Source organism: Thunnus albacares, chromosome 2 (genome assembly GCF_914725855.1).
Source record: "Thunnus albacares chromosome 2, fThuAlb1.1, whole genome shotgun sequence".
In the NCBI taxonomy this organism is placed as follows: domain Eukaryota; kingdom Metazoa; phylum Chordata; class Actinopteri; order Scombriformes; family Scombridae; genus Thunnus; species Thunnus albacares.
In genome coordinates this window covers 2,597,600-2,819,133 of record NC_058107.1, presented here as the reverse complement: position 1 = coordinate 2,819,133, position 221,534 = coordinate 2,597,600, and the positions used below count along the sequence as shown (strand labels likewise).

The 221,534-nt window shown below is 40.0% G+C and overlaps 6 protein-coding genes across 12 annotated transcripts; all 6 read right to left on the bottom strand.

The window, feature by feature from the left end:
* Positions 1 to 5,973: 5,973 nt before the first annotated feature.
* Positions 5,974 to 153,752, bottom strand: cacna1ba (calcium channel, voltage-dependent, N type, alpha 1B subunit, a). 7 transcript variants are annotated; one of them, XR_006405207.1, is made up of 50 exons: positions 152,794 to 153,752; positions 150,517 to 150,622; positions 148,725 to 148,864; positions 102,448 to 102,539; positions 101,829 to 101,981; positions 100,380 to 100,567; positions 87,836 to 87,939; positions 79,109 to 79,224; positions 78,767 to 78,853; positions 74,935 to 75,018; positions 73,377 to 73,592; positions 71,898 to 72,010; positions 71,075 to 71,187; positions 70,828 to 70,959; positions 68,691 to 68,763; positions 68,485 to 68,602; positions 68,252 to 68,319; positions 67,041 to 67,147; positions 64,283 to 64,348; positions 60,790 to 61,566; positions 57,145 to 57,332; positions 55,776 to 55,896; positions 55,348 to 55,477; positions 55,072 to 55,131; positions 54,686 to 54,792; positions 42,445 to 42,541; positions 40,995 to 41,155; positions 40,718 to 40,855; positions 38,969 to 39,170; positions 38,460 to 38,624; positions 38,136 to 38,246; positions 37,972 to 38,055; positions 37,344 to 37,349; positions 35,962 to 36,078; positions 35,709 to 35,774; positions 35,492 to 35,583; positions 33,847 to 33,997; positions 32,446 to 32,573; positions 31,137 to 31,233; positions 28,764 to 28,869; positions 26,275 to 26,382; positions 25,224 to 25,339; positions 24,438 to 24,619; positions 22,660 to 22,795; positions 21,969 to 22,088; positions 18,316 to 18,354; positions 16,480 to 16,726; positions 13,819 to 14,036; positions 7,230 to 11,981; positions 5,974 to 7,102 (listed from the first exon to the last, which is right to left on the bottom strand). XR_006405207.1 is itself a non-coding variant. In XM_044362938.1 (49 exons), exons 1-49 carry the CDS (start codon positions 153,051 to 153,053, stop codon positions 11,427 to 11,429), a joined length of 7,161 nt encoding a protein of 2,386 aa, XP_044218873.1. In that variant the 5' UTR covers positions 153,054 to 153,752; the 3' UTR covers positions 5,974 to 11,426. The 7 variants fall into 7 exon arrangements, 6 of the variants coding, with proteins under 6 accessions (XP_044218873.1, XP_044218887.1, XP_044218895.1 ...); XM_044362938.1 differs by having other exon boundaries at positions 5,974 to 11,981; XM_044362952.1 differs by having other exon boundaries at positions 5,974 to 11,981; positions 21,969 to 22,085.
* A 1,205-nt stretch (positions 153,753 to 154,957) lies between these two features.
* ehmt1a (euchromatic histone-lysine N-methyltransferase 1a) lies at positions 154,958 to 171,126 on the bottom strand. Its single transcript, XM_044362927.1, has 23 exons — positions 170,925 to 171,126; positions 170,152 to 170,588; positions 169,115 to 169,256; positions 168,749 to 168,831; positions 168,157 to 168,370; positions 167,849 to 167,994; positions 167,376 to 167,519; positions 166,892 to 167,199; positions 166,723 to 166,803; positions 166,545 to 166,633; positions 166,330 to 166,436; positions 165,748 to 165,870; positions 164,428 to 164,529; positions 164,181 to 164,285; positions 163,571 to 163,725; positions 161,908 to 162,075; positions 160,586 to 160,730; positions 160,245 to 160,322; positions 159,685 to 159,800; positions 157,998 to 158,084; positions 157,808 to 157,886; positions 155,690 to 155,865; positions 154,958 to 155,573 (listed from the first exon to the last, which is right to left on the bottom strand). The coding sequence occupies exons 2-23, from the start codon at positions 170,548 to 170,550 to the stop codon at positions 155,477 to 155,479; spliced, it is 3,144 nt and encodes a 1,047-aa protein (XP_044218862.1). The 5' UTR covers positions 170,551 to 170,588; positions 170,925 to 171,126; the 3' UTR covers positions 154,958 to 155,476.
* A 2,505-nt stretch (positions 171,127 to 173,631) lies between these two features.
* Positions 173,632 to 187,488, bottom strand: arrdc1a (arrestin domain containing 1a). Its single transcript, XM_044362915.1, has 8 exons — positions 186,575 to 187,488; positions 180,242 to 180,352; positions 179,759 to 179,809; positions 176,967 to 177,121; positions 176,546 to 176,728; positions 176,235 to 176,411; positions 175,455 to 175,989; positions 173,632 to 174,593 (listed from the first exon to the last, which is right to left on the bottom strand). Exons 1-8 carry the CDS (start codon positions 186,690 to 186,692, stop codon positions 174,556 to 174,558), a joined length of 1,368 nt encoding a protein of 455 aa, XP_044218850.1. The 5' UTR covers positions 186,693 to 187,488; the 3' UTR covers positions 173,632 to 174,555.
* A 3,355-nt stretch (positions 187,489 to 190,843) lies between these two features.
* LOC122989880 (P2Y purinoceptor 2) lies at positions 190,844 to 198,223 on the bottom strand. The gene is made up of 2 exons (XM_044362903.1): positions 198,110 to 198,223; positions 190,844 to 192,551 (listed from the first exon to the last, which is right to left on the bottom strand). Exon 2 carries the CDS (start codon positions 192,518 to 192,520, stop codon positions 191,522 to 191,524), a length of 999 nt encoding a protein of 332 aa, XP_044218838.1. The 5' UTR covers positions 192,521 to 192,551; positions 198,110 to 198,223; the 3' UTR covers positions 190,844 to 191,521.
* Positions 198,224 to 198,341: 118 nt separating this feature from the next.
* Positions 198,342 to 209,478, bottom strand: nelfb (negative elongation factor complex member B). Its single transcript, XM_044362888.1, has 13 exons — positions 209,208 to 209,478; positions 205,525 to 205,685; positions 205,328 to 205,427; positions 202,477 to 202,707; positions 202,174 to 202,359; positions 201,879 to 201,991; positions 201,689 to 201,791; positions 201,421 to 201,516; positions 201,165 to 201,307; positions 200,131 to 200,237; positions 199,545 to 199,686; positions 199,255 to 199,363; positions 198,342 to 198,821 (listed from the first exon to the last, which is right to left on the bottom strand). Exons 1-13 carry the CDS (start codon positions 209,307 to 209,309, stop codon positions 198,663 to 198,665), a joined length of 1,752 nt encoding a protein of 583 aa, XP_044218823.1. The 5' UTR covers positions 209,310 to 209,478; the 3' UTR covers positions 198,342 to 198,662.
* Positions 209,479 to 211,096: 1,618 nt separating this feature from the next.
* LOC122989871 (ectonucleoside triphosphate diphosphohydrolase 2-like) lies at positions 211,097 to 220,428 on the bottom strand. Its single transcript, XM_044362894.1, has 9 exons — positions 220,295 to 220,428; positions 219,142 to 219,259; positions 217,868 to 218,018; positions 217,568 to 217,727; positions 213,234 to 213,461; positions 212,540 to 212,812; positions 211,825 to 211,944; positions 211,600 to 211,734; positions 211,097 to 211,485 (listed from the first exon to the last, which is right to left on the bottom strand). Exons 1-9 carry the CDS (start codon positions 220,409 to 220,411, stop codon positions 211,279 to 211,281), a joined length of 1,509 nt encoding a protein of 502 aa, XP_044218829.1. The 5' UTR covers positions 220,412 to 220,428; the 3' UTR covers positions 211,097 to 211,278.
* Between the last annotated feature and the right edge of the window lie 1,106 nt (positions 220,429 to 221,534).

Below are 221,534 nucleotides of genomic sequence, written 5' to 3'. Positions count from 1 at the left end.
AATATACAAATGTCAATTAGATGGTAATATGCATGAGAAATTAAGAAAAAGAAACAAAATTGGTTATAATAATCATCCGCTTATAGTGATCAATTTGACAAATTTTTCTGGTTTGCACCTTGCAGCTAAATGTAGCAGGCAGCTATTGTTTATTTGATTTTGTTATTTGAAGTATGAATTTAACTTATTATTTGAATTTTTGCTCTTAGCAGTTTATCCTTGCAATCATTTTTATTTTTGTATTAAGTGTTCATTTTACTCTTTGTCTCAGGGCCGCTTTGCTTTGACTAAGTGAACTAAAAGAAAATAAATCTTACTCAGGTTGACATTGAGTAGCAAATTTTTACATTTGATTCATTGTGATATTTTTCATTGAGACCTATAAATGTGTCTACCACAGTCAATTGGAAAGAATAACTCAAAACATCAATCTAGAATCAAATCTAAGAATGTATTGAATTGAGAATTGATTTTGAATCGCAAATGCGTTGTGAATCGAATTGTGACCCCAAGAATTGGCATCGAATCTAATCATGAGATTTCCTGAATCGTGCACCCCTAATAAACAGGACTTCAACCAGCTTAACAAGACAAGTATAGAGAAAAGTTCTTTGTCCGATGCGATTAGGAGGTCATTTGTAACTTTCACCAGTGCTGTCTCTGTGCTATGACACACTCTAAATCCTGACTGAAATTCCTCAAATTGATCATATCTAGTTAAGAAGTGCTAACTAAGGGTAAGACTTCCTTCAGCAGCCTAGTTGGGATAGAGTCTAAGAGACAGGTTGACAGTTTAGATGAAGAAATTGTTGAAGTTGGTTCAGGAAGGTCGATTAGAGAAAAACAGTCCATGTAACACTTATCAGTTCAATTTTCCATATAAAAGATGAAAAATAGAAAATAGTAAAATTGAATTCAATTTTCTAAATTTGTATTTCTCGCTTGTCAGATCAATGTATAATTAAGATTTTGGAATCGTTTGTTTAAGTTTCTATTTGTGGAACTATCACTGTAAAGTTGATTAGCTGAGAAGTCCTATCCCTGTGAGTCAGGAGGAATTGATGCTATACATGTCTAAATAATTCTGTGTAGATGCTCCAGCAGCCTGGTAATGAATGATCTGAGCTGTTGAATTAAAATCCCTCTTTTCCCTCACATGTCCTGTATTGATGCTGTGGTCATTCTGCTCTCTGGCTGTGCAGCTGATCCATGCAGATCCTCTCATCTCAGCAAAGGCAAAACTTACAATAAAACTATACAACACTAGACCACAGAAGTCTCAATTTTTCTTTCCCTGATCATGATTGATCTTTTGCTTCTACAATCTGACTTTGTTTTTTAATTTCAATCTGTGCAGCAGCTGCATCTACAAGCGTTTATGAAGTATGGACACACTGCATAACAAGGCTAATGTTAGCTACATGGGAAAGTGGCCAATATTCAGCCAATTCACCTGGTTTGTCATTGTGCATGCTCTAGAAGTAGAATTTGTGGCTAAATATTGTGTAAACTGTGTAGTCACACGACCAGTATTCACCAGGTTTGATCAGCCTGCCATCTGTTTAACTTGTGACCATCAGTGTGGATACTACAAGATTCAGCATTTCATCTCAAGCAAGCCAGTTAAAATTTAGTGGCATCTAGCGGTGACGTTGCAGATTGCAATCAACTGGAAATCCCTCCCTGTCCCTTTCAAAGTGTGTAGGAGAACCTACGCCCTCCCTAGAGCCAGTGTTTGGTTTGTCTGTCCTGGGCTACTGTAGAAACATGGCGGTGCAACATGGTGGGCTCCATGGGAGAGGACCTGCTCCCTATGTAGATATAAAGGGCTCATTATAAGGTAACAAAAACACAACAATTTTTATTTTCATGGGGTTATATACTAGTTAAAACATACTTATGAATGTTATATTCCATTTCTGCCAAGTCCGTTCCACTAGATACCACTAAATTCTACACACTGGTCCTTAAAGGCATTACATTCAGCACTTTGGACTTCAAGGAATGAAAACATACACTTTGTTTGTAGTAGTTCAATAATTAAATTCTGTACAATACAGGATAAATACAGTTCAATTTTCCCTTCAGTCCGTCTTGTCTTGGCTTCATTACAAGCTTTTTATTTGTTACACTGATTTGTCCAAACACACAACCAGCTGGCAGACATAGACAGAGTTGCTCCCTGCCTTCAAGGCTCAGCTATGAAGGCTGAGTGACATTAATTACTGGCTGTCTGGTCGTCAGCACTCAGTGTGGACTTGGATGGATCCCCTGACCCACCCTCAGTGAGCTGGACGGCACTTTGATGTGACATGAGAGGAGAACACAGAGCCCACAGATCAGCTTTCTGCCCAGTGTACTGTTCAAACATTACATAAGATACAACAGCGCTGATAATACCACACTGTCTGCATGTCACACATCAAAAGAAGGAATTCCCTCAGGAGAGATACCTCAACTCATTCTTTAATAGGCTTCAGAAGGATACTGCACTCATGTCCACCTGTATACAGCAGGGCCATGGTGCCAAGTACACCAGGATCAGACCAATTAGCACCAAAAAAGTTCCTACAGGAGTACAATAGGCAGGAACGCCTCCCTTTCCTTACACTACATTTATCTTTACAATATTTCCTATGTTTGACTTGTAATTTAGGACAAAGGGCTGCTGAATACGGGCCTTTTATCATAGAACATGTTACAAATCAAAGAAACAAGGCAGAAAAAACAGATCAGTCCCACCAACACAACTCAGACTGGTCACGTGATGTTTAAGTTGCTGGAATTTTTCAACAACTCTATGTATCATTTTCTAGAATACACAAGCAATAGAAAGTGAGCATCCATTATCATGCAATTTGTTAAACATGACGGAGGAGGGTTTTTTTTTCCTGAAAGGAGAGACCTCCCACCTCTCAGGAGAAAGAGACATACAAAGCTGTTTCAGAGGAGTTTCCACCATGACACTGATAATACAATTCTGGGAGAAAACCTTAATATTTGTCTTTTGGGGACATGCCAATAGTCTAGATACTAGTTCAATCACCACAACTGCCTGCGTATAGCATCTTCAATTAAAAGACATCAGAGGCCCATTCACATTGAAGAATAATACATCAGTGTTGTGGTTGTCCGCTAGAAACTCTCATAAATGGACTTTTATTCAGTTTTAAGCCACATTTTTACAATAAACTTTTTAGATCTTGGTCATTTTTAGCAGCAGCTTGGCTCACACAGAGCCCCTCCCTGACATCCTCCCAAACAGCATCAGAAATTTTTTTATGTGAAACTGCTTTATTCAGTGATTTTACCCGTTTTAATCCCCATGTATGTTTGTTTTGGAGAGGAGGAGACCTCTGAATGATGAAAACTGATGAAGACAACAACTCCCATGATCCCACGCTACTTCACAACATCATCAGACTCTCTTTTGTTATTGTTTTGAGAGACCACTAGCGGCAGAAATAACATATTGTGTGTTTAAAAGCCCAAGAGAGCTACAAAATAGTGTAGTTCAGCATTAAGGGAATACTTTCCCCAGTATATGGAGGTGCATTTTAGGACCAGGGTGGTGACAGGGGGGCATGGAAAACTCCTTCAGCCCAAAGTGAGAGTCACAGTGTGCAGTATATGCAAGCAGTCAACTGAATGAGCACAAATAAAAAGTTTACAGAGTGATGATTGTGCATCAGGTGGGTGGTCTACCTGTAAGTTTTGTTTCCAGGACAGGAAGTACACACTAACTGCAGGCAGAGCATATAAACAGCAGAACAGATGATGTTTTAGTGCTGCAACAGCGGCTCTCAGTGGAAGTCTCTGGTACTACAATTCATTATCATAATTCAGGGACCCATCTGCAAATGTAGCTTCATGATAAAAGATTTCAGGGGATTTGTGAGGAACAATCAATTAAACTAAGAGCTCAGGCACACAATGAAAATTATTTAGTTGAGATCATACATTCATTTATAAAACACCTGTAGGATAATCTTGGCTAACTTGGCATCTCATTTACACACGTAATATTCATGTCATAAACCTTAAAGGAGTGAAGTAGAAATATTACAGAGTGGTACTTTGTACTGAGACCTTCACAAGTTTTATGGCGCAATTCTCGGTTGTCCAATTGCATCATTTCTCTCATATTTGAATGGTTATGTGAAAGTTTTATAGGTAGAATATATTTAATCTTACCTGTCTGCTGAAAACTCCATGTGTTTCCATGCAAAGACATTACGTCCACAGCATCAAGTGCCACAAAATAAACCAACAGTAACTGAACTTTCCGCACTGAAAACATCGTTTTTGTTCTGTCACGTTATTGTTTTAATAAATAAAAAAAGTCTGACCGAACATTAAAACAGCCTCATGTTAAAACGTGTTTGTATATTTCATCGTTAGTTATCAGTAACTCCGCTGTTACATTTCCATCAGTTTTATTCAGCAGCGTCAAGCTAGCAAGACTTAACAGTTGTACTTCCGGTCTAGACTGTCAAATCATTGCCGTACTGTGAAACTAATATTGAATGTAATGCTTTTGTCAACAGTAAAAAAAACCCCAACAAAAACAACAAGCTAGACAGTAATAATATTATATACACACATTAATATTTGTACATGTTAATATGGGACAGTGCTTTACAAGCATGCTGTAAATGCTTTTATTTTGTTTGACCTCTTTTCTGTTCTTCCTCTCACTTGACGTTTGACCCTTTTAAAAAACAATCATATTCACCTGACGCGCTCTTGCCCCGCCCACTGGAAGACTAGATGCTAATTAGCTTTTAGCAAATTCACTATCAGAAAATAATGGAAACTGTTAATTTTGTTCATTTGACTGAATGCAGTATTGGATAAAACTAGAGAGCTTTATCCATTTATGTCTAGCCATCCTTATTAACAACACTACGGATAACTTATAGTTTCTCAGTTCCTTACTTCAGTTATTTCTGACACTGACTTGCCATAGCACGTTCTAACAGTTTATGGCTCCTCTAAACAGGAAACTAAAAGAAGAATCAATAATCATAAATATTTTTGATGTATTGGTGTTTGTTAGCTATCAGGGGAGCATGATCAGCTCTTAAAAGTCCACCTATTTCTTCCAGATTAGAGGTGAGATTTTTATTTATTTTAAAGAAGAGTGTTGAATGTCTTAATAATATTATAATATAATTCTATTCAAATAAACATAAATATTTGTTTGTTTGTTTTTTTTTAAATAAAAATATATCAGGTCTCCACAGTTGCAGATTCATGATGTTAGAAACTGATTTTTTCTTTACAATATTGCAACTCTGCAACTTCTTCCTTTTGTGTCCTAAGAAGGAGCAAAAAAAAGAAAAAAAAAAACAAAACATAAATGGTGGCTAAATTTCATCAGAGGACAGGTTCACAAGTTTTCCTAAAACAGTCAGGTTTTCCTTGTTGTTTCCTCATGTTCATACTGGCTATTAAAAGATCCCCTTCAATGTGCTCTCAATGTAAGTGATGGGGGACAAAATGTTGTGCAAAAATGTATCTGAAGAAAAAATTGAAAGAGGCTATAATCATATTAAGACTGTACACACAGTGGCTTTAAAATCCCAATAAGCCAGCATTGAATGCATGACAGCAGAGCCCTTTAACTGGAACTTTGACTGTTAATGTTATCAGTTGCACTTATTAGTGTTTGACAGGTCAAATGAGAACGGTCTATTAATTTAGAGCATTACTGAACTCATCAGACTTTAATTAGTGCAGTAATGTATGTCATCTGTCACTTAAAGCTGCACTGATCAATATTTTTATTTTTACAATGGATCAAATGACATGGTGTCATGTGAAAGGTCGCAGTAGTTTGACAAAATAATCTCTGAAGCTTTCACACATCTTTGACTCATTCAGTTATCAAGCAGATTAAATACAGACAGTGTACAACAGCTGCATGTAAACACTGAAATCATTCAGATATAATCACACATGTAGACACAGTTTCATTTCATTCTTTTTTATTTCAAGGAACTTTGCTTCATACAAAATGTTAAATGTAGAAACAACTGCAGAATTCAAAGTCTGGCCAAGAAACAGAAATCAGGCAAACAAACATTTCACTGAATCCCAAGACCCAAATAAAGGAATGTTCCAGCTCTGCTGCACGGGGTGGAACTATCAACAATGTTCAATACTGTTTTTAATATAAATTTGTCTTGTCAACAAACCCCACAGTTTATATCAAATATTAAAAATCAACAACAAAATAACACATGGTATCTAAAAGTACTAAGTTTTCTACATGCACATACATCTTTAGAACATGCAAACATTTTTATTTTTTCAAGAATAAGCCACATCTACACTGCCAATGGTACGCAGAAATAAAGAGGTTGGCTCGCCTCTAATGTTTGGTGGCCAGTTGGTCCAGACTTGGAAACGAGTACCTTTCATTCAGAGGCCGCATAGTTAAAGAAGGTACAGCTATTTCAAATCATTTTTTTGCCATGGTATGACAAAACCTTCAACATAACGAATGCATCTGCAGAAGAATGTGTTCCTGTCTTTGACAAAAGGAAATGAGTCGGACACAGTTCAAGTTATGATTTATGAAAACCCTTCTATTGTGACCTCACAGGACACAAGTAGAAAACACCTCCTGCCATTGAGTGCCATGGGATTTCCATTTGACATTGTCACAGTGGGTAAATGTTGTGCATGCAAATATATGTATAAAGTTGCTGTAATCCTAAATATTCTATCTGTTTCTTGTTTACACGTTGTGCCTTTATGCATTTGAAGTCTTTTTTGTTTGCATTTTTCTTTTCATAGCATTTTCTAGAAAACATTTGGTCACAATCATGCTGAAGCCTGAATCTGAAGAAAAAGAAAAAAGCATGTAAAGCTACAGAACGGATGGAGAGATGGGTTTGTCTTGTTGCATAGCCCTACTCTCATCTTGTCTCTTGCCTTGTGTCTGGCTCCTGTAGTGTGTGTCGCTGTGGTTAAACAAGGCCCCTGTCTGTCCCCTGCTACAAGCTGAGGGGTCAGACTCTCACAACAAATCCTCCAGAAAGACAATCTCACCTTCTGTTAAAGGTTCAAACCTTTTCCCATGTGTTGTAGTTTACTGTGATAGAAAAACACAGCAAGAGATCGACATTTCACAAAAAGACAATCTGATGTTGATGCCAGTCATTTGTATCAAGCAAGTTGCATATAACAAGTATTGATTGAGTGTAAATCAGCCTACATACTGTGTCCAGTGCTGTCCGGTTCAGAGCGGAGTACAGTTTAGCATCAGGCATTGACAGATAGTCCTCCAGAGCTCTGATAGAAGATGTTTGTGAAGATGTGTTTCTAGAAACGTGACAGCTGGAGAATTCCCTCCTTCAGATTGGAAGCAGAGATGAGTGAGGCAGCCGGGCAGGTGTTGTCGGCCAGTAGGGCCACTTAAAGGAAAAAAATCCACCTTCCAGTGCGGTCAAATCCACTTCTGACCATTGTTAGATATCAACCTGTGATATTCTGTGCATACGGGAGTAGTTTGAGTGATGAAGAGGTGTCATTTTTATTTGGAGTGTAAGCACATTCTCTCATGCCTCACACAGCCAGATGTTGTTTTGCCACCTTGGGACAGACTTTCAAAATTGCAGTCTCATTATATAACTCTGTAACTCTGTTTACAGCAGGACTGCATTCCCTCCATCTGCCTCGTCAGCTACTTCTACTTCACTTCTTTCCTGCTTTTCCCCCACGAAGAAGCTTTTACTTCATGCTTTCAATCAAGTAGGTATGTGGACGTATTACAGTTGCTGTGTCCCAATTCCTTCCTACATGCTGAAAGTCTACAGCGTGTACTAGAACTAGACAAATAAATCAGTGTCTGCGTTACACAGTTTGTCAACCAGAGAGCACGAGAGCACTGTTAAATGTCCCACTCACTATATATCTTCATCACTATTTTCATGTTGATGAAAAGAAAATGAACTGACATGTAATTTAATCCTTAAATATTTATATTGGTGTTGTCTTCAAACAATCCAGCATTGCCTGGGCTAGAGAGAGAGAGAGAGAGAGAGAGAGAGAGAGAGAGAGAGAGAGAGAGAGAGAGAGAGAGAGAGAGAGAGAGAGAGAGAGAGCCTCCCCCTGATGATTTTGACAAAGAATTGTAAATTCAAAATAAATATTTAGCTCTCCGCTAGTGCTTGGTTCTTATTAATAAATGTATTCTTTGATTTTGAAACAGAAGCCTTCTGCTGATGTTATTTAGCCACACTACATATTCCAAACCCTGCTGAGAATGAGTGTGTAGTCAGAACTGGGACACAGCTAGTAACACTATCACACTGCAGTCTGTTTTCTGCTAGTGGAGAAGTGAGCCAGTTATAATCATTTTCCTCCCTGTGTGAACACCACAGTGTAATATGGCAGCTCAGTAAACCTTCCTCACTCTAACACCAGAGCCTGATGTTTAATATGCATGAGTTAGATTGCTGAAACATTTCCTGCTGTCAATCTCCAGTGTACAGTAGCTGCTGGAAATATCTTGGCGTGACATTACAACATCAATTTTTTGCCAGTTATCCATGAGTATGGAAAAAAAAAACAATAAACTGGACCCAGAAATGCAAAATACATCCACAACAGCTGATGCTTACCAGTGTTAGTTTTACTCTACACACACACACACACACACACACACACACACACACACACACACACACACACACAGGGCCTGACTTGACTCAAATACCCATAAAGAGTCTATCTGGATCTATCTTTGCTACTCTGGGCCCTAAATCAGAAAGTGCACACTGTTAATCCCCCCCCACCCATCAGACTCCAGCTGACCAACACACACTCACAGTCCTAACAATGAAATCGAAGGCAATACAGGAGCTCACGAGGCTCACGCTGACATCCTTTACCAAAAATACAAAAAAAAAGAAAGTCAACCAGGTCATCATAGCATGTATCCGACCAGGTATATCATCTAAACATGCACAATGTGTTACTGGCATTAATGTACTGTACTGATATATTTATGCAGTTTTCATAGTTGTTAAATGCTCGCATAGCCTCTGCTCCCCCATCCTTACATGATTTTATGGTTTATCAAAAACAAAAAGACTTTCATAAGGCCGTTTTTTCCATTCCTGTCTTTTAAGCGTACTGTAGGTATTGTTTCTCTGCTTGCAGATAAGGCTTTCTGTACAACATATTTTCCTGCAGAGCTACATACAGAATGAACCAAACATCTACTCAAGTGTGGATGCATTAGAAAACAGTTGACATTGCATCTTTTTCTACAGTATATCTAAAAGGATAGGCACTTTGTCTTAAAACATCGCAAAGAAGTCTGTAAGAAACATTAGACCTGAAACGATGGCAAACCGTAAGCAGTTCACGTAAAACACACTTTTTTTTATGTCATACAAAAAAATGCACACAATGAAAAGAGAACATCTACAAGGATATCTTTTAAGAAAACAAATCAGTCAGTCTGGTACGTTTCACTACCATGAGCTGCTTCTCTCGTTAAATTTGCAAGAAACGGTTAACAGACGAAACCACGATCGCTGTCTGTGTGACAGCGCTTCATCTAATCGACTGACACAAAGGGAATGTCATAAAGGATTAGGCATCATCATGGAATGATAGAGTCCTAAACTAAAGAACAACACAGCTGTTTGTACAGTGTCATATTTTTTTTTGAGGTTTTCCAACATTTATAACGTCAACAAACTAGCGTTTCACTGGACGACTGACCTGCTTTTTGTCGTGTTTCCATGACTTGCAGTGTTGAAACTGCCATACTGACTCCCAAACGCTTCAAACCTTCAACTACTTTCAGATTCAATAACTAACTTTACTTACTTACAAATGAAATTGCCTGTCATGTGCTGTTGGCTGTAGTAAGTATGTGGAAGGTGATGAAGAATGCACGACTCATCTGGAGTTTGGTGCGGTCTGAAGCCATGTCGACGTGTTTGCGTGCACTTCCTCCATTACTGCAGATGTCGTGCTGCTGGGCTAAATATCAGCCTTCAGATTCAGATACCAGCTTTGTTACAGAAGAACAGTTTGAGCTGTGATGAGCTAACTAGTGTTAGCAACATACTCAATGTAGCCTGGAGGTCTTCACAAAATAATTTCACCTGGTTTGCTAATCAGAGCAGATCATGATATATATTTATACAAATAGAAATAATTAGAGACTAACAGCAAAGCTGCACTAATCATTATTTTTACTTTTTAAAGTGAAAGGGGTTGCTCGTAGTGACGAACCCACACAGAATTATCACCAACTCTGCACTTCAGCTCAGTTGTTGTTAGCATCTAACATTTTAGCATCTTTCACAACTTTAATGTGTTCTGTGTCATCGCTCTCATCAGCATCAAAGTTTCCAGCAGCAGCAGGAAACTTTTTTTTTTTTTTTAAAGAAATAGCTCTAATAAACTCAGTGTACCTGTAAAGAGACATAGTTTTCTCATGAGTAGGTGGAAACCAAAACAGAGCTAAAAGGAGAGTATGTATTGAACTTCCATTTGTTGAGTGGCTAGAAACAAGACGAATGCTAATCTTGCTCTGCGCCTGCTGGATGTGTAAATAGGCATCTGTTTGCTTGCACGTTTGCCATAACAGCTACAACTACAATGTGATATTATGTCAGTATTGTGTTAACAGTTTGTTGCACTGCCCCCAAGTGGCCAAACATCTATTGATGCAGCTTTAAGTATTAGCTAAATGCTATGAGCCAAAAAGTTAGCTGCACACACTCCGCCACTCTTCGCAAGAACCTTTTGCAGAGCAAAGCAGTATGTGCAGCACAGGACTTTTTTTTTTTTTTTTTTTGCTATAATGTGATTACAGTTTTACTGGGTCAGAAACCCTGAAGTGATGTAGCACAAAACACCAGCACTTCTGTTGAATGGTTTCATGGAATATGGACTGGAGGAATGAGACATCGCAGGTTAGGTAGATATCATGAAATGACTCATTTGAGTTTATATCATCCAAAGATTTCTTTGGATCTTCCTTTGTCTTCCATCAACAGGTGGTATTATCATATTAATGTACAGCCTGTGTTTATAATATATTGGTGTTTGAGGGTCAATATGGTGGTATCAACAAAACACTGAAGTCAAAGCAAATAAAGGATGGCTACTGTAAGACATCTGATATTGGCAAAAAGTCTACTCTCCTGCTTCATAATGCCACGTGCCCTTTGATAAAGATGACACTTTTTTGTTCACGTTCAAATATTATCCACCTCAAGCTTTATCCTTGTTTAGATATTCTCCCTAACCTTAGCTCTCCCAGTTAGGATTAAAATACAGCATTATACAGTACACACACAGTGACAATGTAAACTGAAGCCTTCAAAGAAGATGATAAAACTCATCACAATTCCTCAAAAATGCATTAAAAAGGTCGATTTAAAGCCATGCTAGCACCATTCGTCCTCCTCTGCCTCCTGGTAATACCTGGGTGCCCTGACGCCAGAGCCTGGGCTGGTGCTGCCCCCGAAGCTGAAGTGGTACCCGTTGGGCACCCCAAGGTTCTGCTGTGGAGCGGGAAGCAGGGCTCCCATCATGCGAGGCAGTGCGGTCCGAGATGAGCGTCCGGTACGGGGGCTGGGCGACAGTGACGCAGCATCTTGGAAGACGTCCAGCTGGTCCCGGAGGCTGCTATACGGGCTGCCCAGGGCCTCGCCGTGGCCCCGGCCAAGGAAGGGCTCCGAGCTGATACGAGTGACAGGGCAGGGGAAGTGGCGGGAGCCGCTGTGTCGGAGAGCATTGTGCTCCGACAGGCCGCGACTCAGCCGGCCGGGACTCAGAGAGGCCTGGCTGGACACAAAGTGCACGGGGGAGGAATTGGCAGTCTTGTAGGCCACCCCGGGCCGCGGGGTGAGGGGGGTCTGGGGGAGCTGCCGACGTCCGCGGCTTGGCGTGCTAGAACTGGAGCTCAGTGCCACTGGGCTGCCTTTAACCCAACCACTGCCCTGGATGAAAATTGGACAAGCAATTTGAAACAATAGAACGATGAGGAAAATGTGTAAGAGAGGAAAGGAAAAGGAAAGGATACAGGGACAGGGCCGCCGGAGGAGAGGAAAGGAAACACGGCAAAATGTGATATGTGATGACACGAAAGATGACAGAGCACAAATGAGGGACAGAGACACAGACAGGAAAGACAGAATGAAAGAACAAGCGCTAATGGAAAGGTAACGACAGACAGACAAAATGGATGGGAAATATTGAAGAGAGAAAGTGGGAAAAGAAGTGAAAGGCCATGAGTGGCTGCACTAAAGGCAGACAGGAGAGAAAGTAGTAGTAAGAGCATGCAAAGAGAGTCTGCATTTCATTCCTCCTTCTTAAACTGCTTCTCCTACATTCAGCACACTTATCTATACCATGCCATACATACAGCAAACTGAGCTCATATTAAAAACACATCTTGTCCAGTCAATGTGGTTCACCTTTGATATAATGTAGTTTCATTTAGAACATATCTATTGTGGCTATTGATCCATTTGTACACAGGAAATGGCGCTCAATGGCGCAAATAAGCTCACTGTTCAGCAGCTACAGCATACTGTGTGTCATTGTGTGATATTCTAAAGTCAAACTAAACATGGATAGAGAAATAGCAAAACTTTCTGTAAGAATACAATATTTAAACTGGATTAGCGTCTATAGTCATGCTAGCAGCTCTGTGTGACTCTGTACTGCTTTGAGCTAAAGGCTATAAAATGTCAGCTTGCTAACATGCTGCCAGTGACAGTGCTAACATGATGTTTAGCAGGTGTGATGTATACCATGTTCACCATCTTATTTTAGCATATTAGCACGCTAACATTTGCTAATTAGCACTTTAACAGAAAGTACAGCCGAGGCTGTTAGGAACACCATTGTTTTGCAGGTATTTGGTCGTATTTGACCTGATATGATGATCATCAAAGTTATTACAATTTATACTGAGGGGGGCATGAATGTCTGGACAAAACTAATATTATTAACACTACTACTACTACTACAAAGTGGTAGACCAACCCACCGACTTTACCGCCCTTAGAGCCACACTGCTAGCATGGCTAAAAACATTGCAGTTAATGTTATAGCAAAAAAGAATATAAAGTATATTAAGTTCACTGTATAGTCACTAAAACCACCAGATATGTCCCTACAGGAATATTATAGGGCTTGTTGAACTGTTTCACTACTTGTTGACAGCATTTCTCATCTGCTTAATGATTGCATTTTATGCAGTCCTGCTGAATGATATAACATATGTATCTCTGAACGCTTCCCTTCATATGCACACAAACTGGAATTGGTTTAATCAGCCACTTAAACAAAATACATTTTTTGAAGATGACTCAGCAAATGTTTGTCCTCAGATTTGTGTCAGCAGCTGGAGGTAAATATTAGTTTGTCAGGAGTTTGTTAAACTGTGATGAAGTTAATGAGATCAGTAGCTGAGATGGCTGGTAGAGAAACAACACACACAGCCCATTATTTTTAATTAGCTCCACAATTTCTTGTCTTGTCATTGTTTTGTTACTGCCTGCTTTGGACATACTGGTGTTTACCACTGCCAAACTAGATTCCACACAAGTCTACCTGAATGTCTTTGTCATTATTATTAATATCATTATGAGCAGTAACGTTGGACAGTTTCAGTGTCTACAGTAAACGTGCTTTCCGAGTGTTTCCACCCTGATATGAATGACATTCTGAGGTCAAACAAATCAGTCAAAATCAGCTATCCGATCTACATCACCTTCACCTGGTCTAAAGCCTTGTCTGACCCTACTCTACACGCCTGTGCCCTCCCACCTGCTTGTTGCTGGTTTCCTGCGCCTCGCTGGGGGAGGCGGCACAGCTGGCGGTGGCAGATTTGGTGTGGCAGTGTTCCCGGCTGCAGTAGCGGTCGCAGGAGTAGTAGCGCTGCTTGTCTACTGATGAGTGGTGGTGTTTCCTCTCGTGGGAGCGTCCGCGGTCGTGGGCTCGCTCTCTGGAGGTAACTGGGTCTGGCACTGCCTCTCCTGGTGCACCTGTGATGGAGGAAGATATCACAGGGTGACAGCAGTGACGTTGAGCTGCTCTTAGCTGCAGTTCTGTGAGGAACTGTGGGCTCTATGTCAATATCTGACAGTAAGGCATCTGCTTTAAAGGACAAACCCACCTCAAAACACTGCAGCACTGTCGGAAGAGAGCTACTACTGTTGTGCTTTTCTGGGACAATAGTGTTGTTAAGTGGTATAAAAAACAAGCGTCATACTAAGATCATTTTAGTGTCTTGACTTGTATCTTTTGGTATCTTGACTTGACAAGCCTGACTGCCAGTCCTCATGTCAAGGCATTTCTTTTTGTTGGTAAGAAATGGGAAACTTTTGGTGAGATACACAGGAAACATCTACCAGATTCTTACAGGTCTTGGAAGGGTATACCTAAAGTCTTTCAGAGTGAGATGATTTGATAACATGTACCCGCTGATTCTTGCTGAGGATTATATATGATATGATGTAATTGAAGAACAATTGGCCATGAGTATAGAAAGCACAGTGGGAGACAACAAAGAGCTGGAGAAGAGGCTGAGGGTGATCCTGTCACTGCTAAACGTGTTCAGCTCATTTCAAGTCCTCTACAAACACTCCTGGTTATTGATGGGAAGGTTCTTACATCTGGCCTGCAGGCCCTCTACTGCTGTTGGAAATGTCCAGGCCTCTGATGGTGTATCGTCTAATATATACTGTATCTTTCACTGTGGAATATTGTGGTCTTGTGAACACTGCAGCAAGGAGTTACATATTGTCTCTAATGACAACCACTTGAGGTGAGTTTAAGTGTATTATCATGACATTATATCTGACTCAGATCAGCAGTAAATAAGCTGTAAATAAGTAATGTAACAATAGGAAATATTATTAATGAAGACACCTTTTATAAAGAGTCTATAAGTTGTAATTAATGGCTTTATTAATGTTAGTAAGTCATCTATAAGAGACTAAAATCCATTTATTAACTTATTTACTGTACAACTGCAGACTTGATGGATTACTGTAAGAAGCATTTAATCATCTCTTCAAATTAGATGATTTACTACATTTTGCTTTGTTTGTTTTTTACCTTTTATAAGTGACATGTTACCCTTTATTAATGACTCACTACCATTAACAGTAGAACTGAAGACATTATGACTTATTACAATGTGACAAACTCAACCCTTTATTGGCTTTTTTGAATGACAGATTACTTATAACCTGGCAACCCAAAACTTGTTCTTATGAATGACTTATAACTGATCTATAAAGCATTAGTAAGGAATTTACTAACCATTCATAAATCCATTAATTGCAAATTCAAAATCCTTTATAAAGGACGGCCCATTAGAAATGTCTCCAGACATGTTTAAATGCAACTGTGTGCTCTCACAGAGGCCTGACTATGCATTTATTAACACTCATGTTAATGTATCAGTGTTTAAATATTAAACACTTTCTATCAGGATCTTCAGCTGAAAAATACTGCTCTTATTATTAACATATAAAAATCATACTGTTAGACTTTCTTCATGCTGTCAGCTCCACCAGCAGCTGAACTACAGAGCTGTGCAGCAGCATTCAGACACCAAAGAGGATTTTTATCATCTCTGCTGACATTTTTCTCTCTCCACCGTCTCGCCCTGCAGAGAGGCGGATCATAAATTAGTGGGTCGTTGGCTGTTCATGTCTGTCAGTCTCTTTTATCTGAGTAATAAAGAGCACGTGTGTGAACTGTACAGAGCTGATCTCTATCACAGCTGAGACCCTGCAGGGTGGCCTCTTACATAAGGTGCTGTCCAGCTTCCACACATGAGGAGGTGAGGATGAACGCGAAGTTGTATTGTTCCATGGTGCGGGTAAAGGTGTTTACACTTGTTATAGACTTGACATTAAAATCAAGAAATATTTGGATGACCTTCATGCAGAGGTCAGACTGGATAAATCATCACAGTTGTTTTGTTTATAGCTTCTTTTTTCTATCTCCAGCCTTGGTATATCGTACCTTACTTTCATAACTTATGCTGTAATTTAGTAAGTAACCAGTAATTATTATTTATGTCATTTCTAATGTTCACTATAAATTAATTTTGGTTGGGGAAAAAACAAGCTTTCAGAAGTCAGGAGCCTATGCAAAAATTAAATGACAATGATTTTTTGGGATTTGTTTCACAGATATTATGATCATCTATTGTATTTCAATCACCCAGAATGTTCTACTGATGGTGAAAATAGCAGTAAACTCATCTTTGAATTATATATTCAAATATATAATTTATATTTTTGGAATTTGGGTAGGTTATCCATCGGTTTTTAACCCATAAAAACCTCTGCCTGGACTTCTAGGGTCCCGAGGCAGCTGCCCACATTGTCCTGTTGGTAGTAAAGCCTTGGTGGTCTCTACACTGTGTGTGTGTGTGTGTGTATGTGTGTGTGTGTGTACATGCTGACTAACCAGCAGAGCTGGGAGGTTGTCCACCCAGAGGTGTATCCAGAGACCTCTGCCTCTTCTCTCTGTCTCTGTCTTTATCTCTGTCTCTGTCTTTGTCTCTGCGGTGGTGGCAGCGGTGGTGGTGGTGGTGGTGATGGGGTCTGTCCTGGCTGGGTTTCTCCAGGGTGTAGTCCCTCAGGTTGACCTCCTGGGGACGCTGTGGGGCCACAGTGGAGGCAGAGCGCTTCATGGGGCTGGCATCAGGGACAGACTGAGAGAGGAGGGAGTTAGGTACAGAAGCTCTGAGAATCATGTCTGACTCAAGTCTCTCATCCAGGAAGAAGGTTTTCATATGACTCCTACAGCTGACTCTTACAACGGTACATACAGTACACCTCCTTGTTGAACTGAGGCACTGTGATGTTTTCAGTCATGCAGATGCAGATGATAAAAGTAGAGTTTTATTTAGTCTACTGTACGATTAAAGGCACTGACAAAAGGAAAGGCATTAGAGCAGAGATGAAATTATTAGACTACCTTGCATCACCTAACTGAACAATTTGTTTCTACTGACTATTGTGCCACATGAGACAAAGGGAATGAGAAAGCTTTTGTCAGCTTTACATTGGCATTAGAGCAGTGGGAACACCTGGCCGGCCTGCACCTACAATGCAGCTGTTACTTAATAACAACAGTTTCATTGTCTGTTGAAGGATAAAGGACCAGATGTACCATCCAAAACAACAGGAGATAATTCATTCAAAACGAGCTACAGAAGAGTTCCTGCATTTACAAACATCTGAACTCATTGATGTTTATCCTACTTCTGGAAATTAAGTAGAGAAATTGTCACTAACCTGACAAGGTACAGATTTTGGTAAATGTAATTCATAATTTAAGAGTATTATTTTTAATGTAATTGTATAGAAGTAGACCATGAGATGCTGGCGACATGGCACCAGGGATCGGAATGTCAATCCATCCAACACTTTGGTGGAGACTGAAACATCTCAGCAGCTATTGGATGGTTGCCATGACATTTTGTACAGATATTCATGGTCCCCAGAGGATGGATCCTGCTGTTATTGGAGAATCCCTGATTTCTCTAGCACCACCATGAGGCTGACATTTCTGGATCACACTAAAGTTCTCTATCTTGACCCACTATTGGATGGATTGCTATGATATTTATCACAGATGTTCCTCAGAGGAAACACTCTAATGACTTTGGTGATCCTCTGACTTTTCCTCTAGTGCCACCATGAGATTGACACTTCTTTTTTTTTTTATTGAAATATGTTGACAACTATCAGTTTGACATTTCTAGGACATATATAGAAGACATATCACATATGTTGATAGTGATATTTTTTAGATAAAATATTTCAAATTTTAACCTTTTTTAGGCAAAAAAACTAAATGATTTAAAGAGAGTTAGAGTAATCTCTACTAGAATTACATAAATGGCAGTGTACTCAATACAACATTCAGACCGTCATTAAGGGAGAGACGAATAATTGAATAATAATAAAATATGACATTTTCTGCATTTTTTTAAAAATACAGAAAAATTTGGACTTGTGATCTCAGTATTTCGAACATCATGGCTACAGCCCTGCCTGGACACTAATATTCTGTCTTTATACATAAAGAATCAACTACGGTATGTGTATAATGACAGAAGATAAAAGAAGCACAATCATGAATAACACTGAACCTAATTGTATGGTGATACTGACCCATGTGAGTCCACCGTGACATTCTCCCATCACAGATCCTACAGTACTGGGACTGTAGGTTGATAACCATCACAATGTCAAACACAAACAAGTATGATGTAGAGTGACAGCGGGTACATACAGCTAGATGAATCCCTGGAGAGTGGCGTGAGTGGCTCCGCTGTCATGCAGAAGGATAAGGACCAGATAAACAGAAAGAAAACAGCAGAGAAAAAGACGAGGAATATTAAGCAAGATCAGCAATATCTGCAGTTTGTAGTGATAGAGGTGTTCAAATCTTTTACTTAAAGCCACTTTGTGTAGAACTTTTCAGTGATGATAACATTTTTCTAATTATTCTGATGCTGTTTTTGCTTGTAGAAAAAGGAGTGAAAATTGGTGCAGTGTGTGTGTTTTGCTTTCAGCACAGAGAGGGTAGTGGTGAGTATTTCTGTCTGCCACAGTGCCAAAGGCAGAAATGTTCATTCCCTACACATAGTGGCTTTAAATATAACTAATACTTTTATTATTTAAAAACACTCTTTCCAGTTAATGTCTTACATCTAAAAGTACACAAATCCCAGTGAGTGTGTGCTAAAAGTACACAAGTATTAGCAGCAAAATGTACATGAGCATCAAAAGTAAATGCATTCGTTGTAAATAATGGTCCAATTCAGAATGTTTACTTATCAATAAGTAACATTATTTACTTATTGATAAGTAAACATGTAAGAAGCATTTTCTGACACTAGGTTTCTGTCCGAGTGTGGTGCAAATTTTAACTGAATTTCCGCAAAATCATCAAAAGAAAATTCTAATGAATAGACGTTTCCATCCACTGTCATTTTGTGAATATTGTGGGATGGTCATCGAGATATACAGCTGGTGACATTAATTTTCCAGTCGGGCGCCAAAGACCAGAAGAACAGTGCAAACAAGATGGTGTAATTAGAAGAATGCCAGTCAAACTTCAAACATGAAAAACTATGTAGAAAACATAATGGAAATATGACATTTAGTCACATAATGTAAGTCTTGATGTTAAGTGCATGAAGTCTGTTTCCATTGGCTTTTACTGATACACCAACCTTCCCTCCTCAGCCAAGTGTAAATTTGCAGGCTTTGCCATTCAAGTTTTTTTATGTGTAAATTGAAAATAAGAATAAAGACAGGTGGATGGAAACACAATTTCAGTTTCTCTTACATATGAAAGAGGTAACTGCAGGTGTCAGCTAAATGTAACGGTAAAAAAAAATAAGTTACCCTCTGACAAGTAGTGTAAAGTATAAGTAAAGGTGTAGACCCTTAAACACATCACTCAAGTACCTCAAAATCCAGACCAGAAAAGAAATTGAATTTGTTACTTCTGCATATCATATTACCAGGTGATAATCTTCAGGTGAATCCTGTACTGTGATCTTACTTACACATTTCATCAGCTGGCAATAAGACAAAATGATGCACTGCAAGATGCACTCACTCCCTCTGCTTCTTTCAGCACATCCTGGACTCTTACAAGCATCTCTGACAACATATCAGCCTTGATTCCTTCTGTTCTTGCCTGCCAGTCTTGTTTTCAGGAGCAAATTAAAACGGGGTCCTGCACATACTGTATTAAAAGGTGATGAAACCACAAAATCAGTACTGAATGTCCCATATCAGCTGGGTTAAAGAAACTGAGTGTGGGCTGTGCTTTCTTTGGGACTTCACTGTGAGTAGAATTGACTTGGATTTCCCATGTCACCACAGCCCCAAGAAGGATCTTGAGGAGAGCTGGTATTAACAGATGTCAGCTCCTGATCCGAGCTCAAATTAAGCAAAAGAAAAGCAATCTACCAAGAGTGAGAGATGGACTGCTGGCACTCAGGCTGGAGCCCCAAGTTCAGACTGCATGGTACAGTTCCCATCATACTCCAGCAAGAGCAGGCAATTTCCAAAAGGCCAGCATTAATTGAATTGGCTAAAGGATTTCCTGCTCTCTGTTCCAAAAGGTGAGAAAAATAAGACAGCAAGTCAACAAGGCAACATCCCGCCCCCGTTCCTTACATCCTCTCATTAATCCCCCACTCCAAATTCTCTCTCTTCTACAGTAACCCAATTACTGTCTTCCTCTCCCAGTGAATCTTGGGCCCAAAGCCATTTGGAGCCACTATCATCTTTTCGGTTGGCAGCAGGAGAAAAACGATACCGGACAAATAGCTGGCGGCCCGCCAGGATCTAATCAGATTACTGTAGACTTCTCCTCTGCAGTGAGCGTAGGATCAACAACAGCTCTTCCAATTGGGCTGTGAAAGGAATGCACTTTAAATGCATGAATCGATCAACATCAACATCACTCAGGAAATGAGGAGCTTATTATATTTCTTGGGATCTAGTGAAGGATTCATTGGAGTTTTTCAGCCTTAACTGGATGAATAGTGAGTCCCAGCTCCTCCCTGCTTTCTCAATATAAATGTTCTATGTGACAGTTCACTGCGCTGTTATGAAGAGCCACTGACTCTTAGTAATGTAGGCACGGCAAACTCAATCTTTTTCCCTCACTCATCAAAAATATTGAGCTATAGCTCACGTTAAAGAGAATGACTTCCAATCACGTCGGTGTGTTTGTGCTTGCAAGTTGAAATCAGAGGGCGGTAGTCACTGTGGTTCAAAACTATGATAACAAACATTCATTGGTGGCCATCCAATGAAAACCAGACACGAAACTGAAAAAGTCATCTTTGAAACCAAAGTTTTACAATCAATAATATGCATATTAGCAAAAGGACAAATAAGCAATTTACTGCTTTAATGCAAAGTCTTATTCAGCGACCTGCATGTGTCTGTGGATCATATGTGCTCCTAATTAGCAAAACAGCATCTTCTGCTGCTACAAAAGTTGCACTATTAAAAGACCATGGGGAGTTTCAGACCTCTAGTTGCGCTATGATGCAGGTTTTTTATGAGTGTGTCCTCCCTTCGTTATGTGCACACGTACGGGGATGCACATGCATACATGCATGCATGCAGGTGACCCGATACACACTTCTGCCGATGGTTTCACACTATTCCGCTCATCAGTGCACCAATAAAGGCAGTGAAGAAGAAGACTGAAAGCTATTAAACATGACTGTAAACAATGCAAGATATAAAATTAAATTGGATTTGCAAATGTTTTATGAGGGAGGAAATGCATTCGACACTCTTTTAGACCTCAAGGATATTCACTGAAATGCATCGTGTGTAACACTGAATGTTTGTCTACAAGAGAACTCCGCAGGACACTTTTAAGCAGCATCTCTGCTAGTGATGTTGACAACATTACTGGTTACATTACAGATGTATAGACTAAATTCATCTACACTCCCACTGAAAATTATACAAAATAGCTGTTAATATGTAAAAAAGCATGCAGGCCAGCACACCTACATTTCTGAAAAGGTTAGCAAATGTAACATTATTACATGAACATTAGCTTCAGCTGGCTATATTTAGTGTTTATTGACCGTCAGGAGGAATGAGTGCAGGATTAATGTAGGCAGTTAAATCTTACTGTAGGTATTTGCAATAGGAATATTACTGTGTTAATGTTATTAGGTGCTTGTCTCAAGCTAAACCCAGACAGTTCTGCTCTGCAGTGGAGAGAACAAGTATCTGTAATACAGATGGAGACAACTGTAGCCTCTGAACAATTAGAAAGTATAAATGACAAAAATTAGACCAACACAACCTAGACTAAAATGACTAAAATGTGACTACAAATAGAACTACATCAAAATCAGGCTCCAAATGTGTTGAGGAATAGAAGAGGGCTACCTGCAGCTCAGCATTGAGTCGAGGCATAGAGGCAGCCCTGCCCTGGTTCTCCAGACCTGAGCCAGGAACTGCAATTGTACTGCTGGCACTGGTCTCCATCTTCTTCATCTCTACCGACTCCTGGACGCACACACAAGCCCATTAGCATCATTATAGGAATATACTTTGGCACACGGGTGTATGGCAGTGTGGAGAAGGGAAAAGGAAGTAACAGCTAAATCTTACTTTTCTTCTGTATTTCTCCCTCAGCAACATTATTCTTCAGCAGATGTTCGACAACTTAAACCTCAAACTTAAAAGCTGCATTAAGCAAGTTTTGACCACTGGAGCCAAAACAAACTTCCAGAAAAACTGGTCAATGATAGTTAATGTTCAGTCCCTGCACCTGTACAGTAGATGCCATCAATTCACAAATAAAAAATGGCATTCAAATAAGAGCCAGCACAAACAAATAAAGGCCAAGCGAAAAATATTGAGGAAAGATGGAATTACGCTACATGTGTGCATGTATTCAGCTGTTTATTCATCATTAGCCATCATTCCCTGAACTATTCAGCTGGCTGACACATGAGCAAAGTGTTTATTCTTGCTTTAAACTCTTCTTTTACTTAGTAGATGTTAATAACATGCTCTATTCAATGACCTTTTATTCTTACACAGTACATGTTGGGCATGTGTTTATCTACAGTACCTGAATGACGGCAGTGTCCGGTGTGTCCTCTGATGGGCCCCTGGACAGGTTTTGCATCGCCTTAGCTCGGGACCCTTCTATGGGTTTCTCCATCACCCAGGAAGATGATCCCTTAATGTTGTGCTCATGACCTGGCCTGTGTGTTATTGCAGCCACCACACAGCATAACAATACAATGTAAATCTTATAGATCAGAAGTTACCATTTTCACTCTGAAGACACCCAGCAGGACCCTCATTTGATAACTTGATAACATCTAATCATTTTCATTCCTGATCATTTAGTGAACTGTCTGTGAGTACAGTTGAGTGGTTTGAATGAAACCTTGATTTACTGACATACACATTCTTTCATAAAGTAGTAAATTAACAGTGAAAAAAACATTTTAACTTGTCTTTTGACACCATTGTGTTATATTGTTACACTATCCAACAGCTAACATGACTATCTTTGTAGTTGATGATAATTTTTTATTTGGGGGGGGGGGAGGGGATCTGAATAATTAACGAGAACAATTCAGTCATCCAGGTCACAGATTACTGTGTCTAGAAGTGCTAAACCAAAGGTGGCTACGCCTGCCATCTGAAAAGTTTCTTCAGTTCTGACTGTGGAAGAGTTGCAGGTATTTACTGGAATAAGGTAGCTTAAAGTACAACCAAAAACAAGTTGGGTCAGGATGTGCCATTCAACTGTTCCCTATATAACAGACACACATTCACACACATATACACATACACATGGAGGATTGCATTGGTGGATTTTTAACAGAGAGCAGTGTACGGTGTGGTGTGCTTGGAATTCAGACAGTACAGTGCATTATCTAGTAGATTCACCGTGTCAGAAATCCCTCCATATACTGTATGTGAACGTCATCCTCAAAGAGGTGAATATCTGGGACGCCACGCCAGTCAGTCACAACTGAAGGAGCTTTCTGGATGAGAGGCGAGATTCCTTCAAGAGTCGACAGCAAGTCCGGAAACCTCAGACGTAACCTTTTACAACACGCTGTTTTCATCTGAACAAGAAATACTAACTGTATCGCTAGTGAGCAAAATAACTATAGAAAACAAACAATCATCAACCGCTATGTAGTGAACCTGTTAGTATATAAAATGTGCTGTGCACCATTTAAGAGAGTCTTTCTATGAGTCTAATGTTGATTAACACAGGCTAGGTCTACTTTGATACTGTCAAGGCAGACTTCTTCTCTTACGAGGTGTTCTGGTGGTCCCACTGTAGACGCCTCTGACATTTATAGTGAATTTATAGTTTAACTTCTTGACTGTTGTTGCTCATCTGCAACACTGCATGGATGAGTCATGAATTATCAGACTCCTACAGAAATCACAAGTCATTGGGTTAGTGCTAAAGAATGACAATCACATATTTGGTCTTGATGTAGTAAATGTAATATTCATTTTCTTTCTGCTCTCAGTAAACCTGATCTGCATCCTTGATGTTGTAAACCTGAACTGCATCCTTGGTAAACCTGGTGATAACAGATGCAGTGAACCTTGTCTTTATGTTCAGTCTTAATGCAGTGACAGTGATTTTATGTTTTGGTACGTTTGTAGTATTCATTCAGTTTTTTATGTGATAAACCTCATCTTAGCTTTTTGTCTTTGAGTAGTAAACCCAGTCTTTTTAACCTTGATGCATTAAACCTAGCCTTGGTTTAAATTGTTGATGTTATAAATCCACACTTGGTTTATTTAGACCCAACTGTAGTTTTTAGTCTTGATGTTTTGAAGTTTTAGTTCCTGGAGCGTTGAACTTACAGAGTGCCTCCATTGTTTAGGGAGTTGGAGCTAGGTCTGGTCTGTGGCTGGGGCTTGGCCTGGGATTCGGGCTGGGGCTGAAGCACGCTGAGAGGCTCCACACTGTTTGGCATCATAGGCGGGTCATTCTCCTGCATGTGAGTCAGAGGCAGCAATGGCTTAAACAGAGCCCGAACCTTGCACTGTGGAGGAGAGACGGATGGCATCATGCTGAAGACATTCATAGGCAGCAGGCAGAATATTGTTGGACCTGGGTCTGACAGCGGTGGCTCAGTGCCACCCAGATGTGGAGACTTGGTCCAGAATATTCTTTTTCTTGCGGTCATGCTTGTATGCAGTTCATCGGTGTGTATGTGTGAGTGTTTTTTGAAACAAACATGCGTCTGTAGATGTGCAAGCTTGCAAATGACCACCAGCCTGCAGCCAAATATATGTTTGGCTGATGCTGGTAAGTCTGCCTACAACACAAGCTACTTTAGCAGGTACCAATCACTGGATGCTTTTAAAAGTTTGAATTGTTCAACTGTGAAAGCAGTTGATAGATTTTGTACTTCACCAGTGAACAGCCAGTGGATACAAAAGCATCTTCTCTACATGTGTGTATGCATGCAGGCATACAGTAAAGTATCTATCAGTGTGTGCAGGCAAAATGTATGTGAGCGCATGCATACAGGTTTGCACTACTGCATCCAATGTGTGTGTACATCAGTGCATGTCTATGATTGAGTGTGTGTGTGTGTGCAGTGTGTGTGCAGTGTGCAGGCATGTGTGGTGTGGATGTTGTACCTGTGAGCCTGACGCACTCTCTTGCTGCTGCTGCTGCAGCCTCCTGGCTCGGGTCTGCTTGTAGTAATCGAAGATCATCAGGGCCGCATAAACCTTCCCTACTGTCAGTTCATTGGCTGAGGAGATGAGGAGAGAAGACATGATGAGGAGAGGAGGGAAGAGGAGAGAAGAGGAGAGGAGACGGAGGAGTGGAGACAATGAGGACAGGAGAGGATGGGAGGAGAGGAGAGGAGACAGTGGAGAGGAGAGAAGGGAGGGCAGGGGAGTGGAAGAGAGGAGATTCTGCTGACTCATTCCTCCCTCTTGGACTCGTCTCTATTTGCCTATTTGTCTCTCAAATGGTTTAGTTTAGAGAAAAGAAACTTTTACAGTAAATGACTTGATTAATTCACAGTAAGTAATTAAAATAGATTTTTAAGGTAAACAAAACAAGCATCACAACAGATGTCTGGGAATATATTTCATGTAGTGAGACAGTAAAGACCAAAAGGTGGCAGCAAAAGCAAAGCTCACAACTCATCAACCACACAGTAAGTCTTGTCTTTTGCACCCGTGGATGGACACGTGCAACTGGTACTCTCACATTAACACACATGTACTCACCGAGGCCTGTATCAAAACTGCTAAAAGTGACATTTCTGACTTGAGTGGAAGATAGTAAGCGAGTAAAAATCCTTCACTTTTACTCAAACTCACAGACTTGAGTTCAAATCTATTCATCAAATTTCTTCTGACTTAGAAATACTCTGAGATGTTTAAACACACACTGTCTGAGATATATTTTGGGGTGACTGTACAAAATATCACTGGCCATGTTAATTACTAGTAGAGATATTAAGGATGTCACAGAAATGAGAGGAACTGTTGTATATTTGGTGGCAACATTGAACTGCTGTGGCTGTCACAAAGTAAAACAACAGACATTTGATTTGAGTCACTAAAATTCATATGCACAAGTTACTTTTCTGATTGAGGTTATCAGTCAATGTGATGTGGCTAAACTTCCCTTAAGGAGACTGCGTATAGTGATACAGCTTGTTGAAATGCTTACGTTTATGTGGCGTCACTAGCAGGTCCATGGTCTTTTGAGAGAGGTTTGGCCACACTGTGGACAACTCCTTCTTTAACTCAGCGTCAGATAATCGCTGGGCCACCATACCTGTAAATCCAAAGAAACAAAGAGAAAGACTTTAACCCTCCTCTGCCCGTCACGGCCCTGTATACCACACTATTTAAACAAAAAAAGAAGAAAAAAAGAGACAAACTTCTAATTGGTTAATTTTACATTTACAGCACAGAGCAGGAAAAGCAGGAAATGAATTGATCCTGAGATGAGGCACAAAGAGAAATCCTCATTAGGAGTGCAGAGGCGGTGAAGCCGGGAGAGAGAGTGCAGCAGACACACCCAGCGCAGCACAAAGCCTGCTAATGAGTCCAAATGGGAGACATATTTGCTCATTTCCAGCTCTGAGAGCAAAAACACATCTGTCACTCCGGTGGGGACCAGCTGACTGCTAAAGGTTGCGTTTTGATAATGAGGAGTTGAGTTTTGGAGTTTTATTTGCTTGTTTCGTTTGCTTTTTGTTGTGTTACACTGCTGTTCCCAACAACCTGTTTAAACCGGACATCTCTGACACATTACCGTTACCTTCATTTTGCTCTTGATGTTTTAAGTTTTATGAGACTTTAATTTAATTATAAACCCATTAAAAACATAGGTTGTTCATGCTAAGTCAACCTCAATTTATATCAGGAAATTACAATGAATATATTATTAGCTACAGTGGTGCCCCACTATATATTCAGCCCGTGCATCATATTTATTTAGTTTATAGTTTAGTTTTATTAGAAGGATGATATTAAACCACATACAAAAATGTCAATGATGACATAACAAAGTACATGACTTCTTTTTGAATGTCTTGTAACCTTCTCCAGCTTAATGAGACTGAGATCTTTATATTTTTCTAGATTTACAACTTGGCTTCATGCCAACCAGTACCAAGCTGTCTGTCAGTCATTTTTGATATAAATCTGAACTTTGATTACCAAGCACAGTCCTGTTTTGAGAAACATCTCAACGATCCAGTCCTTTCTGTCTGCCATTGACCTGAAGGAAGTTACTCACGCCTTCATTTCATCCTCTCTCAATTATTCTAACTGTCTATATTTAGCACACAATAAAAAAGGCAATAAACTGTCTTCCATTGGTGCAAATGCAGCTGCAAGGCTTTTAACTGGAACTATGACAAGAGAACACATTACCCCAATTTCAGCATCTCTTCACTAGCATTGCTTCAAAATTCCATTAATCACTTATAAGGTGTCAAATGGACTGGTTACAAGCTGCATTTCTGACCTACTAAGCCCTTATGTTCAAGGGTGCACAGCTTCGGTCAGCAGAAAAAGCTCTTCTCATGGTTCCTACTGTATGTCTACATGTCTGAGAGTAACTGTGGCCCCAAAACTGAAAATGTCAAACTACCATTCACAATTTGGACCAACATCAGCTAAAGACATACCTTTAAACTGTCTTTTAAGTGACTTATATGATTTTATATCTCCTGGAGATTATTCTGTTTTTTAATTCATTGAATTCATTATTCTATTATTGTCTCTCATCCTCTGTATTTAAGCACTTTTACACTATGTTAAGTAATAATATCTATCCATCCTTATCCTTTAGAGGGTCGCAGGGGCTGAAGCCAATCCCAGCAGGTACACCCTGAACAGGTCATCAGTCAATAGAGACAGACAACCATTCACACTCACATTCATGCTGAACTTTGGTTCACACCCAACACAACACTGACTAACTTGTTCAGAAAGATCTATAATTTATATTTTAGTATTCTTTCTGAAACATTCATCATGAACAAATGAATAGTCAAAATAAGTGACTTGGCACTTGGTAACAGAAAATGATTTTTAAAAATCAATTAAACCAAAAACCTAGTTCAGTGGTTCACTTTCTCAGGGTCTTTAATGCCATCTAAACCCACTAAGCCTTGCATAAACAGCACCTCACCGTTTGCTATCATTTACCTTTTGAAAGCAGTCATCCACAAAGACTCTGAGGACTCTGAGCAGAGGAATGACAGGCAGACTAAAATTTTACAATAAGTTTCTTACTCAAGAAACAGTAAAGTTGTGCGTTGAGAGTCTGAACAATGAAAGTGTAAAGTTGAGAGAATCCCACATCAGCAGCTCGTGAGAAGCTCTCCTCCATTGGGAGCTACCCAGATCCAGACTTCAGCCTCCTCATTCATCATTCCAAATACAATTCCAACGTCCATATTCTGCAAGAAGCCACCCAGGGAGCAAGCAAGTATTTCTACAAAATCTCCATTAACTTGCTATAAACTGGTGCTTTCATAATTGGTAACTTTAATTCAGAAATCAGACTCACTGCCTCCGAGGTGACAGTGATCTCATCTGTCTATCAGTTCTCATACCAACTATACAGTAGATAAGACTGCATCATAGTATATTTTACTGGATTTGATTATGTTCTCATCTGATGTGTAGTGTTTCTCTGACCTGAGGCCAGTTTGATCTCCAGGGCGGTGCGAATCAAGGCCATCAGGGTGGAGGTGAAGTGGACGGTGTTGTCATCAGCGATGGGCATGTTCATTTTGACGAGGCGCTGAGGAGAGGAGATGTGGGGTGAAAGTTAGATCACTGAGTGACAGCAAACATCCTGATCAGAACATAGAAGTCCACCCAGAGAAATCAATCTGTGTGCTGCTGTGCATCCAGTACCCTTCATTGATTCATTCTGCTTCAAGTAGCTTACAGGTGCTTTGCTAAATTTGGTTAAACATGTGGGTGTTTGGCCATGTTCATAAATGTTACTGAGACTCAGTTCAACACACAAAAAGCTTTCTTGACAAATACGTACAGAAGAGACAAACTAGACATTCACATTCACTGCTATTGGCTACAGTATGCACTACGCTGCAAGTCAAAGTGCACTGGTGCAAGACTGACATTGACCGAAAAAAAGGTGAGAGAAGGCATGTAAACGCATAACCATGAAGGTGCCTCGACAGTCGCAGGAGCTCGACTCTGTGGTTGCCATCCTAGCAATCATCAACTTGGGGTTGAGAAGGTTGAGTAAGCTCTACATGTACGCTGGCAGCAATAGTAGCAATAAAGAGTGTCCATTCCACAAAGTGTGGGCAGCCTTAGCAGGAAGACTTGCTTCATAAAGAACTAATGGCACCATTGGATGCTTTCATGATGCTGTGGGATTGTTGCTGTAAGAGTTGAGCTCCCCTGAACACAAAAAGCATTCACCTACATGTGCTATCAGTGGCAGTGCAGAAAGTAAGAAAGACCAGAGTCAGAATGAGACGGGGATGGAGAGCTGAGGGCCAAACACACACACACACACACAAAACCAACAGGCTGCACAAACAATTAGAAAGGCTGCAAGACTGACAACTAGAATTTACAGAAGGCAAAGTAGCTGTTTGACACAGAATGGGTCTCATGCAAGAACCACTCATATGAACAGTTCTGTCATCCAAGTCAGGTGCAGATTGTCTGCTTTTGTCTACAAGAGGAAAACACTCATCATACCTTAAAAATTCATACATAAATGAATTTGCAGATTCAATATGAATCCAAATTATTATCATTTTTTTTAAATCTAAAATGAATATTCTATTGGTCAGTGTGATGTGGGTCACGGCTTTCTGGGGTTTGAATGAAAAAATGTCTTGGCTTGAGGATTTTGGCGTGACAACTTCTATAATTCAGTAGTTGCCTCATGGTCTTTATGCAGGTCACAGTCCAGCTGAACATCTTTTCCACTGACAGCATTAATGCAATGTATTCCCTTATCGTCCATCTTTGGGACTATGATGATATTCCCTTGACCTCCTCCCATCTATGGATCTTTTTGCTTTAGCATGACTACTGATTGTCAGCAGCTGAACTTAAGGCTCAGAGGTGTGACATTAATGTTTTTGTGAATTAAAATTGTCCACAGAGTGGGATGGGTAGCATTATATAGCAATTTGAGGATGGAGAATTTGATGTAGTAGTGATGGCGCTCGTGAACAGGTGGCATTCATCGAGTTGAAATGAGCGATTCACAATAGGCTTGTGATGTTCAGAGAGTTTGCTAAATCTGACTAGTAACAAGCAAACCCCACAGAAAAAAATGATGAGGTTTAGAATAAGAATATAACAATGTTCTTGCATGTGGCCCATTGCGCGCCAAAAAATATTCACACAATGTTGGAGATATTAGATTTGACTTCCAAGCTAAAATACAGAATGTGGTTTATTCACATGGGTTTTTATCTCCCATGTATCTTAATACTGTGCAGCACTAACATACTAACACACACACACACACACACACACAAATATTTCCACTAGTGGATAGACTGAGATGAGATGAAATGAGATTAGATGAGATGAGATGAGATGAGAGAAAGAATGAGTGGGAATGAGCAGCAAAGACAGAATTACAAAGTGAAAAGCACACATAGGAAGTATTTCTCCCACAGAAAAGCAGAAGCTACACACACACAGACACACACACACACACACACACACACACACACTGCTCCACAAAATAAACCCCCACTAGGGCGTACCATTCAAAGGAAATAGTGACATATCTTTGTTGTAATTAACATAACTTTAAGTCTTCTTAGTTAAGCTCTATGTAGTTATTATTAGTGATGGGTTTTACCCCCACACAAGAAGCTATGCTCAAAGAAACAGGAAAGACGAGGAGTATGAGGTGGGGGCTTACACCAAAAATATCAGAGCGCTAGCAAAACAAAGTGAAGAAAGGAGGGAACACTGCAGAGCACAGACATTGGCTTGAGTTCACGCCAATGGGAGAAACGTTGTCGAGCACAGGGAAGAAGGCTTAGAAAGAGGAGGGTCTACCTTGTAGGCGACTCTCGGCGGGCATTTCTTTCCCAAACCTAAGGGTGGGGACATGTGGAGCAGCATCTGATACATATCGAGGTACTTGATACGGCCACTTCACAGGGTAGGAAAATAAAAACAAAACGCAAACAGAGAAGGATGGGGAGTTAGAGAAGGAGGAGAGGAACAAAGGGAAGAAATCAACAAAATGAGAGAATAATGTAAAGGAAAGGTACAAAAAAAACAGAAATCTGTTGTTAATAGATTTCCTAGAGTGAGATGTGAGGTGGATGCCATCCTCGGCCGCTGTGTCGGGGCACGGGGATGCATCTCTGTGGAGCTCAGGGTCCCTGAGAGGAAACATGGGATGGTAAAGAGTGAGTTTGGTGGTAGAGGGGAGGAGGGGAGAGAAGAAGGGAGGATGGCTTGACCCAACACACAGGATGCTGATGGGAGGGAAGAGAAATGACAGCATTGTAATGGGGATGTCTGCCTCAGCATGCTCACAGACATCCCCCTGGTACTTCAATCAGGGTGCACGGAGACAAAGGTTTCAATGCCAGCCCGAGCTTCTGTTTGGGGCTTTCACTCATAGCCTTGCTTTCCTCTGGCAGACGTCTTCGTGAAAAGATCAGAATCACGTGCCTCGTGGGGCTTTTGATCTGATTCGGATTGTCTTTTAAGATCTGAATGTAGTGATCAGTGATGACTTTTTAGGGTTAAATCTGGGAGAAATGGGATGTGTTGAGTGTCTGCCGTCTAAACATTATAGACAGGAGAAAGTAGGCCTGGCAGGCGGCATGTTGGGACAATGCCGTGCCTTTGAAAGCTTTGTTTCCACTCCGGCATCATCAACCAAAGCCAGTCAGTTTGGAGGGGCGGGTGCTAGTGTAAAGGCGATTTTATTGGTGCACAGCCATTCAGTTAAAAGTCTCTTGGCATAGAGGTACACAAAGCACCCTAGTGACGGAAATGTCTGGTGGTTGCAAACCTTGTATGCTACCCTATTAGGGCAGTTCTTTCCTAAGCCAAGGGGGGGTGAGATAATACGTAACAAATTGTACATATCCTTATAGGTAATCCGTCCGCTGCGGAAAAGAACAAGCACATAAATAAACACAACGTTCAGGACAGCTTGAATATAACAGTGATCATCAGTGGCTGACTGCATACAACAAGGTATTGGAACAAGGCCTCTGTGTGAGGCTTTGTTCAGTCACCTTAGTCTCAAACGGGGAAGAGAGGAGTAAGGTTAGGGTGTTAAGGTATTCCCTCCACTTTACTTTGTATGCTATTCTCTGGGGCCCAGAGGGAGGTTTGAACATACCACGCAGCGGGGTCGTACTCAGCCCAGACCCGGATGAACTCATCAAGGTGATGAGGCCCCAGGATGGAGGAGTCTCTGGTAAGGTACTCAAAGTTATCCATTATGACTGCTACAAACAGGTTCAGCATCTGCAACAGAGAGTAAGATCAGTTTACAGCTGTCTTTTGACCTGCTCATCTCAGCATTTAAAGGAACAGTTTTGACATTTTAAATGAAATACACATTCATTTTTTTGCAGAGAGCTGGCCTGGTTCTAGTGAAAGGTAACAAAATCCATCTATCAGCACCTCTACAGCTCACTAATTAAAACAGGGTGTGGGTGTCTCCATGCGCACCTGCTATTTTGGTTCAATGTCTGGTAAGCACATTCAGCTGCACTCCGCACAAAGAGGTTGGTTGAAGTGGAAGATATTTTTTTGCCTTTTAAACAAGGCAAGAGGTAACCGAATTTATGGCCGAACTGACAGTAGCCTGAGATATGCTGGTGACAGAGCTCAGGGGATGCTGAGATGACCCTGTGGCACAGAAGGCCAGGGCAGCAACAGGGAGGGAACATTGACCTGGCCAGTCCTTTTCCAGATCCAGACCCAAATATCCTGCACAAAGTTACTATGGACCACCTGGGAAGGTGCAGCAACCTACGACATTCTTCCTCTGTCAGGTGGAGGAATGATGTCCTGCACTGTTACACCTTCTCTCTGCACTGGCGCTGGATTCGTCTCGCAATAAAGTATTCGATAACTGCTAAACCACAGAATTTTAAGATATTACAAAATATTCTTTGGAAATGAGTATGTGGGTTTGTGCGATAAAATCCTACATAAATACCAAGTCAGACGTATAGGATCTCTACATAATCTGCAGTCTGCTTCTATGTTGAGGAACATTGAGGATATCATTAAAAGAAAAAAATAATATGGGAATTCTGAACCAGCAGCTCCTCCCACTTTGCAACTTAATTGTGACTGACTAGCGCTAGCATGTTCCCAGATGGCTAGAATGTTAGCAGTTAGCTCACCAGCTGATAGTAGTTCACCAGAAAGTAGTCACTATATCACCAAGCTTCCAGCACTAATCATTTCAAACCTTGCTGTACCACCTGGTCTCACCTGGTGACTTTGCAATAATGATGAAGAAGTTTAGACTGAAGTGCTTCTGAAGGTGTCAGCTAACTTCTCTCTGCAGATAAGCTGACTTGAAATACAATATGGAGATTGTGTATTGTCAGCCACTCACTGTGGGACAGAGTCCACCTTTCTTGGTCGTGAGGCGGGTACAAATATATACATATTTCTCCTTTCAGATTTATTAAAATGTCTGGTTTTCAAAAAGTTCACTTGACAAGAACTAAAGAATGCTAACTATTTCAGTAGCTACATGTAGCTGTGTTTCAGTACTGACCAGGAAGGAGCAGAGGAAGATAAAGGAGACAAAGTAGAAGTAGGCAAAATCACTGCCACACTCCTTCCCATGGGTCCCTGATCGCTCGTCACAGGGTCGATGACTCAGACATGATAACATGATCTCGTGCCATGCCTCACCTGTCGCACTCCTGATGCACATAAAAAGACAGAGACAAACATTTTACTGGTTCCTTTAACAACATTTAAAATACACGGTTGAATTCTGTGCTGTTTTTGATACATCATTGAATTACATGTGATTAATGTTACTGTGATGCCTGTCAGATATTGTGCAATAGTGTGCTTGGAGTTGGTGCGGTAAACCATGTTTTATGTTGCGTCACCGATACTTCATGGTTTACCAGTAAAACTATAATCAAAATCAGTCTAAAACCAAGTAATGGTGTTGGGTGGGAAATCTGCAGTGAGAGAAGAGTTCATGAGACTGCCACTGTGATTTTAACTTTTTAACTTCTATAGTCGGAATATCATGAACTGCTTCAGCATGTACAGACGTAGGCACCCAGAGGGTACGGAGATAACTTAAACAATTACAGAAACACACATTCCACTTCTTATTTCAGTATGGGGATAGAAATGAAAAATGTGCCATGCTTGATGACATCATGAGAAGGGGTCAGGTGTTGATGTCTTTATAAGAACCAGCACATTGTGTTTGTTGAGGAAACTGCTTTTGGTCTGTGTGAGCCTCATGGCTGATATCCAAGTATTTACAGAAATTCAGATGCAATGAATAATTCATTTCATAAAGACAAGACACAACTTGACCACAGTTAAATGTGCAATGGATCTCAGATTGTGCCAGCCATGGGTGGTAAATTTAAATTCACCATACATTTTAAAATACAACTTGTAAAGTCTATGGAACGGAACAGCTCCTTGCAGAGTTGGAGGATGTTTTACTGTTTACTGGAGCTTGTTTCTGCTCCCCGTTACAATGAAGCAGCATTACTACTGTCTGGCAGAGCAGAAGGAGCATTGTGTGTTCCTTATACTCACTAACTCATAACCAGTTCAGATGATCTTGTAAACACGAGGAAGGATCAAAATGAATTACAGGAGCATGGAGAGTGCTGCCACCAGGGTTCAATACCCAAAACAAAAGAGTGGAGGTAGAGCATTTGGCCTGACAGGAACAACTTCTGCATTTCAGATTGAATTATTGTACTTTTAAAAATTATCATTACTTTACAGATTAAAATTTCACATACAAAACATATGACTATCTTATAAAATATGATGTATTTCTTCCAGTTAAACTACCCAACAGTACATAAAATAGTTTAAGGTAGCTTGAACTTGACCAGCTATAACATTATGTACAGCCAGAGTGTTTCCCTCCAGGTTTGTAATTATTTGAAAGGGTAATAATTTTAGTTTTAGAGAGAAATTAAATTGTCTTCTGAGCTCTACAACTCTACCTGACTGATGACTCTCAGTGCTTACTTATATCTTGAAGTTCAACTTCATTTCTAAATATTGTTTTGGTATTATGTTGTTAATTACCTACCAGACTGTTTGCCCTTTCAAAAATCCAAGTGATGACAGATTTTTCAGTATTTTTTGTAGAGAACCCTCTGCATTCTCAATAAGGTGTGTACAGTATATAATAAAGCGTATACCTGAACAGCAGCATGAGAGCCTGGAGGAAAGTGCGGAAGTTGTTGTGGTGATTGATAGCTGTATCCTCATTCAGATCAATGTTGCCAAACACCTACAACAAAGACACAAGTTGATTTTTACTGTCTTTGTCAATGTTTCACGTTCAGGCCAGGTCCTTGTAACACTGTACGATTATCATGTCCTCTGTCACCACCACAGTCAGTCCGTATCACCCACCTGCATCCCAATGATGGCATAAATGAAGAACAGCATAGCAATCAGCAGGCAAACATAAGGCAGGGCCTGAAGGGAACAATAGGAAACCAAAACACACTTAATTATTAATATCCACTCACAATGATTCCTGCCAGGATGTTTGAGTTTGTGTGTGCAGGGAGTTACTGTACGTGGATGTGGGTACAGGTATACGTGCAATATGTGTGTGCACATGTCAGTTAGCGCATGAGCACGAGTTAATGTGCGTGAGCACCTTGAAGGACTGGACGAAGGTCCACAGCAGGATGCGGATGGTGTAACCCTGCCTCAGCAGCTTGATGAGCCGAGCGGCTCTGAAAAGCCTCAGGAAGCTCAGGTTGAGCAGCCTGTCCTGTTAGACATCAGAAACGACATCAAGCACTTACCAAACAACTACCCTGATAAACACACCTTTATCAGCACTCACACATTCAGCTGGTTACAAACACACACAGGTGACATATTGACCCCTTTAAGGGACAGGTTCAGGAACACTCCCTGTAATCATTCTTCCTGTTCATACGGACTGTTAACACATTCCTCGCTGCTGCACTTCCACTGTAAGAGATGAGGGACAAAATCCACAGTTCTTGTTCTCTCCAAAAATGTATTTAAAAGTTTATCTGAAGCTAATATCAGGCTTTAGTAGTCTGGGTGGGTATCGAGTGGGTGACCATGTTTTTAATACGACGTTCCTCCCTTGTGTTTTCACAGACAGTGTTTCCATGCTGAACTGAGGTGGAGAGACAGTAACACAAAGAGAAATGTTGAACTAAAAAGACCATAACTTTGGAAAATACTCACTTGAGTTGACTAACTCAGACTGCTGAACTCTCATATTAACTTCAAATAAACTTTTAAATACATTTTTGCACAGAACACGGACTATGGATGCTGGTACCCATCACTTAAGGAAAGGATCTCTTGATGTCCAGTGTGAATATAAGGAATGATTACAGCCAGCAAAACCTGTTCCAACGTTCATATGGGCACCTGACTGTTGTTAATTGACTAACATGTCACCAGATGAGCTGATAACAGCTGATGAGGGGGTAAGTGTGAATATATACATAGTATATGGTTCAACAAATCTATGTACGACTACTAGAAAGTATCCCTCTGCCACAGCTCGGCAAAGAACATTCCGGACTGTAACTTTAGAATATATTGACTCGATTTACATAATACTGAAGCCTCATGTTAGCTTCAGCTGAACTTTGGAACGAATATAAAAACTTCTACTGTCTTCTACTGATCTACTAGAGTGAGGGACACTCCCCATGACACATTCAGGGCAGACATGAGCCATCATGGAAGTGACCCTATAAAACTGCCATTGTGACTTTTACGTTAGATGAACCTGGTGATTATTCAGACATGAGACCAACATGTTAATTTGCGATCACATTTATGTAATGAGGCGCATGTCAGGATAACTTTGACCAATCGTTTTTTAAATCCGTCTCTTACAAGTCCCCCAACTTTACCGAAGTGTAATTCTAAATCCTTGCAGTACTCTTATAACTCACATTTAAGAGACCAGAATGCTTAATATATTAAATATCACACCAAAGTATGTGAACTAAGAGCAGAGAACGGCAACAGAAGGTCACTCACCGTAGTCTAGTGATGATTTGGACCAGGGCATGGCAACACCGGGGACGACAATCAACAAGATGAAAATGTAGAAACAAAGACAGAGAGATATAAAGAATAAGAGGGAGACAGAAAGAGAGAGAGGATAGGAGGAAGAAGGAGAGGCGAGAGAACAGTCATACTGTACAACATAAAGTGATACAGCTTAACAAATGTACAACAAATACACACATGTAAATCAGTCAAAGGCTACTTCACAATACACACGTGAACAGGTAAGAGCGCTGAAAGTCTGGAATGAATAAAGAAACTGTCAAACAACACAAGCTGTGAAGCACATATTAAAGATTACTTCAAAGAGGCCGTGCATCCAGAGCTCCTCTATCACCTCTCTATGATAAATCCATCCTATCAACACAACACTCGCTCAGCCTCCTCCCCTCCCTCCTCGTCTAAAGCTATCAGGCCTCTCTGGACTGCTGCCATGTGATTGTCTTTGCTGATGTGCCTAGTTAGCTTGTTTGCACAAAGCTTGCAACACGGGCGGTCCCTGCCACGGCTCATTACCATGAGAGCAGTGTTGTATGGATACAGTGCATTCAGCCTTGTTGGAGTGAGTGATGGAGCGGGTGAGGAAGGGTGCTCTTACATTGATTTCAGTGACCAGGATGTCAGTGATGCTACCCAACACCGTCACAAAGTCAAATACGTTCCAGGCGTCCTTTAGGTAGTTCTGAGAAACAACAGCTCAAAGTCATTAGTTGATATTAATTATTCAGGATATTCTACTGTTGTTTTATGAGTTTTACCCACCAGTGGACCAAAAGCAATGATCTTGAGGATACACTCCAGAGAGAAGAGAGTGGTGAAGACGATGTTGAGGTTCTTCAACATGGCTTCATAGAATTCTGGAGCTCCATGGAACTGAAAGACAAGAAAGACGTTTTTTTTCACTTTTCTCCTGCACAGGAACAAAAGCCTTGAGGGTGTTTTCCTTCCTGAATGTGGGATAGAAACTGTTAAATGATCTGTCTGAGCTTATGAATCCAGGACTTTGTATAACAGCTGAAACTAGATTTGAGACTATAAATATCTAACATGTTTATCTGCAAGTCAAACCTACAGCACAGTTCTTACCTTCATCATCAGTACCACGGTGTTGAGGGCGATCATGATCATGATGGAGTACTCGAATGGAGCTGAGACAACAAACTTCCACATCCTGTACTGGAAGGACTGGGTGTTCTCCGGCATGTAGCGTGTCAGAGGTTTGGCATTGATGGCAAAGTCAATACAAGCCCTCTGTAACACAGAAACCAAAGTGAACCACTGCTTCACTGTCTGGATCATTTGTTACTAACTAATCTTAGTCTATTCATAAAAACTGCATTTAGTGCCTTGTTCAAATTATAGCTACATTTAAACATCTTAGCTAATTATCAAAGCACCACATGACCAATGAGCACAATATTTTATTGGATGGCCGATAAGGTCTACCGAGATTTGGAAAAAGTGTTTCAAAGAAAATGATCTCCTCAGTCTCTGTTGTCTCTTGCTGCAAAAAGTTCTTCAGCCTTTCCAAATCCATTCATGACTTTTGAACGTTGTGAAGATAGTGATGACAGATAGTCATTTCTATGCTTTACCTCATTCTTTTCCAAGCTGCATTCAGACAAGGCCTTGTCTCCCTGCTCCTGGAAGGTGATGATGATCAGAGCGACGAAGATGTTGACAAAGAAAAAAGGGAAAACCACAAAGTAGACCACATAGAAGATGGACATCTCTATCCGGTAACCTGGACTGGGACCCTGGTCTTCAAAGGTGGCATCAACAGAGTGCTTCAAGACTCTGCAGGGAGAGCGAAGTACAGTCACAGTTTTTCATCAATAAAACTATCAAAAAAAAGTTCAAATTAAAGTCTGTATGTAATTAAAAAAAAAGAAACTATATAAATGAACTCATAAAAACATGACACAGCAAATGTTTCTTTTCCTAAAAGCTGAAATTGACAATTAAAGCTCTTTTGTGAATGTGCAATAGGCATGAGATTAACATTGAGCGTTAGAGATATGAAGACTTTCCATTTTCATTTGCAACCACACAGTATTCCACAAAAGCCTTCGGGTTACATAATTCATTAGCAAGACAAGTACAAAAACACCAGCAAGTCCTCAAAAACAGGGTCACAGTGGACGAGTGGCTACAAAGTCCAGTAAGTGTGTACCATTAATGAAATACTGTGGCCCAAAAAAATACATTTAAAAAGCAACATAAATGGAAAATGAACAAAATGATTCCCTCGCTCCACTCTTTGATGCTACAGTATGCAGTACCTATACTTGTAGGACCTCAGTGGCAACAATGACTTGACTGGAACAACATGGAATGTATATGATGTTAGCACCGAGTGAAATCAAAGCCTCGACTTCATGGCCTCTAGATTTATCACAATTAAAAGCTGATAACATTGTAAGTCACTATAGGGAGAGAATATACTGTATACACAGCCTGACATGATGGTGAGTGTTGTAAGAATTGAACACTTGTTTCATGTTGTTGGGTATTTATTTCTAATGTTCTGTAATCACCATGGGTTTATATGGAAGGGAGTACTGTAAATACCAGGATTTTATGGACAAATAAACTGAAGCCTACTGCTTTCATTTTTCATGCAGTCTTGCTGAAAAACATAACGTCATGAAATATATTCAATCACTAACAAATCTCACATGAAGGTCTGTTATTTTTATGCACACAGAACTGGAATTGGCTAAATAAACAACTTAATGAAATGAGACAATGAGATGAGTGTTTGTCCTCTGATTTGAGTCAGAAGGACAACACACTCATCCTGTTATTTTTAATTAGCCCCACATTGTGCACAATTGAGTTTTTAATAGCTGCATATCCCCATAAAATGGAAATGTTCAAGATGACTTGCACATCATTTTAGATGCATTACCTGACATATAGTATTTGGTATCTTTAGAAACTTTGGGATCTCCAATGGGATTGTCAATGTTTGGCCGCAGACCGTGAGTTTGTAAAGACTTATTAGTGCATAAGAGATGATGATTGAATTAAATGTATTATATAGATGTTAGAAGGCGGAACAAGACGCATTTAATCTTTCTGCATGTTTGACCTTGTGCTGCTGTGACAGCATTCAGACTTGTGCTGTGTCTTTAACTTAAGAGTGACTCGGACGTTTATTCAGACATCAGACCAACATAAACAAAGTTTAAATCACCATCAGATTAATGTAACAGGGTGCATGTCTGAAAGGGGATTTATATTCTTTTTTTCTGCTTGCGACATTGACATTGAAATGACATCTAACTAATCCTGTTTTGTGTCGGTGTACTTGAAACTATGACAGCTACAGCTGCACTTACGTCGGCCAGCCCTCCCCGGTGGACACAGTGAAGAGGGTGAGGAAGGCCCACAGCACGTTGTCGTAATGGAACTCATATTTCTTCCACTCTCTGGGCATAGCAGCCACCTCCTCTTTGTCATAGTCTAGGAACTGCCCTCTGGAAGACATGAAGCAGAGTTAAAGCTGAGTGGTGTTAGATAGGTACAGGGTCTGGTTTTGACCACACCAACAATGACAGTTTACAGCTTTAAAGTCTATGAGATAAGAAATGAGGAAGTGTGGGATTTTAGACCAACTTGCAGTCCTTCTCCAAGCCCTTGGACTCGTCTGTGCAGTAGAAGAATTTTCCCTTGAAGAGCTGAACAGCGATGACGGCAAAGATGAACATGAAGAGGATGTAAACGATGAGGATGTTCAGCACATTCTTCAAGGAGTTGACCACACAGTCGAACACAGCCTGAGGACACACACACACAAACACACACGTTTGATCGTCTCTGTTGTTACAAACGCCTGCAACAGTCCAACAAAGACTAATAATGTCAATACTAAACTGCCCCAATCTATGTAACTTTAGAAAGAATAAATAACAGATTCTTCCCGTTACAAATGAAAAGTTGAACTCATAAGCAATAAAACACACCCTTGCTCAGGTCAGTGCTCTCAAAGGTTACTTGGTCTGGTATGACCAGCAGCTTGTGGAGGCTAACGTTAGCAAACCTTAAATAGATATCGCTGTGTAACTGACATGAACTGAGTCAGTTTGATGATTTTATGACTCTGCTTACATTATCCTGTAATTGCCAGTGAGGGCTCTTCAGCAAAGGTTAACATTTAACAATTAAATGTTAAATCAACAACAAACAATTAACATTAGTGACAGAAAATGAAAGTCCAGAGTCCATTTTAAGAGTAACTTCATACCAGGCTAGAAACAGTGTTTTGCTGCCCTCTCTGGTTGAAGGTTTCATGACTATTTGACCACAACCAGCATTATTAAGGCGTTTGATGGCATCTCTCATGTTATTCTATATTTTTTTTATTGTCAACAAATCCCATAAAAAGAACAAAACCCAATTCAAGGTTTCCCTGAGCGAACTGGTTAGCAGAGGTGGTGAGCGGTGTAGACTCCAGGCTGTTCTGAACGTGTGATGTGATCAATCGATCGATCAATCACCTGCTGAGCTGAATCTGACAGATCCTGATGCATCTCATGTCATTATTGATAAAGTTACAGATGACGGTTTAAACTCATTAAATATATCTGCTTTATTGTGTGATGTAGTATTACTGCTCACTTTCCCTAAAGCTTAATAAGTCTAATATTTTATTTCATAAAATTGTAACAGTGTCTTCTGACGTTAGTGGAGGCAATCTTTACTTCAGGCCTCTATTATAAAATGCTTCAAGAAACTCAGGAACTGACTAACTAACAGCTATTGTGTGTGTATCAAAGCCTATATGAAAGATAGAACTTATTCCTCAGTGGCACAGAGCTCCATTATTGTACAAAAACTATTAAAAACACATTAATAAGCCATCCTGCTCACTAGAACACCAAATATGGATTAACCCACAGCTAAAAATAGTCCCCAACATATGCACCATTTCCACCTGTTTGAGTAACCTTTGCTAAAAGCTACAGTGAGCAGCTGTTTTAGGAAATGACTCAGCCTTTATCACAGTTCAGCGCTGCCACCTCATCTCTATAAATCAAAATAAAACAGAGCAACACTGGAGCAGAACCTTGAGTTTTGGCAGACGTTTGATAGTCTTGAGAGGCCTGAGCACTCGGAGAACCCTCAGAGACTTGATCGTGCTGATGTCTTTGCCTTTGGTCCCCCTGCGGAGAGCAAACACAGTTAGACTACACAAAGAACTATCGGCAAACAACATGAACTGTATTTCATCAATGTCTTCCTGTGTTATTGATATTGATAAAGTGGACATGTTGGAGAATTTTTCAGACTAAACTTTAACATGATAGTCAGCTGGGTTTATGAGGTAAACAACAATATGCTCTCTGAATATAACCAAAAACACATCAGTGAGGAAGATGGGAAGTCTAGTTGGAAACATTGTAATGTAAAGTGTTCTGGTTCATGCATGATGCTATTTGTAAGTCATAGTGCTCAGGGCGATCACTAGTCCTGGGCAGACAGCTAAGGGTCATGAGTGATGTCAGTAGGTATATTCATTCACCAGGCACTGTGGTAGAGTTCGACCCTTTTCCTTAAACACTGTTAGTGGCGACCTGGTGACTAGCTACCTAGAGATTAACCTGCCATCCATGTTTCTGACTAAAATATGAATTTTAAAATGATTGGTTTTTTTACAAGCTTCTGTAAAGACACATCTGTCTGCAGAAACCAGTGAGTAACTCTTCATGGCGATATGTTAACCAACAGATGTAGTTGACACTACTCTGATGTACAATAAATAAATATAGAAAGGAGGCCATGGTGGAGAGATATTTTACATTTTTGGGAAATACACCTATATTCTGTCTTTCAGAGAGTGGGAGTGAGATTTGAGGATTGATATCAATCTCATGTCCGTGCTTTAAATACGGAGCTTGTGGATGTGGTTAGCCTTGCTTAGCATCAAGACTGGAACCAGCAGCAAACAGCTAGCCTGGCTCTGGCCAATGTTCAAAAGCACACCTACCCACAGTATTAAACTGTCAGTTAATTGGCATGTTGTATCTTGTATGTAAAACAGGGGGAGTTATGTGCTGGAATCATTTCAGTATGTCTTGCAGTATGTCTTACTATTGCACTGGTTGCCAGATGCAGTTGCTGAACACAGGTTTGGCTGTTGGTCTCTACATGAAATTGATATATTGATCTTCTCATCTCACTCTCAGAAAGAAAGCGAATAAGAATATTCTATAAATGTTGAGTTATTTCTTTAACTTTTCAGAATAGCCGAGACCATTTTGAACTGTTATTCAATGACATTTTAACTATTTATTGCACCGAGGAGTGCTCAGCCAACACGTCATTACCTTTTTTTCCAAATGTGTTTCCACTGTTGTTTATGAAACATTTATCCCTTAAATTGACTTCAAGCATGGTATGTGATGGAGAGTACATTTAATTGAAATTCAGTTGAATTGGATGGAAACCCAGTGATTGCGCTGTTGTAACTATGTACACAGTATATGTTCAGCAGAATGGACACACAGAGAATAATCTTCATTCAATTATTATATCTACTATTATAGTCGCTAGTCGCTAACAGTAAGTAGTAGAACAGAACGGCTGATTCTGAAGAAAACTTTAAAAGCAACAGTTTTAAACATCTGTAAGCTGGAACCCAAAGGTCACCATACCGGGGTGGCAGGAACACATTCCAATGACACTAATTAGGTGTAAGTAAGACTTGTTATGTTATTCCCAAGCAGTACACAGTCCACAATACAGACAACCTCACACAGGAACATGCATCTCCTCACCATTCACCTGCGTGTATCATGTAATCCTGGTTTACATGAACAAATCGCTCTGAAATCTCTATTTGAGCACATGCAAATATTAATACACAGAAATACTTCTTTTGTCCTTTTGTGTTAAGAGGACACGTTGTTCTCCATGCAAGTACGGTCACACTTAGGACTGTGCATCAGGAATAATTAATCATCAAGATGTCTTGGATGGACATCTCAGTGATTAAGATCTTGGTGATAAAGATCTTAAACTAATTTGCCGCCTAAAAGAAAACACACATTTAGGCAAATAAGCTGATTCAGCAATAAAATACAAGAGGACAAAGACACATTTAGAAGAGGAAAATCATTAGTCGTTGTTGTTGAGGTGAGATGTTTGAATAAACTGTATACTGTACATATGTACAATTGATGAATTATTATAATTTTGTATCATCACTGACAAGAGTCACCTAAATTTAAATTTCACGTGTATGAAATATGTTGCATTGCATTGTGGGATTCTAATATATATATATAAAATAGAGAGTGACATCACAGTTTATGTGACTGTCATGACTCAGCAAATGTAGCTGGTTATTACTAAGTTACTTTTTGACTGAAAATTCTGCACATTGTAATAACTTGATTTTCATAATGTAGATATTTTACACATTGTGCAAAAACAAAAATTCTAATTAATGGAATTTATTCAATATATCGCCCAGCCCTCCACTAAGGCATGCTAACACTTGAGCATAACACTTGTCTATACTGAAAACTGATGAATACTAAGTACACACAGGTCAAAGTACAAACATCCCAAGAGCTTATTTGTCAGAAAGTCAGGATTGTTCTTTGAGAATAGTATATGCAATTGACAGCAAGGATTCCTCGTATAACACTTAAAAGATAAGGATAGCGATTTTATGTTGACTTATTGTCAACAAATCTCATGTGCAGAGCTTCTACAGGAATGAAGGAACATGTCACCCAGTGCAAGAGTGTGACTCACTGACATGTTTTTAATAGTTTTTGGACAACAATGGGGGTCTAAGCACAGAGGAATGAGATATATCAGACTCATATATATATATCAGTAGGATGAGTTCATTCTTGGTTTGGCTCTGCACATGAGATTTATTGACAGTGTCAAAATTTTTTGCCTTCTCTCACCTAATTTGACCACTTCGACAGCAAATGTTCCATGGCATTGACCTATATACATCCAACTAGATACAAGGAGTACCCACACACTGAATGAGAGCTCCCTTTACTTTATTTGCGATGTTTCGACCAACTACAGGTCTTCCTCAGGAAGAAAAAAAGAGGAAGATTTAATTGTAACCTGCTGAAGTTTGGTGGATGTGCATATGACTCCTTTGTTTCATTCACCTATATATATCAAGCAAGTGGTACAATCATGTCGAGCTGTAATCAAACAGGGTCCAATGTGTAGTCTGTCAAGTCTCTGTCAAGTCACAGCAAGTGGCTTTGTGACTTTGCCATCACTTAATCCAGTGGTTCCCAATCTGAGGCTCCTGACCCTCACAAGGGGTCGCAAGACAAATCTGTGTGGTCAAGAGATGATTAACAGGATAGTCTTTCTTTAAAGACTTTCCTTTAATTTTTGTTCTTTTCTCTTGTGAATTACTGGATAATTTAACCTCTAAAATGTATTTAAACTAGGAAAATGCTTTGGTTGAACTGGTCAGCTGGTCGACATATGTAACTAGTGATGAAGGGTCACAAGAAGACATTCCCTCTCTCAAAGGGTTTCAAGCAAAAAAGGTTAGGAACCATACAGTAATCTGACATGGTGACAAAATGTAAAAGCTTTGTAGAGTGAACAAGTGATCAGGCCAGACTCTGAGAGACCTCATAAAGATTCAAAAACAACTTCAAAAGTACTGTACTGACAGTAGTCTTTAAATCTCTGAATGACATTACAGTGTACATATTGTACCTAACAGAACTGTTGATTTGAGCTACACCAACAGCCCTACTGGTCACTACAAGGTCAGCAGCAAAGGTTTTGTAGAGGTATAATCCACATCTCCTGGTAATTCCATTAGTCACAAATGCTGCTTCCAGTATACTATCTGGAATAAGTTGGACAGATCTACAAGGAAACAAACTAGCGCACAAGCTTTCAAATGTAAATTGAAATCTGGACACCCCTACACTAGACTATGCATACCTTTACTACTGTTTGCTATGTTTGTTTTTATTATGTATACAAAAGTGACTATTCTGGTGAGATTAAGTGAATTGAATTGTATTTCTACACTTTTGCTAATCCCGAATAAAACTGGGAACAAGATAAAGTGACATTAACACCGACTACCATGTACATTCCATGGAATACCATGAATCCTTAAAATGAGTGGTGTTGTAAGCTGGGATAGATACAGAGAAGATGGAAAAAATGAGCAGGAATTCTTCAAGGACAAATGACGACCGTGGCCACAGAGGAGGGATAAGCCAGAAATCCTCTGACATATTAGAAGTTCTTTAAAATCTCCCACAAAGTGTCAAATGGTGTGAGGCTATAACTTCTGATAGGCTTGTGCTGAATAAGCACCTCAAGGAACCCTGAGAACAATGATAAGAAACACATTTCCAAGGATAGAGTCAAATAAAATGTGCAGACAGCAAAGGTCGCAAGGCCACATCTTGCTATCTTATATAAAAAGAGCCAAATTCTTGTGGTTAAACACGCTAAGACACGATGAGATTAAAAAAATAGAAAAATATCCAAAGCATACAGTGAATCAAAGGTTCAATGCCCACAAGCCCACAGCTTTTAAGTGTTCTTCTCCTAATCAGTCAGCTACAAACCCTGTGGTCTCTGTATTCTGCCTACTGTTTAATGAGCATCATAAAATTACATTAACACTGACAGGATACAGCTGCATGTATCAGTAAACTGTTCCTGTTTTATGTCTTTCACTGGTGTATATCATTATTTACACTACTCCCCAGCACTAAAATGGGCTATTCAAATACTTTCACATCACAACACAAGATTTACCGTCATTACACCATGCAAACCACCTATTTCTATAAGATTCTGTTCGAGCTTCTCCTTAGATCCTTAATAGTATAGAAATGAGGGTTACTTTAGTATATATATGTTTTTAAAGCTGTACTAATCAATGATTTTATATTATTAATAGATCTAGTAACTGTGTAGCTACTTTTGCTGAAAAGAAAGTTGGAAAAGAGGCTATGATAAGCCCTGGTAACCTAGTAAAAAAGCAGAATATCAAGTTATAACCGACCAGCCTGATGTGTGTAGAGGTGCGTGTGTGTTTGTGGTTATACTGTAGCAGCCCGGTGTCATTTTCAGGTGATTTAATGAAGGTAAATATAGTGAATGGCCGTGCATAACAGCACTGCGCTCTGGTGTGGCACTTCTCAAAGGCTGCAGATTTGCTGCTTCCCTCAGATGCTGCAGGGATTTAATGAACTGAAGGAGATGCTTTTCATACAGTATAAAGCAGCTGTGGACAACAGATACTGTAAAAATCACCCACATTCATTTATAGATCAATACAGATGCTTTAACCACAAACATTATTTTCTGTGCCGATTTTGGTTGGAGAGTGTTTAATTGAAATAACTTATTTATATTTCAAGCATTGCTCCATTATTGCAGCACATCTGCAGCAAGTATTTAGTTTGCTCTTGTAGTGACTTTGCTCCAGAAACAGATGAGATATCTAAGACCAATTTTCCACAAAAACGCCAACAACTCGCTTTCCGCTACCTATGCATGCCTCCTCCTATGCATACCACAATACCACACAGACGGGCAAAGCTAATTAGGAAATCAGGAAAATACAAAAGTGTGCTGCTCGCGCTGGTCGCTGCACTACAACAAAAATAGGGCCCCATGTTGTATTTGGTGGTCAAATTATTGAAACTAGTCTGAACTGGCAGCCGCACTCCTCTGTGTTCCAAATATGATTGGATTTAAAGTCCAACATGTTAGGAATAGACATTATCGCTATGACCGTAGAGGCCCAAACGCACTGGAAGTGATAACTGACGCGCGTCAATTGATGATCCTAAGGTGCATCTGCAGGCATCAGATTTGAAATTCCAACATAGGTTTGTCATTTTGTTCTTTGTATTAATCGCTGCGTTAGTTGGATGTAATGAATGAATGAAAAGGAGAGATGCAGAGGAGGAAAATGAAACTGAAACTAAGAGCGTCTGAGTCCACAGTAAATCAGCTGTTGACTGTTTGATGGTTATTTATTTGTGCTTTAAAACGTAACTGCCATCAGAATGTAACTTTTTATTTCTCTTGTTCTCACTACCGCTCGCTCTCCTTGCTTGACCACTGCCATGCTGTCTCTCTCTCTCGCTTGGTGGTGCTCAGCTGACTTGCACTATCTCTCTCTCTTTTTTGGCTGCAGAGAAAACAGCTTTGGTTGCCGGGTCCGCATTTGTAGGCGCGTCAGGGCAGTTTGATGCGCGTCATAACGCTTCTAGTGCGAGTTCGGCCATTGAAAACAATGGGTGTACTTCAAAACGCGTGCGTCAGACACTTCCAGTGCGTTTAGGCCTTAATACCTGGTTTACCACTTTATTACCATAACACCTGTGCCAGTGGTAAGGTGTTGTTCATAGTAACAAACCCACAGAGAATTATCACCACAAAAAATCAATTATGCACCTTTAAGTTCATACTGCCCAACAGTGGGTAGACCTTGAGTTGGAATCGTTTTGTCATGCAAGAACAAAATTTGATGATTAACTCTGAGCCAACATGGACGAGAAGTTCTAAAAGTGCTACAGATGAATTCATAACAGCTGCTGTTCTCGCATGTCAACGAATCCATCCCCATGACAACTGAGCAAATTCTTTCCACAGATGATGAACATGTGACACAGGGGCTGGTGGGTGTACCATGAGTTGAGCTATGCTCGGTTAGGCGGCGTTCAGGCTGACATTGGCTCTGCATGAGAAAATGCAGCCTTCACTTCATTTGAATGTTAGCGGTGCGTTGACACAGTAGGGGTGCCACCGCAGAGGGCTCAGCGAGCAGTGGCTTGCTAAATTAATTGAACCAAGCTCAACTTTTGCCGCAACACAACACAACATCATTCAGCAAGGGCTATGTTGGCCAGTCACATACATTCCTGGTGGATTACTATGTAACTTGAACTTTCCAGAGCTGTAAAATTCTGTTTGTGAGCACTACAAACCGCTGTGTGGTGTTTTTGCATTAATGTGTAGCTCCAACTTAACTTCCTGGACTGTAATGTTATTTTATTGTCTCAACAGTACCTTAAACAACACACGTTACCTTAAACACACCATTCCACCGTTCTAACGTAGTGCTGTTTTTGGTCTGAATGCAGTCTAAATGTTGCAGGAAGATAACAGTGCTAAAAGTGAAACCTTTGATTCAAATGGTTACTCTTTAATGTCTCCTACTAGGATCTTTTCTGAACATAATTATAGTAGTAACAGTTGCAGGCCTTCTAGAAGCTGCTGAAGAACTCTGCCCTCCACTTTGTGAACCACCGCAGTAACAAACAGCATGGCATCCATGTGATATGATGACATAGCTTTTGTCTTTTTCTGTGGCCTCATGAGGTCCCTTTATTCCAACCACAACCACATGCAACAACTTCCATGCTCTGATGCACATTAGTCTAGCATGCGTTTGGTGTTTTTTTGTTTTTTTTAAGACCACACACTCACACAGTTACAATGAGGGCTATAGGAACAACCGAGTAAGATATTCTGATAACTTTCGAAGAACAGCCCTCACCCCCTGATGTGCTATAGACGCAGGAGAGAAAGTGAGATTGGACTCTTTACAGGGGCTAAAATGTGACAAAAGTCTGTCAGACGCTGAGGGGGATGTGAGGGTTCAGATGATAATGAGGACATCTGGCTCAGATGTGGCTGAGGCCACAACTGTTCATCATTTTCTTGGAACGAGATCAGAGAGCTGGGCCCTGAAAACAAAATCCCTCTTCCACTGTCTCAGCACTGCTCTATTTTTACCTCTACTACACTCCAGAGTCTCTCTCTCTCTTTCTCTCTTTATCATGGACAGTATGGATTACATTACTCAGCAAGCCAGCAGCATTACAAAATAGTTTAGAGGATAGGTTTTGACTTTTTAAAAGTCAATATTAATACAATACTCACATGTTATATGTACTTTGCTCATTTTTCTGTTATTCATCCTTATTCAATCACCTCCCCTGAAAGCCTTGTGCTTGCTGCCTGTCCCCCATGCTTATTAACACTGGAACTACATGCTACTACCAAGGTACAAAGTACTTTATGATATGCAGGTAGACAGGAGGTAGCTGATGAGGTAAGTAGACTATGACCTTTAAATAACAAGTTAAGTTTCTTTCCAAAATGGAATATAAATATAATTGCCTAAACTATTTAAAACCTGAAATTGGGTAACGTTTAAAACAAGTATGTAGGTCATTTAAAATAACTTACCTTATTTGTTGTTTATTTAAGTTACAACCAATGACATGAAAATATGAAAGTTTGATATGGAACTCTTTGCACACAAGGGCAATACATGATTTTGTGGTTTTGGTAGGTAGAGCAGGTTTCAGCTGTCAGACAAAGGTTACTGTTGTGTTAAAAAAAAACATTTGATTGGCTGGATTATTGGGTTAACTCATTTTACATGAAGTTGATCTAAGCATAAGAAGAATGGGAGTTAGACAGGGTTGGATTTTGGGGAAAAGGGTTAGGGTAAGGTATGGGTACAGGGTAGGGGGGTCAGGGTGGGGGGGTCAGGGTGGCATAGGGGGGTTCCCCACCTGGTCACACCTTGTTGCGATCTACTTGGGGGAAAACAGTGGTAAAACAAGGTACAGCACATTTATGGATGCTTCACACACACAAACAAAATAAAGCAAATGTTTGCATCAAATGACAACACCATATTAGTTTCTATTAATGAAAACAGATATCAAATGATATATATTTTGGTTGGTAGCAGACAACTGGGTAAATCCCCAGGAGAGAACAGGCTCCACAATGGAGTCAAATATATTAGGCCATATAAGGAGGAAACAGTTGATGTGATTGGATGCCTGTTATTTTTGAAAGTAGCCTGAAATCACTGAAGTAACACACAAATCAAGACTGTTGATAATTATAACAGGCACCTGCTCAGCTCTTGTTCTGTCATTTCATGCTGCTACAACTTCTCAGTCTCAACCAAAACATCAAGCAGAAACTCGAATTTCAACAATGTCTAAATTTCAACAGTACTCTAAATAATAATGCTAATAATTATAAAACAAAACAAATAAAATCCTCCCAACCCCAACACCAGGTTATGACTAGCATCTGAAGCTGACATTAAAAGGTAATGTGGTTGCAGCATCAAAATGTGAAATGCACCAAGAAGCTGCACACTGAGCTCAACGCTTCAGTGCCTCTAGTAGGTGAGATGACACAGATTAACGGATTCGGCTTTGATGGGGATGCTATGGTTCGTTGTCCTTGCCACAGACATTCGATCAAGTGGATGGCAGGCAGAACGAGCTGCGGAGACATGCATGGAGAGTGGATGACAGCTGTCAATCAAACAGGACTTTCTGTCTGTAACTGCCGATATGGGAGGGACCTGGAGAGCCAAATAGCTTTTACAAATCATTTGGTTGAGTTTTATTTTACCTGCTAGACATCAGATATGTAGGATCATAACTACAGAGATCCAAAGTGTTCAATATTAAATAAATACATGAGACATTATTCATATAAGCAAATACAGACAAACTATGTACTATAACCATGAAATTGAGAAAAAAAAAAATTTAAACTCAGCTTATTATTATGAAATTACTGTTTTTTTACAATAAGAGAGATGCTCGATTACTACTGTAGGTAGTAAGCTAGTTAGCTGGACATGCTAACTAGTGTGATGAAGTTTAAGCTTCCATTAGAGCAGATAAACTCACAGTTTAATGCATTCCTTACTTGTAATCATATTTTTGGTTTTGGAACGGCTAAAAAATCCAAAGCTTTACAGGCCGATTGCTGTGCTATGACTGGGAGGATTAGCTAACCATCAGTTCATTTAAATTGACCAGTACTTTTACAAAAAGCAGGATATTTTATCTATTTGATTATTTCACAATTTCATGGTTACATTATATCTTTTCTCTGTATTTATTCATATGTTTATTTATTTCATAATGTCTTATTCATTTAATATTAAACTATTACTTTTGTCTCCTCATATACAGGTTGTCAGTCACTGAAAAGTACTGTAAGAAAATTCCACTCAGAAAGGCTATTCAGCACAGGTCTGAAACCAAACCATACATCCCTATCTAGAGTATGGTACCGAGTCGGACAGATAATAAATCAAGTAGGGTAGAGTAAAACAAACTGCATGTAAATGGAAATGATGTGACGGTATAGTCATTGGACAGTCATTAAAAACCTACAGTTAACAGCATACATGCCATACAGTCTATTTAATGTGCATGCTCGGATCACAGAGAAGATCGATATTCCCTGAGACGTACCCATGCCCTCCGGGAGCAGCTTGCTTGTTACATTAGCGAGCCGCTGCTAAATTAATCATAGAAATGTGAAATTGATGGTATCATTCCAGTCCAAGCAGAGTTGTAGCTAGGCAAAGTGCTGATGAAAGTACCTCCCATCAGAGTCTCGAGGAAGATAAGGATGATGAACACGCATGTGACATGCCCCTCTATAGCAGAGGACAGCATGGAGGGAGGATCTTTAGCCAAGCACATGAGGGCCAAGTACAGGAAGATGACGAGATGGGAGTGTGTCCCAGGCACAACAGTGCACACTGCAAAAAACACCCATGTTCACAAGCAATTTCACTTCATATACTGCATGTCTTACAGGCTACGTTAAGTTCTGCACCCTAACAGCTCATTCTGATGCATCTTGCAATAGTGAGTTGACTTTGTTGTTTGGCTCCTTTTGCAGTCACCATTTTGCACTAATAGAGAGAAATTCAGTGAAGACGAGGCAACTTTCCACTCACAGTAGCCTCTGTAGACCTGAATGTAATATAGCTGTGTAGTATGTTGTGTTTTGAGAAAAAACATGTCATGATTCAGTTCAGGGAATCTGGGGAATGCACTGACTGAAGCACAAGTACATGTTTGTGCATGCATTATATTTGTGCCTTAATTCTAAGATGATGGGAGATTTTGAGCGCTTCAAATATTTTTCAAGCACAGGAAGGATTTTTGTTTTTTCAAATTAAATTCTCCATTGCATGATAATAATTTCTCTTGCAAAACTTGCTCAATTTTTCATTGTGTGCTCAGAATTGAGACACAAATATAATTCTAAACAAACAGACGGGGCAGGTTTAGGAAGAGTGTTTACACCAGATAAGTTAAAGGTGCCCTGCGGAGTTTTCTTGTAAACAAACACAAGTTGTGTTTACATTCAGTGTTACTCACCCAAACCCACTGTGTGTATGATTAATGCATTTCCTTCCTCATACAACATTTGCAAAACCAATTTTAAAACAATTTGAATTCTGCATTAACAGCCATATATACTTGTCAGTTGTCTTTTTCTTTACTGCCTTTGCTGTGACAGACAAACTTCTCCATAATGCTACTTTTGGTCAAAAACTCCAAAGGGTACCTTTAACCTCCATACTTCATCACTAAATAACTACTGGGATTCAGTAAACTACTAAGCGTATGAGAATGTGTTAGTGGATTTTATTTGAATGAATTTGAATTTATATTTAGTTGTATTCCTTGTCCCTTGACATGTCTTTAAAGAAAACCTCTAGAAAACCTTTTAAGAAGTAAGACCGAATATGTGAGGAAATTACTTGTTTTTGCAGTGTAAGCCATGTATGTTTTCTCTCTCACATACATTCATACAGATAATGACACAGACAGGCAAGATGAGAGAGGTAGAGGAGGCATTACCCCATGAAGCTCCTTCAAAACGATCCCAGCACAGAAACAGGGAGAGGATCATATCAATAAAAACACTGCACAACACGCTCACACACACACACACACACACACTTCTGCTGCTGCTTTTATGTTCTTATGATCACATCATGATTTGTAGCAACACCAGTGTGTATTTAGATATTTTATAAAAACGACGTCATAAGTGATTAGCAGACAGAGGAAAAGGCAAAATTGGGCTAAAATAGTGTTCAAGCATATGACAAATAACCCCAGTCATCTGATCACATGACATTCATACACATTTAAAACAACATTCAATTACTTTGTAAAACCCCATAAAAAGAAAGAAAAAAGTGATTATGTGCTATATTTTTATATTTTTATAGATGTTTCTATAGATGTGGCAAGTTTACACTTTCACCCCAGTGGATCCATACAATTAAATAAACATGCTGTTCCTTCTTCTAATAAACATTTGCTGCATATGTCAGTATTCAGTATATATATTACACCTGATTGGACCACCAGTCACCACATGTATCCATCAAATCTGATGATCTGGATTAACAATTCACAAACTGGAGACTTTATGACAGAAAACGTAGGAACTTTTGAACTTACGAAAATGCAAAAGCCACCAGCGCCCCACTGACCACTATGAAGTCTAGAATGTTCCACAGGTCTCTGAAGTAAGATCCAGGATGGAGCAGCAGGCCCAGGTCCACCATCTACACCAAACACACCACTGTTAGGTCTTCTTTATTATTATTCATTTTCTTAATTTTGATATGGAACTATGTTAATAGTCCTACACTGGGCACGTCTATTATAGAATATATTTGGTGATTAATGATTATCATTTGATATTTCTGTGGTTAATGATTATTGACTATTAATCAATAAATCAATCATTTCACAAAGCATTTTGAAACAGTTTAACTCTGAGGAAGAAAAGCTTAGTAGAAGACAATGAGGTGTTTTACATGTGTATTTATCTGCACACTTACCTTAATCACCATTTCAAAAGTGAAAACCCCGGTGAAGGCGTAGTCCAGATATTTGAGCACCTGCAAAAGAGAGACTGACTCATTACTGAAACACATAAACATCATAATGTGTGTTTAATAATCATGTGTCTTATACACATGTCATATGTTAATGTGTAAGGATGGAGGAACTCCACACAAGAAAGTCATTCCAGATAAAAACAATTCTTTTTTCAGTTTTGTATGTGTGAATTTAGTGAGTATCACATGCATTTATGTGTCCAGTTCATGTCTTACGTTGTTGCGAGGAGCGTTCGTCCAGACTGGATCCTCCGCTGCCAAAGCGATACTGCTCATAGCGATGACAACCAGGATGGACATCTCAAAATAACGCATAGTCACAATATAGTGACATAACCGCCTCACCCTGGAGGAGTGAGACAGAGAGCAGACAGAGAGAGGGACACAAAGAAAGGACAGATGAAAGGACAGTGAGGGGTAGACAAATATGAAACTAGCCAGCAGGGAATTCAGGTAGTGTTAGCCAGTAAGAGGCACTATTCTCTCGAGGAGGTGCACTTTACTGCTTTTACTAGGAGGGAAGGCAGAGTGAGGAGGTGAATTAGATCAACATGCACACAGACCTTCTAGACCTCTCAGCACTCACTGTGATGTGGGGTCACAGAAAGGTGAATAAGTAGACGGAGAAGGTTGAGGTGACTCACGGATTGGTCTGTCCAAAGATGAACATAGAACTGTAAGGCAGGATGGGTTTGGGTCCGCTCTGACCGAGATCCTCCAAGGTCTTCTCGTTCATAGGCATCGTCTCACAGTCGATGCTGTTCACTGGGAGGACAGACAGTTTGATTACAACATGGAGGCCTTGGTCATGACATTCACACCTGACTGCTGAGTGGCCTCACCAAACCCTGTGGGTAATTTTTATCATGGGATTTCGACTTCACAGTTACAGGGATTGTCACTGAAACCCCCAACAATATCCACAACTAATTTACTGTCCTGAAAACATCATTGGAGATTGGTTTAGATTTGTTTTTCCACCTCTGCTCGACACAGTCTGATACAATGAAAGACTCGCTGCAGTTGCCATTTTTTCAGTCACATTTGTGTATACACAATTATTGATTTGAAGTATTAGATGTCATTCCAGAAATTGTCTCAAACCCTGTTGAACCATTTGCATTCACTGCTTTTTTGGCAGTACCCTCACACAGTCATATGAAAGTATTAATATATTTTGGCTAGATGCTTGATTTTTTTGTGGATATTTTCTGTTCTTCCCAATAACCATTCATGGATTAGTTTCATTAAGTAAGAAAAAATAGATGTACAGTAAGATGATCATCATCATGGACAACAATGCGCCCATTTCACGTTCAGCTGGAGACCTTTGTTCAATGTTGAACGGCGTCTGTCTCTCACCTCATATGCTACCATTTTTCTAATGAAGGCTGTAGTAAAGGTATACAAAAAATAATGATAAAAAAGAGGATCATCTGCTAGTTTTAAGTAAACATGGATATGATTTTTCCAAACATTTCCTGACATCTCAAACTGATGAACTTAACTCTTTGTGGTTTCCTGTTTCCTGTTAGTGACCAACTACTATTTATTAGAAATGTTAATTTATGTATTTTATCTTTACTTGTTAACTTTATCCATTTTTATTTTTTCTGTTAAGTTCCAAGTGTATTGCAGAGAACAGTACCTAAACTAGGAGACAATTCAACACTTGTGAATGGCCAAATGTACAAACAAGCCACTGTCTTTCCTTTATCTTATCTTTTTATGATCTCTTTAAAGGACCAGTGTCTGGCTGGAGGATCTAGTGGCTTTTAGCAGTGAGGTTGCAGATTCCAACCAACTGAATACCCCTCCCCCCTCCCCCTCCAAGCGTGAAGGAGAACCTACATTGGCCACGAAACCTCACCTTTCTCTTCAGAGTAAATGATTTCACCTCTGTACTTGGAATACCGTATTTGGCTTTACTGTAAGTGGCTATGAACAAAGAACCTTAATGAAATGCCTGAAATGCAAGTAATCTACATGTGATCCTGTGTGGTAGGTACTGACATTGTATAAGTGTGGTCTCTCCAGGTGGAGATGTGATGGTCACAGGAGGAATTTGGATGGAGCTTTGGCCGGTTCGTCTGACGTTCCTCTGGTTGTCTGAGTCCTCAGGTCGGTCAAGAGTCCAGTTAGGCTCCACAGAGCCCTGCTGTGGGGGGATGGCTAGAGACTCCCCCTCTGAGTCACCAAACCTGTCCCAAGAATAGAGACAGCATCTTACACATTCATATACCGCATATTCTCAGACTGATAATGTCTTCGCTACATGAAGTTGTAGACATGTGGCAAGGTGTTTTAATGTATTATGGTTGTATACTCATGACTCATGGGGTAGCAAGAGGATGCAAACAATCACATATACATATATCTACCTCTCTCTCTCTCTATTATATATATACATTTTTCATCTCTGTGATGATGCTCCCTTCCACCTCATCATCTCCCTGGTCATCTTCCACCTTTTCACTCCCCTGTTGCTGTCTTTCCATCAGCAGTTCTCCTGATGTGTCCCTGTTCATGATGATGTCACCCTTCCTCTTCATTTTTACAAGTGTCTCCTATAAGATTCAAACTGGTTTAACTACTATGTCCTTTATGTCCCTTTCCTTTAATAATCATCATTATTAATAATAAACACTGATGTTTTTCACTTGTCTGTTTCAACCTCCTGCTCCCTCAGTATTTCCCAACAGATTTCTGAAATATGATTCAAAGTGATCAGTAATTATGTCAGTGCAAGCTTTCTTTAAGGATTTAAATTGGCTCCTAGGTAGAGACTTACATATAAAGATGATATTCACCAGTTGGGTCACTTACACTCTGTGAAGCCACACATAGTGTTGCCAGCGATTCAAGATATCAGTGTTTATCCAGTAATGCTGATTAAATGGAAAAAATTTCTCTGAGCTTCAATTTGAAAATGTGGTGAAAGTCCAAACTCTCAGCTGAGCTTTGCTGACTAATGTCAGGCTTTTAACCACAGTAAACAGGTTTAAACATATCACCCTGGTTTTGGCATCTTTACATTGGCTTCCAGTATGTTTTAGAATTGATTTCAAGGTTCTTTTAATTACTTACAAGGCACTAAATGGTCTGACTCCTCAATATATCTCAGATCTTTCATCCCTGTATGACCCTGCTCACACTTTGAGATCCTTGATCTTGATCCTCAGGCAGGAGCCTTCTAACTGTTTCAGATTCTTGGCTGAAGACTAAAAGGGACGGAGCTTTTGAAATAAGAGCCCTGAGGCTCTGGAACACCCTGCCCGAGGACATAAACCAGGCTGAGTCAAAACCTACTTTTATCAAATATTACTTTTATTTCACCTGATACTAGTTTTTATTCTGTTTTATGGGTTTTACTATCTTAATTTTTATGTTGGTCTTTTAGTACTTTTATTGTTATTGCTGTGTTTTTGTTTGTTTTTATGTGAATCACTTTGTATCTTTGTTTTCCAATTTTTATGTTGCTCTTTTAGTACTTTTATTCTGTTTTAGCAATTACTGTTATTCTGTTATTGCTGTGTTTTGTTTGTTTTTATGTGATGCACTTTGTACATTTCTTTTGATGAGTGCTATGTAAATAAGATTATTATTATTATTATTATTATCATTATTATTATTATTATGTGGCTGTGTGGAAGTTGGCAAGCTGACAAACACATTCAGCAGGAAAAAAACAGCCATCAGCAGTCCTAACTTTGTCATCAGGATAGATAAAATAATTATAGTAGGTGACTTTAATATTCATGTGATAATGAAAGTCTTAACACTGCATTTATCTCATTATTAGACTCAATTGGCTTCTCTCAGAGTGTAAATGTCTTAACCACACCCTCAACCTTGTTCTGGCATGTCGTTGAAATTGAACATTTAATAGTCTTTCCACAAAATCCTATTTTATCAGGATCCCAAATTGATGGTCTTGTTGATAGTGCAGGCTCACTGTGAATGACACTCCACTCCATCGCCCCTTTAAAAAAAAAAGGTTTATAAAACAAAAGAGTGTAGCTCCGTGGTATAACTCTCAAACCTGCAAATTAAAGCAAACATCACAGAAACTTTAAAGGATATGGCGTTTCACCAAACCGGAAAAATCTTAGTCTGGCAAGATAGTCTTGAAACATATAGGGAGGCCCTCTGTAATGCCAGAGCTGCCTATTATTATCTTATCTTTGATCAGGATATGTCCTTTGACTCCCACATCCAACAGATTTCAAGGACTGCCTTTTTTCACCTATGTAACGTTGCAAAAACCAGGCACATCCTGTCTCAAAAAGACACAGATTAACTAGTCCATGCGTTTGTTATTTCTAGGCTGGATTATCGCTGATTATTATTCTTTATTATCAGGCTGCCCCAACAAGTCCCTAAAGACTCTCCAGCTGGTCCAGAATGCAGCTGCACATGTACTGACAAAAAATAGAGAAACAGATCATATTTCTCTCATTTTAGCTCCTCTACACTGGCTTCCTGTGAAATCCAGAATAGAATTTAAAATCCTTCTCCTCACCTATAAAGCAGGTACCATCAGGCACCATCATATCTTGAAGAGCTCATAGTACCCTATTACCCCACTAGAACACTGCGCTCCCAGGATGCAGGCTTGATTGTGGTTCCTACAGTCTCCAAAAGTAGAATGGGAGGCCCCACCGGTCACGGCAGATGGCCGTCCACCTAGAGTCTGGTTCTGCTCGTAGTTTCTTCCCGTTAGAGGGGAGTTTTTCCTTGCTGCTGTTGCCATGTTCTTGCTCATGGGGCAATGTTGGGTCTCTGTAAATTAAAGAGTACGGTCTAGTCCTGCTCTATGTGAAAAGTGCTCTGAGATCACTTCTGTTGTGATTTGACGCTATGTAAATAAAACTGACTTGACTTGACTGCCTGCTGCAGGGACGGCAAGCAGCAGCATATATGGCTCTGGTAGAAGCTAGGAGTCTACGCAGAGCGTCATCTCTTGCTGCATGCACTATCACTCGGACATCGCTCTTGTAAGTTTCTGACCATCTACAACTTTTCATATATTTTTGAATTAGATTTTCCAAAACTGGAGTGGCAGCTGGAATAGCAAGGCATTTTTTACCCCAGTAGATCTGCCACTGTGATGTGATTACATTCATCTTCGATTAAAAATAAGTGAATTAATTCAATTGAAGTTCAAAAGTAAACTCGTTCCTGTTATTTGGAGATGATACATCTGTTATTAGGCCATCATCATCTCTTACTGATACCAAATATCTGAAAGAGAAATAAAACTAAAGTGATACTAAATTGAACTCACCACTTGCAAAAATTTAAGATTGTTGTTTCACAACTAATCTGTCAGGTTATTCCAATATATACTGTTTTTTTTCCAGCTGTCACAGCTGAGAAAGCTGCTTCAAAGAGGCATGTGGTCAGGAAAGTCCGAAACGTTTACACTGGTGATAGGAAGGGAGTGAATTCAGCATGTTTAATGCTGATGACAGAGGGCCTGTCTGTCATCAACATGAGCTCAGCACTGAGATGAGTGCACCTGCACCGTCATTCTTCATGTCAAGTTATGTGGCTTTGTACTTACTGCTCGTGCTTCTGCTTATTTTATATGTATTATTGACAGTCCTGTAAAGATAACAGAGAGAATATGGATCATAAAGTAGTTTTGGTGTTTACCTGTGACTATGAGTCTTCACTCTTTCATTGGACTCCTCTCCTTCAGCTGTGGATTGGCCCCTGGATCCATGAGTCCGATGTCTCCTCCTCTCTCCGCTGGCCCCGCCGTCTCCTCTGGAAATCCTGTCCTCAGCCTTGTTAGATGAACGTCCATCTTTGTGGCGGGATCTTCGCTCTCCCCTCCCTCCGCTGTTCACTGTCCCGTTGCCCTCTTGAGACGGCCGGTGTGAATGATGATGCCGATGCTCTCTCTCACTTGTGACTCCTCCACCTCCGCTGTCATCCACTGAGCTCTGATGCCTCCTGCCTCCCTCTTGGCTGCGGGACCTCTCACTCTTCCCCTCTTTGCCCCGGCTGCCGTCGTGATCTTTGGAGCGGCTGTGATGGACATGGTGCCTGCCTTCCCTACTGGTTTCGCCATTATCGTTCGTCTCCTCCCTGGTTCTGGTTCTGTGGCGGTGGTGGCGACGGGGCTGGGGAGGCAGAGGAGGAGGAGGAGGGTCGGCCGCAGTCTCAGCCTCATCTGACATGCAGGACTTGTGACGGTGGTGCTGGTGGCCACCTAGCAAAGGCCCATCCCCGGGCTCAACAACCAGTGGACGGTCGCTGTGGGTCTTCATGTCTGGCCGGATGTGGAGGGCTGTGGCTAGGCGCAGACGTTCCTCAGGGTCCAGCTCACTGTATAGGGCCTCGCAGCTTGCGCGATTCTGCCTTCTCAGCTGGTTGGCCCTCTGCTCCCACACCGACATCGTCTTCATAGACTTCTGCTGCTCCTTACTAGTGGAGAGGCAGAAGAACCAGACAAATCAAAACCACCGTGACACTGATATTAAAATATACAGTAAAACACAGTGTAAAGCACTTTCTAAACCCTCTACTCTGATGTCAGTGCCACAGCTTTCTCACAACACACTGTCATCTCTACAAAAGATATAAGCCTTTCCAATAGATACACTGACAAGCATGGTTTCTTTTGAGGTGTGACACATTCATTAAGTATGTACTTTATATCTCATGGCATATAAAACCAGCAGTATATTTCATTTTACATCTCATGATGGCACACATGTAGTCCCTACATGCTGAATGATTTACAGTATGACCAAGGTGCAGTTGAGCTTTCAACACAGCAAACCGTTGGGTCCATTTCTCAGAACTGTCTACTGTGGAGAGAGCTCGTCCATGAATATGCCTGAACAAAAGCCAAGCATGGCCACACTACCATGCTTTGACATGCTACTTTTTCTGTCAATGTATGTGTGTAACAGTACTTTGAAATGACTGAATGCATGCACTTTTGATACTGAATGGACTAAAAACAGTGCTGTGTTTTCACTAGTTTTTACTGTGGAACTTTACATATTTACAATGCCATCTTTAAATGTGGCATTTCATCAGAGGAGTCCATCTGTTAACTACACAGATTATGAACAGAAAATAACTTTATCCCATGTTCTCAGTGCTCCGCCATCCTGCAGTTGAAATCTTCATACTTACCGCTTATCTCAAGAGTAAGCACACTGAGCTACACTCTAAGAAGTCCAGCTTAGAGGTGGATGAAAACATGGGATTGGACTGGACTCACTGAATGAACAGAAAAGCCCGTAACATGGTGTGCATGGCAAGAATGCAGGGCAGCTCTGTTTTTAATTACGTAGTCTTGCTCCAACAATGTAAATAATAAGAACATGATCATGTATGTTTTTACGCATGTAATCATCATCATCATCATCATCGACCACCTTGCTTGCAGGCGGTTGGGTTTACCTCAGGTAGTGATGGACTGGGGTGCAGACATAACTCCTACAAACACATAAAGGGAGCAGCATTGAAACAAACAGAGGGACAGAAGGAACTTCAAAAGGGACAGAAACATTTTATAGCAGACAGACAAAAGCACAGAGGGGGCAAATAAGCTTCAGAAGAACTGACAAGGGACAGAAACATGTACAGTAGAGAAGCAAAATTATAGAAAAACCCAAAAGAACTTTTTGCTGAGAAGAAGCAAGGAAATAATGGGCAAAGGAGACGCTGAATACACACTTGTGCCACTACAGTGTTGAAGAGCTGTGGGATGTTTGACTTGCCTGATAGATCTCTTTTGTAGCACTAGTTTCAGTGCTTCATTATGGGATGTATCCCCTTGTTATGCTATTCAGAGAACCAGGGTTGCACGTGTAACTGAAGATGTGGCCTGTATGATGTGTGTGCAAGTACCGGTTACTAAAACTACATGTCAGAGCGTCCTTTCATCGCCAATTAAAACCACAAGTTGTGACTTTCGGTTGTTAAACCTATCTGCCGAGCAAGCTATTTTATTAGTGCAATCTGATCTGACAGTAGAATGGAAAACCATCTCTTGCTCACTGACAGCCAAGCTTGCATATTAAAGAAACTGAATATGGCCCTGCTTTTATTTTAATTGGGTAATATATGTATTTACACATGACCACAGCGGGTGCAAAGACACCTCATTTTATGAACAAATGAAACAGTTTTCTGTCAGTTCTTCGTGGTTAGTTAGCTAGCATGGCTTCAGTTGGTGTTTTTAGGGCATGGAAAATGGTTATATCTAAAGATAATGAATAGAATCAAGCTGACATTATTACTCTATTTTAACACTGTCTACAAATCCCATGAAAACACCTCAACCAACATCGTGCTAATCTGTTTCTCAATACATTCTGACTTCTCTACCCTGTCTAATGGACGGTGTACTGATTTTATCTAAAGTCATTTACAATTTGCATTTTTGGATTTGGATCACTTTTCCTTAATGTTTGCACTTTCACTTTTTGTCCTTAGGGGGCTCCGCACCATGGCACAGAGGAATAAGATATCAGGTTTGGATTCATACACAGTACTTGTTCGTAGATCAATGAATTGTTGGTTTGGCTCTGCACATGAGATTTGTTGACAATAAGAAAAATCCAGGAGTATTTCTATAAAGCTTAAAAATCCCAGTCACTCAGCATCTGTCTGTGTTTCTAATCATGTTCTTCATCTGTATAACACAGGCCTGAAGCTAACAAGGCAATAATAACATGCAATACACATTTACAACCAGCTCGGGAAGATGACTCACAGCTGCAAATATACATGTTGCACACATACAGTATGAAAAATTATATTCAGTATCTTGGAATCTACAGAAATAAAAGGATTGGGCGGTAACTGAAAAAAAAAAAACAACAATTCCCACACAGAAGGATGCCAATCACAAACAGATAACATGATCACTAACACAGACATGTGTGACACTTGTCAATCACAGGGAAACAATAAAAACTGAACACAGGGAAGAAAAGACTGATACATATAGCTCTATGTGAACACAGAGGAGCGGCCATGTTTTTTTTTTTTTGGACAATTCAATACAGAAGAATGACATAATGGTAAGACCAGAAGAAAACAGAGTTTAGTAGCAGAAGGAGAGGGATGGGAGAGGGATAATGGAAGATTTCAAAATTGTAACAGAGAGGTAATAACTCACAGTGAGTTAACGCTGCAGATGGATGAGCTGCTAGAGTGCGCGTTACCTCGACTGCGTGTTAGAAAACTGCACATGCACAAAACAAAAATGGGGAAGGGGGAACATCATATAGGATGAAGTCAGAGAGACAGCCAGACACCATTCGACATTTCTCTGTCTTCTCTGTATCTCCCATCACATTTCAATGCAATGGGCAGTCAAAGCTCAGAAACACAAGACTGAGACTGAACCAGAAAGGAAAATGTCACACGTATGGGCTGTCAGGGACATTCTGACTGCCATAGTGACAGCAAGATTAATCTGATTTGACTTTATTCGGTTTTCATGCTAAAATGAGCAAAGGGCATTACTCTTAGAGCCCAGACCTGACAGAGTGAGGTTTTATATAAACAAGCAAAATTTAGTAGAACTAGTCATGCGAAAGATAGGTAGAAGTTTACCAGTATCTGTAGAGGTGGAGCTGCTCTGGATACAAGAATAATGTAACGGGTGGAGCTGAAAAAAACATTTGCTATTTTTGTAAATAATGAGGCCGGTGCCAAAACACAATGATGTTGGAGCAGCAAGTAAATGTCAGTTTATGTGGTGACACGGAGGATATTGTGCTGCTACAGGCAATTTTGTCAAATCCATGGATTCAGTGGGAAGTCAGGTGAAGTTCTTCAGGTTTTAATGATGAAAAAATGGCCCAGTGTGGCTCTGTATACAAGTATGTCTAAATCGAGAGAAGCGCTGTGTGCGTTTTATGCATGTAGCGCAGCAGCAGTAACCTCATTAAGGATTAAAATCTCCCAACATGGTTACAGGATTGGTCAGGATCTAACAGTAACCGACCTCACCTGCTTTTCTTCTTTACATGTCAGACTGTGAAGATATTACACATATATATATATGTGATATTACAAGTTTTTAACATTTATTTGGAATATAGCACCTATAACAGGATGAATCATCAAAACTGCTGGGACATTTTTATTTTCAGCACAAGTACAAACTAATTTCCTCTATGCTTCTATTTATCAACCTTTTATCTATTGTTTATATAGAAATATTAATTAGTGCAGTTATAAATACGACCCCTCCCACTGAGGTTCAAATCCACCAATGAGATTATTTATGTGCCAGAGCAGCTTTCTTATGTTTGTGTAACACAAAAAGACTTCACAGCTAATGCATAATAACACAGTTGCATGTAACAAAATATAGAACAGTATACAGGACAGTATCTTTAGAAGAATGGCAAAGGAGAGTCTACAACTGTACTGTACATTGTTTTTTACATTTTGTTTGGACTGCTATGAAGAAAAATATTCGAAACAAAAATAAGACAATACATACTGTATTAAATCCCAGTGGAGCTGCCTGGTTAAACGATTGGACCAATAAATATACGAAATATCAGTTAACATTTCAACATACACTGTTATATACCGCTTGGAGAGTCAAAAGTTCAAGTGTCTTGCTTGTTCTGAGATTTTTTTGTTAAATATCTGTCCATCACATGTCATATCTGCTGTATGTTTGTGGTAGCATGTCAAAAATATAATATAATATCCACGAACACGCTGACTGTTTTAAAAGTGTATAAATATCTATTCTTTGTGAGTGGGATATTGTTAGGGAGCCTGTAGAAATCTACAGCACAGGACATTTAGGAGACAGGAAATTAGGATCTGCCTTGTGAAGAAAAGAAAGTGAAGAATGTGTTCAAACCGACTTCCGCTGGGACAATGAATCAACATTATGCTTTGTTTCAGAAATACACCTAGGGTCCTCTGGGAAAAGCAAACTAAGAGCTAAATCAAACAGACATTGTGCATGAGTATATCAAGATAGATAATGAACAAAAATAGCTAAATTGCCTCTCTATGTATTGTGTTATTCTGTTTAGAATTTCTCTGTGCATATCTGTTTTGTATTTTTGCCTTTTTTCTGTACTGGACTGTTGTTGTTGACATGTTTTATTTATCTTGGAGAGCAGCCATTTTGACAAAGTCTGTATAAATATTATAACATTTTAATACTAGAAGACACAAACTTTTGTGAACATTTAAGTTTAGGTTTAGCGAAATTACAAAGTATCCTGTGGATAAGTTTACTGTTTCTCTGTGTATCCTTTAGCAAGTAAGTTCAGTAAATGTGCTGAATGCCTCTCCTTCCTCATAAAACACTACACTGTTTACATCTATGTTTGCTTGGTAGCAGTCTTCTTCTTCACTGCCTTTTGTTGGTGCATTTCTGCATTTCTTGGCAGGTTACCGCCACCAACTGTCAGTCACCAGAGTAGTGTGAAACCACGGGAGAGATTGCATTTCATGTCACGCCCATGTGTCGTTGGGTGACTGGTGCGGGTGTCCCTTTTTGCCCGTGAATGAGACATTACTCCACAATGCTACTCTACTGGGTACCTTTAACTCATCATTATTGTCTTTTTATTGAAGTTCTGATGGTGAGAAATGTTTGAAATTGGACAAAAGTACATACTTTCAACATTATTCTTGGAACAAGTTTCATGAGCAGATCAGTACTGATCTACAACGTTCCTTGTGACAGGAGTGCAGGACCATTATGTGTACGGTCCTGCATCAAGGCGAGTGTTAGTGTTGTGTATTGACATATTGGTGAACTAATCTTTAGCATGGCTTAGTTGTACAACAAAGAACTACTATGTGTATTTTCTGTTGGTGTGTATTAAGTGAAACAGTAAAAGAACAGAACAGAAGCGAACCAGAACATCAGAAGAGGCTTTGAGACTTACGCTGTGATGGACATGTTAGCGGCCGACATGGGGCTGACCTCCTTTACTTCCTTGGCTTTCTGGAGGGCAAGTTTCTTATTGATGGCCTCCTCTTGTTCCTCTTCATCCTGGACGGAATGCGTAAAAATATACATACATACATGCATACAACCTTTTAAAGGTTGTGGCCTTTATGTAACATTATGATGACCTTTATATGTCCACACTGTCAGCGACATCATAATCACAGGATCTCCAGCAGATTCGAGCAACAGCAAAGTTTAGCTGATGAGTGGACATTTAATAAGCTTGTCAACAGAGAAAAGGTAGACGCAGTTGGGCTATTTTTGGTGATCCACCAGCCAATCAGATTCCTAAATGTCCTATTATAGATTCTCCAATATTGGCCCTTATTTATCTCAATGGCGAAAAAACCAGGTGTTTGATTAAAACAGGCTTAAATCAAGAGGCGGACCTTTATTTCTAATTTGACATGTTTACCTGACGTTTATCTTGATAAATGCAGTATATTATACATTTCCACAGCACTAATTCCATCAGTACAACAACAGTCATGTCATACTCAGCAATCTGCTGCTCTGTTTCTCTTCTCTAACAGAAATACTATTTTCATTCAGTAATAAGTTCCTGTCACACTGAACTGTGAAGTTACTGTCGATGAAACTCAACACTTCAAACTGATAAAAATGATTCACATTAAACCGTCTTCCGGCAGATTCTGGACAGAATCTCTCTCTTTCCTGGTAGGATTTTAATGTGAAAAATGTGCAGGAAGCATAGAGTTTCAATAATGGTAGTTTAACAGCAATCATAAAACAATAAGATTAAGTGAATGAAAACTGTATTTGTGTTCAAATGAGAAACTAAGTGGTGAATATGACATGAATGCTGAACTTTTTTACCAGGCCTTTATTTATTCATGTTGGCAACTTCTAGGAATCAAAGTCATTTCATTGATTGTCTTCTTTTATGAATAAGATTGAGTTATCAGCTACTGGAGTTATATCTATCACACTACAACAGATTCCACTTCCACAGTGGACAGCATTATGAAACCAGTAAACCAACATATAGTCACCGTCATGTAAAAAAAGGCCAGTGCATGTGAAATCTGAAACCTTGTAAAGGACTTTTATTGATAGTGGTAGTGGCCCTATCTCTGTAAACCCATATGAAGCCAGGATACCTCGAGCTATAAAGAAATACTGTACCTTAGTGAGCTCCTGGGCATTTGCAAGGTTATCGACAGCAATGGCCAAGAAGACGTTGAGGAGTGTGTCTGGTTATTTGTGGTCTCAGGAAAAGATCAAATGATTGATAAACACAGAATCAATATTTACAATTGCAGCTGTTCTTCAAATCGAATGATAAAGTCTTCCACAGGGCTTTGAGGCTGCCTGACAACCACAGGGGTAAATCGATTTGGATCAATTGGGCAGGATACAGTTTCCAAAGAGAGTGAGTACAATGAAATAAATGGAGGAGAACATTCCTCCATGGACACCACCCTGTGATTCGATCCCGTGATACATGACTGCGTTCCAGTCTTCCCCGGTCAGGATCTGCAGGCAAGACACGAGCTGGTTTCTGAGTCCAGTTCAGTGGTACAAGCAGAACAGGAAAAACAAACATGAGGGATTTGACCTTTACCTGGAAGACAGTGAGAATCGCTGCTGGGAATGTGTCAAAGTTGGTTGTCGGCGTTTCGTCTTCAAAATTAAACCTGCAGGAAGAAAAAGTTTTTGAATGTAATCACCCTCCAAAGCCACAGCAGTCACATTCACTCCTCCACCTACTGGAGGACGGAGCAGGATGTCCTCTTCATTAGGCTGCTGCAGATTATACCAGCACAATATATGCCCATTACATTTTAGTCTTCTGTGAGTGTTCAGTGAGGTGCAGTCAACATTCTGGTGCTTGCGCTCACATGCTCGCGGCGTGAGACTATTGAGGGTGATGTCTTTTTCCTAGCTTACACTTATCCTAATTACATAAAATTAAACTGTTATAATTAAAAAGGAAAAACTAAAATATCACGTTGACATGAATATTCAGAACCTTTGCTATGACACTTGAAATTAAGCTCAGGTGCCTTCCAGTACTCTTGATCATCTTTAAGATGTTTCTACACCTTGATTGGAGTCCACCTGTGGTAAATTCAATTGATTAGACATGATTTGGAACAGAACACACCTGTCTATATAAAGGTCTCACAGCTGACAATGCATATCAAAGCAAAAACAAAGCTATGAGGTTGAAAGAACTGCTTGCAGAGCTCAGAGACAGGATTGTGTTGAGGCACAGATCTGGGGAAGGCTATAAAAACATTTCTGCTGCATTGAAGGTTCCCAAGAGCACAGTGGCTCCATAATTCTTAAATGGAAGAAGTTTGGAACAACCAGGACTCTTCCTAGAGCTGGCCGCTCAGACAAACTGAGCAATCGTGGGAGAAGGGCCTTGGTAAGAGAGGTGACTAAGAACCTGATGGTCACTCTGGCTGAGCTCCAGAGATCCTGTGTGGATATGGGAGAAACTTCCAGAAGGACAACCATCACTGCAAAACTCCACCCATCTGGGCTTTATGGCAGAGTGGCCAGATGGAAGCCTCTTCTCAGTGAAAGACACAGGAAAGCCTGCTCGGAGTTTACAAAAAAGCATCTAAATGACTCTCAGACTGTGAAAAATAAGATTTTCTGGTCTGGTTTTCTGATGAAACCAAAATTGAACTGTTTGGCTTCAATTCTAAGCATCAAGTCTGGAGGAAGCCAGGCACTGCTCATTACCTGCCCAATACCAATATCATGATGTGGGGGGAGTTTTTCAGCAGTAGGGACTGGGGGACTGGTCAGGGTTGAGTACATAAGTACATAAGCATCCTTAATGAAACCTGGTCCAGAGCGCTCAGGACCTCAGACTGGGCTGAAGGTTCACCTTCCAATAGGACAATGACCTTAAGCACACAGCCAAGACAACACAGGAGTGGCTTAGGGACAACTGTGAATGTCCTTGAGTGGCCCAGCCAGAGCCCTGACTTGAACATCTCTGGACAGACCTGTAAATGGCTGTCCACCAACAGTCCCAATCCAACAAGCTGACAGAGCTTGAGAGGATCAGCGTCATACCCAAGAAGACTCGAGGCTGTCAAAGGTGCTTCAACTAAGTAAGTGAGTAAAGGGTCTGAATATTTATGTCAGTGTGATATTTTAGTTATCCCTTTTTACAGGTTCTATATGTAGAATTGTGAAGCAATTTACATGTTTTCATGTTTTTTTATTGCCAATGAGTGAAGGGGTAGTAATGTCACGTAAAAATTAGACCTTCCCCGACTTTCTCAGTTGTCTATAACAGCCTGTGGACTGATTTCTATGTGAAGGACCCATGAAAATCTAACGGAAGTGACGTTTTGCGCACTCCTGAGTGCCTTGTCTCTCTCCCGCTAACGTCAACAAACAACCGGCATAACCACACAACAACACAATATTTACCATTTTTGTGGGGGTGCAACGATCATCACAAGCAGTGTTATGCCAGTTTGGCATCTTTCTGATTTTGAAACTCGCTCCATTACTTTTAATACTGAAGAAAAAGATGAAGTCTATTTTCTATGGTTTCTTAACTAGAAATGTTAAGTCAAACTGATTCCTGTATTATGTTTATGAAATCTTTGTGTTTTGATTTTACTGAGAAATGACTATGAGAAGAAGATGCTACTGGAACTCCCTCGAGAACACGTCCTCTGTGTTTTATTTTTCCACAACAAGCGTCCCAGTAGAAACCAGTTACTCACTGTCCACCAAACAGCTGCATGCCCAGCAGAGCGAAGACCACAATGAAGAGGAAGAGGAGGAACAACAGGCTGATGATGGACTTCATGGAATTGAGTAGAGATACAACCAGGTTTCTCAAAGAGTTCCAGTACCTACACACACACACACACACACACACACATATATATATATATATATAAGAATATAGGAAATTCTTGTTCCCAGCATGCTGAGGTATTTTGAAGACAGACATTTGTGATCACTCACTTGGTGACTTTGAAGATCCTGAGCAGTCTCAGAGCCCGTAGGACACTGATCCCAAATGAGGCCCCAGGTTTGATGGCGGCCCAGATTACCTCAAAAATACTGCCGATAATCACCTGTGAACACAGTGTGGTTATTGCAGCAGTGGGTGAAGTACGCAGAACATTCACTTTAGTGAAACAAAACAGTAATCTATTACAGGTAAAATTCTTTATTTCATGAACTCATCATATGTTTTTTACTGTTAAATCTTAATCTGAAAAGTGACTAGTAACTCTAGCTGTCAGATAAATGTAGCAGAGTAACAAGTATAATTTTCCCTTCTAAAATGTAAAGGAACAAGGAAAGTACTGTACAAGTACCACAAAACTGTACTTAGAGTACCAGTCAAATGTTTGGACACACTTTCTCATTCAATGAAATGGAAAGGTGTATCCAAACTTTTGACTGGTACTGTAAGTACAGTACTTGCCTAAATGTACGTGGTTTACTTTGCATAACAGCTACACAATTTTTATTTTCAAAAATACTGTATCATATTTAATTATAAACCTTTTTTTGACTTGGTTTGGAGATTTTGGCAAATAGTGAGGGTCATGTCTGCCAATAGTACAACAGCAGCTGGAGATAAAATGATCTTTTGTGAGTGATATTTGTATCTTTTTGCTATTCTGGCTATATATATATATATATATATATATTTTTTTTTTTTTTTTTTTTTTTTTCTGAAATACCAGTCCTTAATCATTTGACTCATTCTACACATGCTCACACTTTAAAAACCGCTGTAGACTGATTTCACTACCAGATAAACAAGACAACTCACCCCAAAGTCAAAACAGTTGAATGAGGAGTGGAAGTAGTTCTGGGGTCCGAGGCCGTACATTTTCATCGACATCTCTGCCAAAAACAGGCCCAGGAACACAAACTCAGCCAGGTCTGTCCAGAGAGAAGAAGAAAACACACGGATCAATGTCTCGGGTTAAAAAGGGACCTCCCTGCTGATTTCTACTGCTGCCTGTTCAACTGTGCCCAAAACAAATAAGACTCAGAAAGAGTCTATTGTTTGAAGAAATAACTGCTGTATTCTCCTGTGATGGAGTGTGTGAGATGTATGTTTGCTCATGTGTGTGTGTGTGAAATGTACGACGGTACTTTGGTGTGATACATGTTTGCAAATGGATTTCTGTCACCTCAAGTGTTTTTTTTTTACCTTTCTGAGCCAAGTAGAAAATTGGCAGGTGCTTACAATATCAGTATAGTTGCATCTAGCGGCTGTAGTAGTTATGACATGGAGCAGTGGCACAGTTGAGATGACATATATAAAAGTTGACAAATTTCCTCATTTGTCGGAGGAGGGGTGGATGGAGACATTAACCCGACGGTGGGCTTTGCCACAGGAGGCCACTGTTCGCTTCCCATTTCCAACTGTGAGTCTGGACAGCTTTTTAAAAACTGTAATCTTTCCCTAAACCTAACCAAGTGGTTTTTATGTCATTATACATCATAATTGTTAAACCCGCAGTGCGTAACTTTAGCATATAAATGCACGTCTATTACATTCAAGTCTGCTGATTAAGCCCATCATCACCAGACAAATCTCTTTGTGTTTCACATGTATTCATCCCGTGCTGGCTGGATGAATGAACACTGCGTATGCTCTATGCTGTTATCAAGCTGTTTGTTAAGAGTTTAACATTCAAAAACTCAGCTAATACGCTTCAATGATGACAGTGCTGGTAATAAAAACAGAAACACATGACATTTCCTTTTTCCAGCCTAATCTAATCTAGTGTATAAATCTATAAATCCTGGCTCGTACTGTACTACATACCATGACCTGGATGACTGAGAATCTTCACAAACACAGCAAGAGAGCCGCAGGAAAAAAAAACACAAGATCGAAATTTCTCATGTGAAAAAACCAATAATGTTCTAACTTTGGCACAAACTTGTGTGTGTGTCCATGTAGACGCTCATCCCTCATAGTGAGGAAATATGTTTTCAGGGCCTTTAGATATTGCTACCATCAAGTTCTCTGAAGCAACTGCCTTTGAAGAGAGACCATGTGACTTCTGCAGAACAGCGGCCGTCACAGTCACAAATGACAATTTTAGGAAATCGATAATGATAAATACTGACACTGGAGGAGTCAGCAGACTGACTCAGCAATACTTCTGAGAGTACTGAACTGAATAAGAATATGTTTATGAATTCAACATTTCATTTGTTTCTTCTTTCAAAAGTTGCATAGTCTCTCTTTAAATTCTCATATTTATGTCAGTATATAACTCCTGGAACTTACATAGTGCATAGGTGAGCCACTCAGGCTGGTCGTAGTGTACGATGGCTACACACAACGTGTTGAGGCCGACCAGACACAACACAGTCCAGTAGAAGCTCTGGGACTTGACCAGACGGCGGATGGTGAAGCGAATCCTCTTCTCTTTTCTCCTGAAGTAAGATGAGTTCTCATTCTTGCTCTTTACGCTGGCCCTGGCGAACGGAGACCCTGGGGGGGCAGTTGGAACAAAACACACCAAACGGCAATAAAGTTACCAAGTCTAAAACCAAGGTCGCCTTACCGATTTTTAGACTGTGGAGTGTAGTTTTTATCCAACCTTGGCCTTGGTTTGACTCAATACATGACTCAGCACATTTTGATAATAATTCAATATAGAGGAATATACATTATTTGCACTCTCTAACACAATCCACTTTCAATTCTGTAAAGGTGGTGCAGAGTAAAAAAGAACAAAGTGTCATATAATTAACTTCTACCTTCTCAACAGAAAGCTTTTTATATTCTGACCAGCTCTGACTGTGATGTAACCAAAGTGAAGCCCTCGGTTCTTTTACATCACATCGTCACCACTCCCCTGCTCACTCCCATTTAGCCTGTACTATATTAAACCTTCTGTAACTTAAATTAAGCCCAAATGTCAAGTGGGACTGGACACAAAAGGAAAGGAGAAAAATGGTTCTATTAGAATTTCATTACTAGCACAGGAAGACTAGTGGACTAATCATTTCCTGGTCTATTTTAATCCAGACATCTGACTCATACCGTATCACCTGAAGACCCACACTATCCCACTCTGTTCTATCTATCCAGGCACTGTACTACAGCTTATAGCTTTATAGTCATTTTATATCAATAATTTCATTCCTCTTTTATTTTGCTACAGTCAGTCATCACATATTGTTCCTTGGTTTGGTAATCTCATGTCAGGTGACAAAAACATGCTGCATCACATACTGTAGATAAAGTGGCCAATAAGATCACTGCAGCCTGATCTGTATCTCATTGAGTGTCCTCTCCATCCACTAATAAGCAGATATAAGGACAATTTAAATGTTGTACAGTATTTGTCAGCAATTATAACTTCCAGAGGTTGAATGTAAGTGCATTTACTCAAGTACTGTGCTAAAGTACAATTTTGAGGTACTTGTACTTTGAGTTTTTTCCATTTTATGCTGCTTTACACTTCTGCTCATTCAATCCTCTTTGATTTAATGTTGTTAGACAATAAAACATGAACAATTCCAAAAGTGTTAACGGATAACAAAAGGCAGTAATACCAGTAATTCCACATAACTAGTGAAAACATGTGTTTAGACAATGTGTAATGAGGTTGATTGAATATTAAGAATGTATTTCATTATGGTATTTTTAATGTTGCTTATTTATCTTTTGCTGCTAAGCTATTTTAACTCAACAGTATGTTGTAGCGCTGTTAGAGACCAAGCTGCTTGAAATGTGAATAAGCAGTTTGTGTGTCACGTTCAACATACAGTAAATACACAATCTGAGTGTTGAACAGTACGGAGACTTGCTGTAATACAGCAGATATTGTCCTCACCAACAGATGAGATGTCAGTGAAGTGGTCCTCGCCTTCTTCTGCATTGATGAGGTCGTTCTTACTCTTCTTGGCTCTTTTCAGCACTGCAAATACAACATGGTAAAAAAAAGATGACAAAAGTCACAGAACAGCTAATCTGCTTTAACTCAAATTCATGAAGCTTTCGCTAAAGTTCAGTAAGAAGGATCCTTTCTTTCTTTTATTCTGCTTGTAATGAATTTCTAAAATAACTTTCCTACTTTTTTTTCTTCATTTAGAAACGTTCAGCTTTTCCATCATTTCTGCTTTTCTCATGCTGTCAAAATTTTTTTTATTTACACGTTTCACAATGTCGCCATATCTGACCAATTCACTTAATTCATTTATATATTATTGACGTATTCATATTCAATAAACCTCTGCTTGTTAAATTATACTGTAGCATCTCTCAAATCATGTTTTACAGCAGAGAAATCAAAGTCAGACATAACAGGGAAGCTAAAAGACATCGGCCCATCTACTGTATCATCTGATATAGATATATAGTATATATGAACCATGAAACAACCAAGAGGAAGCTGTCGTTTATATTCTCAAAGGGATCGTGCATACAGTAAACTGGATGCATAGATGGATGCTTTTATTTGTGTGTTCTTAAATTTATATGGAGCAGCACAAGAGAGACTTCCGATGCAGCTTATATGTGTGCCAGATATAAAGTATCTATGTTGTAAAGATACTATTCCTTGTTCCTCCAAATTTCTTCCCAGCTTAGTGTTTGATACTTCAATATAGTCCACTTTCACTGTTGAGAGCTATAAAAAAAACAGTGAGAGCATCAAAACTACGCAGCAGAGAGGAGCTTTAAATTTGTGTGAAGGGCTCTTGTACTCCCACGCTGCCTCGCAACTCCACTGAGCCTCACACTCTCGACTTTATTCTAATCTCATTACCCTTCTACCCTTCTACCAATAACCACTGTGACTGTTACCCTGGGAGAGGCTGCAGATGAGAGACAGTATGGCCTTGATAAGACAGGAATGCGTGTGTGAGCACATACACACACACCTCAGGGTGATGTCAGTGGAAATGATCTGTGTTAGCCACATACTCTGCTGCTCACATGGTGGTAGGTCTAACAGTACGGAGCATTCAGACATACAGTAGAATCTACTAACATGATATATCTTAAAAATGTTTCACAGGCATTTACACTGAAACAAATCATTTCTTGTGGGTCAATCATAACATACATATATTATAGGTATATGTACAGTATATTGTATAGTGTGTGCATATAAATACAGTATATGCTGTAAATATACCCATACATTCAACAGTAATAAAACACTAGTAAAATTGATGAAAATAATCCAGATAAAGTGACTAAAGCTCCAGCTGTCGCCATCTTGGCAGTGCCTGACTCTGTCTAACTCCCGGCTAATCCAAAACAGTCAAAGAGGTGGAGCTGAGGTGGAGCTGAGGTGGGCCGAATGAAGCCCGGTTGCTGAAACAAGCCACCTAGAGACTAACGACCTGTCACTCAAAGCGGCCTCATCCTTAATCATGCATAACTTTACGGCTTAATAAAATTTAAACGGGTGAGTTATAAAAAAATTCACCCCCCGTACAGTTGTCATGAAAGGGGAGATGAACTATAGAGACCTAAACTGTTTTTTGTAGCAGGCTGTGAACATGTTTATTTCTGCTGTAAAGTTGGGCATTTTAACATGGAGGTCTGTGGGCATTGACTTGCTTTTGGAGCCTCATGTGGCCATTTGAGGACTTTCGCATTGGCTTCATTTTTCAGCCCCCGAGATTGTTGCTTGGAGAGAACTAAAGGTTCTTATCAGTTCTTATCATAGCAGACATTAGTAGACACTGACTTACAGTGCGGGACTTTTGTCTCTGGCAGTGAGAGTAATTACAAAAACACAGTCAACACGTGCTTACGTTATAGGTTCAACCGTAGCCTACTGCATCGCTGTTGTTCCAGCTGTAGAAACAGTGGATAAATTGCTTTGAGCATTACACATCCCCGCAAAATGACTTGTTTCACTATCAGAATTTGATCCATTCGGTCCAATAACATTTGTCTAGAAGAGCTGCACAATGAAATAATTTTATCCCAACAGCAGAGAGCTAACCGGAAGTTAGCTGCTCCGTTTGCAAAAGTCTCTGGTGCGCATGCAACAATATTTGCGGAGTCATCTACCTTTATATGACATTACTTAACATTAAAGGAGCTTCTACTGCAAACCTAGCTAAAGTTAAAGAAGTTTAGCTAGCATCAAAGAGTTAAAGGTGTTAGCTGCTAATGGGGCTAGAGCAGTTATATAATAATATAATATATAATAGCTCGACAGGCCAGTGCAAAAGGAATAAGCTCTGTCATATGACATCCGAGTCATCTCTCAGTTTCATGCCGTCTTTTATTTGTGAGTGTTATATATTGCAAAGCTAGCCGTTCCTCACCTGTCCACCAGGCAAAAGCTGCTGGGCGACACCTGTTGCTGACTCCCTCATCATACCACTGCTACCTGCCTCCCCAGCTGTACACCATAACTTAATTACTCTCTCTGTAAGGACGTCTCATTTGTCATCATCCTAGTATTCTTGCTGTTGCTTTTCCCGCTTGTTAAAAAGCCTTTCCTTATGCTGTGGTTGCCTACTGATTACACTGGTTATACAGAGCAAAAGTGAAACTGAAACTTCCAGGTTCTGAAATAAAACCAAATACAAATCCCATCGACATTTGCAATAATGTAAATAACTGAATATCCAGCCTTTACTCAACAGCATGTTGCGTTGTTTACTCCATATGTTTAGACAAGGTTGTTTGTTTTTTATAACACTCTATATCGTTGTCTGATAGTTTTTTGGGTTTTTGGTTTTTTTTACAGCATTTGACACCATTTCTCACAAGCCTTGACCGTCTCGGGTTAAACATCACAGCTCGAAAGATGCACTGAGACCTTGGGCAAGTTGAGGGGTTGCAGTTAGGTCAGACATGAGGACTGAACACTGTAGACAACAGAGATTACAGCTAAAATGTAAAAATAATGACATCTTGTGTTTAAGAATTTTATGGATTGACAAGATAAAGTTACGATGACATGAGTACCCATGCTGGTAAATTTTTATGGGAGCTGTAGTTTATTGAGTAATTATTAATTAACTGATAGTGAGTGACATGTCCTAGAATATCAGGAATACAAGGAAGTGATACACTCTTCAAATAGCCATTCACTGTGACTTTAAAGGTACACTATGAAGAATTTAAGCACTAATGGTGTTGTAGAGCTGAGATGTTTGTCTCATCACACACTGCTGATTGTAGATGGCAGTAAAACAGCTGGTGGCTGTGTGGCACAGTAGAAGGCAGGTAGCAATGCGGCAATAAAGGAGGAGAAGAAGACAGACCACCAGCTGGTGCAAAAATGCAGATTTCAATATATTAAAAGAGACTTTGCAAACATTTCATGAAGGAAGAAAACAAATCTCAACAGAACATCTATCTGTCACATCAGGTAAACGCTAAATGATATGACGCCCTTACAATTGTGGATCATACTTTTTTTTTTTAAAGATATTATCTACCTGTGTATTTTAGTTTAGTTTTGGTATATTTAGATAGTGAACACCTGCTTTGTACTGTTTGCTGTTGTATGTTTTGATTGTGGGCGACTGCGGATGTAAATTAGCTTTGAGCTAACTCCGGTGCAGTGCATCCTTAATGTTAAAAACTGTACACTGTCCTGATAAATAAATACAATTAATATGGTGCTGAATTGTTTACATGGCTGCTAATTTACTGTCTTCACAGTCGACTGTGAAGATGAGAGTCCTCACCAGAGTTGTTGTGTTTCCTTTTGTACCACGCTCCATCCAGGGATTTCTCCTCCGCGTTCTTATCCTCCTCAGCCAGCATCACCTCCTCTGGAACATAAATACCACACATGAATTACAAGCAGACACAATTAGGTCATATTTGATGTTAATTACAGTAAAGTCAGTTCATGTATTTTGTCTTTTCTATCTTCAAATATAAGTATGTGACTGCGCTTCAGTTCAGTGCCTGAAATGTAACTTTGACAATGAGTGAGGGGTAGGTACACATTTGTAAGCCACGTTCGGCCGAAGGTGTGTGTGTGTGTGTGTGCGTGTGTGTGTGTGTGTGTATTTGTTTCTGACCTGCTTTGCAGATCCACTCCAGGTACCCGGTTAACTCTCTCTCTATTTGCTGCTGCCTGCGGAGCTTCAAGAATTCCTGCCTCTTCTCCACTCTCTCTCTCTCCTTGGCAAACTCCCTGTAGAAACCACAAACACACACGTGCGCGCACACACACACACACACACAGAAATGTTTATTAGATCTGAGCTGAAGCCAACACACAGACCCTGGGGCACTCCACTGTTGACAGGCATACAGCCTGCTAGCTTGCAGCAGGTAAGACAGAGTCAGTGTCTTGTCACATTGTGGAATAACTGAGCTGACTGTCAACAGCAGGGCTAGTCTGACGCTAAGAGAACAAGCTCATGTGTGTCTGTATCCAACAAGGCACACTGTCCTTTCTCTCCACAACTACTGTTGAGGTGCCAACGTGCATGACTTGGACTTGAGTCAGACTCAAGTTTAACTCTAACATGAATGACTTGTGACCTCACTTAGACGTGAAACTTCTCACCAAGCACAAAGACTTACAGTGAGCATAATCTCCCTCATTCTCCATTTAATACACTCAGAGGTTTTGCTGCAACAGTCTCTCTAGCTTAAGGTGGCTAATCTTAGCTACCATTAGATAGATATTTCTGTATCAGATATCACTGAGTCAGTTTGCTGATTCTTTGACTACTCTACTTGTCTTACCATTAAAATACATTTTAGGAAATCCAGTTCAATTAATGGAAATTCCAGGTAGCCCCTCAAATACTGAGGATTTTCTACTCCTGCACCATTAAGAGCATCCTGACGGGGATCATCACTGCCTGGTACGGAAAGAGTGGCAGTGCTCTACCCTGCCTAAAGGATATTTACACCAGGCGCTGCAAGAATAAGGCTGAAAGAATCACTGAAGATCCCGACCACAAGGGTAACAGCCTTTTCTCTGTTTGTGTTAGTGTTATCATGGAGACACTCAGCTGCTGAAGTTTGTCTGTGGCTTAACTCTGGTGGTTGCTTCCTCCTCCAGACTCTGTTTTGTCTGATTCCACAGCACTTTATTTGGCCTTGTATCATGAAACTAGTTGTCTTCCAAATATACTGATATTATAAAGTATTTAGTAGTGTGATATTTGAGTGTGTGCTTTTCCCTATCGCTTGTGTAACATGGTAGGAGGGAGTGTTTTTGGGAGACCCACATTTTACCGTCCTTGAAGGCACCGCTACAGAAAATGCAGAAACGTAGTTTGTAGTCTGATGCAGATCTCCAAAGACTTTTGCTGGCAAATGAGTAGGAAGCTCTGGGTGCAGGCAACATGGAGGGAAGTTAACCATCCATCATTTCTATCCACAATGTGTTATTAACCTCCCCTTTTTCAGTCACAGCCAGCAGAATATATATGCAGAGTGTGTTTACATACAGTATGATGCTTACAATACAAACACAGTATAAACATATATCCTCCATCTGAATACTTGTCTCTCTCTATATATACTTATATATATACAGAGAGGACATGATTAATCAGATGAAACACTTTGACTGAATCGTTTATCTGTTGTGAGAATATGAAATGTTATCCTTATTATAACCAATAACACACTCTTTGTACTAATGTGACATTACTTTTGTTATATGTTAGTGCTGATAGCATTATCTCCATCGCTTCTGTGTTGCTTTGCCGAGATAAAATAGGGTCATGTCATGCCAATAAGGCAGTTTTTTCAATTTAAATGAGCTGAATGAGAAATGAGTTACATGAAAGATGAGGCGGCGAGGAGGAGGGAGGTGGAATAAGAGAGGAAAAAGAGGTGGGGAGAGACAGAGAGACCAATAAAGGAAACAAGAGAGAGAGAGGAAGACAGACTATTGAAACAACAGAGTGAGGGATCTCCAGTCCACCCCCATAGCTCAGTGATTGGTGTGTCTCCCACACAGTGGCGGGGGAAGCTCTATCCTGCATTGCAGTGGCTGTCTGCCTGCCTTCCTGAGGGTGTGTGTGTGTGTGTGTGTGTGTGTGTGTGTGTGTGTATACGTGCCTGCTACTGTCTAAATCAAATTGTGTGGCTACATATCTCTCTCTGTGTATTGTGTGTGGGGTGTATCTATGTGTTGGCTGCTTGAGTGTACAGTGTGTGTGTGTGTGTGTGTGTGTGTGTGTGTGTGTGTGTGCAGGAAGAAATTGTGGCAGCTAGGATTTCCCAGCCTTGTAGCTTTCAGCCACACTCTCACACGGTGTCACACATACTGATATATATGCCAGCACAAACAGAGACAAATGCACACTACGTTAGGCAAAGACGAGCTTTCATACACATTCAGTACATACCTATCTCCTCCAGATTAAAAAGAAACAAACACCATAGCCTCAACTAAAGCATATGGAAAACAATACACACACACTCCTAAAAAAAGCTGTTTTACTGCATTCCTATTAAAGGTCGTCTAATACCGATCAATATAGTTTATTAATACAACATATCAGTATGTATATGTGTGTCAATGTGTGTATACATGCATGGATGTATGTACAGTGTGTATATTTTCTCATTAAAGTGAATGGGAAGGTGTGTCCAAACTTTTGACTGGTACTGTCCATACTGTATATGTCTGTGTGCATATTCATGCATGCAGGTTTACATGTATACAGTAAACATATGTGTATAAGTACTGTATGTGTATGGATATATCTCTAGAATCCCTAGAGGTGCTCAAAATCTTGGAAAAGTGTGAATGTCTATAGTTCCATAGCAACTGAGGAAACTACATCTGCTGATAAAGACTGTGGGAATACGTGTAAGAATGAGGAAGTGAACCATAGGTTGAATTTTGTTTCCAATGAATAGAATGAACTGTCAATCTCAAAATACAATGACTTTTTTTGTTCATGTATACTTCTCATGGGGCTTGATATTGATGTGATAATGATAGCGATGCAGCGATAAAATCTATATACACAGAAAAAAAAGGGGTATGCTAAGCTAAAGTAGCGAAAAATCCTTCAATTGAACGATTCCTTAATCAATTCTGACCAGTGAGGGGCAGTAGAACTCTAAAACAAGCTATATTACCACTTTACAAAGTTGTTGTACGTAGCTAACATGTCCACAAACAATTATTCACACATCCAGCAGACACGCAGAGCAACTCTATCATGCCACCAGGACTGTGCTCCGATGACATGTGTGAGGGGATATTTCAGAATCGACGGTTAGGGGTTCATCTTTGATCACAGTCACATCTCATCCCGCCCCGCCCACGCTGATGGGATAAAAGCTGTGCGGACGGCCACGACCTCCCCTGGGGGGGTCTGCAGCCTCTAAACCCTGCATGTATCTGTTTTCCTGGCTGCTCTGAAGCTCAGATCGTGGCCTTTAAACAATGACATCGCCCCCGCACAGCCCTGTCAGACAGCATCAATGACCTTCCACCTCCTCAGTAACTGTAAAGCCATCTGACGACTTCTATGGAGAGCTCAGGAAGCAGAGAGGACAAGATAATCACAGAGGGGGCGGTTAAAGGCTACCTGCCCACTAAAGCTTTCTCCCCGTCTATACAGTAGGGATGTACAGTAGGTGTGTATATGTGTGTGTGTCTATATTATTTCTATACTATAGATTAATAGAGTGTTAATGAGTGACTTCTACCCACTCGGAGGATGATAGGAGTATCTTAAGAAGTGCATGTTGTATTTACATTTGGGATTGTTTAAGTCTATATGTACTTTTATCATGAACACTGATGTTCTTTGTTAAGTGACATCTGATGTAAAATGATATAAATAAACTCTTTTCTACTGGGCAATCTTCAGCTTGGCATTCCTGAGCTACACTCCAATAAAAAGATGCATGCCTATAGACTGACAGGCAGTCACAAAACTGTCAAATAATGAAACCAACACACATAAATTAATTCAACAACTGATTTGAGTCGTCATTGTCCTCTTCTCACCTAATATATGAATCTCTTAGGGTTAAAATGCTCTTTTCCTGATTGTTTATTTCTCTTTTTTTTTTATTTATGGTTGTTTATATACAGCAGCTCAAATACTGAAAGGATTCAGAACACTATTCACAATAGATGATATGCTTAGTTTAATATGAGCTTCAGAGAAACATTTGCAGCTAAATCAATCAGTTTACTTCCATCCAGGAACATGAAGACTGTTAACTGCACATTAAGCTTTGTTTTCATACTGAATACTGAATTTCATTGTGTCATTTACAACACTTTGTTGATGTGTGCATTTTTAATTTGCACAGCTTAAGGACAGTTTAGATGTGCAAAGTTACTTTAAAAATGTATTAAACATAATCTTCTGCATCGCAGACAGCCAAAGTTAAGAAGCTCTTAATGACGTGCATGTGCACTCGCTCTGAACTTCTGCTTTGGGAAACAAGTGTAGAAACTGAAGAGAATTAAGAGAGAAATCACATTATCAGGAAACAGGGCCCTGGACTAACAGGTAACTGGTTCATAAAACAGTTTTGGTGATGTCATCAGTTTAACTGTTCAACTCTGGTGACAGACAGCAAGTCATGCACTTAACTGGACCTTATGTGTTTATTCGCCTTATCTGGTGTTACAAATACAAGATTAAAAAGCAGAAACCTGTTCTGAGCTTAAAAGTATTCACACTTAATGATTAGTCTTGAACTGCCTTTATAAGTCATATCAGTCAAAGTTTGTGCTGAGCCTCAACCTGCTCCTGTGTTTGAGCTTACATGAAAAAGATAATCTAGATAAAACTTTGAGGAAAATGATGGACATAAAAATGACTGCAAGGTGAAACAAATATTAATGGCTCTGCTGAGCTGACTTTGCAGTTTGTTCACTCTATCACAGTCCTTTCCCGACGGCCTAATTAACTGCCGTTAAAATGAAGTAAACAAGAAAAAGTTGAGACTTATTGTTCCGTCCTGCGAGTAGCTGCATTAAGGTTGGATGAGAAAAAGAACAATGTTGCGCAAATTAGATTTCACAGCAGCAGGAAGGAACGTTATCAGCAAAGGCAGAGCAAGCTGGAACTTAGAGGACGGTGGCTTCTTTCAAAACGAACGACCTTAACATTGAACAAGAGGAGAGCTCTGTGTTCGCCCATCCATCTGAATGAGCTTAGATAGCTGAAGAGAATATAAAAAAATAACAGCATTAATGTCACACAACACCACGTGAGAAAGCAGCCGAGTACATCTGGTGCAAAGGCTGCTGGGAATTATATTAGATTTCTGACAACAAATCAACAGGTCGTTAAGGGAGAGAGTATGTCAGTACCATACAGCAGTATTTAATACTCATTAAGCTCTGGAAGAATGTTAAAATACAAACCCACCACAGGGAAAATGAACTTCTATGCTCAGTGCTGACACTGGAGGCTGGAAACTATATTACAGCAATACTGACAATTTCCAGCAACAGCAACGTTGGAGTTGCAATGAGTTCCTTATGTATTTGGACTGGTTTGTTTTGGATCTGTACACCAGAACCTCATAGAATATGAAGCCCCTTTTGAAACAAGATTGTGAAACCTAAGAAATGAATCAACATGTTTGGCCTTCAGGATACCCAGAGTGCATTTGGGTGAGAAACACTAACTGTAAATAAAAGTGTTTCTTTACAAGAAAACTACACTGTAAATCACAAACAATACAGTATTTCCAAAAATTTCATGTTTTATTATTTGAATATGAAAAAGAAAATGGTAGAAAAAGATTTGAAGCAACATGGGGGAAGTATGTTACTGGTGCAGTTTATAATAATATACTGTATGATATATGAAAATTATATAATCATTTTTATAATGAGAATAGGGCATACAGTATGATGGATGTCATAATTTTAAAAAGATTTAGGAAAAGCAACAGAAGTATCATTTTGAGATGGACAGTAGGGCTGAAGGATTTCTTGTGCTACATAAATAATTACTTCCCGTGCATGTATCACTCTCTCTCTTTTTTTTTTAAACACACAACAGAAAATTATTTATTTTCATTTTCTGATGTTATTCTTTCATATTAATTAAATTATGTGGTAGCTGTTGAACAATTCCTTTTAAAAAGCCCCTATTTTTGAGCTGTAAAAACACAATGCTAATGCTACAATAGTGTTAATATGTCCCAGTGATTGTTGGGGGGTGTATGGTTGAGGTGTTAGGGTGGTCATCTGCATTCTACGTCCACTTGTTGAATGCCACTCTGTACTCTGATTTGGGGATGTAGCCTCCATCCTGCATATTTGATTATCTCCCATCTACCCACTTTGACTCCGATGGAAAAATCACATTCCCGTTATGAATCTGTATGGATGATATACTGTAACTTACACATGAGTGGAGGGTGAATAACAACACTGAGAGACTGCTGCTGCTGAAGAAAGATGATGATGACTACAAAGCAATATCACAAAAGAGGCAATAAAAACACAGCCTTCTCCCATGATGCTCTTTTCAATGGTGATGACATACTCGTGACCCAGCGTCTGCTACTTGTGTTGCTTTATAAATGAGGGAATGTGTACCACAGAATTACACTGACAGACTCTGCACACCATGAACAGTACAAAATCTACTCTTAGTGCGGCAGACTTGTATAATCAAGTGAATTTATGTTTTAATAAAACCTCATGAATATTACATTGGCACAGCCACAGATGTGGAATTCAACTAAATTAGTAAATGCAAGAGAAATATACACACACTGGAAGAAGGGAAAAACTCGAAATGTGGGATGTTTTAATGTGAGTTATAAGATTTTATATTTTATGAGTGACCCATAGAAAATCAAACATTTACACTGATCCATACATAGAGAGCTGTATACTGGTCATTTATTACTCATATCGCCTGATAGCTTTGTCACCAATACAAGACACTTCTTCCAGGACACTTGTGTATCAGTTAGCGTGCACAAACTGTCAACACCATAAACTACTGACCATAACTCAGTCACTCATGCATCTGTTGTGAAGCCCTTCACCACAAACATTTAGCACCACTCACCACCTGAAAAGTTTAGTACGAGTATTTAGTAGATCTGTAAATTAATGTGTTTGCTGGAAATGTGCTAATCATGAGTTATTTAAATTAAGATTATTTATTTTAACAATTTTTACTCAAACCACAACTCGGTTTTATTGAGAATACTAAGTTAACTAAAGCTAGCTAACAGTTAAGCTAGTGCTATCTAACTACAATAGAAGTTGATTATGTGTTTTTTTTATTTGCATTAATACAGGTTATAGATTTGGTTGACAAAAAGTCCAAAATCCTCTCAAAGTTGTAATGTGTGATGGCACAGAGTGGCAAACACGATGAGGTATTTGGACATTTTACTTCCAGCGTGGTTGGCCTTTATTTTGAAGTGGTTCTTGTTAGCTTACAATAAATAAAATTAAGTTTTATTAGTTGTTTAAATGTTTCATTGTGAAAATTCACAATACAATACAATACAGAGTCCAAAAGACTTCTTGAAGCTTTGAAAGGATTTTGGAGTTCCCTTAGACCACTTCAGTATTGAAGTGTAACTGCACCCCTAGCTCCTAGACATCCATTAACTGATAGCTAACAGGTGTCCAGCAGTCGGTGGTTAGCTTGACTTTTAGCTCATCCTTCTTCTGCTAAAAGTGTTATAGTAACTCTCAATGGCATAACGTACTTGGGCTTGAGGTACGAATATAAATAAGGATACAAATATAAGGCGACTCTGATTATATGACAACCCCCCCTTTTCCAACAGCTTTTTTTTGAAAAATAACATTACTTTTTAAATATCACTTACATCATAGCATGGTTACATACTCACACTTTCTCCTGCCAGGCTTTAGGAAGCAGCCAAAAATTATTTTCTCTGGCAGTTAGCATTAATACGACTGCCTGTTTGTCTTTCTGAGCTCCTTATCATCTGTGACAGTGGTATTTAGCAGCTTGACATATTCTATTTCTGCAGTAAAGACATCAGAAAACAATATGATGGTCCTGGGCTAGGGTTGACTTGTTTAAATAATCTAAATAACTGATGACTAGCAAGACAATGCCAGCAAACACATATAGTAATAACTCTACTGATTATAGTCATCAGCGTTTCAGAGAGTTTTTTTCATTGCTGACTAACAAACTTTTTTGGGTGGTTCTAAACATGTAGCGCCGCGCTGACGTGTACAGTTGGGGAACATGAATTTGGCAATTAAGAAGACTGCTTGTGCTCAGTTTCTATGGCAATGCTTTTAATATACAAATCTCATGTTGGATCTATGGTAATGAAGGAACATGTCACCCAGTTACTCCAGTAAATTAGCGTGGCTCATTGATGTTTTTTAATTAGGGATGCATGATATTGGATTTTTTGCTGATATCGGATATGATATCGATATTTCCAACTCATTGTGGCTGATTGCCGACGCCAATATGTGCACATATTTTTTTCCAGGTGGCTGAGAAGACTAATATGCATGTAAACATAGATTGTACTAAGTATGATCTGTTCTAGATGTTGCTGGTTTTGAATTTCATCTCCTTCACCTGTACACTGTAGCCACCGGTGTAATGTGCAGTTCTGCAGTCACATATTTCTCTTGTCATTTTCTTACTTTTTCAACACTCAACTAAATGAGCATGAGCTAAATTAACACATCCATATGTTGTGATCTCACATTGGGCACGAGACAGCTGCCTTTTGCTCTAGACAAAATAAAACCAGGCCTGGTTAGGTGTGGGCTAAACCTTGGTAATGAGACTTGTAACCTATTCACAGTTTGTACTCACCCTGACAGCACTCCTAGCACCAGGTTGAGCATGAAGAAGGAACCGATGATGATGAGGGGGATGAAGTACAGCCAGTTCCACGTGTTCCCTGAGGCATCGTTGGCCTGAACACATAAATACATAACACAGAAAAAGAATAGGATCATTAATACTTTTGTGTTATTGTAGTTAAATGATAAGGCTTGTGTTATTTCATATTTTTTCTTATTGCCAACAAATCCCATGAAAATACTAAAATCAGCAATGTGTTAAGAACAGGGCTTAAGAGAAAATGCCAGGTTTCACTGCTATAACACTATCCTCACTTTACTCTGTGTCTACTGTAAAGTCACTGGCTCGTTTTGGAAATACAAAACAACAAAATAGGCATGGGCGCTGGTGCGGAGAGGAGGTGCACTTGTGTGTGTGGTTTGTCGTTGGAGCAGAAATGCAGGAGAAGCGCTCAACTTCTCAGGCTCATGTTTTCTATATCGACATCCACCCTGCCTGACGACTTTCTACTGTGAATTCATGTTTACTGAATTTCTTACAGCAAGGACTCACACTCAGATTATTCATTTGGGAAATTAATCTGATTTCACTGGAAACTGTCTGGTGATGAGCTCATTTACTGAAACCCATCGCAACACCTCCCTATCATTCGGAAGCATGCGTTCATTTCTCATTTTGTGTCTATAGATTTGCTCATTGTTTTCTCAGAACTAAGCAGTAGTCTCTTTTACACAATCAAATTATTATGTAGCTTAACTAGAGGATAAAATGCTTACATACAGTATGGCCTGCAAGACTCTGAATACATTGGCAGGAAGATAAATGACACGTTAGCAAACAGTTGGTTATTTCCACATACTGCAGACACAGAGCAAATTGCATTTAATTGTCCAGATCATTGAATTAATGTCAATCCTGGTAGCATCGCAACGTCACCGAAGCCAGGCGGCCTCCGACCTACATCCAAACCTGGTGGAGCGGAGGGTCAGCTGACATTTACCTCATTCTCATAAAAAGAAACATTTTAGAGATGTTTTAACGTCTCTATGACACATCATGAACATCATCTGAACCAGTAAGGTAACACAGTGGAGCAGAGAATGAATTAGAAAAACAGACCTGTCTTAATTGAATCTAGCCTAACTGCTGCCATACTCCCACTTAGATGCACAGAGGATATTAGTGCAGAGTGACTGCAGATACAATGACAACAAAATAACTTGCTGCCATGGCTGCTGTCAGACATTTTGTTTTCATGTGGAATATATCTTATATGATAGAGACAGTGGACTAAAGCACAGGGCATACACACAAAATGTTACCATTAAGATTACTGGCTGGTTGCCACCCAAACAATTGTTCAGCTGCACTGAACTGAGTACTCAAGATACAAAGTGAGCATTTTGGAGTATAAACAGGAGCAATCCAAAGACTGAAATCTGCCAAATTGGATGTAAAACCACAACAGCCTGTTTCAACACATAGTTGGGGGTGGGTGGTGGGGGGGGGGGTTAATTAGTGCTGCCTCACCTTAACAAATTATTTAGCGTCAAATTCAGCCATTACCCTCTTCAAGTAGCGGGTGGGTGTCCAAACACGCCTAATATGACAGGCTGCATTACAGAGTAATGTTTAATAAATGATGCACACTAGCATCTAGAAGTGAGGTCCTGCAGTTTACGTCACAGCAACTAACCGCTGCCAGACTGTTCTCTGTTCTGCTGGCATGCAGATGCATTCATTTTGACTGCTGAGGTAGCTAGTACCATGTAGGGTATCAGAGAAAATAACAGTTAGGCCATGAATGACCTACCAGAGGATCTCAGGTTGCATTCAGTCTCATAGGAGGTCACCAGGTCAGCTATATATTCTGGAGCTAACCCTCTACAAGCCTGAAAAGTGATCATTAAAATTTTAAAATCCACTTTAAGAGGGACTGGAAGCCAATGAAAGGATTTTAAAACCGGTGTGATGTGTTCTTTCCTGTTGGACCTGGTTATGAGTCAGTTGAAGTTCATTGAGGTTTTGTTGCGTGAGGCATGAGAAGAGTGCATTGCAGTAATCTAACCGGGATTAAAAGGATGCATGAATTACTGTTTCTAAGTTCTTGGTGGATAAAAATGACATGATTTTGACATTTTTCTTAGTTGGAAAAAACATGATTGGACAACAAAATTAATATGCTGGTCAAAGTTGAGGTGGTTATCAAAGATAATATAAGAGTTAATAATGTTAGATGAGAGGGGACCAAGTTTGGAGGAAATGTGATTCCGTGACAAGTCTGGACCTGTGATAATAATGTAGAAAAGTTGACACCAACCAATTATTGATACCTGCGATGCACACGTGGAGGTTGTTTAAATGATTGGTGTCATTAATGTCAAAGGAGAGATATAATTGTGTATCATCGGGACAGAAATGGTAACTGATATTATGTTTTTTAATAATATGACCAAGTGGTAGCAAATTGACCACTACATCAGACACATGACGTGTAAAACAAACTGCCAAACTCAGAGTTAAACTCCACTGTATGCCCTTTAATAAACATCCCCAAGATTATGAATATTAACAATTACTAGGGCCATGGAGCTAGATAAACAGAATGGATGACTCTTATTATAAAAAATGACTTTCATATTTAAGAGGTCAATGGTAAGCATTCATTTTCAGCATCTGAAATGGGTGACTTGGGTTTAGGTTGCATAAGCCCTTCAGTATGGTGCAGAGGGACTGTCCTAAGAAAACGATTGGATATTTGATGTTACTTCAAATGTCTAATACAATGTATAGTCCAGTTTCCTCTGACAAGCATGTAAATTCTGACTTTTGTCTGTCATACAGTCATATAAATCATTTTTGTAATGGTGACTTAGAGTTTAACCCAATCCTCAGCAATAGCTGTGAGCACAGACATTGTGAAATAGTGAGGAGCAGAACCACTGCTCCATCACTTTGAAAGGAGTCAGTAGAGGAACTTGTGATCAAGATACGTCCTGGACGCCTCCCTGCACATGTTTTCTGGGCATGTCTAACTAGGAGGGGACCCCGGGCAGACCCAGAACAACATGATTGGGGAAAAGGATGCTCAGCAGTCCAGTCCCTGCTTAGGACCCATATATTCGATTGAAAATGGATTGAAGGAACTTAATACTTGTTTGATTTAATGGTGCAGCCATAACGAAAATCTATCTTCAATCACACTCTTTAGATGCAAAATATGAATCGGAGTACAGTATTTAAACAGGTTATTTTATTATTGAGCCAAAATGTTACCTGAATGGGTTCAGAGGGTAAATTCTCCACACAGCCGGTGTGATGAAATGAGACTGATTGCAGCAGATAAACCAAACTCCAGATGACTCAAGAATAGATTTCATTTTAAGTGACTTGTTAAGATTGATCTTCTAAACCTGGGGGGGGGGGGGGTCATATTGACCCAAACTTCCAGTATCCCGAGATAACAGGATTATGGTCTCTGGTGGGGAGGCTGCAGCTGCAGAGCCTGGATTGGGTTGCCATAACCGGTAATGCCTCTCCTGTCAGCAACTTTCATTCTTCTTCATCATTCGTCTTTACTGTTATGATTATAGCCTGACTTTAAGAAAAGCAAGGCTGCACCCATACAGTTGCATATTCAAAGGCAATATGAAACCATTAAGTAAGATGGAGGTACTTCAGTGACCAACTGTGGAAGACTGTGGGCAGTGTGAACTGGCCAGCTTCAGGATCTGAGTGTGTAACTGAATGAAAGTGAAGCAGGCGGCAACCGCCATGGAAGCATTTTTTGTCTGGTAAGCAACAAGGATGGTTATGATGGTTATGTTGGCCAAGAAATATGGTATGGTATCTAGGGTATGATCATCCCTAATGCTCTGCTGACCTCTTGAACTTTCACTGACATTACCGTCAGTCAAAAGGCTTCTGTCATACGTACAGTATAGTGATGTGTTCACTGTCATCACGTCAAGTCTGTGCGGACTCAGGCCACATGAAACTAAAATGCACAACGAGATGTGATTTCTGGTCTCACTTGTTTCCATGGATTTGAATTCAAGTTCCTGACCTTGTAACCCATCTCAAAATATGTTTCTGAACAGTTCTTAATACTACTGATAAGTGCAGGGTGTTCTGCTTTGACTATATTTTAATAATTATTATAATAGTGTGATATTATATTCACATTAAAACCTCTAGGTGGTCTGATTCTTTTTTCCAACTGAAACCAAACTTTGCTTGTCTAACTCTGATTTTGCCTATGCATATTCTATATGTGTGCAATATCATCATTACATCAATAAAACAAATACATTAAAAATGAAATAAACAACTGTTTCATGGTTAGGATGGTTATTCTGCTTTTCCTTATTATTAATCTTGTCTTCAACATCATCACAGCTACAACACAATGAATTATGGGTAATCTTTTGAGCAAAGTCTTGTGAAGTCTGCACCCCAGACAGAAAGTGAACTTGCGGACTTGATGAATTATGGATGTGGACGGTCTACAGGACTTGCAGAATTCCCAGGAACACGCCCGTTAAGCATGCAAGACTGCAGACAGTGGCATGCAGCCAACTTTTTTCATTTTAATAAGTCATTTAATTTTTTTCTGTTATATCTCATCCAGTCCTACTGTCAGGCTGTACTGAGGATAAATCTAATTCACAGATTGCCTTAAAAACTGTTAAGCACATTCATGCAGATAACGAAAAAACCCACAACCTTCTCGTCTAGCTCCACCCTCAGGACAAACTTATATATTTAGCTCTACAATCGGTGTGACTGGATGAACAACAAGATCATCAGAAAGTTTGTCTTTTCATCAGTCAGTTTCAAATTTTAAGTCTTTTTAAGTCAAATTTTAAGATAAGTCTTTGTTTTCCCAAAGCCTCCATCATCATCATCATCAGAGAAAGAAGTTGGTATGAATTCCCATGAAGACACAGAGACACACAGAGGATCAGCCCTGCACGGTTTCATCATCCGTCTCTGCTCCCCAGAGAGCTATTTTTGAACATTTACCCTCTTTTATCAACAGGCTGACAGAGGTGGACCAATCAGTATTTTAAGACTGAGGTCTTCACTGTACAGAGAGACAATGGAGAACATTAAAGCTGCAATATAATGAAGACAAATGGGACAGTATGAACTAGCATGTGGGGAGAGTTTACTTGGTTGTGATTTCTTCTTTAGCATTAAGGAAATATCAAAACTTATGGTAGTGACTAATATCTGAAAATATTGGTATTTGCCTTCAAAAGCCGCTGCATGTCAAACCCTCTGTGTGTGTGTGTGTGTGTGTGTGTGTGTGTGTGTGTGTGTGTGTGTGTGTGTGTGAGAGATAGAGAGAGAGCGAGAGAGAGAGAATTGATTTATTTAAATGGACATCCTGTTGATGCTTCTAGAAGTCATACCCACTGTTACCCAGCCACTCTCACATCTAAACCAGATTTCTGCATAAGTGTTTTTGCAAGTGAGCATTAACAATAGGTACATAAGATCCTGCATGCTGGCTCAGCTTCTATAAAAAGAATTTGAAGATGTGAATGCCAGGAATAGGAACTGTCTGGAATGGATTCTCCTCTAGGAAAAAGCTCTATTACATAACATTCATTTGGCCGACACTTTTGTCTAAAGTGACTTGCATTTTTTTCCTCAAACCTACACAATTTATGGAGCAATTTATGGACACTTGGACATGTGGACAAGAGAAGTTGGGATCTGACAACTATGAACAACTAACCTTCTGATAAATAGTCTACTTACTCTGGCTCTAGATCCATGTCCTATTCTTTGTAAATGGACAATCCGATAATAATTCTTGAAAACAGCAATTTGACCTGCAGATTTTGTCAGCTGTAGCTAATTAACAGTAATTAAGTGAGTTGGCCAATAGGGCTGTAGTCAACCAAAGAAAATCTTGGTCGACTAAAATCGTACATAATCTTCAACTAATCGATTAGTCGCGGGGGGGCTGTAACGGGACTGAGTGCACAGTAAACTCTCTGTTCTGTATTTCTCTGTTTTGTGTCTTCAGGTTAGGCTAACCCATTGTTGCTAACTTTGGAGCTGTTGGGGAAACAACACAGACTTTTTAGCATTATTAACTGACAGACTGTAGTCTGTACTGTACATTTACTGCCAGACTAACAACTTACCGCTAACCTTTTCCTCTGCCCCGCTCGCATCCACCGTCACTTCTCTGCCCCTCGCTCTTTCCCCACTCGCTACGCAAACATACTCCTTAACGGAGCCACGCGACCAGTGGTTTCCCTGGCAACGCCAGAGGTTGACTCACGTACCGGAACAGCGCTGCACAGAGACTCCCAAACGCTGTCGATTTCAAATATTAAAAATACTTTTTTTTGGCCTGCCGGAGGTTCTCGTTGTGTCATTATGGAGAAACACAGATTCAGTAAACGTTCAGTAAACGTTGAGTACAGTTAGACTCAGCAGTCTCGAGGTCGAGTTCAAAGTTATGAAAACAACGGGGGTGTTTTGAATACACCCCCGTTTTCACAGGTAATTTGTTAGTCTGTCCCTCCCGCCGCAGGAAATAATGGATTACTCCTGGAAAGCTGTTGATGTAGCATTTTTCTCCTTATGAAAATAACACAGAGATTATTCGACCAATGAGAATTTAGTCGGACGAGAGCATATCGACCAACTAGTCGACCAGCAGACTACAGCCCTATTGGCCAAACTACAAAATTAAACTCTTTCCTGTTTTCTAGTTGATATGTTCTCTGCACGTAGGTGTCGGTACTATAATACTTGTTCAGACCTGGCTACCTCAAGACATAAAAACACTCTGAGACATTTGGAAAGAGAGAGCACATTCTGTGGATTCAGAAACGACCAACCAAGTGAGGCGTCTTTCTCTAGGTGTCTCACTGATTGTCTCACGTCATTTTCAGACAGGTAAATACTGTAGCAGCTGAATCTATAGTTGTTAAAAGTAAATGACTAACATCTGCTGGATATTTACAGATACAGAATTTAACAGAATTTCTCAGTAAAAGTTTAAGCACATCACTTTAGCTTGCGGCCATACTGTACCACTCCTGAATCTGAACCCATCATTTAGTCAGTCTGTGAAGCTAACGTTAAATTAACTGATGTAGATCTGTTCCCAGTATCATTAAACCTAATAACTTTTAGTTTTTAGCCACTTGGGGGCAGCATAACAAGCTGTAAAAATAATGTACAAGTTAAAACACAACATTGGGTGTTGTCTTATAAAGTTAATAAAGCAAACTTGATACCAAACACCTACTTATTTACACATCCTGCAGACACAGAGCTACGTCTGTATTCATTTGGAGTTGTGTTTTTGTTCAAATGATGAGTTTAAGTCCAATATTCACCCTGCTTTTAGTTCAGTTTTGGTCCCCATCAACTCCAATATATCTGGCTCTTTAGCTGCTAACTAAGCTAACTTAACCAACAGGCACTTTGTAATATTTGTCATAAGTGGATCAATACTGACTGTAGCTGTAATTAATGATATGATACCATTTTTAATGTCTTGATAACTTTTGAAAAATACTTAGTAATGCAAAGTATATCCACAATTCTAAACAAACGTGAGCTAAACTTATGCTATACTGTAGATTACCAGCTAACGTTACTTTTCCAGCATTTTATGTTTGTGATTATGCATGATACAAATTTCTCAAGTGTAATACTATGTAGACCACCAGTACAGGCTGGGAGTTTACAACACATAAATATTTTGTAATTTCAATCGCAGTCGTTATAAAAAAATCACATTTATATATTTTCATATTAGCTATCTAGGATGCTACTGAACGGTAGAAGAGATTGGACTTTGAAGTCAACAAAAACAGGTATATTTTTCATATTGGATGATCTCTGCTGACCTGCTGCCAGTGAATCCCTACAAGAAGGCGCTGTATTAGAAAGGTGGAATCATCTGTCATAATGTAGCTCTGAGCTGGAAGTGGCTGCAGAGGGCTGGGTGTATTAGTGCATTAGCTGGTGTCAGGGTGAGGCTGCCTCAGACCTTGGCTACCAGAATGGAGAGAGCACACAGGGCAATAGAAAAGCCATTAGTAGCCCTGTTCAGCCATCAATTCACAGCAATACCACACCCATACCGCCTGAGAGACTGGAGTCAGAGCATGAAATAACAGGTACTGACTCATGCTAACACAACAAACCAGATTTATGTTTAGACCTGAACTAAGACTGCCAGTATTTTTAATATACATTATCTTTATATGGGCCCTTTTCTATGCTTAAGAATTACAGATTATTGCAAGGAACCAGTCTTTCCACAACCACTCGATATATCAGCGAGTATGCTGAACAAACAGGGACAGAGAGGGGTTGTAGCAGTACTGGATGACAAGTCGCAGTGAATGCTCTGCACTGTGTCTTGTTGTTGCTGTCCTCTAGCCGCCTTGTAAACATTCTGCTCCCAAGAGCTCTGTCTGATAGCATCTGAAAGTCTGCCTGCTGTTTACAGGTGAGTCGTGTCACCAGAGAGGACTCATGCAACTGACCCTAACTAGGCCTGACAAGTACCGGAAAAAGGTGGTAATGCAGACAATGCCCTCTTCTATGTGAAATAGGGCAGTGTTTCCCAACCAGGGAGTACTTCTCCAGTTGACATTGGATTCGATTAAAAAAAAAAAAAAAATCCACATATCAAGTCAGCTGTAACACATGTTGAGATTGAGAGTGTGAGAAAACCACCTCTTTAGCAGATAAGTCTGAACATTTAACTAAAAGTATGGATATGGATAAATAGTTGAAATATATGACTAAATGTATTGGATACATTGTGTGTAATGACCCTACAGAGTACCTCTGGATTATCTCAATACAATACTTGCATATCCACATTTACAAGAGCTACTGGTGAATCATTTCTACTGTCCGTACTGGTTGTGAAGTGATCCCTTCCTACTTAGCATGACTCCTCTGTAAGAGTTCTGTACAAAAATCCCTTTGTGTTCAGACAGTGTTTCTTTCCTGAGCCTCAGGGAAGAATAGTGGAATTCTGAAGTTCAGAAAGACTTCTGAAGCCTTTGGAATGCATTTATGCACAGTAAGGCAACTCTGACGGTGAAGTTGAACAAATTCTCCAAACTAAACAAAATGCGTGTTTTCTATTGTCTTAAAAAACTAACTATATTTGCATTTTCTGTAATTACAGATGCAGCAAATATTATACTTGAATACTTCAGTCAAGACACTCATGATAGTGAAATTACACTAACTATAACTAAAAATTACAAATACACAAAGAAAGACAATGGTGGATGTTGTGATGTTTACATCACACACTGAGAGAACTGAATCTATCTAGTGATAATCTATAATACCATATTCACAACCCCATTTGTACACTGAAAGAGTTATTGGTTAGAGTTCACACTTCATTCTATTTTTTGAATGCTTACTGTACTGTGTGTTCATCTCCAAAGTGTATGTGTGTGTTAAAGGTTTTCTACATACAGGGCTAGCACAAAGCATAAAAAGGCGACAGCACCTGTCAGAAACCAGAGTTTATGGCTGAGAGGTCTTGGGGGTCTCCTAATGAGAAATTGACAGTCTGACTTTTGCCCTCCATCCTCATCAGAGAGTCACAGCTTTGGCAGAGACAGACGAGGGCCCGTCCAGCCATGATGGATGGCTGCTCTGATGAAGAGGACACAGCCGGGTCCCACAGCAGCAGGAAATGAGACAGCCGTCACTCCTCCCTTGACAATTTAATCAGAGAATCCACCAATCATATTCAGCAAAAACAGCAACCTTGACCTGTGCGGTCAGAGCGCATTACCAGTCTGTCATTGATCCAGAGGACGAGGAAAAGAGCTGGCTAATGATGGATGAAGTAGTGATCTTAACCCCCCAACCCTTGTGTCCCACATGGACTAATTCTGGATTAACACCTCGGTCTAAGTGTCGAAGTGAGATTATTCATCATGTGAATGCCAACAGCCACTGATACTGACGGAGCAAAGGTCTTAAATCTTGGTGTGCCACGGGAAGTGAAGAAGTTAATGGAAGTTTTAGAAAGTGAACCACAATGAACATTCATAGAGACCAAACCAGGAGTAAAAAGTAGAGTGAATTTGACCTACTGGCTTACTAATTAGATCATTAATGCTAATGTTGCTCTGAGTCTGTTGGATACAGATCTAACACATTAGCCATATCACCTTATAAGGGTAATGGAAATGTTGTTTTTACAGCTTGTTGCACTGTCATCCAAAATTCAAGTAATGCCGGTTTAAGACCAATATGGGTCTCTTATGGGTGTAGGAGAATAATTGGTGAACAGGGAGGCTTCTATCAAAGAGTTAAAAACTGTAACACTGGAGAACAGTAAGTGGTCTCCTGTGAATCCCTATTGTGTGTGTAGGAAATTTGAATCCCACTTGGGAAAGGCAGACTCTCTGGGTAACAATGAAAATGACTATATATAGAAGATGTAAACACATTGAAAAAATAACTAAATACTATTTAAAATTGGGTTTTGATGAATGACAATGAAAATCTTGAGGATTTTACTGTAAACTGAATAGGTGAATAGGTGAGTGAGCATTAGAAACATTGTAAAGCACTATGTTGCTCCTGATGAACAGGTCTGCTATCAGTGTATGAATGTGTGTGTGTGAATGGGTGAATGTTGGCATGTGTTGTAAAGCCCTTCGAGTGCAGCACATTCACCTTCTTGTGCTGCAAGTCAGTATTGACTTTTTCAATATCTAACCAAAACCACCATCTTTCTCTAATCTCAACCAAGCTAAAGCTAAAGTATGAAAAAATGTTTGATTTGTAGTTCTGTCCATGTTCCTGTGTCCAGTACTTGTGTAGCTGTTACAGTGGGGAAACAATTATTTGACATCAAAGAAGCAAAATTCTCTGCCCCACCTTTTCTTGCTCTCAACAACCAAACTACTATTGATCACTCTCTTCCTCCCTCTTTTCCTTCTGTTTGTTTCTGTCTCCCTATTTCAGCCCTACTAGGAGAAACTCACACTGCTAAACACACATTCTTTTCCCACTACAGCTGTTTAATAATTTAACCTATTGCATAATTGTTTTTCTGGCATGATAAAATCCTGACTCTTATGCAAATGGCAGAGAGCTGTGATTTGTTTCATGCTAGCAGTAAAGTGGCGGTGCTGAGGTCCTAATGGGAGCTGTGGCTGTGTGTGAGTCATCCTCCGCAGGCTCTAATGTTTGCCTCTAATCATCCCCCCGAGGAAGGCTGGGAGGGGAAGTAGCAGTCAGGAGGAAAAGCAACGATGCACAGGGCAGACTGGCCTGCACATTCACACTGTGAATGGCACTGTGGGAACACAGACTGGTGCACTAAATATTAACAGAATTTTACTTACTTGTGTGGAATTGAATCCATTGCTACAATAACCAAGCTCTCTCACTTTGTGCTGAACGATTCTCACCAATCGTTGGTGTCCGAAGGTACCCTTGAATTAAGATGGCTTATCTGCTACATGTGTGGCAAAACTATTTTTCCTGGCAGTACTGAGCAGTTAAAGCATAACAGTGATGGAATTTATTGAGTTTAGGCAATGCTAATGGCACTAATGGCTACAACAGAGATTTCAATATCTGCTCTAAAGGTAACAAAATAGAGCCTATTGATTCATTTATCATTATTGAGATAAAAGTGACAATATATTATAGTACATTCTGGGCATATAAGGCAAATGTATCTATATAGCACATTTCATACACCTTAAATTGTTAAGAAACGGCTCCAAAGATTAATAACAGCAATGGTGTTTTCAGTCCCCAGAGAGTAGTTCTGTGTAAGGCAGACACCACTGAGCATGTGCGGGAATGCCGTTCTGTCAACAGAGTTTCACTAGCTTGTTGTGCTGCATATCACAACCTCTTGATTTTGCACTACATTATACATTTATAAAGAACTTTGGTACAAAGTCAAGACTAATGTTGCTAGAGTGTCTAAAAATGCCAGAAATGATCTAGTTTCAGCTTCATAAATTTCTTATGTGATAGTAAATTAAAGCTCTTTGGATTTTTAACTGTTGGACGGACAAGCAACAGGCAACTTGAAAGTGTCACCTTTGGCTTCAGGAAATTGTGAAAGGCATTTCCTTACATTTTATAGTGAGAAATATTAATCTATTAATTGAGAAAACAATTGGCAGATTAATTGATAGTGAAAATAATGACTTTCTAAGACAATGACCAAAGAAATATGTCACTTTAAGAGCTGTTATTTCTGTACGTTGACTTGACAACATCGTCCATGCTACTATTTTTGTGTCAGTTTTTCTATAACTTAATAAGGGATGTAGACAGCTAGTTACTGTATGTAGGAGATGGTGTCCCCATCCTTAGTTCTGCCTACACAGCTCTTCTGTAACCGTTCAGATGTTTAGAAACAGGCTCTGTATAACACAATCTACATCCCTCCACAGCGCCAGTAAAACACTTCCATCTGGTACACCAAGCAACTAACAGACATGGTGCTTTGGAAACAGCATGTAGGCCCACGTGTGTCTCCTGTAGGTGGACTCACGTTGTAGAGGATTTCCACCCATCCCTCCATGGTGATGCACTGGAAAACGGTGAGAACAGCGAAAAGGATGTTGTCAAAGTTGGTGATGCCAAAGTTGGGTCCGGTCCAGTACTCCTTACAGGCGGTGCCGTTGCTGCAGGTCCTTGCTGGAGCCTCCAGGCCACAGGGGAACTCTGCTGCTTGCTCGCCTACAGCATCAAACACACACAAACATACACATTCACACACACCGTCACATACACAGAAATACACAAACAGGCCGAGGTATTTTTAGAAAAGGCTGGGGATGTCTTATGTAAAAGAACCTCTTGTACAGAAAAACATGCAATCTTAATAATAATACACGGGTTAAATTACAGTGATACACAAGATGACAACATTTAAGCAGGGTACATTTTACATATCTACAGTGACTTATGATCAGAGTTCAACCGATACTGATGCAAATATGAACAGGATTTGAGATTATTATGTAATTATATTACCCTGTGTATTTGTATGTGTGTCTTCATATATGTTTGCACTAATATTGTCAATCGGTTTCTCCCTAGTGTCATATTACTATAGTCTACTTTGTAACCTGCATACATATCTGTGACATGTCCCTCCTCTGTTGATCTTCCTGATGTTGGGGGGTTTGTGCTAATTGATTAATCGTTGCATCTCTGGTACTGTAGGTAGACTGGTAGATCAACAGATTGATTTGATTAATTTCAATATTTTATATGCTGTGTCACAGATTTCATACATTAAAAAAGTGAAATACTGTTGTGTCAACTAGATTGTATCAGACATCAAAAACCATCTTTGTGCTGATACATGAATGTTTTACAGTTCATCGAGCTAATCCTCATCCTTTGATGAGGCAATTCTATATAGCACAAGTTTCTCCAGCAATGGCCTTAAAATCAGCTTTATGTATCTACTGAAGTTAGTGATTATTTTATGTACACTTGTCAAATGTCAGACAAATCGGGATCTAAAATGAAATATCGGCATCGGCCGATTATGAGAGGCCGATATGTTGCCATCTCCTTCGCCGCCTGACTGCCTCCCTCCACGGACTGTTTCACCCTGACGATCTCGGTGCTTTCGGGCTCAGTGCTCTGGTTGGATCCACATGGAGAGCTGGGGCTAACGTTAGCTGAGAGGCTAGCAGAGCGTTAGCCGGATAGCCTGCTAGCCTCTGCTAGCCTATGCTAGCCCCCCAGCTAACGATATTCCCCATTCTGCATGTGGATCCAACCGGAGCACCGAGCCCCGGTTTGTTATTCGAGTTAAAGTGGGAAAAAGCATCGGGTCTGACGGGCAGCTTGAGTGAAGTAGAGCCTGCGGAGGAAGCACCGGGACCGTCAGGGTTAAACAGTCCGTCAAGGAGCTGCTAAGTCCGGCTGCACGGATAGGAAACACCTCGGCTGACAGGATGTACCACTCTGTCCTCTTGCTTACCTGTGTCTGTCCTGAAGCAAGTGCGATGGAACTTGCCCATGTAGAAGTCGAGGCCGATGATGGCGAACATGAGGATGGCGAAGAAGAGCAGCAGGCCGATTTGCAGCAGAGGTACCATGGCTTTCATAATGGACTTCAACACCACCTGAAGACCTGATGAACACAAGAGTAACATGCTTTTGATAACAGAAGAGACCATTTGATAGAATACTCAAAAGGCCGTAAAGCCCCCCCCCCCCGCCATACTGTCATCACAAACTCTGTAGCGCCATATCGCTCCTTTGTAGCCTGTTTTAAAGGGAACTCCACTGATTACATATCTAAAGCCCCAGTCGGACTGGACTTATGTCTCTGGGGGAAGTAGGATGATTACAACATTATCTGCTGGTCAGTCATTTGAATCCAGTCTGGAGCACATATGTGGCTCATTTTTCACCAGCACCCTAGTAATAATTACGACCGAAACTTTCTGTTGCTTTCACATTTTTATCAGAGTATGAATTAAACAAATGAGAAATGTGTTAATTATCTGGTTTTAGAAGTGTTGCAAGGCGTCAGTACAGCCCTACTGTTTATGGTATAAGCAATAAAAATATGTTAAACTGTAAAGGTTACTTACTGGGAATGCCAGAGACCAGCTTGAGCGGCCGCAGCACTCTCACCGCTCTCAGTGTTCTCAGGTCAAAATCAGCTCCCACAGTGGCCAGGATCCTGCACACACACACACACACACACACACAACAGCAAAGGGTCAGAACCACAGGCAGCTGCTGTTCACTGTCACTGAAAAGATTGTTGTAGGTCTATATGTAGCATTTTAAATAGGGATGCATGATATTATCGGCACGTCATCGGTATCGGCCGATAAAAGCTCTAAAATGAAATATCGGCATCAGCCATTTCTGCCGGTTATGAGAGGCCGATTTGTTGCCATCTCCTTCGCCGCCTGACTGTGCTTCCCTCCACAGACTGTCCAATAAAATCCAATATGGTGCATCCCTAATTTTAAACATCAGCTGAACATTATCAAATCATTCATGAGGTAAAGTGTAAACAAATGAGACAACGGTGGTGACCATAAAACAGTTCACATACAGTACCAGTGTTAGAATCTCATATCATTTCTAAGGTACCACAAAAGGCTAAAAAGCCTCAAAACATTGAATTCTTAAAAAAATCAAACATACACATTACTATTGGAAATGACATCCAGCTTGCACACGTTGACTACATTGTCCCTGGTGATACAGTGTGAATATTGTTTGATAACGCAAAGCAATGTGTTCATGACCACGCAGAGGCTTTAAATACGGTTTCAGTTTTTGCCCTGTAGGATATGGTAATTTAGGAAATACCACAACAGTATACTTTCTTACACACAAACATATACATACAATATGCAATATTCTCTTATTTGGGCAAAGATAAGAATACAGAATACTTTAACTGTATGATCATCATGTAATGAAATATTTTTGAAATAACTCACCACAACTTGCAAACTAAAATGAACATAAAGCCAGCAGGATGGGAGACTATATAATGTGAATTTGAATGTCCTTCCTGTCAGGGTTGAGGAGCCTGCAGCTCTCTGAGATCATCACAGGATAAGACAAGTGTGATGACCCCTATCATCTTTGGGTTTACTGCTTATTCACCTGTCTGTTCTGCTCCACAGGTGCCTCTTTACCCCAACTGGGAACACCTGCTGCCTGTGTTCCCAGGGGATAAAGCCTGGCTGCAGCTCTGCTCTCCCCTTCACTTACCTGTTTTGGTTCAGATTTAGTTATGTTGTTACCTGATAACACCTACACACACACACACACACACACACACACACACACACACACTCTCCATTCATGCATCACACACATCACACTGACCCTACTGACATCCACACCCCATGTTGTAAATATGTGGTTAATTAGTTTAAATAAACATCTTTTATTCAACTTTGATAAGGTGTATCTCCCTTTTGTTGTGACCACTTCAGCCAAGTCATGACAACAAGTCATTTATAATATTGTTACAATTGAAGGAGCACTCCACTCATTGTGCACATGAGGGTCAATGTGTGTATGGATGAGTACTCATCATGTGGATCTGGAGGAGTTCTCTAATTGTGTTACAAACTAGGGGCGTGGAGTTTGAAAAACATGGGTGTTTATCAGGCAGGAAGGGTCTAATGAAAGAAGTGAGTTGCATTATGGGAATTGTAGGAACCATACTTGGGACTAAAGGTCAGGATATCTCAGCCTCTGCTGCAAATACTGTATTTTGACAATTCTTTTTTTTTTAAATCTGACTCTTTTGAGTCCCCCCAACTCTATAGAACTGGGATACTAATTTGCTGGAGTGACCCTTTAATCTTGTTATGACTACTTCAGTCTTCTCTGTATGCGCAAACCTTTTGATTCTGAATTACAATAGCTGCTAGTATTAACAGTTTGACTCATTGTGATGCTCATAGAAAGTTGTTCTTTAATAAGTTTGAAAGAAGATTTTGATTATCAATGACAAGAAGATTAAATGAATGAAGTTACTTTTGACTGGTACTCTATATGTTGGACTGTAGTGATTTATTTTGGTTCCTCTGAATGTGAATGTTAAGTGCTGGAAGTCTGCTTTAACATGATCATATGACACAACAAATGTTTCATTCACCGCTGTAAATGTATGCAGAGTGTAGACAATCATCAGTCCTTCCAGAACTGTAGCAAACGCTACAGAAGCTCAACGTACAGAATAGCAATGTCTCCCACCTGGCAGGGTGTTGTACGGCAGTGAGGAGGGACAGGCAAAGGGTGAATAGCAGTTCTAAATGTAAACTGGAATCATTCACAGCAGAAGTTCTCTCTAAGCTTGACGTGACTCTTCCAGGCTGAGCTGCTACACAGCAATAACTCTCTGTCTGTCACCCCCCCCCCCCAGGGAGGTTTCTGCATACTCAAGACAATTCTGCCCAAAATCCACCATTCCTCCTGCTCCCCATCTGCTGACACTGGAATACAACAAAGAGATTCTAATAGCGTTCTCATTTTCTATAAGAACAGAGATATTTGGGGTAAACCAAAGTTTTATTTTTATATTTACATTTATTAATTTGGCACATTTGAGACATTTGTCCTAAGCCTAAGATCAAGGAGAAGCCATCGAGAATAAGTTTTAAATTCTACCTGACACAAGTGCCCCGAGGTTGTAAGTGCATGCAACAAGGCATCAGTGTGTGAAAGTACTCTCAGAAGAAGTACTGTAGGACAGAGAGGGATTCTGAGGACCCAACTGAATAATTCAACTTGTTCCACCAGCGGGATACAAAGGGGAAAAGTTTAGATTGAGATTTCCTGCCTTGTAGTAACTGTAAGAATAGTCATCATTGATTGGTTGATTGTTGTGAAGGAGGAGGCTCGTAAATGATAACATCAGCAGCTGTGATATGTTGAATCTCAAAGTCTCCAAACACCAAACTAGTTTTAACATTAATGTGAAAGTGTTGCGTATATTAGAATATGATTAAATACTGAAAAATATGAAACACATGACAATGTAAGAGTATAATATCAGTCAGGAAACATGTTGAGTAGATGGCAGCTTCTTTACTTCCATGTCACCACATGCTGCCAACCTAATCTCGATTCGACAGCCTCTGTATGCGACCCTTCATCAGGTGCCACCCCTTTAGTTACTGTTGCTAAGCCTGCCAGCTTTCCACTCTTTCAGTCTTACTACAGGCCCATTCACATTCCTTCAACATGTAGAGATCCTAATTTTGACAGGCTTTTACAAGATGTGAAATGAAATGTAATACTGTTACAACCCCAAGGTTATATGAACATTTTCTTTGTATTTGTGTTATGTGCATGTGTTGTGGATCTGTCTCTCCCTCTCTCGGGTGATCCTGCTGTGCTGCCTGTGTGTGATGGGCTTCAGGTCAACTCTGATTGTCTGATTGAACGGTTGTTCCAGGGAGCTGATTGGTTCCAGCCTCTGAGCTTGCAGTTTAAAGGCCCCCCCCCCCCCCCCCCCCCCCCCCCCAAGCATTCAGGCTCTCCTCTCCTCTCTGGAGAAACATGTTTCTGTGTGAAATGTGTATAAATTTGCCAAATTGACATAATAGCCCAGGTTTGGTAGGGGTGGGGAGCATTTTTGTTTCATCTTTTTTTTCTCCTGTTTTCTTTAAGTTAGGATTTAGGTTAGTGACTTGTGTATTTGCTCCTTTTTTGAGTAGGTTGCTCAGCTTTAGTTCCCTTTTATTCACTGTTTTGCTGTTAACTCACCCTGAAGCTAAAAGATTTGAATATAAACCTTTAAAGGGCTGCAATTCCTCTATTGCTGGTGGTTCTTGGGAGCTGGGAAGAGGGGAGTCTCATCTTTCATGTTGCGCCAGGGTTTCCCCCAGGCCAGGTCGTAACAATTAAATCATGCCAAATATCAAACTGATCTTTTGAATAAGAAAAAACAGGCTCCTTTTTCCTCACCTCGAATTAGAGGCTTTACCTACTGATGAGCGTGTTAAGTTTTTATTAAAAGAGCATGTGTTAAATGCAGAAAATGTAAAATGAAGATGGATGTAGGGGAAGAATAAGATTAAGAGAAGGGAAGGGTAGAGGGAGATGCCAAAAAAGGAAAATGAACCAGGAGAGTATGAGGAGAGCATAACCCGAGGAGATTATGAAAAAAAAAAAAAAAGATGTGGCAGGAGAGGAGATATGGGGGACTGGAGGAAAGGGAACATGGGTGATGTGAGGACAATGTGATGAAAGAGGGAGGTCAAAAAAGAGAAGAGAGGCAGAGAGGAAGCAGGGTAAGAAGGAAGATGAGAAGCAGCAGAAAACAGGGGTGGAGAAAAGGAGGGAGAGAGCGTATGGGGGAGGGGTGGAGAAGTGTAAGGAGATAGGGACGGGTGGTGGATATGCATTAAACACACTTAGCTTCAGAGCTTGAGTCTGTCCAATCAGACTCCTCTGTTCTTCCTCTGCTGCTGCTGCTGCTGCTGCCTGGTCCACAGGGAGCCACCAGCACCAGCACACTGCAACTGCAACTGAGTGTTTACAGCCACAGATGGCCAGCTACGCTATACAGTATGTCTCACACACACATCAACACAAACACACACACACACACACACACACACATGTGAAACACACATGTGAAAATGGAGTATGTCAAAAATGGTTTTGTTAATCTGATGGATGGAAACATGCTAACACCAACATATAGACCTATTTGGGAACCAACATGATGACAGAAAAAAATCAAACTATCAGAAGAGCAAGATGCCATAACAGCTCATCAAATGGGCTGTTGTAGCGTCAGCTAGAGATAGGTACTGCTCTTCTCTTTCAGCATCCTTTTTAGTCGAACCGTCTCCATTTAAAGTATGCTGAATTAGCTAAGTAGCCATGCATGTGCAGACCACTATCACTGGATTTCTTTCATACTGAAGAAATCTTAAAAATGTGATGTGAGAAAAGATTTCTAAGCTGATTTATGGAAGTTTATTGGCGATGGACATCAAAGATAACTTGAGGAGTGCATTCAGTAGAGTGCAGATCTCTGCCAGGTGTGTACAGTGAAGATGGCAGCAAAGATAACAAAAACTGGGATTCATTCATTACTTACTTTAGTGGATCATACCATATTGGGTATGGAATTCATCTGCAGATGCTCTGGTTCAAGAATGGACCAAACTTCTCTATGGATGTCAGTTTTTGAGCCACAATAAAGGCCAAAATGTGGCCTTCAAGAGACTAGGTAAGCCTTATTTTTAGCCTAGCTGATTCCTGGAAACGCCTTTTGCTATATCATAACGCATGTCGTAAAATTGCGAGAACTGCTGATAACTGCTTTATCATAGGCTCAAAAGGAATCTTATCAACGTTTACTTGAATTCACAACACAACCCGCTCTCAAGGTACCGAACTTTGACGCAGTGCAGGTGTTACAGGACAAGATTACTTGTCAGGATATAAAGGGAGGGGTAGGGCCCTCCCCTCCCACAGGTCGACTTGTCTGTCATAAGACAGATGTGGTGTCATCGGAGCTTCTGTAATGGTCACGCCAGAAGCGATATCCCATAGTGAAACACCTCACTCTGTTATCAAAGAACCAGGGATTACGTTAAGTAACCCAACATTTTCCAGTTAGTTACAGCAACACTGGACAGAGTAGTGAATTAGATGAAAATGTATCTATTGCAGTGTTAGTTATTATGTTCCTTCACATTTTGGTCAGTCCTTGGAGGCTGCAGTTGTCCAGGAATTATCCACTGCCCTGACAATTACTCTCACTACAGATGGATCCATCCAGAGCTGAACTTCAATTACAACAAACTAAACTGCATAACTGACCTAACTAATGACACATGAGGGGAACATATATACTGGCTTGTCAAAGCATTTAACAAACATGAGGGGAGGACAAAACACAATAACTAAATTAACTACAAATAAACAACACTATGCGCAGGTATTTAACAGTTTCAATCTTTACATGATGGAGGCCAGACGTCTCCTGGAGGAGCACCACGATAATTCACGAGATAGAAATTAGTACAACTTAAGGTAAAAAAAAAATGATACAAAATTATAAATGAGTGTGCTTCATCTAGAAATGATTATGTCAAAATATATAATAATAAACTTGTGCAAAAGCAAATTGTGTTGGTTATTTAATCATGGAAATTGTAACTGAATGTAAATCTAAATAAGAACAAAGGTAATTCAGAATGAAAATTTGAGAATGTGGAAAAACAACCAAATGTTTTAATCTATTGGTGTGGCCATCACAGGGTGGTAGTAGTAGTAGTAGTAGTAGTAGTAGTAGTAGTAGTAGTAGTAGTAGATAATCTATTTATTGTAGTTTTTAAGTATACAGAACACAAGACCAATAAAACCATAGAAAACAAGAGCCAGAGCTTGTATGTGATTTTATATGAGACCCGTATCAGCCCCTGCTGCTTACTGAACAATCCACAGAGGACTGTTAGTCTCCTGCTACATTACAATAACCAGAACAGTCTGCGGAGAGAAAGAACAAAGACACAAATTATGTGAGCAAAAAAAAAAAGGAAAAACGTTTTTACACATGCAGGGATTTAATAAATGATGATAAATGTGTTTTTCCTTTTTTCTAAAAAATCTCAATTTTGCGTCACACAGATCAGTTTGAAACACCAAAAGCCTAAAAAAATAATAAACAGTCTGTCTGGGCATAAAGACAGTTTCTGCATCCTTAACGTCACAGTCCATTCCACTTTTATGTTTCTATGGAGCCATGATGGAATGAGAGAGAGATGTAATAATTCCACTGAAAGGAAACAGCCCTCTCTGTCTCTGCTGCTAGTTCATCTTATCTTAAGACTCTCACTGCTGGCTTGCTACTAATTGCAGAAGCAAGAAAGAAGGGAAGAGCGGAGGGAATAGCGTGTCTGTGCACATACAATATACATGCAGGTGTACAGTCTCTGGCTCTATGAAAGATAAATCACCCACCATATCTGTGGAGCAAATGATCTCCCCAGATTCTCTCTGTCTCGCTCTACTGCAGTCACATGTTTATCTTCACTAACTAACATGACTGACAGTCAAAATGTGAAGAAATGAAGTGTTTTGATCCAAAGTGACATAAAAGAAATGCCTCTCCTTGAAAATGACGGACAGCTAACAGCGATGCCTTTGCTCAAGAAGAAATAGAAATATGCTTTAAAGGTCTCATGCTCAGCATTGCATTTAAGAAATCATTCTTCCTCCATTACAAGGATCATATTCTCTTTTTGAATATTTAGTTCACAAAGAGTGGAAGCAGACCTGCTGCAGAGATAGAACTGTAGATGACAAGTTCTGCTAATGAACCTGTTTATTACTCACAACTTTCTCTTCTTCAACCTTTTACAATTCCACCCATTCCTATTATTAACTGACCAGTAATATTACAAAGTTTGACTTAAAAGTCCATTACTTACATAGCTTATGTAAAGCAAGACTATAGTAACTTTCTCATGTGCTCATATGCTAAAGAACTTTGAGCCTGGAATAAATAAAAGGTTCTTTGTCTGCCTGGATTTCCAGGGTTAGTGTTTACATACCAGACAACATTCAAAGTCCAACTGAAATCACAAAAGCCACTTTTTGCAGTCAAAAATCAATTTCAAGGTGTTTTCCAGATGAATTCTTAATATTTATCATTTACTTTATGATTAAAAGGACAAAAGAAAGGTCTACATACTTTAGAAATAAGGCCTACTGCATGCTTCTTGCTCCAGAAAACCTTTACATAATACATAATACAATTGCAGCCGGCACATGGATCCAGCACGTGCCTCTTGACATTTGAAACAGGGCCACCATGCCGACTGCACGTGCCTCCATGTTCATGATTGGCTCATTAGTCCATGGGATCCCCAACTCAGCCTCTTGTTTTCTGTCTCCTTCCAAAACACACCAATAATCAGATAACCAATGTAGACCAGAGGATCAAAAAGCAAGTAGAAAGCAGATGCGCTGCACCAATCCTGTCTCCTACAAATTACATTCATGTACAACTAAATTGTTTTCCCAATTACATTGCGTTAACAAGCATAATTGCTAGCTGGATTATGTTAGCAAGTAACGTTTTTTCCAACGAATGAAGCTACATTTACAAATTGCACTGGAGTTGGAGGGAGGAGGTTGGGGTTAATGGGGGGCGTACAAGATGCAGGACTCTGATAACAGAGACCCGGGTTCACATCCTGAGCCCTGCATAGGTTTAGGGAGCAAAAACACTTTGGTTAAGGTTACCCAGATAGCAAAACTGCTGTGGCCCACATCCAGCCCACACCCGACACTTTCATGTGGCCCACATATCACGTGGAATGATGGCACTTGGGCAGTCCGCTCCTGTTTGTCAAATCCAGGCCACAAGCAAACCATAGCAATGCCACATGTAAACCAAAAACTAAACAAATAAACCAGATCTAGCACATATCTGGACCACAGTTCATTTTTATTCTGACCCTGATTGGGTCCACATTCCATATCCTCATTTGGCCCAAATACTGCATGGAATGATGGCACTGGGGCATTCCACTCCTGTTTGCCAGATCCGGGCATCAAGCAAACCATAGCAATCCTGCATGTCAACCAAAAACAAACCAAATAAACCAAATAAAGAACTGGCCCAAATCCTGCATGGAATGGTGACATTTTGGCTATGCACTCCTGTTTGACAGCAACAGGCCTAGTGACAATGTTTTTGCAGTCACCACAGTCAACATGGTTTGCAGATTCCGGGACCTGTAGATAAAGCATTTGTGTGTCACTGAAAAGACAGCTGCCTTAAGCTGTGCAACCCCCAACAAGGTGCTATCAGTTAATCAGTTCAATTGGGTACATGTGGGGTTCAACCCAAATTGCACCAAACAAGGCAGTGGAAACCAGTCAATCATATCTCATATCATATCATATCATATCACATGCAGATTAGCCAGTTCTGAGTGTGCCGTATCTTGGCCAAAACTGGCCCAGATATGTTTTAAGATGACTGGGCCTCATTGGCCGCAACATATGTTGGCCACCTCAGGCTTACTTCCAGATTAGCCAGTACTAATTGTGCCGCATCTTTATCTATAGTGGACCAGTACTGTTCAACCATTTTTGGGCCATATTCACCATTTCAAATATGGGCCATACTAGGCTCACACCCTGATTAGCCAGCGCTTAGTGTGTCGTATATTTGCCAGAACTGGCCCAGATATGTTTAAGATAAACGGGCCACATTTGCTGCATCATATGTCGGCCACTTCACACTCACATTCAGATAAGCCAGTATCAATTGTGCCACATCTTTACCTAAAGTGGCCCAATAATGTTCAGAAATATTTGGGCTGTGTGCCACAGTGCTGACTGTGCCATACAATTGCCAAAAGTTGGGCCAAATTTGTTGTATAGTATTTAGGCCATATTTGCCATATCATATGTCGGCCACTTTAGGTTCACATTAACTCAAGCCAGTGCTTACTGTGCCGTATCTTTGTCAGAACTTGCCTCGGTATGTTTTAATATAACCGGGCCACATTTGCTGCACCATATGTGGGCCACTTTTGGTTTACACCCACATTAACTATTGTCGACTGTGCCAGATCTTTGCCAAAGGTGGCCCACATTTGTTTTGTGATATTTGGGCCATATTCACCATGTATCACATGGGCAACTTTAGGTTCACATCCAGTTTACACATTACCGATAGCGCCGCATCTTTGCCAAAAATGGCCCACATTTGTTTTGGGATATTTGGGCCATATTTGTTATTTCACATGTAGGCCACTTCAGGCTCACATCCATTTTGTCTGGGCCAGAAGAAGGCCAGCAGTGCCGCATCATTGCCTGAAGTGGCCCACTTCCATATGCTATCTGGGTAGAGTTAAGATCATGGTGTTGCTTAAATGTTAATAAACATGTTTTAAGCAACACATTTTTGCTGTTACAATTAAGTCATATATAAATGTCATTTCTAGCTGTACAGTGGTGACATACAGCCGATGTTAAAGTTTAAACAAAGAACTGTCACATTTGGTTTTTCCTCCTGTGTGCTGCTGTTTATGTAGTCCACAGCGCACATTATTGTCAGAGAGCAATGGCAACAGATGGGAGTGCAACTTGCGTGAGTGTGTACACAATAATTGTTGCAGACATTGTGTATAATATACGGTGTGTATTTGGTTTGTTTTTGGTTGCCGGCTCAGCAAGCAAGCCATGCTTGTAGATAACAAAGAGACGAGTGGGATGTTGTTGATGATTTTGTCTTGAGTCTCAGGATGCAGTGTCACTGTTAGTCAATGGGGCACCATCATGAAAATACTCATATAAAATAAAAGCCTGAATTCACAATACACTTTTAAGCTTCTTTTAAATGTTTAAAAGATTACAGTAGTATATATGGTACGTTTTCAGGAGGATACAGAAGCTGACTTGAAAACGCGACAACGGAAGCATTTATCAAACCGTGACTCCTGGCAGCCTGATAATGCATTCTGCTTACATACATAAACTCAAATGACATGAAAGAAATTTATGAGTCAGACAAATTAGCTCCATTATCAATTAGTAAAAGCTATTTACAGCTCCTCCCTGCAGATGGCTGTAAGGAGAATATCAGCCCTCTTTCCATTGAGTTGACTCAGTAGCAGATGGGAGGGGGTTTCCACTAACACTGCCACAAGGAAACTTAGCAAAGTGATACTAAAAATACTCAGTGTGTCCATCTGTAGCTTTCAAACATCAATTAGCAATAATAAAGGTACTTTCAAACAGCACCACCTCCATTCTGTTAATGAACTTTCACACTCAATCAGCTTCAAATGATCTGGTCTGGGCCGATAAATGATGTTAATAATATTCATCTTTCCATATTATAAGCATTTTCTTGATTTTTATCCATCACCTGCTCTATTTGACTCTGTGTTAGAGAGGACAGATGTTGACGGGCAGCATACAAAGTGGTAACCACTCACTGCATGAAAGTACCTTTAGTTTGAGAAAGAAGGAGCCTGACAACCTCTGCTGTACTCAACTCTGCATTTTATATTTTCTACCACAAGTCTGATTTGGAAGGAATCTGCTTTATCATAAAGGCAGTTAGCTTTACAACACAAAACAGGAGGAGTGCAAGAACACGTTAACTCTGACTGATGCCAATGGTGGATGGATTGAATAAGTGATGGAGAGGAGGAAGAAGGGTAATTACAAAATAGTTTCACAATTTTAAAGCCTAATGCCTAAATTTAAAAATGTTTAAATAATTCAGTTAATTTTTTTTTAAATATCATAACAGTGGTTTTGCATGTTGTTACAGCTTTGACTACAATTTTTTTTATTAATGTTACATTTCTGACGACCATTTTGCAAAGTATAGATTCAGATTTTAGTTTCCCATCTTACAGGCAGCTGTTCATCTCATCTCACTAGATAAGGAAATATTTTAATCTTGCTCAAGATCACTAATCCACTATAATAAACATTCATCACCTTTATGGTTTTGTTAAAGTTATTTAACAGTGTTTTTAGCTTCTTTAAAAAATGTTATGCTTTAAAAAGTGATTTGTATAAATTTGACTAAAACATGCTAAATAAATAGAATGATGCTTTAAGATTCAGTAAAAATCTAAATGAGTTCAGTTTTTTTCAATAGTAGTACATGATGAAATTCGTTAATACTAATATGGGGAAACAATGTTACCGCTGTTCTTATTGAAGGGTGTTTCTGTTATATTGTCCACCCCCTGTATGGCAGACAGAGGGAGGAAGTGTGGATGCTCTGTGATCACAATAAGGATTGTTGTCTACATGTTGAACCTTTCTGATAGCTGCTGCTGTGCACTGCATGTAACTATAAATATCTTCATTCTCATACATCCTGTCAGAGCAGGTTCATATCCCCCCCAGACACAATCTGACACTCAGAGTACTCTTCTGTTGCAGTCTCTCACAAGAGTTCTGTAAGCAGGCCACGTACGTAAACTGACAAACTGCACCGGATGACTAGTACTGAGTGTAACAGATTCTGTCCTACAGTACCCAAGAAATGCATGAATGTGGTTGCTTAGTACGGCTTTGTTTATATAACAATTTAAATGTGTGTAAAATAAAAGCCAACACCTAACATAGGCGCAGCCATAATTCAAATTAGATTACAACAGCCCCACTTCAGTCTCACCTCGAAATTTGATATACAAAACGCTGTCTGATTTCCTTTATTGGACTGCTGTTTCTCTGGTGGTTGCTGCCTACCCGTATCCCACACATAAAGACATGCTGAGTACGTCTTGAGTAGTAAAGGCTGGGTAACGTCGGAATGCATCCCTCTGCCACAGCTCAGTGAGGAACTTGAGTCTGTGGGAACAAAATGAGGGAATTTTGTACTCAACAGACTAACTTTGGAAGATACCGACTCAATTTAGCAGACTGCTGAAGACTCGTGTTAGCTTCAGCTGAACTTTGGGATGCATGTTTGCACTGAACAAGGGCTGTAGATTTTGTCCCTCATTTCTTACAGTGTAATTATGTTCTAGTGGAATAGCTTCGGGGTCAGTATCGAGTGACCGAGACCCATTTCCACATACATATTGGCACGTCATACTTGAAAACATTCGAACTTGTCCTTTAAGCCCCCAACTAGCCCTGTCAAGAAAAAAATGTATGGCACCACCTGTGACACTCAGGCTGACAGAATGAGACATTTTAATGACAACTACACTGAAAAGATTACATAAAAAAATAAACAGCTCTCTACCACATTAACTGCAACTGCTAATATTTCATGCCAGTCCACGCAAATGGAAAGAGACAGGGGTTCATTATAGGAGTTACCATTTCCCATAATAAACAGCAATCTCATAGGGACAAATCAATTCAATCAAATCAGCAGAGGCAGACTAAAGGAGCAGACTGCAACAACATGTTGAGTTTAGTGTTTTATAAAAATTACAAGCTTAAAAAAACAAGAGAGAGAAAAAACATCAACTAAAAACTCAAAAAATTCAACTGACACCTGCCTACATACAAACTCAGGATTGGTAGAGTAAAATGTCTCTTGACACATGGTGTGTGTCATCATATTGCAACACTATCTCCAAGAAATGATTATTTCCACTTTCCCTTCCACCTGTACAGTACAGTTTAGACCCCCCGAGCACAACTCCTGCTCCTGCCAGTTCTCTCCACTCCCTCAGCCATGGACCAGACAGCTACTCTACCTATCCATCATCCCAGCCGGACAGGAGAGAGGGGAGGATCCCAACAACTCATCATCAACATCGACAACAGACATCAGAGGTCACTTACTCAGTGCAAGCGCTGCAATCACACACAAATGATAAAAGAGAGAGAAAGGCGGCAGGCGGTGGAACATAGTCTACTGTACACTTGATGTAATGCCAGAGAGAGTGGCTGGAGAGAACTGACAGGCACTGCTTTGTCATTTATTCACTTTATCTAAGTTAATGAATTAAACATTTGCCGTGGACTGCATGAGTGTGCTTATGGCCTTCTGTGCACTCTAATGGCTCAAATGTACTGTACTAGAAATATTATTGGCAGCAATGAACTATACTGAGTTATACTGAATGACTAGTATAGCTGAAGACTATGAGACAAAAACACGCATTTTACTCTATTTCCCTCATTCCATACAATCTTCATCTTCAAATAATGGTGAAGTCTGATATAGAAACCAGCACAAACACATAAAATGCTAATGAAGGGTGAGTAAAAGACATGTTGGATGGGTGGAATTACCTGTACTAACGGCTAAAGGCTCGGTTACACACGCAATTAAATGAATTTATTAATCACAGCAGTCGGTGGATTTGCTCACAGGGATGAAGTAGTGTGTAGAGAGTGTTTCACATCAAATTTGGTGACCACATGCAATATTGTGCCATTGACTAACAGCAAATTGTCTTGACAGCGTTCATGAAATGGAGAGCCAGAGTCCAAAATCGAGCTGTGTGTCACCTTCCAGTTTTATTTACCCTCCTTTGCCAGAGTACAGTATAAACTTCTAGCGCTGCCTATGTTGTGAGGATGAAGTTTTCTCATGTGACCAGGTGTTAACATGATAAATTCAGCCCATCTCTCATCACTACATACTTTACTCTGACATTGCGACATTGATGACATTAACTCTGTGATGGCTTAACACTCCATCTTATCAATAACTATCTACAGTTCAACGTTAATAAGACAAAGGAACTGCTTATCTGCACTTACCTGATCTCCATTTCCATCAATGGTGGGACAGTCGAGCAGGTTGACAGTTTCAAATACTTTGGAATCACACTGGACAATAAACTTAGTTTTGACTGACACATCACTGACATCCACAAACACTGCCAGCAAAGACTCTCTGCCATTTGCAAACTCAAAGCTCTTTCTTTCTGCTCTACAAAAGCATAATTCAATCCATACTGCTCTACTGCTCCCCCTGTTTCCATGCTGTCTGTCTTCCAACGCCTGACCTGTCAGAGATCTCAATAACAGAGCCATCACTTGCATGACACTCACCATAGCACATGTCCCTGAACACCCCTTCAATCCATTTTTCACTCTACAGATACGGGACACTTTGATGGATAAAGGCAGGTTTTAACAGAAGTTTGTCCCCTTTGCTAGCTTTCAATTCAATTGCCCACTAATCACAAGACCAGCTATGTACTAGACTTTTTGTCTACATGTAGGCTATGTAATGAATGTTGTATGTACTGTATATGTATATTGTCCTTGTTGTTGTATGTATGTGTTTTTTGTATGTATATACGTTCTGGAGGCATGACACATAACGCATCTATCTATCTAATTGACACGCCCCAGTTGGCCACTGGTCAAGACGCATGCCACATAACTGCAACATCGGTGGTTCAAATCTGGCAGCGAACCCTTGTTGCGTGTCATTCCCTGTCTCTCTCTCCCCTTATATCCTGTCACCGTCCAATAAAGGCATAAAATGGCCCAAAAATATGTTGCAAAAAGTTAACAATGAAACTCAGCAGGTCCGGCAAATGTTTTAAATTAAAAACCCTCCAGAAACGAGAAGGTTTATGCCCATTGGGCTGCTGGAATGCTTTTAATATGAAACATCTGATCAGGAAATGTTTAATTTTATTGATGATGGTTTAACAGCAATCAGAAAACAACAAAATGGAAATTATAAGTCATATTTTTTAAGTATTTTTTTAACATAACATTTAATTACAGTTGGACTGACATCAGAGTTTTGTCTGGGATGCTGTGCTGCTTCAACACAAAGAGTCTTTTACAACACTCGAGTGAATGAGCGCATCTTTCACACCCCATTAAAGATGTTTTTTAGTGGGCTTTACCTGCACAATGCTTCGATACACACAACACTACAGTATTGCCCTGGCATAACATGCGGCTCATTGTCAATTTCATTTGCCAGTTTGTCCAACAACTCATTCAACATGAATTACAAGTCCATTATTTGCATTCCAGGGGAGGTTCACTGACTCTGTAATTATGGCTGTGTAGGAAAACACTTCATGTGCAGACACATACACACAAATGCTCCCTGCTAGCCCTGTATTCAGTGACGCAGGCAGGCAGGCAGTATACACTGAAGCTGAATTAGATAACTGCCTCACTGTGCCTGTGGAAAAGATCACATCACACACAAGCCCAACCATGAGGCTCCATTAACAGAAGGCTGCAGCAGGTGAAGTGGACAACAGCCAATTATGTTGAGAGGAGAGATCCATCTCAGCTGCATAAAACTCACACACTGACATGCTCAATCAATCAATCAATTCATCAATCATGTTTATTTTAGGATCCTGGTGGCCTGAGCCTCTCAGTGCTGGAAGGTGTATCCGGTACCTTCTTCCCGACCGCACCAGGGAGAAAAGGCCGTTATCTGGGTGGTTGGGATCTTTAATGACTCTCCTAGCCTTATTCTTGCAGTGCCTGGTGTAAATATCCTTTACTGCTCTTCTTACATTGTAGGCTGCTGCTTTATAATTGTCCATGTTTCCAGACTGCAGCCCTAAATTGTAGGCTGCAGTGCATGTGTGATGATTTAACTGTAGTTTTGGGTACAGTTGCTTCTGTTGTTTCACAAATTAAATCCACCACAGACTCAGTGAATCCATTAATGTCATTGCTGACGTCGATGATGGTGTCCTGGAACGTTCCAGACCGTGTCATGTAGTGCAGACTGTAGGGCAGCCTCTGATTGGCTTGACCATTTCCTGACCTCTCGCATCACTGGGGGCATGCGTCATAGTTTGTTTACATACTTTGAGTTCAGCAAAATGGCCACATGGTCGCTCTTCCCAAATGCAGGTAGCGATTCTGCTCTGTAGCCATTTTTGAATGGCGTGTAGCAGTGATCCAGAGTCTTTATTCCCCTTGTGGCACAGTCAATATGTTGATGGAAGTCAGGCATAACCTTCTTAAGGTTAGCCTGATTGAAGCATGGATATATGAAGAGAACTGGATACAGCGTCGGAGGCGGGGCCCCGTTCATTCCTATGAAAGTTGCTCAGTGGCGCATGAAGCCAAAAAAGTTTGACTTCTAGGTATAAAATTACCTGCATCTTCCGGGATCATTGGGCCCAGAGAGCAAGCGCACTGGCGACTTTCGCCGGCCGAGCCAACTACTTCCGGTTTAGCCCTCCGGCTAACCTGAATGGGGATGAACAATTCAATCCTGCGGCTCTTTTAGACTTTCAAAATGTGATCGGACTGAATGGATCAAATTCTGATAGTGAGGCGAGTCAGTTTGTGGGGGTCATGATGCTCAAAAAAAAAAAAAAAGACATCTCTTTCACAATGTAAGTCTTTTTAGACCCAATAGCATCACGTGATGTTGTGATGTACATGGTTTGGCCGCTATGTCAAATTGGATTCACAGCCCATCGCTGTTCCTGGGGGCTTGAATTGAAGTCTCCAATAACAATGAGCACAGCATCAGCATTACCATCTGTGAGCAGTTAAAGTCTTTGCAAAGATCCAACAGGGGAGCCTCTGTACTCACCTGTGGTTGGATGTAGACCACTGTGTTAATGACCAATGTAATGACCAATGGTAGAAAGTGCAGTCTGCACTTGATTGATAATAACTTCAGAAGAGCAGTAACAGGATAGTCCTCTGTTCTGTCAGATCAGTATGCAGAAAAAGAGTCACCTGGTTGAATGGCGCTGTCTGGTATTCCAGGATTTAGCAAAGTTTCAGTGAAACAAAGGATATTACAGTTCCTGATGTCCTGTTGGAAACTGATGCAGGTCTGTAGGTCGTCCAGTTTATTATCCAACACCTGTACATTGGTTAGCAGGATGCTTGGCAGAGAAGATCCATGTGGATGTTGCAGTCAGTCTTTAATCCCTCTACATTTACCTCAGTGTTTCCTCCGATGTTGAGATGGACGCAGTGCTTGTCTATGTAGTCGGGATCGTAGCTGGCGTTTATCCCCTCCTCGATGTTTACTCCGACGTTTACATTTGAAAACCCCAACCAGCCAGGTCGGCTGAGTTGACCACTTCCTATTCCTGATGAGTGACTCGTAGTCATATGTTATCATTGTCCAATGTTATTCACAAGAAATAAAACTAATATTGTAAAAATAAACTCAAGAGTTAACAGAGAGGCGACCATATAGGTCTATAGGTCTGGGAATTGCTTGGTTGGATAAACTGTTGTTCATCAAGACACAGCATGTAACTCCCCATAAAACCACATTGGTTTTAACATTTCTGTGTGTGTGTGTGAGTGCAGACACAGAGTACATGCAGGTATGCGTGTGTGTTTGTATGTAAATGTACACACACTTCTGTAGCGATACAGTTTTTTACCATACATAGTGATTTACTTTACTTTTACTTTTTAGCCTTTCAGGGACACTTTGGTTTAAAAAGATTTGGGTAGCTGTGATGCCCCCATGTCGCATTACTTATAAATCCATTTACAACCGTAGGGCCGGAGCTGCAGTGGCTTTGGCTCTAGCTGTTAACAAAAGGTTTTAATTAATTCCGAACAAACCAGAAAATTCAACTGCAGGATATTTAAACTGAGGATTATTTCCCAGGAAGGAGCTTACAAACAGCAGATGTTTAGAACAGGTAATATAAAAGCTTTCATGTTCAGTCATTAATTGTGAGATCTGTCAGGACCATCTCACAACTTCAAAGATCCAGATTCTAAAATAACATTTTTGTTGCATTCGTTATAAAAATCTAATTATAATTTAAGACTTGACATAAAATAATGATTTGTCATGATGGATGATCAAACTGTATTGATCTAAATGCTGCCAGAGCAACCCCACCCTTAAAATTTCCCAGAAAGCTCCACCACAGAATGAGATCAGGGAAAGAAAGGCAGGTGAGGAATCGGAGGCGCCCGTGCGAACAACCCGTACTGTGAAGTCAGTCACAGACTCAGCGAGGTGAAGGATGAATGTGACTGAGCAAAGAGCTTCTTCCCCTGTTTAATTCATGATCTTACAGTGAAGAGACACAGTACATGGGAAGCTAGTCTCTTTAGAATTCTAATACAGGTCTGATATGAAATGTTAATTTCAGGAAATATACTTAAATGCTTTCTTTCTACGACTGAGATTAGAGGATTTACATCAGTCTCATATCTGTGGTTTAAAGCACCGATCTGTAGTAGGATGTGGTTTGCATAGCTTAGCAAAAAAAAACATCTCATTTCTCTAAAAACCTCTTTCCTTGTCTCTTCTCTCCTCGCATGGAACAAGGAACAAAACTTATTGAGATGAACCTAAATCCAAATCTTTTCTAACCAGCTGTCCGTAAAAAGAGCGACTCATTAAGTGACTGTACACTGTCACACTCTTGATGTGTGTGATTGTATATAACTTGTAAACATATAGCCTACTGATTTTTTATTATCTTGTCTATTATTTTATTGAAAATGAATCATCTCTGTTTATCATTCATATTTAGGTTACATGAATGCCCAGCTCCAATTTGTCCATGATGTCAGACTTGTCAGGCTTGCAGACATGTATATAATTTGCCATAATGTGGATACATTGTTAACTTGGTATGTTGCTAAACTGCTAAAATGATAGTCCAGTAGGTGGCAGATGATGTAGATGGCAGGGTTAGGGTTAGGAGTGCCATTAGGAGTCTTCAAGGGAACAGAGCATCAGCTGAGGCACTGAAGGTGCCAGTATTTCACTCACTCTCCTGCTGGTCAAGTCTCATGGAAATATGACCATTTGCACCATGGTCTCCCTTAACTGCTCCTTAGCATCTCCTGCATCCTAACTTTGAGACATGCCTGCCTGTCTGAAGACAGAGCCAATCTCATGAGAAACACATGTACGTCATCTCTCTTCTCATGCTCCCCGGCATGCTGCTGTTCTCTTGCATCTTTCCTCCCAAATACTGCTCCAGGAAATCCCTGCTCTTCCTTTTGTGGGTGCCTTAGCAGTAGATTGCAGAGCTGCAGTAGCTGCAGTTGCAGTCATCTCTCCCTCGCTCTCCTGACTGCACTTGCTCTGCCTCCTCCTGCTCCAGTCTAGATCGCTGTATATTCTGTCCAAAAATATCTGATAAGTCATCCCATGTCAAATGAATGGACCCCCTCTGTCTCACCAATGTTATGCCCCATAGTAATATGTTGAATTTGTTTCATTTGTTAACTGGTTATCCACTCAAATGTCCTCCTTTTCCCTCGACTGTAGACCACAGCTACTGACAAAAGCTGTTGATGTCTCAAGGAAAGACATGACTTTCCCTGCCTCTTTCCTTCCTGACATACTGTATGTGTTCCTGACATTCCTCCAGAGCATCTTCAGCTAAAATCATAAACAGTATGTTAAATATATAATGTCAGCCATCAAACACAAAATGTTTGTGTATAAATATTTTATATTTAAAAAACAATACATGCAAGCTACATAAGACATGGGATTAAAACATGTTCCCCGAGAGTACATTTATGTTTCTAGTAAAAAAACACATTAACCATCATTGCTGCATGTGTTGATAAACCTTATAGTGAAGGTGAATAAATCAATGAATGAATAAATAAAAGATAATAAAGGTCTGATGATTCTTAATACAAAAGTTCTGATTAGTCAGAAATAGGCGTGGTTTCAAATATTAACAGCTATTTACAGACTGTGTGGGCTAAAACGCACAAGAAGCCTAATTCTCCTTAACAATAATTCACTACATGTAGTGTAGGCAAACTCATTAAAATATGGACTAATTAACATCAGTGTGTATGATGGAATAGTGGCGTTAGAATGTGCCAGAAGCCCCCAGACCTCCCTGACTGCCTGATTACTCCCTATCCTGGTGGAAAGCCCTGCATAACATATCGCTGACAGTCCACTGACAATATAGTATCTACTGTTTACATAGTGGGAAGGAAACAAGCCCTCTATGTTGGCACATGGCCCAAAATTCAGCAGTCTACCTCCATCTTAAGGTCAAGAGGAGAGCAATGTACAAAAACTGAACAGATGAGACAGATGTTTGAACAAGGAACAGTAAAGAGGAGCTGAGACATCGCTTATTATACACCTCAGAAGGCTTGTAGGGAGGTTGGGGTGGATGAATAGGTCAATAGACTGCTGTCGGTTTGCTGTGGTTTGCTTTTAACCCTCACTTTAACCAAATGTTGGTGAATAAATCTAACTACACCTTAACAATAGCAGTGGCAGATCAGAAACAGCCATAAGAATCATTTTTGTAACAGGATTGTAATGGTTTTATAAGGTAGGGCTGTCAGATCACTTAACACTAATTTGGGCCAATTTTTAAAGGCATATTGTTTCATTCATTTGGGGGACTTGTTGCACATGTGGCATCATGGTGTGAAGGTTTAAATGCCTGGGACTCACCATGACTCATTAGAAATAAGGAACCTTAAAAGCCTCTAAAAGAAAATCGACCCAGATATTAGCCTGTTACCTGCACTTTCTATAATTTCAGTCATATGAGAACGGTGGTGTAGCTGAGTGTCTCACAATGCTGCATTTCTGTGTTCTCACTGACCCCGAAATTTCATATTCAGTTGAATATTCATGATGGCACCATACTTGGACTTGGCTCGGGGCCAAGAAAATATCATCCTGGAGCAGCAAGGAGGAAAGGAGGGTGTTCAGACTCAGTGACAAATCAGATTAACGGTGCATTTGTTGCTTTGCTGCACTTTTCTTTTATTCCCCCTGAATATTCTTCTGCTATTTGGTAGAGAGAGGAAGAGAGGTAAAGCAAAGAAGCAGGATGAGAAAGGCAAGCTCAATCTGAGAGACAGTAACAAAACTGAAAATGGATCAAAACTAATAATAATCATCATCATTATCATTATTATTATTATTATTATTATTATTATTATGAACATTTCTTTTCATACAGCCCACCAAAGAAGGAGATGCAGATGGGATGGCTGTGTAGTCATTCCATCCCAAGCCTTAATACATGGAATAGAAAGAGCCTGCGGCCTGCTGCATGGGCCTGAGGCTGTTTATTGTGATACGGTGGATATTATGACACACAGCGAGTTAGATGTTTTGTATAAAGCAGCTTGAAGCGAGGAACTCTTGACCTGATCTTGATCTTGGTTCGATTGTCTTTAGCTCTAAAAGCTGTTGCTGTGGATGAGACCGACTGGTGAAGACAGCAGTGGTGGAAGAATTACACGAATCCTCTACTAAAATATACTCAGTTACAAGTCTAATCCTAGTAATCATTATGATGATATTATTATATTATTATTATGAATGCATTAGGGTGCAAACAGCATTTCAATGATGTAGTTGGTAAAAGTGGAGATAATTGAACTACTTTATATATTGTTGTGTAGTTAATCTATAAAACTGCATTATATTTCTTAGGTTAATCATATCTATTGTAGATTTTGTATTTAGTTCAAATAGTAGGAGAGACAAAGTTACATTCCACCACTGTAGGAAACATCCAGTAAAGACAAATTACTGCAGGACTGACTATAAAATGAAATGCCTGATGAGGTTTGTGACCCCTTAAAACAAAGAAATGTCTACTTAAGACCATTAATCTCTGGCTCCAAATGTCTACTGGTTGTGACCAGTCTAACCAGTTGCTGTCTTTAGTTCATTTTGAGAACCCTGAAGTCATTTTACCAAGACATTTGTAAAGGATTGGCTTATCATTTTAATATACAAATATGAAGTGAGATCATTCCCACTGGCCTTCTCCATCCTGTTTCATCCCCAGGAAGGTAAATCTTTGTGTTTTGGGGTAAACAAGACATGTTAAAGGGTTAAAGGCCACATACAGCTTGAGGCTCTTCCTTGATTTGTGTCTTTAAGTGATATGGCTCCTAGTTAACATACATGTGCATGTAAGTTGGCTGTAATCCATAAGTTTGTATGATTTGACCAATCACAGATCATTTCTTTGTTCCTTCTCCAACTTTAACAGAATGGGGTTCGCTTTTTGCTCGCAGAGATGAACTGATGCAAATCTTTGTGTGTTCTGTCTCCTTATTGTACAATAATAATTGTTTAATCTTCAACCCAGCAGTGTTTTGTGTATTATTTCATATGTGTGTTTAGTGTTTTCAGACAATTTCCACGACACATTCACAAGAAAAAAACCCAAACAGAGGTCAATCTAAAATAAACGGCCCAGACATTGAGAATTGTTACTCTTTGGCCTCACAACCATTTTTTAAACTGTCTATTATGATTCCTGCTATGGTCTATGGCAAATACATTGGTTTTTGTTATTAATCAACAACCCAATCAATGACCCCACAGTTATGTTATTGTAATTTTGCCCTATGGATGGCAGCAAAAATGTTTTTATTCCCTCACACCTTGATATTTGTTCATGTATGTGGCTGTTGCCTCATGATGATACCACAGAGGAGTAACTTTTCCACTTATAGTATATCCTTACTATAGCTAAGGATACACTATAGAGGGGCAAAGACAGGTTTACTCTCATGCATGTCCCCGAGGAGATGTATAGTAGCCTGATGACACTGATAAAAGCTCTGTGAATCTGACTGAGAAGTGGAGAGGCAGACGATAAGAGAGCAGGCAGGATATAAAGGATGCATTGCCAACAGATGAAGAGACAGCGAGGGAGGGAGGGATGCTCGGAGAGGGGAAGCCACAGCGGAGATGACTGGAGGTGTCGCCATAGAAACAAAGGAGGCTCCACTGATCTCATTACAGACAAACAGCCAGAAGACCAGCACTGGCTCAGAGAGAGAGAATAGACTGTGTGTGTGTGTTAACATACACACATTCATATCTATACAGATAGAGTGTATTCAGTCAGCAGATTAGGATTAACCCAATACAGCATTGTTCTTATGATTAGTACTTATATGTTTTGTCATATTACAACTTCTCGTCTGGTAATTCTCTGAGTATAATCTAGATTACTGTTACTGTGTATTGATTTGCTAGTACAGGTGTCTTTCCTGTCACATAACCAATAAGAGAATAAGAGAGAAATGCTTCATAAAATCCTGACACAGTGGACATAATCTAATCTAATCTAATCATAATATATTTTTATGTCAACAAATTCCATGAAAAAAACCAAAACCAACAATGTGTCTCTCAATACCTCCCGACTTCCCGATCCTGTCTGTAGGGAATCCACCATTCTCTCCTTCCTAAAATGTTCATCTTTATAAATGGGTCATAAATGCTGTACATTCATTCATTTTTAATAAAGGCTCAGTAATTTCCTAAATCAGCTGATCACTGTAGTTTTTAGTAAACATTACTCAAACAGGAGGAAATAGTGCCTTTGTTGGGAACTATTTTAAGTGGAGGAATATACCTGAAGTATTAAAAGTAGCTGCTGTTCCTAACACTTGTTTAGAAGTTGGACTTGAGACTTGACTTGAGTCGTCAAAGCGAAGACTTGAGACTTTATCCCACCTCTGCTCCGGTCAATTCATTGTTAGTTTTGGTCCTTTCATAGAATTTGCTACCTGCTATCTTTAAACTGGTGTTACTCTGTGTAATACCTTCTACACTGGCGCCGTTTGTAATCAGTATTCATCTGCAGATGACTTGATGTACTTGACTTGCTTTCTCCTCCAGTTAAATTACGTTCCAACACTAGTTTTCTGTTATATTGCGTCTTTATTGCTGCTCAGTGACATCGCATCTTGACATCATAACTGCTTTGCCACTAGAATGAGCTTCATTAAGGCATGAGGGTCCTTGAACGTCTGCCAGCGTGATTACTTTGCTTTGTTAAGCTCAGCTGACCTGAGTGGAGAGGCAAACTGCTTTCATAGTGGCTCTGTGATCTAATTTCATAATGTGTGTGTATACTTTGATGTGTTTGTGAGCTCCTCATTCATATATTTATATATATATATATATATATATATATATATATATATATATATATATATATATATATATATATATATAATTCTGTTTTGAGACTAAACTTCCAGCCATTGTTGTACCCTAAAGCTGCTTTATAATTGGAGAGTTCCCTCCTCTGATGCTGGCCTGACATGTGAACAGCAGACTGTCTTCACATCACTTTATAAAGGATCTCACACACACCACAAAAATCTGAGGGAGCTGGCATTGAGAAGATGAATTTATGCTTGGTTGCTCAACACTGTACTCCACAGACTAAAAAATACTGTGTATTCATCCTCGCTCGTATGAATGTGGGACTTAGAGAAATTCTGCTGGTGGTCACTAGCTCTCAGCAAAGATAATCATTGATGTAAAGAACTTCATTAACTGAAAGATGTTACAGCTCAATAGAGATGAAAATGCTCACCAACACTAACTGACAAACACCCTCATGATCTTAAAGGTCCTGCACACCTATGGTAATCCCACACAGGTCAGGTGATTTGAATTATTTAAGCTGATTGGACCTCTTCCCCGGACTGTTTCTCTGACTGACATCTCCTTCACTTTCCTGTTAGCTTTGTTACACCCATAAAGCAGGAAAAATGATACCTTTATCATCTTTATTAAGCTCTCGGTTCGTGTTAGCTGACGAGGTATCATGTCTGGTTATGAGAGTTGAAGCGCTGGAAGTCTACTGAACAGTTTCCAGCCAGTGTCTTAATTTGTTCAGTCTGTCCCTGCAGTGTAGCCTGCTAGCTAACGCCAGCTAGCAGCCGTCTGCAGATGTCAGGCTGATAACAGGGGCAGATGAATTAGTGAGCCGACCTTTTCTGCTCTGTCTATGCTCAAACTGATTATTAAACTGGATGTGCTCTGCTTAGCTGAAGCATCTGTGACAGTCATTAGCTGTACGAGATCATCTGTATTTTATGCGTAATGATGATAACCTCGCAGGTGGTGCAAGTCTTTTATTATTCTTGCTTAACTGTCACTTGCACATCATGTCCTAAAATATGATGTTTAAATCCTGTGTTCAGATGACAAGCTTGAAAAAAAAAAAAAAAAACAGATTTAATTTTTAGCCATATCTGACAGACATATTGAGTCTGTTCAGGACTCAATTATATTTCTACAATCTTGCACTGCCATATATTGTCAAATAAAGAAATAAAAATGCCAATAAATTACTAAAGTTGTGCTGCTAAATTTTTGCACTAAGATTATTGTGGCCAAAAATATCACAATAACATGATTAAAAGTAAAATGACTTCACACCCTTTTTGCCTTGGATTTTAACAGACTGGAAAAACAGTTGAACCATATACTGCAACATTAAATAGGACACATGATGTCACCTGAGCTGCTTTCATTCACTGATGAAGACTGTGGGATACGGTTGACAGCCCTGAAAAAGTGGATTTTGAGTTGAGATTTTGTCGCACACAAGCTGGTCGGTTACTAAAAGTTTTAGAGAGTTGACTATGAATGACTTTGATTGCAGTGTAGTAGTTGTGTAGTTTTAAAAGGCAGAACATCTGTAAACACACTAAAGGTAATAGTGATTGATAACGGCGCAGTCACGTTGGACTCGTCCAAGCTTCTCGCAGAGAAAGAACGTAATGTGCACGATCTTGGGTGAGTCGTGTAAAATGCTCTCTATCCAGTTTGACATTACAAATCAGCACTTGAAAACTGCTTCTTCAGTAAGGAGACGAGCTAATGTTAGCGTAGCAAGCGATGGCCACATCAAAAAATCAGCCTGCTTTAGAAACTTTTGGCTGTTGGGAGTAAAACCTGTATACTGGCACGTCCTTTGAAGTAACAAGAAACTGCAGTAAGTTACAGAAAAAATATATATTTGAGGTCAATTGGAAACAGTTTTACAAAGTTTGCCCATCAGAGAGCAGTTGGATTTTAAACTGTAAAATGTCCCACTCAGTATATATCATAAAAATATGTATGTGTTGTTATCAGACTAACAATACCATGGGTACATTACATTTTAAATGGGTGTCTCTAGTGACTTCCTGGAGCCATTGAAGTACACAGGAACATGTCATAGTGCTTGGATATTGCTGGTGCTATGAAATGAGAGTGGGCTATCTCTGTGATAGACAGTAAGTGCAAATCAATGCTTTGAGTTCAGTCAGAGCTCGGGGCCAAAGCCAGTATTCATGTAATGGACATCAGCTTAACATAATGACAGACCACGCTCAATAAACTACTCTCATCACTGTCTGGCATCTAGACAAAGAGATAACATGGCTGAATGGGGCAAAATAACCAATTCTGGAAAAGGCCTATTCAAGACTGGTCACTTGGGTGTGGCACTCTGCCAGAATACATTAGACGCATGGCTTCATTTGATCCTACTGTGTATATATATACACAGTCATTCAAGCTTTGCAGCCACAAGCAGCTTTTTTCCAGCATGCTCTCTGGCTGGCTTCCCCTACAGATCAAAGTGTAAGCAAGGTAGCATGCAGAGATACATGGCTGGTAGCTGAGTGGAGACAGCAGTGCCTGGCTGCCTGCGGGGTCCTGACCCTCCCTGACAACCAGCTCTCAGATCAATCAGCTCCCTGAAGGAGGAGGAGGAGGTGGTGGTGGTGGTGATGGAGAGGGGGGGCTTGAGACACCTCCCAGGCCATCGATCGGCAGTCTCAGACACATCAGTCCGAAAAAGAAACACATCGGAGCAGAGATTGTCTGTCTGCTTCTGTCTCATCCCTTTCTAGTGAGGCCAGTTATGCTGAGAGGTAGCAGTTTCCTTTACTTCACAGTAATGAGGGGAACATGGAGAGGAGAAAGTCCAAAGTTCAATCATCACTGCTTTTCTCAAACTGTTTTGTCACTAGATGTTTGTGAGAAAGACGACTGTCTCAAACACTATGGGCCCTATTTTAACAATCTAAAGCGCACGGTCTGAAGCGCATGGCAAGTGCATTTAGGGTGTGTCCAAATCCACTTTTGCTATTTTAATGGCAGAGAAATGGTCGATGCGCCAGGCGCATGGTTCAAAGGGGTTGTCCTTAGACTCCTAATAATCATGAGTGTGTTTTCAGCATAACATGCAATAAACCAATCACAGTGTCATCTCCCATTCCCTTTAAGAGCCAGGTGCGCTTGTACCTCGGTGGATTGCTATTATGATGGCGCATAATTACTGAAAGTATGGAAACCTGATCACTGTACTCTCAAAAATGTTAAAGAATATTTGTTAAATACTGTTCATGTAAGGAATCATCAACACAGTTATCAGGACTTGATTAGCTCTCCAAGGTGCTGATCCTGCTGCTGGCAGCAGCTAGAAGCTGTGCAGATTTATTTCCTTCTTTAGTTTAATCATTGTTTTCACCATTTATTTCCTCATATGTTCCTCATGTCATCATGTATTGATGCAGCTGGAAAGTTGATCTGTGTCTGTTGTCATGTTTTGCCACGATTTGGTCAAATAATGAAACAATTTAATCCATCATTACTGCAATTAGTTAATTCTGATAAATATTATGACAAAGCATTATGATGTATTTTTTAAAATATATTAATATACACAATAATAATCTTTCACATTGCAATCCTTTTATTTGTTACCTTTTGCATGTCTGTGCTCTGCTGCACGTCCTGTGTGTGTAACAAGCAGAGTGTATGTTTGCACCCGCCTGTGTAGCTGCATATTACTATAATGATAATGCACCCTTAAAATAACAGTGAAACACTGCGCCATTGACTTTAGACCAGGTTTTTGTTGGTCAATAGCGCAATCGCTCTCTGCTGCCTCAAGATAGTAATGCGCCAACAATGCGCCTGACCGCACCTTACTTTTAGACCAACACGACCATGGGCACACTGATGGGCGTTGGTCTTAAAATAGCAAAGAGACTTGCGCTGCGCTTAGCGCCGCTCTGCGCCGGGCGTAAGATAGGGCCCTATGACTGATGTGCAGGTCTCAGCCTCTGGCTTTAAAAAAGCACAAGACACTTTAACACCAATGAGCCATGTCCTCATTTGACTTGGGACTTGTTAGTCTTGATTTAAAACTTGACCTGGGACATGTGACTTGCAAAACAATAACTTGGTCGCACCTCTAAAGACATTTTGGGATAATAATTTTACTGTTTGCCTTCATTTTCTCTTCCAGACAAGTTGAACTAGCCCGGGAGTTTGTCTCATCATGACTGTTCATGTTTCTTAAGCTGTCAAATTTAGCAATGTCATCATGTTCCCAGATCTCAGCAATTAACTACAGTACAATGTCAATAATTGTTACTGATAGAAGTGATAGACAGAACCTCAGAAACAAGACTCAAACTGCTTGCTATATCGTCTCAATCTGTGCCGGATGTCACCAGTCACCCGGAACAACAGACTATCTGTTCTGATCATGTATCTCTGAAATGTTTTCATTTGTAACAAAACAACAAACACAAATCCATTTTCTTACACCATAATATTCAGTGTATCTTCGACCAGCTGCCTGCCCTCCCGCTTTCATACGAGGAATGAAGGAAGTAATGATGTTTGTTGAAATTTGGAAACTGAGATTCACTTTACTGTATAACTCAAAAAATCATGTTGACCTTCATTGAGTGTGCAGCTTGATTGCTAATGTCATTCTTAAGCAGACATCCTGTTCTAAATGCCAACAATATATACAGTACATGAATGAGTTCTCCATCCTGAACTCTTTGCAGTATAATCTTACACCTTATACTGTCATTGACTTACTGCATGTGTGATGTGCTTGATTTAGACATGAACAGGCTGTGTGTAACATCCACACTATGCACTTTGTCCTCTGTGTTGTTGTTGTCTGTAAAGTTTCGATATAAAGGTATAATGTAAGTCTAAATGTAAATAATAAGACCAAACAACCGACTGAATGATCTTTGAATCATGTTTCACTGTTGGGTGTGGTTCTAGGTGCAACAGAGCACATTTCTGACCACAGTGTGAGATTAAAGGTTTGGAAGAAATATCCCTCGTTACTATTTATTAAGAGTTTAACACTGAAAAACTCAGCTGATCTGCTTAATCAGGACTGTGAGGGTGGGGTTTGATGAGATCTTAATGGTATGGCATCTCTCTCACAGCAGCAACGTGTCATAGTGACACTATATACAATATACAGGTAGCAATATATAAAATGATATCACATTTTGACTCAAATATAGCTAAATCCTGATCGGTACACCAAAAAATGTGACACCACTTTTTTTCCAACTGAGCCTTGACATTCTTTCTGGGCCTTTAACGTATATAAATATATCATAACAAATACGAGGCTTATAAATCTCCTGCGCTCCGTTCCAGTATCAAGCCATCCCCATCGACACTTACAACAAAAACCTTGATGCGGTGCTCACTGGCCGGCAGGACGAGGCCACAAAGGAAAAGCAGTGAATGAAGCAAGATCACCAACTCTTTCTGTGCTCCACTGAGCTGCTCAGGCTCAGCTCGCTCATCAGCCTGGATAGTGATGGCAGGACACCACACCTGCTGATATCCTAACATAATCATTCATCTAGTTTATTCTTCTGAATTCCAAGGCTGATAATTGACACTGTATGCTCCTGTCTGGGGAGGCATTTTGTGTTGTTTTGCCCTAACTTATCAGTGGCAAGTATTTGTCCCACCGTCCTCATTTTCAGTCAATACCAAAGTTGTGTTACCAGTTGCTACGAGCAGTTCACTTTGATCGCTTTTTGGTGGTTCTGAGGCAGTACTGAAGTTACCTTTGATATGGGAAACGATCAGTTAATGTCTATAATCTTAACTGCCTGGATATACTGTGTTTGCAGGTGGTACAATTAGTTAAAGTATCAGTTCTGGGCAAAAATGAATATTTACTCTGTATCTGGTTTATTTCTAAGAACTGAATTTGAAGCTATTTCAGTTTTTCACTATGTGCCAAATCCAAACTACATGCTTATTCTAAGGAGATTATAAGTATGTCATGTGTTCACACAGGAAAAATGATCAAATTCAGTAAACTCAAACCAGACAGAATTCGCCGCTTTGTGCCGGGTGTAAGATAGGGCCCTTAGTCTTGTTTGATTATCAGCATCAAAATACTGAAGGTTGTTTTAGATGCATAAAACAAAATAAAGAAATGGCTCAACAACTGGAATATCCAGCCAAATCTTGCTGAATTGGCCACTCCTCAATACAGCCCTATATCTGAAAGGTATCTTTTTGAACAATATTCCTCTCAGATATTCTTCAGTATGATGACAACTGTGTGTACACACATTAGCTACTAGGCAGACAGTCGTGGAGTTTGCATGATGATAAAAGAAAACATGAACATGGTGTCGTCCATCTTCAGTTGTCATCCCTCATTTTGAGTTCAACATTTTCACACAGTTAATAAACAGAAACTGAGTGGAATTAAAGAGACGTGTCCTCATATGCTCCCCACACTTAATGTTTATTGGTAAGTCTGGGTGGAGGGGGTTTGAGACACAGCTCGCATTTCCGAGCATAATCATCCATTTCCCGAGAATAATGTCCATTTAAACAAATAGCTTGGAGAGTTGAGTACAACATGGCTGCCAGTCAAGCACCTCAATCCCCATCGGGCCTCTTCACTGCTACCTACGCTGAGCTCAGCAAATGGAGAGAGAGAGTTGAAGTACACCAGGGTTTGACTGATATGAGTTTAAGAAAGCTGATACCATTATTTTATGACAGCTGAAAAGTTATACTGATATTCATTATCTTTAAAGCTGAGTACCCAAAACTTCCAAAACAAATGGCAGTTTTTTTTGTGATTGCCCTTCTGAAACCTTAGAAGAAAGATTTATAACTATTTTTATAGACTTTAACAGGGTTTATTAAACCTGTTCCATAATAGGCTTTATGAAATATGGAGATAAAAACATTACTGAGTTGTTATGATTTTAGAGTGTCACACTTATTTTCACAAAAAATAATGAAATGCTTGTTGACCCAGGCTCAACTGGCATACAGTGTGAGAATCCTAAATGTCAAATTGAGTCAGTTGTTAACTACAGTCTTAAAAAGTGAAGGTTAAATGTGTCAGAGGTTTATCTAGGGATGTTAAAACCCCAGTTAAAACATTAAAGGGGGATATAATCCTGATGATGTCATTAGGGTTATCTCAGTTTACACTTGGAGACTACACATTGAGTGTTTAGCAGGAAGGAAGGATATAGTAGATGAGAGCAACACATCCCAGTACTTTACCCTTGTGTCATAACCCCGCCCCTTTTTGGGTGAAAACAATCCCTCTAATTTGACTGGCGGTAAATGCTAATTCCAAGGTCTTTACCAATTGAATAAAATAAAATAAAACATATTACTTTTGAGCTATTAGGAGCCCAAATTCTATGTTATGTTATGTCATTTCCAATCAATGATTGGTATCGTTATATAGAAAAGATTTCAGAAATAGGGGTTGATCAAGCCCCCAGGAACAGCGCTGGGCTTTGAAGCCAATTTGACATAGTGACCAAACCGTGTAATTACAACATCCCATGATGCTTTTGGGCCCAAAAAGACTTTTACCCATAGACTTACATTGTGAAAGAGACATCTGTAAATCAGCGGATACATTTTTTTGACCGTCACTGTTTTATCTCCATTCAAGTTAGCTGGAGGGCTAAACTGGAAGTTAGCTGTCTCGACCATTGACTGTATATAAATATGGATGACACATCTCCACTTCCTACCGCTATGCAAAAGGGAAGTCAAAATATCTCCTTTCCAGGAGCTGCCATCTTGCTTGCGTGATGTCATTTGGACTCTGCGCAGTAGAGTCGGGATGACGACTTGCGGAACACGCCCCCTCAGCCATTCCACCACCTGATGGAGGTTTGAGAGTGGCTGTCACAGCTGTCAATCATGACGTCCACACCCCCTTTCTGTATCATCAAATAACTAATTAAAAACAGCATTATAAGAACTACCTAAAATGACAAAAACCATCTTTGGGAAAAATTTATTTGATGTGTGAATGATTTTTTAGTTTGGCTCATGTCCCATTTACTAACATGGAGGGGGCGGGACTTATGACCTTTACTGCAGCCAGCCACCAGGGGGGCAATCGAGATGTTTTGGCGGAACTCTATAGTGAGCATGCTCTATAGGGCCCATAGAGTGTGCACAGTATGTTTTCATCCGGGTAATTTCTTTACAGTGGGAAGTGGCTTTTTTGACTTCATGCACCACTGAGCAACTTTCATAGTTATGAAGTGTCATAGTTATCAACACTGTATCCTGTATCCCAAAAGTGGGAGTGGCCGCTCTGACGACAGGGAAGTGAAGTATGCCCACTCTCATGTATAATGAAAGATGCTGTCGAGTTGCATTATGGGAATTTTAGGATCAAGCATTTTTGGAGCTTTACCTATACTAGGAACTCTAAGTCAGGACTGTCTCTGCTGCATTGATTTTTTAAACGGAGCAGCTGTGGTTCGTGACGTAGAGTGGGTCATCCACTAATCACAGGGTTGGCAGTTCAATCCCCAGCCCCTCCTTTCCACATGTTAAAGTGTCCTTGGACAAGGTACTGAACCCCAAATTGCTCCCAATTGTCAAGCCAGCACCTTGTATGGTAGCTTACTGCCAGCTTATTGGTGTGTGAGCATGTGTGTGAATGGGTCATTAAGTGGCAAAAAAAAACTGTAAAGCACTTTGGACAAAGTGCTACATAAATGCAGCCATTTACCAGAATCTGTCCCTAGCAAATCCCCTGACTTTATGGAAGTGCAGGACTGAATCAGTAGAGTTGTTTTGAGATCTACTACAGTGTCAGTCAAAAGTTTGGACACACTTTCTCATTCAGGGTAATGGGACCATGTGTCCAAACATTTGACTGGTACTGTGTGCTATCATAACTGACAGAACCAATGCCCAGAGCTAAAAATAAAATCCAAGTTGTAATAAACCTTAGTTTTCCTTTAAGCTTAATGTCACTATTTTTCATCGTAATCTAAAACACAATCTTTTCCACTTTCCTGTGCTCTTTCAGATCATCTTGTACGTGGTGGCTTGGGACATGAGCATGTGAGCAGATGTGAATCACCTCCTTGACCTTTCTTTTGGGGAACGCTCCACTGGTGAAACAGCAAGCACCTTGGGAAAAAGACTGAATAAATACCAGAAACAGACAACATCAGCTATATGTGAACACTGGATCAAAACCAGTCATAACATCGACTGTGAAAGGGCGAAACGTTAAGGTAGAAGAGAGAGAGATAAAGCAGACCATCGTTATCTGATGCTGAGGAGCATGAGTGAGTTGTCTGACTGAAAGAAGTTGTGGTTTTGAGCATTATTAAAAATGCTTTCTACTATTCTAGTACATACTGTCAGATAAGACCAGACATTTTATAACACTGTTTATAGTCAAATGTATAGCCTAATATGTTTCATGTAAAGTATATTGTAGCAATACTGTGCACATTGCTTATCAAAGAGGGTAAAATGCACTCTCTAACTGGGCTAATTCATCCACAGTGAAATCTACTAAATTATTCATTTATTTGTTCCAGCCTTCTCTCTTCAGAGAGAGGCTGATTAGAGAGGATCTCGCTGTACAAATGCCACGGTCTGCCTTCTCCAAAAGATTTGTGGCTGGCTGTGTGCATTAGCCCTGACCACAGAGCCATCATCACAATATCCACAGTCTGGATTCTGATAACCCTCTCTACATCACCCAGGCAGCTCTCTGGAGCCACAACACCTGATTGGCTCGTTGGTATCAGCGTTCAGTATTCACAGAATAGATCCATCCAAAAAATACAAGAAATAAAACAGCTTCATTCACAGGTGATCTGGAAATACACTGGGCGTGGAAGTGTCCATCTATTTAACTAATGTATTAAGTTTGTTAACGTAATGGGCTGATTGACATTTATGAAAGACTAATTATTAGCTGTCAGCCTGGGATACAGCTACATAAAAACTCCAATAACACCTGCAACAATATTTTTTTATTTCCACAAATCAGTTTTTTATGTATAAACCAATAATGTTTATAATGAAGTTATTCTTCATTTTATTGTCTGTGTGGACATTTTTAGTGTCTTAAAGCTCATAGTTTTCATTCACCTGCTCAGCACCGAACAGCAGACACACAAATGAGAGGCTAGCTAGTGAACACAGAGGAGCATTTAGTGTCTAAAAAGTTGAATGTTTACCTCAAGAGTGAATATTGGACATTCAACAAGTTGACAGAAACACAACTCCAAATGAACGGCGGTCTTAATCTGTGTCTGCTGGACATGTAAATGTTTACTAACATGTTATATGGTGTTAATATGCCCATGTTGTGTTCACAGCTTGTTGCGCTGCCCCCAAGTGGCGAACAAAAATCTATACTGTTGCAGCTTTAAGTGTGTCAATTTTTCATGAAATAGTTCAACAAAACTGTAAGTTTTTAATTCAAATAATCTTGTCTAATTACGTTAGCTGCTATGTACTTCACAGAGTGCAGTCGATTTAAATAACTAGTCGAATAGCCTATACATTTAAATCAAATGTGAACAAAGCACATTTAAAGGATAAGGCAGGTGATTTTCTATATTTTTCTATTGTCAACAAATTTCATGTGCAGAGCCAAACCGACAATGAACTGATCTTCCTACAAGTATTGTGTGTGTGTATCAAAGCCTGATGTATCTTATTCCTCTGTGCTATAGACCTCCATTGTTGTTCAAAAACTATTAAAAACACGTCATTGAGCCACACCGCTGTGGTGGGTTACATGTTCCTTTATCATGAAGAGTTTGGTCACATACATATCTACATATACTAAATATCACAACTTCTTGAATTTGTCCTGTTTCTTTGAGTACTTTGAGAAATTTATAATGTAGCGCAAAGTCAAGAGGTTGCGATATGTAGCACAACAAGCTAGTGAAGCTCTGTGGTATCTGCCATACTAGGAACCTCTCTCCTTTTTAATCATTGTTTATATTTCTTGGAGCCATTTCTACACGAGCTACAGTAACCACCATCTTCGTGGATGAAGAAACGTAACCCAGTGCAGCAGTGTGGCTCATTGATTTGTTTTTGATAGTTGGACAACAACAGAGGTCTAAGGCATAGAGAAATAAGATATATCAGGTTTCGGATACACACAATACTTGTAAATAGCATGAGTTCATAGCTGATTTGGCTCTGCATATGAGATTTGTTGACAATAAGAAAGATATATAAAATTGCCAATCAAAGCCTTTAATGTCTCTCTTCCTAAAATTCCAGATAGTTTAAGACATTTTAAGACCTTCGATTTCAAGAAAACCAAGAACAGGTCAACTCCAGTATCTATCCCTGGTGTTCCACTGTGCTTTCATTAGGATCCAGCCATCCTGTGTTTTCCCTCTTAGTTTCCTGCCTCTCAGTATGTATCTACAAAGAGTCTGCAGCACTGTTCTGTATCACACTGTTACTACCGCTGGCTGTGAGCCTGTTTGCCAAACACAGAGAGCCAGCAGTCCCTGGTGTTGGTTCAGGGGGAGGTGTGGATGCTGCTGAGAGAGAGCCAGGATCCTCTGTTGATCACAAAGCATTTACACAGCAAATATACAAACTGGCTCTTATCATAATCATACCAATATGCCTGTTGCTAAGGCTGTGCTACTCCACAGTACACCTGAGACTGCAGTGATCAAAGAAAACAGACAGGAGGGCTTACAGGAGCACATACACCTATTTTTATCTGCTTCTTTCTACATGAAGCATTTTTACCAGAGAATCAAACTGATGGTTGTGGAAACTTTCTTGAGGCCTGACCAGAATAACTTCCCAACATCTCACCAATATTTATCTAACCCAATGACTCCGACCACAAAGCTATCACAGTATTGACAGTAGCCATGCATCTAGATTAATACATTCCACTCAGGTGTAGAAAATGATGGAAGAACAATAATGCGGAGACTGCTAGAAGAATTACAACCATAGCAAAACTAAATTCTGGGCCCTTCTTTGTGACTGAAAAGGAGCAATGCAAGGGTATTAGAGCAGATCATGTTTAACAAACTACATCTACAGTTGAAACAATGAAGTGAATTTATATCTGTATTCTGAGAAAGGGTATTGTTATGATGTAGATTCTGAAAATGGCTTTATCAAAAGGTTACGTAAGGCTACGTTTGCTGAACAGCGGCCACTGTTAAAACCAAACAAGTAAGCTAAGCATCCAAACAAGGTTATGTTAGAAAGAAATAACAGTCTGAGCTTATGTTTATTTTTCTACATGAAAAAATACTGAGACTTATTAGCTCCGCAATACAAGAACAACTGTTCTTTGCTGTACATGGATCATCAGCAGATAAGATTTTTGACTTTTTGTCTTTTATCCTGATAACATTTATGGAGGCATTTAGTACATATTTAAGACCATTTTACAGGATTCTTGTTTTAAAACAAGTCAGCTGGAAACAGCGTTTTCAACAAACTCATGGAGCTAACGTTAGCTTAATTAGCTAGCTAGCCACAGCTAATAATTTTCATTTCAGCCAACAAAATCAACACTCCCCAGCTAGAAATGAGAAGCTGCTTTAACTGTCTGAAATCAAGGAAACATCGTCTCAAAAATGATTCAATTTTGATGGTAAATCTGCCGCTGTTATCACTGCAACTATCCACTGTGTGCCGTGCATACAGTAGTAATTGTAACTAGGGGCCAGGGCTTGGCGAGCAGTCGATTATGAAACATGTTAGTAAGAGTCAAACTTCAATCTTGCAAGCCTTGCTCGCAAGATAGCCTACATGTATAAAAATGTGTCCACTTTTGTGGTCAGCAAAGCCATAGGAAAAAATATCCACTAGTGCCAGGTTGAATTACCACCTTATCTGTGCAAAATCCACTTGATCTGTATCTGCATGAACAAGAGGATCTAAAGGTTTCATAATCGCCTACTGGATCCCCTCCAAATTCTAAGAAACATACTGACGTGTAGCTTTCCAGTTCAAATGCTGGAAACTGGCCTGATTTTAGCAAGAATGTAGGGGGGCAAGCAGTATTTGGATTAATCTGAAACGCCTTCTTGGAGGATTTTTTTATAATCTTTATATTTAACCTCACACACCCAAAACACACAGAAATTCAAATTTTTTAAAAGAGCCACCTTTTTTTGCTGTTAATCATGTTATGAGACTACAATATGTGAAAGTTACTGGAAATGGTATATTTCTCTGTTTCAAGCGAGCACTGCTATCCTAACCTGTGTGGCAGTGGGGAGAGCAGGCTCGTACTGTAGGAACGAGCCACTGCAGAGACCCAGCAGCAGCTGCTTTGATCCAGCCAGCTATAAAGAGGAGAGCTGAAGTGAATCTATTCCCTCTACATTCAGCTCAATACACTATTGATCTGGGTGGGAGCACAGGGAGGCAGATATATGCTCTTATTAGCAACTCCCTACATCTTACTGGAACATGGTAGAGGTAGGGCCTGGCATACGGGACCTAAATCCATGCTCCTTCATTCACACAGCACACCATGTGATCTGATTAGCAGATCATGAAAGATGGCTCAGGCCCATGTCCTGAGAGCAAACACATGTATGATGTGCACTAGGATCAATTGATGGCACGTTGGAAATGCTAATGGTGTTAGAATGAGACGGCCCCTGAACTGCCTCACACATCAGTCCTACACCTTATCTAGTTTAACTACGTCTTTGTATATGGGTGTTAAAACTGGGATTTTAGTAGTGTCTGGCTAGAAAATCCTTGCAAAGAGTATATATACTCCAATCTGGGCCAACTCAAAACCTTATAGATGCGTTTTTGCAGCTCAAAGGATAACTCTGACTGTCTGACTGCATGTGTTTTTCTTGCTCCGCCGTCTGATGTTGCCATGTTCCTAAATCTAAGCAATTCACTTAGTAAGTACAAAAGCCACAATTAAGAACTTAAGAATGATTACAAATGTGAAAAATAAGTTTGGTATAATTTGCTTAAAGTCAGAGATCACTCTGTGCAAAGTTGAGATGTGGTATATTAGCACTACATATTGAAAGTGACAGACAGAGAGGTGTGATTGAAGATCTAAATATCTTTCTTTAGCATGGGAAAATTAACATATAGAAGAAAAGTAACATATGACAGATAAAATCCTCAGACTCTGCTCTGTATGGATTCATGAACTGGATCAAATATACAGTGTTTGGCAGTCTTTGGATGCAGATGTAGATTTTGTCTTGTTTGGATTTGTGTCTTATGCTTCAGGGCTGTGTTTGTGTGTTTGTTGTTTTTCCAATGTGGGATATCTGCTGGAGTGTTATTTATGGGAGGTTATTGTTTGTGTTTGGATGGTATTTATGTGCTGTTGGATGATGGTGGGTTAACATGCTGGAATGTTTGGTTTGTTGTTAATGAATGTGTCTGAATAATTCCATGAGGGATGGGTGTAAATGACCAGACACCAAAATAAAACTATTCATTCATTCATACAATATTGTTATCACTGGCGAGTGGTTGCCAATGCTATGGAATAAGTTGAAATAAAACAGAATTATCCTTTAAAGGAACAATCAACCCTAAAATACTTTAATATAGCAGTAGATAACTGCTCCTTGCATCTTTATGCCCAATGTCCAGCTGAGTTCACTCTCCTTTCTTGGGATTTTTGAAAAGGCATTCTAGGAAACACATCAAATCACTGACTGCACCCGCCAAAAACATGAAATACAACAATCTCAAAATCACACCACAACAGGAATCACCCATGATGCAATGCTGGTTAAGTTATACTGTAAAAGGCAAAGTGATCAGATCAGGTAGAATCAGTAGACAACACAAAGAACTGTCCCTGAAACACTCAGAAAGGTGATCAGCTAATGTTATTCCTTTTACATATAATTAATTAAATAGGAAAATCATTCATAAAATCCGGGTTAAAGCTCCATCAATCAACATTTCTATATTCTAGATGTGAAAGTGAGATGAAGGGTCAGTATCAGTTTCAGTACTAGAACGTAGTGAGCTTAGCTTACTTAGCATGAAGACTGGAAGCAGGAAGGAACAGCTAGCCTGGCTTGGTCCAAACTTCAAAAATACACCGATGTGCACCTCTAAAGCTTATTACTTAACAAGTTGTGCTTCAGTTTATACACAAGCAGATGTGAAAAGCAGATGTAAAAACTAAAATTTGTGATTTTAGGTGAAGTCTGTAAGCTGAAACACCTTCTGTAAGCCCCTAGTGTTCTAAAAAAAAAACATTATGCATCTTTGACATATACCTTATTGTCACTGTCTTGTTCAATTGAATCATAAATTCACTACATGTGCATTATGCTTTGTATCTTCAGGTATTTTTAATTTGGCTAGCAGTGGCAGCTCATTAATGCAGAGTGCTGCTGCGCTGCTCCCCTCAAAATATCTAGAGAAGAAAGTCTACTTAAACATGTTAAACATAAATTAATTAGATAATGCAAAAATAATGATGAAATAAAAATGATTTATTCGTACAATGTGCCTGGTAGTCTGTCGGCTGTCAGCCTGTCAGTACTCATTAACTCCACCAGCCAACTTTTGGAAAGCAGGTGACCTGAGGCTGCTCTCTAATTGGTTGTTTCAGATTTTCCAGCTGCACCCCAGACACAATGTTTCTTTGGAGGTGAATACTTTCAGACCCAGGTGTTTTTAATGATTGTGCTTCATTTTAGTCACCTTGACACCTCAAACTGAATTTCATGTACTTTTGGCTGCTATACTGTATAGCCAAGCTCCCGTTATATAAGTCCTGTGCTGCAGAGATGCAAAGGATACCTTTAGGCTGGTGGAGGTGTGACATGTGTCAGACTCTGTGTTCATGAATGCTGCTGTCTGGAGTGAAAGATGTACTGCTGTTGTCAGAGTACGCTGGCTGGTATGTTGGCACACGTTATAGGTGGTGAAATTGAAAACTTCAGGATTTAGTCTGTTGGTCCACTAGCTCGCCCGACTCAAAGATCTTCTCCTCTCCTCTTCAGTAATCGGCCCCCAAAAAAAGTTCACCTGAAACCCTGGAGTCAGTGCTCGTCCGAGGGCTCTCTCTCTTCAGCGCTGCGGTACTGTTCTCTGTTTCAGCGGCAGGTTATGAAAATAGACAGTTTTGTCCTTGGCTTTAACACAATAAAACTCATTTGTAGATCCGGGGGAAATACAATAGCGGTGTCCTTTTTGTCTTCTTCTGTTCTGCGGCTCCTCAGTCTTCAACTTTCACTCTCTCTACTGTTGTATCTGTTGAACTCAGTCAGTCCAACCAACCCTGTGACATCACAGATTACAGTACCGCAAGATGGTTTCTCTTTTCTTTTATATGTTTATATTTGTCATGTTTGTTATATAATTGTTGATTAGAATGGAAATCCTTAACCTCATTGACTGCTTCATATCCACTTTAACCAGAGAGTCATTGAGAAAGAAGGGAAGAAGAGCAAAATGAATGTTTAAGTAGTGCTACTGACCAGTGTTCAGACGACATTACAGTGTGTTTTTAGATTTGTTCTGTTTTTTTGCTGAGCTATGAAGTGCTATTTCAGTTTGTTTGCCCCCCCCACCCCCACCCCCCCCAAAAAAAAATTAATCACCAGCTGCCACTGCTGGCTGCTCAGGCTACTACTAATTATTTTTAACCATTTTTCATGAGAAATCATTAAAGAACGTTGACTTGTAGCGATAGCCAGTGATGGTCGATATACTAAAGTGTACTTATAACTATATATAGAAGGGTTTCCAGGCAGCAGCATCAACAGCAGTCCAGCGTCTAATATATTTTATGCTAACGTTACTTGTGTGAGCGGCGCCTCCGTGCATTTAAGCCGTGCTGCTGATTGATGGTTTGGGACACTTACAGTTCATTTCTTCACAGTGTTAGCGTTACCACTCCTACTAGCTTGTCATGTTAGCTAGCCAGAGCTATCAAAGGTGTTGCATCCTCTAAACAGCATTTTTTTTACTGATTTCCAGCAAGTTGCTTTGTTTCTACATATGCTATGCGTGCATCCTTGACTGTTAATAAATGGGAAGCTTGTCTTTATAACAGTTTCACTCCAGTCACGCCTGTCACCGTGGTTGCTAACCCACTCTACCTTCTCATTTAACACTTCATAAAACTGTGATGCTCATATTACAAACAGGTTGCCGAGCTGACTGTCCAAATGAGCTGGATGCTGATAATCATAGCTAATGCCTAATTGCTGTGGGTTTCAACAGAACACATCCTGCAGGAAATGGGCATCATCATCATGGAGAAGTGATTTGTGTGCATGTTATAAGTGCATCCGCGTGCATGTGTATGTTCGGCTGCATGCACTCTATATGAGCGATCCAGTATCTACCCTGACAACATGGCTCAACCCGTCAATGCAGCGTGGCACTGATAAGATGTCCAGACCACTGCAGTAATGGCCTCTATCCACCACCCGGCCCTTCAATTTTGGTTATCATGTCAGCCTGCTCAGCTCCAATTCAATCAGGCCTGCTTGGGCCGCTCCCATCCACACACACACACACACACACACACACACACACACACACACACACACTAGAAGATGCTCTGGCTGCATACAGGCCCTGACAAGCTGTCAATAACCCTCACCTCTACACTTAACGTGCTCAGCTCACATCAGATGTTGTATACATGCACAAATACTAATACTATACTATACAAATACTATATGGTTACCCAAATCCTTCCATAGTTAGACTTTGCTCAGCACTGCAGTTGAACTGCTGGCTCAGTTAAAACATGTAGTGATACGGTATCATTGTGTTTTTGGTTTCTATTCATTTCAGTAAGGTCTGACATTTAACTTCCATGTCTGGCATTATTCTATGCTTTTCTTATTGCCACCAAATCCAATGAAAAGACCAAAACCAACAACGTGTTAGTCCGTCGCTCAATACTGTCTGTAGCACTAAACTTTAAGCCCACTGGTTCCTACTGAAGATGTAAATCTTTAAAAATAAGTCAAAATATAGAGTTGTTTTTTTAAATTGCAAAGGAATTTAATAAATCAGCTGGTCACTGTAGTTTTTATCAAATGTTACCCAAACAGGAGGAAATAGTGCGTTTGCCAGGTGGATTGATATACATTTTGAGCTCTAGTAAGTATTTCAGGCAACAGGAGGTCGTGTGAGATTGGACCCACAGTAGCGTAGTGTCTCGATTCGGGGGGCCGCATCCTTCAAAGGCTGCATTTGAAAACCGAATGCGTCACAGTGGCGCGACCGAGGCCGTCCCGTTTCAAAGACTCTTTCAAATGCAGCCGAGAAACGCAGCCTTCTTTTCCTGAATTTGGAGGATCCGACGGATGGATCCTTAGCAGTCCAACCTATCCCAGAATGCATTTCACACCAACCAGCAGTGATACGGTGGACAATTTGAGCCAGGCTGAGCTGTAGGACTGTTAATATGTCACTTTATTAAGTTTAAAGTAACCATGTAGATTCCCAACACGTGGTCAGTTGATCCAGATAACGCCTGTTTGTTTTTGGAGATGTGAGGAGCCGCTGGCTGTGTGAGACCAGCTGGTCATCTCAGCAGCTAGCAGCCGACTCCCAGAGAGAAAATGATCCGATGAACCGATCTGTGCAGCTCTTTGGAGATTAACCGCTGGCTCTAATGTCTCGGCAGCATTTTGATATATGATACAATTCCTTTCGGAAGATAAATGTTGGTCTCACAGATGAAATCTAACAATTGTAGCTGCCACATTAGTTTGTCTGAATGTAAAGTGAAGCTTCATGTTTTTACTGGACAGAACAACAGTGCTGCCTCTGGGCTTCTATATGTACAGATATCAGCACATTTACATAAATATACATGGATTTAAATGAAAATGAACATGATCAGTCTACATTAAATGTCGTTTTATTTTATTAAGCTACATCACTATTTGGATTTTTATTATGACTACATTACAGACTGAATGACATCATTTACTGCATCTGTTTGTCATTGAGCTTATTCTTTTGTGAGACAAAGTGTCAGTGGAGCTTTGAGTTGAGATTATTTTGTCACCACGGTCAGGTAGACGTGTTGAAACTGAGCCGCTTCTGTCAGCAAGTACGCCGCTGTTCTAATTGCAGGACGACCGTATTGTGTCCTCTCGTCCTCGGAAGCCGGAGCCACAGAGGAGGAAGCGAGAGAGACGACGAGCGTCTTCACCTCATGGAGGAAGACGTGAGGTTACAGAGAGAGGAGAGGAAAGCAGAGAGAGAACGGACGGGCTCTTTTCTCTACTGCAGAGATTAGTTGAAAAATAAAAAAAATATTGCATGAATGAGTTAAAAGTGTTAATTACATTGTTTATTTCATTTACAGCGGTCTTTACAACTATTAAAAAGTCCTTAAAAAGTCTTGAATTCGATGTTATAAATATGAGGCCTTAGAAAAGCAGCTGAGCAGGGAGTCCCTGGTGGTGCTGCTGGACCTGGACGGCCTGTCACAATAATAAAATTTAAATTTCTGGCTCCATTTCTACTAGCTGTGTCCCGATTGTCGACTGCAGCTGTCAACGTCGCTAGGCGACAGGAGTGGCGCTTTGTGACGTAAAGGGAAAGGGCGGGAACAGCTGGTGACACAGACCGTCTCGTTTAACGACGCTCGTTTCGGCCTTTGCCGGTCTACGGAGGACACGCCTTTGAAGACAGCGTCCTTCGAAGGATGAGACACAGCTAGCGTGTATGTTCACTGTAATGAAGGAACACTCATGTGTTTTAATCATTGTTGGACAACAATGGAGCTTTATGGCACAGAGAAGTAAGATATATCAGGCTTTGATACACCGTTGTTGGTTTGGGTTTTTAATGGGATTTGCTGATGATAACAAAAATAGAGAATAATGCCAGCCTCGTGCTTTAAGATAGCTAATTCATCACACGTCCATTTTTAGCTTCGTCAAAGGTATCATCAAAGGTATCACTGCATAGTAATGCAGCTGTAAAGTGCTGGATGATTTGAAAAATCTGCTTTCACAAACACTACAGCTGACATTTTCATTGTGATGGATTACTTCAAAGAGGCTGCAAATCTCTGCAAGTTTATGTTCATGCTTTAGTGGATTAAACGGAAACCGATTTCATGTTTAAATATCTCAGGAAAAAAAAAAAAACATGGTTGGAAAATAAATGGTATTAATGTGGAGTATACACAGCTTGTGGTAAATGGGATGAAATACTCAAAAAGACTGGTATGGTCCTATTAGGATAAATCCCCCTACATGCATAAACAAACACACACGCAGCTCTGCATCATTTCAGCAAAACTCATTCCAGTGGATGGCATTTATTATATTTTCCAGCAACTGCTTCCCCTTATTTTCAGCCAACAGGAACAAAGACTGAGTGACTCCCAGTGACTTCCAGTGGGAAGGGCGGAGGCGTTGATGAGGGGTTTGGGAATTGGCGGAGGCTCTGTTTATTGCAACGAGGTTCCTGACACAAGCCCCAATAGATGAGCAAAATAAATCTCTGTATCATTATGTAAGAGAGGCCGGGCCCGTCCCCTGGTGGAGCCAACAGGCACCCGGGGACTTTCTCCAGCGTAACAGCATCCTCCGTCACTACCCCCGCCCTTCCCCACCAACCCGAACACTCCCATCATGCTCTCCATCCCCCCATACCAACAACACAACTCCCATTCTAGCTTTCTCATCCAATACCAAGGGAACCTCTCTGTTTACTCCACAGACAATCTGAGATGATAATGAAAAAGGAGGTTACTGCTGGCTTAGCAACAATGTTTAAAGCTTGCAGAGCATTTCTACAGCATGAACTAATAACTAAGTGGCTATATTGTGTAGGATGTGTACAGTATAAACAGTACTATCAACATTACACCAGTTCTAATAGTCCAATATTGTGCTTGTTTCTCTGATAAGTTGGGGTTTTTGACTGTTGGTCGGACAAATGAAGCATTTTGAAGACATCACTTGGGGCTCTGGTAACTCGCCCCTTGAATGGTCGAACAAAACCAGCTTCATTTAACATTTGAAATCTAGCGCTGGGAGAACAGAACCTTAAGAAGCTTCAGGGCATTCTTCCTGTTTATGCCGAAAAAAAGGATCAAAGCTTCAGGACATTGAACCCAGAAGAAAATAAAACTACACTGATTTCATCATGACTCCACAATAAAAGTCTAAGAAGGCTACAACTTGTTTATTTTTATCGATCATATTCTTGCACAGAAGTGTTGCAGTAAGTGCACATATTATTGTGCAAATGCTACAATAAAATAATAAATGTGTTTCTCAACATGTCATGTAGCTTATTGTGTGGTCTAGGGAAGTGACTCCCAACCCTGGGAGGTACTGAAGCAGTTGCCTGGGAGCACATGGATAGACGTGACGTAGCTCAATGAATTTAAGAAAATTGATTTTTTTTTTTTTTTTAAATCCACATATTGAGTCAGCTGTAACACCTGAACAATGTTGTAATTAAGAGTGTGAGAAGGAGTTAGTAATGGATGAATGTAACGATTGAAATACTGTTGATAAAGAAAAGTATGGATGAATTCTTAGGATTAATGAATAAATAGGTGAAATAGTTTGCTAAAAGTAAGAACTAAATGGTTGAAATATACAGCCAAAAGTGCAAACAAATAAATAAATGATGTTTAGCAGCAAAATTTTAAAAAGTCTCTCTGAAGCATCACTTATATTTGAAGCTTTAGACTTCAGCAGTCACGTGGTAGACGTCACTTGACTCAATGTAGTACAACCTACACTGACAACTCAAAATAATCTGTAAAAGGCTCAAGTTGTTATTGCTGGAAAAACAAAAAACTGGAATAACTGCATTTTGCAGTTATTTTGCAGCACAGTGTACAAATGGTTTCTTTTTGGTTGCTCTGCCTAATGTAGACAATAGCACCTCATCAAGACTGCGCTCATTCAGACAGGAAGAAAACACCCTGCCATCTGGAATGGCTCAGCTCTATTGATCATTAGAAACGCAACACACACACACACGCACACAGCAGAGCTCTCCCCTCCCCTCATTAATCGCTACTGACCATCAGCTCTGTCAGTTAACAGCTGTATAAGCCATTAGGCCAGTGCTACTCACCCTGTTAGGACCACCACAAAGTCCATTACATTCCAGCCATTACGCAGGTAGGAGCCTTTGTGAAAGGCAAAGCCCAGGGCGATGATCTTGATGCCAGCCTCAAAACAAAATATTCCAATAAAGTAGGGCTCTGTGTCGTCCTGTTGGGAGAGAGCAGAGGGGGGGTAAAGGAGGATTCAAGAGCTGACAGACTTCCATCTGGCTTTGGGAGCCGTATCAAACTAAACCTGTTCAACAGTTTTAAAAAATTACATGTGGTGCATACATAAAGGGAAACCTGGACCCTATTTTCCCATCTTTTTGTGTCTAAGTGACTAATGGGGACAACAATTTTTGAAATCAGTCCAGTATTGAGTGAGAGTGGTTCAGCTGGCAGCTGTGAAACAGTCTGTAATGTAATCCTTCAGGGCACTAGCGCCCCACCAGTGTGCGTCCACTAAAAGTGCTTGTTTTTGCCACTGACAGGCTCAGATTGTTATTCTAAGTGTCTGACAACATTACGGAAAGGACCAAACAGAGAAATACAACTTTTTTCTTTACTTTCACTCGATACGGTCTGTTTGTTATTGTGTCTATCTAAGTCTCGCTCAAGGAGAAGTCTCGTTCTAAAATCTTGCAAGACTTGAGTTGTCGTAGTCGAAATCAGCGAAATATTCAGCCATGACTTTGAAAATCTTTTAGATAAAACTAAGCTAACTCCTCCCGGCACTCCTCTCTCCAACTCTGTCATGGCTGAATATTTCACAGATTTCGACAACAACTCAACTTTTTTTCAGGTGACACTGTTGCAGGATCAATATCACAAGCAGATAACAGTAAAGACTGCACAATCTGTGTCATGTCTCTCTGACAAGAGTTAAGACCGTTCTTTGTCCCCAGAATGATTGTAAGGGTTAGATAACAGCTATTTTTTAGTGTAGCGCCACAGTCCTGATGACACATCTGATCACTTCACATCGTCATGGACTCTGTGGCATGTCTGTCACTCAGGGTTTCAGCCCATCTCAGGGAGTGGATCAATGAGAGCGGGCAGCAGGGAGGCTGCTTGCCTCAGGGAGTAACACTTCCTTCTTAAAAACAGCCACACCCCTGCTACTGCCGGCTCTTTGATTGGACAGAGAGGCTCCCAGCACTTGCTTCTTTAATGGTAGGATTTAACAAGAGAGCTGGGGTGGGGGTGGGGGTGGGGGTGGGGGGAGGGCACAGCAGGGGTAACCTGAGGTAATGATGCACAGGAGGGGAATCAAAGGCAGCTCTGCAGGGTTCTGCTTAACCTGCAGCTCTGAGGAGGCGTCATCTTACGAAAAATAAGTAAATATTCAGTAAATATTCAGGAATTCATCACAGCAGCATCACTATTGCTGCATGTCTTCAGATCATCTTTAAACATTTCACTCAATCTTCTGGATGTCAAAATGTTCAAATACAGAGAATAAAATATAGGAAGGATTGGATTAAGCACTGTCTGTTACCTGACTGCAGCAGTCATAGTCCTCCATGTTTCCTCAAACTGCTTAACAAACTGGAGCCAATTCTGGACTTATTTCACTTAACTGAAACATTATCAAAATGTGTCTGTAAAATCTCTCTATGTCCATGTGGTAACACAAGTAACACAGGAAAGCATCACTGTGATTGCAGATATTAATATTTAAGCTTAGTAATGGTATTAAATGCATATTTTGGTGTGGTGACGACACCATTGCACCCAGCTGTAAGGAAGCGTTCCTTAAGTAAAAGCAGTTGACTGTCTGTACAGAGGGAAGTGGAAAGTGGTCATGTGGCTACTTACCAAACGCTCTGACATCGGTGTTTTGTCTAAGGCCGGTAGGTGTTGCTCCAAGGCCAGCACGATGCAGTTTGCTATAATGGTGGCCAGGATCATGTACTCAAATGGAGTGAGGGTGTTAAGGAAGTCTTGTGGAAAGGGAATTCACAGGTTGTTACACATGCAAACACAACCACAATGATAAAACAATACACAAAAGCATAGGACATAAACACAAAAATACACTCTAAACTTTTAAAACCCACGACTGGCAATGTACTTCCTGGACCTGAACTGTTGCTTGGTGTTTGGTGTTGTATCATTCTTACACATGTAAAAGACATCATGTGACATACACACATTTTTAAAGCAGCTGCAATTACTTTTCACAGCAAATAATATTTTGGTTAACCAATGCATCAATTGTAAAAGGTTAGCTTTTGGTATGTAAGCAAGTTTTTAATATGTTCACGCAGAAAACATGACAAGGTAATGTATAGAATAATCAATAATAGTCAGTTTTCATCTTTTTAAAAAACTTGATTTTTGAGTGTGCTGTTGATGGACACCATTCTCCCACAATGCAATGCATATAGGAAATGGAGGGGCTGCTCACAGTTGTAGAAAACTAGATCACATAATGGATGGTGATGTGACAAGTAAACTGAACTTCATGTGTGGTGGAGTGCCCCTTTAACCCCAATATCCACAAACTAGTTCACACTAGCTGTATTTATATCCCCATAAACCCTCCATAATTAATAACAAGTTCACATATCTTCTCTTTTCCTGTCAGATAAAGATACAATAATCACCACTCTGCCACAGTCAAACACCTATTGTTTCCCAACATTTCTGCTTCTTGCTATTAAAAGAAATCCTAAGCAAAGTTTGCACAGATTATTGGGTATCTCTTCTCCCTGCAGAGCACCAGTCGTGTCTTTAGCACTGCACTCCAACAACAGGACGTCCTCAGGAGAGGGCCTCCAGCCACTGGGCCTCCAGCCACTGGGCCTCCAGCTGCTCGGGGCCACCATGGACCATTCTACAGCGTTGGCATGATTACTCTGCATCAGCTCTACTAATGCATCAAAGCATGATAAATGTTTGCTCAGCACTAAGGGTAATCAACCAGTGACTTCAGTAATGGAGGCCATTACATGACTTAATGTGAATTAACTGTAACGCCTATAATGCTCATTAACATATGAGGTGTTTTACAATCAACCTCTTCTTCAGAAAGTATCCAAATCTGCACCCAAGAAAGATTATTTTGATGGTGGGTCAATACACAAAACTCAACAGGTGGCACAGGTGGCTGACATAGTCTTTCAACACAAACTGAGTCAATTCAAAATGCACCAGAAGTTCATGTGAAACCTGCATCCTGCTGCATCTTATTGCTGTGGCTTGTTTGCTTGGTGTCACACCCATGCAGATTGCTACTGCCTGAAGGCCAGCCTGCTGTTACTGATAGCTAAGAGTTCAGCACCATGGACAGCACCACCTGCAGACTACAGGCTTTACAGGGACTTGTAGTCCTAGTGGTACATCATAAAGTCCACAAATCAACTTAAAAGCTTTGATGTGCTCTACTATTCAGAAACTACTACTAGGATCAATTCCAAGATGCCTAATCTAAACCTCCCCTGCTCAAGATCTCTGACACAAATTCTTCATCAAATGAGAGCCTAGAAAAAGAAGAGACCCTGACAAAGATCACCTTATGATAGAGGACTTTGCATGAATGAAATTCTCAACATTTAGTTAAGCACAAGCCAAAACACCAAGCAACATGTTATGCACTCAGTCTTCCCAAAGGCTCTACCTTTTGGTAATTACTTATCGATTTAAGTGCCGTTTTGTCTGAGGCGAAATGCAACAAATAATGCCGAACTCCATTAGAAATATGTCTCTTTAAGGACTCCTTGCTTGTCAACAAGATGCCTCACAGAAAATGGTTTAAGACCTTTCTGAAATGAGACCTGGCCGGATATTCATCCTGCAGAAAATCGATTGAGGATCTCCCAATTGTGGCACAGGCTGCCGCCCTTTCCTCTGGAAAACAACAGAACCAACTGTGGAACTTTTACATTTTAGTGATATAAACGCTTATTTGCATATTGTATATATGACGAATTTATGTGCGTGTCCTTGCGTTTCGTTTAAGGTTTTGAATCATATCTTAGATGTACGTATCTTCAGTCGATACGCAAGGAACCTTAAATCGACATATTTTTCGGCGGAGTTCGGCGCGGTGATCTAGAGCAGCATGAGGGTTAGACTTGGCTGTAAGGATATGGCCATTCGGTGATCTTTTTCGCATATTTCCGTATGATATTATCCTCACTGAAGATGAACAGAGAGCGGTTAACGGTGAGGCAGTTCTGTTTGACTGGGATGGGGTTGTAAATGGCCATGGTCCTGGCTCTCTGGGCCATCGTCTGCTTGTACATCCTCTGGACCCCCGGAGGCCCCGGCTGCCGGATGGCCCCTCTGGCCGGGCCCGTGGGACAGCTGCCTCCATAGCGGCTGGACAGTTCGTCTTCAAAGCGAGCCATTCTGGGATAGCACAGATCTTGCTGGAGAAACCAAAACTGACACCAGAAAAGAAATGGAGAAGAAGCATCACAACACACACAGTCGTCCCGTCCCCCAGGTCCTTGAAGTGCGTGTGTCGTCCACGAACAGAAGAGTCAAACATTCACAACGAAACAAGGAGAGGAAGTCTCTTTTTCATCAGCGTCAGTCTGCTGCTTCCCATGCTTTCACTCTCCCGACATGAAATTGTTGCTCAAAGTTTAGATTTTCAGATTCCATGATGCATCATTTTCCATGGGTGTTCCTCCTCCGGCGGACTGGCCAGGTCCTCAGAGGGAGTCCACTCTACAGATGTGCCTTCTACCAAACAGCCTGTTTCATTAACACAAAACACTGCCGCAGACAAAACACCGCCAACCGTCACTGAGGATTAACAACAATCTGTTTTCTTCCAGAAAGCGTCCACAGGCATCATTTCAGTTCCCTTGAAGATGCGAGTGAACCGCTGAATGACTCTTCTCTTCGCCTCACTCTCAATAACACCCGCTGTCCGCTTCTCTTCTTCTTGTTTCCATGAACTCGCCGCTGATGAGAATGCAGGGACGCCGCTTTCTCCCCGGCTCCTTATCGAGAAGACTCCCACGTGACCGGGGAGACGCCAGCCAGTGGCTCCACCTGGACCGGCCCTGTTTCCATAGCAACAGGGAGGAGAGCGCGGGAGCGCGGTGCCACACCGGCGTCAAGTTAGACGGAATACGAGCAATTACTTTCAAAATAAGAGAACGCTATGAACACATCCTGTTTGTTTGTTTGCTTGTTTACTGTAAGAGGAAAGCGTGCTTGCTAAATTAAAATGAAGTGAAATTTTACTAACTAATGAAAGTAATACCAATAATATCTCGTGCATATCAGGTGTGTACCCAGTTCACACCAAACATTAGGTAGAAGACATGACTTCCGGCCAAACATTTCAAAATAAACACAAGTAAACATCTGTTCTAGCGTGAAAATTAGTAAGAAAATGTGAAGCCCATAACACAAATAAATATTTCAAGAATTTAAAAAATATATTTATCGGTGAAAAATTAGCCAATTTATGTTTCTGAACTGATTATAATTGAAAACATGGATCTTTTGAGATGTGATCTGATTTATTTATTTCCACAGGTTAAAATCAAAGCAAACAAATGGCAGCAAATAAGGATGGAAATGAATGTGTGAAGAACAGTATCACCTGGGCTGATCAAGTTTACATAAATAATTTAAAAGAAATTGACAGTATTAAAAGTGATAAAAATGATATTATTTTCTTTTTAATGCTCCGTGGGATTTTAATGACATTTTAAATTAAATTCTGAGTCCAACAAAGAGTTTCCTACCTCTGTATTGCATGAAGATGAAGATTAGATGACTGACTGTTTGAGTTTAAATGAATCTGTGAATTAATTCAAAATGAAATGTGGAAAACATCTATATCCAAACTGTATATTGATAATATAAACTGTAAAAAAGTACTTACAATTCACAACTGCAATTGCAGAAAATGATTACAATTTAAAAGTAGGCTTTTCTGGCATTCTTTTGCATTTCATGCATCAATGGCTGATTAATGCAACTAAAAACATGAATAAATAGATTCAGTTTGTGTTTGTGTGCCATCACTATAATGTTCAGAGGAGTGGTGCAGACATAAGGATCTGCATTTGTCTTTGCCTGACACTCTGACAGCAGTCTAGCCCAGTAGTCTGCTGTTTCATACTGAGGTCCAGACACAGTTTAGGATCCTTGAGCAGCAGTTCTCAGAAAAATGAGGGATCCTGTCCAAATACTTGTGTAATTCTGGTATGAAGCTATTTTCCCTGGTTTGGTCAATGCTCCTTACTTCTTCCTCTTGTCAACTCAAATTCATCAATAAAACAAAAGATGCTTTAAAAATGTGTTTAATTGCTAATTATACATGTAGTAAAAAGGACATTCATAGAAGAAATCACACTATCAAAAACATGACTTCACTTCATTAATCCAAAAACATGATACATTTCAGTATTAAAAGAAGAGTCCACCAATGTTAAAATCATCTGTTAAGATTTTTTTAACTTGATTAACCTGATTCTTTTAAAAAGGGGTTAAACCCACTCTCACATACAGTGTTTCTGGCTGGTGGCAAGCTGCAGTGTTCTTCATATAGCAAAGTAACCTTACCACTGTAGCTGTATAAATAAGTTAGATCCTGTGCCTTTAGGTGGCAGATTTTAACAGTGTTTATCTTGTATTTGTTGCTTGAAATTCGGGACTGGAATATCAACACAGACCAAAAATCAAAGCCTCGCTCACATCTGCTTCAGAAGTTAGCGTTTCTGACATTGGTGGTAAAGGACAGAGTGGTGTGTGTCCAGACAGAAAGAGAGGGAGATACACTCTAGTGTGGTGATCATTGAGTTATCTATCTGCTGGAAGACAAGTAGCGACACTTCAGTGAACCACACTGGCAGCTGAAGTACTTGCTCTTCACCCTCCAGTAGTGATCGCCGTAGTCCAACCTGGCGAGGAGAAGACATCAATGCATCAGTCTGAGATATTAGCTTTACTCTACCATTTTACTGTGAAGGTCTCTACTGAACAGGACAGAGCTGAGGTTTGTTTTTGCACCACTCACCCTATCTGGTCTCCAGCTTTGATGGGCCTACTGGAGAAGAAGGCTATCCGGGGGAAGCGTAGATCCTGGTGCATGGTGAACACCCTCACAGCCAGCAGGTTGGGTTCACACAGGTGGTTGATGAAGCGGCCGATGTTGCCAAAGAGTCTTGCATCGATGCAGTGTATGTCACCCACCTGCACGAGATGATAACACAAGTGGTCATAATGATGTGATTTCCTGGTGACTGGAGACTTATGCTAACATTGCATTCATTGAGTTAATCTCAGTCCAACGGAGCGACAAGCACAAGCAGCGAGACCATCAGACCGTCTGTGAACAAGCCAACGATTTATTCAGATTATATAAACCACTTTATTTGGACTCCCATTGTTATTGTTTGTCTTTTATTGGGGATAATCGCGGCATTTAAGTTTTGGAACTACAGTTCCCACAATACTTTGGGAAATAAAGGCAGGAAGTAACGTTACCATGGACTCAGTGTGAGTTAGCTGTGGGCTACACCTGAGTCCCATTTCTTTAGCCTACATTTAGTTTACACTCTGGCAAACTGTCACCATGAGAAGTCCTGCTGAGTGAAATATTAGTACGTCCTGTTTGCACTGTGACTATCACTGGATCACTGTGACACTGCAGAAAAGTCTAAACCTGATGATTATAAAGACAATATCTGCAGTTGTGAGGAGCATCCTCTTTTAACTGACTTCAAAGTTAAGGAGTTATAGATATTTATTGCCACAAAAAGTGTAAGTCACACCGAATCTGGCATGATGTGTGTTCAGATTTGAATGAGTTATGAGTCTGAGAAGGAGTGTACTTATTGCATCCATCAGGTGTACAGGGTTATATTCCAGCTGGACTAGACCTGTCCTGGTTCTGTTCCTCATTGGTTTCCAAAACAGTCCACATCCAGGGGAACAAATAGACCTTTTATCACAACAGACATCTTGTCAAACACAGGTAAGAAATAACATGATCAAATACTGCATTGTGTTACAGTAATTACTAGAACCTGTGCTTTTCCTTCTATGATCAGTCAAAGTCTCTGCATGAAAAAGCTCTATGAATCTGATTCATCTGGGAGCATCTTTCTTAACATTCTGTTTACAGAATAATTACCATAATATCTAGTCCACCCTACTCCCAATGAAAAGGTTTCATCGTTGAAGATAAATAAAATTCACAAAAAGTATGAAGAATGCTGCAATCAGAGGATAGTCTATCAGGCTCTGTGCAGTGTGTGGATGAGCAACTCTGCAGCACCACCTCTTGACCAAAAAGAAATGCACTGGATCACTATCAATGGGAGTTTTTGCAATGTCACAGGTCTATGGCACTGACACTAAAGCTTGTTACTAATACTGTACAGAGTCAGGTGTAAAATCAATGGGAAAATTTTAAAAAATAAAGTGACAGTGAAACCATCTCCAAAGCAGTAGTGACTGAGCAGCGTCTCTGCAGAAAGCTGGACTCTCCAACATCACATCATCTCTCGCCCCACAGAGAGGCAACGGTGTCGTGTCACCGCCGCCACGGAGGACCCATGAAACCAAGTTAAAGCATCTTTATCTTCTGTATTGTGACGTATTTCCAAGTGAAACAGAATATTTGAGCAGTGTACAGAAACAAGAGGGATTTAAATCAAATCCTTTGTATTTGATTGGACTGCTAAAAAAAAAGTGGGCGGGGCTTAGAATAAGGTGATACAGAGCTGCAGAGAGGAACGTAGCTACAGAGGACCACACTAACCTATTGTTAGAGCAGGAGGAGGACGAGCGAGAGATGAATGAATTAGACCTCAGCAGCTACACTGTTCTGGAAATGAAACAAAGTTTTTGCCCACTGATCTCCAAACACACATCTCTTCACATCTCTCTCCATATTTCTCTGTCAGCTACTACGACCCACAAACGGTAAAGTACTGGCCCAAAGTCACGTTTGATTGGATGAACTTTTGTAAACATCCCTGGGTTCAGGATGAGTCATCAAACATTTGGAACCATTTTACAGGAAGAGAAAAGATTTGATAAATGAACAATTAACACAGGATTAAAACTGGGGAAATGTATTTTTCATTTCATGGGGCCTTTCAAAATGAATGTAAATAGATTGGATCACCTTATTGTCGAGTGTGAAGAGGAAAGAGTCATTCTCTCTTTTGTCAGCCTCTGCGTCGGTGATGATCTCCCCAACATACCTGTGGAGGCATTAGAGGGGAGAGAGAGAGCTCAGAGCACAGCTTCTCTTCAATATTTCATGCTGTGAAACACTGAATTCACTCATTTCTCTTATGAGAGCCTGTCCTCACTCGCAAATGAATGTTCCTTGAGGGATATCCTGCATGGCCCTCACTCCCCAACCCATCTTCTGTGTTCTGAAGAGCTGCAGCCGGGCTCTGAAACAAACAACAAGGCAATTATCTCACCCAGCAGCTGACGAGAGCCACAGACAAAGATTTACGTAGAGTTTATTCAAGACGACATTCACCACAATAAAACTATTTATAGACTGATCTGACATGACGAGAATCTCCTCAACAGATTAAAGGTCCCCTCAAGACATTTTTTAAGATGTAAAAAGAAACAACAACTTTACTTTGAAAAATAATCTGTTTATTGTCACTTTACACTGTCCACTGCAAAAATGCCCAAAATAAAGAGTGGAAGGGACTTAAAAATGACTCTTTCACAGCATTTCATAGTTTATGTAACTCACTTAGTTTTCTTTGTGCATAAGAGATGAAAATAGAGAAAGATTTATTTTTTTTTATTTTAATGTATTATAGTGATGATCTCCCACACACTCCACTCCACCCTCTCCCACCTGGACATCGCAAAGGGGAATAATGAGCGCCTGCTGTTCATTGATTACAGTTTGGTGTTGAACATTATAGTTCCCCTCACACTGGTCACCAAGCTCAGGAACCTGAGGTTGAGCTCCTCGCTCTGCTCCTGCATCTGGAGCTTCCTGACTCAGGATCTACGGTACCCCAGTGGAGAAAGTGAGCAGCTACATCTCTGAGGACCTGATATGGTCTACACACATCACCAACCTGGTGAAGAAGGCAAGGCAGCGCTTCTATCACCTCAGGCAGCTGAGGAAATTCAAGATCTCCACAGCGCTGCAGAAATCCTTCTACACTGCCACAGTAGGGTCTGTGCTCTCTGGAAGCATCACTGCCTGGTGCAGCAAACGCAGCTCTAAGGATGGGAAAGCTCTTTACAGAGTGATCCGATGTGCTGAGCGCATCACCAGGACAGCACTGTCCTGCCTCCAGGACATCTACACCAGGCGTGCAGGTCCAGAACAAACCAGAATAATTAAGAACATTCACCACCCCAACTACAAACTGTTTGAGCGGCTGCCCTCTGGAGAAGGAGTTTCTTCCCCCAGGCCAAACAGACCATAAACACTTACAACCTACACTATACACATCCTGAAACTATTTCTCACTCTGCATCTTTTTGTACCTCAGCAACCTTTGAAACCTTACTGCTTGCTTTTGCTTTTTATCCAATTACACACTGCAGATTGTTTATAACTTGCTGCTTACTTCTTATTTTATTTTTATGTACATATAGATTCTGTGATATAGCTTTATTATCATTATTATTACTATTATTATATTGATATTCCCTCCCTGTATGTAGCTTTATATTTCTTTTAATCTAAATTTTCATGCTGCTATATTGCTTTATGTTTGCTTTTGCACAGTTGTTGCAATTTTATTTGACTGCTGTTGAACATGTTAAATTTTGCTCGTGACAAATAAATCTCTTGAATCTTGAACAATGCAGAAGCCGTCTTAGCTGATTTTGTTCTTCAGTGCAGTATATTCCTAAACAAAACTGTAATTAATCAAATTATGTACAACCCATTGATACACTGTGAACCTCACAAAATATCTACACAGCCTGTGTAGTGAAAGCAGCACATTTTGAGGAGGATTTAGCCTAGAAAGAAACTAGCTCATCTCAAAAAGTGGCACAAGTCACCTGAGTCCGTTCTGGACTACTCGGTTCCTGCAGGTCCTCCAGCAGGAGCAGGCGTGGTTACACTCGAACAGCACCGGAGGCTCCCGCTGACAGAAGTCCAGCGGCAGTCGACCCTCCTGCACACACACACACCGAGTGACAAACTGCTATCAGGGATAAAAAAAAACAGCTTTTCCAAAGTGAGTTATCCACCGCTGTCAGAGATGAATGTTCAATTTTTTATTTCAAGGCGGAAATAGATTTTTTGCCTTTCGAAAAAAGCACAAATATACAGTAAATTAAACAGGTTAAAGTTTATCATCTGTTCAGTAAAAAAACTCTTCTGAAATAAAAATAAGACAAAGAACGACATAAATGAGTGAAAAGTTGAATTTTTGTGACTTAAATGTAAAGAATCCTCAAACAATATCATGGAATGTATCGTTTGCATCAAAATCAAACACATTTAAATATGCATTTTGTGACTGTGTGTGTGTGTGTGTGTGTGTGTGTGTGTGTGTGTGTGTGTGTGTGTGTGTGTGTGTATGTGTGTGTGTGTGTGTGTGTGTGTGTGGACTTACACTGTCATACCAACAACGCAGACTGAGCTGACCACACATACAGGTACTGGATGAACAATCATCTGTGCAGCTGCAGTGCTGAATGACACAATCAGTGAGCTGTTATAAATCAGGAATCATGACATTCTGCAGCTTCTATCATATAACTTCATGTAAATAATATGACATCAGGGTACAGGTTTTGCACAAAGCCCATTCAGGGTAGTTTAGTATTTTTTTTCTTTCTCTTATAATTTGTCCAACATTAAAAAAAATGATTCTGGACATTTTGTAGCCTAATTGCAAATCTGAGCTGGAGCAGCTGGGTGCTCAGTGACACATACAGAGAGCTGGAGTCTCACCTGCAAGTGAGTGATGTCCTTGTCAATGTTCAGTGGGGAGGTGACACAGTTGTCTGGTATGTATTTAAAATTTTCAGGGCATGGCTCGCTGTCGACACCATTAACACAGGGGATTGGGATAGCCTCGTACCCCCGAGAAATGTCCCTAGGAGAGAGAGAGAGAGAGGGGAAGATTCTGTTTTTAAGAAAATCTGATTCAAATATGTATAGAAAAAGTAAAAACATGCATATAGATACTTATAACAATAAAGTGATGACAACATTTATACATAATATGGTCCAAATGACTTCAATCATAATAATATTGCCAGCATTAATGGCTGGTAGATGAAGAAAATAATACATATGATGACCTTTTTTGGGAGATAAAATCTTGAATATAGGATGAGATGTGCATCTAACAGAGATAGATATCAAACTCATGCCAGAGTGTTCGTATTCATCCAGGTAGTACAGTGTCATGTGTTGACATTTGAAAAAGAGTTAGTGACACTAAAACTATAAAATAACTAGAACTTCAATATTATTGTGTTAATAACGGGTGATGTGAAAGGTGTCGCTCATAGTGACAAATCTGCAGTTCCACTCTGTGACGTGAAGCCTGTTAATGTCTCATAGTTTTGGTTTAACAGCCAACGACTTTCCTGTTTGGTTCAGTCTCATCACTCTAATTTACCTTGTTTCCAGCAACAGCAGGCAGCTGTTTTCAGAAATAAAACTCTAAACCCACTGCCCCCTACCAGGTGGACACACACACACACAAAAATCCAAATGAATTCTAATGTAGTTCTGTGTCTGCTGGATGTGTTAACACTCACTGGTTTGCAGACATGTAAGCCATATCATCGGCAAACTGGGAAACGTGTGTGTGTGTGTGTGTATGTATGATTTTCACACTCTGGACTTTAATGCAGCTTGTTTGCTGACAATCATATAGAACAGTAAAACCTGTCTAACATGGCTGGAGACAGATTGTGGTTTTCTTCCAGTAAAGCGACCTTGTGACCCTAACCCATCTTTTACAACATATTATACTACATTACACGACAGGAACCTAGCAGCAGCCTTTGCTTTTTGCATGATCATGTTCTATTTTTTTGTTTGTTTGTTTGTTTATTCGATGAGTTTTGAAAGAGTTTCATAAGCAAGAGAGGCAGAGACATCTCAACCCACACAGGAACATTGCAATTGAAAATCACCAAAATAGAGATGAGAGCAGACAGCCGCAATATGTATTACAAATAACACTTCTATATATGTAATATTAGAAAATAAACATTAATATTGTTCACACACACACACACAGCAGTATCGCCGTCTACCTGCTGAGCACTCGCTCTCCGAGACAGTCCCTGCCTCTCCTGGCGTCCGTCAGCTTCTTGTTGGCGTTGAGGGCCGTCCAAACCTTTGAGCCGTAGACGCAGCAGTCCAGAGCCGTCTGTCCCTCCCTGTTCCTCTGACTGACGTCTGCTCCACGAGACAGAAACAACCTGTGGATGGACGTGAGGGAAGTTAAGTCATACAATACAAAAAACTGTGAAGAATGTAAAATCTAAAAAGACGACACAGTACAGCGGTGACGTGGGGATCAATTGATATAGATGCATTAAAGGTGAAAACAATACACTGCCTATTTCTGGGCTCAAACTGACAGTAGGTGATACATCACATGACCAAAAGTATGTGGAGACCTGAACATGTGCAGGAAACACAGAGTTGGTAGAACAACTGATATATAAATTATCACTGTATGCTTTGATTAAAATTAAAGGGCCCAAACCATGAAAAACAGCTCCAGACACAAATGTATGTGGGTATCTCACAGTGTACTATGAGCCCATATCTGAAGAATCATTTCATTTTTAGGATTCAGCATCTCTCCAGACATTAAATAATAAAGGTGATTAAACCACAAGTTAGATCAGAGAAGGAAAGGTGGAAATACTGCATAGGAATACATGTTTCCTATAAACAACCAGTTGTCCTTGATCCGCTTCAACTTGAGTACGTTCCACCTACAGAAGTTCTCCAATGACTCCTCCACTGACAGCTGCATCACTGATGACAACGAGGAGGAGTACAGGGCCCTAATGGAGAGCTTTGTAAAGCGGTGTGACAATAATCACCTCCATAATCACCACAGGCAGAGCAGGAAGAGACCCCCCAACGCCCGTCACCATCCAAGGGTAGGAGGTGAAGGTGGCGGACACCTACAAGTTCTTAGGAGTACACATGAACAGTAAACTGGATTAGACTGACGACACTGAGGCCCTCTACAGTACAGGAAGGGACAGAGCAAGCTGTTCTTCCTGAGGAGGCTCAAGTCTGTAGTAGTCAGTGTCTTCTTCTCTGCCGTGGTATGTTGGGGGGTACCATCAACACCAGGGATGGCAACAAACTGAACTAGCTAGTGGAGGCTAGCTCCGTAGTTGGAGCTGAACTGGACAGTCTGGAGGGTTGTGAAGGGGAAGACGAGGAGGAACTATGCTGGAGAACCCCTCCCGTCCTCTCTTTGATGAGCTAGTGAAGACGAGGAGCACGTTCAGCCACAGACTCAGCCTTCCTCGGCACACCACAAAGCGCCTTGGCCAGTCCTTTGTGCCAGTAGCCATCAGGCTCCACAACCACATGAGAACTTTAAGACCTGCACTGTCTGCTACTGAATCCTGCATAGACTCTGGCACACTTGCACATGGGCTCGTATACTCATTCATTCATGTATTCATTCATATATGTTCATATAGAATATATTTATTGATAGACTCTACATGTATCCACTCACTTGGAGATCCAGTGCAGATATCTAGTGCCAGCAGCTCTGTGTTTTATTCTTATTATCTTGGTTTCCCTCTGGACTCTTACCTGTAACATCTTCTGCTTTATCTTCCCTTATCTTGACAAATAAAACGGCATCGTATCCATTTTATCAACATCGGACCAAACCGGCTTTAATAAAGGTTTGTGTAACCCAGACATCACACTCACATCACACACTCCAGATGGTTTTCTCTGGCAGCGACGTGAAGCGGTGCGTCTCCGTGAATGTTGACGGCATCGAGGTCGCACCGGGCCTCCAGCAGAGCCTGGGCGACATCATCGCACCCCGACAGAGCCGCCCAGTGCAGGCAGACGTTCTGTTCCTGGACATGGAGGAGGTCAGAGGTCAGTCTGAGTTACAATAAACTTATGACAAGTGACGACTGTCCTGGAAGCATACATACATACTTAACCCAACAACACATGACACATCACACTCTGATGAAGTCAATAAACATGCAGCCTGCCGCACCCTTCACTGTAACTATATCGTTCAGTGTCATAAACTTTTAATACCTTCTATTTAAATGATCAAATACAAAAAGTGATGTCTACTCCTTTCCTCGTTCAAGGTGACACAGCACCCACAGCTCCCTGCTGTACTATACTAATTTCACTCAGTATAGACGTAAAATATATTATGCATCTCACGAGATCAGGCTTGTCAGAGAGTTGACCTTGATGAGCTCAAACGCTGCATGAAATCTGCATGAAAGTTTTACTGTGTGTGTGTGTGTGTTAAAGCTATAAAAGTGAACAGTATGTTGTGTGCACTGACCTTGTCTCTGATGTTAATGTCGGCCCCTCTGGTCAGCAGCAGGTGGACCAGCTCCTTGTGTTTGTACTCAATGGCCCAGGTGATGGGGGTCCATCCCCCATCATCCTGCACACACACACACACAAGCTCTATTACTTATGCAGAAATGTACCACTGAAGTCCAAACATTTTCTCCCAGCTAAAGAAGGTGTATGAATACTGTATGACCGTTAGCAGCAGTTAGTAAATGAGGAGTGTGTGTTTTTACCTGACAGTTGATGTGTTTGGATGCCTTGGAGAGCAGATGATGGACGACGTCATAATGTCCCAGTTTAGCTGCCAGATGCAAACAGGTGAAACCCATGATATCCTGGGATGACAACATGATTCACATTGAACAACACTGCACTGCTGCCGCCACTGTTAAAGTCGCAAAGAAAGAGCATTTCATTGGCTTCTGGCCTCCATGAGTTAAAACTTTGTGAAGAAATTATTCCAACACTTCAGAAATGTTCTGTACCAAATCCTCTCCAACCCTCCAGAGCCTCGTTTAGGCTTAGAGATGGAGAGTTTAATTAAAATGTTGTACTTTTCATAATCAGCTGCTCCTCCTGCCTCTGTAGGCTCTCTGTACTCTCTGCTTCTGCCATCAAAGTTCAAGATCTTGTGTTGTATTAACTCTCATGTGTATGTCGCTTTGGATAAAAGCGTCTGCAGACTGAAGTGCAGGATGTTCTACCTTATGATCACTCGCAATGTCATTCATTAGTCATTTTTGGACTTTGTATGCTAGCGACATCTTACATTTTTTTATAGTGTCATTTTGAAAAACCTCTTGCTCACCAGTAAATTTTAAAAAATCTAGTATGTACAGCCAGTATGTCCTACAGTTTTGCCACTAAATGTGGTGCAATTTTGATAAATAACCACGATGCTTCCATTTTTGGCAAAATATGGTGATATTTATATGGATCACAGGAAGAGCAGCTATTGTTACCATACAGTAGCTAATGAGGATCTAAATAAACAAACCAACCTGTTTTGGCAACCTAGTGTCTGGTCTTTCAGTGGAACCTCATTGATGTAATTAATGTAGTGTTTCTGTTGTTGTGCTGTCCCTGCACCTGTTCAACTGTCACATATCTTAATAAAAGAGGTTTGTCTTATCTGAGCATGTAAAGGTTTAGTATGTGTGCTGCTACATGATCAATCAAACACCAACTACATGTTTTTCAGGAAGTTAAAGTAATGTGCTGACTTTAAGAATGGTTGTAGAAAAGAACCGAGCGGTGGCAGCAGTTGATAGAGAGGGACTGAACAGAGTGATGGATGAAGAGGCAGAATCTGACATGAGCACACATCGGGCTGATAGGACGAGTTAAGGCTCAGATCGGACAGAGAGCTTTCTACAGGTTGCATGTTGGGCGCTTCTCTGCTCTGAGTTTATGTTTTTTCAACTCGAGGCGTTCAGGGCGCATACAACCACTCAGCAATCCAACAATAGGCTTCACTCTCAATGAAAACAATGACAAAAAGCACCAGGCTGCTAAAAGCGCCAGCTCTGTCTAATCAGTGTGTTATAACCCACCTTGTGGCTGACGGCTGCTCCGGCTCTCAGCAGGTACTTCACTGTTTCCAGATGGTTGTTCTCACACGCTGCCATCAGAGGTGTTCTCTGCTCCTCATCAGACATGTCCAGGTTGGCTCCAGCCTACACGTACACACACACACACACACATATACACAAAGCATGACATCATTCTGCATGCTACCGTTCAATATCAAGTCACATGGACTGATGGGTATCTCTTTGGTGACATCATCAGCGCTTCTGTGTGGTCAGTGAGTCAGACTGTTAGTGTTAAAATGAAACACTATCTCTGATTTGAGGAGCATATCCAATCTGTTAGATAAACTATATTAGACTTACATTCATAAAAAGATATATTTTGAGGGAAGTCTTTACCGTATGACAATGCTATAAAATCGGAGAGACTTTTCTTCAATTAAGACTTAGTTACTTGTGTATTAATGATATTTATGCTTGCATGGTACCTTTGTAATCATATGCTTACCATGCACAAAATATTAAAGCAGCATCTTACAACTGGTGTCTGCTCCTTCTACTGGATCTGTGGAACTGACAGGAGCAGAGTGACGGTCTCCTCACCTGGACCAGCATGTGGCAGATCTCCTGGTGACCCTCAGCAGCTGCTGCGTGGAGAGGGGTGCGTTTGTTTTGGCCCTCCATTAAAAAGTTGGGGTCCTTCCCATCGACTGCAATGTACAAAGTTTAGTCTGCTGTTGTGATAACACATGCTAAAGACAAAAATCTACTGAGTCATGGTTGAAGGTGCTCTCTGCCAAAAGACATATTTGAGTTACCTAGGAGATGAATGACCTTCTGGAGCTCTCCTTGTTTTGCAGAGATGTACAGCTGCCTGGTGGGGTACTTCACTTTCTTTGGTTTCAGGCTAAAAAGAACACAGGTTTCCATCAATTTATTTCTATTAAAGTGCAAACTGTGCTCCCGTGCAGCACTTCTTTGAAAACTTAACCTTACTTCTCATCATCCAGTGCCATCAGGATGCTCTCCAGTGACTCTTTAGGCAGTCTGTCAGTACTCACAGCCTCGCCCTTCAACCTGGAGAGATTGACCAGAGTTAATCAACTAGAATTATCCTTTAACAGTCAGCTGTGATGACATTAACACGGCATCTTTCCTGCGTTACCTGCTCGGGCTCTGGTCTCTGCTCCTCTGTGGCTCGCTGGTCTTCTTCGCCCTGAGTATCTGTGGAACAGCAGGCGTGGCGGGTACCGACGGCAGGGCAGCTACAGGAGGCACAGCTGGAAGTGACGGCCCAGGGTTCGATCTGGGGACGGAGGGCGACGGGTCAGGCTTCGGCACCGTGACCTCCTTTGCCCCGCTGGCATCCTCTCCACAGTGGGGGCAAAACCTGCGATCTTTCAAGATGGAGGCGCAATCTCTGTGAAAGCGGTGGGAGATGCTGCCGTATGGTCGGCACTCCATGAAGGTGCCCTGAGGGACGGACCAGAAAAGCACTGGATTAGTATCTAAATATTCTAAGTATTTAAATGTCGGTTGGGGAGAAGGGAAGAGAAAGAGGGAGGTGGCAGAAGGGGCGGGAGACAGAGGCAAATAAGATGATGGATCTCCACGTGTCTAGAATATCAGTGTGCTTTGTTTCCCCTCACCTCCCTGCAGAAGAGCCCGCAGCCGGGGCAGCACTGGTGCTTGACCATGCCGGCCCTGTGATCCTCACACAGAACCAGCAGGTGGACTGTGTTGGAGGGTCGCATCATTTCCTGCTTCATCACTCGCCTCTGACAACGATTCAGCTGTGAAGAGAAAAACAGATTCAATAAAATGCTATCAAGCCCCCCAACACTACTCATGTAAACAGAGATCACTCTACTGACACATATCACTAGTGACACAAGTCTCTGGTATGTGGATGAGATTCAGATATTTAATAACATGCAGATATCAAGGTGTCACATCAGTGTTTCTCTAAACTATGACGATGTACAACGAATGTGAGGATTGAATATTTGTAGATTCTGGACAAACTGAAGACATCACCGTGGGCTCTAGGAAATGGTAAACAACATGTTTTTAACAATTTCACAGACCGATCAATTAATCAATAGGTTCAGATGATCTTTACCGTTCCGTCTGTGCTCTCCATGGCCATGCAGGTCTGATCCAGTGTGGACAGGCTGCCTCCGCTGTGAGGAGTCTCCATCCGGCAGCAGCACAGTGGTAACTCCTCAGCCAGGTCTGTTTCTGTCACCTCAGCATCCGCTGCTAAACCTGTACATACACATCCAGTTATTCCACTACACATCAGCCCCACAAAACGTGCACACACGTCCTTAAAAATCTACTCTGTAAAAGAAAAGGGGATATGCTGGGATTTTGGTGATTTTAGATAAATCCTATGATACCGATCAGTCAGAGAGATGCTGTGATCACCTGACAGGGGAGGTGAAAGCAGCTCCTCCTGAGCTTTCAGGTCCAGACAGTCCAGAGCCAGCTCTGTGTATTCAACATGGCTGCCTTCTCCTTCCATCTGTGATTCATTTCTGACAGCTGATGATTCTCTCGCCTCCAGAGTCTCTGGTAGAGTCGCTGGTTTCTCATCTGCTGCGACTTGTTTCTTCTCCACACTGCCGCCCGGATCCTCTTTCTGATAGATAAAGACAAGTGAATGCATGTTGAGTGAGCGGATTTATTGATGTAACTCCCATCAGGAGGCAGTCTTTGAAGGGTTACTCCAGTGATTTAGTTCTGCACTATCATAAAGTCAGGGGACTTGCAAGAGACTGATTTTTTTAAAAGGAATGTCCAAAATTGAGGTAGCAGGAGCTGAGACATCCTGAATTTTAATCACCAGATTTTGTTAGGTTTCTCAAAAGCACTGGATCCTACATTTCCCATAATGCAACTCAATAACATCATTAGACCTTCCCTGCCTCTACAGCTGTTTTCTCAGGCTAGGGTCATGCTCCCCATGGCAAGTAAAATTGATTGATTGATAGAGGAGTTAATAAATAAATGGACATGCCTTCTCCTGCTGTTTAAGTGCCTTGGCCTTCTTTTTAGGAACCAGGTTGTACATCCCCATCTTCCTCTTCTTCCTCTTCACAGCTAGGAAAAAGCACAACACAAAGACACACACAAGACGTAGGTCAGTAAAAGAAGCCTTAAAGACTACTCTGCTACATCAAAGCCCTCTTGTTAATAATGTGAGTAATTTAAACCTAAATTTTGTCAACAAAGATATTCTGTCCGTTTTCATGTAGCAGCTGCAGTCGTCTCCTGTAGCTTGTTACGACACAAAGCTACGTGTCCTTTCTGCCGCTGCAACCTATTCTCTCTCAGGGATAATTACAGCTTTATTCAAAGTTTGCAAAAGAAAGGACAGACTAACCTGACTGAGGTTTGGTGGAGGTGGAGTCAGCTCTCCTTTCTTTCTCTTTGCCTTTCTGGCTGTGAAGGAGCTCCGTGTGAGCAGGTGGTGCAGACTTCGGTGTGTCCGTCAGACTCGACTTCGCTGACTTCCTGCCAGCAGGCTTTAGGAGGGAAAAAGAGGGCAACATATTTAATTTGTCATTTATCAAAACAAGAAAGGAGAAGGCATAACAACCCACTTATCTCATTTAAATTCCTATGTGCAGTATATTAATATGTTATAATAATATATTGGGTTAAGTGATTGTGGGGCCAACAATCTATCTGACCAGAATAAAATGATCAGGTGAACATCACAGTATTTGATATGCAAAAAGTCAAGTCTGCATAATATGTCAGCTAATGGATTTAACAACAGTGAAAACACCACATTATCTCGTATGCTGCTGCTGCTGCTGCATTTATTAAACTACAACTGGGTTTCTGCAGTGTTCATCAAATTAACTTTAAGACTTTTTAAGAATGCAGCAGCCCTACCAGTCAAAGAAAAACCAGTAGGGTCACTCCCAATTATACTGGAAACAACTGGAAGAGTGATTTTACCAGAATATATCTGTTCTACTCACATCACATGTAGCTGTAATGTATGGACTGGTGAAGAAAGAGAAACAGGAAAATCTGTTGATTTACAGAATTCTCATAATGGGAAAATATTATATACACAGAGCCAAGAAGCCCACCCTCTATTCATGGTTTCTACAACATTCCAGCTGTATTTTAAATCTCTTGAATGTATGCTGGGATATGTACAACTGTACAAAGTACTAGAGCTTGACTGTACTAACTTTCAACTGAAATTTAAGACCGATTTATGTTTCTATTCAGCGTGTTAGACGTATATAGTTCCTCTTGGATTGTTAAAGCACAAGTTATATCTCAAAAAACACATCAACTTTATCCTCACATCAGTCTGAGTTCATATGATCACAAGTTACTGGTCAGCAGGTGAATTCATTCTTATTCAACCTTCAAAAATCCGCCAGCATAACTGTTTACCTTGACAACAGCAGGACTTGTGTGTGCTTTTTCTACTGATGTGGCCTGAACAGAGCCTGAACTGGGAGTCTGGGTCGCCGGCCTCCCAGCAGCACCAGCACCAGCACCAGCACCAGCAGCAGCAGCAGCAGAGACTCTATCCCTGACAGGTGGAGCAGGCAGACGTCCAGATGTGCCTGGAAACAGGCTGCCAGGAGCTGCCAGTGGTTTTCCATAAGCTGGCCCCAGTCGCTTGCTGCGCACAGCTCCATCACTGCTGGCTATGGGTGAGCTGTGGAAGGGAGTTATCTTTACTTTAGGCTTTTGCCCGCTCTGTGCTGCTTGGCCCTTGGCCCCTGGGGAGGGACTGGAGGGTCTTCTGCCTGGTCCAGGCCCCTCACTGGCTCCACTTAGGTCCATGGCTCTCCTGGGGGACTTATTATTGAAGCCAGCAGCACCTGAGGAGTTTAAACATGGTTAACTTTACTATTTCGGACATCAACTCAAAGCAGACGAACACTTCGCTTAAAGTAAATAACTCTGCGAGGAAGCCTTTCACTACCAAACACAACACACGGTGCAAGACAGTAACTAGTTCACTTAAACAAAAGTTATCACAACGCCTGACAACGAGCTTTAAAGATGGAAGAAAAGCAGAAGAAAGAACAGCTCTGTTCCCGGCAGACCAGCAGGGAGTCACATGAGAGCGACGCAGCACGTAAACAGGTCACAAACAAGTCAAAGGTAAAACGAGGCCGAAGTAGAAAGTTTGGAGCAGCAGAGTTTCATCCTACCAGCTCTAGTCGGTGTAGCTGTGTGAGCTGTGTGAGCTGTATCCGAGGGACGAGGGGACCGGAAGACCGCTCTCTCCACTTCCGCCACACCCTCACAACCACGTGACGCGCTGTCCTTCTGGGGTCGGAAACACGTTTGTAGACCGCTAACCTGTCTACAAGCAGGATAACACCGGTCAAAGTACCTTCTTATACCAGTTTGAGCCGTTTACATGAGTAAAACCATATCAAACACTACAGGTAATCCTCGCAGTTTAAAGTAAAGTTGGAGTAAAGCGAAACCGGAAGTAAACATGAGTGAATTCTCTTTCCGGCCGCTGGTGACTCTTTGGAGAAAATCTTTTTTTCATGGAAAAGATGTTCAAATTCACAGATATATGAAGACAATTAACAACATATTAAGCTAAAAATGCGTGACTGTAAATGTGACTCAGTGTTGCAATGCAATACATTTCACTCACTACTGTATATCTGAACAGGTTGTATATAATGTACAAAGCATATAAAATAACGTGTTGGGTTTTTTTTTTTACCATTTAATATTTATCTCATCACTCCTTGCGCTCCTCACTCCTTTGCTTGATTGGTATCCTGTTTACAGTTCACAGAAACGGTATCACATGTATATAGTCATTCGTTGTGTATATTTCTGAATAGTGTTGTGTTGTTATTCTGTGTAAGTACATAGAGAGCCACTAAACCAGAGTCAAATGTGTAAACATACTTGGGAAAATAAAGGAGATTCACTGTTTACTTGGTAGTGATTGTATACAATAGTCTATCCTAAATAAAACATTAAGGTTTTTTTTTAATAATTTGATTAAAAAAAATTAATCATAAATGTGGTTTTATATTTGCATTCATTTGGCAGTGTAGACCCCGTAATGTAAAAATTATATATATATATATATATATATATATATATATATATATATATATATACATACATATATATATATATATATATACACACACACACACACACATACATTGTGTGTAAGTTACATTATATCATAGCACAAAGCAATATACCATTCTCTTCCCTGAAACTGGTGGACCGTTTTAGAATTTAGAATGAATTTGTATTTACTGAACGCAAACGTTTAAATAGCCATCAAATAACACATTGTTAGTGAACTACTTTATGGATTCAACTGCAAACATTTTCCTGATAGAAATAGAAAGAAAATCCAGTAATTCAGGGACAAATAAAGAAAAGCAAACTAATAAAATATATACCAAAAAATGTGTGTGAGAGGGGACACTTTCTAAGGAATCGGGCGTCTGTAATTTTCTTTTTACTTTAAATGTTGATATTTTAGAAGGAGACAATTTATCTTTAAATGTTTCTAACACAGAAGGAGATTTCTAACGTCTACATTTAAATAAAGTAAAGTGAATCAGACAGTTCAGTTGGTTGCAGTGCTGTGGTTTGATCAGTGAGTGGCATTATTTCACTGGACAGTCGAGGAAGCTTCATGATTCTCAGCTTTAGATACTGGCTCTGATAGACACGGCTCTTTGTATTGTTAGTTTTCTTCAAATTTCTACTATAACAGACTATCCTTATAAGCGGATTTACAAAGTGCTAATCACATTTTAAAAAGCAGCAGTGTCTGCTTTTTGGACAACTTTTTAACATTTCATACATACAATATATTATTACACATACTGTAAATATCATCCATCCATCAACATAAACCATTTCTGTATCTAAAGTAACTTATTGCATACAATCAGCGGTGGAAGACGTATTTACATCATTTACTATTTTCAGCTGAATGTAAGGTAATCATTCTCCAACAATGGGTTAGGGTGATTGTTATACTCTTATATATGACATTATTAGATTGTTATTATTGATACATCAATATGTAAAAAGCATTTTATTGTTGAAACTGGTTGAGGTGGAGTTAGTTTTATCTACTTTATCCACAGCAAGGTATTTTAGTCCAGTGGTTTCCAACCTAGGGGTCGGGCCCCTCCGAATGAGACAAGAGTACAAAAGAAGAAAAAACAAAAGAAAAAAGAAAAGTTCTACAACAATTTGTATTTATTTGTTTGGACCCTTGCTTGTTTGTGAAACATTGGATGTGATAGTAGGGGAATGTCTCACCTTTGGTGAAAAGGGGCCACAAGTAGACACGGCTTTTTTGTGAGGGGGGGGGGACCACTAGTTTAATCTTAAACAATGTGTTGTATTTTATAAATTTATCATATATTTTCTTATGTAAAATCTTAATCTGAAAAGTAAATAACTGCATCTGTTAGATAAATATAGTACAATGTTTGCCTCTGAAATGTAGTGGAGTAGAAATACTCGAGTAAAGTTGAGTAAATGTATTTAGTTACTTTCCACCATTATTCCAACATGAAAGATCCCTTGTGACATGTTTTAAGACATATAAAAATACTCAGTTGTGACTAATAAGTTATTTTACCTCATTAAAATCCTTAAGATGAAATCTACTTCCTCTCTCTCCAGAAACCAACCTGTAAGTGTATTTCATTTGAAAAGTTTAACTTCTAGACACAAGATGTCTCCTCCTTCACTGTAAAGTCTGTTCTCAGTGTTTGTGCACTGGAGGCTTCAGGTTTTCACATCACACTTGTGTGAGTTGCGTACTGGACCACCACTGACTCCCAATTGTTGTGATGTCACATATCAGGCCTTTAACCAAGAGTCACACTCGTAGTTTGACACAAGTTCCTTTAACTGATTTATTGGAATCCAGACAGCAGTTGGAAAACATTCAAAACAATAAATAAATACAACGTTGTCTTTCTGCACTGGACAACCTGGATTAAAACTATTTAATAAAAGGCTGATTAACATGATGTGAACTACACCAAATAAAACTTCAAAATCACTGTAAGTGTTTCATTATTTTACATCTATTCAGCAGGTGAAGAAGAATATTCCGATACAATCGTTACAATGCAGAACAAGAAAGTCATTATAAAAATGCAAATACAAGAGATTCTTCTCGGCAAACAATCACATCTAATATTCAAACTCAAAACGGACGATTTCACCTGTTTCCAATAATGGAAAAAAAAAAAAAAAAAAAAATAACAGTTTGATTTTTTATTTGAGTTTGGAAAAAAAATCTGGATATGAAACTAAACAGGGACGAGATAAAACGTTCACACTTGACATCACAGATGCCATCTAAATGACTCCTAAACAACCCACAACTAAAAACTTGACTCCTGTTACTGTACGTAAAAAAAAACTCTGGTTATTGTCTTTCTCTTTCCTTTCATTCAAAGTGCTGACAGTATATCAAAAATGGATCTAAAAAACGTTAGTGTTGATTGGCTGCGGCTGGCTCTCGGAGGACAGAATAACCCCGTTGAGTGATTAGTGAAGGTACTTGATCACTGGGCACAAGAGTTCCAGGTCAATTCACTCTCATTTCAATTAAAATGCTGATTCTCTGTCAAAATAAAATCATGTTTAGCTTCTGCTTGCGATCATTTTGTCCGAGTCCCTGACTAACTTTTTAAAATGGCAGAACTCTTTTAAAAACACATCGACGTGGTGCATGAACGGCAGTTTTAGTTCAACATTTTGTTTGATATCAGAGTGAACGGATCATCATCCTGATCGTGCGGTTCTTCATCCACTTCATGTGTTGCAGCTCTCATCATAGGAGGGAGGAGCCTCTGTAACACACACACACACACACACACACACACACACACACAAGCTGGTTATTACTCAAACACTGTTAAATATCACACTTTCCACATACGATGCCAGGAACAGCACCCTATCAGCCTGGGGAGTGGCGTTTATCACATTTCTAGGTGTGAAAAATTTCACAAGTCTTATTACGGTTTCACTTCTATTTATGAAAAAAAGGAAACAAACCAAACTAAGTGACAGAAGTCATTCGAGACTTTTCATGTCTGTCAATTCTCACATGCCTACATGAAGAGTGAAAAGGTGTTTGCTTCGCTTTTTTCCTAAGCCGAGTGGCCGCATCAGCATTCAAATGCGCTTCAGTGTGAACGCCGGTAAGTGAAAACATCGCAGTTCGTTTGTCCTGACGTCCTTGAACGCAGAAGAAAAACAGGCCCGTGATGATGAGTGAAGCTAGACGGGTCATGTGACCAGGGTTTTACCTGCCTCGTGTTCCGCCGTCTGTGACTTTCTTCACATAAGAAATGTTAGGAGACTCGTCTCTGAATCTGAAACCATGAGGCTGTTTTATTGTGAAAATGGGATCATGTGACCATCTATTCTACGGGGAGAAGTTGTGGTGACATCGATTGTTCTTTTTCACAAGAATGTATCTACAATACAAAGATGCATGCACGCATCGACGTTTCTTTCTTTTGATAAGACATTTAAGTACGTGTTAACATCCATATCAACATTTATTATTAGATATATGCTGAAGAACACTATAATTTAATAATAATAATAGTTGTGCAACACTATTTTCTTAGTAAATCTTGTGATGAAACCAGTCCTGAAGTACAGCCCTCTTCAGTCTACATCAGTGAACGCAGCCGACTGACCTTGTGGATATGCAGAGGTGCCGTAGTCTGGAGGCAGGATGAGCGGGGTGGGCATCGGGCTGGCGTTGTTTACAGGAGGGTACGGTGCTGTGGCCTGTGCGGAGCCGCTGAACGGAGCTCCGCTGGGTTCTGTGCCGGGCTGCTGGTTCTGGGGGAAGAAGAGGCCCGGAGCGTAGCTGAAGGCGTTCGGTGACACGAGCTGAGATTGGCGCTTGTTGGGGATCCCGTCGCTCATCGGCATCCCGCCCTCGGCTCCCTGGTGGTACTCGGCCGGAGGAGCGCTGGGGGAGTTATGGGAGGACATTCTGGAGCGGGGGGCTGGACGGGGGGCGGGTTTTGGGGCGGGGCGGGGGGGTAAGGTGGGGGTGGTGGCGGAGGTGGAGGTGTCAGGGATGGGGGCGGGGGTCGGTGTGTCTTCAGCGGGGGCGGAGGAAGGAGGAGCTGCTTTCTTTGAAGGGTGAAGTTTTTTGTCCAGTGAGATGTTCCCGATGTGGATGGGTAACGTCAACATGACGTCTGGAAACTTTAGACTGACCTGGTTAATCACAAGAAACACAATGTTAGCTGGGAAATATACCAGATGTATACCCATAATCTAACCCTTCAATTGCTTTTTTATATTCAGAATCCAAATCTGATGATATAATTATTACTTAATATATCTATTTTTAATAGAATTTCTAGAAAGCTCTCTTTCTAATAAACAAACAAAACCCCTAAACATACATAACCACATTAATAAACCACTTGTTGGTGTGAAAAAAGCTGAGCCTTTCTTACTTTAACATAATATTCGATCTTTATAAGTTCACATCCAGCGAGGGAGGACTGAGGAAGAGGAGGAACGATGATCTGCTCCTTCCACTCCACCTCCTTGCCGGCCTTCACCGTACCGCCCTCCACCTCCGCTATCGTCCTCAAATCATGGACGGGCTTTTTCATCTCGTAGGTCACTCTCTGAAAACACGCGAGGACAAAGAGATTCACAAACTCAGTACATAGTGACTGTGGAGTAAGATTCAGGAAAAGCAACTTCAACAGATCAAGGACGGTGTAGTTAATGTGAGATATGATGAAACTGTTGTGTTTACCTGCATCAGACTGGCCGTTATGTTGCCCGTGTTCTTGCCGGACTGGTTGTGGATGTTGGCTGTCACCTGGATGATCTGGCTTGGTGTGTAACCCCTCATGTCGGTCTGAGCCTTCAGCACCACTGTGCCTGTTTTCACCAGCATGTAGGTGAACTGCTGGGTCACAGCAGAGGAACAGGTTCCCTGCATGGAGACGAGCAGAGTTAGAACATCATGACACTGATAGCATGTGTCCTTACAGTTAGTCCACATTGATATCTTCACTATTAGTGCACTATTACAATTACAATTCATGAGCTCTTTCAAACAGCATCTTATCCATCATGTCAGCCCAAAGTTGCACAACAATTTTTTCTAAATATCAGCCTTATGCAATATGTATTTCACAACAGCCAAGGCTTCATATCTCATCTTATCTCACCCATATATCTGGCACTTGGTTGAGGTTGAGGAGGCTTAGCAGGAAGAAAGCTTTCTCTATGTTGTAGTCTTTGGCGAACCGCGGTGTGTCGATAAAAGCCCTCACTCTGTACACGATCTTACCATAGTTGCCTTCAAAAGATGTTGGAGCGGAGGCTGTAGGGAAGATGTCAGATATATTTTAGTTTCATCACCAAAAATGAACACAGACTACTAGATTTTTATGTTATGGCAGAGTTTGAGTGTAAAATTTCTGTCACTGCTCAATACGATGTTTGATAATTGTCATACAACGTATATAATATATAAAAGATGACAAAAATTTATAGTGACCGAATAATGTTTCTGACTTTTCACATAAACATGAAAATAAAGACTCTAGACAGTGTCCTGATACACCTGCAGGTGCTCTGGTGGTGAAAGCGCACACACACACCCACCCACCCCCACCCCCACCCCCACACACACACACACACACACACACACACGTTTCAAATGACAGATTTAGATTCACAACAGTAAAAAGACCGGTTGAGTTGGTTTGGAGTTTCTGTTGTGTCATTGTAACAGAGGAAGCTTCACCTGGAGAACTAAACTCCAGATAAGTGACCAACAAAGACTAAACATGAGGGCTGGCTGTGTGTTCTCGTGTGTGAGAGTGCACGGCAGCTACGTGCAGACAGGAGGAGGAGAGGGATTTTTATCATTACCAAACCATCTTTTTTTGTTTTTTTTGGGTGATCTTTTTTTCAAAGCGATTATTAGAGATGCAGAAGATGGTATTTCATGATCAAACGTCTCAGTATCTCGCTACGCTCCTTTCTCAAGAGCCCGTCAAAAATCTGCTGACGTCATCAGGGAGTGCTCTCGTGAATTGCAGAGTAATGAGTAAGAGGAACAAACAGACAGCTGTGGACATCGTTTCCGTAGCGGTGCTAGATGGAAATCTTGAGGAGAACTGGTGGCGTAAGAGAGACATCGCTCCATTTCACAGAATCGTTCTTATCCCTGTTCTGTACTTCTAAAATATTAAAGATCGGATCTGTGAACGAGTTAGCAAGCGCTGCCGTCATCCACCCTAAAATGAGTGCTTTGCATGTCAGCAGAAGCCACAATTAGAAGCAGAAGTGAGTTTTAAAGTGGAGGGACAAAATAACAAAGGCCTCATAATGCAATAAAATCATGTAGAACATCAGCATGAACTGGGAGCTTAAAGGATAATTCCACTTTATTTTTGTAGTTTTAGCCTTCGTTTTTATTGGTCATAATAATACATGATTTACTAAGTTAATTGTTGAGATATTGGAACATATCAACACTCTGTTCTTCTGAATCTGAAAGTCAGACAGGTCTAGAAACACGAGCGGTCACATGATCACACAGGTTGCAAACAAGCCAACAGTTTATCCAGATTAAATAAACCACTTTATTAGAGGTCACATTGAAAGTGAGCTGAAATGTGTCTAATAATCCCTCACTGTACAGAAAACTGTGTCAACACAGCTACAGTAAATACAGAAGGTCAAAGTCGAAACAGGAAGTGGGTGTATAAACTGTGATGGATGTTTACATCAGACACTTCTGGGGATAATTTTACTGTTTATCTTCATTTTCTCTTCCTAGTAAGTTTTTCTAGCCTGAGGGTTTATTTATTGGACTTGGATTTTGAGTGGTTTTGTTTTTATTTTATCCTACATTTTATATGAGCTTTCAGTGTTCGAATGCTCTGTTATATACTGTGTAAGCACTGTTTTGAAAAGTGCTTTGTGTGGTCGCTTCCTGAGCCGTCTGACTCACTGTGTTCCCAGATCTCAGCTGTTAACTGAGTACAAACAGGTTATTAGAGGTTATTACAGAAAGGGATGATGCTCAAAACTACAAACATAAAAGCTGAACTCCAATGAACCAGAATAAAAAAAATGACCATAAAGCTGAATCCTGATCTGCGGGGCTGCTGTTCAACAACTCTGTACGCTCAACCGCCATATAGACTATGCATGAGACAACAGAATAAATGATATTAATGAGGCACAGCGGCCTTCTTGTCTGAGACTAATTATATTTTTACATTGTCGCATTTTAAAAATGAATGTATTATCCTCAAATTCACAGTATTACTTTTGTACTACTTCAAATTTGAAGTTGGGCTGCAAATGTTATATCTCTCCTCTGTACTACATACTCAGAGCAGTGGTGGAACGACAACATTCAACCGAGTAGTTTTACTTTATTGAAGTATTTCCATTTAATTCCACCGTATAATTGTACTGAACTACATTTCAGAAGGAAACACTATATTGTTTATTTGTTTCACATCTATAGTTACTAGATTAAGCTACACAGTATACATCATATAAAAAACACCTTAACAGTTTGTAAATGCTTGAAACGACAAAATGCTACTTACACATTAATGCAACTGTAACAACAATCTAATACAATAAAAAATGTTTTTATATTTTGCACACTGGCTGTTTTGAGTAAACTTCATTTTGTCTCGTTTCCAATGTGAACACAAATTACAGTATATTTAAAAACCTGGTGACAATAGTCTGCAGTATGTAGTATGAATATGGGACGTGGCTAAATACATACTTATGCACATACGCACCCTTGAAGGATGGGACGGGGTTAGAGTCCCATCCTCACAGCTGCTGAACCATAACAGAATCAGGGTGAATATCAACGTGTCAGGACATGTCTGTCAGGCTGTGAATACCGGCGCAAAACACACACAAATGTAGGAAAGAATGTGCGGTGACAAGTGTTCATCCCATCACTCCGCGCTCCTACCTGGAATGAGAAACTTGAAGGGAAACGTGTGTTCTCCTTGTTTCAGGGTTCCTGTGCAGGACACAGAGAGACACAGAGATAATCATCCGTCAGTGGAAACAGTAACAATCACTCTGCTGTTCCCTTAGAGACGGACATGCCTCAGGGCTCCCTGCAGTATCCTCAGTGGAAAACAGGAACAAACTTACTCACTAAGAGTTTTCACCCTTCAATTATTTAGAGCAGACTACTTTTACTGTCCACTATTTCAAGATTAAACAATGTCTTTGTAGTTGCAAAATTTGTGTAGATCTTGGAGAGTGCAGTTATTCTTTTCATCTTCTGTGTTTTGGCATTTCCTGTTGTAAACCAGCAGACTAAGGAAGCTCATTAAATCATGAGGAAGTATATGCAAGACCAGTTGAGTTCAGCTCTGTTTGAAATGTCCTGGTGTGGTAAACTGCACCTGCGGTATCTGATATCAGAATTCATCAGGCTACGTACCTTTGTCTGCGATAGAGACGGTGGTGTTGAAGTACTGTTCCTCCATCGTCCATGCTGTGTCATTTACTTTACTGGTGATGCCGCAGAAACCGTTGCAGTTCACCTTGATGGCTGCAGATGAGAACACGAAGACAGCGCGTTAAGAGTTTTACCCACAGAAGCAGGATGAAAAATTTCTCATTTCTCTGCATATGTGTAAAAAGTTGTGTAAAGCCTTTTGTAGCTCTGGAGGAAGCTTTGTGAAATCTGATAAATTGCCTCCCGCGTTGCCAACTATTTACAATGGAATGTAATAAACCTGGCCCGAAAAGTTGTTAGATGACATCATGCACTAATTTGCATAAATGTCATGGCTTAACTATGAATACAAGATTTTTAAAAAATGAGAGCAAAAAAATTGAAGTCATGCTAAACTAAACTCGCTTTATCACTAACTATTATTATTTTTCAATCTGCTATTGTCTCATCAATATGCATCTAATATTAAAAAAACACCCAAATAATGCACTTTGTTAGAGTGATATAAGATGGGTTAAGTTAACATTGAGTCTCGTAGAGCTAACTGGAGCGCAATAGCGAATGTCAACAATTCATTTGTTGAGCCATAATTTAGCTGTCTAGCAAGAACCTTGATAGGCTATAACATTATTTCTTGCACGTCACTCACCAGGGCCGGCCATACAGTCACTACTAGTAACATTACTGAAGCTGCCTCTGACTCTGTTAATCCGTACATGAACTGCTGAGGTGTACAGCTGTCAGAGTTGAATAGTTACTTATATTGCTATTCTACATATTCAGCCATTTTGAATGACAGCTTCCCTGCTATCACATGTTGTTAATATATAACATTTCAACTGTGGTGGAACAAGTGCTCAGATCCTTTACTTAAGTATAAATACAACAATGTAAAAATAATTCATTGCAAGTCAAAGTCCTCCATTTAAAATTCTACTTCAGTAAAAGTACAGAGGTATTACCAGCTAAATTTATAACCATATTATAGAGTATCGAAGTGACTGTGTTCATGTCTAGCAGCTACACTTGTAGAGGTAACAGTACAACACATTTCACACACAAAGGTAATTCAAAGTGCTTTATATAAAACAGTCAAACTGTTGATTGGACATGAAACTGTCACAGTTAAAATCATCTGTTCAAACTATATGAAAATGTGCTGGAAAGAAATGATGCTTCACTGAAAACAGAGTCAGAGAAGAGACTGTGTTACAACCTTTGGAGATGAATACTGTGGTATTCATTTTTTACTCATCACTGAGCTTCAAACTGTGCCGCTAACGGAGGGTCGAAGCTTTAAGACAGAACTCGCTGCATAAATCCAGCCATTTAAATTAATTTCCCTTTTACATCTTGGATAAATGTTTTTGTCCTGACTGCAGGAGGAGAACGTTACATCGTGTTCATGACTCAAAACGTTTTAAAGATGACCGAAATGTTCACTTATTTTCCAATTGGTCAACTATGTATTTCAATATCTTTCATTTTTGTCTCATTTGTAATGAGTGCTTTGGTTTATAATCTCTCAAATAGCAGATGTGTTTGTTCTTTTTTATGTTATCCATAGTAGCAATACAAGTCAGACAGAAAATGTTAAAATTTAAGGACCAATAATGATGATGATTGTCATGACCAGATTAACTAGCTCAGGGGCCCAAGGTGAAATATGTGCTGCATGGCCACTTTTGACCCCCAGTTAAAGGTCTGTCGGCTCTAAGATCAGAAAACACAGCAGCACCCACCTTAAGGCCCTTGTCATGACAGCCATGCTAGTGGAGTATTTTAGTCTTCACTGATAGTAAACTGAATATCTGGATCAACTCGGGCTTTGAGAAACAATGATCAATGTTTTTCACCCTTTTCTGACATTTTATAGACAAAACAACTGATCTGTTAATGGATAAAATAATTTAAAATGAAAGTAACTGTTAGTTTGCAGTCCTAAGTGGTATATTCCCAAAGAAATTTTCAATTAAATCAACAGAAGTTTGACACTTTACCAAGTCTAGAGTCTTTGGGGTCTCTGGAGTCAAGCTGATAATCCTTACTTTACTTTTTTTTGTCCTCCCCAGCAGTGAAATTCACATTCAAATATGGATTAAAATTATTCACTTTAACTCCTCCTTTCTCATTTTTTTTCTTCTTATTTATTGAAAAAAACGTGTATAACCACAACTAAAACTAAAAATTGAAGTCTCCATTTTCTCTTTTCACCTTCATGGGTATTTCCATCATGTTTTGGGATCTTGAATTTAATTTATGGTTGCGCTTTTATTTCAATTAGGATTATGAGTTTGTCAATGTTCAACACATAAATCAAGGTATGGTTCTGCCATGGTTTAACAAATAAACAATAGACTGAAAAAGCACCTCAGATGGTTTTCAAAGGGCTTCAACATAAATATGAAAGACTAAAACGCTGTGTTCTTACAATGTAACTGCATCTTAACGACAGACACTAATAATGTCGGCAGTTGCTTGATGATTGGGGTAGAAATTAATCTGTTTTAACAGAGTCATCTTTAGAATTAAAAAAGATTTGGGAAAGAGATTGGAAATAATCTAATAGGGATTATAGATGAGCTTCATTTTTTAGGACTGAGGCTACCGACAGCCTATGTTTTGTGTCAAAACACACAGTTCAAGACCACAAGTACGTGGACAGCTGAACAAAGTGTGAGAACAGTCCACCTTAACGTTACACCCATATATGATTGTTAAATATTACTATTGTCATTAAAACCAGGAGCATTATTAATCTGCTGCTATGACAGTAATATCAACAGCTGCTGAGTTCACTTTTGACGCAAGGTATATTTCCTTAATTTCCACTTTCCATAAAAACATATTAGCTACTAAATCATTTCTACAAATTAGAAACAGACATAGAAATTCCAAGATGCTAAAGAGCCGTCTGCACCTGCAGACTGACAGCTGATCCAGCTGTTCCACCGTCATCAGACACTGAAGTCGCTTCTGATGACGCCTGAAAAGACGGATCTCATTTCTCTAAAAATGTGTTTCCTCACCTCCTTCTCTTACTTGCGTTTCCCACGCATGACATTTAAGACGCAGCTGACACAAAGTTGGAAGGAAGCACATTAATGTCTAAAGTAGAATTGTTGCAACAATTAGTTGACTAATCTATTAGTCCTGTTTTGATATTTGACTACTTATTAAAAGCAAAAAAGCCAAAGTTTTCCCTGCTTCCAGCTTCTAAATTGTGGGGATTCTGGTGCTTTTCTTCATTTCATGTGACAACTGAGTATGTTTGGGTTTTGGTCCATTGGTTCCCTTGTCCAAACACATTTAGCCTCTATTGTACACCTCTGAAACAGTCCTGAAGTAACATATTATATTATTTAATTTTTAATAGAAGATCAATATTTACACATATGCGCCCAGCCTACGATTCATAATCCATCAGTGATTCAACCGTTTGTTTCCAGGGAGGCGACGCCGTGAAGCTGACAGTCTGACCAGCTTTACCTGAAGAGGAATGTAAACAGACTGGAGGCCCCACAAGCATTCAAACAGAAACTCCCTGACACACAAAAGCAGCTCTCAGCAAGTCCAGAGACACAGACGGAGAGAGACAGAGAGAGAGACAGAGAGAGAGAGAGACAGACAGACAGAGAGAGAGAGAGAGAGAGAGAGCACCTGATCTCAAGGAGAAAGTGTCACTTCATAATTAGGGCAAAAACTGTACTAAAGATCCTCTAAAGCCTATGAGAAACATGCTTTTAGGCTGTAACATGTTAAAAAAAAATCATAGGAAAGCGGTTTCTTCCACGGTAAGCTGGGATTTTATAGTGATTTTGCACACATCATCAGTGATGTAACCTGAGGTCATCTGGTGTTTCGGGTCTTTTAGCAACAGACGCCCTCACCCAGGCGAGATGATAAAGCAAAGAAAATACTTAGAAAATAGTTCAGAGATGAGTTTTCCTGACGCTGGTTTGCATTCAAATACCTTCTCTATGATTCAGCACTTTGTCACAATAGCAGCAATTTGTTTCTTTTGCAGTCTAAGATCACAATAGCTTCACAAAGCTAGTTGTCAGGTTTGACCTCCTGTAGTTTTTCCATTGGTATCATTCAGTTAAGTGCTGCAACCAACTTTTATTCCAATCTGACCAATTATTATTGATTCATCTGTCCCAGTCTTTTTCAATTAACCAATTCTGCCTATAAAGTTTGGAAACTGAGGAAAAAGTATTCAAATAGCTGTTTTGTCTGATCAACAGTGCATTACTGATGATACTAAAGTGAAGTATGAAATATGGAGGATGAATCATGCCAAAAGGATTTTAATCTTATGAACAACTGAATATCCAACTGGGAAATTTAACTACCTCTGAATACTTCAAAAGTCTGGTCCTTCTCCCTCCTTAAAAACAAACAAACAGAATTTATGACACACATTACGTGCCCTACTTTATCGTGAAGTTTATTGTTAGTGTGTCATGGATCACACTTGCATAAGTTGCATACGGAACCACAGTTGGCTCCAAACCAGATGTGATGTCACAAACCATGCTTTTTGTAAAACGCCTTCAACTGAGAGTTCAGATGAGCTCAGAGAAACTTTTCCCCCTTCAGCACATGAATATGAAAAAACAAACTCACCGCATCATTCTGCACAGTGACGCTCAAATATCCAAATTCAAAACAAGTTTTTCCACTGTAGGTGGGCTTTAATTTGAAATACCACTAAATTTACAGCATCTTTCACTTTGAAAACCAACTATACTCATTAATTCAGTTCAAATTCACCTCTTTGAAATTTCCAGAAGGCTATGCCGTTTCAAGTTTGTAAGAGTTACAAATTCAGATGGAAAATAGTGTCAAGTTGCTCATTTTGGAATCTAAATGTTTAAGTCAAGTACAAAAATCAAGTTGCTCAAATTGGACTGTTGAAATTCAGACACCGACGATTCAACGTGAAGCTGCAACATCCAGTTGAGACTGTAGCAGAGCACAGAGGAAGTTGTATTACTGTAAATTTGTGATATCGGCCTTTACAAATACAACTGACTTGACTAAACGAGGAAGCAAACGGAAAACCTGAGATTTTTGGTTGTTTGTAAAATTTAAGTTGTTACAGCCTTTTGTTGCTTCTGTAGCAAGAAGCCAGAAAGAGAATATTTGCTGCTTCCACAATGATCTTAATAATTGATTCATTTTCTTTTGAACAACTAATCAATTAATTGTTTCAGCATTACATTCAACTTAGATCTTCATGTGAATTTCTGTCAATAGATGAGCTAATAAACAGAAATCCATTTGTCCCACCAACAAATGGTCCTGAAGAAGAAGGTAAACACCTGTCAGACATCTGATACAAGATCTCAAACACATTTGACACTAAACCGTCTCACAAGAACGGACACACTGCAGACTTCAGAAGGCAAACTAACAGACTCCTTTGGTAATCAGCCCCAGTTTGTGTGTCTCATGTATTAGCGTTACATTCGAGTCACAGAGCTAAGCATCCATTTCTCTTAAAGATAAATACCAGCCGTTGTTTGAAAACCCAGAAGGTAGAATAACAACACTTACTGCTGACCTTTCTAACCATTTGGATAAAACATATTCAGTCCACTGCAAGATAAAACATATTTTTACCCTTCTTCCCAATTTACAAGCATGTTTGCTATCCAGGTAGCCATAGCTACCATCTTTGTTTGGATTAGGAAACAGTTGCCATTTAGGAGAAGCGTTTAAAGTATTTTTTTTTAATCTTGCAGTGGACTGCATAATTTGTTACCCAAATGGTTGGAAAAGTCTTTAAGGATTCTTCAGAACAGCAGTGTTATTCTACCATCGTTGTTTTTCAAACATCCTTTATCTTTTAGAGAATTATTATTATAGTTTTGCGACTCATGTAATGCTAATACATGAGAGGCATGGGCTGGGGCTAGCAGTTCATGTTACAAGTCACAGAAAGGAATATATATCCCTCTAGGTTATTTATATAACCCAGAGAGATTATATAATACTTATAATAAAAAAAACAACCAACCAAAATTCCCATTACCTGCCAGACTTTTTTTAACTCAAGAATTTACTTGAGTTGTATTGTAGAGAGGCTGTGTAGGAAATTATTTACAATTCTCTTGAAAAAACCCGCCAGTACGTTTTACAGCCTTTAAAACCACAGAGCTTCCACATCAAATTCATTTTACAACAGGCTAAAGTGGTAATAGACCTGAATTATAGCTTGTTTGATCTTTGCTAAATCCTTCACTTCCTTGTTAGGCGACGGCGACGTTTTTTTCCCACCAGGTGAGCTGAATATGAACAGACTCTTACCTTTACACTGCAGCTGCTGGCCCAGTTTGACGGTCACGGTTCCGGTGATAGACTCTCCTGGACTGTACACAACTTTATTTTTGTCAAACGCGATCTCAAACTCCTGAATTTTCCCCATGTTTGTCCCGATCCACGGTGAGTCTGCAGCTCACCTGTGCACACCTTCTTCTTTTTTTCTTCTTCTTCTGCTTTAACTGTTTAATGGCTGCTGGCAAACAGCTTTTAGGTGCATTACCGCCCTCTTCTGGATTGGAGTGTGGATCAGAACGGTTACTACATTATTACAGTAAATTCAATTCTCTATTAAGTCCTCTGTTAAAATAGCCTTGCAGCCTGTCCTGCAGTATGCTTCTTCATGATATTTAGTGTAGTGTTCAGACCAGATATAATGTCCTCCTCCTTTCTATTTCTATTGCTTCCTCTCATTTCTTCTACTTTTCTTTGAATGCTGCAGTAGTATCAGCTCTTATTTCCTCTGTTCCACTCTTCCTGTCATTCCTTTTTCATTTCTGACTTTTACTTTTCTTGATTATACCTTTAACCTCAGCCTTACTATATTTTCATGACCATATTTATTTCTCTTTTTCTTGTTGGTCCTTTTGTATATTTATCTTCCAGCTCATTTCCATCTGCACCAATATGTGCAGGAATCCACATGAATTCAATTTCTATTCCTGCCCTCTTAATTCTGGATATTATTTGAGCTATGTTAAGTAGTATATCTTGCCTTGTATCTGGCTGCATGTATTTAATACTTGTAAGTGCACTACTGGAGTCAGAACCAATCGAAACTTTGATTGGTTTGACTTCCTCTATTGAGTATAGCAATAGTTCCCCTTTATACTGTATATATACTGCCAGATTATCACTAACCCTTTTATTTGACATTGCATTTAATTCTGGATTGATGAATGCTATCCATACTCTATTGTCCAATGTTTTACATGTATCTTTATGTACTTTAACATATTCTGAATAATCTTATCAATAATAAGAAAATAATTCTAACATAATCTGAATAAAACCAACAGATTCTTAACATTATAGACACATATTTGATAGAACTCCTGAGGTCATATGAAGTGCCTTCTTATATGTCTCCTTATTATTTTAGAGCTATAGCCTACTTATTCATATAATTAGTCATTTTAATTTAAATCTTTATATATAATATTTAATATAATATTTTTTGTCTTTCATTATTTCTTATTCTTTACTTTCATTTATAAATACTTATTATCAGCATTCCAGGTGTAATATGTATATTATTTTTTGAATAAAGTTTTGTAAATAAATAAATAAAAAGAGAAGGATTTTACATGTTTTATAAATGCTCTTAAATGTCATAAAAACAAAAAGAGTATATGTGCAACTTATTATTAAGTCTTTTGGACACAGGATGGCCAATGTTTTTTTCCCTTCATTATTCAATGAGTATATGTGGGTTAGCAGCGTAGGCTCAGTGCTAGCCTTTCTTTGAGAAGTTTGCATGTCTTTTAACTGCTTGTAGATGTGAGTAGTTGTCTGTCTTATAGACTGGTGACCTGTCCAGGATGTACTCTGCCTCTTGCCCACTGTGAACTGGGATAGGCAACAGCACCCGCACAACCGTACACCCACATACTCTGCTTACAGTGACCCAAGCCATAAGTGGAGTGTTGGTGACCAAGGTAGCCCCAACAAGAGTGTGAAGAAAAGGATTACGGATCCAGATCCAGTCCGGACATGACCTGTATCATTCGTACCAGTTTCAGTCCTAATCCGTTAATGAAGCAACTTAATGAAGCCTAGTCTAGTCTTGCTTATGCCACCCAATGGTGGACACTATGTTCTTAGGAGTGAACAGTGGTCCTGGAAATAAATTTGCTTTACATAAATTTTAATGCTCTATGATTTCCCAATTAAGCATGATTTAATTTTTGATTTGTAGACAAGCAGCAACAGCCATGGCTTGAAATTGAAGCCAATGTGGAAATCCCTTTAAGTGCAATGCCACTGATGGCTAAAAGATCCCTGGCTCCAATAGACTCCTATTCTAAAAGCATAAACTTCTCTTTTGAAATACTAAGTCAATATTTTTTTTCAATAAGTCATTATGGTCTCAATCACTAAATTCAGGCTCTCTAATAAGTGTGCTGGTGGTCATTTTGGAAATTATTGCTCTGTTACTACGATTTGAAGACCTATAGTAGCTTTGATGTCTGCCGTGTGGGCATTGATTGACAGCTGTGATTGAATTGTCACAGTATTTTAGCAAATTTAATGTTACTTGATACAATACCTGCCGTGTTAGTTAGCTAATGTTAGCACAAGTCTGCGTTGCTCAGTGTTCCTGGTAAGTTAGCATTAGCTTCGGTCAGAAGTAGCAGGGCACGTTTCCAGACTCCTTAATTTGAACGTCCTGGCTGCGAATGGAAAAGATGGCACTGACCGTAAGCAGCAACTCTGGGCTTCAAACCGGCTCCAGTGAAACCAATGGGTGATGTCACGCTTTGCTATGTCCATATTTATACACAGTCTATGATTTTAAATAACAGAAACACAACTCCAAATGAATGCTAATGTTGCTCTGTGTCTGCTAGATGTGTAAATTGGCTTGTTTGTTAACACACTGGCCATACAGCTTGTTGCGCTGTCTCCAAGTGGCCAAAAATTCAGCTAATGCGGGTTTAAATTCAAGTGTTGATTATCATCTGCAGTTTTAATTTCACTGAGCTGCTTCCAGCTATCTGTATATGAGCAGAGCACCAGCTTAGAGTTTTTGCCATTTTATCTCCTGTGCCTTTGCACTCAGCACAGAGCTGTTATGGTTCATTTCTTTTTATAGATTGTTGCATAAATGGCCACATGACACAATGGTGATCTGTGCAGCTGTTCATGTTTAAGTACCTCAGACAGTGTCCCAAACACTTCACCAACAAGGGCCTGTGCTAAGCAGGCTAGCCAAAACAGCATGAGTACAAAAACTAGCTGCTCATAGATGTCACGATTGTTGCTGGTGTTAAAAACTGTTTCGTTCGGGTTGTGATCATTTGGACCACTTTTTGTACCACTTAGGTGTATTTCATCGATGAAAAGTTCAGCTAGACTCCAATAAAGTGGCCCCTCCTCTCATCCAAGAAGATTGACATTGACAGTGCACTAAGTTCAGTCCGCTCAGCTCAACACACAGTGACTGACTGATGACCATCAAAACCAAATGTCATTTCAGTTTATTACAACTAAGTTATTCTTCTTTTAGAGTTCTGTAATAAAATACATTTATTAATGTGAGTTTTAATTTAATGTAACATCTAAAATACTTCTCTTTCTCTCTTTTTCAGTATTGTAACTGTTGATTTTGTCTAGTTACACTGATAAAACAGAAGACTGGAGGTGATAGGGCTACTTTATGATGATTGGGCAGGTTCAAGGCTTTGATTGGGCTACTTTTTGTCCGTCACATCTAATGCTGCCTGTCACAGTATAGCTCATCTGTGTCAGAACAACAGAACAAAATTAACTGAAGAACATTTCAGAGGGACAAAGGAAGGTCATATTTCAAATTAAAACCTGAGATAGCCAGTGATCTTCAACTATATAGTGACTAAGCCACCTTATTTCCATGGCCCCTCCATTGAATCACTGGAGTTTTACCATGGTCTGTGCCCCATATAAAACTACAACATGAGTCAGGTTATGAATTGCATGATTTTAATGGAGGCCATTAGCTCTATTCCACTACTGCAGCCTAAAGAGTCCATACTAGGATCTCCCTAGGTAGTGTGCATTACAAAATACATGTGAATGAACATGTGAATGAATGTACAACAAACAGCATGTCGCTCTTAGATAAATGATATTCACTTGCTTTAGTACATTAATCATAAGTATTTCTAAAATCTAATATTGCAGTTTTATTACACAGTTGATCTGCTTTGTTGACTGAAAGCAGCAGTATACACAGGCCTTCGAACCACGGGTGACTGATCCTAGCGAAATATAAGACTCAGAGACAATGTAATTCTACAATGCTACTAGATTTATTATACACTTATTGAAAGCACTTAGATTAAGCTCAAATCCACAGTTAGGAAAATCAAAGCAACAGTAGAACATCAGTAGGAATTAAGATTTCTGCTACTGGGTATTGTGCGTTAGGTCAGCTTATTGTTGCGTAAAGCTTCAGAAGCAGGGTCGGATTTTGGGGTGTTTGTTTGCTCTGGTCCAAATCAGTGGATGAGCTGGTAAACTTGTGTTTTTCCCATGGTTCAATTTCTTTTCACACAGAAAAAACATTCAACATTCCTGTGACCAAATATCAAGAAGGCAACACACTTTGTTGATAGTCCAGGTCCCATGTCTATTCATTCTCCAGCTAGCTGCTAGCAACTGTTGATTTCACTTGTTCACATCCCAGAATGCGAAGCTTACCTGACTAACGGAGCCATTTAGCTCAAACTTACAGAGCATGCCTTATCACTGGGTCTAATCAAGGTCACATCACGTTCCTCCCATTCAACCAGAATGAGACCACTTCTAAAGGGAATCTGGAGGGTGTCAGTGCGATTGTTTACTGTTTTCAGATCTGCCCAAATGAACTATACCAAGGGGGAAAACGAAGAAGACTGTATGGGCGTATGGGTCTTGTTCAGGTATCAAATTAAGGCAGAATTCTAATAGTAGTCAAGTAGTATTTAAGCAGAAAAGACATACTGTATATTTATGTGAGATGTTCATGTGAAATGAAGAAATAATGGGAAAATAAATAAAAGACAGGTAATGCTACAGTTTGAGGGTGTTAGTCTGTAAAACCTGCAGGGAAAACCTTTTCTCCTGCCTGCTCCACCAACCAACCAACTCAGGTTTTCAGCTGAGAGTTCACTAGTTTTCACTGATGACAACAGAGTCTTTCCACCAACATTTACTTATGTGCTTCCAGTTTATGTCAAACCCAATGACTCCACGTTACTGATTTACAGTCATTTCTGAATCGCTTCTATTCTGAGTATCTTTCTGTCCAATCCTCAAAGACTGAAATGCATCTCGAAAATTCTGCGAACCAAAACAGTACAACAATGGATCTAGGCAGCCGTTCACTCCTGCTAAAATCACGGATGCATAATATGCCGTCTCCATCTGCAGAAGAGCATGGCAGTGTTGGGGGAAGAACTTTTTTAGTACCACTCCCACAGTCCGTACAACATTAAGAGGCAAGAAGCACAGCCCAAATATCACCAGGCACATGCCTATCATCCTCTGAGATTTCAGCTTGACTTTTAGACCTTTAGCTGTGCTGATGTTGAGGCGAGTTAAAGTGTTCGCCAGACGGCTATAGCAAACAGCTGACACAGAGAAAGGGAGTAGGAACCCAAAAATGAACAGGAAAAAGTTAATGACAAAGTAGGCATTTGTCAGATTTTTCTGGTGGATGGAAAGGCATAGACCGTTACCGCCCTCTTTACTTGAAGGGAGCATGAGGGCATAGATCAGAGCCTGGATCACCAGCAGAGACCAAATTCCTGCACACAGCTTTCTGATGAACCCCTTCCTTTTCATGCAGGAGGTTTTGTTAAAGTGCACCACGGCAGTGTACCGATGGACGCTGATGAGAGTGAGGAATATGGTGCTGCCGTAGAAATGCACACTCAGCAGGGCAATCTTGACTTGGCACAGAAACCGACCAAAGGTCCAGTCATTGCCCATGGCAAAGTACACTGCCATCATGGGAGTGACTGGGGTGGCGATGGCATCGCTAATGGCCAGGTGGAACTGCAGCATGGTTCCAGAGGTCCAGCAAGGCAAGCGGCAGCAGAAGACCCAAATGCTGAAGGTGTTGAGGAGGAAGCCCAGGAAGAAGACCAGGCATAGGAAGACGGTGATGGATGCATGCTGGTTCTCTCCTACGCAAGGCCCCGAGTCATTGCTGTTGTTCCCAAGCTGTGAGGAAAACACTGCAGGCTTCATCTTCTGAAAGAAACTAAGTTGGTTCTTACACCTGTGGAAAAAAAACACAATTTGCTACTTATATATCATATTTTGCAAGTGCAATTGTATTGATTAGATCAATAAACATACAGGATATAAAACAGCTGTATAACTCTATTATACAGCTGTCAGCTGCTGATGTCAGCAGTGGTATCTTGGCTTGGGCTAGGAGGCTACCATAAGTACTGTGTTACAAACTGGGGGTGTGGAGTGTGAATGATGTGGCCGTTTACCAGGCAGGGCCAGTCTAATGAAGAGACACTATCAAGATGCATTCTGGAAAGTGTAAGATCCAAGGCTTTTGGAGCTTGATCCATATTTGGGACTAAAAATCAGAATCTCTCTGTCTCTCACAAATCCCCTGACTTTATGGAAATGCAATGCAAAACTGCTGAAGTTCCTGTGCTGAAACACTTCAGCATAGGTATTTCAAAATCTGATTTCCATAAAATTTGCAAATGTCTTGTTGACTCCTGTGGCCTTTTCAGTGCCACCATCAGATCATACTTCTATTCAAGAAATATCCAAATCTATACTTAACATATTAATGCTCCCCAGAGGACAAACCCTTTCCCTTTCTAATATTGATCGATTGATCGATTGATTTTATTTATGGAATAAACAGACACATAAAAAAACAAAAATCCAAAGGATAGCATGTTAAAGTGAAAACACGTATTTTCAACATGGTCCCAAGATGTTAAAAGACAAAGAAAACATAAAGAAAAACAAAAACATTCAACATGTTTTTGTCCTGAAATACAAATTTAAGAAATAAAAAATAACTCCCACATCAAAGAACAAGTACAGCTAAAGTAACAGTGTCATTGCGGATTTCATTATAAATGTGTTACCCTGTTCCATAAAAAAGGCTGTTCCACAAAATGGCAGCGGTGTAAAAAAGGAACTTCTGGTTATATAATTCACTTGAGGTATTTTACATGAATGCACACTGGCCCTGGTATTCTAATTATGCTGAGCATGGACCATTTATACCTGAGAACACAAGTATTGAAGAGCATACCCATTGATTGTACATATGATACAACTTGTGTTATTCTACTCCGAGCTGTACTGGCAGCAGTCTTCTGAATTCATCACTACCAACATGTGTTTTAAGGTGGATGCATTTATTAAATAATAAATAAATTTGTTTCTAAGTTTAGCTGTAAAACTACTGTTCCAAGCAGAACATGACACTGTATCAATGATGACACGAGAAGTTTCTTGACAGAGAAGTCGAGAAAGTTTATTCTGCAAAACAGGAACTTCAGTTTGCTGGCACATTTATATAATATTTTAGCAGCAATAGATTCACAGGAGAGTGTTCAACTATTATTCCTAAATATGAAACACTTGTCTGAGATACAATTTCAGCTCCATTACAAGAGACTTTCAACATATTTGTTCTTGACAGCTTCTTCTTAGTTCCAAACAGGATTGACTTGGTTTTACCCAAATATACTGAAAGCTTGTTATCTATGAGCCACTCTATAGAACCTTGCAACATCATGTAATTATGTACAGATAGATATGGCCCCTTCAGCATCACAGATTTGAGCTCTTCCTGTAAGGTAAGAAATGAACCATTTCATAGCAGTATGTCTAAAACCCATGCACGGCAGTACAATATAATTCTGACTAAACACAAGATATTTGAAAACCTGTTGTTGAAATTGATACCGGCTGGTAATTCCCAACATATGATTTTTTTAAAAAGTGGAACAACCCTAGCCCTTTTTAAGTTCACGTTGGAATTTACTTTGACTTAAATTTAATATATGAGTAATTACACTAGAAATTACACTAGCACTATCCCTCAGAACTCTGGCTGGAATAAAACCCAAGGCAGTTGATAGACTCACCCTTTCCAAACTGCGTAGATGCAAACTGCATCAACACACGCAGTGTGATTAGGTTATGTTAGGTCCTCCTTACAGAAAAATCACTTCCTGTTCTTAGTATTGCTTAGGAACTTAAAACTGATAGACTGAACTGATACATTAGAGATTCAGTATATGTATGTAATAGGTCTATATATATATATATATGAGCAGCCACATATGACTTTTCATCTGTTAATTCATAATTATGAGGAAGTGGTTTGTCATCAGTGCTTCTCAGTGACCACTGCTGCCTGAGCAATGGAGCAAATGCATCCCCATTATTCAATTAGGATGAGCAAAATTGTGGTTTTGCTAACCCACTTTTTGTCTTTTTAAAAATAATCTTATCACCACACAGTTCCCGCAATCAGGTGATTATATTTAAGCTGCTTATATCAATGATTGTTTTTCTATTTACAGCAACTGATAAAAATAAGTAATAAAAAAAATCTGACCACCCTTTGAGTTGGTTGTGGTTGTGAGAGACAGACAGACAGACTTTTACTTTTACTTTTATAGACTTAAACTGTCTGAATTAACAAAAAGTCAAAAGTTCAGTGGCACTTTAGTTTCAGTTTTAGTCAAACTTTAGATGGAATTATTTTTAAATATGATGATACATCACTCAATTTACTGATCTCTCATCCGGCTTCTCTAAGTTGCGCTTTCATTATTATGTTTATTCTCTCAGTTTCTCATACAGGGTAAATGCTGCAAGTTTACTATAAGGGAAGTAAGGTCTAGTCATCAACTAAAATAGCCCTTTTAAGTATTCAGGAGCAAGAATCACCGTCTGAGCTGTGCATTAAAATAGTTCTTGATTTGAGATGATGTAGGTTAAAATAATCTGTTATTCATTCCTGTATAACATTACAACTACATCAGCTAGTGGTGCTAATAGCTCCCAGTAGAATCTGTGTGTGGGATTGGAACTAGATAGATGTTGTGAAGCCGTTTCATTCATCCAAACTGTTTTTACTTTGTTGCAGTTGTTAGACTTTGAAGATGGCCGTGTGAGCACAGAGAATAGCAACCCTCTGGTTTAACATTGTTTAACCAGGTTTCATTATACAAATCATATGGTGATGTGTTGTAAAACTATTTCATTTATATAAATTGTTTGTCCTTGTTTAACCTTGAAGATGGCGTAGTAGCCTGCAACTTACTGACATTTTAGGCTAAATGATGATTTTATAAAAATAATTTCAAATATGAAATAGCCATTCTTCTAATAATCATTTCCTGTCCTGATCCACCTGATTATACACTGTTCTTGATGCATCCTTGGTTTTCATAGCATCCTCGATCTAACTAATCTAGACTAGTGCAGGCGGCTGTTTCTTGACTTAATCCTGAGGTTACATACATTTTTTTTTGTAGACCTCCTCATCAATTAGGTATCTTTCCAAGTTTGCTCCCCCATTTTAATACATAACCAGTTGCCTATGTCAGTGACTAGGCTGTGTTGAAAAAGATGTGATCATCAAGAAAGAGTCACACAATTCATAGGATAAACAGCATTTCATGTCCAAAAGGTTAACATGATATTTTGCTGCTTGTAGCAGCATTTTTTGCATATTGTGGTAAGATTCCCTGCCTCGTGGGCAAATTTAAATGTAGTCCCTCCCAGCTGACCATGTATTTACCTCAGCAATCTAGTACCAACATCAGGCCAAACGTCAACTTTGTTTATAAATGCAGCGTGTCCTAAACCATATAGCATATTCATCCTCCAAATGGAATAAGTCTTTTGCTTTTAATGACCCCATGACCTTCTCTATCACCATCCTCAGGACAAACTAAATTCCTAGTCCCGGTGGTTTATTCTGTCCATCACTTCTAACTTTAGGGTGCAATGAACATTAAAGCCTCTAGAGGCCACCAGGGATTTAGGCCAATAGTCTTCTGGAGTAGCTGCTTTGGTTTTCTGCATGATCAACCAGTGTGGTGGCTTCACCACATTGGTTTTCCGTTCAACAGAAAATAACAACCTCATGATGATGTCGTGCCAGTTTAGGCATATTTAAACTACAGATTCATGAATACAGCCTGAGTTACAAACTGTTTTTATAGTTATATATTATATATATATATTATATATTATATTAATATTGTACATCAAAATGATGATTTATTAAAATTAACATACACCGAATATCATGTTGAATATAGAGAAATGGATTATTTATAAGCAGTGTTCTGTTTCAAGATTATGTATATTGATAGGGGAAAAAAAAAACTTTCTTCAACTTCAGCAATGAATATCTTAAATAGGTCACGGCTCTAATGTTATTTTAGTTAACTAATATGAGAAGGATAGGACAGGGATACATTGAAGTCAGTAATAACTTGGTGTTATCCTAACAGGTAGTTTGCCATAATAAGGTCAGGTTGTTGATGTTTGATGTTTTGTCATCAAAATGGAGAACTGATATGTCAGAGATGTATTTGGAAGGAGCGTTTAAAATAAAAAATGACATTATGGATCATTCAGGAGCACAGATAACATATGCAGGATGTGGACATAACACAGCTGGACTATAAAATATAATTCAAGTATGTTGTATTGCATTGTACTGTGTAGTGTTCTTGCTATTTGTCCACCTGGTGGTCTCATAACCTCTACTCACACGATAGAATCAGGTTCTGTTCAGTTCCCTTATGGCTATTTTAAGAAACTTCCTGTTCTCAGTAAACAGTAATTAAGGAACTGAGAAACAAATAAGAGATGTGATAATCTAAAAATGTGTGTATGCAATGTATATACATGTATAGACCAGTAAGTACATTTGCTCAAGTACTGTACTTAAGTATAATTTTGAGGTACTTGTACTTTACTTGGATATTTCCACGTTATGCTACTTTATACTTCCACTCCACTACATTTCAGAGGGAAATATTGTACTTCCTAGTCCACTACATTTATTTGACAGCTTTAGTTACGTTTCAGATGAAGATTTATGTGCAGTGTGTAGACGGGGTCACATCTCAGAGAAAAAGTCCAAAAACTGAAAACAGATTTGTGTATCAGAACTTTGTTTTTTCTTCTTTCCTCTCCCATTAATCATCTCACGACCCCTCAGATTTATCTGCTGAGCCTTTGGAGGGGCCCGACCCCTAGGTTGGGAACCACTGGACTAAACTAGCTAACTGTATATAAAGTAATTGAAACTAGCTCCACCTCCAGCAGCTACAACAGTAACATGCTGCTCTAACACTGATGCTTCACTATTAATAATCTAACAATGTCATATATAACAATTTATCAGTCAGAGGGACCAAACCACTACTTTTACTGCAATACTTTAACTACATCAAGCTCATAATACTTATGGACTTTTACTATAGTAGTACTTTACTTGTAATGGAGTATTTTTACATTGCTGTATTGGTACTTAAGTGAGTTTTTACTTCAATTTTCAAATATACTGTAGTTACACCTCATGGCAACCTGATCAACCTTAAGAACTGCAGAATACTTCATCCCAGTAAAATAAAGTATAATTTCAAGTATTTTCAAGTATCATGAAGATTTTTTAGGTTATAGGACATTTCTATTCATACTATACTTAGACCCTTCTTAATGATTATTATGGCAGATAAAATGTCATTTTTAAATCACACCATCATCTCGGGCCAGCGGTGCTCATATTCAGTACTAGTTTGTTTGAAAAGATCTTACCTGAGTTGAAGTTGTCCTCAGTATGCTCACCCAGAAAAAACAACCCAGTTTCTATTTCACACTGCTTGCATGTGTGGCTGCCAGGGGTGTTGCCCAATGAGATCTATACACGACAGACCTTTTTCCGTTTAAGTCAAATGTTTTTCATCAAGTGACTGAATCTGTGCAGTGATGTTGTAGTGCACGTCACTTCATCTGGAATACAATCACACCACTTTGTATTTCTAAATAATCATTTATTTACAAGTTTCTTGCACTACTGACCCAATTCAAAATGTAACACACTGATAGCCAGATTACCTATGAAAATACTGTATATCTGGACAATAATGCAAGAGCACAAAGTATAGAAAACTCATGATTCCTCCCTTGAAGAAAAATAGTTGGCTGCTGGACTACACTGTCAGAGCTGGAGACAAACATCTAAAGAAACTAAACCTCCACAAAAAAAATAATCATACAACAAACAATATAAAATGTCCAGTCTTTTCAAAAAATTCATGAGCCAACTCGTGGCTGCGTTTACAGTCAGTTAGTCTCTGTGTCTGCCGTCTCAGAGAGGTGTGGTCGGGGTGGAGGCGGTGGTGGGGACGGTCACAGGGTGCAGCCCCAGATCCAGGGATGGAGTTTCCTCTGCTGGTGGAGGGCTCTTCTTCTGCGTCTCCAGCTTCTCCGTCAGCTGGCTGTGCAGCTCCTTCACCGGCTCGCTGCTCTGTGGTCATCAGAAAGCATCACACACAGTGTCAGTGCACGCAATACAGAAAACGCTCCAAACTGGTGTTGTGCTGGTCATTTGTGTCAACTGCTTTATCTCATGTTTATATCTGCCCTGTTTTAAAGCTACAATGATTAGTCATGAGACTGAATGATTACAGCGAGAAAAAACTATTTAAATGTTAATTTGGGCACCTGACTATTGTTTTAAGACAGACTTTAAAAATTGTGAACCCATCCTTTAACCAGCCATTCAAGCAGGTGACAAACACTCATACTTGCCTGATATACATGAGGTATTTTAAAATGCAATGGCTTTGTGCTGTGGACTGTGGGCTGTGGACTGTGGACTGTGGATAGGGAGACCTCTTGCTGATTCTACTCATCACTACAACTCATGTAGAAAAAAGACTGAAGGAAATAAAGCCAACCTGTTTTGGAGGTTCAAGAGTTTTCATCAAGGTTTCCATGTACGACGGCAGCACTTTGTGGTGAAGATGCAGCAACATACGGAGGGTGTGTCTGTGGACGTTCTCTTTACTGGGAAATATTCACACAGGGACAAAAAGTGTGAGGAGACATGACAGAGAAAGATGTCGAAGGTTCATTTTTAGTGGTGATTAGTGGAGCTTTGCAGATTGTCGCTGAGCTCTCTGAAGAAGACTGATAGTGATTATGGACATGCTGTTATATTCCAGGAAAAAAACTAGAAGAAACCCACCTGGAAAAAGAAGTAAGGAGGAAGCCATCAAAGACAACTGAACAAAACTCTTCTGCTCCAAACTCGTCAGAGAGCAGGGTGAGGTGTCCGGTCAGCAGGTGCAGGAAGATGTCGCCGAAGGCCATGTCATTGTAGGTCTCCACTGTGGGGGAGAAGCAGAGACACCAGTCATCCTTCCATATGTCTAATAGTTCCTACTTTAACTGGATCCCTCTGCAGCATGAGACACATGAGGATCGGAATCTAAAGCTGATCAGAAGGTATTTGCAACATCAGAACCATTTGGTCAAAAAAAATGTAAGATAAGCCAGATATTCTTGGTTGGTTGAGACATTTACCGACTGGTTTGAATCATTTATATGATTTAAGACTGCTCATATCCTTCACACAAGTGCAGATAATTTCCCTATCTGCACCCTTATGTTGGCTGGATAAGAGGAGAGATCATTACTCGTTTACTTGTGTCATCTGGCTTCTCTGTGTAACCTGGTTACTACACTGCACAGTGTCACTACTGAGGAACTGAACATTTGCTTCTCTGACAACCCAAAAACAGGCAAAAGACAGAAAGAAGGATGATCCTCACCCAGAGCAGGTAGTAACCTCTGTAAGGCATTCTTGTTCCTCAGTTTGGCGATGTGGAGGACGTAGTAGAGACCCATTTCACAGGCCACTCTGTTCTCCTGCAGGTACCTGAGGAAGAGCAACAGCCACCGTCACAATGGTTCCTAGATGACGCCGCCATGAGGTGAACGTTTTAGTTCTTTTTACTGGATGGATTGCAGTGAAATCTGTTTCACACATTCAAGAGGATGATACTTGAGAGGATGAATTGTAATAACTTTGATATCTCAGCAACATCAGGTCAATTTGTCCAATACTTTGGTTTATGACTAAATATTATATGTTTAGTGCTAATTAGTAAATGTTAGCTAACACGCTAAACCAACACAATGAACATGGGACACATTACACCTGCTAAACATTGGAACACTAATATCAGCATGTATGTCAGCCAATAAATGACAGGAAACTGAAGTACAGAAAAGATACGTCTTGAAACAGTATCCCTATTCTATAGTTTGTCTACCAGAGAGTAGTGACTAGTTTATTATATACAAGTTATTATGTACAGTATATATCAAACAACGCATCCTGCCCATACATGCACATTTCTTGGTAACAAATGCTAAAAAAATAAAAATAAAAATTTATCAGCAATGTTTGTTTATGATATGGGTTGTGTAAAGAAAAATAATATCAACCGACATATCACTACCAGATTATTTAAACTCTCAAATATCAACATGCTAGCATTATTGTTGTGAACATTTAGCTTATGTACAGACACTCACAGACACTAGCCTGGCTGTAGACTAGAATGGTGATTACAGGAGATGCTTTTACTTGACATCTCACTGAGTCGATCATGTCTCTTCCTGTTGATCTATCCCATGTGAACTAAGTGACCTTTGTGAGAATAAGATATCATGGTTCAGCTTGTGGTTACCTCGCTAACCGCTGCTTCTGACGAAAGGAAACTGAGACCCTGGTATTGAAGAAAGAAAAAAAACCTTTCCTTTTGTGTCGTGTTGCATTTCTCCTCCTGCAGGGTTTTACCTTGTGAAAGCGTCTGGCAGGGTGGTGGGGTAGGTCAGAGAGCTCTTCTCCTCACTAGGAAGCTTCTGTTCTACGGTGAACGTATGGTCATCCACGACCACTGACATCATGGCAGGCAGGAAGCGGGTCACCACCTCCAGGTCCTGGAGCATCGGGGGAAAGATTAAATTTTGATCCAATACATAAGGATTTTATTTTTGGCAGTGTTGACTTTATGTGTGACAGAGATCCATGTGAGGTGACAGTCTGTACGTACCAATCGAGGCTCTTTGAACACCTGGCTGTCAATCATGTCCCACGCCCCTTGACCCAGTGACAGCATCCTCAGAAGCAGCATCAGGTCTGGACTGTCCTGTTCACACACACACACACACAGATACGACAACTTGAGATTCTGTTGATACGATGGAGTGTGTGTGAGGGAACTCCATAGAAGAAACACTTTCATTAAAGGTGGAAAAAGATGTTGCCCTTTAAAATTCGTGGTAGCTGTCGTTGCTAAAGTGGTTTGACGGTATGCTCACTCTGGGTAAAGAGTCCTGACTCAGCAGCTCTTGCAGGTTCCTCATGATGCTCAGCACCAGGGTGTTACAAGCATACGGGTCACACAGGATCATGGACAGGTCCCTGGAAAGCACAGAACATCTCCACTGATTCGCGTATTCCAACAGTTCTGCTGATTAGCCATCTTCAAACCATCCCCTCGTCTCTTACCCGAGGACTTGCTCCTGTCCTTTCTTGACTCCGTCGAGGAAACCTTGCAGCTCTCTGGCCCGCTTACCGTCCACAAATTTCTCACGGATGCAGGCGTCTAAACACCAAGTGAACTATTACAGGAATACACGATGGAGAAAAACATGTGACACAACGTTAAAACAGAATGACAAAATAAAGACTCGTTATTCTCATTGCTCTAAGGTTTCAACTTGTCTAATCTAATCTCTTTTCCCCCCAAAAATACAGGCAGATGTTACTACACTAACTCACCGTCATTATTTTCTGTCCTTACCTTATGGCAGGGGTCTACAGAGCAGATCTCGCTGATGTCAAGGTCATGAAGAGACATCAGCAGCTCTGCTCTCAGTGTGCAATAGTGGACGTTTCGCGTTCGCAGGAAGAGCGTTCGTAAAAACTGCAGCACCATGTCGTACAGCTTCACGTTCTTTCCAATCATCTGGGTGAGTTTCAGGACCACCTGCAGTGTACAAACAACAGGAAGAGTTCACAGCTGCAACATCACACACTCGGGACTGGATTTTCATAGACTTTGTTTAGTATTTATCAGATATCTAAACCGATGACCGTGACCCACCTCGCCTTGGCGTCGGGTCTTTGGAGAAGGGCTGAAGAAATTATGCAAGATGGAGAGGTCGCTGCTGAACAGAGCTGCCTCCTTTTCCACGATGTACTGCTTGAGGAGCGGTGACACTTCATCCCCGAAAAGAGCCTGGTTGTCCTGCCAGATCTGCCTTTTCACCTCCACAGCACACACCTTGTACAGCTCTTTGTCAGCCATGACCATCTTCAGTTTCTTCTCCGGGACCTGCAGGAAGGAGCGGGCGGTAAAGATTAAGGCAGTTTCTCCCCCCCCCCTTTTCTTATCCTTATCTTTTGCAAAAGCAGTTTGAAGATTTTGGTTCAATAACTTGCTGTGGAGTGACACATCTCCACCACTATTGGATGATTTGCCATGAAATTCGTTACAGACATTCATGGTCCCCAGAGGATGAATCATTATCAAGCATGATAATTCAGAATGATTCAGCTGCAGTAATGTGCTGCATGATCAGCTGTCAGTCTCCATGTAGCACTGATAATGCAGGATCACACTTGCCAAAATGTTACCTGTCAGCCTGTATAACATGCTTACAGCTATTTGTTATATATCTGTTGTGGTGTAGTTTCATTAAATGTCATTGGTGTGCTTAAAGACAATATTAAGCTATGCAGATTGATTTTACAAGTTTATAAGCAATAAGGGCTAGTGGGATACAATTTGTATTGGTGTAGTTATAACCTCATGAACCATATTTAATCACACTGTACGTATAGAGGCATGGTAGAAGAATCATAATCATATACTGGAGAAATTTGAGTGTGTTTGTATTACATGTCACTTTGCTTGGGTCTGCATTAAAGTCTTCACCTTTTAAAAAAAAATACCCTCTGGAAGAGATCAAGAAATAAGGGTGTAAAATGACTAAGAATAACTTATAAAAATAAAAGGCCAGAAGACAACTGAGCAATAATGGTGTAAAATGATTCCCAATACTTATATATAAAAATTGGATATAATCAGGAAGAATTATGCCAGGACATATCCACAAACAGCTCAAAACATGGTTTGAAGAGTTTTGACCAACAACAAGTGACAGAGATAAAAGCAACATAATAATTGGTCAAAAATAAGGGAGGGTGGATGATAAGGTGTGGCCTAAGCCGACCCAAGGACATAAAAACAATGTCCCAAAGAAAAACCTTTGGAGCGATTTGGTTCTTTGTAAAAGGTGCTACTCGTTCCCCTTTTCTTGCCGGCAATAAAAGAACACTTTGCTGTTTGGACCTCTGACTCCCTTTTTATTATTAAGAGAGAGTTTTTTGCTCTGATACATTTTTCTGCAACAATTCGACACAACACTGTGTGAACACAAACCAGACCAGAACTAAAAACACTGTGTCCTTTTTTTTCTTGGTCCAGACCAAATGAACTGAATTACAGGTGTGAAAGCATGTCGGCATGGAAACACTGTTCAACCTGCATTTGACCCCTTCATATAACAGCAGAGACCGCATCCTGCCCATTCTGTGGCTCCGTATACTTCACTACAGAGCCACAGAAATATTAAATACTTTCAGTGCGCGTTATTCTCTCTCTTCTGTGTTCTTATCAATGATAAATGGTGCAGACAACACATGTTGCGACTGTTTACAACCCCAACATCGAACTGCTGTGCTTGAATTTAAGACCCCTGTATCTACCTAGAGAGTTTGGGGATATCATCCTCTGCACTGTCTTTGTTCCACGCAGCAGGAACGCTGCAAGTGCAGCTGCTCAAATCATCGACTGTGTTCACCAGCAAGTATTATGCACCCCTGAGGCCCCAATTTTTATTCTAGGGGACGTCAATCGCTGCAAACCTGAACTGTCACTTCCCGGTTTTCATCAATATGTTAAATGCAAGACACAAGACGAAAGAATTCTAGACAAATGTTATGGTAACGTGAACCCCTGCTGTCAAACACTGACCATAATACAATAACGTCATCCCCGCTTACAAAACTGCTCTCAAATGTAGCAAACCACAAACCAAGACTAGAGACGGCATAGCGTCTCTCAACTGAGCAGAGTATCTTTCATGAGATTGATGTGGAAAATGCCACTGAAACTGTTACTGATTATATACAAGCCCAAGTCAATCAGTACTGGTGCCCCTCAGGGTTGTGTCAGCTCCCCGGTCCTCTTCACACTGTACAAGAATCCACCCTGAGATATCAGTTCATCAGCTTACCACTCTGAAACAGAGAGCTTTGTGCAATGGTGTGACACTTGAATGTGAAGAAGACTGAGGAGATAGTGTTTGACCTGAAGGCAGTGGGTGACCTTCAGCCGGTGGTTCTCCACGATGTATCCATCACTCAGGTCTTATAAGAACCTCGGGGTTCATGTGGATAATTTGCTCAGCTGGAGGGTCCATGTTGAAAGTCTCTGCTCTAGACTTCAACAGCGGATTATATATTTTACATAAACTTAGACTCTATGAAGTTGAGCAGGAGTTCATGTTACTATTTTAACATAGAGTATTAAAGAGTATTATGAGGCCTGCTATGGTAACTTGACAGAACAGTTCATTCTTGCCTTTGTCCATTAAGCTTCTCAACACTAATGTGATGTAGATGTTGGCCATGAGGGTTGTGCAATATATCTTTTTCTGTTTTTGTTTCCAGGTAGTCAGATAAATGTCATCATTAACTTAATTAAATTCATGTCCATCCCTTATGGAGACACCTACATGCTATATGTATGTTACTCTAAGTGTAAACATGTTAACATACTATAAGAGAACACACCTTCGTAATATTGTTCAGTAGTGCTTGGCTGGCATTAAGCTATTTTGAGTTTAATGTGTCATCAACAGGAAACATATAGTGTGAAAAAGACTTGCCTTGGGTAGATGCTTCAGCACCTGCATCACCACTGGCTGAATGGATGGCATTTTGACCAGAGGAAAGCTCTTCTCCAGCAACTCTTCAAGCTTCCCATATCTGTACGTGGATAAAAAAGAAAAAAAAGACACATTAGCATCTGAGCTGGGTCCTTTACAAAATGTTTACTCAAAGTCAAAACCAACTGATAACGCACCTGTCTTCGTCCTTGCCCTCTGCAATGGTAGCGACACGCTCCATCAGCTTATCTCTGAGCTCGTCAAAGACGGACTGATGGAACTCCAGACGAGGCGTTCCGTGGAGGTCCAGGAAGGGAAGAGCAGACTGGAGGGTCGGCAACAGGATGCCGTTTTCCATCTGTAATGCATCAAATCTTCATTAGGAATGAGTTACATACTGCTGAGTCATAAGCTGAAAGTTTTATACTGTATATTTGGACTAACACATGGGACCATCTTAAAAATAAGACACTACGCTTAAATCCACTGATATTACAAGAAAAACTTTATTTAAGACATTCATTGTTCAAGACAAAAATGTAAAAAAATAGGAAAACATAAAGAAATGCATTAATATATCCTATATGGCAGCCGAATGTATAATAGCAAACACAAAGACAACGTGTAAAGATCATGAAACTACTTGTATATTACAGGGAACGCTCTCCTTATTCAGCTCTCTGCTAAATTATGAACACATTTTTTTTAGTTTTTGCTTGTATCACTCAGAAATTTGTCCCTTTATGAATGAGCCAACTTTGTCAGCCAACTGAGTATTGTGAGCAGTACACAGGTGCTGGTGTCCTTGTGTGGATTTTCTATTTAACTCTTATCAGTTCATATATTACTAAGCATTAGACTCATTTGCCTACGGAAGGGAAGTGAGAGTGTTTGCACATGTGGTATTACTGTGCTTCTATGGCTGACGGCTAGAAAAGCGTTTTTGCAGAATGTTATGATGTCACAGTGAGGTTGACCTTTGACTTTTTGGATATAAAATGTCATCACTTCATCATTTTATCCTATTAGGCATTTGTGTAAAACTTTGTCATAACTGCGTATAAACTCTTGAGTTATGGCCAAAAACGTATTTTGTGAGGTCACAGTGACCTTGACCTTTGACCACCAAAAAAATAATCAGTTCATCCTTGAAGCCGAGTGGACGTTTGTGCCAAATTTGAAGAAATTCCCTCAAGGAGTTCCTGAGATATCAGTTCAGTGCTTTGCTGCCTCTGAACCAGGACGGCTTGCGATCGTCAATGAAGCTATGACTTCTGAGTCGTACCAACACATTCTTAAGGTATCCGTCTGTGAGCTGAAGCTCAACAGAAAGTGGGTCATGCAGTAAGACGACAACCCTAAACCACATAAGTCGTTCTACCAAAGAATAGTTAGAGCAGAAGAAAGAGAACGGCTGAGTCAAAGCCCTGACCTGAATCCTGTAGAAATACTGTGGAACTACCTGAAGCAGGAAGTTCATGCAAAGAAGCCCACCAACGTCTCTGAGTTGAGACTGTTCAGTAAGGAGGAACGGGCTAAAATTCCTCCGAGCAACACTTACTGGAAATGTTTGGTTGAAGTTATTGCTGCAAAAAGGGGGTCACACCAGTTACTGAAAGCAAGGGTTCATATACTTTTACTTTTGGATAATTTTATTTTATTTTTTTGTCTCATTTGTTTAATTGGGTTCACTTTATCTAGTTTTAGGACTTGCATAAATATCTGATCATGTTTTAGGTCATATTTATGCAGAAATAGAAAAAATTCTAAAGGGTTCGCAAACTTTCAAGCAGCGCTTTAAGTGTAAGAATTAAATGAAAATATAAAATCATTCAGACTGTGTGAAAATGTTGACGGCTCTGAGTTTAGTGGATGTTAAATGCTGTGAACGAGAGCAAGTAGCAAATGTCTATATAGCGCCCCCTCCTGACAGATAGAGGAACTTCCCTCTGTAGATTCATGCCAATGTTGGAATTTACATTAAAACTATATCAGGTGTAATCAGTACAAGCACACATGGTCATTTCAGACAACCTAAAGATAGATCATAGTGAGAAAATACCCAAACCAATCATATCTATACTGGTAGAAAACATCTTACGCCACAATGACGGCAACCAGTTACAGCTGCGATGTGGCGTCTTATATGATGTAATGTGTGATTGCATTCTGCTAATAAATTAAACATAAATGATACAAAAATAATACCAGTATTATTTAGTTAATTGGCTCTAAATTTCTGTTATGGATAAGTCAGACTGGTTATAGTGGCTAGGCTAACAATAGTTAGCTTTGGGTGCATCATAAAGGACATATGAAATGACTTTACTGTCATTTAAAAAGCATCACACATATGCCAACAACTGAACGGATGAGAGCAACGTATACATTCCTTTATTTATGGCACTATGTTGTCCTACGTCGTCGATAAAGACAAAAAGTATACAATTATGGCAGTACTTGTTGTAAGACTATGAAATAATATATATGTAAAACAAAACTAAAGGGCTAGGGAAGTCATATTCTTTCATTGCATCTTGTTTACCATGACTTTAAGGGTTTTTATATAACAAAGAAATTCATTAGATTTAAATATATTACTGTTGCCAATTAAATCATATCTAAGGCAGAAGTTCTCATGACATGATAGAGCCACTACTATCAACTAAGTGAGTCACCAACCAAATGCTTTTCTCCATCAAGTCCTTGTTATACCATGATTTGTTTTTAATTCTAATATATCTCATATTCCATATTAGTGTATTATGTGGGGTGAAACTGTGATTGTTATATTGTTTCCAATACAAAAGGCCCTGCTGGTGAAAAGGGGATAATTTAACGGGGAGTCTTTGAATATTGAAATCACATTTAAGTAAAAGTTCTATACCACCCAGTCTTTTGAATATTTCTCTAGGAATATGGTACCAAAAGTTATTGTTGTTCAGAAAAGATTTTGAAATATAAAATCAAAGTCGATAGCTTGTAGACCTCCATCTTTATGGTCTCCACGTCTGCTTTCTAAACATAGAGAGTTTTCCTTTTCCAGATATAATCAAAATGAACTTGATTGATTTTGAACAGCACCATTTAGAATAGTTATTGAGTATGAGATAGAGATAGAGCTGCACCTGCCGTTAGGAAACTATATGTGCCAGTCAAACAGGAGCAGCATACCACTCTCGGGAACCACTAGTGGCATCCCATAATACCATCATACCATCAGACACTTTTCGAACTCGGCATAACTCATAAAATCCCGAGACAGGCTATAACTGCACTGCCAACTTATAGACTATGGTTTGCTTCCAACATTATAAAAAACATTGCGAGAGCTGAATGCTTCCTGCTGAGCACAGTTTAACTGACTCACATGTTAAGCGTAGATGATTAACACAGGTGAGTATTGATTCAAGTAAAACTGATTAGGCTTTTGAGAGGTGGTTCTGTTTAGTGATTTCAACAGCTGCCGTCACCACGACAACCACGACGCATTCGGCGTAAAGTCACCAGTTAACACGGTCACTCTTTAAACCGAAACACCGGGCGCAGGGAAGCATTGAAACTTAATCGTGGGCTCATCGATATGATATTATGCTGCTTTCATTCACTAAAGACATTTTCTCTCAAATTCAGAATATCCAGCATTTTACCGGCTTTAGTAAATGAATATATGGAATACTGTGAGAATCTTATTCTGATAACGTTAGTCTTTCATGGCAAGACTGCTATCATTGGACTGAAAAACGACAGAGGCAAGCAGCTCGCTAAGACTAGCATTACAGAGTCTAATATTATTTAGGACACTCGTAACTCTTACTCGAAATATCTTCTTGGCGGCTATCTGCTGTTTAGCAAACACCTGGAGTAATGTTAGCGTTACCTGGAACTGATCGATGGCTTTCAGAGGCTCGGTGCAGTTGGTGAGAGTTTCTTTAAGGTCCTCCCCGTTGGATATCCCGAGCTCAGGCAGCCCCGCGAACATTGTTGCTTCCGTTTAAACATCAACTTCAAGATTTATGCTTAAATAAAGGTTCTAGCAGCCGAAAAGGTAACCGTTTCTACAAAACGCACCGACACATTAGTCTGTTCGCTGTCAAAGCAAACTTCCTGTGTAGCAACTTTGCCGACGGCTCGTCAGAAACACCAGCGACGAAATGGTTCCGCACATCGCTTCATACCGCCTCATGCTACTACTGCGATAAAAAAAAGAGAAAAAACTTCGACTGTAAAATACGATTTACCGCCGTTTTTAATCGATGGGCTTAAGCCAGAGTTTAAGTGTGTCATTCATTAGATGTATGAGTGTTTGATGATAATGGACGTGTTTATAAATGATAATTATCACAACAGAATTTCACAGAAATCCTTGTTGTTTCGTGGCTTCAAATGAGTCAAAGCACTTGGATATTTTACACTCATTGCTGTCTACTTACCAATAATTCGTTATTATATAATAAATACTGTACTAAAGTACAATTTTGAGGTACTTGTACTTTACCTGAGTACTTCCTGTTCCTAGTGTACAGTAGTTGAGGAAATGAGAAACTAACAAATAAGAGATGCTGTAGTCTTGTCTGAAAATGTGTGTGTATACAGTATGTGTATAGACCAGTGGTGGAAAGTAATTAAGTACATTTACTCAAGTACTGTGCATAGGTACAATTTTGAGGTACTTGTATTTTACTTGAGTAATTCCATTTGATGCTACTTTATACTTCCACTCTACTACATTTCAGAGGGAAATATTGGACCTTCTACTCCACTACATTTATTTGACAGCTTTAGTTGCTTTTCAGATGAAGATTTGACACAATGGATAATATAGCAAGCTTTTAAAATACAACACATTGCTAAAGATGAAACCAGTGGTTTCCAACCTTTTCAGCTTTGACATCTTACAAAAAGCAGTGTGTAGGCGGGGTCACATTTCACATGTCTATGAGTTGTTAACAGCTCCACCAAATAGTGATTTTTCCCCTCTAAACTTCTCACATGCTTTCATTTCAATAAATGTTCAAATGATCCAATATTTCAGCAAAAATCAAAGATTAGAGAAAAAGTCCAAAAACTGACTTCTTTCCTCTCCCATTAATCATCTCACGACCCCTCAGATTTATCTGCTGACCCTTTGGAGGGGCCCGACCCCTAGGTTGGGAGCCACTGGACTAAACTAGCTAACTGTATATAAAGTAGTGTAAACTAGCTCCACCTCCAGCAGCTACAACAGTAACATGCTGCTCTAACACTGATGCTTCACTATTAACCAAACCACTACTTTTACTGCAATACTTTAACTACATCAAGCTCATAATACTTATGTACTTTTACTTAACTAGGATTTTCATGCAGGACTTTTACTTGTAATGGAGTATTTTTACATTGCTGTATTGGTACTTTTACTTAAGTAAAGGATCTGAGTACCTCTTCCACCACTACAGAAGAGGTCACATTAAAATATTGTGTTTTTGTGAATTGACCCTTTAGTTGTATGAATTTACAACCTATTGTCTTTGCCAGCCTGAGTGAATTAAACTTTTTAAAATTAAAGCCCAGAAATCATTGAAATGTAAACGAGGTGATGTGGGACTTGCTACTTATTTTTTTAATTTATCTTTCATAACTTGGAGGAAACCTGTGTGTTATTGTTGCCATAGGCATCCTCTGAAAATATGTGGGCTGTTGCTGTCACAACATGTAACCAACAGGGAAAGTAATGCCCTAACATAACCCTTTTAAGTGGGTGTCATGTTACAGAAAGAGTCTGACACATTTACAAAAGACATGGTTTATTTTGTGGTTTCATTTGGTTACACGTGTGTGTTCATAAGCAAAAGCAGAAGGTTTGTAGATTCGCAAACAAAATTGTGCAAGATATTCTGTATGTTACTAATTTGTATGTACATACGCATATTCTACGAGGAATATGAACTGGTCTGGGATGTGTGTCACATTTACACCATGCCTTCTTTAGCTCTTCTGTTTCTGTAAATCACCAGGAGGTATCCCAGTGCAATGAGGAGGAGGAGGATGAAGAGGAAGAGGATGCCAGCCCAGGGCCCTTTGGGCAGAGCCTTTATCAATGTGCGGCTCTCTGCTGGCAACATATTGCTCAGACTCAGCATGTATCCCAGAGCCCAGCCTACAGATGCTCCTCCTGCCTGCAAGAACACAAGAGAAGACCCACTGAAACCACATGGACAAATTATCACACATGATAAACAAAAATGTTAATTCCAATGCATTCAGAATTTCTCTTTCCCCTTCCTCCTCACCTTTTTCTGAAAAGAAATGGAAGGAAGTGTGCGATGATCAAAACCGTAGCGCTCCGTTAAGAGGACCTGGACGTAATTGGAGATGGCGCAGACATTCTGCATGTGTTCCTCAGACTGCTTTGTCTTTTTAGTCATCTGTGTGGAAACACAGCAGGACGAGATTTTTCATTTTGTCACATGTCTTATTTGGTGGATGACAGTTGGACGTTATGTGCTGCAGAGTACCTCAGAGATGGTCATGTTGCAGACGAGCCGGATTGCCCTCTTCATTTGGCTGGGGGAGGTGATAGTGATGTTGGTGAGCTGGCTGATATAGCTGTGACTAAAGAAGAAGGCAGAGAATGCCTGTGGAGAAGAAGGTGGTGTTGAATTAAAAATACTTGATTTTACCAAAAAATAGGCCAGCAAAATAAGTTAATAGATGACTAGGGCTTGATAGCAATATTAATGTACAATATAATAGCTTACTTTGGGGAATATAAATTTAAATAAATATATCAGACTCATGATACTAATTGCATCCATGTGAAATGAAAAGCTTAATCATATAAGGCCTTTAAATAAGGAACTACCTAAAGAATAATAAGACAAGCCTAGGAAACTGACTAAGCATTCGATACCAACTTCTCGTATTTCAGGTTACAGACATATTTCTGTTGAGGTTTGAGGCCTGGCCATATGATGAATTCATTATCTCTCCATTAGAACTTCATTTTTGGCAGTGTGGGGAAAGCATGATGCAACATTTAGATCATCATGTTGGGAAATAAAGCTTCCAGAAAGTGAAAATTTTGGGAAAAAAGACAGATGTTTTTCAGTAAGGGAAGTGAGGTTGTTTAACTTTATGGATATTTAGATCAGCTGAAACACAGATTGAAACTGAAACAGAAAATGTTTTGTGTTAAGTAAAACTGTGTCTGTATCCAAAAGGCTCCCTCACCATGAAGTTTCCGCTCACATTGGGCTGGAAGACTCCATCAAAGGAGCACTTGGAGTAAGAGCAGTTGTTGAGAGAGAACATCTTTGTGACATTGTCCAGGCAGCTCTGGTAATCTCCTGTGCCCACTACTGACACAGACATCTGAGGGTTAAACTTGGCTGGTCTGTACTTCTTAGTGCATGGAGAGTCAAAGACATCCTTCCCCAGCTGGATAGATCTGTTGAACTCTTGTGGGTAGCAGGGGTGGAAAACCTGGGCCTTCATACTTTGAGTCTGACAGAGGGAAAAAGGATAATAGTGAAACAAACTTCTGGTAAATATGTATGGACAAGCAGTATATGACAACAGCAGTAGTGACACAGTATATGACTACCAGCCTGATGCCACCAGGGCTTGAGACTTAAAATATTTGACAGAAAACCTGCGTTATAAAGTGGAGATATGGACCAGCTTCAACAAAAATGGGGTATCAGGTATCAAGGATGTTTCAGCCCTGATCCGCTCCCTAGAGGATATAGGTTTTAATCCCCAGGTGAGCACAAAATACGCTCATAGCACATGTGGCAATCATAAAAAGCAAGTACATTACAAACCACACAATTGGGCAAGAGGAAAGTAAACACTCAAGGCAAAAATGATGAAAACCTTAATTTACTGGCAACATGCTATATGTAACTGTTACTGTTTACAGTACCGTGATGAGGTGAGCCAGAAGTTTACGTAGAAACTGGTCTTGGCCGTAGCACAGGAAGCTCTGGGTGTATAGCTTGTAGAGTTGTCCATAAAGCTTCAGCTCCATCACATTTTCCTTATTCTCCACCTTTTGCGAGGTCTCAAAAGTGATCTGAGTGGAGGCGCCACCTAAATCCAAAGCTCCGATTGTCTTTCTGCCCGGATTCAGCCAACGGCACCCAAAACCACACTAAGTGGCAAGAAAGGACACATCAAGACATACAGTGAGAATTTGAACTGATGCAGGACAATAGAAATATTCCAACACTGAACAGAGTTTACTCAGCATGAAACACTTATGTGTAGAACTTCTAGCAATGCAAGCAGTGTGGATCGATGGCAGATGTCAATTGGTCCACTACTTTGGTTCAGGGTTGAGTAGCTCAACATCTATCAGGTGGATTGCCATTTGTACAGACATTCATAGTCCCCAGAGAGTTAATCCTACTGACTGGTTATCCTCTGACTTTTCCTCTAGTGTGTCTTGCAGGTCAAAGTTTTCACTAATCCAGCGCAATATCTCCATATCTACAAGATAGATTGGCACAAGGTTTGGTGCAGATATATATATAGATTGTTCCCATATGATGTATCCTAATGACTCTGTGATCCCCTAACTTTTCATTTGCTGTCATCATGTCAATCGTGTAAAATTTGTTTAACACTTTGGTTTGATGACCAAGTATTTAGGGCCCGAGCCCAAAGGGCGAAGGCCCTATTGTATTTCATGTGTTTATTTCTTTCTTCATATTAGATATGATAATTACATATTAGGGCCTGAGCCCCAAAGGGGCAAAGACCCTATTGTATTTCGTGTTTCTTTATTATTACGCCACTTCAACCCTTAATTTGACCCCCTAAACATGCTCAAAAACTCACCAAATTTGGCACACATATCAGGTCTGGTGAAAAATTTGATAAAATGTAAAAATTTACCCCAAAGTGCCAAAATGTGCTCTATAGCGCCACCTATGTATCTAATAATATCTGCCACGGCCCGTAGGAATGTCGTAGAGAGATTGAACCAAAACTCAATCATTTGTCTTATCAAGACCTACAAATCATACACTGACACCCCTGACCTAAATCCAACAGGAAGTCCGCAATATGCCCATCAAAGTATGACTTTGTGCCAATTTTGGACCCCCAAGAAACGCTATCTCCTCCTAGGGTGTTAATGGTATCGGCTTCTAACTTTAATACATGACTTATGACACTGTGCTGAACACAAGCTGTTAAAAACTTTGTAATAACTCGAATGATTTAGATATTGTAAGCCCTGAAAGTTGGAGTGCCACATCACACCTTACAATGTAAACCAATGGGGAGGCAATCTCTAGGCATGGACTTTGTGTCAAACAAATGGTTCTGATGTGTAAACTATAAGTCTGACCACTTTGAAACCTGTATCAATGGATTCGTGACGAAATTTCCTACAAAAAAATAAGATTTTTAATGTAGGATTTGGCCAAAGTCATGGGATTTATGAGGATATTTCACAAGAAGAGTGACATTCTTTCCAACTGAGAGGGAGAGAGAGAGAATGAAAAAACTTGCATAATTTTGATGACAAAGGTGTGAATAAGACAGACATGTCTCACTCTGCAGAAAATTCTCATCCTCACACCGTTGAGATTTGATGTTTCGTCATGACAGAGGAAGTTGCTTTAACTTTATTGTACATGCTCCAGTCTGCACCAAACTTTACATGTTTGATAAGAGTCCTGGCCTGAACACGTCTACATGACAATATTGCATCAGTGATGCAAACTGGCTGAATAGCACCCCCTACGAAATTGCAGCAAAGCAGCCCCAGCAGCAGGCAAAATAGTGGACAAAGGAAGTGATGTTTATCTCCTTCTTGCACTGTCTGAAAACAGCCCAGGTCTGAAGACATCTACATGCCCGTGACAGAAGCCCTTCGACTACGCCGCGGCACGAGGTGCGTGGAGGCACGAGGTGCGTGGAGGCACGTGGGCCCATTCAACGCTGCTTACAGCTTTAATATTTATTATGTATCTGTCCTTGTGTATATATACAACCATTCATATACACTTACTTTGATCAACTTGCTTTTATATAGTATAGTAGCATATTCTGGTGTTTGTAATCACACTTGTGATGACATGCAAAACCATTTCGTTTTCTCAGGATGTTGAGCAATGACGATAAAGTTGGATCTAATCTGATCTAAATCAACTTCTTCTAATCAGAAGAAGTTGTTTATCCGCTTATCTTTGTGATAAGCAGGTGAAGCTCCTCTTCACAGCAACAGTCAACTGTTCAGTGGTGGGAACTTCTAACTTTTCATTTCAATAAGACTTCTGTACTCAACGGATCTGCAGTCAATTACGTCGTTCTTCAACTATGGTCCATTTTGGTCTGGAAACTTTTAGAAAATCACGTGCGCAAAGGCACAAAGGCCCGTTCAACGTTGCTTGCAGCTTTAATTTCTTTCTTTCTTCTTTATTATCTTGCCGCTTCAGTGCCAAAATGTGCTCTATAGCGCCACCTATGCCACTAAAATGGCTGCCACGGCCTGTAGGAATGTTGTAGAGAGATCGAACCAAAACTCAATTATTCAATTATTCTCATCAAGACCTACAAATCATATGCTGACACCCCTGACCTAAATCCAACAGGAAGTCCTCAATACACACATGAAAGTACCACTTTTCCCTAATTTTGGACCCCGAACAAACGCTATCTCCTCCCAGGGCGTTAATGGTATCGGCTTCAAACTTGAATACATGACTTATGACACTGTGCTAGAGTCTGACCACTTTCAAACCTGTATCAATGGATTCGCAACAAAATTTCCTACTAAAATATGATTTTTAATGTAAGATTTGGCCAAAGTCATGGGATTTATGAGGATATTTTACAAGAGGAATACACTGAAATCCTGCTCTCCAACTGCTCCTGGTGATGTCACTCCCTCAGTGCTGTGACACATGACGCAATACACACTCATTATCAAATCACAGGAGGAGCAAGAAAAGACTTAAAAAAATCATACTCCAATATCTCCAAAACAGTAAAAGATAAAAAACACATATCTTGTCTTGTCAATGTCTTGTGACTCATTTAAAGTTCAAATGAAGTTTGTATCCAAAACTATGTGGAAGCAGTAAATGATCAAAAAAGGTGTGGGTTCGCTCACACTCTCCATTCAAATATATGAGTATTTTTCTGTGTCCAGCTGCAGTTACTTATTGTCTCTACACACCTGACAGTACACGTTTCAATCAAACTTTCACCAGGTCATGTGGGTTAAAAGTCTTTACTTTTCTAAAAATAGACATGATGAAAATTAGGGAATTAATTTGTTTTATACACAAACCATCAAGAGTTTTCAATTTACTAATTGAAATTCAAGTGAAAGGGCCCAAAACCTGCATAGGGCCCAAAACTTGCGTCCATATTGGTTGCGTTTGCTGATATTTGGCCTTCAGCCAAGTCAAGTCTCTCTTCTGTCCACAATAAATAATAAGAGGATAGATCTGTGAGTGCCGGTGTTTTGTTTGTTTCAAAAGTATAATGAAATATAATAATCAAGTCATGAGGACACAAAAGCATGGATTAATTTCTCAAAATTTTCAAAAGATAAAATATTGCCGATGTTACCTGATAACATAACAACGTGTTCATGTCCTAAATTGATTTCTCTTACTGCTGTGAAGTGGAAGTTGTCATGGTGACTTTTATACACAGCAGACAGATTCAGACATGCTGGATTTCTGAGGCAATCAGTTCTCTGGAAAATGGCAGTTTTTCCAGTTGTCCAAATGAGTCAAATGAAATAGATATCTTTCTTTTTAGTGCCAAAGTTTCTCTTTGTTACTATACTTCCACCGCAGCTCAACAGGGAAACACTGAGGAAACACAAAGAGGGAATTTGATGCTAAAAAGACTGTATATGTGGCAGATATCCACTTGATATGACTAACTCAGACTGCTGAAGCCTCATATAAGCTTCACATCAACTTTTAAATGCATTTTTGCACAAAATGACACTGTGGACACACTGTGGATTCTGGCCTCTTATCACTTACATTGAAAACACTTCTGAAGGAGTACGAACAGGAGGAATGATTACAGCGAGGAAAACTTCTTTCACTGTTCACTGTTTCACAGTGGTAGAAGAGGTATCTGCACCTGACTGTTGTTTTAAGACAGATTTGAAAAATTGTGAATCTGTCCTTTAATGTAGCAGCATTTAAATGCTTTAGGGTGTGACTTTCCATGCGTCCAACAGGAAGGACAATGTTCTAAAACAGAAACGTTCTAACTCACCTTGGCAAAGTTTTGAAGTAAATAGTTGACTGTGACCCAGCCATACACCCCCTCCTGCTGTCCGCTCAGGATGGTTGCCTCTCGGAAATTGAAAGGGTAAGACTGCAGCTTGTTGTCCACTTCCTTCAGTACCCGCTGTGACTCTCTGGTGTTGACTATGCTAAAAAGAGAGTGTTAAATGGGGAACGAAACAATAATTAATCCGCCAAAGAGCCATTTTAATGCATCCATGAATAAATGATTTGGAGCTTAGTAGTAATATTAGTGTAATATCTTGTGTTAATGGAAATTTCTACTGACTTCAAGAGCCTCATGCCTGCAGTAGCTCCCAGATAGAGTGGAGTCTGGTGGTGCCTGAATTTGGGGATATCCCTCACAGCTTGGTCCATACAGGGCTTCAGACTTTGTGCTGCACCACCAGGAATGCCAGCATAGCTAGATATGCCCCCACCTTCATAGACAGAGAAAGTAGTTCTGCTTACAAAGAACTCAACCTGACCTTCTTGAAAACTGGACTTCCATGTGTTTCTATGGAAACACTAAAAACAAATCAACTCAGGAAAAGGAACAACTGGCACTGAAGATGGCATGACCTTTCTGGTGAGGAAGTCGAGCAGTTAAGAACAAAAGTATTGTGCAAGACATAGCGTGCAGACAGTGATTCCGTAACAATCAAATAATGTCACAATAATAGATATATTTATACGGTGTGGAAGTGAAAGTGATTGTGTCCTTGCTACCAGGACAGTCTCGTGTTAAAAGGTCAGTTCATGAAAATGATAAAAAAAAAACCCCAACATATTTTCTAAGTTGTCTCTGGTGTTAGCCATGAGATAAGGTTGGTTTTCCTTGTCCAGGTTTTGAGATATCCATCTCTGATATTCATAATATTTAATTTGTTCACAACTAGGATACACAAGAGGTAAATTAGAAAAGATGTTCTTTTGTAATTTGGTTGAACTGACTCTTTATTGTAATGGGCAGTTGCACTGACATGCCTCTGATTCAACGCCTCCTCCCAGGCTGCAAACTGTCCACCAAGATGCTCTACCAACTGGGCCATAGTCAGGATTTTAGAAATACTGAGGTCTTTTTTGGATTTTAAAAATCATCATGAAGTTATAATATCTCATTTACTCAGTTAACTTCATATCATAGTCATAGTCATATTTTTTCAAGTTGTATTTACCAACATGAAGGTCTGAATGGAGTCTCCAGGTTCACTACATGGCAGTTAGTTTGTGGTAATTTAAGTAACTGCAAGTTTATTTAATACTGTAATCACCAGTGAAGTACATTATAAACTGAAATTATGTAATATAAATTGAATCTACACAATATTGGAATAGCCTATAAGTGTGCAAGTTTTAATTGTAGAATAAAAATCTCCTAAATTCCCTGAAAAAATACAGATGACATGACCTCGGTGCCCTCAATAGGAGCTACGACCCCATCCAATGCTTCAGATAAAGAACTACATCACCCTGCTGGGTACAGACCAGTCTACCCACATGTTGTTCTCAGTGTAACCTTTCATACAAAAACACATGTCTTGTGCAGCACAAGGAGTTCACCTTTGGCATGACACTCGCTATGCTGGGTGACAATACCGGTGCCGTTTAGCTTGTCAGCCGGCCATTTATAGATGTACATGGAGGTGTGGGATGAGCCTGCGTCCAGAACAATTCCATACTGAAACAGACAGAAAATATATATATATATATATAAGGATCTCATAACACAAATACCCAGCAGTCATTTCATAAATAACACATATCCTCCTAACGGATCACAGCTGTTAACCTTGATGTTAAATTGTATTTCCTTTGTACATATTAACTAAAGTCCAGGTTGTGGCTAGCATATGAATTGCCTCTTTTTGGTAACAATTTTGCAACTGCTGTAGCCTACATGTTGATTCTCGCCTTTTATGTTTGAATTAATTCTTTTTTACTGCAAAAAATTCATTACAGACTTAGTGCTGTATTTACACAGACTGGTGTCTTTGTTCTTTTTAACTAGAAATGTTGACTTTGTCTCTGTTTCAAACTTCAAAGTATCATGTTCTATTCATTGTTATTCTTTAGGCAGAGGCAGAGTATGGCAGATTTGACTCTATCTATGTGCCCTTTCAAAAACTATTTCAAAGTGTCTGTGAGATGAACAAAGGAAGAGCACATGAATAATGTACCCAGAAAGAATCTCCAGTAAAGCACACAAACAGCTTCTTTTATCTTGTCTTCTTTGTATGTTTCTTTCTGTCTTGTCTCCTCAATCATGCTCTGGGTCACTTCCTTTTTACGAGAAGCGTTCTAACCTTTTAAGGTTAGCATGTGAGGTCTTTCAAACTTTGCGGTGAGGGCTGCTGCTGCACATTTCATTATGAGTATTTAGTTGACACACAAACTTACGACTGAGCAAGTTCAGATTAGAACATACAGGGTTCAAAACTGTGACCATTTTGACGGCCTCTCCATGTGTGATGGCACACAATAGCTGAGTGATGTTTCAGCCAAAATCTGATCATTAACAACAACTGAAATACTATATTTGAATATTTTTCTGGACTGATGTGCTACTTAATAAATTCAGCGTATTTTAGAATTAAGTTTGCAGTTGGTGACATTCAGTATGTAACTCACAAAGAATCATTTACATATTAAAAAACCCAAATCCTGACCAAAAACCCTGCACAAGCTTCCAAATAGCAAAATAATATTGAATTACCATGTTTTCTGGAGGCTTCTCCATCTCTTTAGCTGGAAGGACCACCAGAAGAATCCCAACTATTGACACTATCAGGAGCACAACCGCAAGGATGATTTGGGAGTACTGGAGACCCATGCTGGATGCTGCTAGCACAATTCTCAGTAAGGAAACCCACAGATATAAAGGGTGTGCATTATATACTTGACAGCTGTGGGTTTGGTCTGAGCTTTTGACGAATCATCTTGCCCCCACACGCATGAGTGCGCGCGCACACACACACACACACACACACACACACACACACACACTACCAGGCTCAGTCATTCAAGTTTAGTCACTTCAACAGAAGGAAGAAGTTTCTTGTGATTAAGAAATCAATCAGGAGTCATAGTGTATGGAATAGAATTTATTTTTGACATTAGCTCTGTATATATGATGAATACTTTGAAGGTGTTAATGCTTTTAACAGTGCATCTGTTAGAGCAATAAGATGAACAACTGAAGTTCCTCAATATACAATTACACAGGACACCGTTTCCTCTCAAAGGTACAGACGTTACTCTCTGCATCATCAGGACATGTTGAAGCTGCGGCTGTCTTTTTGGTTTCACCTTGCAAAATATGAACACAGGAAATGTACAAACCGACATGTAAACACGAGGTTCCACGTTGCAAGATTCAAGTATCACAGGTTTTCCTCACTGTAATCATTCCTCCTGTTCATACTGACTATTAAAAGATCTCCTTTAAATGTGCTTTCAATATAAATGATTTTGTACAGTCATTTTGTGCAAAAGTGCTTCATATTAGGACTGTGGAGTTTGTCCCCCATCACTTACATTGTAAGTGCATTATGAAGGGATCTTCTAATGGTCAGTATGAACAGGAAGAATGATTACAGCAAGAAAAACATGTTTCAATATTCATTTGGGCTCCTGACTGTTGTTTTAAGACTTGAAGAATTGTAAACGCGTCCCTTAACGGTGAGATAAACATACAAAAATAAAAAATACATGAGAATAACAATAAAAACAGTAAAAGTCAATGCAAACGACAAGAAAAGAAAACAAATGAGGAAAAAACTAATGAAACATGATAATAAATTAGATGATCTCTTTTTAGTACTGTTTGCTTCTATAGAAAGATTTTTGCCATTTGAACAAAGAAATTAACTATTAAATGTTTGATGCTGTGTGTCAGAATAGCAGAAATTGTTTTTGAGGTTAAAGGAGCGTGTGGAGTTGAACAAATAAAGACT

Bases quoted from the DNA above. Each gene is read 5' to 3' on its own strand.
- LOC122989880 (XM_044362903.1), bottom strand. From the start codon at position 192,520: ATGAAGCCTGCAGTGTTTTCCTCACAGCTTGGGAACAACAGCAATGAC.
- arrdc1a (XM_044362915.1), bottom strand. From the start codon at position 186,692: ATGGGGAAAATTCAGGAGTTTGAGATCGCGTTTGACAAAAATAAAGTT. The intron at 176,412-176,545 runs GTAAACACAACA...GCGTGTTTTCAG, and splicing joins TAACGGCCAGTCTGATGCAG to AGAGTGACCTACGAGATGAA. The intron at 175,990-176,234 runs GTAAGAAAGGCT...GTGATTAACCAG, and splicing joins AGATCGAATATTATGTTAAA to GTCAGTCTAAAGTTTCCAGA.
- ehmt1a (XM_044362927.1), bottom strand. From the start codon at position 170,550: ATGGACCTAAGTGGAGCCAGTGAGGGGCCTGGACCAGGCAGAAGACCC. The intron at 159,801-160,244 runs GTAAGTCCACAC...GTGTGTGTGCAG, and splicing joins TGCGTTGTTGGTATGACAGT to GAGGGTCGACTGCCGCTGGA. The intron at 158,085-159,684 runs GTGACTTGTGCC...TGTTTGTTTCAG, and splicing joins GTAGTCCAGAACGGACTCAG to AGCCCGGCTGCAGCTCTTCA.
- nelfb (XM_044362888.1), bottom strand. From the start codon at position 209,309: ATGTTCGCGGGGCTGCCTGAGCTCGGGATATCCAACGGGGAGGACCTT. The intron at 205,428-205,524 runs GTGCGTTATCAG...ATCCACGTACAG, and splicing joins GAGGGCAAGGACGAAGACAG to ATATGGGAAGCTTGAAGAGT. The intron at 202,708-205,327 runs GCAAGTCTTTTT...TCCTTCCTGCAG, and splicing joins TGCTGAAGCATCTACCCAAG to GTCCCGGAGAAGAAACTGAA.
- LOC122989871 (XM_044362894.1), bottom strand. From the start codon at position 220,411: ATGGGTCTCCAGTACTCCCAAATCATCCTTGCGGTTGTGCTCCTGATA. The intron at 219,260-220,294 runs GTAATTCAATAT...TGTCTGTTTCAG, and splicing joins AGAAGCCTCCAGAAAACATG to TATGGAATTGTTCTGGACGC. The intron at 212,813-213,233 runs GTACTGTAAACA...TCCCTCTGTCAG, and splicing joins TTCTGGCTCACCTCATCACG to ACTCAAAGTATGAAGGCCCA.
- cacna1ba (XM_044362938.1), bottom strand. From the start codon at position 153,053: ATGGCTCGCTTTGAAGACGAACTGTCCAGCCGCTATGGAGGCAGCTGT. The intron at 73,593-74,934 runs GTGAGGACAATA...TTGTTCCAACTG, and splicing joins CACTGACATCTCATCTGTTG to CCCCCCCAGGGTCTCCGTTC. The intron at 55,132-55,347 runs GTAAGACATGAA...TCTCTTTTGCAG, and splicing joins CGAACGCTCCTCGCAACAAC to GTGCTCAAATATCTGGACTA.